Here is a 288,358-nt window from a genome sequence, read left to right as displayed (position 1 = left end):
AGTCCGCTCCTCTTGTTTTCAAGGAGAAACTGAGGCCTGTAGATGTGTGACCTGTCCTCCCCACCCCCCCGTATGGCAAGTTGGTCAGGAATCAGTGTGTTGTTCTGATAAATATTAATTTTTCCAATTCCAGAGATAGATCAAAGTCAGCTTCTTTGCTCTGCGAGTGAGTGGACCTTCACAAATACACACAGCCTGGGTGAAGGCACGTGCCAGCTGCCTCCTCCTGAGACCCCGTGGGGAGAGCAGGGGAGGCTCCCTCGCTAAGGAGGGAGCTCACAGTTGCAGCCTCTCCGCATTCAAGGCAAAGAAGGCCACACGCTGGGAGCAGAGAAGGAAGGATGTGCATTGTCCTGACACACTCAGATCCTCAGAATGCAGAGGGCAGAGGAGGGACCGCACTCCGCACTCCGTCAGAGGTGGGTGTGGCAGACACTGCTGCGCTCATGTCCTGGGGCCCCAGGCTGCCCTGCGGATGGGCCTCTGGAACCTCTTGCTTATAGGGTCAGCTGGGTGTGACTGTGACAAGTAAGGATTGAGAGACCACGGCCAGATGGTCTGGAGCTGGGGCACCCAGACAAAAATGACTCACCAGTTCTTTTTTAAAGACGTAACTAAAAGCCAATCGCATGCTTTACATTTCAAACATAGCATTAGCACCTAAATTTAAACTGCTGCACTGCTGCATTTAGATCAACTGGTTCCATAGCCAAGACCTTTAAGTTTTAAATACTGTGGGGAACAGTATGGAGACTAAAGAAAGAGCTTTTCATTACAGAGTGGTTTTTTTCTTCAAAGGACTCAGACTCTAAAATGGGGTTTTCCTCAGGGACCCCTTTATCAAGACAGCCAGAATGCTCTCCTGTGCAGTTTCCTGAGACCCATTATTATCCAGACTGTTCAGGATTATTCCTGTGTGTTCTCACGTAGGTGTTTTATTGTGTCCAACTTGCCTGAAAGACCTTTTATGGCATGAACTGGGATCCCATGTCTTTGGGTTCCTCACAGTGCACAGCTAAGTGCTGAGCCTCACATAGATGCTGAGCGACTAATTACCATATTTTGGGGGCTGTTGTTCAGCACCATGGACACCCCCCCAGCTGCCTCGCTGAGGATTCAGGTCCACTCAAACCTGCCCCTCTCCTGGGGAGACTGGACTGGACGGGGATCCAGAAGCCAAACTATGCCACGTGGGGCACAGAAGAACCCTGGAAAGAAGGGAACCTCCCAGCATTTCCTGCTGTTCTTAGAGTGAGAGGACATCTCAGTCATTCGCCCCAGCCAGAGTCACAGTCCCCAGCTCCTCCGAGAGCTGCAGATCCCCCTCTCAATAATTCGGAACTTGGTCTGTAGTCACAGGGTTTATAGGCCAGCAGGACGCCCGACCACCAGGGGCAATGCTGGGATCAAGCCCGGGGCTAGGTTGGGCTGGGGAGACCCCTGCCATGGCAGGAGACAGGTGAAATGAAAAGGGTCTGGATTACAGATGAGGACGGAGTCAAAGGCTGAGGGTCTGGAGGGCAATGTCAGTCATCAGGGGCCAGGACAGTGTGCAAGACCCTGGTCAGGGGGCAGGATAGGAGGCCAGGAGCTGAAGCCTCCAGGGACAATTCAGAGAAGATGCAAAGTGGGATGCGGTGATAGGTTCGGGACAAAGACTGCAAATAATACCCTGGGGCTAGGAGCTTGCCCTTGTTTGATGCTGGCTGTGAGGTGGAGATGGATCTCCACTCTAAAGGAGCCGTGAGGGCCGGGGGCGTGGTGGCTCACGCCTGTAATCCTAGCACTCTGGGAGGCCGAGGCGGGTGGATCACTCGAGGTCAGGAGTTTGAGACCAGCCTGAGCAAGAGCGAGACCCTGTCTCTACTAAAAATAGAAAGAAATTATCTGGCCAACTAAAATATATATAGAAAAAAAAATTAGCCGGGCATGGTGGCGCATGCCTGTAGTCCCAGCTACCCAGGAGGCTGAGGCAGTAGGATCGCTTGAGCCCAGGAGTTTGAGGTTGCTGTGAGCTAGGCTGATGCCACGGCACTCACTCTAGCCCGGCAACAGAGCGAGACTCTGTCTCAAAATAAATAAATAAATAAAAAATAAATAAAGGAGCCGTGGAGAGGGATTGCCATTGGGACATACCCCGTACCAGCAGCAAGACAGAATTTTCCATAAGCAATCATCCAGCACCCATTAGAGGTCAGACAATGATGCTCCAGAGCTGGAATTAGTAAATTTGGCACTCCATGATAATTTCAAGAATCCAGCTGATTTCTCCACATGTATGCCACAATATGCCCAGCAATCCCATCACATCCATTGCCTGTCCTCCTCCTTCCACATTCTGCCCACCCTTCAAGGCCCACTTGGAATCCTTCCTCAGGCAGGAAGTCTTCTGGGGCTACAGTTATCACAGGTGCCGAGTACTTGTTTGCTGAATGGATGGATGGCCCCTGCTGAGCATTGGATCTCAATGTTTTCGTACTGCCTTACTTGGGTTACCTGGGAAACAGACTCCAAAATGGATATTTGCATGCAAGAAATTTATCAAGGGTGCTTTTGGCATCAACAACTGGGAGTGGGGAGTGGGGAGGAGAGGGAAGGAAGCGGGATTGGGCAGAGAGGAGTTGAACTGCGATGAAGGGTCTCAGCCAATCCCATGGGGAGCTCTGGAGCTCAAATGACCCCCCAATTTGTCCTTTCCTGAAGCAAAAGGGGTGGGCATTTACACCACCTCATCCAGAAGGGGACGCAGGCTGCCCCAAGGAAAGTGGCATGACCTTGGATGAGAGGGCTCTCTTTGGCCGAGGCAATGTCTGGAGAGGGACCCAGCTGAGAGTCGTAATCCACCAATACTCAGCAGCAGCAGCTGGAGAAGTGAGGACCTCAATCCTCACTGAGGGACCAAGGTGACATTCTATAGCATCCACTCCATGCACCAACAGACTTGGATGGTATTGGGTATAGAGCACGTATCCGTAGGGGCTTTAGTGTAAAAAGTTGCCCAAGATGGTTCTATTACAACCCCTCCTAACCCACAGACCATCATGATTAGGAATTTCTGATCTGCTCTAACCTGCCCCAAGACAGAGAAAGCGATTTGCCAAGGGGCACACAGCAGGCAGGTAGCTAGTTTGACTGGCGCCCACACGTTTGTGGGGGGAGCCCTATTTTCCAAGTGAGCACCCACACCTCACCCATAACAAAGAACCTAGCGCACACCTAATCCAGAGAAGTTGTGAGTGTGCTGGGGGGGGGAGGAGGTACGTGTGTTCACAAATGCATGCTGAATTGAATTGGTTTTTTAAAGCAGTTATCATGTACGGACGCGGCCTTTGTGCTGTGTATACATGACTTAACCGGATGAGCAAATCCTCTGATTCTTAATTAACCTTTTCGTTTAAACCTCTTGACCAAGCGGCAAATGGAGGCTGGTGAATTGGAACTGACAGCCTCACCTCCCCCGTGCCCCGACCTGGCCAGCCACCCAGGCTGCTAATTACCTTTGCCAAGGCTGGGGACTTTTCTACAGGCCGATGAACAAATAATCTCCCACTCATAGCTGTGATGCCCACAGAGCCCAGCTCTTCCCTCGTCTCTCTCCTGATTGCCTTCTGTGAAAGCAGGGAGCAGGTTGTAATAATATTTCTAATATTTCTCTCTCTCTCCTTTAATAAAGAAGAGATCATGGGGACTGAGCGGCAGTGAGGGGGGGAGGCGCTCACCTGCGGAAGCCTCTCCTCCTCCCCCCAGGAAGAGCCAGGTGCTCCGACCATGGCCTTTAGCAGACCTGGTGAACAGCTGATATTTCTGGAACACGCTCCTCAGTGGATGTCAAAGCAATACGGAAGACTGGTTCTTGGCCTGCAGTCACATGGAAGTGGTGGGGGAGGGGGGGATCAGCAAAGTCTTTGCCCCCCCTTCCCCCGCCCCCTGGGCTCTCAACAGAACTGAACAAGGAGCAGCAGAGAAGAAAGCGAAAATCGATGGCACAAAGAAAGGGAGAGGAAGAGGAGGGTGGGCGAAGGTTGCAGGAGAGGAAGTGAAAGGCTAAGTGCAGTGTATAGAGGGGGGTCTGGGCACAGAAAGGAGGTCCTAATAATGGCCTGGGTCCCGCCACTTCCCCCTGAAGGGGCCCATTGCCTCTGCCTAGAGCCTGCTCCCTGCCCACCCACCTCAACACAGAAGGGTCGTGGCAGAGTCACCGGCAGAGTGCTCACTTAGGGGCCGGCCTGAGCCTCGTGCAGGCTCCGTTCTTCATGTGTTGCAGATGAAAGAGTTAAAGCACAGAGAGGTTAATAAACTCACCTGAGGTTCACAGAGCTAGCTTGGGATGGAGCCAGGCAGTCTGACTCCAGAATCCAGCCTTGACTCATTCCGCCAAATTCCACACCCCCCAGAGCTCTGGGCACCTTTCCCATGTGTGCTTGATGTGGCAGAAAGAGCGTGGAATTTGAATCCCAGCTCTGCCCCATCCCAGCTGTACAACCCCAAGTAAGTTAACCTGTGCCTTAGTTCTCTTATCTGTGAAATGGGCTTGTGAGTGTCCTGCTTGTTTCATAGAACAGGTGCAGGGATCAGGGAGATAATATTTGCCAAGGCCCCTCGTAAGCTCCAGAGGGCCCTGCACACGTCCGTTGGCCTCTGCCTCCCTCCTTCCTCCTCCCTCCTCCCTCCCACGTTGGAAGCTCCCGCAAGGACCACGGATGGGCCACCATTGTTTATCCAAGCCCCTCTCACATGTGGGGGAACTGAGGAATTGTGTGTTTCCTGTTGAGCAAAGAAAGAAAGAAATAGAGTGATCAAATCTTCTCCCTTTCCTCTTCCCCACCTTCTTCTTGGTCCTCCTCCTTTCCCCTTCCTTCCTCTTTTCCCCTTTACCTTCCTCCTCCTCCTCCTCCTCCTCCCCAGGACTCACACTCTGCTGGGAGGGCAGCTGGCCCTCTCTTTCCAATCCATCCCACACTCTGCTTTGAGATCAAACTTTCAAAAGCACAGTTGAGATCACATCCCAGTGTGCTCAGAGTCCTTCAGGGGCTCCCGTGCCTAGCGGAGAAGGTCGGCGCCTCTCAGCCGGGCACTGCAGCCGCTACAATCTGCACCCCCTTTCCTGGCCTCATTTCTTGGGATCTTTTCCCAGGATCGTTTAGTCCTCATCTGCCCTTCTATTGTCAGTTTCTTCACCTGTGACAGCCTCGTGGGCAGTGAGTTAACAGTGCCTGACACATAGTCAGGAGTCAATGAATGTAATACATTGAACGGGACATTCAATGGGGACTTGCCCTGCTGTTTGGGAATCTCACCTGAGGTCTCAAGCTGAGGAGCTTCAGGTGTGAAGAGCCCACACACTGCAGAGGGGGATGCCAGGCCCTCCGGGCAGGGCTTGCTGAGACCGGCCCCTCCCTGGTTCTGCAACCTCCCCCCTGCCCGCCCGTCACACGGTGGCTGGTGCCAAAGAGCCGGCTGGAGGTTCACTGAGGCCACTGGAGGGAGGGGTCTGTTTCTAGACCTCTCAGCCGGCAGTGAGGACTCCAGGCCTCCCCATCTCCATCTCTCCAAGCCAAGTATGGGTGCTGCACCAGCCAGATGGCACCACAGAGCTGGGATGAGAGACGTCATGGGAGAATTTGACCTGCAACCCCCAGAGCTAGAAGAACAGAGACTAGGACCCATTCACCCCCGAAAAAGTCTCAGGTCAAGACACCAACTGGAGCAGCCTGTGTCAGTGGCCGAGAGAAGAGAGCATTAAGCAGGGAACAATCCCCACTTGCAGAGTGCAGTGGGGCCAAGATGCCAAGCCTCTCCAAGGACTGGGTAGACGCGGGGGAAGGTGGATGGGCTTGAGCTGTACTGCGGACACCCACCCAAGAGGACCTGGGGGCCACCTCCCGGGGAGCATCGGCCCTGGCAGGAGAAGGCTGTGTGGGTGACATATTGAAGAAACAGGAGGAGGGGAAGGAGGGGAGGAGCTTCTGGGGTGTCACAAAGTGGCCAAGGAGGGGTGCGTCACCCAAGGTGGTAGGGTCCCCAGCTGGTCACAGTATTATTTTATCTTTCCAAGTGTTAATTCTCAAACCTGCTCTACAGGAGAGCCCTAGGCTAGCCTGGTTTGCCCACTATCGCCCGCCATACTCCCCCTTAGCTCACATTCTTTCCCCTGCCTGGGACGCCCTCTGCAATCCTCTCCACCCTGAAAACACACCCATGTCTTCAGGCCAGTCTCGGTCTCGCTCCCTCAACAAAGCCCTCCCTGACCCCATCCTTTTTGTGAGTTTCTACATATGGTAGCCATAGCCAGTTGCCTGTCCCAGTGTTTATTCCCCTCTTCTTTAAAAACAGAACCCTGTAGTTTTAAGTGGCCACTCAAAATAAAGGCTGGTATTCACAGCCTCTTTTGTTGCTAGGTATGGAAAATTAGATCTAAAGAGCAGTATTTGGGGCCAGCTTCCAGTAAGCTTCCTGGAAAGGCCTCTGGTATATGACCCTTAGCCCCTTATTCTTGGCTCCTTCCTCCTTTTACATGCCTGGAATGCAGATATAGTGGCTGGAGGTCTAGCAGCCACTTTGGACCATGAGATGACTCTGTGGGATGGGAACTACATGCAAGGATGATGGAGCAAAGGACAAGTATCCTGGATTCTTGACACTATGGGGCTCCCCTACCAGCTCTGGACTGCCTCCCTCCACTTTAAATGAAAGTCATATTTCTACCTTGGTTAGGCCATAATTACTTTGGGTTTCCTGTAGGAAGCAGCCAAACCCAACCCTAATTGATACCCTGCCTAAATCACTCACAAGCTAACACAGGTGGAAGTACCTGGCATAGTGATTCCCATATGACAGCATCTCAATCAACATCTTTTCTCCTTTAACCTGTGAAATCTCTGGCATCACAGCTTTCTACAGTCTTTATATTGTCAGTCAACTATTCACCGGTATGTGTAACCTCAACTTTCTAAATCTAGCTCCTAGTATACATATAGTGCTTTTCAAAATTATTTTACTCCTGGACTTATTTAATCCTGCAAAGAATGCATTATTGTCCCTGTTCTACAAATGTGGTTCTGCAGGCTCCTCAGGGACTGGAGTGGGCTTGGTAACCAGGTCTTCCGGCCCCAGATTCACTGCTGTTCCCCCTATATCACACCCACAGCAACGAGAGCAAAGCTTCTTGACTTACCTTCGTGTTCTTTCCATTGCAACTGTATGGATCTGTGCACACAATAGGTGTTCGATAAATATTATATGATGCTCCAAGATGTTAAGCCATTCATCCAAGCTAGCTTCCAAGATACATCTAGACCAGAGGTTGGCAAATTGTGGCCTACAGGCTGCTTCTGTACAGCCCATGAGCTAAGAATGGTTTTTACACTTTTAAATGGTTCTGGAAGAAGAAGAGGAAAGCCAAGGAGAAGGGGAAGGGGAAGCAGAAATGTGTGGTGGAGATGACAGGTGTCGTGCAAAGCCTACAGTTATCTGGCCCTTTACAGAGGACGTTTGCAGCTCCCGGGCCGGACCAGCCCGTGCCGCTGGGTGTTCTAGTCACCAGCAGAGTCTCCCCTGCTGTCCTTTGAGAGACGCAATTCCCCAGAGGGCTTGGAGATCCTGTCACAGACATCAATCCTGTGGGATTAATTTTCGGTCCTCTTGTCCCGACCCCCGGGGAGGGGGCCTGCCTGGCTGCAGCTCTACCTCCTTAAGGAGAGACGGGGACGCAATTTCTGTCCCCATCTTAGGAGACTTTCTGATTCACTGGTCAAATACTCAAGCTCAATTTGATTAAAAATTCATTGGCTTTTTTTTCCTGTAAAAAAGAATAAATAAGTAAGCACACATCACTGGCTCAGACTGTAAACGGAAGTGTGAAAACCCCAAACAGGCTGACGCTGTTCCAGGAAAAACCATTAGCTCTGCAGCATCTCAATTTCCAAAAATACCCGCCTTTCGGAGGAGGGGCTGAGCCCGGCTCCCATTTCCAGCACCCCAGACAGCACGTCCCCCATAAGCTTCCTCAGCTATTCCCTCGCTGGGTATTTGGGAGCTTATGGAAACGGGGTTTAAAGTCCAACTGAGAGTTACTGGCTGTATGTCCTTGGCCAAGGCACCTCATCTCTCTGGGCCTCAGCTTCCTGTCTGTAAAATAAGAATATTAGCACTTACCCTGTGCGGTGTGCAAAGCACGCAGCGCGGGCCCATCTGAGCGGCTCGCTAAATGGAAGTTGTCTGTATATTGGTGTCATTACACGATGGCCCGCATTCTTGCTTCCCTCCTCCTTCTGACCCCTTTCTTTATTTCTCCCTCTTAACTGCTCCTCAGCTCCTCGATAAACCCCGTCCCTGGGAGCAGTCCACCCCGCCTCTCTAACGCGGCCCCCTCCTTCCTGGCCCTGTCCTCAGAGCTGGCACCAAATCTTCCTGAACCCGGCTCAGCCCATCACCCTCCAAGCCTCCTGCTAGGGGTCCTTTTCCATCGCTCTTTCCTGCCTTCCCCCCCCGGGTCACTTTCTTGCCCTTTTCCTGCACATTGTAAATCTAGAGGCTAAAAATTCGTCTTTCATTTGATGAGACGTCTTGAGCAATCAGTCCATTTTTGAGAGCAGCTCTACGCCTTCCTTAACCTACTTACCTCTCCCGAGCTGGGCACACGGTAGGAGTTCCGTGGGCTCCGGCAAGCGGGTTGGCTGGGAGGGTGACTGAGGACCAGGTGGTCAGCGTCAGGCGGGCAGACTGTGGCCACAGCAGCCCTGTCCTGTGACAGGTGTGACTCCATAGAGCCACTTGGACTCAGGGACTGGGCGAGGCGCAGATAAAATCACTCCACGGTAGGGCTGCCTTATACAACAGGAAAAACCATGGGCTTGGAAGTGAGACACGCCCGGTTTGAATTTTGGCTTCGCCCATGGCTATCTGAGTGTACCTGGGCAGGTCACTTCCCCTCTGGAGCCTCACTGTCCCCATCTGTCAAGTGAGGTGAGCCCACAACCAGACACCTGCTCACACTTATTAGGATGGCTATAGTCAGGCAGATACAGGTTGAGTACCCCTTATCTGAAATGCTTGGGACCAAAAATTTTCAGATTTTGGAATATTTGCACATACATAATGAGATATCTTGGGGATGGGACCCAAGTCTAAATACAAAGTTCACTTATGTTTTATATACGCCTTTATACACATAGCCTGAAGATAACTGCATACAATATTTTAAATAATTTTTAATATGAAACAAAGTTTTGACTGCTACTGGTCACGTGAAGTCAGGTGTAGAATTTTCCACTTGTGGTGTCACGGTGCTCAAGAAGTTTCAGATTTTGGAACATTTGGGATTTCAAATTTTCAGATTAGAAATGCTCAACCTGTAGTAGCAAGTATTGCCAAGGATGTGGAACAACTAGAACCCTTATACCCTTCTGGTGAGGTTGTAAATGGTGTAGCCACTGAGGAAAACAATCTGTTGTTCCTTGAAAGTTTAAACACAGAGTTACCAAACAACACGGCAATTCTGCTCCTAGGTTTACACCCGACAGAATTGAAAATGTATGACCACATAAAAACTTATACATGAATGATCATAGTGGCATTATTCATAATAGCCAGAAAGTAGAAACAACTCAAATGTCCATCAACTGATGAATGGATAAACCAAATGTTGTATAGTCATACAATGGAATACTCCTTGGCCATAAAAAGGAATGAGGTACTAAATATAAAAAGGAACGAAGTACTTGAAAACATGGTGCTAAGGTGAAAGAACCCAGACACAAAGACCACACAGTGCATAAATCCATTCATATATGAAATGTCCAGAATAGACGAATCCATAAAGATAGAGAGTAGATTACTGGCTGGCAGCGGCTGGCAGGAGGGGGAAATAAGAGTGATTAAAATGTTCTTTTTGGGGGTGATGAAATGTTCCAAAATTGGTTAATCGTGGTGACTGCCCAACTCTGAATACACTATAAGCCATTGAACTGTAAATCTCAAAAGGGTGAATTGTAGGGTGTGTAAATTTTATCTCAATAAGGCTGTTATTTGAAAATCAGGGTGGGCAAGGCCCCCCCCCCCACCGACTTCCCAGGGCCCCTGTAAGACTCTAGGGAAGACGCAGGGTTTCGGACACAGCACGGCGCGGTCGGAGGCTGGGGCAGGGCACTGGATGCAGATGGACCTGTTTTCTGCTTGTCCCTCTTTCCTGCCCCGGCTCGGCCTCCCTCGGGGAGAGAGCTGCTGAGGAGTGACATGGCCATCTGGCAGTGGCAAGAGGAGGCTCTGGGCCTCCAATATGTGCACCCCAGGGCTGGGGAGGTGCGAAGTGTCTCCCCTCAGAGCCAAAGACTGGGAGGGAGCGGACCCTGCCAGGAACAGTCCCTTGTTCCATGCCGCCCTGCACTCACTCGGGGGCGTTAGGGCCCATCTTCCCCCAGAGAGGGGCTCGGCCAGTTCAGCTTCGGGTTTTGGAGGAGCTGGAAGCAAGGGGAGAGGAGCAGAGGAGGGCTGTGGGCAACAGAGCGTGTTTTAAACAGAGGTGACTTCAGCCTTGTCAAACCCTCAGCAAACATCAAACACTAATGTAATGATGATGACATAGTGTTATGATATATACATTGGTTTTCGTCCACAGTTCCTGGTGCACAACTCTCATGGTCCTTGCTGTAATGTTGGGGCTCTTTAGGCCTCAGGAGATAAAACCTCTCTCTCTGACCTTCTCCTGTCCTCCTCTCTAATCTCATTGTGGGTCAAAAGACCCTCATTCCAGAGAGGGTCCTGCCCCAGACCCTGGAGGAAGGATGCTGCACAGAGAGGCCAGGAAGAATCGGAACAGACGGCCGTGCTGGGTGTAGACAATGCACTTTTTGTCCAATCACATGTCTACACGGTTGTCAGTCTTGCCCATGTCATGAAGCCTCCATAAAAACCCAGGTGGACTGGGTTCGGGGAGCTTCCAGATAGCTGCACACGTGGAGGTTCCTGGAGGGTGGCACCCCGGGGAAGGCATGGATGCTTTGCACCCCTTCCCCTGTACTTCACCCTGGGCATCTCTCCATCTGCATCCTGTGTAATATCCGTTATAATAAACCAGTAAACATAAGTGTTTCCCTGAGTTCCGTGAGCCGCTCCAGCAAATTCACTGGACCCAAAGAGGGGGGGTCGTGGGAACCTCAGCTTAAAGCCGGTGGGTCAGAAGCTCCAGAGGCCCAGACTTGTGACTGGTGGGGGCGGGGGGATCTTGGGGACTGAGCCCTCACCCTGTGGGATCTGACACTCTCTCCAGGTAAACAGTGTCGGGATTGAATTAGAAGACACCTAGCTGTTTGGTATGTGGGGAAAAACCCCACATTTGGTCACAGATGTCTTCTTCTGTGTTGATTGTTGTAGAGTCTAGAGCAAAGCGTGGTTCGAGGAGTGTTTTTTCCCCAAAGCAGATGATGATGGCCAATATTGGCGAGGAAGCATTTACTCCCTGCCAGGCACCGTGCGTGGTAAGCACTTGCATGGATTGACTTATTTAATGTTCACAAACATCCTGTGAGGTAGCAATGGACGAGAAGTTTGAGACATGGAGATTTCAAGTAATTTGCCCAAGGTTGCACAGCTAGACATGACAGAACCAAGGTATGAACCCTGGCCGCCCGGGACCACTGCCCGTGCACGTCCCCACCCTGCTGGTGGTGAAGTGCAGCACCCAGTGGAAGGTTATTACCAGAGCTGTTCAATGACTCCTCCCAACCACAAGGCAGTAGGTCTCAGACTCCACCTGGCATCAGACTCGGCCGAGGGGTGTGGGGAAAAATACAGAATCCAGAGTCCTGGGCCCACCCTGGTGATACTGATTTGCTAAGCCAGAGGACACTGGTGCAGGCTGTTCAGGACATATCTGGGGACAGTTGGCCTCCCTAAATCAAGATCCAACTTCTGGGCCTGGCTGGCTGGATCTGTGGCACAAAGTGGACTCTGTGCTCCAAGCCACACCACACCTACCCCGATCTCATGTCCAACCCCTCTTTAAAGGCCCAGGTCAAGTTCTATGTATCCCCCTAAGCCCGCCACAGGAATAGCAGCCCACCCTGGCTTCCCCTTCTCTAAACACCCAAACCCATGCAGAGGAACCACACTGCTTCATAACCTCATGGTAAACCGCCTGGTATTCCCCGACTGGTGCCCTGTGGCTGCAGGCATTTTGCAGTGAACTAGGTCACAAGAGCCTTACATGTAGATGCTTTCCTTTATATTCCTTGTACATGTCCCACACAGCTCATTCAGTGGAGACTTGCCGATTTGGTCACAGACCTCATGTGCCAATACGCTCCTATTTCCATGATTCACACGGCTCGTGTGCAACTGGCCAATTCATTGTCTGCCCCGCCACGGGGACAGTCCATGTGTCTGGATTCTTCTCCACGACAAGCACCCCTCTAGCACTGAGGATCCAGAGGACACACCCTCTCGAGGGCTGACACACAACTCGTTCTAACTCAGTGTCCCTGGTGTGATCTCGCCCCCCAGGGGACATCTGGTGATGACTGGAGATGTTTTTGGTAGCCACAGCTGGGGCGATGAGGCTGCTGGCGTCCAGCGGGCAGAGGCAAGGGGTGCGGCTAAGCCTCCCGCAATGCGCAGGGCGGTGCCACACAGCAAAGCAGTACCCGGCCCAAACTGCAGGGCGTGGTTGAGGGAGCTGCGCCAATGGGGTAACGCTGAGACCTGCAGCGGAGGTAGCAACAAACAGTGACAGGAACCCAGAGGAGTAGGAGGCTGTTGGAAAAGGATTCACAGAGGAGATGCTTGACACAATGAATTGATCGATGAATGATGGATGGGAAGGTTTCACACGGCAGAGGCAGGGGAGAAGAGAGGAGGTCCTGGCAGCGAGGCGTGAGAGTGCTTGGCAGGTCTGGGAAGCAATTATCGGGTATAACGTGGCTGGAGCGCCCGGCTTGTGCTTTTCATTCATTCGACACATCCCCTGCCACCTCGCTTTCGGCACTCACTTGCTCAGCAAACCCGGTCCCGAAGCTCAAAGCTCCTGCCCTGGTTCAGTTATCCCCAATTCTGCCGTGGTGGTCTCCAAACCAAAGAGGTGTCCCTGCGAGGGCAGGCGGGGCGGGCGAGCTGGGCTTGAGCTGAATGTGGCCATTTAGCTGCCCTGCGAGGTGAGACCACAAAGGTCTGAAGCTGTGAAAACACAACAGTACTTCAAAGGTTCCCAGCAGCACGAGGTGTGAGATCTCCCTGCCCAGGACTGCTAACATGGCAAATGAGGAAAATGGGTTTTGAAGAAGGCCTGTGCTTCCCAAAGTGAGACAGGAATGAAAACACATTAAAAAATAATTCTGAAAAACAAAAAAGAAGTAATTCTGGTAATGTTTGTCTCTAAAAAAAATCAACCCTACATTGTCGTGTTGGTTATTTTGAAACCGCTATATTGTAACAGCGCTCAACTTTGTCTCCCTCTCCTCTGCCTCTCCGTGTGTCTTTCTCCTGCCCTGGCCTCTCCGTCTCTGAATCTGCAGATCGTGTGTGCACGCTTCTCTTTTCTGTCTGTATTTTTGTGTTTCTTTGGATGTGACGCTGTCATCCATGTGCATGCACGTTCTCTCCCTCTCTCTCTCCTCGAGTTTTGATTTTTTTCCTTCTTCCTGGGCCCCTGTTCTGGCTGCTTCTCTCCCACTGCCCTCCTCCTCCTCCTCCTCCTCCTCCGCCTTCAGCCGCCCCCTCAGAAGCAGCTGCAGCACGTAACTGAAGTGCATTTTCATTACCGGCTGTATTTACCAGAAAGAGTTACATGCTCCCGATTCTTGATTTTTAAAAGCAAATGACTGAAACATTTTCTATTTCTCTCTCCCAAAAGCTCCCTGAATGAAGCTACATTTGACTTTCATCTTCCTCCATTGATTTGTTTTTTTCAGGTCATGCCCTTGAGAGAAAAAAGGTAAGTTCTCCACCCGAAATTATACCGTATTTCAGAGAATGGGTGGCCCAGCGAGTGTGCAGTGTGGCTCCGGGCTGGGCATACCCCAGTGTCCCATCGTCAGAGCTTCTCCTGGTTAATCTGCTCTCAGCGGAGCCAAGACCTGCTTTGGGTTTAGCAGCCGCAGCTCTGGGGGAATATCTACAGTTTCCTTATCCATCGCCGCAGATTCCCTTGCCTTCCCTGCAGCCCGTAGTGGCTGGAGAGATTGGGGAATGATTGAAGATGAATCTCAGAGACCAAATCTTTTACATCTTAAAAGGAGAGAGATTTTCAGCCCGGCAGGAACATTAAAGCAAATCCCAGTGCCCTTAGAAGCTGGCACTTTTCTGTCTTTTGCATGCGGGATGCGTGTTGTCTTGGTTAGCAGGTCCTGACCTCTTGCTGGAGGTGACTCTCAATCCATTTCCCCGGGTCCCCATGCTGCCACTCCTGGGCCCTGCCAGGGGTCATTATAAATAAAGGCATAGAACATGGAGCATCGGGGCTGGAAGGGTCTAGCTGGATTGCCTCATCTGACAGCAGAGCGAATGAGTCTCAGGCAGTGGGTGTGATTTACCAAAAACATGAGGCTACCTGGTGGCAGGTGTCCCTGTCCCCCTCCAGACCCGGCTGTACATCTATTAAGGGTGGTGCTACCTGGCTGTGGGCTGTGGGCTAGAGCTCCAGCCCTGCTGACAGCCCCAGGATTGGGGCACACGGCCAGCTGGGCACATGAATGGGTCCATATGGCAGCCCTCGGGGACCATCTCAAAGCACACGTGACACTTGACACTCAGCCCCCCAGAGAGATCTCGGATGACCCCTGAGGGAAGGAGGAGGGGCGGCTGCTGAAGCAATCACACCTGTGTTCCCATTGGATCTCATTCAATTCAAGGTCACTTGGTGACCAACTGGTATGCCAGGCCCTTTGCTAGAACTTGGGGTACAGCAAGAAGTCCAGAGGCTTAGGGCACAACACTGAGGTATGTGTGGGGTGATGAAGGCTCCGAGAACCAGTCCTCTCTCCCACTCAGCCTGGCGGGATGGTCTGGAGGCCTTCCAGGAAGAGGTGATGTCACTGGAAATAACCAGACTACTGTTTCATTGGACGTTCCCTCAGTTTGGGTGCTCTGGGGAAGACCACAGGAAGAGAGCCACCGTGACACATTGGGAATTCAGACCACAGCACTTCTCGTTTCCATCCCAGCCTCCACACTCACCAGCTGTGTGACGACAGCATGTCACGTGACCTCGGAGTCTCTGGAGCTTGGGTTGAGCTTACTCAGTGAGATGTGATCTGAGAATGCATCGTGCACATTTAAAAGTGCTCCAACACCGTGGGCTGTTACAGCGCTTAGGGTTCCCGCAGGAGCGCACAGAAATCAAAGCCGTACCCCTCCCTGGAGGCTCCAACAAAGGAGCAAAGAAGGGGCCTTAGAGTCTGCGTGCTCGGGCTCCACCTGCAGCCTTTCTGGGCCTCAGTTTCCTCATCTGTGAAATGAGAGTATTGGCCTTTGTCCCTTACCCCACTGACACTCTGCAGCCCTGTAATTTCAGGACAGCAGCCAACAGGTTTGAATGGCCCATCCTTTGGTGGGCAGGTGCAGCCTCTGCCCAACGGGCTCACCCCCAGGCAGGGGTTCCAGCCTTGGGAGGCAAAGCCCAGCCTCATGCGACCTCTGACCTGCCTCCTTCCCCCTCTGACTCTGCCACTGGTGGTGGTGACCAGCAAGGCAGGGGACCCTGCTCCATACAAGAACCAAGATGCTGGAAATGAGCTCCATCCCCAAAAAGAGGGAGCTAAGGAAAAAAAGATCTGCCATTTTTCTCAAAATAAAAACACAGGCAGATGGCTGGGAGGGTTTCCATGGTTAATTAAATATGCTTTAGTTCTAAGTTAATTATGAAATGATTCCTGCAGGGGGAAGCTCTGCTTTGCATGGAGTAGGTTCAGGTGAATAGTTGGGAGCTGCCCGGGCAGAACCAGGGGCCCCCTTTGCATCTCCCCCAGCACTAATACAGATTCTCTGTCCAGGGCTTCAGGATGCCTCGGAGGCAGCAAACGCCACCCATGCAGGGGATGACAGGAGCAGCCACTCCACCTTCCTGAGCGTCCGGAAGGAGCGAGGGACCCACAGCAGACCTGAGACTCCATCGTTTCACTTCTTGGAATCTCTTCTAAGGAAATTATCAGAAACCCAGATAAAGATTTCCTGGACAAGAATATTCACCACAGCATCATTTGTAATCATGAAAAATAGGAAACCGCCTAGACACCTGCAAAGAGGGAACCAGCTAAATAAATCCTGGGACAACCAGACAATGAAATATTATGTAGTCATTAAAACGGTGTTTTTGAAGAATAGATGATAACATGGGGGAATGTTCTGGTTGTGTAATGTGAAAAAAGCAAGATGCAAAATTGTAGATAAAGTACCATGTCATTTTATAAATAGTTGTGCACAGAATAAAGGTGGCATATTAAATGCTAATCATGGTTATTTTTGAAAGGTAGGATCCTGGGAGATTTTATTTCTTTCTATGTGCCTTTTTGTATTTTCTTAATTCTTTGCCATGAGCATGCATTACTCTCATAATCACAATTTTTTGTGATCACATGATTTTTTTTTAATGGTAGCACCTCTTATAATGGATTTCCAAGTGGGCCTGAATGATTTTGTACACTCTTCTGAAGTAAATGGATTTTAGTAAAAAGTCTGAGCTTCCAGGATCGATGAAGGTGGACAATGGTTTATTTTCTAGAACACGCCACTTAAGGCGCTTTCAAAGGGAAGCATTGCATGTGTTAAATTCCCATTCCCACTGTGGAATGCGATGCGCTCTGCCAGCTCTGACAAGGGCACAGGAGTCCGGGAAAGGAGGTGGGCATGAGTTCCTGGAACCACCCAATCTGAGGCTCATGAGAGCTGAGGCGCCCCCTCTGGAGGTGAGAGGAACCTCTGGTTTGGAGAAGCATAAAGCACAACAAAGTCAGTGGTGAAATTCTAGATCTGGCCAGGACCACAGCACTGGACTCTCCTTAGAGTCCCCAGGGTCATGCAGGGACAGTGGCAGCCAGGCTGATCAGTAGAAGCATAGAAGGCATTGTTGACCCTGCATGCCCACGGGCATGGCGGGATTAGGGGATGGAAATAGAAGAAACATCCATAAATGTTTATATGATTCAAACGCCACTTGAATATTATAACACTCACCATTCCTTGTCCATTTAGCAAACCCTCCATCACCAAAACAGCTCACATCCCAGAATGAAATAGTAAGGACCATTACCAAGAGAGGATACAGAAGGAATTCTGTGTTTTGTCCTTACGACATCATCTCTGGTGATGGCATCCACCTCTCGGGGGCCTGCGGTTGCTTCTGTACACCCGGCCTTCACATCAAGTGTGGAGGTCTCCTGGCAGCACCCGGGTGCACTCGATGTTTCTGTGCCAGGCATGTTGCTCAGACTCACACGTATCCTCCCCAACTTCTAGAAAGTAGCCAACAAAGTAAAGCGAAAACCTAACCTACACAAACCCTATTGTCAGGAATGTGAAGAACTCCGACTCTAGCTAACTAAACCCCAATCATAAAAGGAGACAAAGAAATGCGTAATAAAGAAGTGGAGGAGGCTGGGCGCGGTGGCTCACACCTGTAATCCTAGCACTCTGGGAGGCCGAGGTGGGAGGATAGCTCGAGGTCAAGAGTTTGAGACCAGCCTGAGCAAGAACAAGACCCCATCTCCACTAAAAAATAGAAAGAAATTAACCAGGCAACTAAAAATATATAGAAAAAATTAGCCAGGCATGGTGGTGCATGCCTGTAGTCCTAGCTACCTGGAGGCTGAGGCAGGAGGATCGTTTGAGCACAGGAGTTTGAGGTTGCTGTGAGCTAGGCTGACGCCACGGCACTCACTCTAGCCCAGGCAACAGAGTGAGACTCTGTCTCAAAAAAAAAAAAAAAAGAAGTGGAGGTATTGGTGACAGTTGCCAGCTCTAAGGCAAGACACTGCCTGGAGAATAAAAGGGGACAGGGGCCCAGGCCACACTGGGGAGGTCACTTTGCGTATCTGCTGCGCCTTGCTGATTAAGCAGGGTCCCGGGTAGAGCTCACCGTAATCCCTGCGAGAGGCTCCCCTGTTAGGCTTCTGCTGCGGGAAGGAACAGCAATTACTAAAAGTGCTTTCGAATCTCTCTCACAATCCCAGCATGACAAAGACCTGGCGCTCTCCACCAAAACTTCTCAAAACTATCCATTTTCCAATAGAACACCATCGTAGTTTTACAATGGATTTCAAAAAATAAAATGTATGACTCACGCTGTGAATGGTTGCTTTATAGCCAGCTCTCTCGGAATGGGTCTGTTACTGCAGCGAACAATGTCTGTCTCCTCCTGCATGGTAACAAGCTGTTCTTCCAACAAGCAGATCATTGACATGAACCCAGATATGTGTCTCGGCCTCAATGGTGTTTGGCTTTGGAACCATCACCACTGTCACAGGTTGGACTTTGACATTCGTAAATTGATTTTCCTTCACCAAGCTTGGACTTTTTCACATCCACGGGCAGGTATATTGGGATGTCATAAGGTGACACAAGCCACCTGCCAGCAGTCCCGTCTTTGAAGCATTGCCATTCCATTCGGCCTGTACCGTACAACATGTTGGTGCAATTGTTCAAATGTTTTGTTTACTGATATAAAAATGAGCAAAAATGGGAAAATAAAAGTGTAAGCACTAGCAATAAGAAACAAAGGCTCTCACAAACTTAATGCAATTGAAACTAAAATGAAAATTTCCAGGATGCTGAAAGGAGAAACTCTTTAGTTTCAGCCAAAGGTTCATTGAACTCAAGTTGGTTGAGTAGAGTCACTTGTGAGGGAAAGAAAACAAGGTCTTAGAAATAGATGGTCAGTGATTGTCTTGTTAGAGACAAAATATAATTAGGGAGTCAATCCTGCTTTTTAGTTCTTTGAGTACAAACTCACCTTACAACATACAATAATAATTGTTTACACATATGGTCCATAAGACTCTGTTCTGAGTGGTTGAAATATATTATACTACTTAATTGACAAGAACTCTATAGGGTAGTTCCTATAATCATTCCCGTTTTCAGGAAACTGAGGCACAGGGAGGTCTCTGAGCCACACACCCAGGAAAAGACAGATTTACTCATGCAGCTGCGGTCAGTGTCCAAGTTCCTCACTACTTGGCCACACTGCGTTCCTATAGCATCAGATCATCATCCAACTTTAATACATTGGGTATTCTCAGACATGTCCAGGAACTTATTACATGTTACATGTTAAAAAAAAAAAAAAAAAAAACAACTAAAGTTCTACTGGGACAGGACCATCCTTGGGGAAACCTTCCCTCTCTGCTGCTTGGCTTTCATGAGCAGGCTATGCTCAATTCAGCCCTCGAGTTGAAGAAGGATTGAGGAGGAATTTAGGTGAGATCAAGACAGAAGTCATTTTGCCATGGTCAGGGCCATTAGCTTGTGAACAACCCTGTTTACACTTCACATTAGGAAGCCAATTTCAGTTCTGGGAAACACACTAAAACTCCTATACAAGGTAGAATTCTGCCCGTATGTTTGAAACAAAACAAAATAAAACAAACAAACAAAAAAAAAACTCTGGGAAGGGGCTGCTCAGACACAGGATGTTTGCACAGGACAGATGACTTACCTGTCACTGGGAGCATTCCCGGTGGCCTGGAGAGTGGCTGTCACACTACGCTGGTCCACGTTGGGTGCAGGGAAACCGAGGTCTGCCTGGCAGGAGGGGAAGGATAGAGGATGTACCTGCCCACAAGCCTGATCCCAAACCTCCCAAAACAGGTGAAGTGTTAGGGTTTCAAAGTGGAGAGGCGAGCACTTCATCAGGACGGATGCTCACAGCCTTAAACTTGGAAACCAGATTTTGCTGGGAGAAAACACCCAGGAGGGCCCGGACTGGACAGCCTGTACCGAGTTAGACCATTTCGTGGGTCACAACCCCTTTGAGAAGCTGGACACTCTGAAAAAAAGATGCACATGTGCACATGGCCAGAGATTTAACACGTACAGTGCATCTTAGAACCTGCCCCACCCTCAAACGAGTCCACGCCCTTCCCCAGGGTAAGAGCCCCGCAGAGCACGAGGGGATTTGGGATGTGAGCCATGAACTGGGACGGCTAAAAGGGCATAGCCACATGGGTCACATGACTTGTCCTCTGGGTCAGTGCCAGGTCCAGAAGGTTACGAAAGGTCTCCGCACCAGGCTGTGCCCAGCAGAGCCCCTCGCAAGCTGTTCTCGTTCACACTCACAGCATCTCCGCGAGAGGCATGGGGCGGCGACCTCTTTCCTCCTGCGGCCGTTCAGGAAAAGGGAGAGCTGCGTGTCCATCTGTCCAGCCCGGGGCCTGCCCTCTCTGCCCGTCCCCACACCTCGCCCCTCAGGCCATGCTGACTCCCACCCATCTGCCTTCCCTCTACTTCTAGTGTGGGGGATGGGAGGGGCGACTGGGGGTGTCCAGAGACGTGGTTTCAGCCCGAGAAAGCCTGGGGACTGACACTTGACTCAAACCACCTGGAGAGAGGCTGCTGCTAAAGGGGACAGTGTGGTGCAGGGCCCAGGGACGAGCTCGGGGGGCTTTGAACAGCAGGATCAGGGCGCCAGGCTCCTCACGAGGGGCACCAAGGAGCCTGCGGAGGTTCTTCAGGGAGAAGGTGGAGCAGGGAGCTCCTGGCGGTGGCTCGGCTACCCACAAGTGCCAGAGAATCCGGGCTGGCCGCTGAGACTACAGTAGAGGCTGCAGAGGGGAGAGAGGTGGCCGAGGAGTGTCCTATTGGAGGCCTGCATAGAGCTGGGGCAGAGGCGTCCCTGAGGGGACCCTGCCTTTGCCTGCAGAAGGAGACGCCAAGAGTGACGCCCAGGCGGTGAGCAGGAACTTTGAGCAGCCAGCATCCTGAGGCCCTTGTGCCCAGCCCTGCCCTCCTGACCTGACTCTGCCAGGACAGCACCCCCCTCTGAGGGCTGGGTTTGCCCCCACAGCCACGGCTGCCACCAGCTTGACCTCGTCAGTGGTGACAGCCTCTATTCTGCTCTCCAGGTGGCAGGATAGGGCCAAGGTGCGTCACCCCAAGCATGTTTCCTGAACAAGCGCCAGCTGTTGGCATCTGTGTGTGTGGAGAGCAGGAACCAGGGTGGAGGTGAAGGGAAGAGCAGGCCAAGGGCAGGGGGTGACGATGGAGTCTCTGCACACAGGCCTGGGCACGCGTGTCTGTGTAGGAATGGAGGTGGTGTTGCCAAAGGCTGCCACAAGTTTGCACAGGGGCTCCTGGAGCCAAGGTGTCACATGCTCCTCCTTGGTCCGCTAGATCTGTAGCAGACAGGGCCGCCTACTCTGGGGCGCCCCACGGGGCAAAGGCTGTGGGGCTGGGAGAATCCTGGCAGAGGGCACCAGGTTCAACCTTCGCACTGATACGTGGAGTCTGCTCGAGTTCCACGAAAAGAAGGGGAGGGGCTGGCCCAAGGTCACCGAGATCACCAAGGCAGCATGGGAAATGGGGACAGCATGGACCGGGGCAGACAGAGTGGGCTCAAATCCTGGCTGGGCCACCAAGCAGCTGGGCAACCTTGGTCAAGTGATTTGACCTCTCTGAGCCCCAGTTTCCTGACATGGCCATAGGGATAACAACAGCACTAACAGCAAATGGCAGGGCACATGTCACAGTGCTGTCCACCCCAACTAATGCTGGCCCCCTGGCTATCACACCTGCCTCAGTTCTCTCACCTGCTTACAGATGAAGGTTGCTGCTCTTGCCTTGTGTGTTAGTTATCTATTGCTGCATTTGAAAAATGACCTACAGCCTAGTAGCTTAGAGCAACTCATGCTTATTATCTCCCAGCTTCTGTGAATCAGAAATTCAGAACCAGCTTGGCTGGGTGATTCTGGCTCAGGGTCCCTAATGAGGCTGCAGACAGAACATCGGCCTCGGTGACAGTCCTCCGAAAGCCTGATAGGGGCTGGCGGATCTGCTTCCAAGGTGGCTTATTATTCATAGAGCTCTTGGCAAAAGGCTGCAGTTCTTTGCTAGCTGTGGACAGGAGGCTTCGGTTTCTCACCAGCTCTCCACTGGGTTGCTTGAGTGTCCTCACAACATGGCGCTGGCTTTCCCGCAGAGTGAGTGGCCCAGGGAACAGAAGGAAGCCACAGTGCCCTTTGCGACCTAGTCTCCAACGTCACTTTATTCTATGCATTAGAAGGACGTCACTAAGGGCAGCCACACTCAAAGGGAGGGGGATTGGGCTCCAGTTCTTCAGGAAGAAGTCTCAAAGAGTTTTGGAACATGCTATGAAACCACTGCAACTTGAAACAAACCACCCTTGCGACACCTTTTGGCTTTTCCTGCACAGAACAGAAACGAACGGGTAGAGACCTCTAGCAGGCGGGCAGCCCCTCAGCACTTGGAGTGTTTGACTAAAGGGAGAGTAAGAGATCCGTACCTTGTACCCTGATGGTCCTCGGCAAACAGCCCCTGGAGGATGCAGCAGAACTGGCCAGGGGGTGCAGGCCCACCCACACCATCCTGCCGGCCCACCCTGATTGCCTGCACCGGGCTGGAGGGAAACGTTGCTTCTTTAGCGGCCAAACACGCAAGACTCACCCACATTTCAGGGGCAATCACTACAATCTGGGGCACAGCTAAGACAGAGTCAATCAGGGTCTTGTACCTGAAATGGGGGAGAATCCTGGCATCCACTGGGGGTCTGTCCTTGCCAGCATTTCCCATCCCACCAGGGATGACGGGAAACACTGGCACCATCTCCCGGGTGACGAGAGTCACCTGGCGTGCTTGTTAAAGGGCAGATTCCTGGGCCCCAGCTCTAACCTCCTGCTGCAAAACTTTCACAGCAGAGGGCAAGTGATGGAGACAGGTAACAAGTACCCCCGTGTCTCTCATCATCACTTGATGAGACAAACGGTTTGCTGGGAGAAAGAACATTTGGGAAACATCGTAGGGCTCACAGGAAAGAGGACAATCTAAACAGGAGCCACACCTGGCTTGCTTCAATGACCAAATCTGTGAAATGGGAACAATTGGGATTGTCTCAATTGCCTGCAGGTGAGCCTGGAACATATGGCTTCTTGGAGCTCCTTTCCGCTCTGGACCAGAGCAGAGAGGTAAGAAGGATTTTAGCAACTGGAATTTTAGCCCCAGTAAACTCCGTCGGGGAAAGAGATTGTGGTTAAGGCAGACGAAGCAGGCAAGCCCGTCCTTCCCTCGGGAGCCCAGACGCAGCTGAGGAGTTGGTGTCACATGGACCCCTGGAGCCCCCGGGGCTGCCCACCCACCCAGCAGCTTTGAGAGGGGAAAACGTGTCAGCTGGGTTTGGCGGCTCTCCCAGCACCAACCCAAGATGCTCTGAATAGAAATAAAATCTGCCTTCTCACTCCGGAGGACGGGCTCTCCTGCTCCCCTGTGAGTCAGCCCCACACGTGCAAACCCGGAATAAGTCAGGGGGACAGATGGAGGGAAGGAGGGAGGGAGAGGAACCCAAACCAGGCTGTGGGGCAAACTGGCAAACCCAGGAGCTTTGATGGCAGAGAGACCTGGGTTCCAGTCCTGCCTCTACCACTTCCTGGCTCTGTGAACTTGAGCAAGTTACATGACCTCAGCTTCTCCATCTGCAAAATGGAAATAATAATAATATCATTATTTAATAATAGCCAACAACTCAGCTCTGCAGCCAGACTTCCCGAGTTGAATTCTGGCTCTACCACTTGCTACCTGTGTAACCTTGTGTAGGTCACCTAACCTCCTAAAGCCTCAGTCTTCCCATCTGTAAAATGGGGGTAATGACCGTCCCTACCCCAGAGGGTTGCTGTAAGGACTGAATGTACTAATTTATATCAAGCATTTAGGATGCTAAGGGACTTGAGCATCTGAGGATTTGCGTATCCATGGGGTCCTGGAACCAAGTCCTGCAGATACGGAGAGACAACTGTGCTACCAGGCACAGAGTAAGTGCCATGTAAGTGCTCACTGCATAAAAAAGGCACAAGGATACCTAGGGACTGCTCTTTGTCACCCTATAGCACTCACTTCCCTCTGGAAGGCTGTGCACCCGCCAGGGTTTCCAGCAACCTGGCGCTGGATGGAGCTGGGGAGGAAAAGGTAGGGAAGGGAACTGCCCTTCACTGAACCTTGGTGACGGGCCCCTGCGCTAGATGCTTCCGCATCCAAGTACCCCTCTGCTCTGTCGCCTCCCTCCCCCCCTCCCGGCCATGGTTTGTTTCCATCCCACACACCTCACACCCACAAAGTCATTGCCCCTCTTGCCCCCTCCGACCAGAGATCGATTAGTTGACAAACTTGAGCTGAGGTCATCCCCAACTACAAAACCCCATACAGAGTTCCCAGGAAGGCTCCTGGGAGCTGGGGGACTGGGAGGTGAGACACAGGAAGAGACCAAAACCCAGATTTCAGGAAGCACAGGGTGCCCTAGGTCCCCAAGAAGCAGGGGTGGGGAAGTAGGCCAGGTGGCAAGCCAGCTCCAAGCAGCCAGTGGTGACAATATTCTAGGCCAGTGTTTCTCAAATACCTTGGAATCAGTGGGCAGCTTTAAAAGTGCTGGTGCCTGGGTTCCCCTCACCCCAGAGAGTGCTAGGTGATCACCCTAGGATGCGGCCTAGGCACTGAGAGCTTTTAAAGCTCCCCAATTAAAGCTCAGATGCAATCAGGGCTGAGAGGCAGGACTCTGGAACAGTGGTTCTTAAACTGCACTGTAAGAATCCCCCGGAGGGCTTGTTAAAACACAGATTGCTGGGCCCCACCCCCAGAGTTTCTAATTCAGTAAGTTTAGGGACTGGCCCAAAAAGTTGCATTTCTAACAAGTTTCCAAATGATGCTGACACTGCTGGTTCCCTGGGACTATACCCTGAGAACCACCATTCTAGGGCAGTGGTCAACCAAGTATATCCCCTGGGCTAAATCCAGCCTGTTTTTATAAATAAAGTTTTATTGAGACACAGCTACACCCATTCATTTACATATTGTCTATGGTTGCTGTCATAATGCCAGAGTTGAGTAGTAAGGACAGAAACCGCACGCCATGCACAGCCTGAAATGTCATCTAGCTCCTTACAGAAAATGTTTGCCAAGCCCAGTTCTAGAAACCTTTGAAGGCAAGAAGGCAGGATCCTGGGTCCCTGAGTGATTGCCTGGAGCAGAGCTTTCCTACTGACCTTGGAATGTTATATGAGGAAGGAATGACCATCAACATTCTTTAAACCACTGCATTTTGAGGAATCCTTATTGCAGTAGCTCAGCTTCTGCTACATTCTAAATCCTGGCTCCGGTACATCCTGGCTGTCCTTATAACCTCTTGAGCATCACTTTACCCATCTGTAAAACAGGAATAATAATAGTGACCTTGTGGGTTATTGGAAGGATTAAATAAAATACAAAGCCCTGGCTCAACAGATCTTAGTTTCCTTACCACTAGTGTGTGTGTGAGTGTGTGTGTGTGTGAGTGTGTGTGTGTGTGAGTGTGTGTGTGTGTGTGTGTGAGTGTGTGTGTGTGGAGGGGGGCAGGGAGATCATTTCTACCCCTTCAGAACTGCTCCCCATCTGCGGGGGCGGGGGAAAGCAGGCCACAATCTGACGTGTCAGAGAAAGTTGCTAAAACCTCTAGATGTTTGTTTTGCTCTTAATCCAAAACACACTTTATTTCCCCCACCCCCTGCTGTAAATGAATACAGTTTTCTTTTGTTTGGAGGCTGCCCCAGCTGTTCACTTGCAGAAGTGTCCTTCTCAATTCCAGTGAGCCATGTTGGAGCTACTTTAAAATAACAGCCTCTCCAGGTGGGGAGCCCTTCGGCTGGGCTAGAGGGTGAGGCAGCTGGCTTAAGTGGCCGCCCACGGCGGGGTGCAGGGAAAGCTGCGCCAGAGCACTTCATGGCGTGGCTGATAATGACAGGGTTTCCACTTGGCTCCACTCAGTGCCAGCTGCGGAGTGGAGCGGCCTCGCCCCCCCTCCCTGCTGGTGGAGAGTGGGTCACGTAGTTCAAAAGCACGTCTTAAGCATCTGGGAATATCAAATACTATGCTGAGGAGCTGGGGAGGGAGGGAGCACATAAGAAACAGATGGAGAAATGACACTATCGGCAGCACCTGGCAGGACCCAGGTAGAAAGAAGCGGAGAAGCAAGAAGGGGCTCTACATTAAAGCCCCTCCCACACCTGGCTGATCAGCCCCTCCCTGAGGAGCTGGCTAAATACACAGATTCCCAGGCCTGCCCAGGGCCCACAGAAGTAGATTCTCCAGGGTAGGGACCCAGGAGTCTGTATTTCAAGCAAGCCCCTTGGCTGATTCCGGTGGTGCCAGCCTAGCGCTGGTCTGAGGATGGATTTTGCAGAAACACCTCATTAGATGTAACAAGAGGAAGGACTTTGACACCCACAGCTGTGGGTTTAGATTCTGGGTCTAGGGCACAAAAAGGACCAAGCATAAAAGAAAAAATTGATAGGTTGGACTGTATAAAAATGTGGAAACCTTCTGCTCTTCAGGAGATACTGCTAAGAACGTGAGCAGACAGGCTCACTGCTGATGGAAACCCTCTGTAAAGCATGTATCTGATAAAGGACCGGTACCCAGACTATTAAACTGTCAAAATTCAGTAACAAGCAAATAAAAACAATTTTTTAATGGGCAAAACATTGGAACAGACATTAATGAAACAAGAGACGCAGATGGCCAATGAGCACATAGAAGATGCTCAGCATCATTAGAATCAGGAAAATGTGAATTAAAACACACCAAACACCTGTGAGAAGGGCTCAACCCAGATCCTGGTCTACTGAGCATGATTTGTAACAGCTCAGGCCAAGTACTTACCCACCCTGTGCCTCAGTTTACACAGTGTTAAGATAAGGAGAGTGCCTACTCCACTGGCTTGTCAAAAATTTAAAGTGACGTATCAGGAGTCTGGCACGGAATAGGTGCTAAACACTTTTAGCTCCCACCTTTTCTGCTCACACAAGGGACCCGCATCATTTACTCACATTTTTGCTTGTCATTTCTACACATTCTAAAGCTTAATTATCTTGTTTCCATTTCACAGGAAAAGAGGCAGTTGGAGGTAGGCCGGGTGATGGCAAGGGGAAGGATCAACAAAAGGCACGCCGGCCGGCGCAGTGGCTCAGGCCTGTAACCCTAGCACGCTGGGAGGCCTAGGTGGGAGGATTGCTTGAGCTCAGGAGTTCGAGACCAGCCTGAGCAAGAGCAAGACCCCAACTCTACTTAAAATAATAATAACTTCACATTGTTTCAGGAGAGGAAAAACAAACAAAAGGCATGCACCATGTATCCACTGTCTGGTTCCTTCATTTATCCAGCCCACGGTTCCTCAGACGCTGCACTAGGACGGTGGGGTTGAGGACTGCCCCTCCCCTCCCCCACCATTCCAGGACACACCTGTGCAAGGACTGCGCCAGTTTCCAGGGCCAGGGCAGAAGCGAGGCGGAGCCGCCTGAGCCGGGATGCTGCCCACCACGGTGGCGGCTGAGTTGGAAGAGGGCCCAGGGGTGACATGCAGGCACAAAAGCATCTGCTCCCGGGCACAAAAGCAGAGCAAAGAGATCCACAAAGAAGAGGGTGGGAGCTGGGCGTGGCAGCTTGCACCCGTAATCCCAGCTACTGGGGAGGCTGAGGCAGGCGGATCACTTAAGGCCAGGAGTTCGTGATGCCAGTCTCAAAAAAGAATAATAAATTTTACAAAGCAGAACCCAGCTGTAGAGGTACTGTCACACCCCCTCCGCCAATAGTTACACCACGACTATTATGACAACAGTGCAGGGGACCAGGGCGAGGAGCTGTGCCTGAGCATGACATTCCTGAGGAGGCTGGTGCCCTCTGAGGTGCAGTCTGCAGGATGCCAGTTTCTGACAGCTGCCAGGCTGTGGCCGCCTCCTTGGGGTGCAGGCTCAGCTCTCCGACCTGGGTGCTCTGCGGTTATGTTGCCCACACGGTGCCGTGTGCCTGTCGTCCCTGTTCTCCTTAGCTGAGCGTGGGAGAGATTGTTCTGCTTCTTTAGACAGCAAGAGTAACTTGCTGATTGAAACAGTCCTCCACTAGACAGAAGTGCAAGTGTCTGACCCTTCCTGGGGAACATCATTAATCATCCCCAGCTTCCACAGCCCAGGAGTGTTCGCGTTTCACCTCGATTCTTCGCCAAGAACCGCGTGGGTTCCACACCCGGTAAGGAGTGCCACCAGCAGGCGGGCAGGGGCCAGCGAATCTGAGGACCCCTGGAGCCTTCGTAATTGCACGAGCATCAGCCAGCTGGGAGTGACCCAAAGGGGACAGCGAGGAAAGCAGGCTGGGCAAGCGGGTAGCACTTATGGAGAGGCACTTTGGAGCCACCGCCTCCAAGGAGCTTCTCTGAGTCTAGCCCCATGAAAAGGAGAAAAGGAGGGTGGGGGGAGGGAGACCCCAAACCTCAGCAGCAACAGCAGCGGCTACTCTTTCCCACCCAAGGGGCCAGGATACATTTGATTCCCCCGGGTGTGACAGAGCACGGGCTCCATCCACGTCCTTTTCCGAGACAGAAGAACATGGACCCAGCACAAGAGCTGAGGACTCAGGGCAGGGCCATCTGGGGGACCGCAGGAAGAGGTAAGCATAGAAAGAATGACACACCTTGATTGGCCAAGAGGAAGGTGAACATATTCCAGACACAGAGAAAAACATTTATTCATTTACTCTTCCGTTCATTCAATAAGCATTTCTTGCTCTCCTCCTGGGGTCGGGCACTGCTGCAGGCCCCAGGAATACAAAGGTGAACAGGAAGGGACCTCCCTCCTGAGCAGGGCTGGGGTTGGGTGAGGTGAGTGGGGACCTAGGATGCAAAATGCGGAGGCACTCCGCACTCTCACTGAGCGTGAGCGCCTCCCTAAATGTTACACCCTGGGCGCCCCGCTTGCCTCACCCCTGCACCCGGGGGGCATAGTCTGTGATGAGCAAAGGCTTGAAGGTGGGAAGCTGTGACCTCCTTAGTGTGGCATTCAAGGCCCCTCGGGATTTGGCCCCACCTACCATTTGAGGAGCACCTCTTGCCTTTCTCCCTCAAGCCCCTGCCGGCCCAAACCATGCATATTCTTCTGAACATGGTGTTCACCTTCACGCCTCCTTCCTCTACCCGGAACTCCCCCCACCCCACCCCCTCACCTGCCTGGCACACTCCTGCCCACCCATCTAGACTCAGGTGAAGCATCACCTGCTCTCTGCTCACCCTCAACCACCAGAACTGTCACTGGCAACCTTGATGTCCAGGACAAGGACAACAAAGGTGCCCTCAGATCAGCTTGGAAATGCCTGGTGTGGCTGGGAGGACAAGGGGAGCAGGGTATTGGTACATCTGCCACCTGGGAGCTTCCTGCTTTAAATAATCATGCTTCTCATGGAACGTCTTGCTGCGCAGGAGGGCACGTCCTGTCGTTCTGTAAATGTAACCACGTTTTCACGGCACAATCTAAAATCATTTTTTCCTCAAATGTCACACCCTCTATATTGGACAAAGCCTCAGTTGTCCGAGTTCCAGCTCTGCCAGTCACTCAACCCTCACCCCCAAGAGATGAGGGTTTCCCTCTGTGAGCGCCCAAAGCCCCTGTGCATTCTGCCAGCAGCAGGAGCGTCTCGTATTGGTCTCTGTGCCTCCCCTCCTGCCCAGGCAACCAGGCTCCCGAAGCAGGGTGCTCCCTGTTCATCTCTGCAGCTCCAGGGCATGGCAGGGGCCACGCTGCAGAGTTGAAGTGGCAGCTGAGCTGATGGGACGTGCTGGGGGCCAGGGATGGCCATCGAGGAGACCAGCAGGCTCAGACAGCCCCGACTGGCGACTGCCCGTGTGCTGGTCTAATTTCATGCTCAGGGTGCAGAGGGCTGGAGGCCACGTGTGAGTCAGCCGGAGAGGGAGGAGAGGAGGACGGCAGGCCCGGGAGGCGGAAGCGGTGATGAGGTCCTGTCACACCCGTGAAACTGGCTCCAGATACGTGCCCTGCCTGCTCAGACGAGCACCTCCTCACAGCACGCCAGCAGATGCCTCATCGAGGGGAGAAGCTGCATAGAAATTACAACCCTTGTTGTGACTTCTCCCACAGAACTAAAATCGGCACATCAATCCCACGCTCTCCGTATCCAGATGGCCCTGCAGCCTCTCCTCCCTGAGGGGGATGAGGGACGGAGGGGACACTGGCCTGGGGAGAGGGCCCTTGGAGGAGGACAAACCTTGAAGGTCGGAGAATGGGGTGGCACCCCCAGGCCGCATTCCAGCCTTGGAGAGAAAGCACAGTGTGCTCTCTCCACCACCCCAAACACCCCGCCTCAGGGAAGCCCAAGGAGAGCCCAGGGTCAGGGTCCACTCTGTCCCCTCTATCTAGGTGGAGTCAGTCAGGCATGGGCAGGTTAGGGCACATCAGAGCCAGCTGAAAACCTCACCTGGGAAAGGATCCCTGAACCCCGAGACAGTGAACAGAGAGGTTAAGAGCATGGCTTGAGCAGCCTAAACGAGACACGTCCCAGGAAGGCACCTTGCGAACATTAGGATGCTGTGGCAGTACCGCGGCACGGGTGACACTAGGATTCTGAATGCTGTCACCATCACCTGGGGCCTCGTTGGGTGGTCCCCAAATCGATTATACCCATTCCCCTTCCAGGCCCACTAGCCTGTCCTCTCCTCCTCTCCCCTCTCTTGGCCGTGGGCAGGCTGCCCAGGATTGGCAGGTGGAGGGGTGCCATGGGGTCAGGTTGGGCACAGGCTTAGCAGTGAGGAGGGGGAGCGGCTGCTGCAGCCAACGCACGTGGAAGGATGTGGCAGTGACGGGCAGGGAAGCCCTCCTGTCCCAGCCCAGGGCCAAGGCACCTCTCCTTCCAGAGCAAATGGCTCCCGGGGCAGAGCAGCACGGGACACCTGGGGCACCTGGGACGCTCCTGTTTATAAGGCCCAGCTCAGCCAACCACGGCTTATTGCTTCCCCTGGCATCAAACAGCCGCTCCTTGGCCTTCCTGCCGTGGCTCTTCCTCACCCTGTCTCTTTTATTTAGTCACTTTCTTTTCTGCCTGACCAGCTCTGATTACAGCATGTTGCCTTGATTCAGCTTCGGTCTCACTGGCCATCGGAATACCGTCTACATACTGTAAAACCAGTCCCTTGCCCAAAACTGTTTTCCCCAAATCCCTGGCCAGAGTTTTCCCGAAGATTTTTAGGGAGTTTTTAAACCTGAAGAAGGACAGTCTAGCAGGACTGGCATGTGGCTTTAGACTTTAAGTCTTCCTATTCAAAAGCAAACAGTTCTTGGGATTTGGGAGCAAGAGAGAAATGCAAAACAAAGCACCCTTTAAATCTATGACTAAAAACCAGGCGAGATTTCCAGATAAAGTGACACAGAGGGTGTAAGGATTAGGTACCGCGCAGGGTGGACATCCTCCACTATTTGGTTTATTGCCCTTAGATCTTGAACAAACCTGGGCTCCAGGTATTTTTTGAGGGGCGGGACCGGCAGAATGGGGGTACAATGATGCATGTCTGACCTCCCTTCCCTTCATGGCCAAGAAATCAGTTTTAAGGGTTTCTGGGGGGATCCCCTTGTCCAAGAGGGGGTCCACTTAGTTGGCAGGGGGAAGTGCTTAGGGTTTACATCTCCCTCCTTTTGGCCGAAGTTTGCCAGAGGCAGCGCTGATGGCCAAACTTTTATTTTGAACCATCATTGCCAACGTGTTGTGGCTACCTACCCCGGTTCCTTCCTGTCCCTGGGTGGGACCCTGTGGTCAAGGGACTTAAAGTCAAAAGACTTACAGCCAATTAAATGTTCTAGGCCAGATGAGAATGGAGGTGGACAGGCATTTATCAACCTTTAAAATCTGTTAAGCAACATAAAAGCAAAGAAACACCAAATGCCAAAAACAAGATTATAAAATTAACTTATCTATAAGCATAGAGCTACTGTCAGACTTGTAGAAATTCGCTATATAAAACATAAGTGTTTGTTAAAACCAAATCCTTGAGCTGTGGAATTAGAGACCTTTTTTTTTTTTGAGACAGAGTTTCACTCTCTTGTCCAAGCTAGAGTGCAGTGGTGTCACCATAGCTCACAGCAACCTCAAACTCCTGAGTGCAGGCCATCCTCCTTCCTCAGCCTCCTGAGTAGCTGGGACTACAGGTGAGTACCACCACGCCCAGCTAGTTTTTCTGGTTTTGATAGAGACAGGCTCCGGCTCCTGCGCAGGCTGGTCTGGAACTCCTGACCTCAAGTGATCCTCCTGCCTCAGCCACCCAGAGTGTTAGGATTACAGGCGTGAGCCACAACGTCCAGCCAGAATTTAGAGACTGAATATCAGAATGAACAAGCAACATTCTAAACAAAAAGGGTTGTAAATTCTGCCTAGATCTGATAATGACAGGAAAACGGAAGCTTACAGGTAGTTTAACATTCAAATTATCTAGATTTTGTGGACATTTATCAAAGATGTTAAAAGGCTCAAAATGGCTGGGCGCTGTGATCGTTTTTTCTTATGTGAAACCCATTTAGACAACTTGGCTTCACATCTCACTCTTTCTTATTTACTTGTTTTTTATCTTATTTTATAAAAATAACCTCTGAATTAACCAAAATTATTCTTTTTAACAAAGAGCAGCATGTTGTGCTCATTTTATAAATTTTTCTATAAAACATATCTTGTATATTTATTTTTGTCTTACTTTATATATAGTATCACATACACTAATCAGAATTTTTTTTTTTTTTTTTTTTAGACAGAGTCTCACTCTGTTGCCTGGGCTAGAGTGCCATGGCGTCAGCCTAGCTCACAGCAACCTCAAATTTCTGGGCTCAAGCAATCCTCCTGCCTCAGCCTCCAAGTAGCTGGGACTACAGGCATGTGCCATCATGCCCAGCTAATTCTTTTCTATATAGATTTTTAGCTGTCCAAATCATTTCTTTCTATTTTTAGTAGAGACGGGGTCTTGCTCTTGCTCAGGCTGGTCTCGAACCCCTGACCTCAAGTGATCCTCCCGCCTCGGCCTCCCAGAGTGCTAGGATTACAGGCGTGAGCCACCGCACCTGGCCTAACCAGAAATTTTAACCCAAACCTTAGTGAAAGCCTAGGAAGCAAGAAATCTTGAATTATCTGTCATAAGCATTTATCTCATTTACATTTACCTAATTTATTTTAGCAGTTTATTTATGTTCTAGTTATCATTTTATTTTCCTGTTAACCATTTTAATAAGCCTGTGAGTATGAGACAGACATCCAATGTGATTGTGTCCTCAACAAAGTCATTCCAGGTCTAAACAAACTTAATATCTAAACATATTTTCCCAAACAAAATTGAAGGGAAAGAGAAGGAAAAGAATTTTAAAACACAGACCAAGAAACAATCACAAAATATAGTTCTTTGGGGGATGGGGTTGGGTGAGGGAAAAAAATAAAAAATACATATATAGTTATAATTATTACTTTAAAACTTAACAAAAAAAACCTACCAAGATAGCAAACGTAAGTATTCTAGTAGGACTTGCTATTCTGAACAATGTAACATCTTTAAGTTCTATATATATAGTAGAAGTTTTAGAACACATCCTGCTTAAAGATGTTAACTAATTAGATTTTTCTAAACTACCATCATCCCAAAATAAAATTTAGTGACATGGCGTCACTGGACTGTAGAATGAATAAACCCCTAACATTAATCCTTAGCATCTCAAACAATGACACAAAGTCATAATCTTTTTACATAAGGATCAAGATCAAGCTATTTGAAAAACAATCTGAATGGTCTGAAACCATTTTCCTACTTAAGTGCAAATTTGAGTACGTGTAATACTTCCAAAGAGTAAGATTGTTTTGAGATTCTCTTTGGATTCTAAGAATAATTACTATACAAAAATTAACAATTCATGGATTCTTTTTCAAAGTTTCTTAGGCAAAGTCCTTCGCTATGGCAACACAATGTACACATAACAGGCTACCTTGCCACCAGTACTAAAACAGATCAAGAATGAGCCAGACCAAAGAGACAACTGAAGCCTCCCAATTTGACTTAAGTTCTTGTAACTACAGCTCCTAGGGCAGATTTAAATTCCTAACAGTACTGTTAATATCAGATGATAGAAAGAGTGATTCAGAAACAGAGGATCAATAATTTTTTTAAAACCACCTAATTTACCAAAGTTTATTAAATTTATATGAACTCGAAAAGCCTTTGGGCTTATGTACGTAATTTATGAGAGCTCCTTTTATTTACAAGCCAATTTTGACACCATGTAGACATAACATACAATACATGTACATACTCAAAACACATCTAAACACACACATGCACACAAACTTTCAATAGCTTTTATCTCAGAACTCTAGCCATGAGATCCTCTGAAGTTCACATAAATGTGTACGCATTATGTTTCCGTTCCTCTCTTTCCCTGCCCAACAGCAGGCATGCCCGCATCTTGGCCAGGTTGCCGCCATGGATAGAGACGTCTTTCAATCTCCTACCTAGACCTTAGCACAGAGATGTCTTCTAACTTCCCAGACCTTAGGATGGAGGTGTCTTTAAACCTTTCAGACCTGAGAACCTGCTGCAAGAGAAACTACCATCAGAGGTGTCTTTTCACCTCCCAGACCTTGCACTGGGCTTACAATACAATCAAGAGCAAATTTAAAGTGGGCAAAAAGAAAATACAGACAAAGAGCTTAACAGGCTCCACATTTACAGGCCACACACCTATGCAGACAGACACTCAGAGACATTCAAGAGGTTCCAAACAAACGAACTGCGGTTTCACCTAATTAGCCCTACGAGCACCAAATCAAAACAGATTAGTTCCCACTCTCACAAACAGTTGGGGGCTTATCAACCTAAAATAAACGTGAACTCCCTCAAAATTCCCCAAATCAAGAGGGGCCTCCCCCACCATGCAGTACCTTCAAATAGCACTGACCTGTCTGGACACACATGTCAAAGAGGCAATCACGAATGGGTTGGGGGCCGGTGACAGCAGAGCTGGTGGGAGAGTCCAAAGCCACCTCTGGCAAATGTGGCCAAGCAGGTGCTAAGGGATTTTGGTCTCTCCCCACTCTGCGGCCACTGAACCACGAGCAATCCCATCCCTGATGAGCCCCCATAATTATTATGGAAACCACAAGAGGGTTCCAGCCCAGGGCCAGTTGCTTGTCGCACAAAGATACAATTTTTAAGACAATGAGGATTGTTAAGAAAGAAAGGAATTTAATGGGAGGAGCTGCCTCAGATCTGACTGTCAGACTAACGGAGGTCATGGGCTTTTAACGGAGGGGCCACGTGCCTTGGGGCAGCTCTAACAAGGGGCCATGTGCATGGGGGGCAGGTTGTCGGGGGTGAGGAGTCCTCAGGAAGTCTGCCCAGGGCCCTTCAAAATCTCAGCTCCCTTGTCTTGCAGAAAATCCACCATTTCTGGGAAACGACTCAAAAGGTCAAGTAGTTGGTTAAGGGAGAGGATTATAAAAAACTTATAGGGGTCACTGAAGTTTGTTCGTGGAGACAGTTACAAGGGTAGGAGGCACCTTGGAGGCTGCCACCACGCAGGGGACGCCTGCCCCCACACTGAGCCGGTTTCCCCAAACTAGCAGGATGCAGGGAGAACTCTGACCACAGCGGAACAGCAGCTCGGGGGGGCGGGGGGGAGGAAGAGGGGGAGGTTCTGAGTGGCAGTCTGGGCACAGACAGGGCTGATGACATTTGAGTAGGTCCCCAGAGCTGGGTCTCATCACAGCTCGATCCCCACTATCCCAAGGCCTTCTTCCACCATGGCCCATGCCCGGGGTGCCCTTTATCCTCCCGCCGGATTCCTGCCTCTGACTTTGCTAAGCAAACCCCCAGAACTGGATAAAAGGCACAGACGTAGATCTCATACCAAGACAAAATAGAAACACTTTCAAGAGCTGCCGTTTATTAGCTCTGGCTCTGTGCCAGGAACAATGCTGAACATTTAATATGCATAATCCCTTCTAATCCTTACAACACTCTTACGAGGCAGGTATCATGACCATCTCGATTCTATGAATGGAGAAGGAAAATCTTAGCGGGATTAAGGAACTTGCCCCCCGTCACACAGCTGGTAAATGGAGCTCCGTTTCTGTCTAAAGCCTACGCTTATGGCTGCCCTCTGTGCTGCCTCCCAAACTGGGTAAGACCCAGCTCAAAACTCTGCTCCCCAGAGGGGTCAGGGCGCCCTCAGCACACGTCTTCGACCGCCGCCAGCGGTTAGCTCCTTGGGGTCAGCCTCAGCTGCGAAGGGCAGCTTTGCCTCAGGTCAGCCCTCCCAGGGCAGCCGTCATCAGTGACTGGGCGAGGAGGGCACAAAGGTCTCACCACCTCGCCCAGACACCTGGCATGGTGACGGGCACTGCTTGCTCCAGAGCTCTCCGGGGCTGGCTGAGCCTGCGTTGGGCCTCACGGTCCCACTTCTCCCTCTGCCCAGTCCTGTCTCTTCCCGTCCTGTCACACATGTTGATCCCTTGGCTCCTGAACCCCCTGGGCCACTCCCACAGACCCACCATGTCCCCCATCGATGTTCCACCGGTGCTGGGATGGGGGACCAAGGCAATGCCAGTGGTGGGTCAGACCTTGGGGTGGTCATTGCCTGACCCAGAAAGGGTCCCCCTGTGCCAGATTCGCCAGCCCCTCCAGGAAACGGAGCCCTCCCTTCCCTCCTCCCTTCCTCTCACGTTTATGGAGCACCGTTCTGGCCAGGCACCGAGTCAGGTGTGAGTGCTCTGGGACTACTGGGACAGGAAGCTTAGAGGCTAGCCTGAGAACACCTGGATTCAGTATGAGTGTCAGCTGGGGGTGCCAGGGATGCACAAAGGGGCACCCAGAGGGTCAAGGGAGGCTTTTTGCAGAAGGAGATGGCTTTGTTGAGTCTCGAAGGGAGGTAAGAATTGGGAAGCCAAAGGGAGTGGGGGTGAGAATGTTCCAGAGAAAGGGGGAAGCTCATGTCAACCTGGACCAGGTACCCATGGACTTGCCTGGATGCTGCGGGCAGTTGCCAGTTTCCTGTGAAAGCCACTTTGCTTCCTGAGGACTCAAGTTCAAAAAGTCAGGAGAGCAGCCATGGACCCGGCCCCCTTGCAGTTAGTAACGCACCTGTTTAGGTGGTTATGAAACCACCCTTTGTCCTCCTCTTCTTGAGCTCTAACCGCAGCTCATGTCATCTTTCTCCTGCACTCCAGCCCTTCCCTGCTCTCACACGTTAACCTTTCCCCGCTTTCCCACGGGCCCCTGACTCTGCAAATGCACAGCAGAACAGACGCCCCTAATGCCGCCTTCTGGTGGCGGAGGGAGGCCTGGGGCTGATGCTCCCGCCTCTCACGTGGTGCCTCCACTTCCGTCTATGCAGGGAGATCCCCGCCCTTCCCTAGGCTCTGCGGGGAGCAGCTTGGGCTTCTGCAAACAATCCACACAGTGAGTTGCTATTAACAGAATCTTATTTCCCCACAGAGTTCATTGTAAAATCAGTGATTATTTCCAAGGCCGGGCAGAGAAACCCTTAACATTCTGGGTTTTGAATGGTCCTGCATGGTGGTGCCCCAGAGGCTTTGTAGGAAATGGGAGATAACACCAGGACTGAGTAATTCACGCTCGTCCTTAATCTGGAATCATCCTTCTATTTTTGTTTCTTTTTAGCTGCTTCATTGTGATGTAATTCACATACTCTAAAATTCACCCATTGCAACTATATAATTCACTGGCTTTTAGTATATTCATAGACTGTGCAGCTGCCCTTTGTCATGCAAGTTGGCAGTGCCTCCCACGTGTGGGCTAGAGAATGTTTATTGTGGTATGCCACTGAGGTTTTGTGGCTATTTGTTACAGAGCATTATTGTGGCAATAAATAACAATTATCTCATTTGTTTCTTAGCACAATTCTGGGAGGGTGGTAGAATAGGATAAAATCTAAGGAGATTAAAATAGAGGAGAGGGAGGAAATTAGCATGTATTGAACACCTACTCTGAACCAAGTCCTAGGCTTGGAATTTTTGCATAATTACTATTTTGTTTGATTCTCACGACAACCCTGTGAAATCGCTATATTACAGGGAGGAATGCTTCAGCTACAAGTAACAGCATACCCAGCTGCCAATGTCTTACGGAATAAAGATTCTTCACTTTCAGATAAGAAGCCTGGAGGGACAGGCAATCCCATGGTTGATGCAACAGCTCTGCAAAATTATCAAGGACCCCGTTTCTTTCTATCTTTATGTTCCACCTTACTTGGTGGTTTATCTTTTCTTCCTTAGGCTTGTCACTTCATGGTGGTAGAATGGTTGCCACAGCTCCAAGCATCACATCATCACCCAACCTCATTCACGGTAGGAAGATGTGAGCAGGACTTCTTGAGATATCAGGAAGAAAAATCCTTCCCAGAACCAGCCCCCTCATAGCCTTCTGCTTGTATCTCATTAGCTAAAACTGGGTCACATGCCCTCCACTAAACCAATCAATGACAAAAAGAAAATAATGTGACCATGCTTGGATTAGATCCACTGCAGTTTATCCACTGAAGTTGCAGGAGGGGCCTTCCTTCCCTAAGCAAGTTTCATCTGCACAAAATCAAAGGAGAAAGGGAGAATGGCTTGTGGATGGAAAACACACGGTGATATCACAGATATTATTATTCTCACTTTACCAATAAGGAAACTGAGGTTTAGGAGTTTTCAGGTTAGTTGCCCATGGTTATACAGCTAAGAATTGGCAGAGCTAGGATTGAAGCCCAGTTCTGTCTGGCTGTAAAGCCCTTTCTACTTCATTGTCAGGGCTGTGGCCAGATTTACAGAGCTAAGTGCCAGAGCAGGGCCAGACCTGGGGACGCTCCGGTGGGAGCTTTATTCTCACCCAAGCACCTGGGCGCACCCTTTACACATACGATGCTATCGCGAAGCTCCCATCCCCCTCCTTGCCTTTGAACATTCCCAGTGCCTCTGCAGTGGCCACACTGCCACAGTTTGTGGTGCACCACTGGAGGTGCTCCTACCCCCTGATATATTCCAGCCTGAGAAGCCTGCAATCGGGGCTTCAGGGTTTTACTATCTTCCTAACACCTTTCTGGCTCCCAGAGAAGCATCCCAGGGATGTCCCCTTCTGTCCTGCTGAGCTGGCATTCCAGGCTAGTTCGTCATGCTTACTGGCTGCCCTGTACCAGCTTGAGGCACGTGAGGTCAGTTCCACAGCTGGAAAACACCCTGTGGACGGCTCCCACTGGACCTCCCTTCTCACCCTCCCCGGGCCTGGGAGTTCACTGGTGTTTCACTCAGGACTGTCACAGGGCCTGTGAAATGGGTTCCCACTCCTTTGCAGATGGCATCTTCCCAGTGGCAAACACAAACACTCCCTGAAAGGCTCGTGGTGGCCACTCAAGCCTCCTTCCCCCACCCCAGCCCCCTGTACCTGGCTGGAGATGCCCTCCTAAAATGGGCAGTCAACTGTGGCAGTAGCCACCTGGCCCAGGCTGTCAACGCCCATCCCCGTCCTGAAAGAAACACGCATTCCTGAGCCCGGAGTTTGAGAAGCTCAAGGAAAACTCAAGGCTGACGTCACGATGCACAGGTTGAGACTTGGGAAAGATGCAGTGGTCAAAGAACTACAGAATAGAGAAGACACAACCAGAGGGGAAAACCTTCAAGATCATCCAAGGTGATGATTTTCGAGCTAGCAGAACTTTGTCTTCCAAATGAGTTGTTTACATGGAACCCCAAGATATCAAATAAATCCACGTGAGGCCACTCTCATTAAGCAGGGGCATGGACTTGGGTACACCTGGGCCCTCAGCAGAACCCCAGGGCTCTGTGGAACACAGTTTGAAAACCATTACTGTTGTGGACTCTTTAATTTGACCAATGGGGAAATTGAGGCCCAGATAAGGGAAGTGATTTGCTGTGAAAATGGGCAGATCGGAGACACCAGAAACTGTGTGCCAAACCCAGAGGCCCAGGCTTGGCAAAGGTCTCCAAAGCTGGCGCTTGAGGGGAGACGTGGGGGAGCCCTGCTAGTGGCTGGTGGCCTTGGACAGACCTGCCAGAGAAGCCACCGGTGCCAGGATGAGAGGCCTCCACCCCAGCGGAGAAGCCAGGCCTTCATTATTTTTCTCCCACACCGGGCCTTGGGGAGGTATTTAAGGGCAATCCTTCAGCACACTCAACTCCTGTCAGCCATTTAACACACTGAGTAAAACATCAATCCCTCACCCAGAGCAGCTCCACGGCGGGAAGTCGATGGACGCTGATCCGAGGCTCACCCGAGGCCTTAATTCTCATGCAGCTGTGGGCTCCAGCAAAGGCCCCGGCTTGTCTGCAGAGGCGGGATGAGGGACGCCCGCTTTCCAGAAGGAGCAGGACAGATGGGCTGAGGGCCTGGGAACCGAGGAAGGGAAGGAATCACCGCCCTCTCTCCCCGGCCCCACCCCAGGCTAAGAAGACCTTGAGGTGCGGGGCTGCTGTTCTGTGCAAGCATGGAAGGGAAAGAGCAAAGCTGGGACCTCCTGGGCAAAATGTGAGTAGTGACGCCTCAAAGCCATGGTGCTCACGGTGGTCCCCAGACCGGGAGCATCAGCACCCCCTGGGAAGTGGTCAGAAATGTACATTCCAGGGGTCCCCCCAGACCTGCTGAATCAACCTCTGGGGGTGGGCCCAGCAATCTGGGTTTGAACAGGCCCTCCAGGCGATTCCGACGTGCACTCAAGTTTGAGGACAGTGGTCCGAGCACCTGCACCCCCAGACGACTGCAGCAGCAGTTGGGCTAAGGGACCCAGGGCTGTGGAAAGGGCCGTTCGAGGTCAGGTTCTAAAGAGAACAGAAACGTGCTGGGGATGACCCGGGGAGAGCTGTTTGTCAGAAAGAAAACAAGAATCTCATTTCAAAAATAGCAACTGTTGGTCGGGATGTGGAGAAATCGGAACACTGGTACATTTCTGGTGGGAATGTAAAATGGTGCTGCCGCCGTGGAAAGCGCTTTGGCGTGTGCTCAGAAAGCTAAACATAGGATTGCTGTGTGAGCCGCCACTGCACGCCTAGGTATGCACCCAAAGGAATTGGAAGCAGGAACTCAAATGCAAGCTTGTACACCGAAGTTCACGGCAGCATCGCTTACAGTAGTCAAAAGATGGAAATGACCCAATCAATAGGTGCCCGATAAACAAAACGGGCCCGTACGATGGAATAGTACTCGGCCATGAAAAGGAATGCAGTTCTGACACGTGCACACGGAGGACCCTGACATTACGCTAAGTGAAAGAAGACAGACACAAAAGGACAAACATTGCATGCTTCCGTTTATACGCGGCACCTAGAATCGGCAAATCCGTAGAGACAGAAAGTCGGGAAGAGGTCAGCCGGGGCTGGAGGGTGAGGGGGATGTGGACATATTGCCTAAGTGGTACAGAGTTTCTGTCTGGGGTAACAAAGAAGTCTTAGAAATAGTGGTGATGATTGCACAACATCGTAAATGTAATTAGTGCCACTAAATTAAATGGTAAATCTCATGTATATTTTATTACACACACACACAAGAATCTGTTTCTTGTGGTGGCAGATAAAGGCAGGGTCGCCTTGTGGTGGCTGTGAAGGAGCACACGGCCAGGGAAGAGGGATCCTGCCCCTCCAGGGCCCCAGGAGGCCGGGCAAGAGCCGAGGCTACACCTGGAAGGGATGGGATGGTGACGGGGTCAGGTGGTGAGCAGGACAGCGGTCTAGTCCAAAGAGGCAGAGAGGGAAAAGTGAGTGTTCCGGGGCATCGGCATGTGGACGAGGGGCTGGCCAGGAGAAGGCAGGACTGAACCGTCTGGATCTGGAGGACCAGGGGAAACCAGACACCACCACCGTTGAGCTGGTCTCAAAGCACACGATGGCTTCAGTGTCCTGGGTGGCTGCAGGGCAGGGGAGGGTTCTGTCCCTCACCCAGTGCTGCCCAGTGACCAGGCCACCTCATACATCTAAGTTCCTGCACCTCCCTGGACCTCCCAGGTGCCCCCTGCACCCACCAAGGCCTGAGCTAGAGCCCTGGAGAGGCCTGAGTCCCCACCTTGGCCGCCTGAGCTGAGGGGAGACCAGGTGGCCTGGGATACGGGGAAGTGATGGCCCACAAGGAGAGATGTGAGTCCCAGGGAGCGTGTGGCTGCACAGCCTGACACTCACCGTGAAGGCCCCATCCAGGATGTGTGGTCAGTCCGTGCAGGGAACCGGCCTCCTGGCTGGATTTACCCCTCACGGGGCGCTCAGAGGCCCTTTTTCTGTGGTCTAGAAAAGCAAGTCCTTTCCTCTTATGGGCTTTGGTTTCCTCTTTTATAAGACAAGGAGGTAGATTAGGGGTCTCCAAGGTCCCTTCCGGCTCTGGCTTCCTAGGACTTTTAGGAGAGGGTCATGGCTTGTGGGGAGTAGGGGTGAGGAGGCTTGAGTGGGAATGGGAGGGGGGAAAAGCAAACTGACAATGAAGGTGACGGGCGGCCCCTTGGTGAGGGGAGTGTGCGAGCCTCTCCCGTTGGCGCGACCCGTGACTGAGTTAATCCGTACTCACCATGTGGAGCCTGGCACCGAGTAAGCTCTTGATCATTTTTAGCAAAACGATTATTATCGTGATTATCCGCAGCCCTGATTCATAAACACTCTGCTTATTCTAGCGCCGGTACCCACACAGACCTTCAAGTTGCTGCGTCATGGAATCAAGAATTGCTGAGTCACTGAATCTGAACGTTGCTGGACTGTCACAAGTGAGTCTCCCGGAGTCACAGCATGGACGCGCTGCTGAGTCGGCACCAAGTGCTGCAGCTGAGCCAAGCCTCCACCCACGCTGCCCTTGCTGCTTTCAGTGCCCTTCTAGATCTTTCCAAACGCCAAATCCCATGTCAAAGTCACATGATTTCATTTGACTCTCTGAACAACTCTGTGAAAAGCTATTGTTATATCATACCAGTGAAGAAACTGAGGCTCAGACGTCACACAGCCAGGTGTTTGACCTTAAGGCCCATGCCACCACCTCTGCGTGGCCGTCCAGCTTCCAGGCAGAGCTGAGCCAGCCTTTCTCTCAGTGCTGCCCCGTTCTTTATTTTACCTTCATTTATGGCGCATACCACAGTGCAGTGTACTAATAATTTCTCTGGGCACCTGTCTGTTTTCCCAGCTTCCTAGACTGGGAGCCCCACACAGGCAGACAAGGACAAGGACAAGGACCTTCCTCATGTCCCCAACAAGTACACCGTGGGTGCCAAATGGGGACTTTGAATGGGGTCATCCATAGGAGGCTCTTGACTGCTGGTTGGGCGCGTGATGAGCACACGTACAAACCCCAGGAGGGACTCTGCGTCCTGGAGGTCGACTTTCCATCTCCCTTTGGGGACCCAGCCCACTCTACATTGGAGATGGCTTATGCCCCCACCCTCGCAGTGGCCCTGCTGGAATCACGTGCTGGCCGACCTGCCTCTTCCTGTCCCTCGCGTGGTCCACAGTGAGGGTTTCTGCTCGGGGTCCTGAACCCCCTGGAGAACAGGTGAGAACTCAAGCTCTCTCCCTGGGAAACATTCTAAGCCTTGCCACGTCGGATTTTTTCACACACGTAAAGTTTTGCATATAATATCAATGGATTTTAAATTTCATCAATGAGGTCCCTGAATTGGACCCCAAATTAGAGTAAGGCCCAGGCAGCTTGGGAAGCAGAGGTAGGGCACTGGGGTCTCTGTGTGGAGACAGGGGTCTCAGTGAAACCTGGAGGATAGCCCAGACCACCCCTCTGCAGACGTTCTTGGGCGACCCTGACACCCTCCCCCCTTCCTTGGCCCACCTTCTCTGGCTGAGAACACCTGCACTCTCCCCTGCACTGCTGCTCTGCCGCAGAGCTTGGTCTGGCGTGAGTTGTTTTGCATTTGCTTCATTAGAAACCCTTTTAAAATGCATTTGCAGGTCTACATTCAGTACAATGTGTCTCTAAATAAAAATTTTCAGGCAAATCACTTTAAGAAGGTTGCCTGTTTTTATTTCTTCCCACCCAGCCTTGTCAGTGCAAATCACGGAAGAACATCACAAACCATAAAGCAAATTTGGGGCATCCGAGTGCCCTGACCCGCCTAATTATCTCCGCTGCCTCTAGCTGGTTGGGACCCCTGGCTAGCACCTGTGCTGTTGGACCAGAAGATAGACGGTGACATGTCAGTAACCCGCCCCGCCCCCAGACCCAGGCTGACCTGGACCGCAGTGACAAAAGTAGCCCTTCATCGGGTTATTGTTTCAGTTTTATGGATGAGGAAAAAGAGGTTCAGGGGATAAAGGTCTCCTGTACGGTCATCTGGCAAGTCCGTGCAAGGTCTGACCGTCTGACTAGGTGAGGAAGGCCGCAAAAACCACTGCAGGTTTGTCATTTTCTGCTGGTGAGACATTCCGAGAGAAAAGACAACACTTGGCTGTTGTATATAGGTCCTAGCATTGTCATGGCGTTTTCCAGATGCTGAAGTTCGATCAGCTCAAAAAGGCCCAGACAGTGCCAGGAACAATTGTGCTGGCACAGAGAGCTAACAGTTGGGCTCTAGACTGAGTGTCCAAGTGCCTGGCTGCTGACTCTATGTGGTGACATTTGACGCCAGTCCAACGAGATGGTCAGGTCGTCACTCTGTGGTCCTTCCCGGGTACCTGTTAATAAATGTGTGTGCCTTTTGTCCAGTTAATCTGCCTTTTGGGAGCTGATTTTTCAGAGAAACTTCAGAGGGTGAAGGAGAAGTTTTTCCCTCGGCCCCAACATCCTCAATAGGAAAAGAACTCCTCATTCCAGATCCTTCTATGTAGCAGGCCTTCCAAACCCAAACCCTCACTAAAGCAGTTCTGTTGCTCTAGGCCAGGCTTCCGGCAGGGATTGGACACTGCCCGGTGTCAAGACTTGTGTCGAGGTGGATGGCAACAGCAATGACAATCCATTCCCCGGCATGCATTTGTTGAGTGCCAACTATGTGTTCAGCTCCACAGGGAAAGCTGAGACTTAGCTGTCAGGCTCAAGAACTCACTGTCCATGGTGGGGGGAACAGAGAGCTAAACAAATAATGATCATTCAACACAACAGCCATGGTAGTAAATGTATGTACAGGGCATCAGGGTCACTTGGAAGAGGTTGGGCCTCCCTCTCTCCTGGAGCATTGAAGGCTTCCCAGAGGAGGTGACTAGGGACTGGGTCTTCAGGATACACGGGACACTGTCAGATAGAGAAGGTCTGAGATAGGGGAGAGCAGCCTGGGCAGAGGGAACAGCCGATGCAAAGGCACAGAGGCAAAAACATCTTTGCATGACTCTGGGGACTTGTGACAGGACTGCAAGGACAGTATTCCAATTCTCCCCCAGAGCTTCCCAAGCTCCTGTGACATCTGTCACCCTACCTAGGGAGAGGCAGCAGTGTCTGGTCCTGCACAACCCGGTGGTGACCTGTGAGTGACGGCCCTGTCATTAGCAGGGCAGAGGCGCACTGACCCTGGATAAGGAGGTTTTGGATGTGACAGACCAGCTGTCAGCCGCCAGCCCCATTCACTCCCAGCCAGACTGTCACCTCTGCTGCCCCTGTCTCATCTCGGGAAGGAGGATCTCCCTCCCCCTGAGTCCCCCAGCTCTCCCTGGAGGCTGAGGGTGATGGCAACCCCACCTCCTGTGGGGGCTGGGCTGGCTCAGTCCTCAGTGCCTGGGTTTCCCCAGACTCTGGCTCCACCATGGTGGAGTGAAAACACCGGCAGGGGACAAACTGCGGCTCTGCCTGGCTGTGGGCCCTCAGGGAGTCCATTGTTATGTCTCCCAAGCCCACCCCGTCCCCAGTGCCTGGCACATGGCAGGCACTTCATACATTTAGTGAGTGAATACTGTGCCGAGAAGAGGAGATCAAGAGACAGAAAGACAGGGAGGCAGAGAAGAGAGAGAGATTTTTAAAAGGGAGAGAAAGTTGCAATGTTAGGGCCCCTAGGGCACCAGGCACACAGACGTGAACCTGAGACCTAGACCCTACACACAGATGGCCACAGAGATGACAACGGTGCCAGATAACACCTATGGAGCCCTTGTTAAGTCCAGGCACTGTTGCCACCTCCTTCCAAGCATTAACTTGACGACCCTTCACAACCCCATTTTGCAGTGCAGGAAACTGAGGCCAAGTGGGGATAAGTAATTTGCTGAAGGTCAGGTCACACAGCTAATGCATGAATCCGGCCTCAGCACCTGCACTTCTAACCGTAGTGTGATAAATCTCGTAGTTGTGGTAGGGATCGGTCTTCATGGGACATGGAGATAGTGCCCTTGGGGGACAGCATCTCTGACCCAGCCCCCTTGTGACATGCTCAGTGCAGCTCTGGCCCTCTGGCCTCGGCGCTGCCCCCTGGAGACTGGAGCCTGCGCTCGCTGAGTGCTGCAGATCACTGGCTGGGAAGTTGCCGACGGGGAGGGTGGTGGTCTCCTGGAAGCCTTGGCCTCTACTGCCAGTGGTGGGGCAAAGGAGCTGGGCTCCCAGAGCCTCAGACCACCTCTTTTTGCTGTAGAAACAGCTGGCCAGATGGTTGGCTCACTTTGTGTGATGCCCAGATCCCTGCCAGCATGGCTGTCCCAGGGGGGTCGGTGGAGTAAGGTGGGGTCCCATAGAGGCTTTCTGGGTCACCAAGAAACCTTCCTCTCTGGAACCCACCGTCTCTTCTCTGGCATGCCTCCCCCTCTCTAGCTATCCTTGTCTCCTCCCAGGTCTGATACCTCCTACCCCATTACATCTGCTACTCACTTAATAGTAATCACCACCATTTGACTATTGCCACGTGCCAGGCACTACACCAAGCCTACTGCAGGCCTGGTCTCATTTAATCCTCACTACTGCGTCCTATAAGGCAGGTATCATTTTCTTCTTTTTCTAGGCAAGAGAAGGGGGGCTCAGGGAATTCTGTAACAAGCCCCTGTTCACACACATGCTAAACGGTGGAGCTCACGTTCCAACCTGGCTGTGCAGGCCTCGCTCTTTAGGCTGGGCTGTAAAGGTAGGCCTTTGTCTCCTGAGCACAGCCCAGGGATCTTGGGGCCTTCTCTCTTTTGGCATTGGCTGCCCAGCTTCATCTTGATGGGAAACTAACTCAGAACAAGTGTGTTTCCAAGGGCGGAACTGGCAGCCTTCATCCGTGGATGGGAGCCCACGGGAGTCATCTTCATCTGAAGGCTAGGATGCGCCACTGGGATTAAGGGGGCTACAGACACACTGCTGCAGGGGTTCCCCGGGGGCCAAGTGGAGCTTGAATGGCTTAGTGTGGGGAGGCACAGATGGGCATGGCCAGGCAGGAGAGGCTGGGCAAGGGGGGAGGTGGGACCCACTGCTCTATCCACGGGAGAGGGCAGGAAGGAGAAATAGAGGGTCGCTAGTTTAGCAGGTAACTGGCCCTATGAGAAACCAAATGTTACAACGGGGGACCTTTCCTGAGGGACACATGCCCAGGCTGTGCAAGTAAAGGACATCCAGGCTGGACCCACCTGTACTGCCAAACACGCTCAGGTCTAGTCAAAGCCGCCCTGATGCCTAGTTGGCTGCATTCTCCGGCCTACAGCGCCATCTGCAGGGCAGCCTGCGTCAGCTGGGACTGGGAGGTTCCTGGGCCTGTCCTGAGAGCTGGTGAGTATCAGCTTTAAGGTAAACGTTCTGGGCAAAACCGGCACCTATAGACTCCTTGAAACCTCAGGGCAGTCATATAGGCACCACCCCTTCCCAACAATCTCCTGAAACGATTTGGGCAGATGTTATCATACCCATTTCACAGATGGAGAGACTGGGCCTGAGATAGCTAGAATCATCTAACCAGCTGGCAGTGGAGCCAGGCAGATTCCAGCTGAGGCTCTTTGACAAAAGACTCTGGGCCCCACAGCCCTCTCTCCTGATGCAGAAGAAAGAGAAGCAGCGTGGGGGGCGGAAGATGAGAGCCAGAGATGTTTGGCTTGTTTCTGTTGCGCTGCCTCCGACTGCCAAGCACTACCTGCCCCACCAGGAAGAGCCAACATCCCAGACACAACATCCGCCTGGGTCTGCCAGCAGATTAAGACACATGTAAAACTGAGCTACTTAAAGAGGATTGTCGGGGGGCGGGGGTGGATTTTTTAAACATCTCAATAAGTGGAAGCATAATTGGGGACATTATTTCTTCACTCCCTTCAGTGCCTGTCTCAGCAGCAAGCGCTTGTCAGCCAGAACTCAGAGGCCACGACTGCCTACCCTGATGAGAAGATGCTCAAGTTGTCTAAATTCGCCAATTTTCCTGAAATTTGAAAACTATAATTTCCTGAGCCGTGTTCTGTTAAGTGGCCATCCAAATTCTCGAGCCCTCGTTTAAGTGCCATCAATACAAAATGAAGCAATCGAATCAGGTTCACATTGGTGGTTCGATTGGCCACACGTGCAGTATTCACTTAGCAGTGGTTCGCTGTAAATTTATTCCTGGGACAAGCTTCTTTTACCACCCAACTTAAATCTCCCAGGAGTTGGTTCCAAGAATAGAAACTAACTGCTATAATATCCCCAGCTAATTGCAATATTATCCTGATTGAAGCCTAATTAGAAGGCAGATCTGCCTAGCTAGCCAACACTTCCTCTCCCTATGCACGGAGCCCAAGCGGCCGACTCGACTGTTCCAGATAACTTCGTTATTTGATTATATGCACTGCAGCTCTTTCTTGCTAATTGACCACTTTTACCTATTTATGCTCCCTCATCAGTCAACAAGCATTTATTAATTGCTTACTGCATGCTCATCCATAGAATGTTTGCTTCAAGTTACAAAGAGAAATCCATGTTCCTTTGGGGTGCAGGTCCCTTTTGAGGTCTTCAGTAAGGTGAAAGAGTAATATATATTGAGGAGTCTTTGTGTACAAAATACATGCCTGGAAATTTACACACCTGGGGACATTTGCACATGCCTTATGGAAAATTTCTAGGGCCAGTTAAAAGGAGAAAGAAACATAAACTATATTATTCTGGGACTATTCCCTACGCCACCCAGCCAGAGGAGCAAAAGGAGAGTACTTTGATTTCATTCATTAACTCACCAAATAGTTGTTGAACCCCTACCCTGTGCTTGGCCCTGGGAGAGAATTTTGCAAAAACACAGTCCCTTATCTCAAAGAGTTGACAGCACAATGGGGAGGCTAGATCTATTTTTTTTTTTTTTTTAATGCAAATCATGGAACAGAACAGAGGCAAGATCCAGGAGTAATGAGGAAATTTGGCTCTTGGGAAATTGTCAGAAAGACTCATTCTGCTAAAAGTAGAGCATCTGGTGAAGTCTGCTTGTTGCCAGCCTCAGTCCTTAGCAGGTGGAGGAAGTAGAGGGGAGAGCCACTCCTCTGGGCTCAATTCTGACCCTCATTGGTGAAAAGAGAAATGATAGGTACACACTGTTCACAGCTCCTCCACCTGGACGACTTCTCTCCACTTCCAGACCCAGTGTCTTAATCTGCTGGCAGACCCAGGCAGATGCTGTGTCTGGGATGTTGGCTCTTCCTGGTGGGACAGGTAGGACTTGGGAGTCGGAGGCAGCGCAACAGAACCAAGCCAAACATCTCTGGCTCTCATCTTCCGCCCCCCCCCCCCCCCCCCACGCTGCTTCTCTTTCTTCTGCATCAGGAGAGAGGGCTGTGGGGCCCAGAGTCTTTTGTCAAAGAGCCTCAGCTGGAATCTGCCTGGCTCCACTGCCAGCTGGTTAGATGATTCTAGCTATCTCAGGCCCAGTCTCTCCATCTGTGAAATGGGTATGATAACATCTGCCCAAATCGTTTCAGGAGATTGTTGGGAAGGGGTGGTTCCTACATGACTGCCCTGAGGTTTCAAGGAGTCTATAGGTGCCGGTTTTGCCCAGAATGTTTACCTTAAAGCTGATACTCACCAGCTCTCAGGACAGGCCCAGGAACCTCCCAGTCCCAGCTGACGCAGGCTGCCCTGCAGATGGCGCTGTAGGCCAGAGAATGCAGCTCAGTGTCCCCAGACTTTAGCCTTTGGGCTTTTTCCCTCTGCACCCCTGGGACCCAATGCTCAGCCCACCTCTCCACCATTTGCATCCTTCCAAAGTTGAATTTTCACTTCTCTCTTCCCTTACATGGCCATCAGCTACCCTGAGTCAAGGCCTTGCATTTTCCTTCCAGCCCCAGGGAAGCCACCCCTGCCGCAGTCTTGGAAGGCTGGACTCGTCTGGTACCCAGTTTGTCCTGACCTCAGATGGAGCACCCACTCATCTAGGAGGAAGCAAAGAGAAGCAGCTTTTAAAGAAATGCAAGTGGCTGCACTGAGAGCTCCCGGCTAAGCTCAGATTTTAAGAGGACATGAATGAGAAAAACTAAAGGACAAATTACAAGAATAGGTGGTTTCAGAATGTCTACTAATGAGATGAGTATGTGTAAGGCATTTAGCACAGTGTCTGAAACACAGTAAGTATGCAATAAATGTTAGGTGGTATTAATACTATTATTATTGAATCCCAGAATGACAAGGACTTATAATAAAATGCAAAGGTAACAAAAGCTGCCTTTAAAAGCTAAAATTTTTTTCAGAGCCAGAATAACAGGGAAGAGATAAACCCATTGTTCAAGACAGATGATGTAATGTTAATAAAAGACTGAAAAATGTAAAGTCTCCTTTCTCCTAACAGTCTTCTATTTTATTAAAGAAAATAATCTCCAACCTGGAAAGGGTAATAAATGTGATTATCGGGTAATTGGGACCCAAGATAGATCCTGCAGCACTCAAGGAGAGCCCTTCTGCTTTATGTGAGCTTAATTCTCTTGATTCCAACTAAATATATCCAACAACTTTCCTGTGTGATTGTAAAGCCCCTCCTGGTAAATATGGAGAAATCAGGAAGCTGGGAGGGCTGGGGGGAAATTGGAGATGGGCAAATTGTGCCCAGGTTTGAGAGAGATATGGGAAGGGGAGGATTCCAGAGATTAAAGGTTGGTATGTCTGATGTTGATCTGCAGTCAGATAGGTTGTGAGCCCTCATGAAAGATGGCAGGTGTTACTAGCAGCCAGTGTGGCTCACTAAGAGTAATTAGTCAAATTAGCCTCATTTCCATTGTTGATAGATTGGTACATGGAGGCATTGCTATGCATATTGTATGCTTAATTTTAGCAAAGCACCTGACGGAGTCTTTCAGGATTCCTGATGGGCGAGATGAAGAAACAGGGGCTAGATTTAAAGTATGATTAACCAAACTGTAGATGGCTGAACATCCACATCTAAGAATGGGACAGTGTCCACCACAGAGCACTTTATAGGTGCTCGGGAAATATCTGTTACATGAATGACTCAAGCTGGAGGGAGGTTTCTGATGGCATGCCCCCGTCTCATTCAATATTTCTTTTTTTTTTTTTTTTTGAGACAGAGTCTCGCTGTGTTCCCTGGGCTAGAGTGCCGTGGCGTCAGCCTAGCTCACAGCAACCTCAAACTCCCGGGCTCAAGCAATCCTTCTGCCTCAGCCTCCCGAGTAGCTGGGACTACAGGCATGCGCCACCATGCCCGGCTAATTTTTTTCTATATATATAATTTTAGCTGTCCAGATCATTTCTTTCTATTTTTTGTAGAGATGGGGTCTCGCTCTTGCTTCAGGCTGGTCTCGAACTCCTGAGCTCAAACGATCCGCCCACCTCAGCCTCCCAGAGTGCTAGGATTACAGGCGTGAGCCACCACGCCCGGCCTCATTCAATATTTCTTATCACCAATTCAGATGATGACTTATGAGTCATGGTTTCAAATTTACAGGAAGCAAAACTTGGAGGGAGACCTGATACATTCAGTGACAAAATCCAAGATTTAAAAGGAAGCCAACTGGTTAGGATAATGGGCCAAAGCCTAGATGAAATCAAAGGAGACAAATGCGAGTCATTCTTTAGGCTCCTAAAAGCAGCTGCACAAATGTAGAAGAGAGGCCTGGCCTCACTGCGCTTCACGCAAAAGAGATCTGCAGGTTTGAAATATCACAAGTCCAGCGTGCTTCATTAGTGTGCGGTGGCTGCCAAAACACAGCTGCAACCTCAGGCAACGCGGGAGGACGGAGGGAGAGAAGAGCCGTCCCTTGCACTGCCCCAGCAATAATGGCTTGTATTTATTGAGTGCTTACTATATGCTGCTACTGTGCTGTGTTTACATAAATGATCTCATTGAACTTCTGGTGTAGTTTTGATCAAAAGGGGTATCTATTGTACTTGAAGGGGAAAAGCTCTGTTTTGTATGTAAGATTAAGACAGTGGAAATAGAATGTGTAGTCGGTGAATTGAGGGCAACATCAGTAGTGACCAAAAATGCTGGTGGAAGAGGCTGCAGGGTGATTACATTCCAGGGGCCCCCAGGAGGAGGCGAGAAGAAAATCAACTTAGATTTTGGATGAATGGAGCCAGGGACCTGGCTAAGACTATAGGCCCCACCCTAGGTTGTCCCAGTTTGGGAGCCCCTTCCTCCAGTGAAAAGACTGTAATAACAAAAGCCTAGAAAAAAGAGTAATTAAGGAATGGAGTAATATGTAGTCTAGTTGGCTCCGCCTTGGGGTTAGTTTTGGGGATGGGTTTGTGCAGTGGACAAAGAGTGAGATCAAGAGATTCTTGTTTTTTTTCCCTTATTTTCAAAACATTTTATTTCATACAAATTTCGTATGGTACCAAAGTATAACATGCTTGAGCCTGTCTCCCAAATCGAATGTTCTTTCAGTTCTTCAGGCCAACCTTCCTTCAGAGCCAAATAAATAAGAAACATGTCATATTATATAGAGCATATATAGAAAAGTTTCTAAGAACAAAAATATCTGGGCATTTTATATTTAGTAGACTTTAGCAATCCAGTTTATGTGACAAACCAAGTTCATTGTTAGGAGGTGCCCATTACACACACAAAAGAACTCCATAAACAGCAGATATTTTAACCTGTGAGAAAAAAAATCTGATTTAATTTTCTTCTTGTATTTTTTGAAGAAGATACTTCATCTATAAATTCAAGTTTGGTTGGCCCTTTTTAGTCTTTTTATTCAATATTTTGAACACTTCCATTTTCTTCTTTTTGTAGCACCTTTGAGCTTCTTCCCTCTCTTGTTTTCTCCTCTCAAATTCTTGTTTCTTAGCAGCATGCTTGGCTTGTACCTGTTCATATTCTTCTTGTGCTTTTTGATTTGATGTGTTCTTTTTCTTTTTCTTTGGACTATTTAAGGACTTTACTGTCTTGCTACACTGTTGTTCTGGCTGAGGCAGGTCAAAGCTATGCTGATCTTTGGACAAAGCCTGGTCAATGCTATGCTGTTCTTCTGACAAAGGCTGGTCAACCTGCTCTTCTGGCAAAGCCTGGTCACCTTTTCTTAGTTGCTTCCTGAGTTTTTCCTCTTCAGCTAAATAGAGATGTTTCAGATGATCTGGGTATCGATCTTTGAACTGGGATTCCTGTGATGTTTGAGCCTTCTTTTTCCTCCATTGCAATTTCTTGTAATTTTGCTGAATCTTTGGTGTCCTTTGAAACGCAAAGCCTTGTCCCTCAAGAACGCTCCCCACGAAGGCTTGCAAATAGGCCACCATATGTTGTTTCCCATTCTTATTCCTGAATGCGACCGAAGACCCCCTTCGCCAAGTGTCCCCAAACCCCCCTTCTGATGCCACGGTGCCAGCCTCACCGGCACCATTTCCGCAGACCTGAGATCAAGAGATTCTTGAAAAAAATGCCATGAAAAACAAATAGGTGGGGAGACTATGCTAGATGAAAAGAGAGTCAAGAAAACATAACCAAATATAATGGATGCAACTTGATTGGATCCTGGCTTGGAAAAATAAAAACCACTGCAACAGACAGAGGAGACAACTGAGGAAATTTGAGTATGGACTAGAAATGAGAAGACATTGGGAAATTATTGCAGGTTTTCTTAGGTATGAAAATAATCCTGTGTTTCTGTTGGAGAATGTCCTCACGCTTAGGAGATCCATGCCGAAGTTCTTAGGGGTGAAAGGTCAAGAAGTCTGCATGTTATTTTCAAATGAATCAGCAAAAGAAGTATATGTAAATGGAGATCTACGGAGCAAACATGAGCAACTGTTGCATCTAGGTGAGGATTTTCTAACTACTATTTTCAACAACTTTGTTTGAAAATTTTCAAATAAAAATGTTGGGGAAAGAAAGAGAATGAAGGAACTAAGTTGGCAGGCAAATAACTTCCTGGTATCCGAGTCAGGCACATCAGCAAGTGTTTGTGCCCCCCAGTTGCCTCACCCCTTCTACCAAAGACCCGGGAGAAAAGCTCGGTAGACAGAAATGACAGAGACCTTTCTCCTGATGGTTTTTGTGTATCAATTTGGCTTACTAGCAGTTGTGACAGCTTGCTGTTTGGATTGCTCTCCCTTGCCTAGAAAGTGAGGGTCAGCACAATCCTCATGATAACTCAGATGAAGACATTAAGGCTCAGAGAGGGAGATATTTTTAAGCACGGTCACACAGCTGGCCTGTGGTGGAACAAGGACTTGAACCCAGAGTATTAATTCTAGGATCCAAATTGTTAACTCCAGCGCTGGGCTGGCATCTGTGGAATCTCAGGCCCACCACGAAGCCTCACATTTTAATAAGGTTGCTGACAGATCAAAGCAACCTTCTTTGGGAGAGTCTGAGAATCTTGTCCTATGAAAAATATTGGGGATTTATTTCTGTCTAGATAAAAATGACTTGGGAGAATGCAATCACTATCCCCAAGCTCTCAAACAAACATTATATGGCAAAATGAAGAGGTTTATTTTGCACAGCAGGGTAAGAACAAGTGATAGAGTTCAATAGTCTAAGGATAAGAAAGAGTTATCCCAAATTGGAATGGGCTGCTTTGAGGTACTGAGCTTCCTGGCACTGAAAGTATTCAAGCAGAGGCTGGACAGCCATTGGTCAGGCTTTCTAGCCTGAGACGCTACTCTCCTCTTCTCAAAGTGCCTATCTAATTTACCTACCACACAATGCACTCATTGTAAGTGAACAATTTGATGGTTCACAGTAAATTTACAGTTATGCAACTATTACCACAATCCAGTTGTAGAATAGTTATGATTACAGTTTTTGCTTCCCAGAGAATATTATCAGCATCAAGGGTAGATCCAAGTCTCACTTAGCCGTGGTCTCCACTGGCCTAATAGCAGGTCTCTGCGCTCTGGCCCTCCCACCAATCCCCATCCTCTGTCCATTCCTTCTTGGGTGTCTGTTCACACCACCCTGCCACACGCTGTTCCATGTTCCTGGGCTACGGGCCCTCCCAGATGTCACCACTGGGCACCTTTACTTCCTTCCCTCCCCCTCTGCCATGCTCTGGAGGCCAGTGTCTTGGTCTTTGGCAGATTCCAAGACAGCAGGTGTAGTCAGAAGGCTGTGGGCCCTGGTGCCCCAGACCTGTATTTGAATCATAGCCATGTGGCCTTCAACAAGTCACTTTTTCTTCTTGAAGGTTAGTGTCCCCCCTTTTGTAATGCAGATATAACATACGGGCCTTGCTGGGTGTGAAGTTCAGAGATGATATAGGTGTCCAGTATAATATCTACCATGCTCAATACATGGTAGCCACGATTGCTGCTGCCACCTTCTTTATTACTGACACTCAAATGTCCTCTGCTCTGGGTGCCTATTTCGCCTTTCTCTTCCAGGAATATCCCTGTTCTCTGGGTCTCTCCTGGTGTCTGGCCCTTACTACAGGTGAGGAGATGGCTTCCCCTACACTTGGGAACCGGGTGGTGGACTCCAGCCAGGGTTGCCTGCAGGTCAGCTGGGATGGAGCAGCAGCTCCACCTAGTGGCAATGTGTAGAAGAAAGGTGACTATCGGCCAAATATATTAATAGTAGCTGGTCTAATAGTTGAACACCTTGGAATTCCCTAGTCCAATAGTCCATCCAAAGCTATGTGTGGCCACAGAGTCCTACTAGAGAGGACTTCCCATGCTATGCATTAGAGTAAAAGAGGATGGGAAGAATGAAAAACAAAATAGGAGAAAAGTTCTCCGCGTGATGCTCAGGGGCCACGGGGTGGTGAAAAAAACAAAGTTTAAAAAGCATCCCCACCAAATCTATAGAGACAGAAAGTAGATCGGTGGTCAGAAGTCGCCTAGGGCTGGGGGGGTATGAGGGAAAGGAGGAGTGACTGCTAAAGAGCACAGGGTGTCTTTTCAGGGTGATGAAAATGTTCTAAATTGATTGTGGTGATGGTTGTACAAATCTGTGAGAATACCAAAAACCACTGAATCATAAATCTCCCTCTCTAAATGGGAGCAATATAGTATGTGAATTACATCTCAATAAAGCTACTCCTGAAAAGATGGAAAAATATTGAAAATTTCAAAAGGAAAAATGATGCTTCTCCACAGCATATTGCCGGATTTCATGGTGGACAACTTCTACCCAATACCTGTGGCTGAAGGACCCAGGTCACTGTAAAGGTGTCAGGCTGCATTTTGGAAACCTACCTCGAAACTTAGACAAACATACTCTTCCTGTCCTAATACCACATGTAAATATTCTCAGCCCTGTTCTGACATTATTTAACATAGATCAAATTACATGATCCGCAATATATAGAATTGACTCACAGAACCCCCACCATCCACAATAGCCCATATTCTTGATATTCACAAAGAGCTGTACCCGAGGTAAGCCTGGGAACTTCCATTTCCAGGTGAGGAAATCAAGGTCAGAGTTGAATCCAGCGAGTGCACGGGTGGAGTTCCAATTCAGTCTTGGCTTTTGAATCCAGATTCAGAGCACTTTCCATTGTGACAGGGTGACCACACACCCCTCTTTATGTCTGCTGTCACTGCAAGTATCAGTAGCACCCATCCCCTTTTCAAGGTGATAAAGTCCAAGGTTGCCTAACTCTGGGATGGTCTTTTCCCTGGGGCTCTGCCTCACCTGTTACTCTGTAGCTTCAGGACGGATGCTGTAGGCAGGCCTACAGCAGCTCAGCACTTCCCAAAGTGCCCACCAGTTCCCCAGGCTCCTTACCTGTCCAGAAAAAGCAAACCCACAGAAACAGAAAGATTATTGGCTGCCAGAAGCTTAGGGCAAAGAATGAGGAGTGGCTGCTAATGGATATAGGGTTTCTTTTGAGGGTGACAAAAATTGTCTGAAATTAGTGGTGATGGTTACACGCTCTGAATATACTAAAAACCACAGAACTGTACCAAAAAGGGGAGAAAAAAAGTAGAGTGGGACCCAGGAATGTGCTTTTTAAAAAGTATCCCAGCTGGTCTTATTAGCACTTAGCATGGTTAGAAAGGACAGAGCTTTCAGTGGGATTAGGTGAATAGAGCAGGAAAAGAGATTAAATAAGCCTCCCACCCCATCCCACTTTTACAAAAAATGCTGATCAGTTTGTGGCCAGCACTGCTGTTCACACCTGGACATCAAGATATCCCCAGGGAAACACGAGAGCAAGGCATTCAAAGCTATGAGACATGTACTCCTCACAACCCTATGTACCAGGTATTAAAAAATTATTAATTTTGGAGATGTTATAATGGCATGGAGATTATGTTTCTTCTTTAAAAAGGTGTTATTGGAAATGAACACTAAAGGATGAATGAGTAAAAGGCATCATGTCCGGGAAGGGCAAAATGGTGATTACTTTTGAGGCTGGGTGATGGGTACATGGGGGTTCATTATGTTATCCTTTCCCTCTACATGTTTGTTTTAAATTTTCCACTAAAAAAAAAAGCTAAAAAAAAAAATAAATGCACTATTTTGAGGAAAGATATTCTAAAATCTATAGCCTGAGAAGATAACTGCAAAAAGATTTAAGTGCCAAAAGTAACAGCTAAAACATGATATAAAATAGAAAGGGACAGTTGCTTGGGTGTTTGGTCTGGAAAGACTGACAAATATAAATCTTTACTATGAAACACATGCAACGAAAACACCATCAGCAGTGGAACATTCAAAACTAATAGACTCCAAGTAAATTTTAAAATAAGTAATTTGTAGATGCCATACGGTTAATGCTCTACCTGAGAATTGGGGTGTAAAAACTGTAGTGGGCCCTCTGTGTCCACGGAGTCAACCAACCTTGAATCAAAAATTAAAAAATTAATAGCATACAACAATAAAAATAATACAGATTAAAAAACAATACAGTATAAAAACTATTTGCTGAGTGTTTACATTGTATTATTATAAGTAATCTAAAGATGATTTAAAATATACAGGAGGATGTATGTAGGTTATATGCAAATACTATATCATTTTATATAAGAGACTAGAGCAACCGTGGATTTTGGTATCCAAGGAGGTCCTAGAACCAATCCCCACTGATACCTAGGGATGACTGTATGCGACCAGTCCCAGATATCTTAATAGGCAACATTCAGTAAGGTATCATTTATCTAAAATATAACCAACGAAAAAATTCAAATAGATTGATTGGGGAGCACATTAAAATCCCTACTTTTAAGAAACCAATGGTAAGGAAATAAGGTAATGATCTGGGATATTCGTGTCTATTCATGCACTGATACAAACAACAGTAGGACAGCAGGAAGGGACAGTGACCACACAGATGCCAGGATTTGGGATTTGGGATTTGATCTATCCCTGTTTATCTATTTCTCTCCAGAGGCATAATTTTTAGACATTCTCAACAGGTTTAAAAGAGGTAACTGACTTCAAATTCTTCCCAAACTGGTACTTTATCTAAGGCACATTTACTTCTCAATAAGCTGAAAGGTGAAACTATCAGGATAACCATTTTCTAACCATTCTGGATTAAGGGGAGTTTCCTATACAGAGCATTAAAGTCCAAGTACTTTTTCTAGGAACATAGGGACCACATCTCAAAAAGAAACCTTCTTAGTAAGTGTTGGGAGGCCATCAGAAGAGAGGTAATGAAGGACAGTCCAAATAAATAAAAAGCAGGATACCACAGGGTATCACTGCAAGCATCCATCTTTATTTTTATTTTTATTTTTTTCAGACAGGGTCTTACCCTGTCGCCTGGACTTGAGTGTAGTGGGATGATCATAGCTCACTGTAACCTCAAGCTCCTGAGCTCAAATGATCCTTCTGTCTCAGCCTCCAGAGTAGTTGGGACTACAGGCACACACTACCACACCTGGCTAATTTTTCTATTGTTAGTAGAGGCAAGGTCTCACTCTTGCTCAGGCTGGTCTTAAAACTCCTGAGCTCAAGTGATCCTCCCCCCTTCGACCTCACAGAGTGCTAGGATTACAGAGTTGAGCCACCACGTCTGGCCCCGTCTTTAGATACATTTAACAAAAATGGTTCCAAGGGTACAGACTGGATAATCTTTACCATTTGTGTCCTGGAAATAATGTCTCCGCAAAGGTCTGATTTTGAAGTGGCTAGCAACATCCCAGACTGTGAGGCTGATATTTTTATATTCTGTCATCTCCACATTGAAACCTAAATGAAAGATGAAGAAAACTTTTAATTATGACTTGCTGGTTGAACAATTCAAAATAATTTCAACTAACATTTGGATAGTACTTTCAATTTACAAAGCAGCTTGCTAGTTGAAGATCCATAGTTTACAAACAGAATGTGCTACCTTACTCTTCCATTCATGACAGGTGTCTCAACCTTCTCTACTCTCTAATCTGAGAACTCAGCCACATTTAACTGGTCCTGCAACAATGGAATCCCCATGACTCTGGCCTGCCCCACCCATTCTCCTCTTTCCATATCCCTCCCTAAGCAATCTCACTCATTCCTAGGGCTTCATTACCATCTCTGTACTGACAACTCTCAGATTTATATCTTCCAACTCAGACCTCTCTTCTGAGCTTCAGGCTCATAATCTAACAACTTTTGTTAGATGTCTCCAAGCTCCAAAATAAGGTAATCTGTGAAAAACTGAATTTAAGATCTCCACGCCTCAACCTGCTCCTCTAGTAGTTATCTCCTCATTGACTCATTCTACAAGCTGAAAACATGGGAGGCATCCCAGATAGATCCCACTCTCTCATCTGCAAAGCCCCACTACCAAATCTTATCAAATCTTCTCTACTTAGCTGGACATCATCTCAAGTAGTTGGCTTGAGCCAGAGTGAAGAAAAGAAATCACAGCCTATCTTTTAACACCAGGAGCACACTTGGTGTGCAGAGATGAGATGCTTCCACTAAGGAAGGCCAGCTGGAACGCAGACTGACGAGGAGGCACCAGCAGAGTCCCAGCTCCCACCTCGGGCTTCTGCTGGGACGCTGAGAGGAATGGAGGGCATAACTGCCCACACCCTTTTAATCATTATTATCTTTTTCTTTTTTGCCAAGCAGATAGAGTTAAATTTGCTTAACCTAAATGCGTTCACAAGCCTCTCCTGTGAACCTGAGAATATGCTAGAGATGCTGGGAGCAATGAGGAAAGGATATGTAACCTGGTTTGGGGCCTCAAAAAGTTTATGCTCTTGGGGCGGATAAGATTTTCAAAAAGAAATATTCAATAACATAAGACACTAAATTGTAAGCTGGAATTGCCACAGGTCATTAACATACCTGTCATAGGGACGGTAGCTACAATCTTTCCCAGCTTCAATTTATACAAGATGGTGGTTTTTCCAACTCCATCCAAACCCAACATAAGAATTCTCATCTCTTTTTCCCAAACAGACTTTTAAATAGCTTTTCAAAAACATTTCCCATTGTAATTGAATTCTATAACATGAAAAGAAAAGCAAGTCAAATAATGGCTCTTTGCAGAGATATAGAAGCAACATACATAAAATACAAGTCTCAATTAGAGATGACTCCTAGTAAAACAGTTTCAAGTAGTTTGGCCAATGAGTAGTGCATCTTGTTTTCAAAGGGAAATGTAACTGAGCCTTGTGATGCCTTGACAGAAAATTCTATTTTCCACTGCAGCATCAAGTGGGATATGCAGAAGCACAGCCTCAATACTGCCACTATGGTTGCAGGCTTCAGTCATCTTAGATTCGGAAGCAATGCCACAACAAATACATCTATACCTCATGCTAAACTCTCCTGAAATGAGAACTTAATGAAGCAGAGAAGCCGTTTATTTCATGCGATATGAAGCAAAGTCCTTAAGGTAGGTTAAATAACAGTATTTCTTAGAAATTTAGTACTCACGGCCGGGTGTGGTGGCTCACGCCTGTAATCCTAGCACTCTGGGAGGCCAAGGCGAGAGGATCATTCGAGGGCAGGAGTTCAAGACCAGCCTGAGCAAGAGCAAGACCCCGTCTCTACTAAAAAAAATATAGATAGCAATTAGCTGAACAACTAAAAATATATAGAAAAAATTAGCCGGGCATGATGGCGCATGCCTATACTCCCAGCTGCTCGGGAGGCTGAGGCAGGAGGATTGCTTGAGCCCAGGAGTTTGAGGTTGCTGTGAGCTAGGCTGCTGCTACAGCACTCTAGCCCGGGCAACAGAGTGAGACTCTGTCTCAAAAAAAAAAAAAAAAAAAAAATACTTGCCTTTGGCTAGGAGACAACCCAGAAAAGAACCTAAGAAATTTCAGAGGTTAGGAAAGTTAGCATTGGGAAACATGACTGCTAAGAGATACCACAGCATCCAGTGTTCTATTGGAGTAACTATCACCTTACTCCCAACCAGTTTTTAGAACCTCAGGTAGAGTGCAGTGGCATGATCATAGCTCACTGCAACCTCAAACTCCTGGGATCAAGCGATCCTCCTGCCTCAGCCTCCCGAGTACTACAGGCACCACCATCATACCTGGCTAATTTTTCTATTTTTAGTAGAGATGGGATCTCACTCTTGCTCAGGCTGGTCTCAAACTCTGAGCTCAAGGGATATTCCCGCCTTGGCCTCCCAGAGTGCTAGGATTACAGGCATGAGCCACCACGCCTGGCCTAGTTTTTAGAACTTTTTATTGAAGTATAATTTACATACAGAGAATAAACATGCGTGATAACCATGAAGTCCAATGAATTTTCATGAACCAAACACAGCTGTTGAACATCAAGAAAAGATGACTATCAGACCAGACTCTCTTAGGCCCCCTCCCAGTTATTACTCCACCAAAGGTAATCACTACATTGACATCTAACTGCATAAATGTTCAATATTTTATTTTTTGGTGGACAGCATGGTAGATTACATAAAGGAAGGCAACAGTAAAGTCAGACTAGCTTTACAGAAATTTACAGTCTTTTTTCCTTTTAACAGATCAGCCCACTTGAAGTGTGAGCTTGACATTCTAATTAAATTCTTAACAGGAGTAATGTGTCTACACCTCCTAAGCAAGCTCTTGGAAGTCTATAAAGATCTTCCAAAAGAAAAAGACATACATCCTAGTTCCAGAGACTGTGATTTATTTTCCTTTTAAATTGCTAACCAAAGAAAGCTTTACTCCTGGGCAAGGCAGGGGGAAGATGCAACAAGAATAGCCAATTTCTTATTCATCCAGACCCTAGTGACCTCAGAAAGGTGTGGGGTGAAGGGAAACTTTCCCTTCCCCCTACCCCACAGTTCGCTGAAAAACTGACTCACAATTAAGGCAGATTAATAAGAGGAAGAGGTTTATTCACCCTGCACACATGGGAAGAATCACAGAGTGATTACCCAGTATCCCTCTGGGATACAGAGATTTTTTATACCCTCCTTTTAGAGGTGAGAGGAAGATAAGGAATGTACGTAATTCTGCTTATGGGCAATAAATGGTTGCTAGGGAGGATAAATGGATGGGGTAAACAGACTGACTTGTAAATGATTCTCTTTGCAAATTAAATTAACCTTGAGAGACAGGTATTCTCCTTAAAATGATTTGGGCCAGGTCTGGTTGCATCCTTATTTTCTTTCCTGCGATATACTGAGATAACAGGGAGGGGAAGAGAGGTCCATTGTTCTTTCGTGGGATCCCTCTGGTTATGCAGCTAGAGAGAAAGCCCTCTCCAAGGGCCTGTTGATCTCTAAGGGCCTTTAATTCAAAATACTCTTTATACCAAAGGAGTCATATTTGGGGGAGAAATTTCCTGAGCTCCTTCAAAGGTAACCAAATTTCAGAGGCCCCCACCCCAGAAATTCAAGTTTCCCCACAGTAGCTTAACATCATGGATTATGTTCAAGTACACACCACTCCATTCTACCACCAGAGAAAGCGAGCACAGAATTTACCCTGCACACAAATGTGGAATGGGTGACCAAAGAATGACGAATGCTTTAATCATTCACAGAAGGTCCATTATAGGTCTACAGAAGTCCAGTGCGTTGCAGCACTCAAAATCTTGCAGGGCAACAAAACTAGAGATTCCTTTTCTTCCGAAAAAGGACAAATCTTACAGAGGATGCAAGGAGCCAAGGAGCATGCTGGGGAGGGAAGATACTTCCCGCCTAGATGCCCCTTGAGGCAGGTAGTGCCCGATTCCCCCTGCCAACCGCCCACAGCACACCATCTTGTTCTCCCTCTCGCTTCTCTTTCCTCTTCCTCGCACTTATGCGCCCCAGGCGCCCGCAGCCCCACACTCCCCCGCGCCGCTAGAGACCGTATGGAGTAAGACGCCGCCGACCACACGGCCTCTTTGGCACTCTCACCCTCCCGGCCACAAGCACCAGATGTCCATCAGGGAGCTACAACAGCTAGACCTCAAGGGCGGTGGCCAAGGTCAGCGTGCGCGGTCCGCCAGACCGCTACCTCTCAACCTGGGGGTTCCCCGCTGCCCCGGCCCAAGAAAGGGCGGAGCAGGAAAAGCGCAGCCCAGCCTCTTTCCACAGGCTATTGCCGCACTCCGTTTTCCCGCCCGCTCCCAGGCGGAAATCCAGGCAGGCCCTGAGAACTACCGTCCCTTCCTGTCAGCCCGCGACTCAACTGTCACGGCTCTGAGCGCCATTACCTACACAGCTACCGACTCTGCCGCCTTTAGGATTTCCGCTCCCCTCGGCAAAACGCTACCGGCGTGGGGGCGGGAACAGCAACCAACTAATCACCCACCACCTCTTGGAGCCCTTAACCAATGAGCTTGAAGTTTTGTGAGTGACAACAAGTCTGGCCAATGGAAAGAAAACAAGAGCGGTGGGAGGCGGCCCCTCGCGGGTTCATCTTCCAATAACAGCTCACCGCGTCCGGCAAGACACGCCCACGTGCCGGATGCCGCGTGCTACCAATCCGAAAAGCAAAACGATTTCCGATTTTCACGGCCAATCGCCTGGGAAACATCCCCAGGATTGAAGTAACCCGGGAGCATTCAGACCAACCAGATGCGGGTATGTGGGACAGGCCAAATTCATAGTGATATTTAAGGAGATTTGCCGCGGTTGAGCTAAAGTAGAAACTAGTTTGGGGGGGCGTTCCGCCCCAAATACCCAGACACCGACACCGAAGTTAGGCGTAAGGAAGGTTTCCTATTCAGCCTGAAGCTAGAGCTCCATCCTTCCTCTAAGCAAATTTTCAACAGGTGGGGAAAATGCTAGCCACCTGCACCTTCTTCAAGATGTCGCAGAACCACAGTCCTCCCTTCTGAGGTACTTTCTGTAACTCAGTTCCCTAAATGGCAACTTGGTTAGGTAAAAAGGTTACAAACGCCTGTAAATGGTACATAACTGAAATAATCAGAATAACTAACATCTATTAAACATAAAATATGTGCCAGGAACTATGTCAAGAACTACACCTGCGTGCCTATAACGCCCAGTGAGTTAGAAACTATTATCACTCTTGTTTTACACAGGAAAATTAAGTAGCCTAGCAGAAATTCAAACCTGGGTCTGACACCCTAATCTTTTTAACCAAATACAATACTATACTCTTCTGATTACAGGGAGTGTATACATGAGAGTAAATATTTGAGAAGGGTTTCTACATGACTCCTCAAAAATTAAAGTATATTTTTGCTGAGTATAAAAAATTATAGTCACTCCCCATAGTACATGGGGAAAAAAGGCATTGAGAGAGAGAGAGAAGGGGGAGGAGGAGGAGGAAAAAGAAATAATCACCCATCCAACCAACCAAGGGCCTGGGTGGGAGGCAAACACTGTTACCATTTTGGTTTATTTCAGCCATTTTGCTACACAATTTCTACATAGCACAATTATGAATACATAAAATTTTGTCTTTTTCCACTTCACATTTTTATTTGAGCATTTTCTGCATTAATTTTACATTTTTTAAAACATTTTTGATAGCTGCTGTTAGCTGCCAATGTTCCAACATATGGATGTACCCTAATTTATTCAATAATTTTCATGTAGTTCAACATTTAGGTTGTTTCTAAGTTTTTCATAATGTTACAGCGAACATCTTTTTCTTTCTTTTTTCATTTTTTATTCTTTTTTTAATTTTTATTTTATTAACAGACTCCTTTGATCCTAGTAGAACATCTTTTTTCTTCCTGTATTCCTTGCTGTTTTTTTGTCTGATTTTTTTTTTTTTTTTTTTGAGACAGAGTGTTGCTCTGTTGCCTGGGCTAGAGTGCAGTGGGGTCAGCCTAGCTCACAGCAACCTCAAACTCCTGGGTTCAAGTGATCCTCCTGCCTCAGCCTTCCGTTAGCTGGGACTATAGGTGCACACCACAACACTCAGCTAATTTTTCTACTTTTAGTAGACATGGGGTCTCACTCTTACTCAGGCTGGTCTCGAACTCCTGAGCTCAAGTGATCCTCCCACCTCGGCCTCCCAGAGTGCTAGGATTGCAGGCATGAGCCACCATGCCCGGCCTCTTGCTATGTTTTATGAAAGAATTTCTAAGTTGGAATAACTGGGTCACAACATGAAGATGTTTAAGGCTCTTAATACATATTACATTGTCAAATTGTTTTCTGAGTATATTCTACAAATTTACATTTCCATCAACCAATTGAAAGCCATGCTTACTTCATCATTTGGTAAGCTCTTTTTTAAAAAGTGGGTTTTTGTGGAGCAACAGGAACTTTCATTGATTGCTGGTAGGAAAGCAAAATGGAACAGCCACTTTGGAAGACAGTTTGGCAGTCTCTTACAAAAGTAAACATACTCTTACCCAAAGGAGCTGAGTAAGAGTTGGGCATAAGTAAATCATATCCACACAAAAACCTGCACACAGATGTTTATAGCAGCTTATTCATAATTGCCAAAACTTGAAAGCAACCAAGATAGTGGGTAAATAAATATAGTACAGCCCGAAAGTGGAGTATTATTTAGCACTAAAAATAAGCTAACAAGCCATGAAAAGACATGGAGGAAGCTTAAATACATATTCCTACGTGAAAGAAGCCAATCTAAAATGGCTACATACTATATGATTCCAACTATATGATATTCTGGAAAAGGCAAAACTATGGAGATAGTAAAAAGACCGGTGGTTTCAAGGGGCTAGTGGAGAAGAAGGGATGAATAGGTGGAGCACAGAGGGTTTTTAGGGAAGTGAAACCATTCTCTATGATACTATAATGGTGGACACATGTCATTGTACATTTGTCCAAACCCACAGAATGTATAAACACCAAGACTGAACCCTAATCTAAACTATGGGTTTTGGGTGATAATGTGTCAGTGTAGGCTCATCAATTATAACAAATGTACCACATGTTGATAATGAGGGAGGCTATGTATGTATGGGGGCAGGGAATTGATGAGCTATCTTAATACCTTCCTCAATTTTTTTGTGAACCTAAAATATGGATTTTTTTTAAAGGTAGGTTTTTGGTAGGTTTTGCTTTACTCATTTGGTAACAACAAAAAACTCATGTTAGTTTAATCTTCATTTCTTTTGAGTACTTGTTATTTTTTCCAAATGTTTACTAATATTTTTATTTAATCTACTACAGATGATATATTCATGTCCTACTGACTTCCAAGGCAAAGAAGCTTATCAATCTCAAACTTCAGTGACTCAGTAAATATGAATTACTTATGGTGATATTGATTTAATGTTTTTTTCTTAATAGAAAACACTTGTTATCAATATAGTGTTATTTGTAAAACATAGGACAAAGTGCTCTTGGGAGAACCAGAGAGATAATTTCACTCTGAGAAACCTCTTGTTTGGGAAAAACTCCCCATCTCTGGGTTAGACTAAAATTGGTTAATAGTGTTATTAGGATTAGTTGTAGTAATAGTAGTGTTGGCTTGGTAGTTAGTATACACTGTGTATATGCTGGATCTGTTGCTGAATGTATTAGGTATTCTAAGATAACTATCTAACCCTCACATAAAAATACTGAAGTTTAGAGGGTTTAAATGTCACACAGAATCCCCAGACCACCTTCCCCCAAGTGCCATTAGACATATTGCTCCATTCTCATAAAACTTCTGCTCACGGGATGTCTTCTTCCTCTTTTGGAAAGCCCTGCTATACATGTTCCTTGCCCTAGAAACAGCCCTCCAGTGAACTCACCCTTAGGAGAATCCTTAAGACACACCTTCACTTTCTCTCAGGAGCCTTCCTGAGAAACATCACAGGTAGCCAGTATAGTCACCCCAATCCATTGTGGCGTGTGGGCCTCTAGTGTTTTAAGGTTCTAGGCAACTCACCCCCTCCCAGGAGACTCTGACTTCCTTTTCTCAAGATGCACAAAAGCTCATCAAACCAATATTTGAAAAATCCCTTTTCGAAGAGGCACAGGCAGCCTTCTGGCCCTACAATGTTAATACGCAGGGTTAGGCAGCCTGGCAAGTGCATTGGGGCTCCTGCTAAAGGATCATCTGGTTTCCATAGCAACAGCCCTTCCTTTCCATGGAGGATTCTATCATCTCTCCTGCCCACTCACAGTTTCCAGAATGAATTGATTTTTGTGACTATAGGTGTTTGTCCTTGATCCTGCAAAGAGAAAAGATATATTCATTTAAAACAAACACCTCCCCCCTACACTGACTGCAGCTAGAACACTGCATTGCATCAGCTGGTCTTCCTTTTCTTTTTAAAATCCCATATCCTTTCTCCATTTTGCTGCATTCTCCAGCTTTATCCATCATTTTGGGAATTAGGTTTCTCTGACAGAAAACAAACAGATGGCAACTACATCATCCTAAAACTGGCTGTGATGGGGCTGTAAATTTAAGTGTTCACAAGGTTCCCTGAAGGTCTGGGCTTGCACAGCACAGGTGGCTGACCTGTGGGTTATGATTGGAGGGGCAAGAATAAGGCTCTCTACCCCCAGGTGGCTCCCCACACAGTGTCACAGGCCCTGAAATGTTGCCATTAGAGGTTTGTTTCCTTAGGTTAGGTGTTGCTCTCCAAACAATATTCTCTTAAATTGCAAATACTCCTGGGAGGAGTAGTATATTAGTATATTACTAATGCTGAAAGAACTTGGGGAAGAGAGGAGGAGATGCAGAGGGAAGGATGTAAAAGGAGCTCTGAAGACCACCTTTGCTTCACAATGACATGTTCTGCAAGAGGGGCAGTGCAGGTCCTTGTCACACTCACACATACACATACAGTCTGCAGGATGCCTTCTGACAAGTACAGTGCAGGGTGAATTCACCGAACAGGACTGTTCCCTCAAACACCTGCATACAATCCTGCTGGAAGACCTTTGAATAAGCCCTGCAGTGACTAGAAACTCCAATCTCTGTCCCCAGCGCCATTTGTTTAACCCTACAGTTTCCACAGACTAAAGATAGTTTTCCTTGATTAATGTGAAAAGCACCAAAAAGTCAGATTGCTTTGTTAAATAAAGTGGATTACAGTAAATAAGTTTACTTCTATGTTGTTTATTAATAATATTATCCTCCTCAAAATGTAGAAGAAATTTATTTTTCCCCACTTAAATTCTGCTACCACAACCTTTATAACCCAAATGTCTGTAGAACCAAAATGTTACTCAATTCCATTCCAGTGAAGCACTTATTAAGTAATGTTTAGTGGCACATAATTTGAACGTAAAATCGTGTCTGTGCACTGTCTTCAAGTCTTTGAATCAGGCCTTCACCTATAGATGTTGGTTACCTATCAAGGAGCAGCAGGTGATACGAAGTTTTACTTTGTAATACCTGGGAACCACATCCTTGTCACAGACAGGAAACTGAGTATATTCATTCATCAGGGTTCTCTAGAGAAACAGAACTAATAGAATGTGCGTGTGTGCATATATACACATATAGGAAAATATTTAGTTAAGGAATTGGCTCATGTGATGGTGGAGACTTGGGGAGTCTAAAATCTCATGGGAGAGGCTGGCAAGCTAGAGACCCAGCGTAGTGTTACAGTTCTAGTCCAAAGGTAATCTGCTAGAGAATTCTCTCTTGCTCTGGATGAGTTTGGCCTTTTATTTTATCAGGCCTTCAGCAGATTGGATGAGGCCCACAGATGTTATGGAAGGCAATCTGTACTCAAAGTCTATAGATTTAAATGTAAATCTCATCCAAAAACACCCTCACAGAAACATCCAGAATAATATTTGATCAAATATCTGGACAATATTGCCCAGCAACGTTGACACAAAATTAACCATCACACTGGATCACAAAGGGCTGCGTTCAGACCTTGGTCAAACCCTGTCCCCTGCCCCTACACCTCACTGTTCTTCATCCTGGGTCCTGCCATCTCCATTTCATCACATCTTCATCTTTTCTCCCCACCTTTTGAGGTACCTTTCCTCCCTGATTCTATCCCTAGTGCCTACCCCCTGACCTCCTGACCCCCCCCAAAAGCCCTCCAGCCTTTAGAAAATGATATTAGTCTTTTACATTTTTTTTCTTTTCTTTTTTTTTTTTGAGACAAAAGTCTCACTCCATTGCCCCAGGTAGAGTGCAGTGGCGTCATCATAGCTCACTGCAACCTCGGACTCCTGGGCTCAAGCTATCTTGCCTCAGCCGCCTGAGTAGCTGGGACTACAGGTGTGCACCACCACACCAGGCTAATTTTTTTTTCTATTTTTAGTAGAGATGGGGTCTCGCTCTTGCTCAGGCTGGTCTTGAACTCCTGACCTCAAGGAATCCTCCTGCCTTGGCCTCCCAGAGTGCTAGGATTACAGGTGTGAGCCACCGCATCCAGCCTCATTTACACTTTAGGATAAATTTAAATCATTCTGTTAGCTGTCTCACTTATTTTCTCACTGTAAAAGGAAAGCATATTAAAAGGATTTCAGGGATCAATGAAGAGCTGAGGGAGGTATTTTTTTAGGAAGAGAAAGAAGTGACTGACAGAAATCAAGATAAAGGGGGACAACCAGATTTTGCAGAAGATAGAAATCAGGTAAACTCCAGGGATCAAGAAAACTTCAGGGTGTCATCATTGCAGTAAATGAGCTCTAGATATTTCCGTCTTTCTTCCTCAGGACAGTCAAGATTGCAGTTGCTTGGGAGAGAGAGAGATCATCTGATTGATTGAACCCGAGTTCTTTGCTCACTCACTCCTGAGCCAGAAAGGGCATAAGGCTGCATGAACTGGGGGAGCTGTTACCAGAAAAGGGGGGAGTCGATCTGGGGGCAGCAAAAATATTTGTTGCCTATTGACTATCACTGCAAGGATTGCTCAAAAAGTGATGCAGAATCAACTCCACTCCGTTTCTAAGATGACCTTGAATGTGAGAGCAAGGCACAAATGGCAAGCAGAGACATGTGGAACATCTGGAGCAATGTCTTAGAATCCTTCCCCTCCTGCTGGATGCTAAGTGCCTTAAGGACAAGAGCTACGTCTGCCTGCAATTTCTTTGGTAGACCCTGCAGGGCTGAGCACATGACTCTATTTAATTTTTACCACTTGTAAGAGGATATAAAGGGCCTCTTACCATGGGTAGATATTCACATACACTGACACACTGGAAACTTTCCAGCAGGCATATCCTTCCAAGATGATAAACATTCCTCCTTATTGGAAACATTTCTACTTGCAATCTAGTTTAACTAGTAAAATAAGACAAACCAATCAGTGATATGGACACATTTGCATTAGTCCTCAACTTGAAAACAATATCAGATCATTGGACTGAGAACCAGTATCATCTTTTGGATCTGGTAATTATTTGGACAAAATCTCTGATTTATAGGTCCAAATTCAAAGTATCAAAAAATGTAAAATACAACTGTTAAGCTTATCTAGTTACACCTCTCACTTTACAAATAGGGAAACAGGGGCTCAGAGAGGTGAAAGGACACAGCAGGTGAGTGGCAGACAAGGATGAGCACAAGAACCTAAGTTTCCTGACTCCCCAATCATTCTAAGAATTCTTACAGCTTCTTCAAGTTAATAGATCAGAACACAACTAGTTTCCTATCTTTCCTGACAACCTCTCTGATCCACCCATGATTTAGTTAACATCTGATTTGGCCAACAAAGCACCTGGTTCTCACGTTCAGTGGGAAAGTTTATAAAACTGGCATGAATGTTTTCTTTGGCCTTGGCCCATCCTCGGTTACTCTCTGGTTTTCTCAGTACTCAATTTTAAATCGCTAAGCATGCCCATCTCTTCTAATTCTTTCTTTTCTTTCCTCATGTTTGAAAAAAGCTATTTTTTCTAATTAACTGTTAGACATGAAAGATAACAAATCCTATCATTCCTTATTGTCTTGTGCAAATACGAAGAAAAATGAGAGATGGGGGGGTGTCAATAAAAGCATCAGAGAATCTACTGGGCAGAAACTTTCTTCTTGCAGGGTGGTTGAATTTAGCTATTCTGAGATTTCGTGAAGAAATGCTATTGTGGAGACATCGAGGTTAAAAAGGCCGAATTGAGGGCATATTTTATTCAAGTTCCACCACATACATTGTCTAAAATGAAACAACACTGGAAAATGAAAAAGATCGTTAAAGATAAACTGCCTTTATAAAGATTAATAGTAAAATAAAATGTATAAAAATAATCACAATTCACTTTCAAATTTGAAGCAAACATTAATTTTTCCTGGGAACACATGAACTAAATAAAAATGATATGTTGACAATTTCCAGGAACTAGGAAAACAAGCATGTCTACACGTAAAAGCTTGAATCCAAGCAGAACTTGAATTCGGAACAAAACTCGGTACTGACCTTCCTTGGGGGAAGGCCAGTCACCGCGCTATCTCGTTTGAGTATGGAAGCGTAGAGCAAAATGGCCATTAAAGGGCGAACAGCAGCTAGCAAAGAGACAAGTGGCTAAAAATCATCAAAGGCCTTGCTACAAATTCCGGCGCAAACAGCCGGCTGTGGTGAGACTCGCAGAAGGAGACCGGTGCGAGCGGAGAGCGGACAAGCAGTCTCGGAGCTCCCGTGCAAAATGGCGCCGCCGCGCCGCCCGCCTCGCACGTCCCCGGCGGCCGCCGAGCCCGCGCGCGCCCTGCGGGGCGAGACGCCAGGGACGCGCGCAGCCTCACAGCGGCTGCGCGCCTGCGCGAGGACGCGCGGCGGGGGCGGGCTCTGCCAAGCGCTGAGCTGCAGCTGCGGAGCCGGACGTGTCCGCGAAGATGGCGGGCCGGGTGAGTGCCGGCCGGGGAGCCGAGGCTCGAGACGTGGGCGCGGGGCTCGCGGGCGCTGCGAGACCCCGGCGGCCCCAGGGGAGGGGGAGTGAGTCTGGGCAGTGAGTGGGGCGCTGGAAGGGCGGGAGGCCAGAGCGGGGCTTGAGAGGAGAGGGGTGCGGTGGCAGGGCATTAGCCCTCCTCAGAAACTCCATCCCGCTCGAGGGGAGATGACCCCCGGGTTACCCGTGTCTGCTGCGCCTCCCTTTATCCTCCCTTCTCACCCCCTGGGGCTTGTTTCCCTCGTCCTCCAGGCAGCCGCAGGGTCGTGGCCGGTCGACCCCCTTCTCACGGGCTCTGGGGGTTTCTCCGCACCCCCTCGAGGGCGCTCATTAGGTGGCGCCGCCGGAATAACTGCGGGCAGTCCGTCTGCTGCATTCCGGCGAGGGGTATGGGAAGGATCCGCAGGAACCCATGTCTGGTTCCTCACGAATTAAAAGGTCTTGTGAAAGAGGAGGGGGTGCTGACGACTTTTAGTGTTAAACCCCGGCCATCTGGGGGACCTGTCAACTGTCGGGTCAGGCAGGAATGGCTTTCGCCTGGAGTGGGGATGGATTTGGGGTATTGCGTTTTGTTTTTATGAATGACAGTCGCTTCAAATGCCGCAGAATATGCTGTAGTTTCAGGGTTTTAAATTTTACTTCCTGCTTTAGCCTTGAGGATCGCCGGGTGGGATGGGTTTGTCGAGGAGAGATAGGGCTGGTTCAGTGCTGTATTGCAGTGTGCCTTGAGCTAAAAGCTCTTTGAGCAATGGGTCCTGCCCAGTGATTATACTGGTCATAAACCTGGGGACATTAACTGCGTCATTAGGGGCTAAGGATGTGCTTGACTGATCTATTTATACCAGAATATTTGAATAAGTTTGCATTGATTTATACATACATGCAAATACCGTATCCAAAAGGAATTGTAGGTCATGAGATAGTAGAGTTAGAAGAGACCTTAAAGGTCATTTAGTTCAGCCTCTTTCTCTTCCTTTTCCTCATAGCCTCTCCTTTTATTTTAGGCTAGTTCCTCCACCTATACTTTAGATTCTATCTTTTCCCTCCTCAGGAACCCCTCTTCTGAATAACATACATACCTGTTCCTTCTTAACATGCTCAAGCTTCTCCTATGTTAAAACAAACCCTCCTTCCACCCCCACAGCTGTCACCTTCTCGCTTTCCACCTTACAGCAAGAAATTTTGATGGAGTTGTCTGTATTTATTGTCTCTCATTTGCTTACCACCTGCTCACCCCTCTACCCATTGCCGTCTGATTTCTGGCCCTATCATCCTGCTGAACCATGTCCCTAAACTTAATTGATATTTTTCAGCCCTTGCGTTACTTGGTGTTTCAGCAGCATTTGATGTTGTTGACCACTGTCTCCTTAATGGAAAATATTCTTCCATGGCTTCTGTGATGCTCCTGTTTTGACTCATTCCTCTCTTTTGCAGACTCACCCTCGATTACGCTGTTACTCAATGCTGGTATTCTTCAAAGGTCCTCTTCTCACTCTCTATTTTCTGCTCAGGCAATCTCTTCTAAGCCCATAACTATATGCCAGTGATTCTTAATATTTTACCCTCAGTCCAGACGTGTCCTTTAAGTTCCAGATTAATATGTCAAGCTGCCTGTTTAAAATCAAGGCTCTTCAAACTCAGCTTGTTCAAATCTGAACCCAGGATTTTAGCCCACCTATTACAAATGCTCCTTGATTTACAATATGGCTACTTCCTGATAAACCCATTGTAAGTTGAAAATATGATAAGCTGAAAATGCATTTAATATAGCAAACATACTGAACATGATAGCTTAGTCTACCCTACCTTAAACATGCTCAGAACACTTACATTAATATTAGCCTACAGTTGGGCAAAATCATCTCAGACAAGGCTTATAATAAAATGTTGAATGTCTCATGTAATTTATTGAATACTGTACTAAAAGTAAAAAACAGATTGGTCATATGGGTACTCAAAGTACAGTTTCTACTGAATGCCTATCACTTTGCACCATTGCAAAGTTGAAAAATGATAAGCCAAAACCATTGTAAATCAGGGACCATCTGTATTTTCCCTGTTTCCTTTCTCACTGAATGGCACCACCATCCATTCAGTTATATAGAGTGGAAACCTAGAGTGGGGGAGAGTGGGTCACCCTTTGTACCTCTTTTTTATCTTGTCCTCTGTGCCCCAGCAAAATTCGTCACGGGAGTTTTCTCCCCACCCCACACACAGCAAAAAAGGTGTTTAATTAGGACCAAATAATCTGGCTTGGAGACATTGTTGCTTTAAACTATATATACCCAAATCACTCACTGCACTAGTGACATGGGTTCTGTCATTTTAACCTAAAAATCTCTCCAATCATTTTTATTTCCTTTTCACAAACTACTATCATTTCTGGTCTGGACTACTGTGGGAAACTCCCAAGTGGTCTCCTTATAGCATTCTGGCCCGCCTCCAATCTATTCTCCACATTGATTGTTGCTTCGCATGCCCATTACTGCTTAAACCCCTCCTCAGCAGCATCCTATTACTTTTGAAAGAAGGCCAAATACTTAACAAGGCCTTCAAGGCTCTCTGTGGTTGTGTCCCTGCTTCTCTCCACTCACTCCCTTACTCTCTGTGCTCAGATTATATAATATATAATAAGCCTTTCAATTCCTTGAACCTACGGTAGTTTCTCTTGTCATAAGGTCTTTGTAAGTACTGTTTCCTTTGTAATGTTCTGCCTCCAACCATTTACCTCCTACTCAAATATCACTGAGCTACTCAAGGGAAGCTGTTCTGAATCCACACTGTAAGTTAGGATCCTTTGTTATATACTCTTGAAGAACTGTATTCCTTTCCTTTCAGGTTTATCTTTTTGTTATTTTAAATGTATTGGTGGTGTTATTTGCTTCTACCACTAGACTTTACCTTCCGTTGTTAGTTTTTATCATCTGTGTTTTGCATACCTCCCAGGACCTAGATGCTCAGTGTATTTTGTTGAAAATGAATATAATCTCTGTTTGAATGCTTTGGTGATAGAGGGTACATTACCCTAAGCTAGCCCATTTTAATGTCATTCAGCTCTGTTAGATCTTTTTTATATGGAAGTCCATGTAACGTTTACACATAGATATTATTCTCCTGGTTAAAGCTATATAGATCTGAACATGTTTTTTCCCACTGGGTAGCTTCTCAGATATGTGAAGACAAGTTACATATCTCCTCAGATTTTTCTATTTTGCAAGTTAAACATCCCCAATTCCTCATATATTCCATATTCCAAACGCATAATCATTTAGATTACCTTCCTCTGGAAATGTTGTGTTTTGTCAACTTTTTTTCTAAAACGTGCTCAGAATAGAACATGGTAATCAGAGAAGAATTTACTTGCACTACTGTTTTCTTGGGCTGTACATTACCATTATTAATAAGGCTAAAACTGTATTAGCTTTTTTTGTGTAGTATACCACACTCTTGGCTCATACTGAGCTTGTAGTCAGTTAACTCTCATGCTTTTTTAAAATCAGCTCTCCCACCTGCTTTCGAGGTGTTCAATTGTTTTATTGAACCTAAGTTCAATTGTTAGTTGAACCTTACCCTTTTACAATTCATTTTTTGAGGTCAGGGCATGCCCGCTATTTGTTGAAGGTCTTCTTGATTCTTTTTTTTTTTTTTTAAGACAGAGTCTCACTCTGTCACCAGGGCCAGAGTGCTGTGGCATCAGCCTAGCTCACAGCAACCTCAAATTCCTGGGCTCAAGGAATCCTCCTGCCTCAGCCTCCTGAGTAGCTGGGACTATAGGCACACATCATGATGTTTGCTAATTTTTTCTATTTTTGGTAGAGACAAGGTCTTGCTCTTGCTCAAGCTGGTCTTGAACTCCTGACCTCGAGTGATCCTCCCTCCTCAGCCTCCCAAAGTGCTTAGATTACAGGTGTGAGCCACCGTGCCTGGCCTAGGCAGCTTTCAATTTTATTTTTTTCTGGGAAGCACATTCTTGTGCAGTCATGGACTGCTTAATGACATTTTGGTCAACAACGGACCACGAATATGATGATGGTCCCATTAAGAGTACAATGTCATATTTTTTACTGTACCATTTTTATGTTTAGATACACAAATACCATTGTGTTGCAATCACCCACAGTATTCAGTATAGTAATATGCTGTGCAGATTTATAGCCTAGGAGCAATAGACTATACCTGAGTGTGTAGTTGGCTATAATATGTAGATTTGTATAAGTATTAGGTTATTAAGTATTAAGTTTGACAGCTAATATCTGTTACATTTCACTTTGACACTTCTTGTTTTATTTTTAATGTGAAGGTACATCCTCATTCTTTCAAATGGCTATTTTGATTTGTGATTATCTTTCTGATTTTTTAAAACAATTTTTGTACAACCATAGATAAGTCAAAAATTTGTATTATTTTCAAACATGAGTTCTCTCATAAAACCAATACAACATAGACAGCTCAAAATATTAACAAAGTGTTTGGAAAGGATGTGGCTAATGAACACACAGTACTTCAATGATTTAAAAAGTTCTGTTCTTGTCATTTTAATGTTAAAAATGAAACATGTGGATGACTTGAGACCAAGGTGAATAGTGATAAACTAAAAGCTGTAGTGGAAGTGAATTCATCGCAACCTATTCATAAATTAACAACAAGGTTTGACATTACTATTCGAACGATATTAGACCATCTAAAACATATGGACAAGGTAAAGAAGCTGGATAGATGGGTGCTACGTAAATTAAACAAACGTCAAAAGAAAAATCATCTCGAAGCTTGCTTTTCTTTGCTGTCATGACATAAAGGCAAACCATTTCTACACTGGTATTGTTACATGTAATAAAAAATAGATTGTTTTTGACAATCACAAGTGTTCAGCACAATGACTGGATAAAGTGCTAAAACACAGTCCAAAACCAAATATTCATCAAAAAAAGCTAATGGTATCTGTTTGGTGGTCCAGCCCTGGTATTATCTACTACAGCTTCATAAAACTTAGTCAGTCAGTTACAGCAGATGTCTACTGCAACCAGCTGGACGAAATGATGAGGATGCTTGTGATTAAGCAGCTGAGATTGGACAGGCCAATCCTCTTACAAGACAACGCTCAACCACATGTCACACAAACAATGCTGCTCAAACTACAGAGGCTGGCCTTAGAAACTCTCTGTCTCCCACCATATTCACCAGACCTTACACCAACTGACTACCACTTCTTCCAGACTTTGGACTACTTCTTACGAGAAAAAATTTTCAACTCTCAACAAGCTGTGAAAAACACCTTTTGTGATTTCATAGCCAAGCTCTCCAGGCTTCTTTGCTGCTATCATAAACAAGCTACCGTTAAGATGACAAAACTGTGTCGATAGTTAGACACATACTTTGATTAATTGTACTGCTTGTTTGAGATATAATAAACTAAACTTTTGATTCAAAATCAGACATTTCATATTTAATGACCTAATACAGTCTGTGACGTTTGTGCAATGACAAAGTTGCCTGGCGACCCATGACCGTATGTGTCTCCTTGCATACATATGGAAGAGTTTCTTTAGGATATATATTTAGAGGTAGAATTGCTGGGTGATGTTATAGTTGTCTTTGCCTAGTCTCGCTAGAAGTATCTTAGTGCCTGTTACTCATATCCTCTGCAATGCATACTATTGCAGAAATTTTAACTTTTACAATAGGTGTAAAATTATCTCATGGTTTAAATTTGGATTTGTCCTGATTACTAGTGAGATTGAGCATTTTTCATATTGATCATTGGAATTCCCTATTCTGTGAATTACCTCTGTATATCCTTTATCCATTTTTTTCTGTTGGGCTGTTTGTATTTTTCTTATTGATTTGTAGAGTTTGGTTTTTTTTTTTACTTTTTGTTTTTTGTTTTTGAGGTGGGTAGGGTATGCTATAGATTCTAATCTTTTGTTAGTTGCAAATAGCTTTTCCCAGATGGTGATGATCTTTTCATGTTGTTTATAGAATTTTAGATTTAAATTTTATTATCGTTGTAATTCCCCATTTTTTACCTTTATGATTTGTGCTTTTATGTGTTTTTCAGGTAATCTTTACCCACCCCAAAGTCATAAAGATTTTTTTCTAAAAGGTTTAAAATTTTGCTTTGCACAGTTTGGTGATTAATTCATCTGAAATTTATTTTTGTATTTGTTGTGAATTATGGAGTTAATTTTATCTTTTCCATATGTATAACCAGTTGTCCCAATATCATTTATTGAGTCCATCCTTTTCCCCCACTGATTTGTGATGCTATCTCTGTATTATATCCAGTTCCCTTTTGTGTAGGGGTCTGAGCCTGGGCTTTATTCTGTTTCATAATTCTGTTTGTCTGTATGTGTACCAATACCACTGTTTTAATTACCATAGCTTTAAAATTACTGTATTTTTGCTATCTCATAGGGTGAGCTTCTTCCCTATTTTTCTTCATTTGACATTTCTTAGCATTTTTCCATATGAATTTTAGGAGCAACTTAATCCCTCCTCCTTTCAAAAAATATGTATACTCTACCTATTGCTATTGATTTTGACCTATATTTTTTCCTTCTATTTTACAAGGGCAAACACAAAGAGCACTTCAATAAAATTCAGCTAAATGACAACAGGGAACTGATTTTCTTTTCTTTTTTTTGACTTTAAGTCAAAAAGTGCTAATGGTTTATCACAACTTGTGCTCTATAGATTTGAAACCCAGTGAATTAGCATCAGCTGTTTATGAGTAATGCAGGGTATTTTGGTCCTTTGCTAAATTCAGAATGAGGTGCTTAAAGTGCTGGTGGATTTGCACTAGCCATATAGATCTTCCATAGAGGAGGAAGTGGGAAAATTATTAATTTCAGATAGGAAATAAAGTTATTTTTGCAAACCAACATTTATTTATTTTTAAAATCAGTAGATAATAAAGACTTTTAGGGCTTCACTGGTGGATTTTTTTTTATTTGTAAAGTATTTTTAGTGTTATGTGCTGCTGAACAAACACTTTTGTAGTTTGCTAAGTGATTAAAATAGCAATTATCACTAATTCTGGGTCTTTTAAAGAACCTCTGTGTTGGGGAATTTAAAAAGTTTAGTTATTCTGGTTACTTTTCTCCTGGAGAAAAATATTGACAAAATTTTGGGAGATGGTAGCAGACTTAGTTCGCATTGTTTAGAATAGAGCCTGGCCTGGAGGTATTATTCAGTAAGTGATTTTTTTTTTTTTTTTTTTTTTTTTGAGAGTCTCACTCTGTCACCCTGGGTAGGATGCAGTGGCGTCATCATAGCTCACTGTAACCTCAAACTCCTAGGCTCAAGCAATCCTCTTGCCTCAGCCTCCCAAGTAGCTGGGATGACAGGTGTGATCGATGACACACGGCTAATTTTTCTATTTTTGTAGAGATGGGGTCTCACTCTTGCTCAGGCTGGTCTCGAACTCCTGAGCTCAAGTGATCCTCCCGCCTCGGCCTCCCTGAGTGCTAGGACTATAGGCATGAGCTACCACACCTGGCCCAATTATTATTATTTTTAAATTAAGAAATTTTAAACTTTTTGCTCTAATTTCTAAGATATTCAAAATGCAATATAGAGACAAGGAAATGGAAAGTAATAAAAGAGTTAAGAGACACAGGGGATAGAGTAAGAATGTCAAGTCTACTCAGAATTCTGGGGGAGAAAAGCATGGAAAAGAATGTGGCAAAGGCAATGTTTGAAGAGATAATGACAAAGAACTGATGAAAAATACCAGGCCACAAATTCAGGAAGCTAAAGAATACTGAGTAGAGTAAAAAGAAAAGCAATTCACACCTAGACATCTTTTAAAGAAATTGCATAATAGCAAAGAGAGAGAGGTCTTAAAGCTGTCAGAGAAAAAATAAAAGATATTATCTTTCATAGATAATTAGGCTGTTAGCTAATTTCCTGAGTGTAACAGTGAAAGCCAGAAGACAGGGAATAATATTTTCCAAATGCTTAGAGAAATTAATTGTCAACCAAGAATTGTATGCCTGGTAAAGAATGGGGGGCAAAATCAGACATTTTAAAGCAAAGAAACCATGAAACTTTGTAACCATCGAACCTTCCCTACTAATGGAAATTCTGATCAATTTTCTTAAGATAAAAAAAATAGTGATCAGTGATGTAAGATCTGAGATTGAAGAAGTTTGAAGAGCAAAGATAGTGGTAAATCTATAGATATACTGAAATAAATGTTAGCTTTATAAAAGAATGATGTATTGTTGAGATTAAAAAATAGAACTAAATACATGGCAGTAGCATCTAAATCAGGACAGGGAGTGACTGAAGTATTTTATAGGTTTTATACTGTTCAAGAGAAAGGTAATGCTATTCAGTTAACTTTAGACTTTGATACGTATGTGTATTTTGAGAGTAACTACTAAAAGAATAGAAATATTATGAATATAGGCCGGGTGCGGTGGCTCACGCCTGTAATCCTAGCACTCTGGGAGGCCGAGGCGGGTGGATCGCTCGAGGTCAGGAGTTCGAGACCAGCCTGAGCAAGAGTGAGACCCCGTCTCTACTAAAAATAGAAAGAAATTATATGGACAACTAAAATATATATATATACAAAAAAGTAGCCGGGCATGGTGGCGCATGCCTGTAGTCCCAGCTACTCGGGAGGCTGAGGCAGTAGGATCGCTTGAGCCCAGGAGTCTGAGGTTGCTGTGAGCTAGGCTGACGCCACGGCACTCACTCTAGCCCGGGCAACAAAGCGAGACTCTGTCTCAAAAAAAAAAAAAAAAAAAAAGAAATATTATGAATAACTTATAGGGGAAAATGGAATTTTAAAAAGGCAAGGAAGAAGTGAAAAATAAACGGTAGGGTGGGATAAAGAGGAAGCAAAAATAAAATGTAGAAATAAATCAAAATATATGTAAATGTAAATCAAAACTAAATGCTTCATTCTGAGAAAGAATGTTATATTGGATTTTTTAAAAGCAAGCAAACAAACTTACTGAAATGACCCAAAATCCAGCTGTAATTTTCAAGAGAGACAGTTGAAACATATGGATATAGAAAGGCAGAAAGCAAAAGAATGGAAAAAATCTATCAGGCAAATTCTAACCATAAAAGAGGTAGGGTAACTGTATTAACATCAGACAATATGAACTTTAAAACAAAAGAGATAATTAAAAATAGGTCCCTCAACAATGATAAAAGACTTATTTATAAAAGTAAAAACAATTACAAACATATATGAGCCTAATGTTATAGTTGCCTTAACATACAAAGGATAAAATGATGGAACTGTAAGATGAAATTGACAAATCTACCATAATGGGGAGTTTTAGACCGCTCTCAGTAATTGATAAATCAAAAAGACAAAATATTTATGAATATAAATTAAATTAAAAATTCAGTTTTTCAGTTGCACTGGCCACATTTCAAGTGCTTATTAGCTACATTTGGCTAATGGCTGCTGTGTTGGATGGCACAGAAAGCACTTCTGCACTGCATTGATCTAGAAGACTTAAATAATACAATTAACAATATTTATAATTGATAAATATTGAATACCACACCCAAGGTGCAGATCTCTGTGTAATCTGTGACCATAATGCAGGTAAATTAGAAATCATTGACAACAAAATGGCTGAAAAATTGGGGTGAGGCAAAGATTTCTTAAACAATATACACAGCACTAAGAGAAAAAATTGTTTAATTGGACTTCATTAAAATTGAAGATTGTTCATCAAAAGACACTGTTTTAGTCTGCCCAGGCTGCCATAACAGAATACTGTAGACTGGGCAGCTTAAACTATATAAATGTGTTTTCTCACAGTTTTGGAGGCTGGAAGTCCGAGATTAGGGTGCTTAGCCAAGCTGGGTTCTGGTGAGGGCTCTTCCTGGCTTGCACACAGCTTTCTTGTGGCTCACAGGGCAGAGAGACAAATCTCTCTCTCTCTCCCTTTTCTTATAAGACCACAGTTCTGTCGGATTAGGGCCCTACCTACCCTTATGACTTCATTTAGCCTTAATTATTTCCTAAAGTCCCTATTTCCATAATAGTCCAAGTTGGGGTAGGGCTTCAATGTATGAATTTGTGGATTCTGGGGGTGGGGACACAATTCAGTCCATAGTAGACACCATTGAGAGAAAAAGAAGAGAATGGGAGAAAACATGTGAAATACATATATTTGACAAGGACTTGTGCCTAGATTATATAAAGAAGAACAAATCAATAATAAAAAGAAAGGACAGGAAGTCAATAGAAAAATGGACAAAGGGCTCACACCTGTAATCCCAGGACTTGGGAGGCTGAGGCAGGAAGGTCACTTGAGGCCAGCAGTTCGAGACCAGCTTAGGCAACATAGTGAAGCCCCATCTCTAAAAATCATAGGAAAAATTAGCCAAGCATGATGATGCGCATCTGTAGTCCCACCTACTCAGGAGGCTGGGGCAGGAGAATCACTTGATCCCAGGAGTTTGAGGCTGCAGTGAGCTATGATCACACCACTGTACTCTGGCCCGGGTAACAGAGTGAGGTTCCCTCTTTAAAAAGAAAAAAAGGAAAAAGATTCAAACAGACATATCTGTTAAGTGCTCGACCTCAATAATTGTTAGAGAATACAAATTAAAATCTCAGGGAGATATCACTATGTATTTACCACAAAATTAAAATACGAATGCAATTCTAAGTGTTAGTGAGGATGTGGAGGAGCTGGAACTCTCATACACTGTTGGTAGTGGTGAAAATAAATGAGTACAACCTCTTTGGAAAACTCTTTGTCAGAATTCCCTAAAACTGAGCATATGCATGTGTGCCTCTGACCCAGCAATTCTGCTCCTGGGGGTGGGGGAAGGAATATATCCAATAGAAATGTATACATATGTTATTCAAATATATGTATAAACATATTTATAGCAGCAGTATTCATAATAACTAAAAACTGGAAACAACTCAGATAAATAATGGTGGTATATTCATGTAATTATATACTATAAAAAACAATGAGAATGAACCATTGCTATATGCAACATGGATAAATCTTCTAATCATAATGAAGGGTAGAGGTCAGACACAGAAGAATACAGGTATGATTCCATTTTTATGAATTTTTCAAAAACAGGCAAAACTAATTAGTTTATGATTTATATCTCTGATGATATAAACCAAGATAGTAGTTATCTGTGATTGTGGCTAGAGGAATGGTAACTAGGAGGGGGATAGTGAGGGATGTTGGTAATGTCCTCTTTCTTGACCTAGGTGTTGGTTACCTTGAGTGTGTTTACTTTGTAGACATTCATTGAGCCAAACATATACGATGTATGTACTTTTCTGTACGTATGTTTTTCTTCAATAAAAACTTGATTTAAAGAAATGGTAATTTTCTTTTTCTTAAACTGAGTGGTGTGTACGCAGTATTTATTTCATGGTATGTTATATGTTGCCATATTTTATAAATATTTTATTCCTGTTCAATATTAAAAAATACATAAAAAGCAGTCACTGCTTCATTGTTTATCTGAGCATCTCCTGCACCTAGCACAGTGCCTGGGTCATTATAGATATTCATTAAATATTTGTTCCATGGAACAGAAGTAGGCTGGTAATTTCCTTTTGCCTTACAACAGCTGATTTTAGACTCAGTTATTTATAAATAATTATTTCTTATTTCTAAATAATAAAATATGTTGTAAATAGTACCATTATATTGTACTTATATTTTAGTAAGCTGAATTCATTAAATTAAATGAGAAACCTCAATATTACAAACACATATCATGAATTATTAGTATGTTATGTTTAATTATAGTGACTCAGATTAACTCTAGCAATTTAGATAAATATAGTGTGGACTTACCAATGTTAAGTCAATAGATTATGCAGCTTTGCAGATGTGAAATTTATTAGACCTTCTAATATTCTCAGGTGTCTCACTGCTTTTTCATTTGTTTTTGAACAACTGGAGTTATAGCTGACTTTTTCCATGAAATCTCATGTTCTTTCCTCTGTACCATACTGCCTCTTGCCTCTTCTCTGTTTTGTATTTCTACTTTCTGCATTTCCCCCTGAATGTCCTGACTCTTGTTGGGCTTGCAGTTCCTCACTGGGACTGGGGAGAGGCTGTAAGGCCTTGGATCTTCATTCTGATTCCTGCACAGATTTTTCCCCTTTCTATTTCCCCTTCAAAACAACATGTGCAAAGGTTTCATCAGGATGCTCAAAATTAAAAAAAAAGCTTCACAAGCATTTTGATTTCTTTAACATTTGTAGAAAACTTTTCAGAGTAAGAGCACTATGTCACTGAATAAGATCTTAAATGGTATTTTACAGTTTTGAAAACACCTTCACAGATCTTTTCTTGTTAGATTCTCAGAGCAACCTTATGAGTTGGCACTCTCAAAATTCAGTTCAACAAACAACATTCAACTAACAGAAAAACTCACAGCTAACTTCATACTTAATGGTGAAGAATGAAAGCTTCCCCCTTTAAGATCAGGAAAAAGAAAGATATCTGCTCTCACCACTTCTGTCAAGGTAGGGCAGTTAAACAAGAAAAAGAAAAAGCATCTAAATCAGAAAGAAGTAAAACTATTTCTATTTGCAGATGACATGAACTTATATATAGAAAAATCCTAAAGAATTTACAAAAAAAAAAAAAAACCCTAAAATCCTAAGCTATTGGTGCTAGTAAATGAGTTCAGTAAAGTTGCAGGATACAAGATCATTATCTAAAAATCAGGTGCATTTCTATGCACCAGCAATGAACAATCTGAAAATGAAATTAAGAAAATTCCATTTACAATAGCATCAGAAAGAATAAATTACCTGTGAATAAAGTTAGCCAAAGAAGGGTAAGACTTGTACACTGAAAATCACTTAATATGTTGAAGAAATTAAAGATATAAATAAATGAAAAGACATCCTGTGTTTATGGATTTGAAGACATTAAGATAGCAATACTCCCCAAATTGATCTACAAATTCAATGCAATCCCTATCAATATTCAACTGCCTTTTTCCTTAGAAATGGACAAGCTGATCTTATAATGTGGATGGAATTGCAAAGCCATTTTAGCCACAACAATCTTGGGGAAAAAAGAACAAAATTGGAGGACTCACACTTCCCAATTTCGAAACTTACTACAAAGCTATGGTAATCAAGATGGTGTGGCACTGGCATAGGGATAGTCATATAAACTAATGGAATCAAATTGAGAGTCCGGAAGTCAACCCATATATTTATTGTCAATTGATTTTTGGCCAGAATGCCAAGACCATTCAATGGGGAAAGAATAGTCTCCTCAACAAATGACGCTGGGTCAACTGGATATCTACATAAAAAAGAATGAATTTGGACCCCTACCTCATACCACGTACAAAAATTAACTCAGAATGGATCAAAGACCTAAATCTATTAAATTCTTAGAAGGAAACATAGGTGAAAATCTGCATGACCTTGGATTAGCTGGTGATTTTTTTAGATATAACATAAAAGCACAAAGTGAAGACAACCCACAGAAAGGGAGAAAACATTTGAAAATCATATATCTGATAAGTATGCATGTTATATATATTATTCATATAGTGTGTGTGTATATATATATATATATATATACACATACTAGTGTATTTTCTGGCATCCAGAATATATAAAGAACCCTTACAACCTAACAATAACACAACCCAATTTAAAAATGGGCTAAGTATTTGAATAGACATTTCTCCAAAGAAGATGTACAAATGACCTCTAAGCATATGGAAAGACACTCAACATCCCAGTCATTAGGGAACTGCAAATCAAAACCACAACAAGAGTTACCACTTCACACCCACTAGGATGGCCATTCTTAAAAAAAAAAAAAAAAAAAAGACATTACATTTTGGTAAGGAAGTAGAAAAATCGGAGCCCTCATTTATTGCTGGTGGGCACATAGAACAGTATAGCTATTGTGGAAAACATTTTGCCAGTTCTTCAAAAAGCTAAACATAGAATGACCTAGCAATTCTACTCCTAGGTATGTACCCAAAAGAATTGAAAACATATGTTCATACATAAACTTGTACATGGATGTTCATAGCACCATTGTTCATAATAGCTTAAAAGTGGAAACAACCCAAATGAAGTGATAAACAAAATGTGGTATGTCCATAACAATGTAATATTATCCAGCCATAAAAAGGAATGAAGTACTATTATGTGCTACAATGTGCATGAACCTTGAAAATATGCAAAATGAAAAGCCAGTCACAAAAATGACATTTTATGATTCAGTTTATATGAAATGTCCAGAATAGGCAAATTCATAGAGACAGAAGTAGATTAGTGGTTACCAGGGAATGAAGGGAGGGGAGAATTGAGACTAACTACTGGTAATAGGTACAGGGTTTCTTTTGGGGGTGATGGAACTGTTCTGGAATTAGATGGTGGTGATGATTGTACAACATAGTGAATATGCTAAAAACCACCAAAGTGTACTCTTTAAAATGATGACTTTTATGTTATGAAATATATTTCAAAAATGCTAATAAAAATCCAGCTAACATTTATTGCATATCTACTGGATGGCACAGGAGAGTCAGAACATAGAATCCTGTGGGGAAGTCATGGTATTCGATTAAGTCTAGTGCAAGGCAGCCTGTAATAAGTAGTAATGACTGTTGAAAAAGCACAAACAAAGGAGATATTAAATCTTACTAGGAGCAAGGGAATTTCATAAACTTGGCTTTGCAAGGTGGGAAAGATTTTCATAGGTAGACGGAGTTTGGAATAGGGAATTAGGCAAAAGGAATAGTGTGAGTGAAGGCTTGGAATTTGGAGTTTGAAGAACATGGGGTCGGCGTGGAGTATTGAGGTAGATGAAGTAGAAAAATAAGGATAGATCCTGCATAGGTGGCTGTATCATGCTAAGGACTTTGGGCTTTATTATTTAGGAATCACAGTTTTGATTTTAGGTCCTGTCTGGTGGCAGAGGGAGGAGAAGAAAAATTAGAGCCAGGAAAACCAGTTAGGCTACTGCAGTTTTTTAGAGAGAGGTGATGTGGCTGAATTAGGTTGTGGTTGTGAGGCTGGAGAGGAGGAATCAAATGCAAGTGACAGTGCAGAAGTAGAATCAGTAGGTCTTGGCCCTTGATTGTTTATAAGTGTATGGTGGGAGAGGAGGGAATAGGTAGTGAAGGGAAGAATGACCCTGAAATTTTGAATTTATAACTTAAGGGATAATGATGGTATTAACAGATGAGGAGGAAAGCAAGAGATACAAATGAAAGTGTGAATACTGAGGAGAGGGAGATGCCACTGAATTTGACAATTAGACATTGGAGACTTTTAAGACAGCAATTTCAATAAAGTGATTGCTGGAAAGGATTTCAAAGAATTGTTGAAGATTGCCATAAGATGAGAAAATGGGAGGCAGGGGAGGGAGATGTGAGAAGTTTAGTAGTGAAGAGAAGAGAGAAAAGGATGACAGTTTGAAGTGAGAGTAGAATTAAGAGAAAGGGATTTTTGCTTTTTAAATCTGCTGTGACTTTCTGAGGAGAGAGGCCCAAGATTCAAGAGAGCCAAGAGGGGGCAGGATGGGATCAAAACTACAGTAGAGGGATCCTTCTGCCTCCTTACACATTTGGGATGTGTGCCTTAAGATGCTTCTGTGACATTAAGAATACGAATGTTGTGATACTTGAATCTGACGAAACTAGACGTTAAAACATGCCATACACAGTAAGTAAAACAACGTGGTGCTATTACAGAAAACAGATAAATATTAATGATTAATGGAGTAGAACAACCAAACCAGAAATAGAACCAGATGCACCTAAGAACTTAATATATGAGATTTAGAATCAGTGGAGAAAGCTGGAAATCACTCAGTGATTTTTCTAATACAAATAATTCTTTATTGAATGTATATATGATAGTTATAATAACAGCTAAGATTTATTGGGGATTTACTGTGTATCAGATATATGAGGACTATCTCAGTTTATCCTCGTTGTATATATATGGATGGTTGTACATTTCTTCCTTTTTCCTCATATTTTCATCCCTACTCATAGGGAGGGTAGAACTTTAGCTCAAACTTTCTTATCTCTTAAAGGAGAAAAGAAAACAACCTCTTATTCTCCTTTTTATTCATTTATTACTTTTTTTGTAAAGACAAGGTCTTGCTTGCTATGTTGCCCAGGCTGATCTTGAACTGCTGGCCTCAAGCGATCCTCTGGCCTCGGAATCCAAAAGTGCTGGGATTACAGGCGTGAGCTACCACACCTGTCCTAACAATCTCTTACTCTCCTTAGGAGGAAGAATTGCTAATCTGTGGGTCAATACGGGACATTCATGCCAGAAGGAGTTGTAGGTTTTATGCTCCCGCTTTCACTTTCTGTGCCCAGGACTGGCAGGCCCATATGGTCTGACCCTGGACTGACCGACCTTTCAGAGGTAGATCTCACCATTCTCCTAGTTCTCTGTTATTCCCACAGCTGGAATGAGGACTGCCTGGGGAGTAGACTGAGAGATGTTCTGCAGACTTAGTTCTCTCTCTTCCAGTCGGTGTTCCTGACTATGGAAGTACCCAGGTCTTTGTTGCATGGATGTGGGGCCTCATTTTGACGTTGTACCTAAACTATATTTTTCAGTTTCAGCATTTATCCCATCTTTGCAATGGGAATTATTAGAGATTTCCCAGCCATTAAAAAAAAATCAGAACATTATTTCTCAATTGTATTGAGGTATAACTTACACACAATAAAATACAATTAAGATATAGAACATTTCCATCATCTCAAAAACTTCCCACCTGATTTCTTCACTGTCAGTTTCACCACCTGCCTCAGGCACCACTGATTTTTCTGGGGGGAGAAGCTACTGTAGATTAAATTTGCCTCTTCTAGAATTTCATCTAAATAAAAGATGAATTTTTTTTTTTTACATCTGGCTTCTTCACTTAGCATTATGATTTTGAGGTTCCCATGTTACATATATCAGTAGTTTCTTTTTAATTGCTGAGTGGTATTTCATTGTATGGTTATACCACAATTTGTTTATCCATTGATCTTTTGGTGGGCATTTGTGTTGTTTCAATTTTGGGTTATTACGAATACAGCTGCTATGAACATTTTTGTACAAGTCTTTGTGTGGATGTATGTTTTCATTTCTCTTGACTAAAAACCGAGGTGTGCACTCGCTGGGTTATAGTAGCTTTATAGGAAACTATGTCACATCTTTGCCAATATTTAATCATGTCAGCCTTTTATATTTTTCTTTGCAAGGTATTTTCCCAAAAGACCAAAATAGGATTTTTTTCTTTTTCAATATAAACTTGTAAATGAATTTTAAGACCCTAAGGGATGCCAGGAGGTTCATCTGTGTGAATAATTATTGGTCTGAGATGGAAAATATCAAGGTTATCTATAAAGGGCCTTGAGCAATAACTGGATAACTTTGGGAAAAGACTTTTAGGGCATACAAGTTTAACTTATTTCTACCCCATCACTTCTAGTCCCATATGACTTCTGGATTTTAACAGAAGTTATTATTATAAGAATTTGTAGCACAGAGGGATTCCATGGGCCTGCAGAAGGGTATTACTGATGGCCTTTTTGTGTTGTTCTAGGCCAGCACTACACAATGAAACTTTCTGCATTTTAGAACTGTACTGTTTAATAACCACTAGATATATATGACTATTAAAATTAATTAAAATTAAATCCCCCAATTAAAATTACCCCCTGCAGAAGGAAATTCTCTTTCTTCACTTTAAAGGCTCTCAAATAAGTAATGATATAATTACGCCACTAAATTTTCCATTAAAGGTTTGTTGAAATTTTCATTCTTTGAAGTAGCAATAAGTTTATAATTTTTGACATTTCAGGTTGTCATAATGAAGACATTTCTACAGCCTTCATATCTGGAATTCTAGTAACTCAGACAACTAAGCTTATATAAAATTTTGTATTTTCATTTCTTAATAGCTGCATAGCACTCATGGTTGGCTTTTGTTATTATTTCCTAGAGGCAAGGTCAATGTTAGAAAAATTGTGGAATTTTCCCTTGGCATTACTGTAGTGAGTAGACAGCTACTATTAATAGGGACTTGCACTTTGTTTAAAAAAAAAAAAAATATGCAATACCCTGCTTAGCTTATCATAAAAACACAGATGCTTCTAGATTCCAGTAGGGAGCCTTTTGCTCATAGCATCTGTTTTAGTTGGCCAGCCAGATGACTTCTACAGATTTTTCCACTCTTTTTTTGAAGGACACTTAACAAGTAAACAAGTTTATACATGAAAAGATTAACTTAGTATTTTGTACACTTTTTATTACTTAGGCTATATCAGTTCTGTTTAATTTTGAACTATTATTAGGTCATTTTAGCTCAATTATATCACTTCCTAAATAACCTTGAGATGATCAGTTCTTTGTGTATATGTTTTTTTGGGATTGTTTTTTCTGCAGTTGAGACAGATTTGTATTGATCTTTAAGTTTATATGTTCAACAAATGTTTAATGAGAACTCACTGTGTGCTAGGCCCTATACTAGCCCTGGCAATTATAGACATGAGCAAGATACAGCCTCAATCTTTGAGAAGCTTCTTGTCTAATATGCAGTGCAAACATGGAGACAGACTATAAAAATGTACTCGGGTGCTTCCATTTGAAGTTTATCAGTCTAGTGGGGTAGGTATCAGGAAGGCCTCCTGGGAAAACTAATGTCTAAACTGAGAATTGTAAATGAGTAGGAGTTGGCCAGGCAAGGGGCACAGAGTTAAGAGGGAGAGAATATCAAAAAAAGAAGCTTGCAGGTGAAAGAGACCCTGAGAAGGTTGGAAACCAAAAAAGTTCAGTACATTTTTGTCAGATGGCTGATAAAGCTGTGACCTTGGGCAAAATGCTGTCTCATTCAGAAAGCAGACTTGTGCCCTAGACTGTATTTGTCTCGTGCTAAATTAGTGATTTCTAAACATTTGATCATGAATCCCATAAGTAAAATATATTTTGATTATGTACACCTAATATATATCCCTATTATTTATAAGTAATATACAATACTAATAGTTTATATATAGTAAAACATTAATACAAAAAAAGGATGAGCTAAAGATGAAATGTATAATATTCTCATAATAATTTTTATTAATACAGAAAGCAAAGTGGTATGTCATTATTCTTTAAAATTTTGGTTTAATATTTTGTGATACAAATATTCAGAGGGCTGTTTCCAAATGCATTTTATTTTGATATTTGATTTTAATGAGTCAAAGCCTGGATCAAAATGGGGGAATTTGGCTGTACTTTTGAAATCATGATATTCTTTTTTTCCCCCAAATTTAACCACTGTTTTTGGAAATATTTTATTGAAATGTGGCCAGTAAATTTCCATCTGTTTCATTTTCAGTTGAGAATGTATCCTCTTCAGTACTTTGTTCCTTAGTATCCTCCACTGTGGTCCCCAACCTTTTTGGCACCAGGGACTGGTTTCGTGGAAGACAGTTTTTCCACGGACATGGGTGGGGGTGATGGTTTTGGGATGATTCAAGTGCATTACATTTATTGTGCAGCCAAACTTCTCTGCTAATGATAGTCTGTATTTGCAGCTGCTCCCCAGCGCTAGCATCACTGCCTCAGCTCCACCTCAGATCATCAGGCATTAGATTCTCATAAGGAGCGCACAAGCTAGACCCCTCAATGTGTGCTTTACAGTAGAGTTCCTGTTCATATGAGAATCTAATGCCGCTGCTGATCTAACAGGAGCCAGAGCTTATGCGGTGATGCCAGCATTGGGGAGTGGCTATAAATACAGACGAAGCTTCGCTGGCTTGGAGGGCCCAGTTCCCAATAGGCCACAGACTGCTGCTGGACCTTGGCCTGGGATTTGGGGACTGTAGTCCTACAAAATTGTAGTTCTTGGTGTATTTCATAATTACCCAGCAAATACCCTAAGATGAAAGAAACGTTTGTATTTTGATCCAACTATATAACAAACTTTACACACTATAATTTGTCTTTATATCATCAACTCTTTAGGGTTTTCTAAGAGCTTTTGACTGTATTTCTAATAAAAGAATATATTTGTCATCGTTTTGTTTTCTGTATATCACTTCAGCCATTTTTACTATGGTCCATGGCTTTTTGTCTTTTAGGAACTCCTTAGCAGTTTTGACACTTATTTTCATACACTTTTGTGAAGTGCTAGATTAAATAACATATGATTTTGAACATAAGTGGAAAAATTATAGAGGTTTATCTCTTGCTGTGAATACTTAAAAGTCTGGCAGATTATGAGGACTTTGCTAATGCCATTAGGTTATATCTTAAGGCAAAATATACACTTAAGGTGAGGTTCATCTTTAATAAAAATTGGTATAAAATAAATATAAATAGAAGTAATAGTATTTTCTTCTTACACACCAAAGGATTATTTTATAAACCCTTCAAGTGCACATATCCCACTTTAGAGACTACTGCCCCAAACAACTAAGAATAACAAAACTAGCCTTTTAAAACAAAAGCAAAGCAATAATTTTCCTCTATAATTTCATATTTGGGAGAGAAATTTAAGAATAATCAGCTTTGGCTTGAGGTTTGAAGAATGAGCCCTTTACTCATCAACAGACAATGACTGTGAGTGCCTTAGCTCACTAGGAAGCCCTAGAGAATGATGGAAGGGGTTATTGGTTAAATACATTATATGAGGGAATGTTTTGTTGGTAGCTGTTGACCAAAAAGGCTGATTGTTGTTTTTTAATTTTAAATATACCCTATAATAATTTTTGTTGAGAAATATTTAGAAGATGGTTTTTCTCAATCTATAGGAGATATGGTTCATAGCCACTTGAGATCTCTAATAAAAAGATACTTTTTCATAATATATTTTATCAAATTTACTGAACTTCATTGTATTTTAATCAGTCAAGATTCTTTTCTTGAGAAATAGAAAACCAATTTCAAGAAACTTGAGCAAAAAAGAATTTATTGGCTCATAACCAACGTTCAGGATTGGTCTCAAGGACTTTAACTTGGTTGCCAGGTGTGTGTTTCCAGGTATCTATTAGTTTGTCTGTGTCTCTGACAGTTTCACTGTCTTAGAGTGGAAAGTCTTCCTCCATGTGGTGGTGTGGCAAGGAAGAGGGCCTTCTAGTGCTTGTAGATGTTGATAGGGACAGGTGCAGGTTAGCAGTGCTAACCATAGGAAAAGAGGAGGGGGTGTGAATGTGAGGAGGCCAATGAGCATCTAGAGTCAAACCCACAGCAGCAGGAACTTGAGGTTAGGAACTTTTCCTGCCAGGCCAGGAGCATGCACAGAAACTAGGAGGTCATGACCAAAGGTAACCTTCCCGCCATTAACATACATTAGCATAGTAAAAATCACACCCACCAGCACCATGACAGTTTACAAATGCCATGGCAACCCCTGGAAGTTACCCGATAAGGATAAAATTGGGAAGCGCCCTCAGCTCCAAGAACACTTTTTTTCCCAGAAAAAATCATGAATGTTCTGCCCACATTTAGCATATCATAAGGTGCAGACAGAAAAGTAGAAATGTATTAAGACCCCCAGGGTCTTCTCTACTCACAGAGACAGACTTGTTTCCCCTCCTGAAATGGAAATGTGCTTTCGCTTTCTATGCTTGAAGCCTGCAATAAAAGCTGCTTGTGTAGAAGTGCTAAGAGTCTTGTCATCACTCCGTTGCACCGGCCTTGCTTACAATTTTTCCAAACAAGGAGCCAAAGATCCAGGACAACACCTCTCACAAAGCAACTCTGACAATATAAAGTCCCATGGGAGAGACAGAAATATGTATGGTTGCATGTGTGCTGTTATTGGCATTCTCACAAAACCACATGAAATGGGGAAGGAACAGTTTCCCAAAGGAAGGGTTTGCTATTACTGCAGAGGAAGAGATGTTCACCATAGCATTGGTAGTGATAAAGAATGGAGGCCAGGAAGGCACAAAATATTCTTTAAGGTAATAAAACATGACTTAATTTTATTTTCCTAATCATTGATTCTTACAGAGTATGCAAGCTGCAAGATGTCCGACAGATGAATTATCTTTAACCAACTGTGCAGTTGTGAATGAAAAGGATTTCCAGTCTGGCCAGTGAGTATCTGACTTTGTTTTCTTTAACCTGCTAAGTGGTATTTTAGAAACTTCCAGAGATTCATTTTTAGGAAACTTTTGAAAATAATTTTTTTATTCTTTTTTTTTTTTTTTTTCTCTCCCAATTTTTTTATTCTTCTTGCTGAGTTGGAAAATAGAGCAGATGAGAAAGTTATGTATTTCAATCATTACTTTTTCAAACTTTGATAAGTACTGTATAATGTTTTAAAAATCCTATACAGCTTTTTATATATAACTTTTTATTTTTTACTGATTTTCTTAGTAGAGCTAAATATACTCATTATATGAATCATATATAGCATGGTTATTAGGTGTTTGGATCTGGAGTTAGATTGACGGAGTTTGGATCCTGGCTCTGCAGGTACAGTCTAGGTGACTATGGATAAGTTATTTACCATCTCTGTGCCTCCATGTCCTGATCTGTAAAATGGAGATGATGATAATATCTTCCTCAGAGTAGTTGTGAAAATTAAGTTACACAGATAAAGCACTTAGAACAGTGCCTTGCCTGTTAATAAGCCCTCAGTAAATATTATCTACTATGATAATCCAAAAGACGAAAATTGGAAGAAACACAACAAATGTATAGTCCTTAAATGCATTTTTCACTGTAATTTATTTCACTGATTCACATCACCCACTGCCACAACTTGTAAAGACCCTGCTACAAGTTCAGTGCTATCCATATGCTTCTGAGGTTGTCTAGCTAAGGAGATGAAGGGGCTGTACCAAAACAAACATAAGAAACAAGGTGGCAGGATTTTAACTATTTTTTTTTTTCTAAAGCTGTTTGTAAAATACCTGAGTTTCACAGAATTAGAATTGCTAATCATCTCTGGTTGTGGGCTTCACTGTAAGAGTCTGTACTACATGAATGTATTAACTTTGTTTCCAGTACTAAGCATTCTGTGTTGCTAAATCGAACACAGGGCTTTCAACAGTTAACTGAAGTATAGATAATCAATGTGAGAATTTGTTTATGGACTCCTTTTGCATATGTTAAACGTTCATTGTACTCATGAGATTTCTTAAAATATAGTATATATAAGGAACATGTGTTCTAGTGGCAAAGTAATATGTATAGCAACATTAACTATTAACATTAAAAATTATAGCATTCTGAAAGATAATTTTAAAAAAGGTAGTGAGCTGGGTGCAATTGTGCTCGCCTGTAGTCTCAGCTACTTTGGAGGCTGAGGCAGGAGGGTCTGTAGAGCCCAGGAGTTGGAGGCCAGCCTGGGCACATAGCAAGACCCTCTCTCTTTAAAAAAAAAAGTGCTATTGCATAACGGAATTTGAAACTTCTATCGCAAGCATGGTCCTTGTTATTTGGTGTAGGAGATTATCGTGAGATGACTATTTTATTTCTGATTAAGGAATTAGCACAAAATTCTTTGAAATCATAAATATTGGTATGTATATGAAAGCTGATGTATTTAGGGAAATTTTTCATTTTGCCATCTTTTTCATTTTATAGGTGGTTATTGTTTCAGCCTGTTGAGAGGGTCTGCAAACAGCTTTAATGAATAGTGCTAAAAGCTAACTTTTGGGTTTTTTGACTGCTATATCCTAGCTCTTCTTTCTTTGGTTCTCCTACCTTTATTAGGATGTGAAATAATTTTCAGGACTGGAAATTCATCTAGTTTTTACTTGATATCACAGACTCTGAATCACTGGCTTCAGTTTTATGTAAACTAGAAATGTAATGAAGTTGATATTTGGGATGGTATGTACTCTGTTGAACTTGGCTGGATTCTACTTTGTTATTTTTAATTTTTTTTCCTTTCTAATAAGCCTTTTTTTTTAAGCATGATAACTTGGCTGGATTCTACTGATTGTATGTTTGGCCAAGGTGCTCCTTTATGTCTGGAAAACATTTTGAATCACTGACAGTTTTTAGAAAATAAATTGGTTCTTTTCCTTCAAGACTCATATGATGCCATTTTTCTACCTGATACTTATCAAACATCAGTTTGGAAAGAAACACATTTAGAAATTATGTTCTTCATGTCCTCTGATATGGAGCCCTGTCCATGTTTCTGTGTTTTAGGCATGTGGTTGTGAGGACCTCTCCCAATCACAGGTACACATTCACACTGAGGACTCACCCATCAGTGGTTCCAGGAAGCATTGCATTCAGCTTACCTCAGGTAACTCAGATGTTAATTTATTCTCTTCTATTCTTAAAAGTCATAGAAGAATCAATTTCTTTTAAGCAAGCATCACCCTATAACAGGTTCATATTGAAGAAAAACATCTAGGTGTTATACAAGGAATTTAAAGACATATTCTTAATTGTCAATTTTTACTGTGGCTGCCTTTTATTTTATTGCCTTGATTATTTTTTAACAACAATTCTGTAGTAATATCAGTCAGCTATCAGATAAAGTGTCAAGTTATTTTAATATTAACTCTCAGGGTAACGGAAAAGATATGAAAATATTTTATTTGTAAAATTGACATCTAATCATGATTTTATAATGCAGTGGTGTCATACTGAAGAATACGAAAAGAACTTCAAATCATAACCTAACTTGCTGGGCTCCCCCATCAACTAGAAGGGTTATGATTACAAGTTATAACTCTTGGTGGATTCTGTGGAATTCACAGAATTAGATTGCTTAGCACTGTCCCAGAAACATAATACGTGACATGGGAGCACCATAAATAATAATCTGCATTCTCTTCTCCCTTGTCATCTTACTCAGGCTGCTGACCCCACAGTCCTGAGCAATATAAAGGAAACTTGGAGATTTAGGAAAAGGGATCAAACACTCATTTAAGAACTATTTAAGAGCTCTTGAAGCTCTCAAGAATTGTGGGAAATTATTACTCAGTACTCCTCTTTTTTCTGTTTGATGCCTCTCTATTATCAGGACCACATTTCACATTTGTCTGTTTCTATGAATTAAAAGATTGTGATATTCCAGGGTTCACTAGCTTTTACAGAGCTCCATTTAGGATTCTCATGTGCCCGTTGCTCCTTGTCTCTCTGTTTTGTAATAATTCTTTCCCCACAACATTTACTATAGTCTAGGCACTGTCATCCAATTCTCAAAACAACCCCATATGATAGATACATTGTTATTATCCCCTAAGGTTTTCTTTGGGATTGAAGTCCAGAACCTAAATGTGGCTGGGCTTAACCAGCATGCTGCTACATTTCAGGTTGTCCAGATATAGGATAGGAATTTACAGAGAGATCTTCTAGCGTAGGTGAAGGGCAGAGAGGAGGAAGATGGGACCCATGGTAAGAAAGCTGGAAGGGAGAGCAGTTGTTGCACGTATTCACAATGGAGCATCTTCTAAACTATCTACCATAAAATACACTATGTTCAGATGAGTAGACAAACTATTGATTTTAAGCCAAAAATTATTTTTCTCACTGTTCTTTGGAGTGTTATCAGTAATGACTAATTTTGAATCCAGCCCCCCATTCCTGCCTAAACACAATCTGGTCTGTCTCTGTACATTCTTGCCATTATAACCAGATAGGATTTGGGAGAGGCTAAAATCTGCTGTAAATGTCTAAAAATCTTCAGGCTGGTACACAGAGAGTAGTCCTGGTCATCTAATTATTTGAGTCCCTGCTTGGGTTTCAATATAGAATATCTGACCAGTTTTTTAACTAGTTTTCATGAATTGAATGTCTTACTTTTTGTGATACTATAACAAGTAGTAAAACTAACTGCAGAAGTAAGTTTAGAGCACTGAGGTATTTATAATGAAGACCTTCAGGAGTGTCATATTATGCAAAGGAACATCTTACTGAGTGGTGCCAGCTTTACTGTAAGAAGGCAAGCTTTGTATGTTTTGGGACAGATGTTCAGATATAATCTGTAGCATGTGCGGTAGTTTCGTAGGGCCACTGTAACAAAAACCCATAAACTACGTGGCTTAAAACAATAGAAATTTATTCTCTCACAGTTCTGGAGACTAGAAGTCTGAAATCAAGGTGTCAGTAGGGCCATGCTCTCTCTGAAGGGCTCTAGGGAAGAATCTGTTCTGTGCTTACCTTTTTGTGTTGCTGGCAATTCTTGATAATCCTTGGCTTGTATTAATAGATGTATCACTTCAGTCTCTAGCTCTGTTGTCTCTACCTATGTGTCTGTGAGTCTTTTCTTATAAGGACACCCACCAGTCACATTGGCTTAAGGCCCACCCTAATCGAATCAATTCCAAATCAGTTCAATGGATTCCTAATTAACTGTGTTAATTAATCTCAACTTGAATGCATTTGCAAAGACCCTATTTCTAAATACAGTCATATTCACAGGTACCAGGGGCTAAGACTTCAAAATATTTTTTGGAGGGACACAATTCAACACATAACAGTATACTGTGATTTAGAATGTGTTTCTGAAATTCATGAAAATTCCTCTTTCTCTAATATTGATGATTTGGTTTTAAGTGTCTTTTTTTCTCTCTTTTACTTTATAGCGAAAATGGGCTGGACTTTCTATCGGGCAAGAAATAGAAGGTAAGTATATTTTTTAGCCACCCAAGGTAGATTTTCTGTGTAATTTTCTCACAGTTATTGAGGTCTGTACAATTTTCTGCGACTGGCTGTCAGACCTTAAATCTTCATTCTGTTCAGAATACAGATTAGGTCTATGAGAACAGGAAGGAAATAGTTGTGGTATGTGCGTCCCTACCTCTTTTCTCAATGAAGTGCGTTATAAAGTCATCATAGTTCATTAGGGAAGGGCAAGGAAAGCAATTTATGACTTTGGGGGGTTAAAAAAGACTAAGCTGCTTATGGATTTTATAAGCCAAAGAGCTAATAAGCAAAAACTGGCATGTCTCTTAGGCAGTATGGCAAAATTGGGAAAATGAATTATGAATCTTCTTTAGTCAGATAATTTTATGTCAACTTTAGGGAAAGGAAAGAAACAGTAGGGAAAGGAAAGAAAATACAAGTGTAATTAAGCCAGCTTTTTTTTTTGGCTTGTCTTTAAAACTTAGAAAAAGAATTCATATTTATAGAAAGACTGAAAACATAATAGAGAATTTCTGTATACTACCTTTACCCAGATTCACCAGTGTCATATTTTCTTTTTCATTCTCTCGTCCTCTCTGTTTCCATACACACACTTCTTTTCTGAACCATTTGAAATTAAGTTACAGAAATCATTCCTTTTTACCTCTATATTTCCTGCTAACAAAGATACGCTCTTATAGTAAGAGCTGCCCACACCCCCTGCCAAGCCCCCCCATCCCCAGCAGTGAAAAAATTGTCTTCCGTGAAACCAGTCCCTGGTACCAAAAAATTTGGGGACCACGGCAAACCTCAGGACACTTGTCCCTTGGGACTGACCGTGGTGCTGTCCATGGTGCTGCCTGTAACATCTGAAATTGTGATAGCTTGATCTTTTCTCTTTAGGAACATAGACTTTAAAATGCATTTGAAAACTATAGTCAGTAATGAAGATATTTTAATATACTTATTCAAATTTCTCAGAATGAAGATGATATACATACATATATATTTATACACGTAGTATATATACATTATAACATTGTACTGTACTGGAGTCTTTAATCACAAAATGGTATCATACCGTACAAGTCTTTCTACAATATACTTTTTTCACTCAATATTATGTTTTCATGGGCAATCCATCTTTATTGAATATGTCAAGTTTTTATTTTAATAAAAATTACTGTACAGTATTCCATATTATGAATATACTACATTTTATTTGTTGTTCCTCTACTGACCAGCATTTTTCAGTGTTGACTACTAGAAATAATGCAACAAGGAACCTTCCTATAGGTTTCTTTTAGGCAAATGTTCAAAAGTGTTTCTGGGACAGACACCTGGAAATAGAATTGTTGAATCAATGTATTAATTTTTACATTAAGATCACAACCTATAAGTATATTCAGTATGTGGAGAAACAGGTATGTTCTCTTGCCGATGAAAGTTACTCAAGTAGCACATAATCTGTACTTTCTAGGAAATGTTAAGAATGAACATAGCATCCAGAATTGGAGGCAGGAGAATATTCTGAAACTTTCAGCCAAGATTTGAACTTATTCTTTGATCTTCAGTGCATTTTCTATCCTTTCCTTTGGCTTTGTTATTTGGCTTTTGAAATATTTAAAATATGTGTGTCCCCCTTTAAATGGGAAACCAAAATAGAGAAATACGATTACACAACAATTTTATCGAAAGAATTTGCAGAAAATCCCGTACATAACTCAAGTGGCTAGAATATAAGAAAGAAGTTTAGAACAGAATTTGGAGTATGAAATGACCATAGAGACTTATCTAGTCCAGACTTCTTGATTTACAGATGTGACAAATCAAGGTGCAGAGAACTTCAGTGATTTACTTAGGTTCTTCTAGATACTCCCTGAATCTATTGAAACACACAGACTCACGATCCCTTTGAAGAGAACAGCTTTGTTTGCAAACCACTAGACTCTTTGCAACAGGCATTTAATACTGATCAACTGAAAGCTACACTACAGTGATTTGTTTGTTTAGCTTCTTGCTATTTGACCACATTAACTCACAAAAGCACTATGCCTATTATTCAAAGGAAGTGTGAAAAACCAATCTTTTCTTAATTATGTACTTTTGTGAGAACTGTAGGGCCTCTCTTATCCAGTGTGACTGGGACTGGTAGTTAGTTAATTGAAAAGTTGGTTAGATGCCTATTCTTGGGTTTTTTGTCCCATAGGTTGGAATTCTGTATTTTCTTTTATGGATACACTTTACCAGTAGTTTCCATATGGGTCTCTTTGAAGTGGATGGAAAACTTAGACCTTGTGAAGCATTTGGGATACAGAATCCTTTTGGGTTTTTATGGATTTCATTCCCAATCTTTTCTAATTTTATTGCTCATACCTAGTTAACAGTATTTTTTTAGAAGAAATTCTTCCTTTAGTAAGTTTTCTCAAAGCTTTCAACTTAGTTTTATAATATCAATTCTAGAATGTCAAAATTTTAACAGTTTTTGTAGTATTTAATTACATTGCATAATTACTATACTAAGCATAACTAGCACTAGCAGATTAGGGAATGAACATAGTTAACCCATAATGTGTAGCAACTCCAGTGGTGGATGAGGCGCCTACACCCTCTGAACATGAGGCAAGCCGTAGGCAGATTCGTGTATATCAGAGGGATAAAAGTTGGTCAATATTCTGATGAGTCAGCTCAGCAGAGGCTGCTTGAGAGAGCTTCTACTGTGTCCCGAAGGGGTCACTGGCAAATTTTAGGACAGTGGTCTTCAGGGAACACAAAAGGAAAGTGTATATGCATTAAGCCTTATTAAAGAGTATTGATAGACTCTTTCTTACTGGGTGTAATCAAGTTGCTCTGGTGGGGAAACTCAAATGCAAAATTCCTCTTGAACTTTTCTGGGTAGCTTACTCTCTACTCTTTCATAATGGTCCCAATACTATATACCGCAGTGTAGTATTTTTTGCTTTAAATGTTTGTTTATAAACTGGCAATTATAAATATGCTTTTCAAGCTGATTTAAGAGTCACAATTTTTTTCCTGTGGAAATACTTCTTTGTAATTACATGTCATTAAGAAAATTTCTTTTAATACCTATTTTTCTAAAAATATATATAAACTTTGTTGTACAATTAAAGATTTTTGATTGAGTGGTTATTACCTGATAGAAAATTAAGTGTAATACTTTAATATTTAAATTTATGACATTGTAACCTAAAAGCAATTTTAGAACTTTTCTTGTGGCTTGAGCAGGAGCTTTGTATGTATGCTTTTTTGCCTCCTTTGCTATTAACATGGAGACCATAGGGTTTTTTGTTTTTGTTTCATTTAAATTTTGTTCATGAATGTATTAGGTACCTAAAAGACAGTTAGATGCTCTTAAGGAAGAGGAGTTAAAAACCTTGTTCTTGCCCTGTTCTACATGCTTTACATGTAGAACTGACTGTAGTTCCCTAGGTATATAGGTGTTCAGTAAATATTTTAGTAGAAGTGAAAAAGAAACGTTAAACTCTAACTTGCTCTGGAGCAAATCCCCCTAGTTAACATTGTTTCTCAAGCCTTTCCCCTGCTCCCCATCCTACTTTCTTAGGGTAAAAGAATTCACTCACCTTTTACCTTATAGCTCTTTATTGTATCAAACCAAAATCTTGTTTGGAAACAGCAGGCTGTGCTGATTCCACTGGGGCTTCCCATCCTGTCATTTTGTCGTCTGCTGAATGAGGAGGAGGAAGATGCAGAGGCCATGTGCGAAAGGCTGTGATTTTCCCATGAGAGTGGGGTCAGGGATAATAGCAGAGGGAGAGGGCTGTTCAGTATTTTCTGACTAATTCAAATGGGGAAGAAAATTTCTAGTGGTTTTTATTATTTTTTAAATCTGTGCTTGTGTGTCCCTCCAATGAAGTCCACTTAAGTCCCCTTTTCATGAAGTTCCATTATGATTCATTTATGTGAAATGTTTAATTACTAGAATGACAGCAAGTATTTGGTGTCCCTGTGATTTTAAAAAATGCTTCGTTTTTTTTCTTCCTAGTCTCCTTATATACATTTGACAAAGCCAAACAATGTATTGGCACAATGACCATCGAGATTGATTTCCTGCAGAAAAAAAGCATTGACTCCAACCCTTATGACACCGACAAGATGGCAGCAGAATTTATTCAACAGTTCAACAACCAAACCTTCTCAGTGGGACAACAGGTAGTTTGAAATTTTCGTTCATTCCTTTAACTTTGTAGGTATTCTAATCCCTGCTCTTGTCAAAATTAATTCTTTCTAAAAAATGAGAGGAGCTTCGCATATGAACAGGCATACCCAAGATGAGTGATAAAAAGTGAGGTAGATGTGTTTACTGAACCTCTAGGAGTCTGTTCAGAAAAATTCTAGGGTAGCTTTTAGGTTACAACGTCATATATAATGATAGCAACTTTTCCCTCTGCAAATTTGGGAACACTGCAGACATATATATCTGAAGTTTCTTTTCTCATTATAGGACATTTGTTTTGTCTCTGAGATATCTTTTTCTTTCACTAATATAGTTCTGTGGAAAAGTAGTTCTGAACTTTTATGGGTTACAGACTTATTTGAGAATCTTAAGTAAATTATTAATATGTATATATATTTTGAAGTTTCTTATGGAAACTGAAGCCCCAGCTCTCTCTCATTGAAAACATTTTTGATAGTCTCTTTTTTGGACTTCAGTTAACATATTGTTAACTTCTTAGGAACAAATTCTTTTCTTTTAAACTGAATAATAGTGCAATTGAGCATTCAGAAGTTGTCTCTGCACTTGTATAGCAGGCATTTTATACTGGTTGTAGAAAAGCATGAATTTTAGAGTCACAGACAGAGGCTTGACTCCTGGCATTTACTATTATTTACTGTGACTCTGAGCACCATTGCTTAGCTTCTTTCTGGACCTCAGTTTCCTCACTCATAAAATGTAATAATAATTTCTGTTTACAAGAGTGTTTGTGAATATTAACTATATAACCTAACTGCCTGGTGTTTGGTATGTAGAAGATCATAAATATTAGCTCTCTTTTATTCTTATTGGCCATGTAAGTAGTTTGCCTGTGGAGCAGATTGGAGAGGGGTGTACAAGAAAAAACTGGTTTTCTATATTTGAAAAACATTGGTAATAATGTGAGAATCATGCCATTATATTATGAAGTGATTTTTCTCCCCTTTTCTCTCCTCTTTTCTGCATAGCTTGTATTTAGCTTCAATGAAAAGCTTTTTGGCTTACTGGTGAAGGATATCGAAGCCATGGATCCTAGCATCTTGAAGGGAGAGCCTGCGACAGGTAAAAGGCAGAAGGTATGCTTTATTTCTAATAATCTTTATTAGGTAGTCTTTATGATGTGAATTGTATAGATTAATATAATTTTCCTAACTATTGTCTCAGTGATTTTTTCCATATTGTGTACTCTTTAAAGATAGTAGGGGAAAATTGCCTTTATAGCCAGCTTTGTTATCAAACTATAGCTTAAAATATACTTATTTGCAGACCTAATAGTAATTTGAAATTTGTATATATATGTACTTGTAATTTTGATTGAATGCAGATTTTTTTTGTAAATAAATATTAAGAAAGACATTATTGGAAAGATATAGGCATTGGAATAAAGCACATAGGAATTTTAGAAGATAATTAGTTACAAGAAAAGTAAATATAACTCAGATGAATGATAGTTTGGAAGATTTGCTTTGCATGTAGTGGCCTCATTTCCACTTTGTTTTTGACCTTGCTTTGAGAAGTCCAGAAGTCTGCTATTAGACTACTAATTGTTGTCTTTCTATACAGATTGAGGTAGGACTGGTTGTTGGAAATAGTCAAGTTGCATTTGAAAAAGCAGAAAATTCATCACTCAATCTTATTGGTAAGACATACAGTTTTTAGAAGATTCTGAATGAAATGAGACTATCTCTATTATTAATATTATATGTGACTCATGTACAGTGATTTTAAGTAAGGAAAGAGAAGAGGAGCACCTCCCTTGAGAGGGCTTATCACAAAATCATGGGGTATTTCCTATTTGTCAGATTTACTGATGAAAAAGTTTAAAACCTTCATCTGGATTAGCATTATCCAATAGAAATAGAATGTGAGCCACATATGTAATTTTTAATTTCCTAGTAGCCACACTAAAAAAGAAACAAATTAATTTTTTTTACTTATAATTTTAGGCTTACAGAAGATCTGCAAAAATAGCTCAGAGAATTCCTGTATACCCTCACTAGCTTCTCCAATGTTAACATCTTATATGACCATAGTACAATTATCAAAACTAAGAAATTAACATGGTTTCATTGCTACTAACTATAGACTTTATTTGAATTTCATCAGTTTTTCCGTTATGTCCTCTGCTGATCCAGCATCTGATTTAGGATTCCACATTGCGTTGTTGTTCTGTGTTTTTATTCTTTTTCAGAATCTCTGACAGTTCCTCAGATTTTCATTGTCTTTTATAACTTTGAGAACTGATCGGTTATTTTATAGAATGCCCCTCACCTGGTTTTGCATTAAATGAGATGTTGTCATCACTTCTATTAGTGATTGAGTTAAGTGATGAATGTGCAGGTAAAATCTTTCCAACAGACTTATGGTTCAGTCCTACTTTTGTACTTTAGCCTGACTTTTATTATATTAAAACAATGCAGCTTGGTTTCTAATAATAGGAACTCACCTGAATAATAATGCAATTAACTGGACAGTAATTCTTATTTTCAATTAATTTAACTATGTTAATATCTACCCCAGTAGAAAATAGAGAGTTTTCTTTGGTTGTACATCATCATGTCTAAGGTTACTTAACATTCTTTGAATGTGTGGCCTCTTTTCTTAGTCCATAAATTACCATTTCCCCTAATTGTTTTTTCTTAATTATAAAATAAAATATTTTATTTTATGAAATATGAATAGGCTTTCAAACAACTCACACACTCTAAAATTTGATTGTTTTTATACAGTTTTATAACTTGATTTTTTTGCTTAACATTTCAAGCATTTTAAACATACTCCTACAACATGATTTTTATTGTCTATATATGTCACTTTTATAGATGTAGGATGTTATAATCTCCTGTTATCCAATAAATTTTTGAAGTGATTTCTTTGTATTTTATTTTTGTGTACCTTTTGTTAAGACATACTATCCCAAGGGAGTTGCATAATTTTCATCCAGTGTAGGTATTTCTAAGTAATCCATGCAAAATTTTCCATTGGAAAATAAAATTGCATAGTGTAATAATTTGGCATGCAGTAAATTTGGCCACAAGAGGACAGTAGAGTGTAAGAAAAATATTTTTCATAGCTTCCTAAAGGAAATCTTAACACCTCAAAACTCTACCCATAAAATTGCCATCTAGGACAAACATTTTAAAAATTTAATTTAATTTTTAATTGGCAAATAGTAACTACATATTCATGGGGCACAGTTTGGTACTCTTATACATGTATACATTGTGGAATGATCAAATCAGGCTAATTAACATATTTACCACCTTAAATATTTATCATTTCTTAGGATAAACTTTTTTAATGTGACATTTTCTTCCCTGATTTTATAAAAACTATAGTATTACTTTTTTTGTTTATAGTAAAGTATACTGAGGTACTTAATTCTTTGAAATTATGAATGTGGTTCTCTTGAGTTACTTTAGGTGGCACTCTGACATTTAAGTTAGATAATTTTTATCCTTGTGAAAGAATTTGTAAACATGAATTTTGGAATCATTGAAGTCTTTGGAATGATTTTAGACTTCTGTGCGAAGGTAAATAAAAAGCAAATAAGACATCACACTTATTGAGTGCATCTTCTTAGGCTGAGGGGTTATGTACCTAATTACCTGTACAAACTTAATCTAGATAAATATATGTATTTTTAAATATACTTGCTTTAGAAGACTTCAGAGACTGTTAGATTTCAGTTGTATTTCTGTCAGCTAGTATTGTCTTCATCAGATATGCACATGGTGTTTCTTCTGATCAACCAATTTAGTTAATTCAGTTAAAGGTTATAGAAACTAAGTTCCGTGGATTGATTACAAAGAGACTACAGCATAAGTTAGCTAGTCATTTTAAAAGTGTGTTAGTGACCATAAATGGGGACCAAAATAAATAACAAAACTTAACCTTTCTTATTAGAAAATCAGCTGAGAGTATATCGTTCATTTTTGCATAAAGGTAGCTTCTCTTTATTCAGTTAGGATGCCCAGGGAGTTCTGTCTGGCTTTTTACAGTTAGTGATGAAGTCCTTGTTACATATTTGATTGTATTTGTTTGACACAGGCAAAGCTAAAACCAAGGAAAATCGCCAATCTATCATCAATCCTGACTGGAACTTTGAAAAAATGGGAATAGGAGGTCTGGACAAGGAATTTTCAGATATTTTTCGAAGAGCATTTGCTTCCCGAGTATTTCCTCCAGAGATTGTGGAGCAGATGGGTAAGTTTAAAAGGGAAAATGTGATAAAAATCTTGTATTGTTAAAAAATATTAATGTGATGAAGAATCTTTTTGATAGTTTTGAAATTATTTTTCAGACCCACAAAAGTATTTTTTTAACTTCTTTTTTGAAAAAGTAAACAGATATGTTTTCTGAAAAAACTTCAAAATATTAGAACTTTAAAAATTATGCTGTAATTTTATGGAGAAGTCGTAGAAATACTTGTGGTTGCTCCATTTTATTTATTTATTTAAGAATGTTTTCCTATAGGACATATTGGGAAATTTCACCAGACTCTAAAGATCCACTATGGGTCAGATTTACCCTGTGGAATAATAATTATCTATTATACTGTGGGCATTGTTCTAATATTAGCTACTGCTCCTTTTTATTGTGCTGCTGCATTACCCAGTTAGTATATTTCATACCTAGTAAATGGATACCTGGCATGTTTTTAAATAAGATAAATTTTATCTAAAAAGACAAATGCAGGATATAAATAGGAGTTTCTATATTGCACACAAAGAAATGCTCTACTCATTTATCACTTTCTTCTTGAAGGTTTATTTAATTTATCTGTATGAAGTGACTTTATTTGCCCAGTGGAAATGTTGTCATGATGACTGTTTTCATATCCATATCATACGTTGGAATGGAATGTGAGCAACAGAATATCTGAGAAAGGAATTTATAACATAACAGCTTCTGGCAGACTATGAGTCTAAAAACAGTATTCAAAAAAATGGAAGGAATACAAATATATTACTCCCCTCACCCCCGTCATTCTTTATCTTTAAATTGCTACTGGAAGATAAAAGTATATTCATCATGGTGGGGATAAGAACTGCTTTCTAGGCACTAAGTACTTGGATTGTATTAACCTCCTATTGTTGCTAGCTTTTCTGCCTGGTCGCTCACTCTGATAAATTACAGGCACAGCACACACCTGTTCGCTGGGTAAAGGTCAAGTTTGGAATTGGATTAAGAGAAAATGACAGAGACCCTCATCACCTGAGTTTTATACACCTTGAAATAGCAATAACATACTTTTTATCTGAAGGATACAAAGGCCAAGTCCATAAAACACAGAATTCTAATTTGGAAAACATTTTAGAATGTGGTAGTTCACTATCTTGATAATGTGTATTTTTGATCAAGACATGAAAATATTGTTTCAGTATATTTTGGGTAAAAGCAGAGATAAAAAGATGATTCCAAATATTCTAAGTTGTTCTTGTGGAATATTTTTACTGGTTTTCAGGATTGAGACCTAGTGTAGAAGGAGGGTAATGTTTCTATTTCTTTGACTATTTATACTATCCAGCCAACAAGTAAAAAAAAAAAAAAATAACTGCTTCTATAGTAAGCCATTATGTTTTAATTATATTATAAATGTTTTCTGACTGTTTGGAAGCATTAAGGATACAGTTATTCAGATACTAGTCACCTGTTTGTGAATTATGCAGACCCTGCTCCTGAGGGCCTCGTGTAAGGTTGGGTAGATAATGCAAAAAGAAATAGAGTAAGACTCACATTGGTCAATTTGTGACCTTGCTAGACGTCAAAGAGCTTGAAATGAAATCAAAACAGGTTTGGAATCTATTAGTGAATTTAATCTGTTTCTGATATCCATACTGAAATGAGTCAAATTATAGTAGTGTGGTTTTTGTTATTGGTGTGCTTTTTAATTAAGGACTGTAGATTTGAATTGTATGAGTGTTTCTGGCCAGAATCCTTTCTTATGGATTTATTTTTCTAATATTTTTACACTAAATTAATCAGACAAAAAATTAGTTCTGTCCTTTTTTTTTTTTTTTTTTTTTTTTTGGAGACGGAGTCTCACTCTGTTGCCCAGGCTAGAGTGAGTGCCGTGGCGTCAGCCTAGCTCACAGCAACCTCAAACTCCTGGGCTCAAGGGATCCTCCTGTCTCAGCCTCCCGAGTAGCTGGGACTACAGGCATGCGCCACCATGCCCGGCTAATTTTTTTTTTTTTTTTTTTTGTATATATATTTTTAGCTATCCATATAATTTCTTTCTATTTTTAGTAGAGATGGGGTCTCGCTCTTGCTCAGGCTGGTCTCGAACTCCTGAGCTCAAACGATCCGCCCACCTCGGCCTCCCAGAGTGCTAGGATTACAGGCGTGAGCCACCGCGCCCGGCCTAGTTCTGTCCTTTATTAAAAGTAATGTTTTTTTCTCTTTATGGCTTTTTGCCATCAAGAAGCATGTGTTATCAATTTGATTTAAAAGACAGCAAGTATAAAGCTACCTTGGCTTTTTAGCTAAATTGAAAAATATTATTTTCTTTATTCTGACTAAAGCCCAGTATCCAAAAAGCAGTAAAGCTACCTTTTTTTTTTTTAATGGTTAAATGGCTGAGAAATATTTCTCTTGCTATGCATGTTTCATTCTCTATTTTTCAATAGAGGCTTCTTTTTTCTTTTGAATTTTGGGGGAATTATATATTAAATTACTTTATTGTACTTCAACTACAGTGTGGTTATAAAGTTCTCATTATGTTTTAATAAAGCTATATAAAAATGAAAATTGCTACATTTGGATAGACTATAAATAAAATTATGCAAGTGCTTTTTATGCATATCCTGTGTTCTTTTACCCTGCCAGGTGGGAACAAAATTGGCTGGTTTTTTTCCTCACTCTTTGTTAACTAAATTGAAAAACCTGTATGGTTTTGAGATTCATTCGGACACTGGGTGTGATTGATTAAATCAATTCAGATTTAAAAAAAAGATTAGAAAAAAAAAACGTATGTAGGTTGGAGCTTTTTTGTTTTACTTTTAAGCAGGGAACATTACTTTCAGCTTGAGACCAAATCATACATCTTTACCATGGAGTCTGGAGTTATATTACTTTGTAAACAGGAATTTTAACTAAATGTATTTTTTGCCTATATATCAATTTTTCAAATTTACAAAGTGATAAATTTAGAATTCTCTTCTGTCATTGTGTTTATGAGACTGATAATTATGGTTCTAGATAATATGGTTCTTTTGCTCGTAAAACTTCATGTTGCCTTTTCAAAATTCAAAATATAGTTTAGGTACATACAGAATGTTGCTGATGAGATATAGGAGGACTAAATGACTTAACCAGAGACCCCAATTATGCAATAAAATTAGGGATCAAATGAGGTAATATATGTGAAACTAACTGTCATAGAGTTTCCAATTTGTTAGTTTGTTTCTTGAAGTATTATACTTTCAAGTACATAGTGTATACCTTCCTGCTTTTGTTATATTTTTATAGAATCAAAATCCAGGAAATCCTTACAAGTCACATAAAGCTCTACAGACTGAGGAATAAAAACCTGTTTAGAAATAGGAAAAGGGATTACTTAAGGGGAATATCCATTTAGACTTTTGTTTTTATTATTGTTTTAATCAGTGTAACTCCTTAGTTTTTCCCTTGTCCATAGCAGTTGGGCTCACCCAAACCCGAGCAGGGTGGCTCTTCCTTGGGAGTGTATGAAAGCATCAGCAAAGAACACTAGACCTATACCTTGTACTTAGTGAATACCAACTAGATATCTAGTTAGCATGTCCTCCAACCCCCACAACAATGGATGTTTAATTAGAAATTACCTTAAATCCATATTCTGTGGGATGGTAGAAAGCACTATTTGAGTCCCAGAGTAGAAACGTTAGCATCAAAAGCTGGTATCTGGAAGTATAGGTGAATAAATTCAGCCGTTGATTGCTGTCCCTGGGCATATTCAGGTATCAGTGGAATTTATACCGTTAGCACACTTATTCCCCAGCATGCAGTTTTGTGGAGAATGCTCAGGATAAATAAGTGATTACCTCAATTCTTGTTGTAGCTCTTTTGTTGGCAAAGATAGTGTTTCTACAAAGAAACTTCATTTTTCCAGTATCCCTGGCAATTCTCTCTAAACTATAAGTCTCAAGTAAAAAAAAAAAACAAATCCTTTTCAATGAACAGTGGAATATTGTTAAAGAATTAGCGTCTCTTAATGTAATCTTGGGAATAGGTTCACATCTCCCCAAGGAAAGAGCTAGAAGGAAAAGGGTGTAGAGACAGAGGCCTCAGTCAGCCTCACACTGTCTTTCGGTGGATCTGTGGGCTGTAGACGTTCAGGCCACCTAGTGGGGAGGAAAGCCACTTGTTATGGTCTTGTGCCCCCATTCTTTGAAACTGACACTGTGTTCTTTTTGGTTTCCTTTACCCTGTGCCTCCATCTGTAAGCCCATTTTCAATCTGTATTTTTAAGGTTTCTTTTGAAATTCTAGAGGAAAGCAACTCTTTTCTCATATCATAAGTGAAACTGCAGTTATTCTATGAAGTAGAGCTGCCGAGAAGATAAGGAGCCTTTCAGTCACACACAGACATCTTTCACATGCTAAAAACAGTGCAAATAAAACATAGTGGAAGAAAGGGCACTAAGGTTTTGTGCATGCTATATTTGGGAGAGAGGGAGTTCTTGCTAAGATTAACATAAACACTGACACTCTTAAAATGCATTTTCACACCCCCACTCATGAGGAGAGATTGCATTTTAAATGGGGGTTAAGACATCTAGCCAAACTCCAGGGCTCTGTAAAAGGAACCCTAAGGCTAAAGAGCTTATCTGAAATTTGAAAAAAAGGAGAAAAAAATGAAGCTTTCTGACATTCATCTTTTTTCCTTGTATTAGTCATAACTTGCTTTTCAGCTATATTTTAGGTTTTGAATGCCAACCTGACATCTGTTCAAGTCTGCCTGTAATTTATTAGCAGAGGAAAAGAAAGCAGTTGCTCACTAGTTAGAGATGTAAAACTTCTCTCGTCTGATTTTCCACTAAAGTACTTATAGATGATACCTGGATATGAGGAGTATAATAATTTACTAATTCTAACTTCAGGTTGGGAAATTTATAGTGTTTTTTCTAAATAGAAGAAGAAAATGGCTTATGACCATGTGATTTCCAAAATCTCTAGAGCAGGATTTAGAGACAAAGCATGTACACTAAAAAATACTATAGGTAACTTTTTATAAGTTGAAATTTTTTACCTTGAATTAATTTTTCCGTGGTTTTAATTTTTTTAAGTTAAAGTTATATCTGAATAGATATTATAATATAGTGCTTATATCTCAAAGTCAAACTAAATGTAAATTCAGTTGGCATTTTTTTTATTCGTAGACAGACTTTAAGAAATAAATCTTTTGGAGAGGCAGTGCTGTTTGCAGCAGTGGTCCCCAACCTTTTTGGCACCAGGGACTGTTTTCATGGAAGACAATTTTTTGACACATTGGGGAGGGGTGGTTTTGGGATAATTCAAGCACATTACGTTTATTGTGCACTTTATTTCTATTATTATTACACTGTAATATATAATAAATAATTATGCAACTCACCCTGGTCTACAGAGTCACCAATGGATTAGATTTCTTGGCAACGACAGGTGAGTTACTTACAGATCAACAATTGGGTCACTTCAAAGTTGCAGTCTAAGCATTAACCTGAATGTCCACCAGTAAGGGAAATGACTAGAGGCAATCTTAAAATGACATAGCTCCAAATATAGAGGCATATTTGTGTTAATAAAAATATATAAAACTGAAAGTAAATGCTTTATATTATTAAAATCTCTAAGGACACACATTAATTTGGAAAAAGTGTTTATTCCCATTAAAGGGAAGTTAGGATGGTAATAAAAGGAGACTTTTGTTCTTTTACTTTATTTTAACTATGTGTCTGAATGTTTTACTATGATATTATATTTCTAATGTATAAATTAAAAAGCCAACAAACAAAAGATATAATAATATTACAGTCTGTTTCTCTCTCTGGGTGGCTCCACTGTCAGCATAAAAAGTTATCAGGGAACAGGTATGTTCCACTCCCTTCATGAAGTTTTTGGTAGAGGAGGAGAGCTCAGGGTTAAGGGCCTGGATTCCGAGGGCTTTGGTGGTAGCTTTTTAGCAGGTAGGCAGAGTACCTGTCCTTTTCTACAACAAAGAGAAAAACAGTTTCTTGATATGTAGCAAACTACTTCCTCCCAGTACTTTTTGCATTATAGTAATGGATATAAATAGTCTTCCTTGCAGAGAACATTTGCATCCAGGCCTTTATGCAGCTGAGGAAGCATTAGAGAGGAAAGTGGGAAAAGGGTGCTTCTGAGGAACTGTGCATGAATTTGTTTTCAGTCTTCAAAAACCATTCTGTTGAGGAATCTAACTCATATGACCCCTAAAGTGAAATGGTTGGTGTTTTCTCCTGCTATACTCCCATATTTAGATTGATGATGAAAATGAGGATGGTAGCTAATACTTATATAGTGCCAGATACTGTTTTGAGTGTTTGACTTATTATTTTGTGTGTTAACGTATTTAATCCTCACAACCACCTTATGCTTTACTTATTATTTTGTATATTAACTTATTTAATCCTCATGACACCCTTATGAGGTAGATGCTATATTGTCCCTACTTCACAGAGCAGAAAACTAAATCTCAGGAAGGTTAAGTAACTGGTCCAAGACACATAGCTATTAAATAGTAAGTGGTAGAGTCAGATTTGAACCCAGGCAGTCTAGCCTCAGAGTCTATACCCTTAACCCTTATACTATTCTCCCGTGAAAGCCCATCATGTAAAACCATTAAAGTGGGCCTTCTAACTTCACTTTTGGGGGACCTCTAGAGCATTCTTTGAGGCAGCCTCTGGCTGTCCTGTGTATTGTAAATAACTGACTTTTCTAGTAATCTGATATATTCAAATTGTAGGGAATTCAAGAGACATGAAGAGCTGGTGGTAGGACTGTGATGCCTAATAACTAATGCCACATTTTTCATATGTTTTTTACCACCTATTGTAGCATAATATCGGAAGGAAGTGGCTGCTATGAGTGTGTCAGAGAAGTTCTGTCTTAAATAAACTGTCAACCTGGAGATGGAACATAAATGTTAAAATTAAATAATCATTTAAAAGCTAAACAATGTAACCTAACAAGTGATATCAAAGGTCAGTATATGATTAAGTGCGAAGTGGGAGGTATAGATGATAAATCCTATAGGAATTTAAAGAGAATCACAGAAGACTTCATGGAAGAGGCAGCACTTGAGTGAGGCCTTAAATGCTGGGTCATTTTGGATAGGAGGAGGGATAGGTATGGTTGTCTATATCCTGGGAAGAGTGACAGACTAAGAAAGGTATAGAATTCATGACTTAGACCAGTCTAGCAGAGCTGTTGGAACAGGAAATAAGATTAAAAACTTAGATTCGGGTTGGGTTATGGAAATCTGTGAATCGAGAGATAAGGACTTTTTTTTATAAGTACTGTCCCTGTTTAAACTTCTAGACAGACTCAGGTGCTTCTCCTATGCTTCCTCTGCACCTTTTATTTACTTAGAATCTAGCTGTGTTCTTAATGTATTATAATTATTCATTTGCATTATACTCCTAAGGCAGGGTTTCTCAACCTTGGCACTACTGACATTTTAGGCTGGGTAATTCTCTGTTGTAGGGGACCTGTCCTGTCCTCAAAGGTCTTTGAAGGCACAACGGTAATGTCTTTTTATCCATGTATTATCAGCATCAGGGGTGTTTGTGATGTCGCCTGCAGACCATTGTTGGATCATGAACCACTGTTACCAGTCCATGATAAGATAAATATTGGAAATTGAGAGTAAGCACTTAGAAACTTTTATAGCAATTTGACATTGTCACAGTTTTTAAAATTATATTTTGCAAAAATATTGGTCTGCAGAGGACTGAAATGTAAAAGGGGGCTGGGCACAGTGGCTCACACCTGTAGTCCTAGCACTCTGGGAGGCCGAGGCGGGTGGATCGTTGAGCTCAGGAGTTCGAGACCAGCCTGAGCAAGAGTGAGACCTCATCTCTACTAAAAATAGAAAGAAATTATATGGACATCTAAAAATATATACAGAAAAAATTAGCCAGGCATGGTGGCACATGCCTATAGTCCCAGCTACACAGGAAGCTGAGGCAGAAGGATCACTTGAACCCAGGAGTTTGAGGTTGCTGTGAGCTAAGCTGATGCCACCGCACTCTAGCCCAGGCAACAGAGTGAGACTCTGTTTCAAAAAAAAAAAAAAATTGAAATGTAAAAGGGAAAAAAATCAGTTGGACCTTAGCAGAGTTTGAGAAGCACTGCCCTACATGAATACTTGCTAAATGAATGAAATTTTTGAACAAATGATTATAATGGGAAGTCATTAGAAGATTTTCAGCAGTGGAATAAAGCAATTAAAGTTAATATTTTAGGATAAGTTGACATGGTTATTCTGTGTGAAAAGGATTACCCTAGAGAAGAGGTGAAGGACTGAATAGTCTGGGAGATCAGTAGAGTATAGCTGTCCAATTGTGTGGTACTTAGAACCTGGATTAGCATGGTGGCCACAGGAATGGAAAGGAAAGAAAAGATATGAAAAGATTATAAAAATAAAATTGGCAGAATGTGGTGTTTAGTTATTGTGGGAGACAGAATTGGGGGTGAGACTCAGGTCTTGTAAGAAAATGTTGGAAATAAGAAAATCAGGAAGACCTAGTTTTGGGGGAGTGGGGAGTATTATTGCACATATACCACAAAAAGAAACTGGAAGCTGAATAGAAGATAGGAAGAATTACTGACATTTTAATTTACTGAAGGTTAGTTTCAATCAATGTTTAGAAAGCACACTGTTGACCACTTTTTCTTGAAATACCCTCCTTAGCTTCTCTCACTCCAAGCATTTCTGGTTTTCCTTTCACCTCTCTGGCTGTCCCTTTCGGTCTCTTTTGTGTCCCTTAAAATTTTGGGGTTCCTTAACACCTACTCCTTTCCTTACTCTATTCTCCCCAGAATTGATCCCATCCATTTCCATAGCTTCAATTAGTATCTTTGTGTCATTAACTCTCAAATGTGCATATTCTATGTCAGTGTCAATTTAGAGCTCTGGATTTTTACCAACATAACCTATTGGCTATCTCATAATCCCATAGTGAGTTCAAAATTAAACTCATTCACTTGCCCTCTCCATCCTCCCTAAACGTGCATCTATTCCTATATTTTCTATCTCTGGCAGTGCTCTAGCCAAAAATCTGGACACCTTCCTTAACTCCTCTCTTTCCCTCACCCCTCCATTTACAGTAAGTCACAGAATAGACTGTCAATTCTGCAGTCTCCTCCATCTCTCTCAAATATTTCCAGTTCTTTCCATCTCCCCTTGCCACTCTTCCTTCAGGACACCATTATCTCTTGCCTGAATTGCTCTGTAAGCCTTCAGCCTTGCCCTTCTCTAATCCATTCTCCACACTGTAACTGGAGTGATTTTTATAAAAAGGCAAGTCTGATCCTGTCACTGGTTCAAACTCTTCAGCAGCTCTCGTTAACTCCTTACATGGTTTACAAGCCCTGTGTGATCTGGCCCCTGCCAAACTTTCCCACCTAATCTCTCAGCCTCTGCCCCTCCCCCGTACTCTGAGTTCCAGCCAGCTTGTGCTATTTTCAGTTCCTCTAATTAGCCATGTTCTGTCTTTTACCTCTATATCCTAGGGTACTTTTTAACCATTTTTTTTTTTATCCAATTCCTGTTCATCTTTCAGGCCTCAGCTTTGGTCTCACTTTTTCCAGTACGCTTTGGCTTTAGTGCTTCTCCTCGTGTGTGTTCCAGTAATTCCATATGTTATTTTAGGCATTATGACATTGTTTTATAATTGTTTGCTACATGTCTGTATTCTAAGTCCTCCCTCCATGTCCCTATCCCCGCAAACGTAATATAAATATAAATATATAGTAAGGAAGAGACCTTGTTTATTTTGGTCACTGTTATATTTTCTGCTCCTGGCATGGTGCATGGCTCATAATATATGTTTTCAGTAAATGAATAAATACCAAGAGCTTGATTAATCTTGATTCAGTAGAACACTTAGACAGGTGAATCCAAAGTCTGCTCTCAAGATGCTTACAGTCTACTTGGGAATAATACTTTATTTGTACATTCCAGAGCTTTATACAAAGCAAAAGGCACATAGTGACCAAATTAGTACAGTAGGCCACATGGGGAAGCAGCAGATGCATTGAAGGAGTAAAGACTGAGCCATGTCTTTCAAAAGTTGAACAGATATGATGTTTATAATTCATTACTAAATCTATCCAGATCCTCTTAGATTCTTTCTTAATCTAGGGAAAGACTTCGTGCATTGGTCCTAGATGGAACTTGACTCCAGAAATAAGGGGAAAATATGTTGCGTAGGCACTTGTCCGCTACCGCTACCGTTTGCTTCACTGGGAAGTGCTATTCTTATGTAAGTGTGCGGTAACGAGTTCAAATTTAAGGGCATCGGGTCATATTTGTGTGTGTGTGCATGTGCAAGTGCACACGTGCATTTCTTTTTTACAAATTATAGAAGTAATGCATCCTTATAAAACAACACAGATACGCAGAGTAAAAAGTGAAATCTCCCTTCATTTTACCCACTCCAATTTTACTCCTTCTCGTAGAGGTAGTTACTATAAAGGGATTGGTGTGAATTTTTTCAGACCCTTTCCTAAGCATGTGTACACTGAGGTGTATTTGACAGTATGTTCTCTCATGTGTAGACATATTTTTTTATTTAAATAAGATCACACCAATCATTGTTCTGTGACCTTTTTTTTTTAACCTAATAGTGTATCTTGGACTTTTTTCCATGATAAAACATAGATAACATTTTATTTTTTAAAAGAGATAAATAGTATTAGTAGAATTGTATCCACACAAGCCCTATAATGGTAAATTAGCATTTCTTCCTCAGCAGTAAGAAGGCTCTTGGGCCCACCAGAACAAGAGTGGCATTGAGTCTCCCTTTACTTTTTATCACCTATGTGGCTCTGGGCTTCTTAATGCCGTAGGGCCCTGGGCCTTGAACTCTCTGAGCCTTGATACCCTTGCCTGCAACATTATTTATTGGTAGAATTATCGTCACACTAGCCTTTACACACTAGCATTGATGTGTGTAAATTTTCTAACATGGTACCTGGCTGACTGTAAAACACTCCATAGATAGTAGTTGGTATTATTATATTGCCAAAAGGTGCTTTTAAAGCTCTGTAAAAGGCAAAAATTTATAACCAAATCCTTTTAGTCAAATGTAAAGATATGTTTCCTTCTCATCTAAAACTTTCATTGCTGTTGAAAATAGTTAACACCTGAGATTATCCTCTTATGCTGTTTTGTAATTACCCGTTTTGAACAGTGTTTGTTGATAAGGTAGTCAAGGGGACACTTAGAGTTATTTTTTATTTGTGAACTCATACTTCGGCTGATTTATATTTACTTTTTATCACGTTCCATCAGAAATGAACTGATAAATGTTCCATGTTGTCAGTTTCTTATATGTAATATACTGACTCATAAAAACAACTATCTTGATAGACAAAATAGAGAATAGAATGTCAGGAGGAAGGGAAGAATTAGCAATAGAAGAATTAGAATAGAATATTAGCAATAATGTTAGCAAAAAGTTGGCCAGCATTTAAACATTATTTGAGAGTATTTCTCCCAATATTCAAACAAGTCTTCACTTGGAGTTCCATGTGATTTGTTACTTGGAGCAGTCTACCTTTAATATGTTTAATATATTCATACTTTAAAAAAAAAAACACTTGCAGAAATTTGGGTTTTGTTTTCTGCTTTTTAAAGAATTAACATGGTGTCCTTCCAGGTTTTTAAAAGAAGTTAAACAGCAATAAATCCCTTTCATATACCATTTTACTAACAGTGCAGAATTTGACATTGAAAGTTATTATTGATGATATATTGAATACTCAAAGACTTATCTGTGGCTTTGAGTTTTTCACCAACATCTCCAGCTTTAATACAGTATCTTTTCTCTGAGCAATAGTTTGAACCCTGTTCTTATTCCAGAGTGACTAAAAATATATAAAGATACACACATCTGTAGCTTGAACTTTTATGCTGTTTACACATGTGTTTACTCAGATTTATCCACAATGATATTTTTTAAAATGCTTTGATTTAAAAATCTATCTAGATCCTATCATGAGGGAGAAATCTCAGTAAGGCTTAAGAGCCTTTTGGTAATAAGTGTTTACTATAGGATAAATCTATAATTAGTATGCTGATATTCCACACGTTACATATATTCAGTCAAATTTCAGATATACATGGGAGAATTATTCACATTGCAGATTATTAGTGCATTCCAGGGACATCTCCATGTTAATCCACAGCTACTCTTTTGCCTGATATATTTCCTGTGTTACTGGACTTCTCTTTCTGTAAAACTTCTCTTTATTGGTACTTCTTGCTTCTCTCTCTGCTACCTGATTACTTTGGCTTCCTCTGCGACTATTTAGGGAGCCAGTTGTGGCCATGATGAGCTTAGAGAAAGGGAGATAGGGAAGACTCTCTTAACTGAGTCACAAATTCTTTGCAGTCTGATCTTCCTTTATCTGGCTATAGCAGGCTGACCAAAGGTGATACTGATTTTTTTTTTTTTTTTTTTTTTTTTTTTTTTTGAGACAGAGTCTCACTCTGTTGCCCGGGCTAGAGTGCTGTGGCATCAGCCTAGCTCACAGCAACCTCAAAATCCTGGGCTCATGTGATCCTCCTGCCTCAGCCCCCCAAGTAGCTGGGACTACAGGCATGCGCCACCATGCCCGGCTAACTTTTTCTATATATTTTTAGTTGTCCAGTTAATTTCTTTCTATTTTTCAGTAGAGACGGGATCTCGCTCTTGCTCAGGCTGGTCTCGAACTCCTGACCTCGAGCGATCCTCCCACCTCAGCCTCCCAGAGTGCTAGGATTATAGGTGTGAGCCACCAGGCCCGGCCCAAAGGTGATACTATTAATAAATGACATAGAACTCAGCTGTTCAAAATTTGGATTTGTCTTATAAGTAGTAATGGCTCCAGGTAGGATACTGTGTTAACACAAGGAGAGAAAGATGATAATTTATTGCCATAGTCAAAATACTGTGATCTAAAAATGAATATTTTAAAAAAATTGACTGGGTTGAACTTATATTGAAATAATTCTATTTTTAGCAACTTATGAAAGAATTTGAAGAAAAAGATCATTTGAAAGGATAGAAACAGAATGAAAGACATTGGTGAAATTTATTATTAATACTTTTATTATCTTACTCAAACACTGTTTTTGCCCCTCTTGCTCTTAAACCCTTTGTCTTCTGCTTTCAGCTCCTGTCAAAGTATGAAATTTTCTCAAAAGGATTGTTATCCACTTTGCATCCTCTAATATTCCTCTCTATTACTATGAAAAAATCTAAAGCAGACAGTGTATCTATAGATACAAATTTAAATGCATTAAAGTAGCTATATATTTGAATCAGAATTAGACCATGTTAGAGGGAGATCTTAGAAATAATCTAGTCTAGCATTTCCCAAATTTAGTTAAACTTACTACTTAATAAACATACTTACAGAAAGAGATACCTATTAATATTCCAAGGAACACCAATTTGAGAAATGCTGATCTTATCCATGTCATTCTTATTTTGTAGATGAGGACACTGGGGCCCCAAAAGAGTAAGCAACTTATTTAGGCTAAAGTTACTACTGTCTACTGGGGCTAGAATCCAGATTGTCTTATTCCCAGTCTGGTGGCCTTTAGGCTTTGTGATTCAGCCATTTAAAATGATTTGATTTATTGTTGGGTCTCCTTTTCCAGATTTCACAACTTGGGCATGAAACCATACTTCCCTTTCTCCGGAATAATTTTCACTGTTTTCTGGAGTATGAATTTGATTAAGAAAGTTCTTGGCTGCCTTTGGATTACTTCAGGTTCCTCAATGGGCCTGGGGGTCCAGGGAAAATACCTTTTTTTTTTTTAACCTGGTCATCTTCTCCTAAGAGGCTTTTAGAGAGGGCCTCCTAAATCCCTGTTTATGAAAATACTTTTCTTTTTGAGACAGGATCTTGCTCTGTCACCCAGGCTGGAGTGCAGTGGCATCATCATAGCTCACTGCAACCTCAAACTCCTGGGCTCAAGTGATCCTCCTGCCTCAGCTTCATAAGTAGCTGGGGCTACAGGCATGTGTTGCCATGCCTGGCTAAGTTCTCTATTTTTTTGTAGCGATGGGGTCTAGCTCTTGCTCAGGCTGGTCTCGAACTCCTGGCCTCAAGCAATCCTCCTACCTCAGCCTCCCATTGTATTAGAATTACAGGCGTGCGCCACCATGCCCAGCCACAAAAATACTTTTACTAGTTCCTTTAATTGTAGTTTAATTGTACGTTCATTGTAGGAAATGTCAAAAATACATATAAATAAAAAGAATAAGACAATCAATATAAAAAAATTGAAAAAGTATGTTAATATATACTGCAGTATATCATTTTAGTTTTTGCTATATATATTAATACATATACCCCAAAAATGTGTTTTGCTGTTTTATAACTGGTTTCCCCCACTTAGTAAGTTAATGGTTTTTTTCTTAAATATTCTTCTGTAACATTGTTTCATAGAATGATAATGCTATGGTTTATTTAATCAATCCCATATAGTTTGATGTGTAAATTGTATTCAGTTTTTCACTATTATAGGCCATGTATGACAAGCATCTTTAGAGCTAAATATTTCTGCACATTCATATTTCTTTAGGATAAATTCCTGGAAGTGGAATTGCTGAATCAAAAAACATTCACAGTGTAAGCGTTTTTGACATGCACTGCCAAATTTAGACTTCCTTTTTAAAAAGTACAAATGTTACATAGATAAAAGCAATTACTAAGTAGATACTCTGAAAGAGAGAAATATAAGAAATATAATGGTTTAACAGAAAGCTGATGGACAGGGTGTCAAGAGACTTGGAGTCTACTTTTAGATTTGTCATTGACTGTGTGATTTTTGAGTCTGAATTTCCTCATTAGTAAAAAGGGGAAGATAGACCAGAAATAAAAACTTTTCTGGAACAGCCACCACATGAATGCCTCATTTCAGTGAAATATAAAGATCTATACATAGGTTCTGGCAGGGAAGATGCCATGTTATTTGCTCATTCTTCAAGTTTCAGCTTGATTGTCTTTGGAAGACATGTCACACTTACATCCTCCCAATAGAAGTAATTGTTTTACTTTTTGGCTTCTCATAGCCTTTTTAAAATGTTGTTTCTGTATAGTCCTATTTTTAATATTGAGCTACTTATAACAGAGGTTGTCTTAGTCATAGTTCTTGAGTGTATAATACTCAGTAAGTATCTATGGAAGTTGAGTGATACCTTGCCTCCATGTCCCCAGTGTATAAAAGCAAAGAGCCTAGCCTTCTACTGAGCACTGTCTTTTCCCACTTTGAAGAGCTCACCATGTTTCTTCAGTTTTAGAGGTCTTTTCTACTCAGTAACAGAGTGGTCCTCAGTCTTTGGTGTGTATCAGAGTTTTTGATGTTTTAGAAAAATACAGATTTCCAGGCTCTGCCCCAAGCAAGCTGAATCTGAGTTTTAGGCAAAGCTGAGACCCAGCATTATTAGTAGCTGAGCTGTCCCTGGGGTTTTAGCTTTGTCAGGGAGATTGGTATTCAAGTTCCGGGTCTGCCACTTAGCAGATGTGTCTCCAGGGGAAAGTCACTTTACCACTATAAGCCTCTTCTCTAAAAATAGGTAAAAATAATACCTAGCTCATAGAGTTTTTTAAGTGGTTACATAAGAGAACATACCCATATCTACGGTTCTGGCCTTGATCTGTAACTTCTTGAGTCCTGTGTGCATCTATTATTTATTTATTTCTTTTAAAAATAATAATGATATTCTTTCAACTTTTTGAGGTTAATATGCTCATTATAGAAAAATGAAAAACATAAGAAGCAAAGAACTAAAAAATATCCAGAATCACAGCAGTTTTCATTTCGATGCATCCTTTTAGTCCTTTTATGTGTATACATATATACATAACTGAGTATATCTACATTTTTTACCTGGTTGACCTTATATTATACATATCATGCTTTCTCACGAATCATGAATATTTACTAATGTTCATGTCCCAAAGCCCTGAGTATTTTGTTACTCAATGAAATCAAAGATATATTTTCTTATTTTTTGTGGGGACAAAAATATCTTAAAAGACAAAATGGCCTCTGGAAATACATATTATCGAATTTACAATTGAATACTTAGCACTGAATGCCCAATTTTAAAGGAGACACAAAGCAATAGAATAAAATAAGTATAATGCTTCTTGGACAGTTCAGTATCAGATCTGCGCTATTTAAAATATTAGCAGAAATGATGTTTCCACTTAATTGTTTAACAATTCATATAGTATAACCAAAAGAAATATACACATATATTAGTGGTTATAATCAGAGTGTAAATATATCTGTATACATCTTTCTTTAGCCTTCTTGCTGCTCCTTCCTTAACAACCCAGTAAGTGCTGACACATACTGCTCAGAGGTAGTTTAACAATGCCACTTCCAAGATGCTTCTTTTCTATTAATTTTAATGAAAAGAGTTCACTAATTGGTTAATTCACTGGCTCTACTTTTATCATACATTGTCACCTCAAAATATTTATAAAGCTTAGTGTTGTGAACTAAGGACTGGTAAACATAGGTACTTTACCTTAAAAAATCACATATAGAAACTATGGTTGCAATTTGAAACTGTCTTCTAGATATAAAGATGCTAGCAAAGAAACTTCCTTTTGCCTTTCTCCATCCTTCTCCATCAACTCAGTGAATAAGTACAGAAATGTGTGTAGCTCTACAAGGTGGGTTAACAAAGGTCAGTGCCAGAAGACAATCCTTCCTAGAAACTCACACAAAAGTACATTTATAAAGGGATCATTTTGCTACTTCTACTTTCAGCATACTTTGGCACTTCGCAGCATCAAGGACTTGTTTGCCCTTTACATACACAGCAATACTAAGTAAATGCACTTGCAGAACAGTGAATAGATAATTTGCATTTATCTAAAAACACGCTGGCAGGGAACTCTTCCACCTGCACTTCCTTTCTACCCCACCTCCATTACTACTCGGTGAACAAACAAAATGCCGCTCAAATAGATGAAGTTCAGCAGTTCTAGTCTAAAGAAAGTCATTTCTGTGAATTGACATAAAAGTATTTAAAATGTGTTATTTTATAAACATTGAATGTTTCAAATGTCTATGGTATAACAATAGCATTGAATGAATTGTATACATACAACAAAAGCTATAATCTGAAAGTATTTTCTAAATATGAACATTAGGGCCAAGGAACCCTTCCCTTTCTCACTTCCTTCTCATCATTTTCAGACTAGTGGACAAATATCAGCATTCCAAAAGTTGTTTTCAGAAGACAGACTTTCCTGTGAATTTTTCAAGCATACAAGAAAATTATATAAGGTGTTTTAGTTCACCATCTATTCTTTTTGTCAAACACTAACAACCTCTTTATCATCTAGACAAGATGTAAAATTAGGACTTGTTTGTCCTTTGTACAGATGATCCTTGACTTACGATGGGGCCGTGTCCTGGTAGACCCATTGTAAATTGAAAATATCATAAGTTGAAAGTGCGTTTTTGACTAATGATATTTTCAATTTATTATGGGTTTATCCAGATGTAACCTGATCATAAATCAAAGAGCATTACTGAATACATATCACACCCATGTAAAGTCAAAAATTGTAAGTCAAACCATTGTAAATCAGGGACAGTCTGTATAGGATGTATACACAGCAAAGTAAAATGAAATACACAGAGCATGCTGGACAATGGTAATCTTGTCTAACTACAGACACAGCACAGAACACTTTCTTCTTTCTCCCTCAATCTTCAACCACATATCTGTACTGCTCAAAGAGGTTTAATATTTCCATTTCTAAAAGACTATATTTTATATACATTTATGAATTCCTTTTATCCAAGCATTTAGTGATCATTTTTAGATTACCTTTACTATGTAGGTCCAGATGCTTTCACCATCTCCCATGAGAATTCTTACTGAAATGAATTCTTGAAACGTTCAAAACTTTGTTACATTGTTTCCTATTCCACAAATAGTTATCTCTTCTCAGTTACCTTTATTTTTGGGTCCTTTTTGGAGTCTTGATCTCTCCCCCTTTTCCTTTGCTTTGCATGCATTTATCAAATCCATTATTGAATACCCCTAAATTTTTTTTCTGCCTTGTTTTTTTGGATCATTGTTTTTTCTTTTTCATAGCTTTAGTAAATTACACTTGCACAACAGCAATAGCCTCTTTATTATCTTCCTAGCCTTTAGTCTCCTTCTTCCTTTCTGCCCTGGAATATTTATCAGAGACTATCAAAGGAATTGTAGAATCTCAGTATTGCAAGGAATCTTAACAATCATGTTTCACACACCTGTCTTTTGTTTGAATCTTCTCTACATTTCTGCCGAGTAACTTCTGCAAAGTTCCTTAGGCTAAGCTTGAGTTCCTGCAGTGACAGGAAACTTACTCTCTCCTAAGGCTGCATTCCATTTTTGAACAACTATAGGTTTAAGTTGAGTTTTCTTTATGTTGAAGTGAGATGTATGTCCTTATAGCTTCTACTACAAGCTCTAGTTCTTCCCCTGAGACTATACAGAACAAGCATAGTCCTACTTCTTGTGAAAGCTCTAAGATATGTGAAAAAAGCTATTCTAGTCCAGACCTCAACTCCCCACAGATGTATCCTTTCTCTAAGCTAATTCTCCCAGCTTGGTTGGTTCTTCCAGCCAGTCCTTTGGGACTTGATTTTTAGCCTTTTACCATCCTAGTCTTATTTCTCTGAACTTTAAGATCTGTTTATATTCACTTTAAGTTGTGAAACACAGAACTCAGTGGAGTACTGAAAGTGTGGTCCTTGTAAAATAGACCAGAACTATCCATCCTTTGTTCAAATTATTAGTCTTTTAATGTAGGCTGAAATTGCATTAACGTTTTTTGACATCTGCAGTCTATCTTGACTCATTAAATTTACTGTTGAGTAAAACCCCAAGTTGTCTCTCACAAAACCATATCTCCCCCAGCTGTACTCAAGTACAGAAAACTTGTATTTATTATTGATGACTTTTATCTTGTTAGAATAGTTCTTTGCTCTTCTAGAGGTACAACTTGTCAAGGAATTTAAAAAAATGTATCCTTATTAGCTTATGATTTCATTGAGGCTTTAGAACATATACACTAAAAAAAAAAAAAAACCTAGGAACTCTTTGAAAGCAACTTAGTATAGTGTCAGTTATAACTCTGAATGATGTTTCTCAAAGTGCCCTCTGGCCTGCATTAGAGTCATCTAATGCAATATTCTGCTTCTTCAGCTCCACTCCAGACTTAATGAATTCAGATTTCTAGGAGTGATGCCTGGAAGTCTGCATTTTAATAAGCTCCACTGGACACTGGTGCACATTAAAGTTTAACAGCTGCTACTTTAAGTGTTGAAGGATTGAGCCCAAAGATGTGATGACAGTCAGGTGGTATTAATTAAAGAGATGATTTCTAGGGACAGAAGAATATGAACTGTTAGAGTGAGTAGAAGATCCAGGGTGTGGTGGCTCATGCCTGTAATCCTAGCAAAGTGTGAGGCTGAGGCAGGAGGATTGCTTCAAGACCAGCCTGGACAAAATAGCAAGAGCCCATCTCAAGAAAAAAAAAAAAGAAAAAAAAAATTAGCTGAGTGCGACTGGTGGTGCATGCCTGTAATCCTAGCTACTTAGGCGACTGAGGCGGGAGGATCACTTAAGCCCAGGAGTTCGAGGCTATAGTGAGATATGATCATGACACTGCATGATCCAGCCTTGGCAGACCCTGCATGCAGACCCGCTCTGTCTCAAATTTAAAAACAAAAAGGCCACGTATAGGAAAATAGGAAAAGAAGGAAGAAGCTGTCTGCTTGAGAAGATATTTGCCAGGGTGAAGCAGAGGTCCTATAGAACATCAAGTAAAAGGGGTTTAAAGCTAACGGACAGAGGGAAAAAAAGAAGAAAGGAAAAACTGTAAAATTCCGAAACCAGTAAGGATTCATGCTGCCAGTTGGCAACAAGGCAGGACCTGCTATAGAAGAAACATGATCTTTGTCATCAAGAATTCATGAAACACCAGGCAACACCCTATGAGTGAGTGTAAAAGGGTGGGGGTGTCAGCAAAGATTAGTTTGGAGAGTTGCTCCACACATCCCATCTTTAGTTCTAGGCTATCTAATGAGAAGATCTGTTAAATCTAAGTTGACTAATTTGGATATAGACCAGTCAGGTGGCAGACATCTTGCACAGCTGCTTGGTGCTCAGGGCATAGGCCTTTTCCACTTTATCATCACAGAACTCAGAGTACTCTTGGCATTTGGAAGTTGGTGGGGCAGCAGCAAGTCTCTACTAGACAAAATGATGCCCAGAAAATGGATGATCAACGACTTGACTGTCCAAATGGGGTCAGGAGGAGTAGTCTTAATCTTAAATATTTCCTTTTCTTAAAGATTTGATAAGTGCACAGATAAGCAAATGTAGATGACAACCTATTTTAGATGCTGATTGACAGACTTTTTTTCTTTTTTTTTTTTTAATACTGATTATCAGTGCATATGACTGACAGATTTTTGAAACAAACAAACAAAAGGCCCTCCTATATTATGAGTTTGTGGAAGTTATGCTCCAAGTCTTTATTGCTTCGCAGGGAAAGACAAGACAGTTTTTTAGACTAAATAATCACATTGTACTTCTAAAATGGTAAGTCAAGTAGAACTAAGAAAATACTCATGACTATAGTTCCAATTAACAATTTTTAAAAGAACCAGAAGAGACGTTGAAATTATGAAAACTTTAAATCAAAAGATCAAATTGATATTAATTTGTGATTGTATTTTCTACAAGTGAATACACTATTTAAAATTAAGCATTCAAATCTGGTGTGCACACTGCATAGAGAAACTTGCAAGACTTATGAATAAGTCCTGACTTGCCACCAGTCTTTTGATAGCCTGTCTCTTTGGCGAGCATGGCTATTCTGTCTGCATTTGAGCTGGAAGCCACTTGGGATTCCCCTTTAAACACCAGTCATTGTTTGAAACCCACTTCATTCTTCTTTCTCTCTTTATAGATCATGTTGCCCACAAAATGAATTAAATACTCCTGTCTTGATGTTAATTTGACAGAGACGACTTCTAATTTTTTATCATTCTGCTTTCTCTTATGTAAAATTAGTGTTTACCATAGTGGTTTTTGTTGCTGTTTTGTTTTATTTTGAGCCTGCTCTGTTACTTGGGCTAGAGTGCAGCCTCAAACTCCTGGGCTCAAGTGGTCTTCTGCCTCAGCCTCCCAAGTAGCTGGGACTATAGGCACCTGCCACCATGCCTGGCTAATTTTTCTTTCTTTTTTTTTTTTTTTTTGTAGAGATAGGGTTTTGCTCTTAGTCAGGCTGGTCTCAAACTCCTGGCCTCAAGCAATGTTTCCCCCTTGGCCTCCCCAAGTGCAAGGATTACAGGTGTAAGCCACCACGCCTGGCCTTATTTGCCATATTTTTTTCCCATTTTGAATACCTAAAAGTAGACTGACAATTTTTCCTCAATGCAGCTTGCCCCTGGTAACATTTGAGAAAACAAAGAAATTTTACTACTTTGTAATATAGAAGAACTTGGCAAAGACAGATTTGTCACTTTTTTGGGTAATGTTTTAAAAGTTGTAAATAATAAACACTGCTGTTTATTGCTTGTTTTGTAGAGGTAAGACTATATTTTTTATTGAGTTATTTTAAGAAAGAAATTAGTATATTAGATATCTGATAAATATTTTCATGTATCAGTTTTAATCAGTGGGGTTGGGTATGCCTATCTTAGTGGATAAGGTCCTATTCTATTTAAACTTTTAGATCAGAAATTACTTTAAGCTGTTTGTACTATACACCTTAAAGCTTTTTAAAGTTCTCCCCACAAAAATTTGTATGATTATAATCACTAGTTATTAACAGCTGTGGCTCAAATAGTATCCAAATTTTGTATGTTGTTGGAGGACTACAAATTTAACTAAGAGTGGTAGCTAGAATAAAGGTGAGAAAGAATATACAGGTAACACTAATCTACCTCAAACTAAGAGGCAAAGAATGGACTCAGTGATCTAGCACTGCAAGTACACTTTTGGGGGACACGCCCAGAAATAGCCCCAGTTTCTTTCAGTAGAACCAGGTCATTCTAGATGAGTACAAACAGAGCAGGATATGAGCTTCCTAAGAAAGGGCAGCGGCAGCTTTTTAATATCTGGCATTTAGGGACAATGAAAATGGTTGCAGTTAGAAAGGTAAAGGGGAACTTAGGAAAAGAAATACACTTTAACGGGGGAGGGAAAAGATAGAGGGATGTGTACATGTGGAACTGATAATCATGGTAGCCTAGATGGGTTTACATGTTGACTCTAAATGAGCTTGGAAAGCTTGAGAAATTGATATGAATTGACTCTGTCTGAGGCATAAGAGAAGCTGACAAGATTGATAGTGGTCAGCTGGAAGGGAGGCTCGCTACAGAAAAATCTGACTTATTGAAGCCTAGTAAAATTTTTGTGAAACTGCTGTGGTCTAACCCATTTACTGCTATGTTAATTTGGAGCTTGAGGTTCATTAATGGAATGGGTACTATAATTTGCTAAGTTCAAGTGACAATAGTGTTAGATAAAGTTTTAAGGGGCCAGATGATCACAACTGTCAGTTTCAGAAGGAATTTGGTACGTAAAATAGTCATTTATTTTCAAGCTTTAGGGTCACCTAACCGTGATCTAATTCCCACATACTAGTTGGGAGTCTGGTTCCATTTTATCACTCATCTAAAGCAAGATGATAAAAAGAAGCTAATATTATTATTTTATTTTTTTTTTTGAGACAGGGTCTCACTCTGTTGCCCAGGCTAGAGTGCCATGGCATCAGCCTAGCTCACAGCAACCTCAAACTTCTGAGCTCAAGCGATCCTCCCACCTCAGCCTCCTGAGTAGCTGGGACTATAGGTGTGTGTGCCACCATGGCTAATTTTTTCTAGACTCTTTTTAGAGACAAGGTCTTGCTATGTTGCCCCAGGCTGGCCTCAAACTCCTGGCCTCAAGTGATCCTCCCACCTCAGCTCCTATATACAGATTTTTTTGTACATGTGCATTTTTTCTGGGGAGATCCGTTAGACTATGCTGTGGGAAAGAAAGTGAGAAATAGAATGAGAGAATATGACATTTTAAATCGGTTCCACTGCTTTCTCCTTCTTCCATACCTGCCCTTTGCTATTTAGTTCACTAAACCAGGGTGCTAATCTGTGAGTAGTGAGGGGGCATGTAAAACATTAAGAAAAAAAAGTACCAGCAGTCAGTACAGCTCAGCAGTCTAGCAGCCAGAGATCAAAGGCTCCCTGATATCAGATCTAGGCTTTAATGTCCGAGAGAAGCTCAGGAGAAAGCTGGAGCATCAGCAGGGGTAGGCAGGTGACCCTCGGAAGCCTCTAGGCCCATTTGTTCATGTGCTTCCAGAGGACTTGAGGGGTATGAAAGCTTAGCTGGCAAAAAATCCAGAGTCAGCTAGTGAGTCGTCCCTAGAAAAAGGTTAAGAACATTCTTCCATCTAGCCTTCCACACTCTGCCTCTTTGTTCTCTAGTTCTTCCTCCATGCTACCACAAGAGTTAGCTTTTCAACACATATCTGCCTGTGTACTTTCTGTGATTAATCACCTGTGAAACAAGATTAAAACTCATGGGCATGGTTCAAGGCCTGCCAGTTAGGAACCTGCCAGCCTTATCTCCAGGCACTGCCCTCTCCTCACCTCCAAGGCTCTGGCCACAAAAGGTTACTACTGGCTGTTTTGAGAGAACAGCATCTATGTCCATACTCCTATGCCTTTGGTTATGCTGGTCTCTCTCTCTGGGGTGCCATTTGTTCTCCATTGCCCAACCATGAACCTCCTACTCATCCTTCCAGGCCTAGAGTGATTGTTACCCCTTCTCCGGTGTCTGTCCCTTAATTTTCTGCCATCACATTGGCAGAATCAGTCTCTCTTGGCAAGATCCCAAAAACATTTCATACATATCTCTGATGATATCATATAATATTATAGATAACCTATTTTTATTTGTCTTTCCTCCTAAGCCAGGAATGCCGTACAGGTAGGGACTGTCTTTTTCATGTTTGTATCCCTAGCATCTACCTTAGCACCTAGTCTAAACAGGAGCTTAATACACTTTTGTTGAATGGAATTAGTTATAAGGAGTTTTTATGACTCATTTAAAATTAGAGACCAATGCTTATTTAATAAGTCAGAATAGGCTATAATAACAGTAGTAATAACAAAGTCCCATTTCCACTGCTTAGTCAAGTAACTAACTTCCTTTGTAGATGTGGATTTTGAAAGTCTTACATGTCAATGTATTTTTTTGATGGGATTATTTGAGATCCTTAAAGAATTATAGTTCTAATGCAGACTAGAGCTTCTATGACATTCCTATTTTTTTTTTTTTTCTTTGAGACAGAGTCTCACTCTGTTGCCCAGGCGAGAGTGCCATGGCATCAGCCTAGCTCACAGCAACCTCAAACTCCTGGGCTCAAGCAATCCTTCTGCCTCAGCCTCCCGAGTAGCTGGGACTACAGGCATGCGCCACCATGCCCGGCTAATTTTTTTCTATATATTTTTAGTTGTCCAGCTAATTTCTTTCTATTTTTAGTAGAGATGAGGTCTCGCTCTTAATCAGGCTGGTCTCAAACTCCTGAGCTCAAATGATCCACCCGCCTTGGGCTCCCAGAGTGCTAGGAGCCACCGCGCCCGGCCTATGATGACATTCCTATTGATGTTATATTGAATATATATCCTATCATTTCAGAAATCTATATTATATATAGTAAGCTCCATGGATATGCATTTTATCTCTTTTTCTCTTAACCTTCATGGTAATATAGTATTTTGTAAATTGTTTATTTTATAACAACTGAGTAAATTTAATTCAAAATACATTAAATTGAATATTTTCCTTGTATAAAACCAGAGTTACAAAGTTAAGATTCTAGTGTTTATAAATTATTTAGTTTGTTTTGCTAAATTTGCAAAGTCTCAGTCATTGCAAATGTGTTTTTTTGGTATTTAAATTAGTTCAGCTATGAAAGTAAGTGTTGTTCCATAAATTGAGCTTCAAATAATTTTTAAAAATGGTCTTCTCTCCCTTATGTTCTTTGAGTTTTGTAAGAAAGAAATCCATAATGTATTGCTTAATGTACTATGTGCAAGGCATTATGCTGGGTGTTTTTGATTCAGGCTTAATGAGACAACTTGCCCTTGGATAGTTCATAGTCTAATAAGGTATGTAAACAAATAGTTGCAGTGTAAACCTTGGAGATAAGGAAGGAAAACTCCTACTTTGAGAAATGGGGTTAGGGTTGAGAAAGAATACGTCTGCTGATCAGTTTACAGATAGAGAAGCAGAGAGCTGAAGGGAGTTCATACCTGATAGTTTTTTGTGTTTGTTTTTAAATATGTGAAGTAGGAATCTAGGTCATCTCTAAGAATTCATAGCATGGGATAGCTCTCGAGAAGAGAAGAACGGTGAAGATCTGGATAATGAAGAAGGAGAATTAGAGCTGAGCTAACAAAGACAAGTGAAGGGTGACATGCAGTATTGAGAAAGCAGTGAGAGTAGGCCTGAAATTGGATAGCATGCAATTGTGGGGCTATCAGTGAGCACAGTGGTGTCATTTTCTCCGGCTGTGCTCTGTGGCCAATGCACAGGTGCAATAAAGCCATATTGTGGTGAGGGCACATGGATGGTTATAACAGAAGTATAAAAAGGCCAGGGAGTTAAGAGTCCTTCAAAGAAAGTATGGCTTCCTACAGAAGGAAGTGTGGTTAAGGGGAAATTGATAAACTTGGAGAAAGTAAGGAAGTCAAGAAACTGGAAATGGGGATAAGGCCTGATACTTTGTAGGCATTTGGCAAATCTTCATTTTCTCCTTTCTGGTTCTTCTCTCCTGGCCTGTTTCACCACCACCGCCACCACCACCTGCCTCTGCTATAGTTTATACATGTGAATAGTTTCAAATCATGGTGGTAACAGTAGGTATGGAGGGTAAGGTGAGGAGCCAGATTTCAAAGTCCTCATCCAGTGTGTCCCTGGGACTTAGATGCTGGCCGTGCTTGGGGGTTTTAGCCTCTAGGAGAAGCTCAAGGCTTATCCTACTTTCTCCCTGCCACCCATGCTTGAAGGATGGGTCAAGGGCCAAAGGCATTTTATTTGGCCGTGGTTCTTGGGGCAGGGATTTAGTCTGTGATGAGAAGGGTTAAGACTCTAAGCCTTCAAGGCTTACTTCCTTTTATCCATAAAGGAATGGATAAAGATAAAAGGAAGTAAGGTCCATACTGGCAACCCAAAGGGTCTTCCTCCTCAGAATCTAAAGTTTCTAGTAGAGTTGTTCGTATCTTGTGATTTATTTTATGTGAGTTATCAAATGTATTATACTTTTTTCTTAAAGATATACTTCTTTTTTTTTTTTTGAGACAGAATCTCACTCTGTCACCTCAGTTAGAGGGCAGTGGTGTCATCATAGCTCACTGCACCCTCAAACTCCTGGACTCAGGCTATTCTCCTGCCTCAGCCTCCTGAGCAGCTGGGACTACAGGCACACGTCACTGTGCCCAGCTAATTTTTCTATTTTTAGTAGAGATGGATGAGGTCTCGCTCTTGTTCAAGCTGGTCTTGGACTCCTGAGCTCAAGCAATCCTCCCACCTCGGCCTCCCAGAGGAAGATATACTTTTTAATGCTTTCATTTTAAATAAGGACAAAGCATTTTCCATGGAAACATAACTATTAATACTGCGTTTTCAGAAGTTTTCTTTTTCATCCATAGTTATGAGTATAATACTGAAATGTAATCATCCATTATTTCATAGTGCTTTTTTGGGTATAGTATAAAGAAAAAACTCATCAGAAAGGAGCCATGTGTCTTAACTGGGAAACTGCTAGAAAAGTGAGAGAAAAAGGAGGGTCCCTAACGTGAGGAAACAGAAACCTCAGGTCATCTTCATCTTAAGAAATGGAGTAAGGGCTTATATAGAGTTGGCTAAAGAAATCCTGAGGAGTCTAGATCATCAGTTTGCTAGTTTGGATTGTTAATGGTACCTTTAAGGCATTTAGCTATGCTTGCCTAGAAAAAATTGGATACTACTCTTGAAACAACTTCTTCGTGGGGGATACTCTAAAGAAGCACGCACCTCACTTGATACTAGTCACATGGGGTAAGACATTCAGCTGTATCCACAAAGTCTGTGACATCGATCGGGATCCTTTGTATTTCCTTCATACCCATCTAACTCAGACACATTTGCCCTTTTCTCAAGTGCTCATATTGACACATAGACCTGTTATTCTATGACTAACATATAGTTTCTACAGCCTACTGTATTATAATAGCTTTGTTTTGGGTTAGATTTGCCTGAAAACAATTTTTTTTTCCTCTGACCCTAAAGTAAAGGATAATGAAAATAAGTAATATTTCTTAATTAGACATTTTGAGAGCTAAAAGTGTTTGTTTTAAATGATAGCTCGAATGTACTTTTTCAAAGACCTTTAACCAGCAGCTTTTTCCCCTCAGACATTAATACTGTTACAGAAACTGTTTCTGGATTTTCAGTTGTTTATTCATGTTCATGGCATGTGGATATTAATATATGTAAATGGTTTCATGGCATCACTGTTTTTTCTAAAGTGCGTATGAAGAAGAAAGAAAACTTTCCTTTAGAGTCTTACTTGCATTTTACTTAGTTGACATAAGACTGTTTTTCTTCTCCTTTTCAGGTTGTAAACATGTTAAAGGCATCCTGTTATATGGACCCCCAGGTTGTGGTAAGACTCTCTTGGCTCGACAGATTGGCAAGATGTTGAACGCAAGAGAGCCCAAGGTGGTCAATGGGCCAGAAATCCTTAACAAATATGTGGGAGAATCAGAAGCTAATATTCGCAAACTCTTTGCTGATGCTGAAGAGGAGCAGAGGAGGGTAATGTGAATATAAATATAATTTAGTAAAAGTTTGTTATCACTTATATGATGAGTGAGACCCAGAGTTATGGAGGCAAACTTGTTTATACTTTGACCTATATTTTGAAATAACTTGCAGGTAAAATTTATTTAGTAGCTAGTTTATATATGGCAGTGTACTTGGGATTGTGGGGGATGTATATGATGTGAGGAGATGTCATTACCCACATGTTCATAACACAAGGGTAGAGGATTGTATAAGCCAAAAGTTTTACAAAAACAGATCATGAATATATTTTCAGACTACACTTTTATTCCACATTACTTCCAGAGATGTGAATTCACTTATCCTTTGGAAAAGCCAGTTTTGGAGGGAGCTGCTGAAAAGCTAAGCAACCCTTTTGACAGGCTAGTGGGAGTAAAGGGGACAGAGATCAGAGCCCATGGCTCCCAAAGAGGGATTCCTGACGAGCATACGTCATTTTGAGTCAGGACCCTGAAGGGCTATACCATAAGAGCAAGGGTTAACCAGGAGTAGCCATACTCTCACAGGGGTCACACATCATGTCAGTGTCTAAAATTAGTTTGGGGGATCCTAAATTGCTAGTGCCCCTAGGCCTCTGGCAGAAGTGTAAATCCTTCCTGGAGGATGGCAATATCGTGTAAGGTCACAAATTATTTCTACAGTTTCAAATCAATGTCTGGCTTATACTCAAAAGCAGCTGGCTCCGCAAAGACAGAAATTATACAGAAAAAGAAACAAAAGATGGTAGAAACAGAGCCTCCAGATATTGGAATTCTCATATAGAGACTTTTGAAATAACTAACTTATCACGTTCAAGGAGATAAAAGACAAGACTGAGAATTTTGGCAGAACACTGGAAACTGTAAAAACAATAAACAAATGGAAATTCTGGAAATGAGAAAATCAGTAAGGGAAATAAACTCAAGTGAATGTGTTTCAGATTAGACACATCTGAAGAGAGAATTAGTAAACTGAAAGATGTAAGATGAAAATAACCAGAGACCAAGGATGAAAGGAATTGAGAAAGAGTAAGGCAGAGAAAAAATACCATGAGAAGGTCTGATGCATATATTTAAAGTTCCAGAAAGGCAAGAGAAAGAGGATGGGGCAAAAGAGATATTCGAAGAGAAAATGGTTTAGAACTTTTATGAACTGATGAAGAACATTAGTCCATAAATTGCAGAAATGATATGAACCAAAGGAGAAATACCAAAATCCACATTTGTAGACATCATTGTTAAACTGCTGAAAATCAAAAACAAGAGAAAAATCTTAAAAATGACCAGAGAACAAAGAAAGATTTCCTTTAGCAACAATTAGCTAGCAGCTCTCTTCTCAACAGAAATGGTGGAAACAAGAGGTCTGTTGAATGCCATTTTTAAGGGGCTGAAAGAAAATAATTGTCAACTTAGAATTTTATATCCAGTAAATGGATGAAGTATCATATAACTGTAACTATACGATGGACTATTAGACAATAATGAAAATAAATAGTTGTGAATCTCATAAATGTTAAGCAAAAGAAACAAGATTAAAAAAAAGAATACAGTTTGGGAGTGGTGGCTCATGCCTGTAGTCCCAGCAACTTGGGAGGTTGAGGCAGGAGGATTGCTTAAGCCCAGAAGTTTCAGGCTGCAATAAGCTATGATTACACCACTGCACTCCAGCCTGGGCAGCAGAGTGAGACCCTGTCTCAAAAATGAATGAATAAATGAATTCTAGATGTGGCTTGCACCTGTAATCCTGGGTATTTAATACTTGGGAGGCTTTAGGCGGAAGGAACACTTGAGCCTAGGTGACAGCAAGACATTGTCTTTAAAAAAAAAAAAAGAGTACATACTGTATGTATTTATATAAAGCTCAACTAAAATATAGTGTTTAAGGAAAAAAATAATTGCCATAAAAATCAGATTGTAGTTACCTATGGGGAAAGGTTGGGGAGGAGTGCTTGGGAAGGGTTGAGAGGAGGTGCCCTCAGGGTGCTGGCAACATTCTGTTTCTTGTTATGGTTTCATGGATGTTCATTTTGTGACAATTCATTAAGGAATATATTCACATTTTATGAACTTTTGTCTGTGTGTGACATATTTTGCAATTAAAAAGTTCACAAAAGATAAATTTTAATAAGAATTCACTGTATGAAACACCAATAATAATGATTAATATGAGTTTTTTTTTTTTTTAAAGGATAGAACTAAGATATGAACCAAAACATTTGGGAAGTAGATTAAATCCATGTAAGATCCTTGTATTATTTGGGAAGAAGATAGTAATATCAACTGACATGAAACTTTAAGTAAAATGTGCATGTAAAAATTGTATAAAACTCTCAAACTTTTCCAAAGCATGGGGAAGAGCTGGGAAAGAAACAAAGAAAACTCAAATACTTTAGAAGGCAAAAAAGAAATAACAAGATTCAAAGAAAATGTGATGACACTAAAAACGTAACTTTAAAAAATTTTTCACTTACAACAGCGATCAGAATATAAAGTGCCTAGGACTAACTCTAACAAGAAATGTACAAGACTTTTAAGGAGAAATTTATAAATATTTTTGAAAACCTTTTTTTAAAGAGATAGTAAGAGATATAAGATATTCATGTATAGGCTGGGCGCGGTGGCTCACGCCTGTAATCCTAGCACTCTGGGAGGCCGAGACGGGAGGATTGCTCGAGGTCAGAAGTTCGATACCAGCCTGAGCAAGAGCGAGACCCCATCTCTACTAAAAAATAGAAAGAAATTAGCCAGACAACTAAAAAATATATAGAAAAAATTAGCCAGGCATGGTGGCACATGCCTGTAGTCCCAGCTACTCAGGAGGCTGAGGCAGAAGGATGGCTTGAGCCCAGGAGTTTGAGGTTGCTGTGAGCTAGGCTGATGCCACAGCACTCTAGCCCAGACTCTGTCTCAAAAAAAAAAGAAAAGAAAAGATATTGATGTATAGGAATACTGATGATATAAAAAGACAGTTATGCCCATATTGATCTGTAGTTGAATGTACTTCCAATCAAGTGTAACAGGTATATTTTGGTATTTGACAGCTTGATTCTAATTTTTTTTAGGCTTTAATAGCCATGAAAGTTTTGAACAGTAATGAAGATTCATTTTATCAAATAACAAGACATACTGGAAAGCCATGTAATTGGAACAATGTTATATTCTTGCAAAATCAGACCAAGTAAGGAAACAGGTTAGAGCACAGGAAGGGAGAGCTTGTTATATGACAAGTAATGATACAAATCAGAGGGAAAAGAATAGACTGACTATTCCATGAATGGGACTGAGATAATTGGCTATCCATTTGGAAAAAGATAAAATGCAATCCCTATCTCACATCATAAAAATTGTAAAATGGATTTACAAAAAAAAAAAAAAAAAAAAAAACCAACCTAAAAGTTACAGGGGAAAACTTTTTTAGAAGACAAATAAGCAAAAACCTTTATGATGTGAGGATACAGAAGAATTTCTTTGCTAGATATAGAAAGTAAACCCATTAAAAAATGTTAATTTGGCTACATTAATATAAAGAAAATTCTATATGACAAATTACACTAAATGCAAATGTCTTGAGCTGAGAGATGTTTACAATGTATATATTAATAATCCACAAATAATAGGCATCCTCGATAGTAAAGCCTCATAAGTCCTGTATAATAAATAAGAAAAAGACAAACACCACAATTAAAACAACTTCAAAGGGAATTCTCAGAGAGAGAACCCAATTGAAGATATGCAAATGAAAAGATGCTCAGGAAAATATGTAATAAAAGAGATAATACTTCATAACCTGGCAAAATTTACAAAGTCTGGTAACACCAGGAGTTTGGGAGGTTGTGGAAAAACAGAGTCTCATATACATCGCTAGTTGGAGTATAAATTAGAATATACCAAGTGGGTAGTATCTTACAGTTTAGTTTGACAACATCTTACAAAAGTGAAGATGCACAAACCCCATGACCCATGAGTTCTACTTCAAGATAGCTACCCTTGAGAAACACTCTTTCACTTTTATCCAGAATCATGTGTACCAGGATGTTGATTGCTGTGCTATTTATAATGGAAGGAAAAGAAGAAACATCTTGACTATTCCTCAGTAAGAAATGGAATATCATACAGGTATTAAAATGAATAATAGATTTATATTGATCAATATAAATAACATTCAGAAATATTAATATAACATCTCATTTTTTTTAAATCTAGTAAGCTTTACTAAATCTGATCTATCCTTCCATATGCTTCCCTCCCTCCCTTCCTTCCTTCCTTCCTGACAGGATCTTGCTCTGTTGCCCAGGCTAGAGTACAGTGGTATCATCATAACTCACTGAAACCTCAAACTACTAGGCTCAAGTGATCCTCTTGCCTCAGCTTCCCACATAGCTGGGACTACAGGCATGTGCCACCATGCCTGGCTAATATTTTTATTTTTTGTGGAGACGGTCTCACTATTGCCCAGACTGGTCTTCAACTCCTGGGCTCAAGCAGTCCTACTGCCTCGGCCTCTCAAAGTGCTATGATTACAGGTGTGAGCCACCATGCCTGGGCTAAAATAAGTTTTAAATATTGCCTTTATAGTAACCCTTTTAATGCTTTAACTCTGCTTGTTGGGTGCTCGATTGTTTCAATTTTAGACAACCTGGTTTTCTTCCTTACAGCAGACAATGAATTAAGTTCTTGTTCATGTTCAGGACTCTGACTATCTCAGCCTCATTGGTTCCAGCAGACGTGGGTCTTGGTGGGTTGGTGCAAGTCCAATAACTGATTTCAATTCTTCAGGGAGTCCCAGAACCAATTCAATTTTACAATTTATCCCTAATACTACAATTTTTTCTGCTTCAAATATCTTTTTAACCCTCAGTATACCAAAAAAAATAGTCATCACCATTCACCAACTTGGTTGAACAAACTCCTTTTAAAAAATTATTTTTAAGTTTTTTTCCAAATAATTTACAAACATAAGAATAAAGGCATGGTGAAAAACTATTAAAATATTAAATAAGAACTTAAATATAGCAAACTAAATTTTTATCCCATTTTTTACTGATTTTGAAGGCATATACAGTTTGAGTATCCCCTACTCAAAATGCTTGGGACCAGAAGTGTTTGGAAATTTCAGTTTTGCAATATTTGCTTGTACATAATGAGATATCATGGGGATGGGACCCAAGACTAAACATGAAATCCACTTATGTTTCATATATACCTTATACACATAGACTGAAGGTAATTCTATATACTATTTTTAATAATTTTGTTAATGAAGCAAACATAGTGGACATTGAACTGTCAGAAAGCAAAAGTATAACTATCTCAGCCACCCCATGTGGACAATCTGTGGTTGTTTGGCATCACCATCATTTCTAACTCTGAGTTTACATGCTACCAATAAGTAATCATTTTCTTATACTTATTCACACATAAGTACTTAAAAGTAAAACATATGACATACCATTAATACAATGAAAAAATAATGTGTTCGGGTAACTAACCAGCACAGTAGAATCACCAGAATACTTGTAAAAGCTGTTACAGAATAGCAACACCAAACAACAAGAGGATTTCAGTTGCCACATACAATGTTATGTTTTGATTAAAAGATCACTGTTTAATAACTCCCTTCAGGACGCTGAATACATGGTGTTGTGCACCTTTCAGATTTTGGAAACTTTTAGATTTTGGATTTTGGATTAGGGATGCTCAATCTGTTTACCCAAAATGGGCAGGAGCCTCTGAATACAGGCAACTGTTGATCAGTTGTCCGGCATGAACTTGTAAATACTGATTCTAAATTTCAAATACATCTCTAATGGGTTCTAGATTATCATTACGTCTGGTTCTTCCTCTTGTACTTACATTACAGTACTTTAAGAATTTTTTGGAAATCATTGGCTCATAATTTTGTTTAAGAGAGGATGGCCATCATATGTTCCATAATTATAAAACATTTTCATTTTTAGATTTGTGGACACCTTTTAGAATGTTCAATCCAATTTTTTAAACATCTACTTCATCTATTTCTTCTAGTCACCTCTCTATATAATACCTTCCTTCACCATCTGTCTACGTACAAACTATATCAAGAAAATTTTGGTGCACAAATGACATAAAAGATGAAAAAATACTGTCGTGTCCTTTTAGCAAAATGGGATGGCCTATTTTCTTGTCACAAAATATTGCACAGTGAAGACTTTCTATTGAATAAGTAACTGGATGGAAATGCCATATTTTCTTTTTGTCCCTAGATTAGAAATATATTGTTTACTCATTGATTCTTGAGTTTGAGAAATATGGAGAATATCATCATCTGAAGGCACATAGTCTGAGATTTTACTTTAAATGATCAATTTCACCATCTTCATTAGTGTCTCAAGTGCTGCTATCTCACTCTTTGAATTCATCTTCTAACTCATGTAATAATTGTAAAACATCTTCCTCTGTTGATTTTCTTTGCCATTCTGGCCAGACGATTATCACAATTCTCAACTGTGTTCAATAAAAGCTAAAATCAGGCCACAAAGATGTTGTCTCTTTACTTCCTTTATACCTTCTTGAAAGATGATGCAGTACTTTGGGCAGCACAATAAGAAAACTGAAGAATGATGTCATTGTGATATTTATTTCACTGTTGCATCATTCTTCTGTATTCTTATTAATTTTAATCTTTTTTAGCATAGTTGGAAATAATTGATGAGTAATGATGACATAATTTCTAGGGTGATGAAATAGCATAATGTGTCTTACAAAAAAAGATCCAGTGGATCCATATGGTAATTGCAAAATAGAATTAGTTTTATTCTGTTTTTAAAAGTACATTTTCCTTTTTGTTCTTTGGAAGACCTTTAAAAAGGAATAAGAGTCATGAGATATCAATCTTTATAAATACTTAGAACTGCTCAAAAACAAAAAAAAAAAAACCTCAAAACCTGACAATTGGGTCTAATGGACCCTGATAATATACCAACGATTAAGCACTAGGCATAGACGAGTTAAAATGTCATGTAAAGAAGCATTTTATAAAATCTCAGTTGTGATAGTTTCCATATGGTTACACAGGTAACTTCGGTGCTGTTTTTAAACTTGCAGGCAGTTTAAAAATTATACTATTAATGATAAACCGAGTTGGCAAAGAATTTCTAGATATATATTAATCATAGCCAGCCTTTTCTCAATCTTTACATCCAGAAATGGCTTGGTATACTTAGCTGATGACCTCATGGAGGGTATATGTGTGTTACGTAATAAAGGAAAGCATCACCTCTGTAATTCCGGACAGTCCAGGCTGATGGAGATGAACACTTGCATATAGGTCAGACTAGTTAAATATAGAACAGCCGCTTTCGAAAGCTGTTGCCAGGGGCTCAACAGCATCAGCTCTGTTTCTATGGAGAAAGACTTTGCAGATGGTAGAAACAGAGCTAGAAACCAATGAATTGACGAGGACTGCATTGTGGAAACTTAAATCCTTTGGTAAAGAGTTTATTGATGATTCGACTATATTAATCTATGAACATTAATCTTGACATCTTCCTTACCTGATTCCTAATTTATTGCAATAAGAACTTGCCTTTATTTAAGTAATACACCTGTAAAAATTGATGTTATTATACAGACTAGGTTGGGGGAAGGGACCTGATGACAGGTAACAAGATTAGTGAGGTTCCAAAAAGGTCAGAATTGTACTAAATTATGTTTAGGGCAGATTGCCTTCTGATCATTTAATCAAACACAGTGTTCTTATTGTCTGTGTCCCTGTCTACATAGGTGATTTTTGAGGTGGGACTGAGAAGGAAGTCATGATGCCAGCAGCAACATAAAGCACATTGACAGCAAAATTCATACATTATAGCAGCTTTTTGTTTCATGCTGTATCAGGCAGGCAGCCTTGAATTAAAAATATCTTTAAAAAATAATGTAAAATATCATAGTTTTTCAGTCACAAACAGAAGTATTCTTGTTTTACACTGAAGATGGCCAGAATTAATATCCTACTATACAGAAGTGCTTTGGCAAAGCTAAGGTTGTAGTTATAATTCCTCATTCCCAGTTTTTTCTATAGATGGAAAGATGAACAGTTTTGTATTGAATTTTTTAATAAAAAAGCTATCATTTATATCATTAGACATCTGTTCAGTAAATGCGATGGTATTGAGAAATGAAGTTGGGTTTTTTTTAGAGTTGAAATGAAGTTTTAAAATATTTGTGAAGGAAAACAATTTGTAAGTAATGTTCAGGAAAAAAAAAAAACCTAGTTAAATTTTAGAAACTTTGATAGACATGTAATATCATCTTATATAGAATTACATTAAAGAATGAACAATACTCTGAATATGAATAATAGAATGTATTATTCCATTATTCTTGCTTATAATTATTATTATCATGCAATAAAATGTTGTTTTTATCTTCTGGTGTAACTTTTATGAATTTTTTTTTTGGTAGAGACAAGGCCTCACTATGTTACCTAGGCCAGTCTTGAACTCCTGGCCTTAAGATCCCCCCATCTTGGCCTCCCAAAGTGCTTGGATTACAGGCGTGAGCTACCACGCCTGGCCACTTTTATGGATTTTAACACGTGTATAGATTCATGGAACTACCACCAAAATCAGGATACAGAACATTTACATCACCCCCCAAAAAAATTCCCTTATGCTGTCCCTTTATGGTCACCCTCCCCTTGCCAATAACCCCTGGCAACTAACGATCTGTTCTCCATCCTTATAGTTTTATCTTTTTGAGAATGTCATATAAATGGGGTCATACAGTTATATAACCTTTTGAGACTGGCTTCCTTCACTAGGCATAATTTCTTTGAGATTCATCCAAGTTGTTGGATGTGTCAGACATCCTAGCTTTATTTTAAAATTTCATTTCTATTTTATTTTGCAACTCTTTGTTCTGTTAAAGCAAATAAGCCTCTTATTTAAAAAATTGTATCCTTATCAGAGATTTAATGGATACTAACCATACTTGATCTCAGTATGGTCATCATTTAATTTTTTTATCCATATGTTATCATATTTAGGTTATGTTCATTTTTACCTGTTTTGTTAATCACTAATATTTTTTGTTTAAAAAGAAAAAGAAAATTTCTGGAGTTTACTTTACTCTTTGGTCCCTAATAGACTTAATTACTTTAATATAAATTATTAGAAGGTCCTTGTTAAATTAACCTAATGAATTATTAGCATTCGAAAGTGTTTGCATCTGTTAGAGGTTAAAAAAATATAAATTAATTTCTTTTAATGGTGACTCTATTTCCAATACGCTAAAACAGAAATTACTATGCAGAAACAGCAGCACTCCCTTTACCATGTTCGTTTTATCAGTTGTGTCTCTGTTCTCACGTTATTGTTAGGGAGAAGTAATCAGTTTACATGTGATATAAGTGAATATGAATCATGTTCAATTTCTTCACCCGTCTGCCCAATTCCCAAGCAATCTGTGGGTAGAGTTAATCTTTAGCTATGTAATATGATAAAACAAACATTAAACCTACTGCTTCTGGGACAATCTTCTCACCAAAACTCAGGGAAAATGGGAGAGAGTTGCACTCACTGCCTTAACAAATATATCTGACAAATATGAGTTCTTTCAAATAATGAGATAACAAATATATATAAATTAATAGTTATTGGATAAATAATTCACTTTCTATATATACACATTATATATCAGTATGTGATGTGTATTTTTGTTTTATGGCTATTAAATATGAGGTTCTGGAATGCATTTTCAGATTGCAGAATTCCGAGATTGCAGTTCCAACACCATTGAATGGGCAACAACCATGATTACACTTGCTATATTTGTTAGTCAAAATGAAGTAAACTCAATCTGTTGAAAGCTTTGTTTTGCTTTTTTGATTTGTTTGATAATACATTCAAATCATGACCTTTAATATAACTTCTTCCCTTAATAGCTTGGTGCTAACAGTGGTTTGCATATCATCATCTTTGATGAAATCGATGCCATCTGCAAACAGAGAGGGAGCATGGCTGGTAGCACAGGGGTTCATGACACTGTCGTCAACCAGTTGCTGTCCAAAATCGATGGGGTAGAGCAGCTGAACAACATCCTAGTCATTGGTATGTTTACTTTTTTAAAAAAAGTACTATGCTTTCAAAAACATTAGACACATAGGTTCTGCATTGAGATCTGTGGAGGTTGTAATTATACTATTTTGCCAATGTTTCCAAATTAGGATCAAGTTATATTGAAGAATTTGACTATTTTAATGCCTGAGCTTAATAGGAAAAATAAAAGATGGGTTTTAGTCGGTTGCAGGTTTAAGCTTACAGCTCACCCACAGATGAGAAAGGCAGCATGATGTAATGTGGTGGTTTTCAGACTGAGTCCTGTAGGCTTCAAAAAGTCCTCAGCGGTGCTTCGGGGTCAGGGAGGGCCAGGGAGCGAGCTTCAGATCCTACATCATCATTATAAATTCTTCTTTTAACTGTTTTATGTACTGAGCTGCTTCTTAAGATGACTTTTGGAGGAAAAAAAACAAACTGCTGTTTTATGAAAGCTGAAAACCACTAGCCTACAAAAAAGGGAAGGGACTTTGGAGTTAGGGAGATCATTTCACACTGCCTCTCTGTCACTCCAACAGGGTAATTACCTTCTCTGAACTTTAAATTTTCTTTTTAAATATTGAAATTTTCATTTATATTCTATTGACTTGTACTATAGTGAAATACTAAAGCAGAGTCTCCGGGTATTTTTATTAGAACAGATCAAGAACAAATGCTATTTTTGAGAATAATTTGGTTTTCTATTTGACTTTTGTAAAACGTCCTCTTAGCTTGTTAGGTAAATTGTTACTCTTACATACTAAAGGGACATTTTATCTTAATTTTGAACTCAGATCATTTGTTTGTTGTTTTGTTTTAACATCTGTGTTCAGGAATGACCAATAGACCAGATCTGATAGATGAGGCTCTCCTTCGACCTGGAAGACTGGAAGTTAAAATGGAGATAGGTAAGCAGATCTGTCATTGATCAGTATGGGTGGGGTGTGGCATTTAGGGTTTATTAACAGGAACAATTTCATAAGACTTAGTGTTTGTTAGAAAAGTTTTATATCATGAGATGCAAATGTTTACATGCTTCAGTACCTATAAGAAAAACATTAGGATTATAATAATCTCTGATGATGATGCTTTCGATACTAGAAAAATGTGTTTTATTTTGAATTTTATCAGGTTTGCCAGATGAGAAAGGTCGACTACAGATCCTTCACATCCACACAGCAAGGATGAGAGGGCATCAGTTACTCTCTGCTGATGTAGACATTAAAGAACTGGCCGTGGAGACCAAGAACTTCAGTGGTGCTGAACTGGAGGGTCTGGTGCGAGCAGCACAGTCCACTGCTATGAACAGACACATAAAGGTCAGGAAAATCAACTAAAGAGATTAAGAGTTTATAGCCCTGTGAATACCATGCCAGTATTCTTTCTCTTTTCTTTCAAACATGCCAAGGGCTAGAGTAATACTGACTTTTGATAGTTAAGAGATGGTAAAAGGAATAAGAATTAATTGTCAACTGCTAAATCTTCAGAGCAGCAGGAAGAAAGATAACGTTAGCATCTGCCCTATGGTAATCATGGACTCATCTACCTCAGGTTGTCACTAGCTGACACAGGCATGTGAGAGGAAGATTTTTAAAGAAGTGTTTTTTTAATCTTTGTACTGTATTAAGTTGTAACATGTCATAGGAAGTTGGATTTTCTATGTACTAGAATTATGGGGCTGCTTCATTCAGCAAATATACTGAATATTTGCTTTTTTTTTTTTTTTTTTTTGAAAGAGACACAAAGATAATCATGGCCTCTTCTCTCAAGGAGTTCAGAGTCAGGGAAATGGACATGTTTTCAAATTAGTACAAAAATGTTGTAATTACTATGGCAGAAGTACGTACCAGGGATACATACTTGATCTTTTACCATCTCTTCTCTTCAGGTTTTAGCTATCAGCTGTAAATAAATAACTCCTGGGTTTATGTCTCATCTCTTAAAAGTTTCTGTCTCCCACTTTCAGATTCATGTTAAATACCCCCAACCTGGATGTTTTATGAGGTCTCAAATTTAATATTTTAAAACCAAATTCACTGACTTTTACTACTTTCCTTCCCACTCCTATTTCCCATTTACCCCAATTTCCCAGGCTTGAAACTTCAGGATTATCATTGATTCCTGCCACTCTACTGTGTCCTACATCAAGTCATTTGCCAAATTTTGTCAATTCTATCTTGGCAGTATCTTTCATTTCTCACTGCCACTACCCACCTTCTCTTTGATTAGCCTTCCTGTTTCATATCATTCTACCATTCAGACACTTTCAATGACTCTCCATTGTCTAAAGGACAAAGTACAGACTCACCTGGTCTTTCAAGTCCTCTAGATCTGACCCTAACTGGCCTTTCCAGACGTATTCTCAATTATTCTACATACACTTCAGCCAAACAGAAATACTAATCATCAGACATTAATTTATTTTTCAATCTCTCTGCTTTTGGTTTTTGTTTCTTTGTTTTTGCTTGATTGAGGATGTGTAGGTTCAGTGTACCTACCTCGTATGCTACTGCTTTCTTCAAACCTTTTCTGATTTTTCCTTTTAAGAATGATGTGCTCTTTTCCTTCTTGAAATAGTAATGTATCATATATGGAACCTTTGGTTGACTTTGGTTCAGAATAGGTTTATTTAGCACCTACTGTATGCAGATACTGTGCTAGGAGTTAATACATAACTGCAAAGAAGTCAATTGCCTGCCATTGGGCAACTCACAGTCTAATCCTCTACGTGCAGTGGTAGAAAGTAGATGTGAGGTAAGGAAGTGAAAATGTGTCAGATGTGGTCAACTTGAGGGGTGAGAGAAACCTTCATAGAGGAATTTTCCGGGTGGATATGAGTGTCTCCCAGTGGGGTAGGGCATTTTAGGTAGAAGGAACAACATATGCGAAGGAACAGAGACACAAAATAGTGTGGTATGTTAGAGTGATTCAGTATTGCTTCAGCATAGAAGTTAGGGAGGGATGGTAGAGAGAGACATTGTGGGGATAAGTCAGGAGACTAAAGCAGGGATAGAGCACAAAGAGCCTTTTATACTCTGCTAAGAAGTATGGACTTTTTTTTTCTGTGAGTAGTGCTAAGCCATTGAAGAGTTTTAAGAATAGCAGTGACATAGTGTTAAAACATAAGATCACTCTGGCAGCGTGTCGAGTGGAGTATTTAGGGGAGTGGAGTTGGTAACGCAAGAGAGGGGAATTTTTATAACAGTTCAGGCAGGAAATTATAAAAGCCTGAACAGTTAGGTTAAATATATTGTAGATGTTGGGGTACATCCTATTGATAGTTCTAGAGCAGGAGTCAGCAGACTATGGCTCATGGGCCAAATCTAGCTAACCGCCAGTTTTTTAAATAAAGTTTTTTGGGGGAACATAACCACACCCATTAATTTATATATTGTCTATGACTGCTTTCGTGCTATTAATACAGTGGCAGAGTTGAGTGTATACAACAGGGAGTGCATGGCCCCAAAGCCTAAAATATTTACTATCTGACCCTTTACAGAAAAAGTTTGCTGATCCCTATTCTCGACTTTCAATCTGTATCATATTCATCTCTGAATCCCCTACAGTACTCTAAATAGGTTAGAATACTGAGTGCTGAGCACATGGTGGGTGTTCAGTAAATATTTTGTAATGAATAAACTTATACATCTATTTTGAATCAAACTACATCCATAAATCATAATTTCCCTGCTTAATAGATACAGCTTTCTTCTAGCTCAAAAATGCCAAAGGTATGGATAGTGTGGGGATATAATATTGGGTCCTTTATAGAATGGATGCATTTAGGGCCTATTTTTCATTCTTCCTCCTTGCTATAAGAAATGTCTTAGGCCAGGTGTGGTGGCTCACACCTGTAATCCTAGCGCTCTGGGAGACTGAGATTGGAGGATCGCTTAAGCTCACGAGTTCGAGACCAGCCTCAACAAGAGTGAGACCCTGTCTCTACTAAAAATAGAAAGAAATTAGCTGGGCAACTAAAAATATAAAAAATTAGCAGGGCATTGGTGGCACATACCTATAGTCCCAGCTACTCGGGAGACTGAGGCAAGAGGATCGCTTGAGCCCAGGAGTTTGAGGTTGCTGTGAGCTAAGGTGATACCATGGCACTCTACCCGGGCAACAGAGTGGGACTCTGTCTCAAAAAAAAAAAACAAAAAATGGGAGTTCGAGACAAGAAATGTCATTGTAAGAAGTGACAGTAACTTCAAGAAAAATTATGCAAATGATGTGAAAATTGCTCCTTACCATACTTTATCTTTCATCTCAGACCACATGCAGGCATCTTTTTTTCTTGTTCTTCTTAAGATATAGGGTCTTGCTCTGTTGCCTAGGCTGGAGTGCAGTGCATGTGCATTGGCCATGGGATTTTTCTGTTACTTAGTCATTTTTCATTTTTACTATAGTAATCCTAATCCCAAATGTCACTCTAAACCATTGTCTCAGTAAGAAACATGCTTTCTTCAAGCATATTATTGGGTTTACCTACATACGAGGCAATGAGGAATCGGGGGAAGATAGCAGATTTTGTAGTCAGAAGGTGTGATTATGTATTACATTGCTTTCACTTTTTTTGTTTCTGACCAGTCAAGGGGAAATACCATTTTTTTCCTCCACCATTTTTATGAGAGATTTGCAAGTAAGGTGTAGTACAAATAGTTCACATTATTTCCCTCACTTTTTCCATGTGGTTGAATTCCCTTTAAGCTTCAGGTGATACATATTGATTTGTGATCAATATCCTTTATACCAAAAAGAGATATTGCTAACATTTATTTTCTTTCCTGCATTTTAAAAAAATCCGCATTATCAGAGATCTTTCTTTAAACACTATTTTTCCAACAAGCCTCCTCAGCTGAACAAAAGATAGACAGTTTTAGTCTTCCCATTGCTTTAAATGTTTATAGCTTTAAAAGTAGTGATTGATAAATAGCTATTTAATTTGAAATTTATCATTAAAAGTTGTTATAGAACTTTAAAACATCCACAACATTCATGATGTTCTTCATATTATAAAAAGCCACTATTACTGTTATTTTGCTTCTTTTTCAAAAGATTTAGGGGCTAAACAAAGATTTAGTCAGATGGACTAAACAAGTCTTTCCTGTTAAACTGTTTTTTCAGGTTTTCTGAAACAAGTGGAAAATCTGGTCATAAACACCTGATGTTCATGTCATTTGTACTTGAACCCATGTTTGTGGTCAACTAAAATTCATGTGACATTTGGTTGTTTTTACCTAGAAAGGAATTTCTGCTTCAGGTAGAGAAAATTCATAACTCAGATTTCTTCTCTAATCTATTATAAGGAAGTAAATTGAGGACACAAACACATATGCTTTCCAACTGAATTAAAGCTCTAAGTTATATTTGCAGAATTTCAATAAATTATTTCTTATTTTCTGTAGAATTTTTGATTGATTAAGGTTATTCTACCCTTAATTTAAAAGGAATGATAAGAACTTTGAAAGGTCAGATTTAAAGGTTATGAAATTTAAGGGTGACCACTTGATATTTGCTAGTGTTGAAATACAAGTTTATTAGTTTCTGCAGGTATAAGCTGAAAGATGCTGCCTCTTCTATATTGATTAGCTGTTATAAATAAAATGCAGAAAAAGTCTTACTAATTCAAACAAATGAGAAAAGGTTTTCTGAATGAGTAAAAATTCAGAATTATAGACCTGAAAATAAGATTTTATAAATTTTGATAAAATACTAAAAGTTGGCTAAGAGAAGTCCTTAGAAAGTTTATTTTAATGAACAAGTAGGAATAATTTACAATTGGAATATTGGTTGCTTACAATAATATAACTTCCTATTACACTAGAACTTACCAGGAGTACCTGAAAACAACTTTTTCTAAAATACCTCTTCTCCCTAGCCGTCTTCATTTGCTTTTAATTCATTGGGTAAGTCCTTTCTTAATAATTAATAAAAAGACAAATTTCATGCCTGCTTCAGTCCTGAAATCTGTCATATTTTCCGGCAAACACTGGAAGATAGACAAGATTTCTCTTTCACATTACTATGTGTTTCCATCATTTGAATTCAGATGGACTTAGGGCTATGGTAGGGAAGGGTTATTTAAAATGAGGCTGGTAACGTCATTGATTTTAGTGTGATTTTATCAGAGCTTGCTTCTTCACTTTTTCCTGAGAGTTTGTACCTTGTAGAATACTTTTAGATGTGTCAAAAAGTTTTAATCAGAGTTCAACTCTTTTTCTAAGGGGCCCTAGGAGGGAAATTCTGTATCTACCCTTAATGACTTCTGAAAACCTCCAAGTTTGTATAAGTATAAAATGAGGTAATATCTATGAACATGCTTTATAAACTAGAAAGAACTATAGACATTTATAAACTATGGACTATCATAATTCTTTCATGAAGACATTTGTTTCCTATAACACCATTTTCTTTTTTTAAACTTAGAAATGCCAAATAAATGCGATTTAATGTTTATTAAATGCCTAACGTGCCAATGAAAGTTCTATTAATAATTTAAATGTTAATTGTTCTATTAAGTAGAATATTTGTCTCTTTAAATGTTACTTATTATTTTCTCTCTTTTTAAAAGGGTAGAAGTCATACAAGAATATATTCTTTTGTGAAAGATTCAAGGATGCCAAAACATGTAGGGAAAAATGAAAAAGGTCATCTCTAACACCCTTTTCCTTTCCATCTCCAAAATTAGCCAACATTTGGGATATACCTTTATAATTTGTTTTCTTTACGTTTACATGCATGTGCATATGAGCTTTTTTTAAAAAGTGAACATTGATGGAATTGTACTGTAATTTACATTTTTCACTTGCCAATATGTCTTGGATAGCTTTCCATGTCAGTACATGTACATTTTGGACTTACGCACAGTATTCTAGAATCTTACCACACAATTTAACACATTGACTGTCATAGTAGAAAATTTTTTTTTTCCTTGGGGCCATGATAATATATTACAAAAATAAAATAAAAACTTCAAAAACAAAACGATCCTTTTTAATTTAATGAGAAATTTGTTATTTCTTATTGTTTTCTCTGCATGAGTTATATGCCATTAAATTGTCAATATTAATTGTAACAATAAGAACATCAACAAGTAAGATTTTCACGAACCAACTGCAAGACTTTGCCCAGGGGGCCACCCATCACATAACATGTATGCTACAGCATGGCAGCGTGAGTTGCCTGTGTACCACGCAGCTCTCAAGGTAAAGAGACGTGTGAGTTACATATGCTTCATGAGGCCCCAGGCTCAAAACTAGCGTGAGTTAAATACAACTCACGTGGCAGTTAATGTGCTAAGATGTAAGACCTATGAAGACAGGGACCTTGTCTGTTGTATTTGCTATGTCTCTAGTTCCTAGAACAGTGCTTGGTGTATGGTAGGCACTCTGTTAATGCAATGAATGAATGAGTGAACAGTATATTTAACGTATAGATTATTTCTGGTTGTGGCTATTGAAAATAATACTGTTGTGAAAATGTTCTCCTGTCCGTACCTATCTATATAGTGGAGTCATTTTCCAGGGTAGATACTCAGACTTATTTTGAAGACATGGGTTTCATTGTCTTCTAGTCTAGTGTTGCCAGTGAGAGCTATCATAGCAATCTTATTCTGGTTTCTTTGCAGGCAACCTGGTTTTGTCTCTCAGAAAGGTTCCAGGAATTTTCTCTTCATGTTTGGTGCTCTGAAAGGTTACAGCAGTGGGTGTAGATAGATGTAGGTTTCTTTTCATTTATCCTGATCACGCATTGAATCCTTTAAATTGCAACAACACATCTTTCTTCAGCTATAGAAAATGTTTTTCTCTTCTGTCTTCTATTGTTTCTTCTGTATAATTCTTTTTTTCCTATCTTTCTGAGACTCCTATTAGATCCATGTTAAAACTTCTGGATTTATCTCCCATGATTTTTAACCTTTCTCTCTCACTTTGTCATTTCATGGGATTTGGGGCAGGAAGGGAGGTACCTAAATGTGTCTGTTTGCCATCTTGATCCAGTTTCCTGATATGGTTCTTTTTATCCCACATGCTGACTTTTTTTTTTCCACGTCTGTCATTTCATTTGTCTCAGCAGTCTGTTCCTAAAGGAACATGACTCATTTTATAAAAATCGACAGAAGGTTGATATTTACTTAACATACTTTTATTTTATAGTCACCTTTTTTTGAAGAGTCCTTTTTTTTTAAAGCCATGATACCAATTTAAAAATTAGACTCCTTTACTTTGTGCTATTGGTAGTGAGCCCAGTTGCATTAAAACATGTGTTGGTATCTTAATCACTCATCAGGTCTAGGCAGCTCCAAGTGCTGATAAAGGCCTTGATGCTTCTCCAGATGTCTAAGTGTTAGCTCCAGGTGCACGAAGTAGAATATTTGGAGTTGGCACATAGACTCTCAAGTACAAAGCATGAGTACAAATCGAAGTTTTAGGTTCTTGGTCTACTAGAGTAATGGTTCTTAAACCTGGTTCAGTATCAGAATCACTTGTGGTACTTTATAAAATAGTAAATGCGCAGGCCCTCTAGTGGACTTGTTAAATCAAAATTCTGAGGCAGTAGGGCTGAGCATCTATTAATATATATCTCTAAAGGCCCTAGAGGTTATCCTAATGTACAGCCAAGGTTGAAAACCATTATTCTTATCCCCTGTGTATATTTTCTTTTTGTATGTATTTTTCACTATTCTTACCCTCTGTATATATTTTCTGTTACTCATGACACATTTTCTTTACAAAAATGGCTATATAGTGTTCTTTGGTACAGATGTGTTATAATTTATTTAACTTGCCTCCTCTTGATGGACATTTAATATGCTTCCAGTCATTTGTTATTACAAAGTACTGCTCTAGATATCCTTGTACATGTAACTGTATACATTTGTGAATGTATTTATGGGATAAATTCCTAGAAGTGGAATTAAGCAAAGGATATATATATTTATGAATTTGAGAGAGATGTTTCATTTTTTCTAATTTTTTAATTATGTTAAAATACATATAACATAAAATTTACCATCATAACCATCCTTAAGTGTACAGTTTAGTGGTATTAAATGCATTTATAACTTTGTATAACCATCACCACCACCTATCTCCAGAACTCTTTTCATCTTGTAAAACTGAAACTCTGCACCCATAAACAATAACTCTGCGTTTCCTCCTCCCCCTAGCCCATGGCAACCACCATTCTACTGTCTTGTCTCTATGAATTTGACCACACTAAATACTTCATAAAAGTGGATCGTACAGTATTTGTCTTTTTGCGACTGGCTTATTTCATTTTGAATAATGTCCTCAAGTTGATCCATGTTGCAGCATATGTCAAATTCTCCTTCCTTTTTAAGGCTGAATAATAGTCTATTGTATGTATATACTACATTTTGCTTATCCATTCATCCATCAGTGGGCATTTGGGATGCTTCCACGTTTTAGCTATTGCGAATAATGCTATTATAAACATGGCTGTGCAAATATCTCTTCAAGAACCTGTTTTCAGTTTTTTGGGGTGTATACTCAGGATTGCTGGATCATGTGGTAATCATATGGTAATCCACCATACTGATTTCCACAGTGTCTTTACCATATTACATTCCTGCCAGCAGTGCACAAGGGTTCTGATTTCTCCACATCCTCACTAACACTTATTATTTTCTATTTTTTTGGTAGTAGTCTTCCTAATGGGTATGAGGTGAGATTTAATTGTAGTTTTGATTTGCTTTCCCTAATGATTAGTGATGTTGAGCATCTTTTCATGTTCTTATTTAAGGCCATTTGTTAATCTTCTTTGTAGAAATGTCTATTCAAGTCCTTTGCCCATTTTTGAATTGGGTTGGGGTTTTTTTCTTAATTTTAGGAATTCTCTATATATTCTGGATATTAATCCCTTATATATGATCTGCAAATATTTGAGTTTTTTGATCTATAAAAATATACTTTATAATCCTCAGGTGTTATATTCTTAGGCTGAAAATATTCTTAAATCTGAGAAGTCCTTACATTTTCTTTTCATTTATACTTAGGCCAGCACTAAAGTGGAAGTGGACATGGAGAAAGCAGAGAGCCTGCAGGTGACAAGAGGAGACTTCCTTGCTTCTCTGGAGAATGATATCAAACCAGTGAGTATGAATATTGAATGATATGTAAGCCAAAAAATAATACTAATAATTCAGGAGTAAAATAAGTGCCATTTTACCCAGTATTACAAAAGATTATATCATATGCAGTTTTATAAAATGAGAAAAGTTTAGTATTGGAAATGTCCAATATAAGAAGCATCTATACAATAACCATAATGGCTGGGTGATTAACCAATACTTACCTAAACATTTCTTGGGATAGGGAGCTTAGCATCTTATAAAGCAGGCTATTCAATTTTGAGACTTTCTTTTTTTTTTAATATATTTTTTTAAAATTTCAGAATATTATGGTGGTACAAATGTTTAGGTTACATATATTGCCTTTGTCTCGCCCAAGTCAGAGCTACAAGCATGTCCATCCCCCAGACAGTGTGCACCATACCCATCATGTGTGAATATGCCCATCTCCTCCTTCCCTCTCCCACTGCCCAACACCCAGTGAATGTTACTACCATATGTACACATAAGTGTTGATCAATTAATACCAATTTGATTGTGAGTACATGTGGTGCTTATTTTTCCATTCTTGTGATACTTCACTTTGTAGAATGGGCTCCATCTCCATCCAGGATAATACAAGAGGTGCTAGACTTTCTAATTATTAAGTTTTACTTTATATTGAATGAGGATTAGTTTCCTTATTGGTTCTTACAGAATCCCATGCTACAGAAACCTAAATTCAGTCCATTTTCCATATGTCAGTTATTATATTTAAAATTAACTCTCATATCTTCCCCTCTCTCTTTCTCTCCTTTCTCCATCCTCCAAGGCATCCCTTTCTCTTGCTCTATACCTTTTGGTTCACTGACTGCTGTAGTTTCTAAGATTCTTAACTATCCTAGGTACCCTTTAAAAAAAAAAACACAAAGTAGTCATAGTTAGAGCTTTAGACTACAATATAAAGTCATTAACCCATTTTCCTATAAAACAACAACTAACATTTGAGTAACCATTGTTTGGAGTTCTATATTAGCACAAATTCTCAATTAGTTAAAATTCTCAAGCTACATGACCTTTACATGTACATTGGGTTATGTTTTCCTACTTATTTATTCTCCTGTTAGCCTTGTGAAAATCCAATTCAATTGTAGTTACTAAAGTTATGGCCTGCTTTTGGCAGCTATTTTGATGGGAGTTATAATCTTTGAGATTAGAAATTGAAAATGAATAAGGATGTGATTTAAACTTATTATGTAGTGAACACAAACAAAATTATTATGTATAGTAATTGCTTTTATTTCCTTGTCTAATCCTTCAATCTTTCATTACAGCTGCACATATCTGTCTCATTCTAAATCTTATATTTACACATATAAACTTACCCTTATTGCCATTTAACTTACATCCCCTACCACAAAGTTGATGTCTTCTCATTACCATTTTGTATTCCCGTTTTAATCCATAGCACCTATAGTCAGTGTTAGGAAAGTGTATTTGTCTACTGAGCTGTTTCTACTTTCTATAATAAATCCATAATCTCTTTTTTTTCTTTGTTCTTAACAGAAAGGCCACAAACTGCATACACTTTATAGATGCAAGCACAATGGAACATACTCTTTCTGCCACGAATTATAAGGGTTTGTTTGGGCTTTGATCAAATCTAAGCCTAGAATCTATTGCTTTTATTCTATTAAGTCACCCAAAGCAGCTTTCTTTTTTCCTGTTGGGTAAAAAGTTAAGTGAGAAATTATAAAATAGTTCTTTTGCTTTCTAAGCTTTTTACATGAATACAGGATAGTGCTCAATACTTTTAGTACGTAGGAACTGTTATTCATCTTTTATACTTTCAAATATCTTAGTTTTTAATACTAATGTTCAAAATGCTTTAAACTATCCTTTTCTTCAATAGGCATTTGGCACAAACCAAGAGGATTATGCAAGTTACATTATGAATGGTATCATCAAATGGGGTGACCCAGTTACCCGAGTTCTGGATGATGGGGAGCTACTGGTTCAACAGACAAAAAACAGTGACCGAACACCATTGGTCAGCGTCCTTTTAGAAGGTGAGAATGAGTGATGAGATGGCATTAAAGTAAAAAAAAAAAAAAAAAAGCACTTTTTAAAAGCCGGTTCGCACATTCCAGAAAAGTGAATTATTTTCAGTTCTTAACCTTATTCGTGATCTGAAAATAGCATTTCAGTCTGTGTACCGATATTGTGTACAAATTAAAATTTTCTTGGGGTGGAATGTTACTGGTGAATGATAGCAACTCGTTTTCTTATAGGATTGTATCTAAATTTATGTGGTACTTAATAGACTGAATGATACCACATAGCACTTGATTCAATTAAATAAATATTTACTGAGTACTTGCTATATTTTAGTCATTGAACTAGTTGCTGGGGATACAAAGACATTCAAGTGTTTGGTCATGAAAAAAGACTTTCCTAACTACAGTGAGGATTTTCCTAACTACAGTGTGTATGTGTAAAGGTGTATGTGAATGCATAAGGGTAGTCAGGGAAAGCTAGAGATGATGTTTAATTTAGGCTTGATCAGTTAGGATTTTGTCAAGTAGACAAAATGGGAAGGACGTTCCATTCACAGATCATTAATTTACAGTTATGATTAGTATGACAACAGAAAAGTTCCGTGAGACCACATGATAGGGAAACCTAACCCCCTCCAGAGGTCAAGGGTTGAAAGCTCTCTGAGAAGAACACATTAAGCCAGGACCTGAAGGATGAGGAGAAACTGGCCAAACAAAGTAATGGGGGAAGACACCTTCCCCAATTCTAGGCAGAGGGACCAGCATGTGAAAAAGTTTGGGGCAGGAAGGAGCTTGAAACCGAAAGATGAGATTGGCTAGACGTGAAACTGAAGAAGTAGACAGCAGCCAGTTCACACAAAGCCTTGTCGGCTGTGTTAAAAGATTTAGACTATATTTTAGGAGCAGTGGGAAGCCATTTCTAGGGTTTTAAGCAGTGAAGTCACATGATCAGATTCTATTTTCAAAACATCATCATATCTGCTTTATGATGGAGAATAGATTGGAGGGGCAAAAAGATACAGTAGAGACTAATGATTAGAAGCAGTTGCATCAGTCCTAATGAGAACTGACTGTGGTTTGAAGTAGTGTGGTGGTAGTGGAGATGGAGATAAGTAGAATAATTTGAGAAATATTTAGGAGGCAGAATAAAAAAGACTTAATAATTATTATTCATACTTAAGCTAACATTCTTTGAGCCCTTACTGTCTGCCAGTTACTCTGCTAGCACCTTTATACATGTTATCTCATTTAAACGTCACTTCATTCCTGTGAGGGTAAATGCTGTTGTTATCCCTGTTTTGTAGATGGGGAAGCTGAAGCTTAGAAATATTGGGTAGATTAAATATGGGCAGAGGTATCGAACGTGAGCCCCAGGTTTCTGACATACATGGCTCGGTAAATGGTGCTGTTTACTAAGATTGGGAACATTAGTGGAGAAGCAAATTTCTAGAGGAAAGATCATGAGTTCTGTTTTGAACATGTTAAATTCTAGGTTCATATAGGATAATTAAATTGGAAATGTTGGATATGTGGGTCTGACACTCAGAAGAGAGGTCTGGTTGGCAGTAGATTCATGAGTTGTCCGTGTATCGACTGCCATTGAAGCCATGGGAGTGGATGAAGTCACTTACAGAAAGGGTGTGGGTTGAGATGAAGAGGAGGCCTAGAACTTATCTCTGAGGTATGTTAACATTTAGGGACTGAATAAAACAGAATGAATTGACAAAAGAGACTAAGCAAGAGTAGTAACCAGTGAGGAAAGGGGCTGGGGGAGAGAATGCGCCATATCACAAAAGCCAAGCAAAGAAACTTAAGAAAGAGGGAAGTTATGAATTGTATCACATGTTCCCAAGAGGCTAACAAAGACGGTGTCTGTTGGGTTTGGTGACATAAAGGTCATTGGTGACCTTGATGGAAGCCTGATCAGTGTAGTGGGGGTGGGAGCCATGACGTTTGCTGAGGGTGCAGGGGAGAAGAAGAGTGAAGGCAGTCAGGGGATGTAATTACTATATTTCGGGAAGTTCCATTTTGAAGGGAGAAAAAGGGGTAGTGTTGAAGGGTGTGGTGTCCAGAAGGAGGTTTTGTTTTGTTTTATTTATTAAATTTTCAGATAGACCAGAGCATGCTTAAATGCTTTTGGAAAGGCTTCAGGGAAGAAAGAGGAAGAGGATGAACATAAAGAGAAAGAAGAACAGTCAATAGTGTCAGGTTCCTGAGAAGATGGGAAGGAGGATTTGGCTGATTTATGGTTGGAATAGGGACACATCTTCCAGTGCACAGAAGGGAAGGGAGGGAATGTTTAAATGCAGGTAAGCTTGTAGCTTTGCTTGCCTTTATGAGAAGGCCCGAAACTTTAGAATTCTAGCTTTTTAAGTCACATTTGCTTCTAATAAGGCAGTTTTTCCCTGTCCCCAATATCATCTCCTAAAATTACATTTTTTTGTTAGATGACTTGATAAAACTTATAAGTACTGATATGCATTCGAATGTATTTTCTTTTTTTTTAAGAAGCAAAAACCCTCATCCTTTATATAGTTAGCCAGAAGTTTGAAAGATTAAGGCTGTGTGAGAGAGTAAGAAGACGTGTATTTCACCATACTCTTGAGAAATGCTAATCAGTCCATTAAGTTTAGTTGCTAATAAATAAGAGAAAACATGTCTGCTGTGAAATTGTGTCAGGAAATGTTAATGAGCAACTAGTTGAGACCTCAGTACATTGTGGATAAAAGTTTAAACTTGTTTTATTTCCCTTTGCTTAGGTTGGCTTTTTTCCCCTGACTTGCTCATATCTTTATGCAGGCCCTCCTCATAGTGGCAAGACTGCTTTAGCTGCAAAAATTGCAGAGGAATCCAACTTCCCCTTCATCAAGATCTGTTCTCCTGATAAGATGATTGGCTTTTCTGAGACAGCCAAATGTCAGGCCATGAAGAAGGTATCACGATTTTTGCTTTCATTTTAATTTCCTATCTCTTGGATGTGTGTGTGTATGTACATGTGTATATATAAAACCCATAACAACTATGTTCTTCTCAAGTGGAACTAAATTATCGGGGGCTGGGAGGGAAGTAACTTTCAGATTTTTTAACTTTGTAAATGCATTTTTATTGAGTACCTTTACCTTCTAAATTATGCCTTGTTTAATACATATTAAGTTTAATTTCCGTTTCCTAAGTTTGTATTAACTTGATTGAAAGAGTTAGAGTGGGTAGATTGAAATAGTTAAGAGTGGGTAGAGTAGAACAAATGCATGTAGGATTTTTTTTTTAAGTTCTTTCATTAACATACAAAGTCAAACTGTTTGGGGTCAATTAAGTTGACTGTTGTGTTGGTGGTATAGTGGTGAGCATAGCTGCCTTCCAATTAAGTTGACTGTGGAGTTTGAAAAAGAACATAGATATATCATTGGGAAGATATTCCCAAGAACCCCTACAAAAGGATAATTGTTAGGTAATAATCAGAGTCTCCCTGGCAACTTAATTTCGTCCCGATCCTTTTCCTTTCTCCAACTGCCATTTGATACCTTCTTAATATGGCCACTTAGAACAATCAGTGAAGTTAGAACAATATAGAATCGAATCCTAGGGCTGAAAGGACTATAAGATCATCTGTCCGTATCTTACATTCAAGCAAGTGCCATGTAAGGCATCTTTTAAAAAAGCAGCAACAACAAAAATCAATGATAAAGATTCTTAACAGCTGTTTTATCTCACTTGGTAGCCCATGTTTCCAGCGATAATCTAATTTTGCGTACTCCCAGACAGTGAGGAAATTTTTTCTTCCATCCAGCTGAAGTAGTTCTTTTACTTACATCCTTTTTTTTCATGCTTGATGTTTTATAGATATGAACTGACCAAGAGTTGTGAGAAAATCAGAATTAGGGAAAAGAAGCTTGAGAATTGATGTGCTACCTACTAAAGACAGCTCGGGGTGTTCTTTCACGTTGCTCCTAGACACTCACTCTGTGAAGATGTAGCATGTAGCATAGAATTACTTTAGTTTTTCTTTAAGAAAGAGACTGGAGAGGAAAAAATATATTTAAAAAGAAGAAGACACCCAAGAAATGTTAAGTTTGAGAAGTTAGTGTAAGTTGTTTGTGCAGGTGGCAGAAAATTGCTTTTGTAGGGTGCTTGAAATGGAGGAAGCAGGACTTGTAGCAGTGTTCCAGCCATATACATGGAAACGTCAAGATAAATACTCTGCATGAGAGTCTTTGAAATCAAGTGTGAAAGAGAGGGAAATGTTATTTGACGCAAAAAGAACTTAGAATATCATAGTCCGTTTATTCTTAGAATATCATAGTCCATTTACTCTGAGGTGAAACCAGTAGTATCTGTCCTTCAGAGGAAAATCTGGATAGAATAACTCAGACCAGTAATTTTCCTAGAGTAGGTAGGGGCTATTTTTTTGTTGTTTTGTTTTTTGTTTTCCCTCTAAAGGGAACCCTTAAGCCACTTCTTCTGGTGAAAATTTATATAATAGCCCTTGGAATCTCTAGCCATTGAATGTCCCATTTATTTATTGAATAGCTTATTCTGTTTGCATTTCCCTCAGTCATCTATCCCTTTACTTGTTCAAAAGTAGTAGTCTTTGCAGATGGTAAATTACTCCATTGCTCTCCACCAGCTGCTAGCTTCTACCTCAGATGTACTCTGAGATGTGGGTGGATGGTCCTAGTTTTTCTATAAAGTTTTTAAAAAGTACTTTAGGCTTCTAGGCTTCTACAGATCAAAGCTGCTTTGTAAATGTGAGATATTATCATTTTTATTATTTTAATCTCTTGCAAATTGACTTGAGGGGGGAAGGTAATATGTGCTGATTTTAGAGGCTTAAATGGTTAAATTAATGGCTTAATAACTTATGATTTAATCTTTAAATTGTTGAAGCCTTTCAAGGTAGAGTTTTAGATGAGTAGAAGGCTAAGGAATATAAAAATAAGTGGCCATACAAGCTTATTCAAAATTGTTTAGATTCATGATTCACTGTCTGGATCATCTGTGTACTCTTAAAGTTACAAAAATTATTTCTACTTCTGCAGCATAATAAATTCATATTAGACTTTTTGCTTTTCCTTGGGGGAAAAATATTATTCACTGTAACTAAAGTTCAGAAAAGAGAAAAAAATGAATGTCTTAGAAATATATTAGAAATATTACAAAATCTTTCCCTGCAAATAGTTTTCACATTGTTACTTAATGATAGGTTGACAAAAGCCTGAGGGCTCAAACCAGTCTAAAGATGCTAAGTCTTCCAGGTTGTTTTTGAAAATGAAACATAAATGCCATTCTTTAGTATATATTCTAGTCTGCCTCCCACTTCTTCATTTTTAGTGTGAGGATAGAAAGAAGATGTTTTAATTTTTTTTCAGAGCACAAATAATTTGTAATGTTTTATCATCCTGGAGAAAACATTTATTTTCTTGTAGCTTCTCCACCCCCCAAAATATGTAGCTTTTCCTAATTATAAACATAATTTAGAAAATATAGAAAAGAATATAGAAGAAAATAAAAATTAATCCATATTAGTACTTGTCTTTCAATTCTGTTTTCTACTCAGACACACACACACACACACACACACACATAACTCTTATATGTCAAGGATAACATTGAACATAGTGTTTTAAACCTGCTTTTTTCACTTAAAACATTATGAACTGTTTTCAGTGTCACTAAAACTTATCCCACTATTATGTTAAATTAATAGCTGCATAATATCCATTTAAACAGTCCCTTTTTGTTGGACATTTAGGTTGTTTCCAGTTTTTTCACAGTCATAAATAAACCCTAAACTAGGGAAATTCCTACTCCTCATTTTCTTATTAGATTTTTATTAGATATAGTAGCATCATATGACTGAGAAACTTGGCATAGGATTCAAACAGATCTGAATTTGAATCTCATCTCCACCACACTTAACCAGCTCCGTGCCCTTGGATAAGTCACTTAAACTATAAGCCACTATTTTCTCATCTGTAAAATGAAGATAATGTTAATAGCTGCCTCATAGGGTTTTTATGAGAATTAAATGACATGGTAGTTTATGTAAAGTATCACATAGTGCCTGGGACATAATATGTACTCAGTAAAGTGTAGTGGTTAGTTTTACTTGTCATTACTATTGTACATACATTTCTGATTATTTCCTTAGTATAAATTCTCAGAATTGGAATTGCTAAGATAAAAAATATTAACATTCTAAATATTTTTCATATATATTGCTATCAAAGCTCTTATATAAAAATACTAATGATTTATAAAGCCCACCCTTTCACAAAGTTGTACTAGTTTACACTTTTACCCCATCATATAAGAGTATAAGTTTCCTGGGATTCTCACCCACATTTGATGTTATTAAAATATTTTTTGTTAATTTGATAAGCAAAATGTTGGCATTGAATTATTTCTTCAGCTACATTTTAATGACTAAATGCTCAATTTTTAAAGATTTTTCAAAATAGTTTGTGAAGCTCACAAATATTGTAGCGCATTAATTTTTGTTAAAGATAGGTAGTCTGAATTGGTTAATTCATAGAGCATCTTTATATACCATTTTATTACTTAAACCAACAGATAAAGAGTTTTTATTAGTAGAGAATGCTATTAGGCATGCTTTAATGAGTATATAAGATTTTATTATAATTATGCTATTCTTTTTTGCAAGTGGATGGTGCTAAAATACATGAAAGTAGTTCATTCTCAATTAACTTAAAGTTCACCTTGTACTTCTCTTAATTTGATTAATAAATTCTTTCCCCATAGATAAACTTCTCAACACTGCCTAAGTATGTACGAGGTATTGTCCTCACATTCCGGGGTATATACCATATGTTCCATTGTAGTATTTGAAGTATTCACAGATCTTCCTCTTCTCTCCCATTTTATGTTTGCTTCTGAAACTTCATTCAGTTTTTCAGTTTTAACTCCTATATCCATTTGTGCATCTATACTTTAAAAAAATCTATTTTACTAGTTCTATTAGTGTCATTAAATGAACCAAAGAACAAAGCAGTGGAATTTGATTTCAACTAATTACCTAATCTTGATGCTTTCTAAGTATACTATCAGTACAGAGATGAAATAGAACAATTGGATATGACTAAATATGACTAAATTGTTTGAATAAAGTTAAGTAAAAATATTATTGATTTATAAAACTATACCCACTAATAACATGATATAGTCTTGTTTTCAAAGGATTGAAAATTAATGGAAGAAATTTCCTTTCTGCTAGCTTTGCAAGAAAGAAATAATCTTCTTTGAATATCCTCCTGTAAATCCCACTGCAAATTGTAGTCTGCACAGAACAGAATCATGGTGCCTAATCCTCCTCTTTTCATGGTTTAGTCTATACAAATAGCAGAGCTGGAAATTAGATCTTTTGACAGCAGTTAGTTACTAAGCAACAGAATTTGGATGTTTTTGGTTAACATCCTAATATATCATGTAGCTGATTTGTTGAAGTTTGTGCATGTATTAGCTGAGAGAAGAACACACTCCAGAAGTTACTACAGGTCCCTATGTGGCTGGGGGGTAGGCGTTTGTTGTTGTTTTGTTTAATACACTATGTCTTTTGGCACTTGTATCTGTGTGGCATACAAAGGAGGTGGTACAGAACTTTCAGACCTTATGACTTTTTATATTATTAAAAATACCCATACCCCATTCTGTGACTCATGTTACATGAAAATGTAAGATTTTTTTTTCCTGAAAAGCAGAAAGAACAAATAAAAGATTTTAAGGTCATTCCAGGAAGCTTTAGTGCTTTGCCAAAAGTTTAGGTCCACTTCCTGAGGCAGATTCATTAGAAGACAGCTAATGTTTGCTTGGTCTACTCCCAAGTTATTTTTAGAAACTAGAGATTATTGCAGATAGCACCAATTTAAATTTGCTCATTTACGTTTTTATATGCTACCAAATATGATTAGAGTATGCTTTCAGCTAATCGCTGACAGATTTACTACAGTAGAGATTTTCTATGCCATCAGATTCCTACAGTCATCAGATTTCTCCTAACTAGGTACTTCACACCAACTACTTCAGAATTGAGATGAACTCTTTCAGGCCCCAAAAGAACCAAAAAACTTGGCTTCCTTCACCTAAGAGCACTAAGGAGGTCACAGACGATGGAGGACAGAATCTCCTTAGAGCGTGCTTTGCTGTGGCTTGTGATTCTGAAAGGCTGGGATTAATGGAGCTAATGCTGGCGTGTTCCCATTTGTATTCACGTAGACTCCAGAGCCTGCAGCTGCTGCCCCTCCCAACATATAGGTGGCTCCCAGCTTGGCTGAAGGTTCCAGGAGTGGGCTCTGTGTCTTAAGAGCTTGATGAGCACCATATTCAGGCCTGCCCCTAATCCCTATGTGACAGGAGCCTGCTTCTCCCTCGGTGCTGAAGAGTGCATCCAGCATATTCTCACCTTGAGCCCAGACTCCCCACATTCTAGGTTGTCTCTCATGACCCTCAGGCTTGTATCATACTGTCTATCTTTGCATGTGAAAGAAGTGGTACCATAGAGTTTAATGGTTACAATCTCATATGCACAGCTAGAAACAGACTATGGGACTCTGTTTTCTGGAGATGTTCCTCATCCTTTGTGAGAGTCCTCTCATTATTTCGTGAGACTCAGGCTGTGATGCCACTCTTTCCCATATTGTTTCCTTCTTCAACTCTGTCCATATTTTTTTCTTTAGCCTTCTCTTGCAGACTTCCCATCTGACTTTAAGACCCTAATATATTGTCTGATAATGTTACCCGCTCTACAGGAAACTCCCTGATAAAACTGGGATGTCCCTATATTCTTTAGACTAATTTTTTTTAAAGAATCTGTAAGGCACAGCCCTTTCCTCCAGCTTCAGCCCTCCTGGCTGCCTCTGTGTTGAGGCATCATTTGATCTGGAGAAGGCACTGTGTATCTGTGTGCTGTTACTGATGGTGAGTTTGTACTGTGCTAACTAGGGCCGTTTGTACAATTTTACTTTTCCTGCATCTTTCTTTCTAGTACTTCTCCTCTATTTTGGGTTTATCTACCTAAAGTTGTGGTAAACCTTCCTGGCTCAGTATGTAAATATCTCACTTAGACTTTAGTTTGGCAGCTAATCCCATGTACTTGCCAATCAAATCTTCTTAGTGAGTGTTCTACTGGGGCCTAGGCCAGGATGCCGAGAGTGAAAGGGGCTGAGGAGACTAGGCAGAAATCATGGATTCAGGACAAGAGTGCTGACCTCAAACTACACTAGAGACTAGATAAGGAAGAGAACGTATGTATAAGTGAAAGGGGTGTGTGTATGTATATTTAAATTAGAGCAGAGTAGCTACCCAAAGGAGTTTCAGTTGACTGGTTAATTGAAACTAGTCAAGTTACAACTGGAATTATACAGCCTTTGTCATGGTTAGTATGTCGTTAAGAGAGTTTGCTGTGAGTTTTCCTCTCTCTCTGATAGTAATTAGTACACTGAGAGCTGTCTGTAGAAAAACAAAACCCACTACTTTACGTTAAATGACTGCTGTAGGTATTTTTTTTCTAAAATGTTATAGGTAGCCCGTGAAGTCAACTGTGAAGTGCTTTGTGAATTACAGTATCTGAGATAAGTTGGTGGAACTACATACTACATAGCAATTTATCAACTGTTTAGACCCCAGCAATGTCCTGAATAAGGTCCCTGTAATCACATAAGGTGTACTTTATTTTGAGAAGGAAGAAGGTCTGATTTAGGAAAAATGGAGAGCTACTGCAACCAACCAGGCAATGGTGCCCCAGGGCCCTGTGCCTCTAATTTGTGATCTCATAGCCTGATGGTCAGAATTATATGTTTGCATCAGAGCTTTTAATAGAATTCTGAAAAATGTTTTGAAAAGCAAAGCATTATTTTCAGTGATTGCCTGAATCTCCTGAGTTATGAGATACCACATTGGCTGCTGTTTTGGTCCATACTTTGAGAAAATAACAGAGAACCACTGCAGAACTTATTCCAAACATTTCAGTTGTCTTGAATGCACCAACTCAAAGCCAAAAGGAACCATCATTATGTATCAAGAGACTGAAATAAATATCTTATTCTTCTCATTTTCTCTTCCTTTTTTTTTTTTTCTTTTAGTGGAGAGGAGATAGAAGGCTCTTCCTGCTCCTTAAATGCACTCATCATCCATTTTCAAACCAGCTTCCCCTCTCTTTTTTATTTCAGTTTCCAAACCAGGAAGGATCCTTAACTCCAGTTTCTGCCTCATCACCACACCCATTCATTCACCAGGTCTTTTCAGTTCTACCTCCTAAATATCATTAGAATCTGTCCACTTCTCAGCCTTCTCAGCACCCCTACTCCTAGGCCACCATTATTTCTAATGTGGAATTCCGCAATCTCAAGCAACTATTACTCCCCTCTAATTTTTTTTCGATACATCAACCAGAAAAATCTTTCTAAAACATAAACTTGACATGTCAGTCTATTGCTTAAAACCCTTTAGTGGCTTTTTATTGCCTTTATAATAAAATTTCAACTCATGAAATTTGTGAGACCCTCCACCTCCAGGTTCCTTCATCACCTCTTCTGCTTCATCTCGTCCACCACTCTCCCCCACATCAACACCAACATCTCTTCATTATTCCTGAATTTTTTCATCTCTGTCCCTCCTAATATTTAGTACACTCTGCTTAGAACACTTTGTTTCCCCCTTTCATAATTATGAAAGGCAGTGAGATAATAAATGGCTTTGCTTCCTTCCAGATCTTTGATGATGCGTACAAATCCCAGCTCAGTTGTGTGGTTGTGGATGACATTGAGAGATTACTTGGTAAGTCCTTACTTCTGACATTGTACTATCTTTCCCACATTAAGGCTAATGTCTCAAAAATTACAGGAGAAAATTGACAAGTGTTTATAAACTATAAACTTATACCTTTCTTTGTCTTACAAAGAAATGTAACATTATCTCTCATGTCTGACATCAATGATAGTATTTATGTTAATATACCCTGTTACCGTAACTCCATTATAAACTGCTTTCCTGTAAAGGCCCATGTCTTATTTTGTATCTTCCAGTGTTTGCCATAATAAATGATTAGTAAGTTTCATTGATAGATGTTTTTACAATTTAGTAACTCTGAGCTGCATATAGCTCAGAGGTCCACTTGTGAACTTTGACAGAACTAATGAAAGAAAGGTTTAGGATCAGAGTGAGATCCACAAATTCACCAAAACACTTGGAACAGAAGTTGTAAGCTCTCTGTACCTCAGTTTCTGCTCTTGCAAAACAGAGACTGTAATCCCTTCCTTGCTTCTCCCACAGAGTAATTGTGAAGACAAAAATGGGATAATAAATGTTGAAAACATTGAAAGTTCAAAGTGCTCTATAGTAATTTTTTAAAATATTTATTTATCTCCTATTATGAAGTACACTCTTACAGGATACAAACATAAATACGACTTAGTCCTTGCACTCAACTCATAAGAAGTAAACTCCAAGTAAATGCCAGAAAGTTGCTGTTACTCTTAATTTTATTTCATTGTAAAATTAAATCAATCTGGCATAAATTCATTATAACAATGGCTCAGGATGGGGTACTTAACTCTTTTGAAATAGAAACCCACCTGGTGACTTAATAAACATCTGAAAATACTACCCAGAACCTGATTAATCCCTTTTTCCTTAAGCTGTCTATATGGTATAGTAATGATTTCAAGTTAACTGTTCTTACTACATTTTTCCCGTTATTTTCAGACTTGCTTTAGGTCTTCTGTTACTTATTTTCTAAAGTTTTTGGCAATGTTTGTTATAAAGCAAAGCAGGTATATCTGTGAGGTCTCCTTAAATTGATAGTTTTATCTAGTGACCTGGGTTTTTGGTCTGCTATATTTTATACATCTCAGCCCAGTTTATAGGATTATTTCTTTAAAAGCTTTTGGGCACATACTCATAGCTCTGTGTAAATTCCTTTATCTTAACACAATTGAGATGTGTGGTCATAGCAACACTACTATGTAAGGAATGTATGCCCTCTCAGTATATTTTCACTTATATGAATAGTTATTATCTGTACTTGCTTGTTCATTTATTCAACAAGCATTTGCTGAGCCCTTACTACTGTGTTAGAATTATTAGGGTCTCAGAAAAATAAGATGCTGCCTGTCCGTTCTAACATACATAGGCAAAAATTAATGGAAAGTAGAATGTGCTATTCTGAACATCTGGATATTCAGAAAATGGAAGGATCACATTTTGACTTCAGCGGGCTGATACCTACAGGTAGCTCTAAGCACAGGGCAAGGATACATATGCAATATGCAGAGAAAGCTAAGGAAGTGATATTTATGTTGAATCTGGAGGTATTGGTAGAAGTCTAACACGGAGAAAATATCCTTAGAAAGTTTTCTGTTCTTCACCATCTGAGGGCCAATATTAGTGGCTATATCCTCATTTCAGTTTTATTAAAACTCCTTACTTACCACTTTCCCCTCACCAATTTTCTAGCATCACATTTTGTTGTCAAAGTACTGAATTGCCATGGTTTGCAGTAGTTTCTTAGACACGCTTAGTAAATACACCTGGGGGTCTTTTTCCCCATTAGGTTATTGGAGATATTTTTTCTTATTATAGATAGTTGCATGGCTTTTTTTTAGGACTGTGTTTACTCTTGATGCAAAAAAATCTGAATGTTTGGGATATGTGCACATGTAGATTGCATCTCTAAACACAGTAACGTTTCTCTTCTAGATTATGTTCCTATTGGCCCTCGATTTTCTAATCTGGTGTTACAGGCTCTTCTTGTGTTACTGAAAAAGGCACCTCCTCAGGTAAATAATAATAAGAAGAAATATTTTTACAAATAGTTTTCCAGTAAATTGCATATATTGGTACACTCTCTTTAAGCAGGTTATTATAAATATATGAAATTCTGTTGTTGAAGGGATTTTGAAAGGTCATTTGATCTGGCCTTCTGCTTAAGGGGAATTATTTTCTTAAGAAAATTTTTTGAGTTCTTTTCTAAAAATATCAAAATCTCAGTTTTGGTTAGTATTGATTTTGTTGTTTAGTGAGTTCACCGCGTTACACATCCCTGCCCTCCTCCACCTCCTCAGGGAGATTATGACATTAATGTAGAAAGAATTAAATATTTGTTCCCATTTGTTTCATTTATCATTTCATAGGTTTTCCTAAAAATTTTTATTTGGGAAAATTGAAGTTTACTTCTTTTAGGCAGATTTAAAAAAATTTTTTTTTATAGATGATCTTAAGTTATTTCTCTTGTGTCACACATTGGTTTTGAAGAGTGAATTTGTAGCCAAGATTTTGGTTCATGTGGTTGCATTTTACTGATGTGGCTATTAGAATCTGGTGATTTTGATAGCTTAACAAATTTAAAACCATCCTATGAAGGTTGGTTAAATATGTTAATTATGTAGAGTCTGCCAGAGCATGTTTGGCTATGTCACAAGACCAAATTCTCTTGATTGATTCTGCATGTTGTAACCTCGAAGAAATGCCAATCAAAGGCAGATACAAAGGAGTTAAGCACTAACTTGAAACACACCTTAATGTTTGTATGGGAATTTCATATTTGAAGTTGAAGATACTAATCTGAATGGGAAATACTTAATGTTAAGCTGGTGAATCTAACTTTTAATTTAACAGTTAAAATAATGTGTGTATTTTACACTTAAAAGTTAAAGGACTTTTCTTGATTTTCTAGGGTTTTGGGTTTTCTTCTAACTTCTAGAGTAGTAAAATGAAACATAACCTACAACAGCCTTGAAAATTTGCTACAAATATACACTGTAGAAGGATTTTAAAATCATCTTTCCATAGGCCATCATTCCCAGTAATTGGAGTTTTAACTTATACAAAGACTGAAGTTAGAGAAGTGAGTATATTTATCCCTTCTCTGATTTCTTCAATACTTTTATAAATATGTAAACAGATAAATCTAAAGGTGCTGAAACAAAAAGAATTTCTCCCCAGTATCTATATATATCTCACACAAACACAAAAATCTTCGTAGGAAATCAGCATATTTAAAATTATTAGAATGGGGCCAGGCGTGGTGGCTCACGTCCGTAATCCTATGACTCTGGGAGGCTGAGGCAGGAGGATTGCTTGAGGTCAGGAGTTGGAGACAAGCCTGAGCAAGAGCGAGACCCTGTCTCTACTAAAAATAGAAAAATTAGCCGGGCATGGTGGCACATGCCTGTAGTTCCAGCTACTTGGGAAGTTGAGGCAGGAGGATCGCTTGAGCCCAGGAGTTTGAGGTTGCTGTGAGCTAGGCTGACGCCACAGTACTCTAGCCAGGGCAACAGGGTGAGACTCTGTCTCAAAAAAAAAAAAAAAGTTGGATAATAACAAGTGTTGGTGAGCGTGTGGAGAAATTGGAATCCATGTGTACTGTTTGTGAGAATGTAAAAATTGTGAAGCCTTTAGAAAACAGTCTAGCACATTCCTCAAAAGATTAAACATTGAGTTACCATGTGACCTAGCAATTCCACTCCTAGGCATACACCCAGAGGAAATGAAAACATGTCCACACAAAAGCTTGTACATGAATGTTCATAGCAGCATTATTCATAGTAACCAAAAAGTAGAAACAATGGAAATGTTCATCATATAAAATCTGGTGTATCAATATAATGAAATATTATTCAGCAATAAAAAAATGCAGTACTGATACATGCACCAGCATGGATGAACCTTGAAAACATGCTAAGTGAAAGAATATAGTCACAAAAGACCACATATTATATGATTCCATTTATATGAAGTGTCCAGAATTGGCAAATCTATAAGGACAGAAATTAGATCAGTGGTTGCCTAGACCTGGAAGGGGTAGATGGAAAGAATGGGAGGTGACTACTAATGGGCATGGCATTTCTTTTTGGGGCTGATGAAAACGTTCTAAAATTGATTTTGGTGATAGTTACACATATCTGTGAATATACTAAAAATGAATGAATTATACACATTTAATGGTGTACAATTCATTTGTGGTGCTGTAAAGCAGTTACATTTTTAAAAAATGGTTTCAGAAGCTACTTAAATGATAAAAGGAGAATTATATAGGGAGTTAGAAGTAAGGGATGAGCATCCAAGGTACATGGCCCAGCCTGGGAGAAATCTTGGAAACAGGAATTGGATCATTAAAAAGGATGTGGGAGGAATTTCTCTAAAGACTGAAGAGGAAGAATATAGAAATACGTAAGAAGTAAGAGATCTGGTTGCCTTAGTGAATGGAAATGGCAGGGAGTCTCTTTTAAGGGACTACCAGCCTATCATTAATCAGAATTTGGTGACTCTGACCTGGACTGCTGGATGACCTGCTATGTAAGTGAATCAGTGGCAGGAGAAATTAATATTTTTAATATTTCTAGTTGGCATATATTTAACAAAAATATGCTTTGTCTGTACCACCTTGCTTTTTAAAATTAGTTTGCATTCTCTCAAGAAAATAAGGGGAAATTTTCAGATTGATCTAGTGTCAGGAATAATTGTCATTCTAAAGTGGAAGCATTCACTTCACCAAACCGTTAGCATGTAGGTTTTTCAGATGTTCTCAATGAAATATTACAAGTATATGCATCTGAATATTGTAGAAATGCATAGGGTGGTAGAAATTATTATTTATTACTGGTAAGAAAACAGAAAAGTTGTAGGCATTTTTCTTTAAAAGGAAGAACTGTACATGTATACAACATATAATCATATCAGTCACAGAATCCTTAATTTTGCATTTGTTGTAATTCCAGCTTTCATACAGAAAAATTGTGTGTGCATGTGTGCATATGTTCAAATAAAAGAATCCCTCGGAGGCACAATGTTGTTATGTATCTAGATATTCTCTTTTCTACTTCTACCCCTCCCCCACCACTCCCTCCCTTCCTGTAAATTGGCTTATTAAAACTGGTTCACAAGCCCTCCTTTTTCCCTTTGTGATTGCCTTGGTCTTGGATTTTCAGTGTAGAACTAAAAATTCAAGTCAGATTTCAGTTACTAGGATAATTTTCTTTGAATTTTAAATTTTTCTAAGTAAATGCATAGATTTTTAATGAACCTGGTATTCAGTGGATTTGCTTTAAATTTAGCTAGAGAGTTAATTTCATGATTGATTTATTAGCCCTTTGCAAGTATAAAAAGTGGTATCTGTAGTTCACGAAGACTGAAAAACATCATCACATTTTGTTTAGCATCTTTTTAAAACCAATTAAAAGCTTTTCTAAAATGGATTGAACAGGAGAAAATAAAACATGTTCCCTAGGTCTTTATTTCAATCAAGTTTCCCTGTGTTCTGCAGGAGAAGAGATCGAGGGGGGATAGAAAAATTGAAAAGGGCTGTCCCAGCAGGGAGCCAAGCCGGAGAAAAGGGCTTCTCTGAGAACTCAGCAGCAGCAGCTAAGAAAGCTCCCAGCCTGCTTCATCTACATGCAGAGTCACACAAGGCATGGGGGTGCTCACCGTCACACAGAGGTTTCACATGTGCTTCCCTGCTGATTCCTGTGAAAAGCTAACAATTGGCTTGGAGGGTAAAAGACCACTGCAGTTCACCCTCCCTGAGCTGGACGTACAATTTGTCCAGTGTTAGGAAATGTCCGGCTTAGCAGTGAGAGGCTTGAAGACACCCCTCCTTCCAGTGAGATTCCTAAAGCCGTCTCTTTTACTTGATGACACTGGGGCTCTTTTCAAGTTTTGCAGATTTATGGAAGTTGAGGAGGGGAATGTGCTTTTTAAGATCAGGAGGATGAAAGCCGTCATCTTAATGCCAAGGAGGAAGCAGTAGCAGTAAGTGGTAAGGCCAGGTAACTGCCTGCAGCCTACAGCACCAGTGCTTATTTTCCTCAGAGATCTCTTCTGCTACCTTCTTTTTTTTTTTTTTTTTTTTTTTTTCCTTTTTGAGAGACAAAATGAAATGTCTGAGAGGGAACTCCTAGGCTGCCAAATGACATGACTTCTCAGTTTCCTCAACAAGTGTGAGAGTAGTTAGCTCAGTTACTTGACTGTTTAATACTGGGTTTACTTGACACTTTTGGAAAGTAAATTGGGAGACCTCATCAGAATGTAATGGCATAGCCTTATAATTTATGGAGAATCAATACTTTTTCAGTTCAGTGCTTCCCAACATTTTTAGATCATTGCACACAGAAAATGATAACATCTGATGATACATTTGGGTAAGAGGATGAGGCCACTCACAACTGGCCAGGGGCCCAGCCACCTGGGTACCTACCACCTCACCCTCCCAACTGCTAGGAGGAGTTGATATCTTAGTCCACATTTACTTCATTTGCAACTCACCAATTGGAATACTCTTTGGAACTTTTAAACTTTTACAAAAGAAGAATATCACTCCAGATCCATGTCAGTAGTACCGAAGTAGAACTCAGGCCTAACAGTTGTTAGGATTTTAGCTAAGTTTTATAAAGTTGTTGAAAAAAATAACTTCTTCACTGCTCCAGCACCTAGGAATATTACCTAATAAGGTGTGAACCAATAAGAAACTGTTAGCATACTCAGGATGGGAATTCAGGCAGCCATACTTGTTTCTCTGTGGGTTTCATTTTAACATCACCAGTCCCTAAACAAAATTGCTTTTTATGTAATCCTTATATGGCATCTTAGTTTAGCTTACTTCAGATATATTATTAGGAAGTCTTGGTAATATTAAGCAACTCTTCAGACTTTAGGTTGCTTAGTGAAATAAGCAGATAATGGAAGAGACTCCAAATGATGCAGGCCTAAACATGAGTATCTCTACATCTGTCTGTTCAAAATTAACTCTGGCTAATGACTACAATATGACTCAATAAGATATATAACCACTTTAGGAAAGAGGTTTAGTCATTTTGCCAGACACATTAATTGTAATCACTGATGTGGTGACTTTTGCATTGGACTTCATTTCTTTATTTAAAAAAACGATAATTGACAATTTAGTGGCCTGCTTTTCCTACTTATTAAGTCAGTGACATTATGTGGCTACTACATTTTCCAAAATTCTCTTCAGGTATTCTTTGCTTAGTATAGTAGATTTTCTTGGAAAGTCCTATGTGAATTGAATATATGTATTTATATGTATAATACATATATATGTAAATTAATTTCAAATACATCAAAAAAACAGTGAAAGAAATTTGATGAATCCTTTTATAAAATATTGCTACAGCAATCTTCTGAATAAAACCAGATTTTTAAAATAGGATTTGTTTTTTTTTGTTTGAATCCAGACATTTAACTTTAACTTCTAAGCCTCAATTTTCTCATTTGTAAAGTGGGAACATTTTTATAAATTGTTTATTTAAGTTGTGAGGATTAAATAAGGTAAATATTTATTGCGGTTTTTATACCTGCAAAGCACAACTCAATTATTCGTTTCAAAGAAAACTGACTCGGTCTTTCCTCACACAAAAATTAAATAAAAGCAACAGAATAAGCAACCCATAACAAAGGAGCTAGGATCCAGGTGACTGCTGCTGAAGAAACCACTCCTGGCAGTGTCGCAGAAAGAGCACAGCGGCTCCCTTTTCCTCCAGCTGCTAGCCATCTTGCTCCTACTGACCCTGCCAGCCCTGGAGGAAAGACCCTTTAGGACCCTTCCTCTGTGTGAATGGGCCCATGTCAGAAACTGCTACATAACTAACTGTCAGATCACCTTTTATGTAAATCCTCAGTTACTCTTATAGTGTGATTTCAGGTATAAAGAAGAAAGGACTGGAGGCGATATGCCAACACTGTTGATTGTAATTCCCTTTATATCCGTGGGCCTCCAAACTTTCGGAACACATGCCCCTACCAGTAAAAAAATTTGAGTTCATTCCCGCAGTATTTTCCTACATGTATTATTCTATGAGATGCTTATTTTTAAAACATATACAAAAAGAAATTTTTAAAGAATGAAATTAAAATTAAAAGGAAGTTCTGTTTCTTCATCTTAAAAACAACTGCTTTATTTATTTATTTATTTATTTAAAGAGACAGGTTCTCACTCTGTCACCTAGGCTGGAATGCAATGGCGCGATCATAGCTCACTATTGCCATGAACTCCTGGGCTCAAGCAATCTTCCTGCCTCAGGCTCCCAAGTAGCTAGGACTACAGGCACATACCACCACACCCAGCCAATTTTTTATTTCTTGTAAAGACAGGGTCTCACTATGTTCCCCAGGCTGGTCTCAAAGTGATCCTCCTGCCTTGGCCTCCCAAAGCACTGGGATTATAGGTGTGAGTCACTGTGCCTAGCCTCTTCTATATCAGATGATAGGATTATAGGTTATTTTTTTCTGTTTTATTGTTTCCTGTATTTTACAAATTTTCTACAATAAGGATATATTGCTTTGGTAACCAGGAAAAAATGAAAACTTAGTGTATACACAATTATTTTCATTTTTGACTTAGAAGCATAACTATCGGAATGCTTTAATTCCATTACTTTGGGACTAATTTGCTGTTTGACCAGCAGAGCTAAATGAGTCCACCTTTGTATCTAAGCTTGTCTATGTGTGATATATTTTTTTAATCTTGTTTTTTCTTTTAGGACTGATTTAATTTAATGTCTATAAGACATCCTGTGGTCCTGAGAGTAAACATGTGACAATGCTCCTGACTCTCACAGTTGTCCTGGGAAATCCACCTGGCATTTGGCTTGGTGCAGTGCTTCCAGTCTAAACTTAAGATGGTTGAATGCCATTGTGACTAACATTGACCAAGACAGATGGTGACAATTGTCTTATGTTTCATGGAAGAGAGATAGGAAGTTTCTTTTCCACCCACAAATATTTCTTTTGGCTGTGCACAGTGGCTCACACCTGTAATCCCAGCACTTTGGGAGGCTGAGGAGGGAGGGTTGCTTGAGCCCAGTAGTTTGAGACCAGCCTGGGCAACATAGCCAGACCCCATTTCTACAAAAATTTCTGAAATTAGCCGGTTGTGGTGGCACATGCCTGTAGTCCCAGCTACTTGGGAGGCTGAGGCAGAAGGATCGCTTGAGCCCAGGAGTTGGTTGCAGTGATCTATGATTGCGCCACTGCACTCCAGCTTGGGTGACAGTGAGATCCTGTCTCAAAAAAAAAAAAAAAGGTATTCTTTTGACATGCAACTTTGAAATAATACTTTAAGGAACATCTGCCTTTATTAGGATGTACATTTAATAAGCATTTATTCCACACTATAGAAATACAAAGATGAATAAAACATTGTACTTGCCCTCAAAGGACACATAATCCAGGACCACCTGTTCAGTTGTACAGTTTGTACATAAGGTGTGCACAGGTCAGGTGGAGAGTGGAGATTAACACCCAGCCCACATCCTGCCCACCAAGCAATCCATCCTGGTTTGGGCCTGAATCTGCCTTGAGTAGGGTTACCAGATTTAGCAGATAAGAATATAGTATGCCCAGTTAAATTTGAATTTTAGGAAGACATCAAATGATTTTTAGTATCAGTATATCCCATTTCGGGGGCATACTTTTACTCAGGGCTTTATCTGGCAATCCTAGCCCTGAGGAAGAGGTAAAGAGGTGCCTTTTTGTTCAACCAGATGACTGCTTTTTTCTAATTCATACACCTAGGGGGATTGTTGTTTTTTTTTTTTTTTTCTCCTTCATGCAGAGACTAACTGGTGTCCCTGTCACAGTCCAGTGTAGGAAAAAGATGTGAAAATATCATGCATGTAGTTAGGTTTTATATATTATGCAGTTCCAGTGGAACACAAAGGAAAGTGTGGTCCATTTTATCTGGGAAAATCTGCGAATGTTTCACAAATAGTAGTTCTTGATCCTGGTCTCGAAAGATGAGTAAAAGGAAAATTGAACCGGGGCCATTATGCCATGCTAGGGAATTCCAGCTCTGCAGCATTGGGGAGAGACAGTGAATGACTTGCCTAGGCCAGAATTAGGAAGTTTTTATTATTTACATACAGAATAATACTTGGGAATTTGAGGATATGTTTTGTTTGCAATTTTCTTTTTTTCTTTTTTTTTTCTTTTATTCAATAGACACTGTGCCTGAGGGATGTTTACAATTTTCTTAGGCTTCCATTTGGTTTCACTGGAGAGGAAGAACAGGAATTCATAAGAAATCATAGGCTTCATTTTTTCCAAATAACCGAAGCTTAACCTCTTCAAATGTCAATTGTTGTTATACTTTAGCCTTTTTTAAGAGGAAAAAAAATTTCCACATTCATCCTTGGTGTCTGAGTAAAGTGTAATAAACACTTTGTTAATGAATGTTAATGAGTAAGGATCGTCATCACAAACCATGGTTGCACAGGTCAGTGGTACACGAGTGGGACTCAGCAGGAACTGTTGGAATGTACAGAACTCTGCTGCCGTAGTCATTAGGCCCAGTGTGCCCTGTTTATTGAGGGTTTTTCTGCACCTTTTCTTTTTTTTAATGGTTTTGCTATCAGCTGTTACTTGCAAAATCCAAGTGAGTGCTATCAGTCTGCCTGCCTTTGCTGATTCCTTGTTGTATATAATTTGCTGCTTTCATCTGCTATAAACTAAAACAGGCAACCACCAGGATTCATGAGCTGTTCATTTCGGAAGAGTAACTGGGCTATGATGAGAGCTGGAGGAGCTTTCCTGAGAGCGAGGCCACGTTATGACTTTTGTGGGTCCTTTCCTCTGTAAAGAAAATGTTTAAAGTACATTTTACATCTGTTGGTATCAAGATGAATATATTCCTATGTTAAAACATTTCTTTTACCTAAAGTTGTTCTTTTCCTGATTTTAAGAGAATTAGAGTATTTTGTGGGCCCTCAATGTTTTATGGGCCCTGGGCACTGTGCCTAATGGGTCAGTCACCCCTGCCTATGAGGAAAGTTACTTGAACCTCACATTATTTTGTTTTTTCAGTCCTATGAATTAAAGGATTTTTCCTTATTTCTTGGTTCTTGGCTGTGTTCTGGATAGTTGAAATTGTTTAGCAGATTGGCCTGCAGCTAAGTGAGGTATCATTACTGGACATATTAAATCCATGTTCTGAAAAGTTGGGGCCTAAATGAGTAAAGTGAGTTGTGTAGGGTTAAATGAGGACAGGGTGGAGAGAAGGCAAGTTTTGAAACATTATGAACATAAGAGATAATTGTAAACTGGCAGAAAACTCTGGAAAGCATTTTAATACAGAGAAGTGCTATAGGTAAAAATCACAGAGGTAGAAATTAAATTATAAAGAAGAATATTGACCTGATTAGAATACAGGGGTCAATTTAGGGCAGATCAAGCTAGAAGTTGAGATAGATAGGGAAAATCTGTGGATGCAAGGCAGGGGAGTTTGGATTTGCTGATTAATCTGTGGTCACCTTATTTAAGTTTCTAATGAGAGAGAGCATCTTATAAAACCCTTCCTTTTGGCATTAACAATACTGTGGCATGGTCAGTACAATTTTATTTTCTCAATTTATTTAACCTTTTCTCCTAAGAGCTCAAAGATCATTATTTCTAGGTAATATATCTCTGTAACTCATAATTAAGATATGAGCCATTGCTGATATGAATTTTAAAATTACACAAATAGAAACAATGGACAGCAAAGCATAGTGAAAATGTCAGTGAGGCCTGAACTCTAGTTTCGGCTCCCTCACAGGCTGTGAAAGCCTCAGACAGATCACTTCACCTCTCACCCCAGGTGTCTCATCTACAACATGAGAAAGAGAAGGACCAGGGGACAGAGAGAAACTAGGTAATCTTTATGAGTTGCTCCAAGTGTAAAGTCTGATGGTTCAATGTCTTTCTCATAAATTGGTACTAAATATCACGAAGTAGTCCGCTTTTGGCTGTAGGAATTATTTTAAATTTTCTTAAATTATCTGGGGTTGAGTTTCTTACTCGTATCCAATCTGCATCGTGAATTCTCCTTTTTGTCCTCTGTCCTGCTTGCAGCACCAGGAGGGAGGTTACAAAGAAGTAGACTAAGAATTTGCTTCAGGGTAAAATCTAATGGAGAGTTTAAGTGTAGTTTTCTGCCTAGTTGTATAGCATGATTTATTTGAAACATCCTTCCTTTGGTATTCAACTTAAACATTTAACTGCCAAAAAAAAAAAGAAAAGGAGAAGAAGAAGAAAGAAGTTATAGACATTCAAACAAGAGAAATCAGAAATGCATTCCTGATTCCTCTCCTTTCACTGTTCAGACTCCTGGTTATTTTTAATGGTCCATCAGTTTTTTCCCTTGGTTTGGGGAAACCAGGAGTTGAAGGGGATGCTTAATAGTACTTACTATATTACTAGCTTAAATTGATGGCTGCTAATGAATCTTATCTTTCCTCTACTAGAGCAGTCAGTATTATCTAGTCAATAGCTAATCAATTGATTAACTAAAAGAGATAAGTCAGCCTTTGGCACAAAGCATACATGCCATTCAATCTAGATTATTTTCTTTAAAACTTGTTGCTACCATAGCATTCAATATTTGAAGCTCAGGGGTATAGACTGTCTGAAACGGTAGATAGTTATTTTCCTGTTGAACACTTGGTGGAATGTGTATTTTTCTAGGGCCGGAAGGAAGAATGTAACAATGAAGGAGTGATGGCCGGGCGTGGTGGCTCACGCCTGTAATCCTAGCACTCTGGGAGGCCGAGGTGGGCGGATCGTTTGAGCTCAGGAGTTCGAGACCAGCCTGAGCAAGAGCGAGACCCCATCTCTACTAAAAATAGAAAGAAATTATATGGACAGCTAAAAATATATATAGAAAAAATTAGCCGGGCATGGTGGTGCATGCCTGTAGTCCCAGCTACTCGGGAGGCTGAGACAGGAGGATCCCTTGAGCTCAGGAGTTTGAGGTTGCTGTGAGCTAGGCTGACGCCACGGCACTCACTCTGGCCTGGGCAACAAAGTGAGACTCTGTCTCAAAAAAAAAAAAAAAAAAAAAAAAAAGGAGTGATCTGCTACCCTTGAAACCTATACCAGGATTATCATCAGTCATTCCATGCATATTTAATAATTTTGCACTTTGTACAAGGCACTATGCTAGCCCTGGATACATCAGTAAAGCCAGGCATAAGTCCTGTCCTCATGAAGGAAGGCCAGCAAGAAATACAGTAAATACAGTAAATGAGTGAAGTATATAGTCTATTAAAAGGTGATGCATACCGTGGGAGGAAGAGAGAGGATAAAGGGAGAGGAAAGGTGCCCGGGTAGGGGGTTAGGGGTTTGCAGTTTTAAGTGGGAATGAGTAGGGCTGTGGAAAAGCTGACATTCAAGCAGATCCTTGACTTTGAGGGAAAGACCCTTGCGGATATAGAAGGGAAGGGCATTTGAGGCAAGGGGACCTTCTCTGTGTGCCCAGCGTGCTGTGCTGAGTACTGCAGGGGAACAGATGAGTAAGACATGGTTTCTGCTTCTGGGGAATTGACAGGCTAGAAACAAGATTGAGGCTTGTAAATAAGTGCAGTGAAGCACTATGGTAAGGGAGAATTCTTCTAAAGGTCTCTGTATTGAGTGATACAAGCTAAGTAGCAACATGAGGAATTAGTCCCATTTCAAGAATGAAGCCAGGATAGGTGATGGACTAAATCATCGCCTACCAAGAAAGCTGCTTCTCACCCTCTGGCATCGCTGCTTCTCACTGAGGCCCCACACTGCCTTGAGGCCCTCTGAGGGGGCATTTGATCTTTAGCTTCAAGCCTCTTTTGGGCCTCACCATAACCCTGATTATGCTGAACATGGGAGCTCATCTTCCCTAACCCAGAGCAAACCTTGGCCTCTCTGTCTCATTTGCTGCCAGTGCCCTGTGTTGGGATGAGAGGGATTGTCAGCCCCCCACGCCTCACTCACCAGACCTGGCCTTATGGATTCCTGACATCACAGGCAGAGGGTGATTTTTCAGGTCCCTCTCCAGACCGTCCGTTCAGACTCTTGCTTCCTTTCGTTCTTGCCTGTTCTGACAGTGATGGCAAAGGCCCTCCTCCCACCCCCGGCAGTCTTTACCTCATGCCCTACTGTCACCAGTAAGTAGGATATTTTAATCTTATTTTTATGGTTGAGGAGGAGACAGGTACTGAGAAGTTAAATAATCTACCCCAAATCACACGGCTGTGAATGATGGAACCTGTACTTTTCCTACTGCATTAAGCCACCTGTCCATCCTCCATTGCTTTCTGCCAACCCTGGGTGGCTTACACTAAAAAGGAAACCACATGTTTAAGATACTGGTCAAAAGGTAAGCATCCTTCTGGGGATGCTTACTGCCATGTCCTTAGTGCAGCAGCTCCTCACAGGCCGCTAGAGGTGGGCCATCCTGTGTGTGGCTGCCAGGGTCATCTTTCTCTCCGTCATAGTTCTTCCTCTCCAAGAACCTTCTTTGGTTTCCTGTTGCTTTTTATAGTAAATCTTCTTCCTTAGTTTAGCATTCTGAGTCCTCCTTTTACTGGCTGTTCACTCACCCATCTCTCCAAAAAGACTTCGTTTTCAACCGTTGGTGCTCTGGCTCAGCTGCTTCCCCCACCCACACAGGATTTAGTGGCATTAGAGACCTGTCCTTTCTCGAGGGCCTTGCCAGCACCTCCTTTTTGTCCGTGTTTCTGTAGTACTTAGAAATCTTCCCAGATAACCCCACTCCAGGAAACTGTCCCCAGACGCTGTGGCTCTCAGCCATTATTAGTTTGTATTTGCTGATGTGTTACATGGTAGTGGTCCCTGAATATTTATTTGCTTTTGCCATCTAAATTGTAATCACCCCGAAGGCACAGACCAAATCTCATGATTCCATAAGTACCTAAAAAGAGTAAATTCATGTTAATGCTTCCATTGGCTGATGTCTATTTCATCTTTTACTTACCAGGTTTACAAATTTTTAGTATTCTGAAAATTTTCACTCTCATTTACAGAAACATCAAATTGTAATAACCAGAAAATAAAGTTTAAGGCCCTGGACACAGAAATTTTGAGTTGCACTTTTAAACTCACTTCTTAATCCATCTCAGAGTTTCCAATTGTTCGAAGTTAATTCTTCTTACCAAGGGTGTATTACACTTGCTCAGCATTGAATGATATGGAAAGAATGGCCTTTCTTTACTGCATAACTGACTTTACTTTTGTTCATAGGTTGAAATCAGCCCTTCCATTTCACTGCAGTATTATATTGGTGGCATTTTTATTTAGGGGGGAAAAAAAGCTTTCTTCCACATGAACTTTTGTTACAAATCAGTTTATTGGAGCCAATCAATGGGCAAGACCTATGAAAGGGTGTGGATTATCTGGTTAGTCCTTTGTGTGGCAAAAGGCTTAGATGCTGCTTAGTACTTTGCTCATTCTTCATCATGTAAAGAAGTGTTTTTTTGAAGGATCAACACCTGACTGAGCCCTGCCTTTTTCATGGAAATGTTTTCACCTGAGTTGCTTCTTATGGTACTAAGAATTAGTTAACTAATACTTATTTAACCTTGGAACAATGTTTATCATAATCCGATTGGCAGATAGTTATTTAGGCCTTTTCTTTATAGCATCAGGACTAGCAAATCTCAGTAAGGAGTATGCTGGGAATGATTTTTTTCCCCCAAATAGGTTATCACTCTACTTTTTCTGCTTTCCATCAAGGGGCACGTTTGGGCACTGGGGACTGAAGACTAGTGGCCACACTGACAAGGTGGAGCTCCCCTCTTGGGTTGATCTCTGCATTTATTTTTAAAACTGGTGGCAGCTTTTCCCTCCAAGTGTATCCAGTGTGATGTATCACATGAATACATTCAGAGCTGCTTTTTCATGATAAAGCTTCCTTATGAACATCACCACTAATTAATATACAAAATGACCCAGCACATTTTAATCATTTGGTAATGTTTTCAGTGTTTTATTAAAGATGACGCTTTACAAGTCAAGACCTGAACTTGCCTGGGTCATGACCTCTTTGCAGTGTTTGCAGTCTTGTTAAACAAGAAGAAAAGCAAAACATAAATTAGCGTCTCCATTATAAGTTGCTCTATATTTCCCAATCTTTCAACACTTTGAAGAGCACAGTCACTGTTAATGTAAGTTTCACTAGGAAAATGGCAATGATTTTAAAAGTCCGGCTTTCTGAAATGAGTAAGAAGCTTCTTCCTCAATGCCATTCTTCTAGAGCCAACACTGTCCTCGGTGAGAGAGGAGCAAGATGAGGGAGTTTTAATTATGGGCTAGGGCGGGTTGGGGTGGGGGCGGGGCGGGGGGTAAAAAAACTAAGGAAAAGGGGAAGTAACGGTTACCTTTAACTCTGCTGAGGCTGTGCTGGCGTGTGTGGCCTTTGGCATCTATTGGGCTTCAGGGATAATGTGCTGAAGCTTGCCATTAGAATTTAGTGTTAAAAAATACTTTGCATATAAACAGTTTTTTGTTATAGTAGAAATTTATATATCACTACCTGTTTGTAATTACCCCAACACCCCAGCTTTTGTTTTTGTTATTTTGCCCTTGAACTTATGTATTTCTGCTCCTTGGGCTTAGAATGTCCTTCCCTTCATCTTCCTAATCACCCTGCTCATTCCTTAAGACTCAGTTCAGGTATTGTCTCCCCCAGAGAAAGCAGCTTTCTCCACCACATTTCTTCCCTCTACCTGATGTCCTCATGTGTAATATTAATACCTCCACCTTTCTATCTATACTGTATTATTATCTCTTTTCTGTCTTCCATCCTCTCTGTGCAAGGTCTGTTCCATATTCATCTAGGAACTTGATGAAGTCTACTGATAAGCATTTGGTTTTTAGCTAGTTGATTCCTCAAATGATAATGATTACTCTTTAATCTGTGACTCATAGCATGCTGCTATCTCATAGTCTTGCACAGTCTTCTGTTATGCTAATGGCTAACTGGACCAGACAGTCTCAACTTTGTTTCTTTGATATGCCTTTGTTTATTGTGGTACGTGATCCATTCTTGACACAGAAATGGGCAAAAACAGTGAGTAAGATTGAGAAAGGCTAGCATGCCTTATTGACAGTAGTGGCATAATGTTTACAAAACCCAAATTGAAGTTATTTTGGCACCTGATCTTTGATTTCTTAAAATCTTTTCCTGCTAGCACATTTATTTTAATGTCCTGAATTTCTAAGGCCCATGAATAGGTTTAATGATTGTATTAAAGACTTATCTATAGACTGAGTGTGTATCATAAATCTAGTTACATAAGTTTAAAGATTTATTCCTCTTCCACTTCCCAAGTAAACTTTTTTATTAATATATTTTTCTTTATGAAGAGAGACAGGGTACAATTTGGGTCTGGATCTGGTTTTCAGTCTTGGCTTCATCATTGATTGGTTATTTGGCCTTGAACAAATTACTTATATCTGTGCAATTCAAAAGCTTCATCAGTAAAATGGGGATAATACTCGTACTTAATTCTCATGATTATAGTGAACGTTAAATGAGATTGATCTGAAGAGGTGCCATACTGTAAATAGGATTAAATGGAAGTCTCCATATTGAGTGGTGAGATCCCCAGACCCATTATCCCAACAGCTGCCAGTATGCTGAAAACGAGGCTTTGTGGCCTTCAGGAAGGAGATTGGAGGCTTCTTCTCTGGGAGAAGTTTACATATACTGATCTTTGAGGGATGCCCAATAATCATTCGAGTCTTAACCTGATCATCCTAGGTGAAGCCCTCAGACACAGAGCTTCCAATCATTAGTTTAACTCTTAAATATGAATAGTCATCCATTGATCACTAGATGCTTGAGGACAGCCCCCAGTAAACAAATAGGAAAAAAGGAACTCAGAGGAAACAGACAAAGCAGGGAACAGAAGAAAACATTTTTTTAATCTATAATATTCAAATAAATCAAGATATTATATTCACAAAATATAATAAGATATATTTATAAAAGAAAATATTCAGAAAATAAGAGCTCTCAGAAATAAAAAATAATTTAATATACAGGCCAGAAGATATAGTTGATGCTAACCCAAAAAGTATTAGAAAGAGAAAGAAATAAAAACTAAGAGCAAAAAAGTAAGAAAATTATAATAGAAGATTAGTTCTAGAGGAGCAGTTACCAACTCTTAGAGGTTCCTGGTGGGGGACACAGAAGAGATGAATGGGAGGAAATCTCAAGGAAATAATCCAAGAGATTCCCTAGAACTGAATGATTGGAATTTCTAGTTTAGAAAGGACTCACTAGTGCCAACAAAATGAGTAAAGAAAGACCTATCTTGAGGTACATAACTTTCCAATTACAGAACATGGAAAAAAAAGATTCTTAAAATTTTATATGTATTTAAAAAACAGGTAAAGCCAGGCACAGTGGAGCATTACTGTAGTCCCATCTACTCAGGAGGCTGAGGCAGGAGGATCGCTTGAGACCAGGAGTTTGACGCTGTAATGAGCCCTGATTGCACCTGTGAATAGCCACTGCACTCTAGCCTGGGCAACATAGCCAGAAAAAAAATTAAAAATAAAAAAAACAGGTTAGAAACAAAGGGTCAGAGATCAGACATTGATTTTTTTCTAGCCAGCAGTCCTAAAAATTAAAAGACAATAGAGCAACACCTTCTAAATTGTTAGATAAAAATTATTTCTAACCTTATTTTCTGTACCTAGTCAAACTGTTAAGATATAAGGTACAATATTGAGGGCAGAATAAAGGCATTTCCAGACATGCAAGGTCTTTAAAATTTTACCCTCCTGCCTTGCACCCTTTCTCAGGAAGCTTCTGGGTGTATGCACCACAAAAATGTATAAATTAAGAAAAAGGAAGGCAAGGATACAGGGGATCTAACAGAGGAGAGAGGAAAGTTCTAGAACTACAGCTATGCAGCAGGTCTAGAAAGCAATCAGTTCAGATTGAACTTTGAGGACAGAGGACTCCAGGAGGGGAATGTCTTCAGGAAAATAACACAATTTCAAGTGTGTTTGAATATACTGAAAAGAGACTCACAGTGTGTTTGTTAGGGGATGAACTTGTGGTAAGTAGCTGGTAAACTAAGCAAAGGGGGAAAAGGCAATTATTAACTCCAGTAAAAACAAAATGTTGCCCAAGAAAGGAAATTTAATCATACTCATATATTATAGCTGTAAATCATATTTATATAATTGTAATAAATACTGAATATAGATTTGACTAAAGACTGAAATAACGATGCTGGAAGGATGAGAAAGGGGCCATTTAGTCAGGGAGTAGTCCAAAATTAATACTAAATCTTCCATAGCAGGAAGTCAATAAATAATATTTAAAGCTGAAAATAAAAATCTGAAAATAGTAATGTAATCTTGTGATTTAAAAATAAGAAGCAAATATTAATACAAGAAGAAAAGCTAGGAGTTGAAAATGGTTGTCTCTGGAGAGAGGGAATTGGGAATACCAGCATAAGCCTGGTATAGTTTTTATACATTTTTTTATATTTTGGGGGGTTAAAAATAAAAATGAAATTTAAAAATATTAAATGAGACAATTATGTAAAGCACTTAGCCTACGCCTTTCACAGTTAAGTGTTACATAAATGTAAACTATTATTACCCTGTTCATTCTTTTTAGAAGGCATAATAAAGCCTTGCTAAGCCAATACAGGCTTTCCACTCATTTCTCTTTTTTCCCCAATTCCCACCACACACGTGCCACGTTGACTCTGAGGAAGGAATTACAGACATGCACTTCAATATCTTTCTCTTTGGTTTGTGTCTCTCCCTGATTTACTAATCCATTGTTTTACCGATGTAAATGAGAGGGAATTGTTCAGATGTTACCACTTTCTCAATCATGTTGGTACCTTTTTGTAGATTTTCATGAGGAAAATCTTGAATTTTTTTCTTCTCTTTTACCTAATCATTTGCATTTCCGTGATAGTAAACAGATTTTACGCATTTTGTTCAGGCTTACTCAGTTTCCTAATTAGTCTCATTCTGTGTTTTTTAACATGTTTTCTTCCTGTGATCAGGGCCGCAAGCTTCTTATCATTGGGACCACCAGCCGCAAAGACGTTCTTCAGGAGATGGAAATGCTTAACGCTTTCAGCACCAGCATCCACGTGCCCAACATTGCCACAGGAGAGCAGCTGTTGGAAGCTCTGGAGGTGAAGATGAGTCGTGGATTGCACACTGTTTACAAGAAAGGAGTAGAGGCTGAAATAATGCTAAGGGGTCCCACAGCTGTTGCACCTGGTGTTTGGTTTCTGTGTTAACCTAGAACATGGGACCCTGGGATATTATAGGTGGAGTATACCTCATCCGAAATGCCTGGGACCAGAAGTGTTTTGGATTTTAGATTTTTTTTTTTTTTTTTTTTTTTTTTTGCATTTTGGAATATTGCATTATACTTATGTATAATGCAATATTCCATTATATCCCTAATTCAAAAATCTGAGATCTGAAATGTTCCAAAGAGCATTTGCTTTGAATGTCATGTCGGTGCTTAAAAAGTTTTGGATTTTGGAACTGTTTTCAAGAATTAAAGGAGGAAGATGAATATAAGTGACAGTGAATTAATTTCCCATTCTTAAGGGTAGGTACCATACAAACTGCCAGGAATGAATTACTCTGTACCCAGCATGAGTAAAGCACATAGATTACATGGACCAGAAACTTGGATGGGTGGGGGCGCAGGGGTGAGGTAACTGCAATGTAGAAAAATCACTCATCCAAAGTGGCTTTCAGCTCATATCCTTGCATTTAATGAATTGGAACAATGAAAAATCCTCAGAAATTTCAAAAAAGCTGTAGAAATAGAAGGAATCTTATTAACAAGTTTATAATATAGAAATGTTTTCTTAATTTTTTTGATGGTAACAGTCTTAATAATTTTTTTAAAAGTATGTTCTTCATTGAACTTTTTATTAATATCAGTGTACACAAATGACATGATGAGATCTGTTGGAAAATATCATTTAGTGAGTTGTTCAGCAGTGGTAGAGTCAGTAAGGCCTCTTAAAGTCCTCAAGACCCATAAAGTTGGTGTGTGCTCCCAACAAAATAGAAATTATCTGTATGATAAATGTTTCCAGGTTACATGTTTAGGCAGCTCTTACGCCAGGGTTGGGTTAGAGAATTAAATTTAGTTTGCCTTGACATATACAGATTGTTCCTAGCAAAGAATGTTAAAAATTTTGACTTATGTTTATTATGGATTGGAGCTATTTTTTCCCCCAGCAAATTTATCTGTAAGTTAGAATGGAGTTCCACAGGGAAACAGGGTTTAAGATACCAGTTTTCACTTCCATGATTGTACTTAATGAGTTTAGGAAGGTCAGACTGGATTTTAAAATAAGAAGAGAGCGAATCCTGTCAGCTCGAACAGTCAGGTAGTTCTTCTCACTGTTCCTTTACGGGTAAATATGTGAGAATTAACGAATGTTAATATACTTACTTTAAAAGTGCTTTCATTATCATTGTTTTTGTAGCTTTTGGGCAACTTTAAGGATAAGGAACGTACCACAATCGCACAGCAAGTCAAAGGGAAGAAGGTCTGGATAGGAATCAAGAAGTTACTAATGTTGATCGAGATGTCCCTGCAGGTAAGGTGCTTCCTTCTCCACATGATTCAGACACAGAAAGAAGCTTCAGGATACACCAAGAGATTTTAATATTTCCTTTGCCAAAGTTTTAATAGTTTTTGTATTATTTCCCTTTTTTAAAAAAAATTCTTATTTTTTGTAGAGACAGAGTCTCCGTATGTTGCTCAGGCTGGTCTCAAACTCATGGCCTCAGGCAGTCCTCCTGCCTTGGCCTCCCAAAGTGCTAGGATTACAAGTGTGAGCCACTTCTCCAGGCCTTTTTTATATTATTTCCAAACTCAGAGTTGCTATTAGTAGCCTGCCTCTGAGACCAGGCAATAACTTATTGGTAACTTTTCCAGTTCTTAAAATTCAAAAATAGAAGAAAAGATTATAAAATTACTTTTAGTTTTAAGGAGTCACTAGATCTTAGTACTAGAAAGGACTTCAAAGAGCAATTGTTCTGGTGTCCCTTGTTTTAGAGGTGAGTGTGCTGTGTGTCTCACAGGTTGTCAGTGAGCTATCCAAGGTCACACAGCCAGTGAGTGATGGAGAAGGGATGGTGTGCAGCAGAGGTCAGTAAGCTACGGCACGTAGATCAAAAGGGGTCTTGGAGACAAGTTAGTTGAGTTTTACAGACTAGACTTGGGCCCTGTATATTTTCCCCTGGCTGGACTCCTAGAAATTTCATGCAAACTACTGTAGGGTTGAAGCATCTAGGATCATGTAGAAAACTAAGCCCCAGGCTACTGCCTGGGCAAAGACAGATGAAACTTCTTTGGGCCTTTCTCACATCTACTGGCAGTTTACCTTTCCTCTTTTTGGAACCCCACCCCTCCATGTGCTCATCCTGTGTTGTCTTGTCCTTATCTGACATACTAGTTTAGACAATAAATGTCTCCCTGTCAAGCCCTGTGAGTTCAGAGACACTGGCTCTCACTCACTGTTGAATCCACAGCACCTGGAAGAGAGGTGACGCATGGCAGGGTGCTCGGCAGACTGTTGTTGGATGAGTGAGTAACTCCATCCCTGGTCCTAAGTGGACAGACCGGCTCTATTTTAAGCACCACATATTACTGATCAATCCTGCCATTCTATCAGTGTGAATGGTGAGTGGCAGAGGTGAAGTTTAAGTTTCATAGTTACATCTGAGATAGGCTCTTGGATCAGTAACAAATTGCAAACATGGTATGAATGCTTTTTTATCTTTTTGGGTAAATACATTTTAAAACACAATTTTTGTGGTTTTCAGAAACCTTAAAGTTTAATCTACTGAATTTTCAGATGGACTGATTTTAAGTCAATTTATTTCTTTTCCATTTTGAGCAATAAATTAAATTTGCAGACTAATCACTTTGCTTAGGCTTATTCTTGGTAAAGGTGCAAATACAGGTGTATTGGCTCTTTCCTTGAAAAAAGATAAATCTGTCAAATAGTCAGCTCTACTCTTGTTTTTTTTTAGGTACAGCACAATTTTTTTTTTAATAATTGCATAGAAGAAACTATGTGGGTTTCTCTCCCCAACCCCCATCCCTTCCTCCTCCTTTGATGCCTGCAGGTCAGTGATCAAGTTAATGCTTCTTATGTATGTGGGGTAGAAAGTGAGAGTGGGGCATCAGGCCTAATCTTCAGCGACTGACACTTCATAGGCCTCTGAGTTTGAACCCCTTCATGTCAAATGGATTTCGTGCAGCTGAGTGAATTCCCTTTAGATCTGCCTTAGAGAGACAGAGCCTCGGCGAAGAGGCATGTAGTTTAGCAGAATGTAAGTCATGTCACCTCTCTGTTCACTACACATGATTCTGTTAAAACTTGCACAGTGCGAGGATCTGCTCTGACTGGATGTCACCTGAGGGAATAAAGTCATTTATCTAGATTACTTTTTTCCTCCCTTTCTCTTGACTTTTAATTCCATAGCTACAGGCAAGTCAGTAAGTCGTTGCTCACACATATTAAATATATTTAATGGGCAAAGAACTGCAAGTACTGACTACAGCTGAGCTCTAGCCAGTTCCTTTTTTTTTTTTTTTTTTTAAAGAACTTGACAATTGATTCATATGTAATTCTATTCCCAAAGAGGAAAAATGTTTCTTTTGTTAGCTATTCGCACTTTTTCTTAGTCCTTTGTAGTCTGACCTCTTCACTTTGATACATTTGAAACTTCTGTTCAATGTTTTTCTGGGATAGAAGAGAAGAAATCTTAAAAAAAAAAAAAAAAAAGTGGTCAGAAGGGGAATCTGATTGCACATTTACCTTCAGCTGCACTGAGCATTTGAAAGCTCTTCCTGGAGGGCAGGGAGTTCCCTCCCAGGAAGCAGACTCCTGCCTTAAAACGTATTTTAAAAGTTAGGTGTGTTTCTTATAATAAAAATTTATCTTCAGGAATTAATGATGTTTTTAATGATCGTTTTCTAGATAACTTCACATCTCTGGTGGACCAAACCGAATAAAATGTATTTTAACAAATTCGTATAAATAGGAATAGAAAACAAAAACCAGTAGAGATCATTAATAATAACGACCTGAACCAAGCACCGGAAACAAAGCTCCACCATCTTAGCTTAGACGTGTGGCACGTCCCCAGTCACGGGAAACCCAAACCATCCAGAGATTAGGCCAGAGCAATCAGCAGTGCTCCTCATTTTTTAATAATAGTGTAAGCACAACTTTTTTTATTAATTGCAAAGAAGAAATTATACAAGGGATACTGAAGCTAAGAAAAGCTACATTGTTCTTTATGTAGAGTTAATAAGCTTTTTTTTTAGTTGTTTGATAACCTCAATGTGGTTTCTTCAAATTTGGTCTGACTTTTATACACTTTTACGCCTTAGATGAATAGGATGTCATTTGCACCCCTATGAGTGGCCCCCATCCAGTCTCCCAGGTACACTATGCATCCGCACACCGGCACTGGCTCAGGGCACACTCAGCCAAGGTGCCTGTGATGATCAGCTGGCTCAGGTCGTTTGGAACCCAGTGCACAGAGACTCTCCATGCTAGGCAATCCCATTCACTCCTCCTGAGTGATGCCATCTGCTTCGTTGTGTGTCAGATATGGTCAAGCAGCAGGTAACACCTTCCTGTGACTCAGCAGAGAACGGATAGAAGTGTGAAACCAAGCCTTTCCTTGGTGTGAAGTGAGAGCCCAGTTGTTAGAAGGTACCATTAACCATCTTCTGTATTTCTTCTGATGCATTTAGATGGATCCTGAATACCGTGTGAGAAAATTTTTGGCCCTCTTAAGAGAAGAAGGAGCGTAAGTACACACAACACTTAAACCCTCAACCAAACCACATGCCTGTTCTAAGAGTTGCTATATCATGTGTATAAATTTGATGGTTTCTTTCTTAGATGACTTTGCTTCCACTTATTAGAGTTCTTTGCTGTGTTGTAGGTCTGAAAGACCAAGCAAGGAAGGTGGTTGTACTGTTGGTTTGCTTTCCCTGTCCTGCTTCACAAACCTTCCTTGCCACAATGCGGGAAAATCTTGAGGGTACATATACATTGGAACCTTCTTCTACATGCATGGGGCTATGATCATTTTCTTTTGTGAAGTGCTCATCTAATAGCAAATGCATAGTAGAAAATGTAGAAAAACTGTTAAGAAGCTTTTAGTGATTTTGTGATGAATGACTTTTTGCAGACCCTCATCTGGGGTTTTTTTTTTGTGTTTTGGGTATTTCTTTTGCAGTAGCCCCCTTGACTTTGATTGAAAATGGATGATTTGCAACACACAGTGACCCCAGGGAAGTGACCAAGTTGAAGATGGCCTGGGATCTTCACTCATCTTACTCACGATACTGGACTAAGTGGAACGTCTTCTACCTTCAACATGGGCTTGCTCTGCATGATTAGTGCAATAAAACTCCCTTCCTTACGCTTACTGAGATATTCTAGTGTTTCGTGGAAGGTGTCGGTTTGCTTTAGAATGCTGTGCTTACCTTTCCATGCAAGCTAAGATGATTCCTTCCTACTCAGTCTCCGTGTGGGGAAGCATCCTGTACTTGTGAACACTACACATTTTCTGCTCTCTGCCACCTCCACCATCACCACCCGAAAACTCTCAATAAATGTAATGAATGTTGCAGGACAACACTTGGGCTGTTAGAAGGTCGACTTTCTACACTCAGGCCAGGAGCAGTGAATCAAGGCATGGGGCACAGGGATCCTTTTATAGCTTTTCTGAGTAACCCTAAAGGTAGTTGGGTATTTGGTAAAGGTTCTCCCACAAAACTGGTTGATATCTTTGCCTGAAGAAACAGGGTTTTGAATATCTAAGATGCTGTTCTCAATCATTTTCAGAGTTGTTTCCAAGTTGCAATTAGGAGATCTTTCTTAATAGAAAGTCAGATTATTACTGTGTTGGCTGTGACCTCCCCTTAATGTAACTAGTTTGCTCTGTGGTAAGGGATATGCTAATTATTGCTGCTTGGTAGATGTTAAAAACGTGTGAAAGGTATGGAAAAGTGTACAGCCCTAAACAGAAAAGAGTTATTAAAACAAAGTAATTTACAAACCTCTTGGCACTAATTAGTGTCCAACTCTAAGTGGGTCAGTTCCTTAGTATAATATTAAAAGCTTATTAGTATCACTGCTTTTCTTTTTTCCTTGGCTTAATGACTTACTTAGAATTTATTCTTGCTTTGTTTTAAATTATCTGTACTATCTAGTATCTAAATAAAACACTATTCTCCAGAAAAATAAGCCATTTTCTAGCCCTCTCCCCTCGATCCTTCAGTGTCCATTCCAATATGTGAACATACTTCCTTTACCTTCTACAGGCTTCTTCCAAAGGGAAGGAGAACTTGTTGAGTCCTTTTGAGGGTGAATTGTCTTGTACCTGACTTAGAAGGAATTTAGTTAGGTCATCATATTTGGTGATGAGCCTCGTGGAGCATGCCTCTCTCTCTTCATTGCTGCTTCAAGTTCGAGGACATTCAGAAGCCACCCTGAGGTGCTGACACCACACACCACCTACGAGGCTTCGGGACACAGTAGCCCTTGGGTGTGGCTCTGTCATTTGTCCCCTGGGTAAAAGGCAAATCATCTCCCAAATCTTGCTATCTGTGTGCTTTCGGTAGAGACTTGTATGTCATATCTACTTTGTCTTGGGTTTTCTTCCCTAGCTTATTTTGTGGCTTTTTAAGAAGTGGATTCTCTTGTGAGATTCTGTGATTCCTGGTGGCCAGTATCCTGATTCCTCCCCCCGTGAAAGCAGCACACATTGTATTAACTTTCGTCTCTTGTTAAATGAGGTTAATGTTTTTGTGTTTTGTCCAAAACTATATTGAAAAGTATAAATAAATATTATATTGTTTAATTCAAATGAAGGAATGCAATAAAGAGTAAATATACTTGAAAAGATTCTGTAGCCCAGTATTTTGTACAAAACAACATATATAACTGATAGGAATGTAGGAAGAAGGGGGGCTCAGAAAAGAAACCACTCCTGTTTTGTTATAACTTGCATAAGGAGATGGATTATTTATTTAAAAATCTCTTAATTATTTAGAAAGTATAGTTATTTAAAATGAAAAACATCATTAGCATATCAAAAAAGTTAATGCACAAGAATCTGCATGCTTTATATTTTGCCTTATTAAAAAACTGAGGTACCAAAGCCACAAACAAGGTTAGTAATAAACTAAAAGGCAAAGTTGTTTCTCAATTAGAATTACTCCCTTCTATGAAATGTACAAACCAAGGAACTTAAACACCCTCAGTGAGATTTCTTCCCGTGATTCATTTTGGTATCCTTCATATACTTTTGCATTTTTCTGAGCTATCGGATCTCTTAGCCTAAACCCTGATCTTTAGCATTGGCTCAGGTTAGGATGAGAGGCAGCCTAGAAAATCAGCAAGGCTGTGTGGGGAAGGGGAGGCTAACCAAGCTAACCCCACATAGCCTGGACAAGGTACATTCTAGAAGCTGCCCCAATATTCATCAAAGCCGATGCTGGGCAGTAGACTGTATGAGAGTATGAGGAAGTTCCAACTAGCTGCTGCCTCGGATGTCTCCATCTGTGGATGAACTGTTAACGGGCTATTTTTTTGTAAGCAAAACCTCAAAAGAGGAGGTTATTTTGGCTAGGCGCAGTGGCTCATGCCTATAATCCTGACACTCTGGGAGGCTGAGGCAGGAGGATCACTTGAGGTCAGGAGTTCAAGACCAACCTGAGCAAGAGCGAGACCCCGTCTCTACTAAAAATAGAAAAATTAGCCAGGCGGGGTGGCACGCCTGTAGTCCCAGCTACTCAGGAGGCTGAGGAAGGAAGATTGCTTGAGCCCAGGAGTCTGAGGTTGCTGCCATGGCACTCTGGTCCAGGCAACAGAGCAAGACTCTGTCTCAAAAAAAAAAAAAAGTTATCCTTACTAAATTTATATATTTTCACTGAGACATTTTTTTTGATAGAAAAAATGTGCAATTGTGGTTAAAGTCTGATGTATGTTTTGCTTTAAGGCTGTCTTTTCATATCCTAAAAATTACAATGAACAGCCTCCCCTTTAATAAAGTTTCAGCAACAAGTCACAAAATCATGGAGTAGATTGAAGTGTGTTAAATAGTCAAAACCTGATGAACAGACGTGTTGAAGCAGTGATTCAGCTATAAACAACCACCCCAGCCCAAACACAGAAGGTAAAAGCAGGATTTCATTCTCCTTGCCTGGCAACTTGGTCCATAGCCTCTTCAAAGAAATGACTGGGAAAGGTGTGTGTGAGAATTTAAAAAAGCATGTAAATTTCAGAAGTTATTGCAAAATGATCTAGAGTGTCTCATCAGCTAACAGGCTGTCCTGAGATGGTCCTGGAGACGAGTCCACAGAGGGCATGTGTGCTACACGGACACCGTGGCCTTAGGATGCAGGAGACGGTGTCTGTGATCGGCCAGAAACCCAGGTAGGTGAAGACAGAAATTGCAAGGAGGGCTCATGTTTGAAATTCTCCCAGCATACAGTTGCCACACAACGGGTTATCTCACGAGTATAAGATGAATGGTAAGATAATGTTTTGTCTCCTAGAAAGTTCTCTGTTAAGGTAGGAGAAACAATGATAGTGTAGCAGCCATACTTTTGTTCAGTTGACTTCACTCGTGTGCACACCAGCCATGCTTACGGGGAAACTGAGTGTTCAAGCACAGCTATAAACTGCATTCTCTTTAATCTCAGAGCATGATGATTTATAGGATTACAAATGGCCTTCGTAAGTATGAATAAGGACCATTTAACCAATTGGTAATCTTATAGGTTAAAAAAGAGGGGACTCAGAATGCTGGGATAGATGAGTACACGTTGAGCATCCTAACCTGAAAAATCTAAAATCCAAAACTTTTTGAGCGCCAACTTGATGCTACAAAGTGGAAACCTCATGTGATGGGTTGAAGTCAAAATGCAGTCAAAACTTTGTTTTGTGCACAAAATTATTAAAAATATTGTATAAAATGACCTTCAGGCTATGTGTGTAAGGTGTATATGAAAAATAAATGAACTCTGTTCAGGCTTGGATCCCATCCATAAGATTTCTCATTATGTATGTGCAAATATTTCAAAATCCAGAAAAAAAATTGAAATCCAGATTACTTTTGGTTCCAAGCATTTCAGATAAGGGCTGCTCAACCTGTATTAGCTTTATGTAAAAGTGAAATAAAAGATGCCCAGCACTGTGGGGTGTGGAAGAGATCGGTATACCTTACATGTCCAATTCCTTGACTAGCAGAAACATAACAGTTTTTGTGGCTTAAACTTTTCAGGGGCCAAATAAAGACATATCACGGGGAAAATAAAGTTCATGAACTTCTAGTGGCCATTCCTAATCTAAGGTTAAAGGTCTGAATGGAGCACAAGGCAGCCCATGGCCACCACACGAGGCAGACTGCTTTATTTTCCTGTTACCATTTTTCTATGTAGTGAGGGGGATAAGATTTATTCCTAATAGGAGGTAGATCAGGAGAAAGAAAAAAACACTTTAGCTGTTTTCTGAAACGACGTGCCAGATAAACTTAAGGTGACATTTTATGTAGGTCTGAAAACCAAAGGATTTTCAGTTGTCATATAACTGAGTTATAGCATCTCATTGTTGAGAATGCGTAACTTCAGGTGCTTCAGGTGAGTCTCTCTGAAGTGGCAGTCCCCAAAGCATGCATGCCCACTTGCAGGTCCTTTCTGCCCAAACCAATCTACAACTTCAAATGACACTTGTTCCCGACAACCCAGAGCCCGGGGCACACCGTGTCTTCTTGGAAACTCACCTACCTCTCCTATAGCTTAGCTCAAAGTGGAGCTCGCAGGGGATAGACTGGTTTTGGTCAAGTTTCATTTTCAATAGAGAAAATCCTATTTTCCCAATAACTGGAGTTGAAAACATGTAGTGAGGAGGGGATTAAGGCAGCGGGCACCCCCCCCCCCCGGTCAGCTGGCCTGGGGTGACATCTTTGAGAAGTGCCTGTGACATTAGTTTGTACATTGAACATGCTTGAGTCTGTGAAATGAATTACTGCCCAGGTTGGTCTTCTCTAAAACTGGAAATTCCTTGTTAGAAGTTGACTTAGAGCAAACTAAGCCTATAAGAAAATCCTATAGTAGATCAGACCTACTGTCCATGACATCTCAGACGATCTTGTGGAGGGAACAAACGAAATGACCTTAGTTTGGTCATTTAATTAGCTGAGGCCGCCAAATTCCAAATCAGATATTCTTGACTTCCTGAGCATTAATCTGGAAACTCCACACATTGTACAATGTATCCATTTTACGTTCATTTACCTTCTCTTTAATGACTTAACAGAAAAAAACTGCATGATGAAATATATTTTCTCCAAATATATATATATTTATATAATATATAATCTTAGTTAACTCAAAGGTATATACATTGTATAATAAATAATATTTATAAAAAGAGACTTTTTGAATATAAAATCAAAAAGATCAACAACTTCTACAACTTTGTACAAAACTTTGGATACAGCAGGTTGGTAGGAAATTTCTGTTGGATACTATTACCTGACTACAGCGAGAATAATTACAATGCACTCATGTACTATTATTAATTACTTGTCAGCTACTTGAATACGCCCCAGAAACATGACTTTATCACTTTTAATATAGAATACATAGATATGAAAAGACTTTTGAAAATTTGTATCCATTCTGCTGAAGTATTCTCACTTAAAGCAAGCATTATCCAGTTGAAATGATTTAAAACTCTGCAGTTTAAGGTGAGATGGGGAGGGGCGTTTTGGACTCCGTAGAGGGTGGGACGTGAATCTTTAGCAGAGCCCGTGCCCAGCAGATTCGAGAGTGCAGGCAGGCTCCCGGCCGCTGACGTGGTAAGCCTGCCTGCACAAGCCGGGAGAGCGCCGACCCGGTATCTTAGGTCTGGGTTAGGTAGACCCCAAAGAGAAGGGAGAAAAAGAAAAATCTTTGTTCTGCTCTGTTCCCCTGCTGCATCTCTTCCTTCTGATTCTCCTTGAGACAGAGTTGTTGGATCAATTGGTCCTGCCAAAGCCATTCACCTCCATGCTGCTAACTCTCTCCAGTACTCGGGACAGGACCAGGAGCAGCGAGAGATGCTTAACCCAAGGGAGCAGTGACTGCTTGCCCCGCTCTGAACGCCTAATCCAGACGCTTGGTGACGGCATGGGTCAGTGCTATCCCAGCCTGCAGGCGAGGCTGGAAGAGCTGGGTGAAGAACCCGGCGTTCCTGTGTAATCACAGAGGCCCGAGAGGGGAAAGGGTGCAGGGAGACGTGTCCTGACCAGAGAGGACACGAAGGGATCCTTTCCACCCTCCCCATCTGCTAGTCACAAAATTGGAATTTCAGGAATAGATTGCTACTCTCTCACTGACCCTTTGTCTACTTTATACTAAGGTGACCTGGAGTCCAACTGCTCTACCTGGAGTCGCTTTTATGGAGACCACAGGTGAGCAGGGCTGGGAGGGATTGAACGGCCCCTTCCAAAGATGCCGCTTCTTTCTCTAGGAAGCCATTTGAGCTGGAGAAGACTTGCCCCCATACTTAACCTATTTACAATGTCCACTATAAAAAAAAAAAAAAAAAAGGAACTGCATTAGCGGTGGCAACTGCAGAATGGTAGAAAAAGAGTTTGAGATCTGACCGCCTCTCGTGCAGAACAGGGTTGTAGAGAGAATGGGACTGAGAAGAACACACGGCTGCTCTTCAAACGGCTTACCAGGCCGCCCTGCACCGCCAGTTCTTCAAAACTCAGACTCCTACTCTAACAGCTGCCGGGGACCTCCCTACCACTTCATCCTGGCTAAACCTATGGCTTTTATCAGAATGCGAGAGAATCTCAGATTGGAACGGGAGTAGACGGAGAAAAGGAGACGGCAGGGGTGCGTCCTACTTCCCAGCTCCCACCTCACAAGCGTCCTGGAATGTCACCACAAGAAGCAGTTTGGGAACGAAGTCTTGCCCACGCTGACGTCTTTACCGCCAGGCCGAGAGCTCACATCAGCCCAGCCTGCTCTGTTGGAGTAGAATTTTTTTTTTTTTTCATTTTTATTTTCTTTAACATGTGCAAAGATAAGCCTCAGGTCTGTTCCTATCAGACCCCAGAGAACTAAAAAGAAAGCCCCGTTCTTTAAAAACCACACACCAGCCAGAGGAGGGTGAGAAACGGAAGATGAGAGAGAGGGAGGAGAGGCTCCCCGTCACGGGTGGGCTGGGTCCGGGTCCTTTACCACACGCAGCTGGTGACAGTCCGTATCCCTTGCTGTCCGACGCTGAGGGCTGAGCCCGGCTCCAGGTCCTGCTTTCCATGGGACTGAATCTGCCCAGCCACACACTTCACCCCTTCCCAGCGCCCTTGGGGAAAATAAATAGGAAGAATTAGAGACTGAGGCTGAGCAAGTTCCTTTCCCAGAGAGACCACCGGTCGGGGCTCACAGACCAGAGGCTGCCGGTGGGTCTCAACGTCTCCCTTGTGCTCAGAAGTGCTGAGGCTGCCAGTGGCTGCTCTGCACCCTCTCCTGCACTTCGGGGCCTGCCCTGGAGGGAGGTCGAGTGATTCCCAGGAACAGTAGGGCTTTCGAGTCCTCAGCCTGGGATCCCAGTCCTACCTCCCCGCTCCTGGCTAGAGGAAGCCCAGCAGCAGCTACCTGCCTCAGTGCAGGAATTCACCTGGCACAGGGACTCAGGGACAGCCGGCCAGTCCCAGGGCCCAGTCCCCAACTTCAGTCCCTGCCGTGCTGGGCTTGTGCCAGGCACACACTGGGATAGCTTGGTAATGAGCTGTCCAAACGGGAGAAAGTCTACTTAGTTAATTATGAATAACTCCTTCCCGTCAGAGCACCAATGTGTCCATTTTCTCCGTTTGTGTGGTTCCACCTGACCAGGGGCTGGAGGCACAAAGCGGCCCCGCAGGCATTCCCACAACTCCAATCCTCCGAGAGCTGACAGGGCCAGCGTGAGACTATTTCACAGAGGCAGACTCTGAGGCTCAGCAAGACGTAAGGGACATGCCCAGGGTCCCCCAGCAAGTTAGTGACAGATCCAGGACTCAGGGTCAGCCAGGACACTTGACTGTGGTCCAGAACCTTTCCAGCTCCCCGTGCTCACAACACGGGAGTAACGAGGAACGAATCTGGTAGCTGCAGGTACCAGTGCTGAGGTACCAATCAATGGTTAGCCGGAGACACTGGACAAAAGCCACAAGCGATAGAAAAAGTGTTTTTCCCACACCTGTAGGACCCATGCAGGACTCTCTGCTCCTCCTCTGGCCTAAAGCCATTTGACAGGGGCTCTCCCCTGAGGGCGAGGAAGGCACCTTCTCTCTCGCCTGCACTGCCAAGACTGACAGGGCAGCCAGGAGAAGAGCTAGAGACTCTGTCCCTCTTGGTCCCTGCCAGCTTGTGTCTTGCCTCCCGTCTTGCATGTAGAGTGTCAGCATGGAAGGAAGGACAGGAAGAAGTAACCAGGTCTCAGCCAATCCTTGGCTTATGGTGCCAGAGCAGGCAGCAAGCTTGGGGACAGCCACTCCTGGAGGTCAGCTCTGCTTGGCCCAGGAATGTCCCCTGCTGATCCATGAGCCCTTGGGCCCCATGCCAGGCTCTCCACGTGCACCGTCTGCAGTCCCTGGGACAACGCTGCTAGGGACATGCTTCTTAGCCCAGTTCACAAAGGTGGAAACCGGGGCTCGGAGCCTGCTTGGCGCAGCAAGTTGACTACGTATCAAAAGGGCACCGCACTGGGAGAGCATTTGCCACTAGTCACAGAGACAGGGCTCCAGAGTCCACATGGGAGGGGCTTGGGGACTATGAACTACTTGGATGTGGCATCTTAAACTTGTGTCTATGTAATGCTTTACATAAGATTGTGGGAAAAAACCATCAGTTGTCCATTTCAGAAATGGGGAGAAAAGAGGCCACTGAAAAGTATGGATTTTTCCCAGGATCGGTATTAGCACCGGGGTTGGGGGGGGTATTTTCTGCACACGGAGGGACGACCCCAGCACCTCACTCCCCGCCTTGGCTGATCTCAGCTTCCCACCGGGGCCCACGAGGCGAGGTACAGGGATGCAGGGGTCTGTATCTGTGACCCACCCTGCCCCCTGGAGCCACTGATGGGGCTTAGGCTGCTACTGTGGCCTCTGCAGGACGAACATTTAGGGCCTTCTGGAGGCAGAGACCTGGGCCCTGCCTCAGCTGCTAACACAGTGTCCCCGCCTGTGAAATGGGCAGGCTAGACAGATGGCCCTCTAGGCCCTGACCAGTGTTCGTGTTTTAAAACTCTGCTGTCCCCACACAGCCCCCTCTCAAAATCGCCAGAGCTATGTATGTCCCATTTGGTAGCGGGGACACCATGTTGCCTCTGGCCACAGTGAACATCGGAGGAAGGTGGCCACTGTGGTCTTCAAACAGTCCTTCTGCCCAACACGCCACAGTTGGCCTGTGAGGTCTCTCTTACCTGCTGACTTTCCTTCTACCATTTTGAAAAGCAGTAAGTGAAACTAAGTGATGGTGCTAATTCTTTGCACCATGACTATCCTATGTCACGACTCTGATGGCGTTCACACACTCCCTGTTAGTCTATGTTCAGAGGAGCATTCCTGTCTGGTAGCTGACTTGAGCTTCATAAAATTCTGCTAGGCCCCCGTTACCACGGCTGGACAGGCGAGGAAACCGGGCGTCCAAGGCCACACAGCTGGCACGTGGTGGAGCCGGAACTCACCTCTGTCCTCTTTCCACCGCCCACACTGCTTTCCTTCAGACACCGAGAGCGGTGCTGCCTCCTGCTACCCTTCTGGACCGTCCCTGCCAGGGCCTAACCTGAGCTGCACCCAAGGGCTTCCCCGATGGGCGGGGTGAGCTGCCCCTCAACAAGAGCTATTGCCACAATGTCAGGTACCGCCCATGCCTCAGAGGGTCCTGTCCCACCCCCACTCCCCTACAGCACAGACGTGCACCACTAGCTCCGGGGTACCCCGTGTGGAACCGCATCACTGAATGGGTGCTCACCCTGTCACAGGCTGCTCTGCCCCAGCCAGCAGTGACCCGGCAGGCAAGTGCTTCTCAATGAACCAAGCCCTGTCCCCAGTGTTCCTTCATTTGTTCCTCACAGCCCCTCTGGGGAGGATGACAGATGAGGAAAGAGGTCTGTAAGGAATGTCCTGTCTGGGTCACACAGTTGGCAAGTGGCAGGAGCTGGACCGGGGCGAGGCCTCATTCCAAAACCCACACTCATGCCGCGACATACCAGCCTCCTTCTCAGGGGACAGAAAAAAGAGAAAGGGCACACAGGCCGTAGAAACCTTCCACCCGGGGCTCCAGGACCTCTCTATGCCCACACCGACCTGTCCTGGGGTCCTAGGATCCAAGGACCCGTGCACAGTGCCTCCCACGCAGGCCACCTCTGGGAAGCTTGAGAACATAATCCACCAGCCTTTGATCCCTCATTACTCATCACAGTCACTCTGAACTTGAACCCCTCCTCCTCCCCATCAGCATCCATAAACGCGGTGAGAGTGCTGCCCGCTCCACCCCAGCTTCAGATCTGCCGGGATATGGGCTTACGCGCCGCTTCCCCCACCCACCCCCTGAGGTTGGCAGGATTCATGCTTGTGCGAAAACTTGCCCTCTAAGGTCAAGGTGGATGCAAAATGACTCTGCCCCGGGGGTAGAGGAGACTTTCGGCTTACTATTCCAGGTATTTTAAACCCCCTCATTTTACAGTAAGAAAACTGAGGCCCAGAGAAGTGAAAGAACAGGAAGTTAGGGACCAAGTTGGGACCAGATGTCAGATCTCCCGGTTTCCAACCCCACAGTGTCCCTCTTCTGGTTCCACAGATGCTCAAGAATGACAGCTAGTGGTCATGCAATAATTTGGTCTGGCTCAACATTAACTGACTTGTATACGAATTTTAATCAATTGCCTGCAGCTTCTGTGCACGCACTTGGCTATCACCTGTGCTTTGTGTAATCCACCAAGTCATTGCCCGAGGACCATGCCCGCTGAAGCTTGGGAAATCCTGGCTTCCTATTTTGCCTGTGGAAACTCGTGTGTCTTGCATAGTGCAGAAATAGAACGGGGTCCTCAAAAAGAGGAGACGAACCCAGTGCCTGCACGAAGGCTCCCCAGCCTCCCCACCCGAGCCTACCTGTCTCCCTACTTGCAGGTGTGCACGTCGTAGATGCGGACGCACTCCTGGCAGCTGACGTAGCAGCACCAGTGGAAGATGCAGTGGCATTTCTCCTTCCGCTTCTCCGTCCTCGTGTTGTGGCCGCGGCCACAGCAGAGCAGATCACAGCCATCAATGCCATGGGAGGTGACATTGCAAGTCCGGTCCCTTGTGCCAAAAGAGCCCGTCTCGGGGTTGGGCTCACAAAAGTTGGGGGAGTTCTCGTAGTAGACCAGGTCCCTCTCGGTGGGCGGCTTGAAGAGCGCATACTTGGCCCGGAGGGTCTCCACCCAGCCTCGGGACTCCCGGTGCTTCTCCACCACCATCTCCGAGGCACTGTCGTACTTGTCCTTGAGGAAGTCACCGATGGCACGGAAGTCGGGCTGGGCCCACCAGCAGGTCTTCACCTCGCAGCTGCCCGACAGCCCATGGCACTTGCATTTGAGGTGCATGTGGTCCAGGATGGTCTGGGGAAGAGGAGCAGCGGCTGGCCCCCAGACTGACAGTCCCCTTTCCCCCTACCCCCTTCCCACTCCCTTCACTGCTCCTCCTCTGCACCAGGAGAACTGATGGGTATCATTGCTGCCCTCCCCTTCACGCCTGGAGCACTGGCAGACATCCTATCGTGTCCATTTCCCAAAACCCTAGGAAATAGGCTATCCCTGTTTAACAGATGGGGAAACTGAGGCTGGGAGCGTAAGTGACTTGTCCTAGGTCATTTACCCAAAGGAACGGGTGGAATCTGAATTCAAAGCCAGGCCCTGGGGACTTCACAGCCCTACACAGCCAGCCGAAGTGCCTAGGATGGGCAGGCGGGTGCCTGATCCCATGGGGGAGCCACATTCCCAGGCACACTCATGCCCGGCTGAGACCAGGAACAGCCCAAGGAGGAAGGAGGGTGGACAGAAGGGGTGACTGCAGGGTGTGGGTGGGAGCCCAGGACACACAGGGCTGCCAGGAGAGAGGTGGGGGGGAGCAAGTGAGGCCAGCCCAGGAGGGGCGGGGCCCGGGGCAGGGAAGGGGTCCGAAGAGGGCTCCCAGCAAGGTTGGGGCGCGGGATGAGGGCAGCCGCAGCTCACCGTGCGACCGGCCTCGTTGTTGTGCTTGTTCATGGCCGAGCGTGCATCCGGCCTGTTCTCACGCGCATCTGCGAACTCCCGGGACACCAGCACCCCGAAGTCGGCATCCTCGCTGCAGCCGCCCCACTTCCAGCCTTCGCCGGGAGGCCCCTTATGGTGCGAGTCGCAGCCGCAGATGGTGGAAGTGCCCTCGGCACAGGAGCGTGTGACGGCGAAGGCCACGCCAGCCGAGGCGATGGCGTGCACGAAGGCCGACTCCCGGGTGGCTGCGGGGAGGGAATGGGGAGCAGTGCTCAGGCACCGGCCTGGGACGCTCCCGCCCTGCCTCGACCTCCCCAGCCGGCAGGATGAGGCCAGGGAAGAACCGTGGTGCCCTCCCAAGACACTTCGACTGGTCCAGACTCCGGTGAGTATCCCCACCTTACAGACGTGGAAACTGAGGCCCAGGGCCGCTAACTAGTTAGCCCAGCGCCTCGACTGCTGCTACGGGGCAGAGCAGAGCCTGTTAGAGACCCGCAGAGATGCTAGCTCTAGCAGGACGCTACAGAGATAAGGCAGCCACGCTGGGTCCTGGCCCCGGGCCCCCAGTCCTCCACCTTCCCAAGCTCCAGGGACCCCAGCACAGGCCCTCCCCCTCCCCCTCTCCCTCCACTTATTTCCCACCTGGATGCACTTGGGCAGACCCTTTCCTTTTCTGAGCCTCAGGACCCTTTTTGTAAAATGGATACAGCCTCTCCCTGCCTCCAGGGTACCTGACCAGGAGGACAATGGCCTGTGCCTCAGTCTCCCCCTCCGCATTCTTCTGACCTCCCACCCAGACAAGGAGCTTTGGACTGAGGATGCCAAGCCCCGCCCAGAAGGGTGGGGACACAGGGCAGATCGTCTGCTTCTGCCCCAGGGTCCATGGAAGGAGAAGGGGAGATTCTCAGGGCTGTCCCCACCTCATTACAGTGATTGTTACGGCAAGTGTTATAGCGAGTGGTCCCGAGGACAAACCGAGCGGCAAACGGAGAGTCGGAGAATTAACTTTTATTCGCTGGGGGGCTCAGAGGGGTCTCGCCACCAAATTCTGAGCACCATCTATCTAATTTTTTTCATTTTTATTAAGTTGGGTGATTTAAGGGGAGGGGTCTCAGGTGACTAATGTCCGCCAGGCAATAGGTTAGGTTAGGTTATTGTTTTGTACCAGGTAATTAGGTTTAGTGTTATGTTGATGTGTTAGATGTTAGGTTAATGATATGTTAATGTGGGTCTTCCGTGAGGGGTGGGGGTCTCAAGTGGCTGCTGTGTTAAGTAATAGATGGGGGTTTTCCTTATTATGATAACCACCTTTGAATCCGGGGTGTGCACCAGTGCTGGCTCCATTTCGTCCCCTTAACCCCGTGAGGCGGAGAGTTTTACTACAGGCCCATTTTATAGATACAGACATTGATGATTAGGGAGGCAAAGGCCTGCAAGATCTGCAGTCCAATCATCTCTCTCCTCCTCTCTGCTTCTCTGGTCGACCCCAGAGCCAGGAGGTGACTTTCCACCTTGCTCAGGTTGCAAGACGCGGGCGGGGCTGGCTTAGAAGCCAGGGCTCCCGCCTCCATTTCTGGGCTATGTCCATCGTCCTGAGTGCCGAGGGAGATCGCAGCTCCGCGGACAAGGAAGCCCGGGAACCCCTCCCCCCCGTAGCTATTGCTTTCTCTCTTGGGGCCCCAGCACCCTCATGGGCCACCTGCAGAGGGCCGTCCCTCTTGCACCGACCCGCTGGCTGGGAGAGCGGAGCGGGGCCCGCCCGCGCACTGGAGCCTGCGCTGCCCGGGCAGACGGTTCGATCCTGGCCCGGGCTCCCCGCTGCTGCGCTCCCCTCGCCCCAGTTCCAGCCCCTCCGGCCCTCGCGCCCGGTGGGAGAGGGGCCGCGGGCGAGCTCGCAGGGCGGGCGCCCCTCGCTTCCGGCCGGCGCGCGGCCTCTCGCGGTGGCGGCGGCGCCCTGGCCGCGGGCTGCGCTCGGTTCCCAGCCCCGGGGACGCGGGGGCGGCGGGGGCGGGGCGGGGATTAGCCTGGGAGCGGCGCTGACAGCCCCGCTGTGCCGGTCCCCGTCCGGCGGGGCCCGCTGGGCCGGTCAATCCGCCTTTGTTCGCGCGGTGTCACACCGCATTACCCGCATAATGCGGCCGCCGGGCCCGGGCCGCCGGGCCGGCCGCCACCGCGTAGCAACGGGCGGCTCCCGCGGCCGGGCCGCGCCCCCGGCCCCGGCGCCGGGCCGCGAAATCCCCATTGAAGCGGCGCCCCCCGCCCCCGCGCCGCGCCGAATGGCCAGAGGGCGTGTGAATGGCGCGGCGGCCGCAGCGGGCGCGGGGCCGGGCCACGCGGTGGGGGGCGGCGCTGGGCCCTTTTCAAGCCGCCAGAGCCGCGACGGGCCGCCCGCCCCCGCCTCGCCCGGGGGAAGCGGCCTCGGCCTCGGGCCCGCCGCGCCGCCGCCTGCGCCCCGCCGTTGCGGCCTCTCCCTTTCCGGCCGCCGACCCCGGCGCCCCCCGGCCCGCGGGCCAGTGCTCTGCGCCCCGCCGGGAGGAGACGCGCGCCCCGGGACAGACCGACTCCCTGCCACCCCGGGGCTCCAAGCGGAGGGCAGAGATTAACCCCGGGCGGCCCACACAGCGGGGTGCGGGGACTGGCCCGCGGCCGAGTGCGGACGTGGGCCTGAAGCTGGGGTCGAACCCGGGATCACCGCCCCGGCTCTGCGCACCGGATACTGGTGCGCGTGTGTGCGCGGGACACTCACTCCGCGGCTGTCAGCAAATTCCCCCAAAGCTTCTGACACACCCCGCCCCGCAACACAAACCTGCCCTCTCGCAATCAATGTAGGGGTGAGGGCGTGTGCCAGAACCTGCGACGGTGAGTTAAACGTTAAGCACCGGGTGCAGGGGTAAGGCGCTCAAAGGCCCGATTCCCGCCGCTGTGCGAAGGTGAGTCTCGCTTTGCGGAGCGCGTCTAGACGCACGGCTGCTGGATTAAGCGCTGCCTGGCCCCAGGTGGGGCACCGGAAAGCGTTGAGACTGACACACCGACGAGATCAGGTTTGAAATGCAAACCGCCGCCACTTGGCCCCAATTAAGAGGCCAAACCTTTTATGTCAACAAGGAATAATTAGCTTTGGTAATAGAAGCGTAAACAGAATCATCATCCATTGATTTGCTAATTACTCTCCTGTCCCATGACAATAGCCCGCATTTTGGCTGTCGGTTGGCCAGACTCTGTGTACCTGAGGCTCAGGTAAAGAGGGGTTGCACTCTAAAGTGGGGGTGTCAGCTCATCCCCCTCCCCCCCTGCTCTGTGCCCACCCTCCAGCTGGCTCTCAGCTCCCCCACAGTCTCTCCTCTAAAAGGAGGGAGGGCCAGGCTGGGCGGTTTGGGTGGCAAAGCTGTAGTGGGAGCCAGCCCAGCTGGGATCATTAAACTCCTGGGCACTGACGTTCCGCAAAGAGTTGCTCATCTTCCACCCAGTACCTATGAGCCCAAGTCCCTTTCTTGGGAGCATTTGCCCCACTCATCCCTCCCTCCATGTTCACGGTCAAATTGTATGACTCCCATTCCCTTGAGGCACAGCCAGTTAGACTCCCAGGTTGCAGGACGGCTGGGAAGTTACCCAGAGGTCAGTGTCCCCTCTGGCGCCACCATTTGTGGGCATCTCCAGCTTACAGGGCATGGGGACCAACAGAAACCTCTGGAAGTCAGGCAGCTTCCTCAGCTCTTGAGGACTTTGCATATGGGAGGGACCTAGGGGTGACAATGTCCCCCACCCACACCCCAAAGCAGTATTTGCATAGCACTTAACAGCATTGGGAAAATGTCACAAATGGCCACATCAAAGCCTAGAGCCACCAGGAAGGAAGCCTGTGGCCTCCTTGGTGCCTGCCCTCAGATATCAGGACCCTGGAGCATCTCAGGCTGTCCAGGCCCCAGCAGCACCTGGGAAGGTGTGGCAGCCATGGTGACAACCTGGGTCTGTCCAGAGAGGGACCCAACCTACTTTCCATGGAGGCCCCTCCCGTGGTCATGAGCAGCTTTATCGCCCTCCTAGGGGGACTCTGGACACAGAGCTGGGGTGTTAGGGCACAGGGTTATGCCGTTTCCCCACCCAGCCCTGGGGTAGTACCTTTATCGAGGACGGGCCCGAAGATGGCCAGGCTGTCGTCTATGGTGGTGCAGTTCCAGCGGCGGCCCCGGAACTGGTGCTGGCACTCCTGGATGCCCAGCTTCACGCCCTCGGCCACACTCGGCATGATCTCGATGTAATTGCGGCAGAAGCGCAGTTGCTTGGGGACCAGGCCTGGGATGGAGCCGCAGAGCAGGGGCTGTGAGCCCAGAGATGTGTACTGCTGGCCCAGGGCCAGGGACCTGCAGGCAGACAGAGAGCAGTGGCACTGCAGGCACAAAGCACGCAGCCGGTCATGGGCACCGCCTCTTCTCCATGAGTCCTCTGGGGTAGGCGGAGGAACACTGGCACCTGAGCATGCTGCCTTTGACCTTGGGAGCACACTGCCTCTCAATGTTCGGAGCTCTGATTCAGGCAAGTCAGCCCTCTGACCAGGCCTGTCTAGCTTGCAGGGGATGAGACCAGCAGAAACCTCTCATGGGGACACTTGGGGGCAATGCAATGCCATGAAAAGAACCCTGGACTGGAAAGATGGTATTTAGGGCCCAGATCAAGTCACTTCCAGGCTCTGGGTCCAGTTTCCCTGATGGCCATTAAAGGGGTTGGGTGGGCAATTTCCTAGGCAGTCCCACATTCTGGGGCCATTCGGAGACTTCCAGTGACTCATGGGAAGAAACCCAAATCTGCAGGGAGGAAGGCAGCAGAGGCTGGTTTGATCCCAGCCCCAACTCAGAAAAAGCAGAGAAGCATCAGTCCCAGCAGGGAGCTTGCCCTTGCCTGTGTGCATGTTTACACACACACACACACACACACGCAGAGACACACACACACACACACACCACCTGTGGCAGTGCCTCAGCCTCTTCCCCAGATGCTGCCAGGCCAGCCCAGAGCCTCCTGTGTCTCCCACGTCTCCTCAAGGAGTCGACAGCTTGCACCAGGTCCTCTGTCCTCCAGGGCCTCCACGACCATCTTTGCAGTTCCCTAGAAGTTTCTAGAGCTCCACCTCTTCTCTCGCCTGAGACTGAAGCTTGGCTTTGTTTCAAGACAGGTTTAGCTCAGGGTCAAGAGGGAAAAGAGCTCAGATCTCACTCCCCCGACCCAGCACCATGTGACTTTGGTCAAGTCACTCCATTCTTCTGCCCCTCATGTTTCAATCAATGTCCTGTCAACCTCTCTCAGATTTTAGAGAATTAGCAGGAGGAACGGTCTTACACGGATATGGGAGAAGAGTTTAAAATACTAGGAAACCAGGGTGCTGCAGGAATCACTACTTTTCCTTTCCTTCCCCTAAGTATAGGAACAGTAGAAATGACATTTTGTGGAAGAAGGTGAGAAAATGATCCGTGGGTCTCAGTAGGCTTCAAGGCCAACTGCAATCAGCCCTGTGTCAGGAGCAGCGTGAGCTGGAAGAAGGAGCACTTGGGGACCCATCTCCTCTCCCTTTGTAGCCAGCACTGACTAAGGCTTTGGTCTGGCACTGGCCTAGGTCAAGTCCTCCAAGAAACGTGATGGACAGAAACCTTGGAAAGAGGATCCAGGAGAGACCCCAGGGGTGGATCAGGAAAAAGCACACAAAAGCTTCTGGGCTGGACACAGGGCCATTTATCAGCTCTTACTGTGTGCCTGGCACTTTGTTATAAGCAACATTTCTGATCCATTCTTCAACATGTAGAACGTCACTATCTCCCAGACGAGGAAGCTGAGGTTTGGAGAGTAAATTAGCTTGCCCGAGGCTCCTTGGTGCTAGATCAGTGGGAGATCAGAGCGTGCTCCCCGGACGCTTGCTCACACTTGAGCTTGCTGTTGGCCTTGGCCAACTTGCAGAGATTCCAAGGGACAGAGCTGTCTGGGCACCATGGAAGGGCACAGTGCCCGTCCACCCCGGGCTGTCTCTCGGCTCAGTTGTCAGCAGGAGAGGCAGCCCCTCGCTTTCCACGTGTTTATTTATTCTGGGGGGAAGGATTGGGGAACCAGGTTGGGGAGTTTGGGTGGTAACATTTAGGAGACATTTTCAGATCTTAAGCACGAGTCCTTTTAAAGAGAAGAAAGGAGCAGCCAGAAGTTCTGACTTATCCCTGCTAATGCCTAGTTGCTGGCTTCCTCTGTGCCAGGCACCGGGCTGGCCCTTGCCTTGCGTTTGCCTCACTTAATCCTTATATTAATAACAACTGTAGCACACAATAGGGTCATTATTAGAGCCCCGTTCTGCAGATGGCTTAGACCTGCATGGTGATTAACCCGCCCAGACCACAGAGCTGCTAAGGAGTTGCTCATTGAAACCTAGGACGTGACTCCACAGCCCATGGGGCAAACCACTGGACCACCCTGCCTTCTGGGCAATGCCCGCCTGGGTCCTGGCGTGGGGCGGGGAAGCAGCGCTTGAGGCCTGGACCAGCTGCACCCTGGGCCTCAACACCGAGCCCTCGCTCGAGGGGGCAAGGGCCGCTGATCCCAGAGCCCTGATGGGTACGTGGCACACACGGCGCTGCCCCTGCCCTGTTAATAGGTGTAAGCAGGTTAGAGCGGTAATAAAATGCCCATCATTTATTGTGGGCCCACCATGCGCTGGGCACAGTGCTGGGTGCTTGTGTCTGTTACCTTATGTGGTCCTCACACAGGTCTGTGAGGTAGGAACTTCATTATCATTGCCACAGTCCCATTTCCTAGGTGAGGAAACTGAGGCCAGGAAGCTAAGTCACCCGCCCCCACCTGCGGGGCTGCGAAGCGGCAGAGTTGAGCCTCTCCCGGGGCTCCGGCTGCCCTCCCCATGCTCTTGACCGGCACGTGCGGCCCCGCACCCCCTGGGGAGGGAAACCGAGCAAGGGTTCCGTGTAGGCAACTCGGCGTAGCACCGTCCTGGCTGGGCAAGGCCCACTTCAGAAGAAGCCCAGGCCGGCCCCACTCTCACCTCTGGTGTTTAGGACCCAAAGTCCCATATGGGACAGCTGGGGCGGGGGGCAGGGAGCTGACGCCAGAGTGAGAGGCACTTTGGGGCCCTTCCTCTGCCCCTCCCCCTGCCCTCTCCTTGCTTCCTTTCCCCTCTGTCCTCGCCCTCTCCCGCCCTCTCCCAGCCTTGGCCTTACACCTGCCGCACCTCTGCAGACCTGGGCGCCCTCAAGCTAAGCTGGAGCCTGAGCCCTGGACCAGGAGCAGGACCCACAAGAGGAGCCCTAAGAGAGCACAAAGCCCATTATACAGATGGAGAAGCAGAGGCCGGCCCAGAGGAGCGACTTGCCCAAGGCCACACAGCCAGACCCAGGGCAGGGTGGCTGCCTGCTACTGCGGGGAAGAAGGGCTGAGGAGTGGGGAGGGCCCCGCTGGCTCCCCATTGCCACTCGCAGTGAGGCTGCTCCTGCTCCTCGCCCCAACTCTCCGAGGGGCTCCCTGCTCCCTGGTTTCATCAATTCCTCCAGAGGGCCCGAGGAGTCTCCCCAGCGCAGCAGAGCACCTGAGCCTGGGCACTGGCTGGCACGGCTTGGTGGCTGCTGAGGCCGGAGAGCTCCCAGACATCTCCAGGAAGGAGATGCCACTGGGTCCTTCTCGCTGCGCAGCTGCAGTCTCTCCCATATAGCATCTCATTTAATCCTCACAATTCTGCAAGGTGGGTGTTGTCATCCCTGTTTTAATGAGGAAACTGAGGCACAGAGAAGTTGGGTGACTCAAACAAGGGAGTGGCTGAGCCAGAATTCAAACCCTGGGTTTGTCTGACTCCCACGTGTGATGTCCTCTGAGAACAGCTCCCCAGCCTCCCAGATGATGAGTTCTTCCCATCGTCCCACCAAACCCTGTTTCCTCCCTGTTGCCCAGGTCCAGCCAACTGTGCACCTGGCAGCCAGGGTGCCACAGTCTCACCCAACTCTGCCATTTCCTAGCTGCTGGTCTCAAGGGGTTTGCTTAACCTCTTCACGCCTCAGTTTCTTCATCTGTCTCATGAATATATGGGAGGAATGAGTGATATAACCCATCGCCTGGCACGTGAGAAGCCCTTGATAAATGGTGATTGTCATGGTTACTACGCATTTGGAAGCTGTCCCCAGCACTTTGTCCCCTGCCTTGTCAACAACCTCATTCCTCCCATCCTCCCATCCCTGACGTGCTAGGACACATCAGAATTGTCCCCTTCCCATCCAACAAGGGCAAGGATGCCTGGATCAGCTCCATTCTCATAGCTAAATGAAGACATCTGGGATCTGGCTGAGGGTTCAAGGTAACGCAGAGGGCAAGGGCAAAAGGACATTCCCAGGATGCTCCTGTCGGTAATTAGCAAGGGCCTCTGGGGATGGGGCTTAGCTCTATGGGCTGGTGTTGGGGTAAGAGGCTGTGGCCGTGGCATTGATTTCTGCAGGGAAGCTGCCCTCCCCCAAACACGCCCTGCCACCCCCGTCCCCATCTCCTGCCCACACACCGTCATGCCCGAAATTCCACCATCGCAGACACATACATTTAACTCACCACTCCTTGTCCCCATTATTGAAGTACACGTTCCCCTGGGACAGCCAACACGGTGAGTCTCCTTCTCCTCAATTCTTTGTGTCAAAGCGCGAGAGCTTTGGTTAGATTGGCCTCGCCGCGGAGGGCGTCCTACCCCTCATGCCTTTGCACGTGGGGAGCCTCCACCCGGAGCACCTCTCCACTGCCAACCCCTGCACACGTCCGACCCCTCCTGCAAACCCTGACTCCTGGGTCACCAGTATTCTAAAGACTCTCATGAGCTCCCAGACAGAAGTCACCTCTCCCTCTACATTCTTCCTGTACCTTATTCAAACCTTATCGCCAAGTGCCAAAGTGATTTGTTCCCAATTCCACCTGGCCTTGCTGGTGTAAGGTTGTGTCTCCTCCCACTGTTTCCCAGCCCCTGCCCCCCAACACACACACACACACACACACACACCCCAGCACACTTGGCCTTCCAAAGGGCCGGGCACATGGTCGGTATGGCTGAACCCGAGGCCAAGGGAAGGAACGAAGGACCGCTCCCAAGAGGCCAGTCTGATGCCCCCTCGCTGGCCAGGCCTCCAGGCATCCGGAGGTTCCACCTCCACACAGGACAAGACTCCTCGGTTCCGCGGAGGAAGTTCCTACGTTTAGGATCTGAGACGGTGGCCGGGCTCCCAAGGGGGCTAGGGCGCTGCCTGGCACCAGCAGCTGGTGAGGGGGAGGGTGGGCCCAGCCAGGCCTTGGCAGCTGGGCCAGGGGCTATTTATACCCAGCTCCCGGCCCTGCCCTGCCCCAGGGCCCTGCCACCCTCCCTCTGAAGGCAGCTCATCCTCCACCCCAATCGCCCACTGCCCAGCTGGGCCAAGGACAGACAGGGGCAGCCAGGAGGGTGGGCAGTGCTCCTGGAAAGCTCAGTGTCGACCCCTCAGCATGAAATCCCCTCTCCAAGCAGGCCAGGGCCTCATCCGGCCCCCGCCTCTACCCCTGCTGTTTACCCCAACCCACCAGCACTGTCTGAGGCCAGAGCGCTGAGGGTGGGCCTATGGGGTAGGCACAAGGCAGAGAAAATTTCTAACCAGTGCTGAATTGACTTGTGCACATAACGTGGCGAGATACCAAAAGTGCCCCTCGAGGTGCGTCCTGCCTGGCCTGATCTGGTGCTGCTGACCCACAGACTCTGCCGTCCACGCAGCGCCGGCTGAGCCCCTGCTGAGGCAGCGACCCATGCTGCAGGGAGTGCCCACTGCGCCACCAACCCCCGCTGCCCTGAATGACCCATTAGGGTTTGCAGTCCCACACCACACCAGGTGACTGCCCTGCACCCAAACTGGTCTGTATTTTTTACCTTGGAACCTCCTGACATTATGGGATTTTAGAGATTAGAAGGGCCACAGGGGCACCAGGTTCAGGACGTCTCTTATTCTTAGCCATTATTTCCAAATGGAGTCATACACAACCTCCCTCCTCTCCCCTGTATATAAAACAGATAAAAAGAGGGACCTGTTCCTCAAAAAGTTAAACATAGAATTACCCTAGAATCCAACAATTCCACTGCTAGTTATACAGCCAAAAGAACTGAAAACGGGGACCCGACAGACACCTGGACACCAGTGTTAGTGACAGCACTATGAGCAACAGCCAGAAGGTGGGAACAACCCAAGTGTCCATCGACAAATGAATGGATGAACACAACGTGGTACATCCATGTGATGGAAGGTTACTCAGCCTTAAAAAGCAATGAAATGCTGACACATGCCACAATCTGATACGTGATGCACCTCGAAAACATGCTCGGTGAAAAAAGCGAGGCACAAAAGAACAAGTGCGGTATGATGCCACTTGCATGGGTATCTAGAGCAGGTGAAGTCATAGGGGTAGAAAGTAGCAGAGCTTACGGGGGCTCTGGAAGGGAGGAGTGGGGAGTGACTGCTTAATAGGTCCAGAGGTTCCACTTGAGGCGATGAAAATAGATACTGGGGACGGCTGCACAACACTGGAATGCACCTAATGCCACTGAATTGTACACTTAAAAATGGTTAAAATTGCAAAAGGTGGGGGGCACCTGGATCCCCATCCGTTGACTTTCCCCTCGACTTGGCCCCCACCCAGAGCCCGCCTGCAGGGTGCTATCTGAGAGCCAGTCATCTAGTCTAATCCCTTCCTCCACAACATGGGAAGACCGAGGCCCAGAGAGGGTCTGTCATTTTCCTGGGTCACACAGCCGACAGGTGGGAAAGTGGGAGTAGAACCCAGGGCTCCCATTTACCACCAGGGCTCTTTTCCCTGCACCATCGCGCCTACCGTGGGAGGATGCCACCTTCCACTGCCGCCAGGCCCCTAACCTGGGAGTGATAAGTGCATGTTCTCAGAAGCTTCTCTAAGGCCGGACACGGAAGGTGGACCTCAGGGCTGCAGCCCAGGGAGAGGCTCCAGGGCTCCCGTTCTCCTCCAGGGCCAAGCCTCCCCGTCGTGCCTTTCTTAGAATCACGGGCCCCTTGTCCTCACCCCTCCCCGTGGTGAGGCCTCACCGCCTCTGCCAGCCCCAGAGAGAGGGCACCTTAAGATTCTGATCCAAAGACTTAAAGTCTCTTAATCTGTGGCCCCCAACGGCCCGGGCCATAGGCTGGTACCTGTCCACGGCCTGTTAGGAACCGGGCGGCACGGCAGGAGCTGAGGGCCGAGCGAGTGAGCCAAGCTCCATCTGCATTTACAGCCGCTCCCCATGCTCCCCCCACCCCCACCCCACCCCCTGGTCTGTGGAAAAATTGTCTTCCATGAAACCGGTCCCTGGTGCCAAAAAGGTTGGGGACTGCTGTCTTAAATGGCAGCCACGGGAGCTGAGAGGGAGGGAGTGGGGGAGGGGGCGGGAGGCTGCCTCCTCTGTGTCTCTCCGCTCCTGGGGCAGTGCCCGCAGTGTTTCTGCAAACCCCACAGCAGCCCGGTGCCAGGTGCTCCACCTGCTGGCTTCTGGGCAGTACTGGACAGAGGCCCGACCTGCTCCTGGGTCCAGAGGGGCTCCATCCTGGCCTGGGGCAGGATGGAAACTTCCAGAAGGCAAAAGAAAGCCTTGAGAAATGAGCAGGAAGTAAAGAGCCACGCATTGGCCTTGGATCTCAAGGCCACTATCTTTCCCGGGTCAAGAGGCCATTTAGGGCTGGCGGATGTCAGGGGAGGACCCCACAAGTGCGGGGACACACGTGTGCTCAACGGAGTGGGGGAGGGGCTGGGCCCGGTGGGCTCTGGGGCACCCAACTAACTCTTGGAGCTTCCCCAGAGTCAACCCCAGAGTGGGGAGGTGGTCACTGCCGCTGACAGGGGAGGCCGCAGCCCAGGAGCTCTGGCAGGGACCTTGTAACAAAGTCAGAGGAGAAACCCGGCTCAAGACTCACAAGCTGCCGCTTTCCCTGCCTGTCCACCGGTGCTCCCTGGAGCACACGTGGGCCCTGTGCGTGCGAGCACAGGTCTATGCCCTTCGCAGCGTCTTGGTGCAGGGCCAAGGTCAGGAAGTTCCTTCTGAGTCCAAAAGGGCTCACATGGAGCCTTGTCCTGTGCTCCACGGAGGGCGCCTAGAGGCCCCGGTGGATGCCTTTTGCCTTTCATCGAGAAGTGGGGCTGTCTCTGGGCCGTTCCCAGTAGTGGCTGGTCCATCCTCTCATCAGGCACGGACGGGCCACATGGCCCTCCTGTGTCCCCAGCAGGGTTGGGAGCACCCTTGTTCACGTGCAGGAAAGAAGGGTGAGGGTGGAGAGCTCCATGCACTGGAGGGGCCTCCTGCTGGGTCCCCCATCTTGACGTAGCCCCAGGCGCCCAGACTGGGGCCCAGAGAGGCCGCGAGTGTGTGGAGTCGTGGAGGAGCCGGTCCTTCACAGAGCTAAAGCCTTGCCTTGGTAAACAGTCACTCACTGCCTATTCACTCAGCGGACCCTTAGTCTGGCAGAGCTCCAGGTGCGGAACGTGGAGATGAATGAAGCCACACCCAGGAGCGTCCAGACCGGAAGCTGCTGTCGGCAACCGACCAACAAGCATCTCTCAAGCACCTACTAGGCCTGGGTGCTGGGGCACCTTGAGTGAGTGAGAGCTGGTCCCGAGGCATGTCCTTTACAGCCCGAGTAACCACCAGGCCCGAGAGCACGTGGTAAGAGCAACAGTCTGGAGTGAGGTGAGCAGGCCCCGCCATCTTGCTGAGCTGGGGAACAATGGCTGGGTGCCCTCGGGTGGAGCTGGGTGGCAGGGGACAGCCCAGGAAAGGAGGTGGGAGAAGGAACAACAGCTGGTCCACCCCAGCCAGGGTCTAGGGGCCGTGCTGGGGAGCAGAGGAGGCGAAGTGGCCAGAAAGAGGCCCAGGGTGTCAGGTTCTATTTGGGCTTCCTGAGTTGGGCTTTGGAATATTGCCCTGTGGGCCATGTGCGGAATGGGACAAGGGGCGGGTGCTAGAGACCAAAGGCTGGGAAAGCAGTTGGGAGGCTGAGTGTGACATTAATGCCATGGAGGCTCTGGGGCCTGGCGGCACACTGCAGCCAGGTCTCGTCGGTCTGGAGCGAGTCTGTTGGGCAGCTGGGCCAAGAACCACCCACCCAGGTCAGCGTGGTCCGTGGCAGTGGACGGGCCCTCTGGCCACCTCAGGACAGTGGCTTCAGGAACAGAGAGGAGGCCACAGATAAGGCCCAGCAGCTGTGTGGTCACACGAGAAACAAGAGGAAGGAGAAAAGCGGAGCCCGGCTTTGGCTGGGCATGACCAGGGAGATGGAGGTGGTGCCCACCGAGAACAGGAATGTGAGGGGAAGCAGCTTTGGAGACAAGGACAGGGAAGTTTGTGGGGCGGGTGAGACCTCCAGGCACCGTGTCTAGACAGAGCCGAAGCCCCAGGGGAAGACAGGAGCTACAAGTTCAGTGTGGGGACCTTTTCTGGGAGCTAAGAGCTGAGTGATACTTTGGGCCCGATCTCCCCGGTGAGCTCTCTGGGGCGGCTGAGCCAACCTGGACGCTTGGCAGTGGGAGTGGCGATGCCACCTGCAGAGGGAGGGCACCAGGGGGCTAGAGCCCTAGGCCACAAGGTGGGGAGGGCTCTCCTGAAACCCCACCTCCAGGCCCCGCAGACATGACCCCAGGCGCTCAGGACTGGCTTGTTTCCCACTTCCTGATGAGGTCCCGCAGGGGCGAGGTCCCCATGGAGGTGCGTGGATGTGCCTGGACAGACTGAGTCATGCCGCCCTTCCCTGCCTCTGCCCTTTCCCTCTCCCACTGTGCTCCTCGCTGGTGAGGGCTCGGCACGCATCCCAAACCTGCAGTCCCCAGAGTCTTCCCTCCCGGACCCCTCTCTGTCCACATGCGGTGGCCCCTCCCAGCTCTGACCTGTCCCCCCCAACAGCGAGCTGCGAAGGCGGCTCCTCCTCCTTGCCTGGGACCCAGGGTTGGGTCTGTCCCTCAGGTTGGCTCGGCCGGGTCCCGGACCTGGTACCCTGAACTGTGTCACCAAGATCACTTTGAGCGTGGCAGGAACAGGAAGGTGGCAGGCTAGGGGTGAATCTGCCAGGAAGGGGGTGTTCCAGGCCGTGGTCCACACCATGGGTGGGAAACACACATACACAAAGAAAAGCAACCACAGTAAAGACATTCATTCCCATCAGGCGGCGACCCTGAGGACAGGCCATGGGAGCCAGGGCGCAGGGGAGCCTCTTCATCTTCCTCTCCCCAAACTCTGACACAACTCACTGGCCCTGCTGGCCAAGTGACCACTTCTACATTCTATGAGACTTTGACAGCTCCCCTCTGCCCCCAACTTCTGGAGATTTCTATTCAGGGCCAAGTGGGGCCCTCAGAGGTGGCGGCACACCTGCCGAGGACCACGTGAGAGCCCAGGAGGGCCATGGCTCTAGGCAGCCGTGGGAGGAAGGGCAGGGTGTGGGCAGAAGCTCAAAGCCACCGGTCGGGTCACTGAGCCCCCAGACAGAGGGAAGAGGCTGCGGCCCGTGCTCCTCCCAGGGAGCCCTGTGGGGTGTTTCTTTGGGGAGAAAAGGGAAGGGAGGGGCGGGGGAGGGCGGGGCAGAGCCTTGGCTGGAATGTTACAGCTTCTGTTCTCCAAAGCAGCTCCCTGTGCGCCTGGCCTGCGGCTCTGGCTGATCTGATAAGATGTGACAAGGCGGCCTGAAAAATGTTGAAACCTGTAAAATGTTTAAACCTGTTTTTTGTTGTGTTGTGAGCATGAAGGGTTTTTTTTTTCCTTTTTATTTTTTTTTCTTTCCATTTTACAGGAAAGTAGAGTTGATCAGAGTGGAGAAGGGGAGGAGGGTGGGAGAGAGGGATTGTTCCCTTCAGCCAAATTGGGGAGTGGGCGCGGAGCAGGCTGGGGGATCTAGGGAAGAACGGGGGTGGGGACTGGGCAGGAAGAAGGTGGAAGGGGCCTGAGAGAAGGGGTCGGGGGAGGAGGAAGGCAGGAGACAGGCGGCAGTCAGGGGTCCGGCAGCCCTGGCCCGCCCAGCAGCCCCAGAGGACACCACAGAGCTGCGGGTCCTTCCTTCAGACGGGACAGCCTGAGCCCAGCCAATGTCCCCAGAGGGATGCAAGGGCGGAGCCTCACTCCTCAGAGCCCAAAGGTCTCCCTGACAGGCACGAAGGCCACAGGTTGACACATGTTTCCAGGTGACCACAGGGGGAGACAGCCCCAAGTGCGCGGGCCAAGAGCTGGGCCATCTTCCCAACTTTGCCAAGCAGTTCAAAACTCCCAGGTGAGCCCAGGCGACCTCGCAGGTGTTCAGGTAGAGCCCCACCCCTTTGGAGCCAAAAGCTGTGGTCCCACCTCTGCCTTCGGACAGGCAGATAGTTGTCGTGCTCTTTACAGATGGGACAACTGAGGCCCCAAGACTTCGGCACAACGTTCCTGACCATTGGTTTGGGGGGATTCTCTTATACTTCTCTCCAAAATGCCAGTCTTGCCAACTCAGAGATGCTGAGCATTCTAGAAGCCGTGGGGAGACCAGGTGTCTCTGGGGTGCTCATTAGGTACAAGCTAGATGTTCAAGAAAGGTCCATCACATGAAAGTCTCCACCTGAGAAGGTTCTCGTGCTAATCGGAATAGGGCGGGTGGGGCACAGGTGTGCCCTGGAAAGGCTTTAGAATTGGCCTGTGAATGGCTGCATGTGTTATTCTGTTACAACATCAGGCCATAAAGTGTCAAAGCTGGGTGGGACCTTGGACATCAGCTAGTCCAGTTTCTCAGGGGAAACTGAGGCCCAGAGGAGCAATGTGACTTGCCCCGTGTTCCTCCACTGGTTGGAGGTGGTGCAAGGAGCACAGCCCAGGACTCCTTTTTTGTTTTTTTTTTTTTTGAGACAGAGTCTCACTCTGTTGCCCAGGTTAGAGTGCCATGGCATCAGCCTAGCTCACAGCAACCTGAAACTCCTGGGCTCAAGCAATCCTCCTGCCTCAGCCTCCCGAGCAGCTGGGACTACAGGCACGCACCTGGCTAACTTTCTTCTATATTTAGTAGAGACAGATTGGGAAATGACAGCCTGACAGGGTGAGGCTGCTTGTTCTGAGAAGCCAAGTCTGCTGGTTCCCAGGCAGGATTTTGCTGGGTCCTTGCTCTGCTCTATCCTTCAAGCCCAGTTCCAGGAAAAGACAAGCGAGAGCCTGCCCAGCCTTCTTGTGTACGTTAAACTCCTACTCATCCCTCAAGGTCCATTTTTAAAATCCCCTCTTAACGTCTCAAATTTAAACTCTTCCCTCTGGTCATAGCACCAGCTCTTATAGATTCCACTGGGGTAACCTTAAATGTACTTAATTGAATTGTCCATTGACTTGCTGTTTCTCCACTAAAAGTGAGTTTTTTGAGGAGGAATCCTTTCAACTCACTTGTATACATTAAGCCAAGCACCTGGTTCACCAACAGACATAGCATCCCTGCCAGGATCTCCCGGCCCCCTTTGGCTGCCCTGAGTGGCCCCACCTGAGTGCCCAGTCATTCTCCTCTCCCCTCCCAGACCCCTCGGGCTGCCTCCACGACAGGCCTGCTGGTTCTCTGGGCCTTTTTACACAGCTGCTAGCTCTGCAGTCTGGAAATCCTTTGTTCGAATCTTAGAAGCAGCCCAGTAGGGAACACAGAAAGCTGCGCTGCTTGGCTGGGAGCTCACTCTTAGAGCAGCTCCCCCGGGCTCCTCAGAGAGCCACCAGCCTGGTGTGTGTCTCCATTCAGCACGCACTGACGCTGGGCCAGCCGCTGTGCTGGCCGCTGGGAGCACAGTGCGCCAGTCACCCCCGGCCTTGTGAGAACCTCCAACTGAGCCCGGAGCTGCCCCCGGGCGGCCCATCCTCCTCCCCTGTGGGGGCCCGGACGCCACCCAGACAGATGGCTTCACCTGCCTCCACTGTCCCACCTACTGCCTTACACTGTGCTCTTCTGAGGACCAAGTACCACCATGGTCCAGCGGGCTGTGAGGGTCAGAGACACAGGCCGTGCACCACGGCGGTCAGGTCACTTAGGATGGTTTTGAAAAATACGGACACCTGGGCTCCAACACCAGCCCTGCGGATCAGACCCTCTGGGGAGGAGTCTGGGAAACTGCATCATTAAAAACATCCCCAGAAGTGTGACAATAGAGTGACACCAGCCCAATATGAAGGGCCCAACCTCCCCTATGAAGTTCTCTGGCCAAAGATGTTGAATCTGAATCTAACCAAGCTCTTAGAGGCAACTTTCGGTTGTCAGGAAACATGAGGAATTGAGAAAAAGCCAATGACACTGTGGGGAAGCCACTAGCCACACTCAGAGTGTGGGACACCCTGCAAGACAACAGGCCTGAACTCTTCCAAAGCCAATGTCAGTTTTTAAGTGTGTGGGGGGCGAGGAGGGATGTTTTAGAGTAAAAGGAGCTTAAGTGACAATAGCAATCAAAACTGGGAACTAGCCTGAAACCCGCAGCCGTGAGGGCACTTGAGGGTGATTGGGGAAACCCCGTCATTACGTAGCATTAATAATTTGTTTGGTGATAACGGTGTACACTTAGGGGCCATCCTGCCATTTCGGGAATGTAGGGGTCATGAGGACTGCAATTTACTTCGAAATGGTTCAGCAAAAACAAAATTGGGGCAGGGAAGAAATAGGTAAAATGCTAAAAAAAAAAAAAAAAAAAGCTGCACTAGGAGTCGTGTATATATATATATATATATGCACTATACTATTTTTTCTATTTTTCTGATTAACAGTTTTCATAATAAAACTTTGCAGGAAGAACAATGATGAAAACGCCAACTAACTTATAAGGACTTCTGGACAGAGCTACGCAGGGCTTGAACCCAGGCCTTGCCCGTTGAAGCCCTGGGCAGTGGCTGGGCACCTCGAGGCTGGAACATGCCAGACACCACCCAGGGCTCCAGCCCGGACCGGCCACCGCACAGCCCGGGCACCGGTGCCCGCAGGTGCACAGGAGCTGGAGCCAGGCCTCGCGGGAGGCGCTGCGGCCACACCCAGGCGCTCAGGGCAACGATCCCACTCCCTGCCTTTCAAGGTGGGTATTTCCACCTCGTTCCCAGGAGGTCTTCTTTGCACCTTGTCCCCCCACGGCGCTGAGGACGCGCAGGTGAAGACAGCCCTGCCCAGCACCTGGACTTCCCCGCTCTATTTAGGGAGGCTCCACCCAAGTTCAAAGCGCTGGCAGCCCCGCCCTCCCAGCCCCATTCCACACCCCCAGGCAAGGAGGTCCAGAGCCAGCCTCAGCGTCTTCCTTTGCGCCCCCCTTCCCCGGGGGTGCTGCCCCAGGCCCCAGTCCAGCCACCCATTCCTCTGCAGGGTCCCTTCATTCCCTCCTGTCCTTCCAGCCCAAGGGGTTCCTTGTCACAGGTGCCTGGGTTTGACAAGTATCTACTCCACACCTATTAGGAGATGTGTTCGCGGTCTACTGCAGACCCATGCAGGGCGTCATGAGATATTCCAGCACTTGGAGAGGTGGGTCACTTGTTCTCCACCCTGGCTGCGTGGTAAATGTCCCCACAGAGCTTAAAATTAATGATTCCTGGGACCGACCCCAAGAGCAGTGTATTTAAGGAGTCTGGGTGCCCCCTCCCCTCGGTGGTATCCTCCCTTCCTCCCTCCCAAGATTTTCAGGTAAGGTTGAGAAGTGCTACCCTAAATCACAGGCAAGGTTGGGGACCTGCCATGGCCACACTGTGGGTCCATGGCTGGGCCTCCTCAGCCTCTGCTCTCCCTCCACCCCACCTCCTCTGCTCCCAGCACCCTCCGCCCTTCCAGATAGCCAGGCTCAACCTCTCCCTGCTTTTGCACCCTCTGGGGTGTCCACGTCCTCCCTCAACCGTCGTCTCCTGTCCTCCCAGCACATCTCCGTGCTCGCAGCTGCAAAAGCCAAACACTCTGAGCCAGCAGTGCGGCGCGGCGTCCGGGCATGCCCCTGCACCTCACGCACGGAGCGGGCACCTCACGCCAGCCTCCCTGCCTGTTTCGTGTGCCTTCCAAAACACACTGGAACACACGATGGGAAAGGACAAGATCAAAGGTACATTTCAAAAGGAATCCTTCCTCCTGCAGCCTACTGCGCTGTCTGGTGACCCCTGCCCAAGCCCCGGTCCTCGTGTCCCCTGGTTTTTCCTGCTCTTATTTCCTGTCCTCCTGATTTCCCCGTTCGGTTTTCTTAGCGTTGCAGTGGGGAGGGTCTGCTTACGAGTAGGTGGAAGCGCTCTGCAGAGGTGCGGGTGCCAGGAGATACTCTTGGGGTTCAAGGGAGCAAAGCCTTCCTCCTGCTGGGGCTCCGCACCTTTCTCGGTTCTTGCCCATGGCTACAATTTTTTTATTTTATTTTTTTTGCCCAGGACTTTGCTTTCCCTGCTGGTCTCTGACTTTCCAGAGCCCCCTGTGCACTGCCCTCCTCTCAGGGGGTCCGCCGCACCCACTTCCTCACCTCCACTCACTGCACACAACACCCGGCCACCCGGCCACCCGGCCAGGCCAGGCAAGGCACCCGCCCGAGCGCTCGGGCCACAGAGAGTTGCGGCATTTTCCGTCTTGGGCCCTATTCACGTTCGTTACAGAGGTGGGCGAGCACCTCTTCCCAGGGAAACACTCTGCGCAGAAAAGATAAAGTCTCTCTCTCTCTGACATACACACAGATAGATACACCGACGTAGCAAATATTCAAAGTCAAAAATTCCTAATTACCAATTGCTCTACAAACGGGGTGTGTGTCCAACACGAGGGGCAATGTCAATGCAGGTGAGCTCGGTTCAGGTTCCCTCGGGGATCACCTGGCCTGAGGGGAGGCCCGAGTCACCACAGGTGGGAGAAGAAGTGATGGGGCACCTCCATGGGGACAGTCACGGCACAGGAAATAAAGGAGAAGGCGTTCACGGGCGCACACCAGGGGGGGTACACGCTAAGCTGGGGACATTTATTTGGCTAGAGAGTGGTCAGGAAGGTCTGAGGACTCTGCTAGCTTACCGGCCGCCATAGGTAAGGCAGTGAGGGACCCTCTTGCCGGGGCACTGAGAGTGGCTATTGCTATAATCATAGCTGACGTGCATTGAGCCCTGACTACGTGCCAGGTACCATGTAAAGCACTTTACATAGAATAGATTCTTTAATTTGCCATAGAACCCAATTTGACAGTTGATGCCGGGTTCAGAAAGGCTAAATAACTTGTGTGGGGTCACACAGCTAGGAAATGGTGACTCTGGGCCCGTAAGGGAGACATCCATCAGGACAGGCCTGTAGAGAGCGAGCGGGGGGGGGGGGGGGGGGGGGGGGCGGGGGGAGGGGAAGGAAACGCTCAGGTCTGTCCTGCTGCCCAGGCTGCTGACTGGATTAACAGCCCCGTAAAGTCAAACCAGACCTGTAAAGCCAGACGCCGGGGCCCTGCCCATTCATCTTGTCTCTTTTGAATGTGGGTATGCATCTTCCACACCTGGGGTCCACTGCTCGGTGGACAAGGCCAGGCCCACGCCCAAGGCATCCCCAAGGGAAGGGGTGACCTCCTTCTGAGGGCTGGAGGGATTTGCATGTGAGACAGGACACATGAGCGTGCGTGACCAGAGAATTCGAGGGGGTAGGGGGTTAACAAGACCTCTCCCCAGACACCACACCCAGGAGATGTTGACGAACGTGGCATCGAGTTCCCAAGAGGGGTCAGAGCAGATGACACACCCGCACCGGCCAGTTGCAGAGCATTTCCCCGCACAGCATTGTGATTGGTCCTCTCGACGGCCTGAGGAGTTGATGCTGTCTCCACTTTACAAATGAGGAAACTGGCCGGGCGCGGTGGCTCACGCCTGTAATCCTAGCACTCTGGGAGGCCGAGGTGGGCGGATCGTTTGAGCTCAGGAGTTCGAGACCAGCCTGAGCAAGAGCGAGACCCCACCTCTACTAAAAAATAGAAAGAAATTATATGGACAGCTAAAAATATATATAGAAAGAAAAAAAAAAATTAGCCGGGTATGGTGGCGCATGCCTGTAGTCCCAGCTACTCGGGAGGCTGAGACAGGAGGATCGCTTGAGCTCAGGAGTTTGAGGTTGCTGTGAGCTAGGCTGACGCCATGGCACTCACTCTAGCCTGGGCAACAGAGTGAAACTCTGTCTCAAAAAAAAAAAAAAAAAAAAAAAACAAATGAGGAAACTGAGGCTCAGGCAGGACACCATAAGCCAAGAAGTGGAGGTGGGGCTCGACCCCAAACCCCAAACCATTGCTATTTTGCCATCTGTCTGGATCCCACCCTCTGGCGACAACCAGTGCATTCCAGCAGAGTGCATTTATTCGGCACCCACTGTGTGCCCTGCACTGAACTAGAAACGATGGGGGAATAACCAAGACATTGTCCAGGTCCTTAGGCTGGAGGACGGCGAAATCTACCAGGCAGGCCTGTGCACAGGGACAGCGGGATGTTAGCAAGGGGACAAGCCAACTTCCAAACTGTCAGAGTGGAGACGGGGAGACCAAGTGAAGGAGGACAGAGAAGAGGGTGGGGGTGGATCATCCACAAGACCTCAAAGGACTGTGCCCTCAGGCAGATTTTATGCCCTGAGAGAAAAGGAAGGGGAGGGGTACCTTCAAGACGCTGTTGTAATAGAAGACTGAAACCCAAGGGGCCAGGAGGGCCTGGGGTCCCGCTGTGAGTGTAGACCCCACAGGCAGTGAGGTGGGGACCACTGGGGGTCTGAAAGAAGCCCAGACCCCAGGCAAGCTGGACCCCCAGGCAGGGGCCTGGCAGAGCTGGGAGACACCGTGGGGTCCCGAGGCCCAGCCCGCATATTGTACAGGGCACAAAGCTAAGGCCATCCATGGGGCTAAGGGGCCAAAGAACTTAGCCAACACGCTTGTTCACAGCACACGCCGTACCACTGTGCAGAGGATAAGATCTAAAATCCAACACCTTAACTCACACTAGTCAAGCTTTCAAGAGACCAGTCAGTCTATAGGTTCCCAGGAATTCCCTCCTTTTTCCAGACCAGAAAGATCTCCGCCTTCCCCCACCAGACTCCTAGACCACTTCCGCGCATGGCATCCTTCGCTAGTTACACCTGGTGGGAAATTTGACCTGTTTAGCTCATCTTCGTCCCTCTGAGCCACCACTTTGGCTCTTGTGTTCTGTCCTCAGGTGCTCAGGGAGTAGCTGCTTCCTCCTGGAAGGAACCCCCCAAACTTCTCTGCTCTCCCATAAACAGCCTCTGGAATGTGCCCCTCCAAGCTACCCCACACCACCGCGTTCAGCCGCTCTGCAGGGCCCCCACACCCCACATCTCGTGTGGCCAGAATTGTGCTAGAATAGAGCCCTGGCCAGTGCGGAGGGAAGAGGACGGCTGAGCCTGTGACTTCTCAGGTGGCGAGGAATGGAGGAGTCCGTCTACGGGGTTCGAGAAGGCAGCTGGCACGTGGCAAAGGGTTTCCAGCATGTTCACCCTGGAAGTCAAGGGCAGCCCCTAACCCCAATGCCCTTTATAACTACCCCCAGTCCAGAGCTGCCGGGCCGCAGGAATCTGTCTGCCTCCACCCCAGCTAACCTGCCTGAGTAGAAGCGACTGCAGGTGCCCTTCCTGCAAACGTTTCCCAGCACACAGGGCCCTGTGCAAGGGGCTGTGGCGAATACACCCAGCCCAATCCCAGCAGCTCTCGGCCGCCCTGCAGCACGGCTGACTCAGAGCTGATGCTTCCGTCATCTCAATGCGAGCCCCTCCTTAGCATCTTTGTCTTCCTGGGTCACTCGTGAAGGTGCTGGCAAGCCCCAGTCCCCACAGATAACTCATTCTCATGCACCTGTGTGCTCACACCCTCTGTCTCTCACACGCACACTCACACACGTGCACACACGGTAAAAGCCAACCGTGCAGGGCTATGGATTTCCACTTTGTTGGGATAAACAGAGGCTAACAAAAAACCCCAGAAAATAACTGATCAGGTTGCCAGTGGAGTAACTATCAGTGAGAGTCAGTAAAGGAGCCGCCCACTCTCCAAGTGATCAGTGGCCGCATCAGAGCTGGCAGTGGAGCTTGGTGACCTGGCTGATCTAAGTCCTGATGTCATTGCTACCACCCACTACTCTGCCCCGCTGGCAGGACTGGGCTTCCTAACTGGGAAAAATGTAAATATCAACTACTTCAAAGAGGCTTTAGGAAGGAATAATTGAAATAATACGGATAAAGCTCTAATCATAGTCCCTGGCACATAGTAGATGCACAATAAATGGTGGTTGCTATTGCTATAGTGCTGACGAAGACCAATGCCATTGCCGGCCAAGCAGTGGTTTATGTGCTTTCCACATATTAACTCAGTTAATCCCCCCAACAACCCTGTAGGGAAAGTATGTTATCACCACTGCCATTTGCACGGGGAAACTGAAGCAGAGATCGGCCAAGGTTACCCAGCCACACCGGGGTGGCTGCAGAGCCTAGAGACTTGACCACATGCTCTCCTGTCCTTCCTGGAAGGAGTCAGATGAGAGACCCATCGTGCATGTGATCATTCAGTAGCTGGGGACAGAGAAGCAAGTGCAGCCCAGTCCCTGCCCTGCAGGGGCTCCAGTCTCCTCGGGTGACAGAGGCCCAATGTGGAAGGGTGATTCACCGGCCAGACAGCCAGAGTGTCCCTGGGCACAAAGACCAGCTGTGCCCGACCAGTCCCTGGTTCCTGACTGCTTCACAGGAGAGGGGATTCAGAGGGGCGACTGACAGATTGGCCACTTGCTTCATTCATTCATTCACATACGCCCGCATTCACTCATTCAACTCGGGCCCCTCTACAGCGCGTGCTCTGGATTGAACTAGTTCACACAGAACAATTACAAAAGACATCCGAGGAATCACAGCCTGGTTGCTGAGACAAATAAGACCACAGGCCAAACTGACAAATGAAACGGGCAGGAGAATCTTCTAGATCGTGTTTTCCAGATGGGTACTAGTCCCTACTTGGGAGAAAAAGGGACTCTGAGGTTAAATACCTTTGGAAAACAAGTTAAATGAAAAAGGGGTCACCCTGGCAGGGCCTGTCTGTGCAGCTAATATGCTAATGAGCTGCTAAATTCCAGTGAGCACAGTAAACACCGAGAGGCTCCAAGTAGCCAGTTGAATTTCTAAGTGTATTTGACCCCAGAAGCCTTTCTCAGCAGGACGATGCGGGACTGATGCGTGAGCCATGTCCCCTTCCGACTCCTGCTCTGGCCCAAAAGGTGTCGGAAAGGGCAGGCAGAGTGAAAGTGAGGCTGGGAAACCCCCAGGATGGTGGCAGGTCTGGGCTGGATTTTGACAAATCCCAGGAAGGTCATGGCCAGGAGGAGAAGTGATGGGAAAGAGTCTTCCAGTGGGGAAAGGAGTCCTGGAGGAAAGACAGCGAAGGCCCAAGAAAGTGGAGGCCGCAGTGTGGGTTTGCCCCGGGGGGAAGGAGGGCCGTGGGTCTTCAGAATAGCAACTTAAACATGAGAATGCAAATGGGCACAACCTCTCTGGAAAACAGTTTAACGTCATTTTGTAAAGCGAGACATTTGCGCACCTGCCACCAAAGTGCCACTCCCAGGTAGGCACCTCCTTGAACAACTCTCCCTGTGCACCATGACATGTGTGTTCAGGGACAGGAGACAGAATAGAAAAACTATATGCAAACGATGGACTATTATACAGCCCTGAAAATGCGGGAACTACAGCAAGATCCAGTAGCAGTTTGGAACTTAGAGAGAGCAAAGCACATCACGGAAGACTGCATGCAGTATAACACCATTTTTATACTGGTACGTAGAAGCAAAATGAAAAATATGTTGTTTAGGCATTCTTACTTGGGAAAACTATTATTTTAAAGTAATGGAGTAAGTATGCAAAATTGGATGTGGAATAAATATGCAAAATTCAGGACACGGTCACATCTGGAGGAAGATGGGGGAGGGGAGAAAAAGGGAGGAGCCCGGGGACGATGCAGTGGCTTTGGTCATGGTCTAGTCCTGCAGGAGTGTGGTGAGGCCCAGGTTTTCATCATGTTGTTATAGCCTATGTATATGGTATGTTTACTGTCTTGCGTGTGCCAAGTATTATACAATAAAAACTATTTTGTGTCGGTGTGCAGGAGAGCAGCTGGTATCTGGGTAGGTTTGTGCCAGCTGGCCATGGTGCACCACCGCTTCTTGGCGATGGCATTCAACCCTTCTCGTCGTCTGGCAGGCCCCTCTCCCCTAAAGGCTGGATGTACACAGGGACGGCCATCCCTCGGCCAGCCTGCATCCCACCCAGCCTCTGGGACTCCCGCTTAGTGTCTGAGCCACTCACTAGAGCCTTATTAAACCTACACGGATCAGCCCTGGGAAGCCCAGTAAACCCCGGCAGCCACATCTGATTTCCCCTTCCTTTCCAGAAAGCAGGAGGCCTGTGTGGCTATTCCGGCTGAACAGGACATCAGAACACAAGGTCTGGCCGGAGTCTGCCTTGCCTGTGGCCCAGTGAGTCACAGACTTCGGCTCCTCACCCACTTCTTTCTTCAGATAGCTGAATCAGTTGGGACGAACCTACATAGAGTATGTGATCTTCCCTTCGTGTGGCCTTTGCTGTTTTGGGAGGAATTCAGATCTTTCTGTTCTAAGGAAGCCGGGCTGGGGCTAGAATATTTTTATAGCCCCAGCTCCGTTAGAGTGACCTTCAGAATATCCTTAATTACTCACTTTCAACACAGTTTCTGTGCATTATTTCATTTCATCCTCACAACTGCCCTGAGATCGCAATTTTTAGGGAAGAAATTGAGACTCGGAGATTTTTAAGTAACCACCCACGTTCTAGAGCTATTAAGAGGCACATCTGAGGTTTGTGCCACAGCTGGTTCGGGCCCAGAGCCTACCCTCTTTCAGGAACGCCACGCTGCCTCCCGGCACAGACGCTCGAAGCTCAGAGCTGGCCCCGCTGAGAGGTCACAGCGCAAGGGAGGTGCTGTCCCAGAGAGGGGGGACCTGCCGAGCCTGGACTTGAGCTTGCTTGGGAAGGAGCCTGACTCGTGAGCTGGCGCTCAGAGGAGCCACTGACCGCGCCCCTGCAGCCCTCGGGCTGATGCTGAGGCTCCCTAGTGATGCGAAGCCGAGGAAGTAACTAAGAATACGAGAAAATGTGTGACAAGTGCCAGTTGATCTTCCTGGGAGGGCCTTACGGAAGCCACAAGGTGATTCCCAGCAGTGTCCTTTCCTCCCACTGCCTGGCCTTGAGGACCCACTGTGTGCCCCGTGCTATGCTTGGTGGCACGAGTTCAAAGGTGATCGAGACCCTGCCCTGCCCGCTGGTGGCTCCCAGCCTCCTCCATGACACAGATGTGCCTGGAAGGGGCGTACCTGGGGCCAGGGCACAGAGGGGGAGCTGAGCAGGGGGTGCGGTGCCTGAACACCCCTCTGAAGACTGGACAGGAAGTCACAGTCATTCTGCAGGAAGGCAGGGCAAGCCCAGGGCCTTGGGGACACGAGGCAGTGCAAGAACAACATATACGATTAACAGGATTAATACAATTAATACGATTAACACAACAAAACACAATTAACGATGGCGAAGCGTGTAGATCACTCGCTGTGAAGACACCAGAGCCTGCGTCAGCCTCACGTGTGTTACATCCTTTAATCCTCACAGCAGCCCTCGTGACCCATTTTACAGAGAGAAAATTGAGGCCCAGAGAGATTAAGTTCACCTGGATGTGAACACAGAACTATCTAGAGCCCACCGCTGCTGTGCCCCAAGCCCCACACTCTCACCTGTGCACGTGAAGGGGGGGAGGGGACTAGCCGGTGCAGACACGGTCACGTCCGCTGTCTGAGTGCTCTCCTGGTTAGACCATCGAAAAACGACAAAACTGACCAAACAAGAAGGAAGAGCCTTTGAGGCTGAGAAAGGATAAAACAAGCTCCACGTTTAACACAAAGGGACTTGAAGGTAAGAGTGCCCACAAGCTGAGATGAAGTTGGCGGTGTCACTGATGTGGAAGGAAGTCAGCCTGCGGGAGCAGGAACATACGACGACGAGGCAAAGATAGAGAACGCAGGGCTTCCTCCCGACTCCGTGTAGTCAGACCCTCGCGGAACCTGTTTCCCACCCTAGTCCCAAGACCTGGCTGCAGCGTCACAGGGCCTGGGCTGAGACTGCTCAATGCTGGCTGTGCCCTGTGCCCACTGTTTAAGTTTCACGTCAGGTTAACCGTCAAAGGTAATATATTCAGTCACGCTCGTTGAGCTGTACATTTATGAGTTGGGTAGTGGCTGCCATGTATGTGATATTGTAAAACACATATTTGGTCTTGGAGGTCTTCATGCCTTTTTGCGTGCTGGGGAGTTGACTGCTGGCTGGCAGCCCCTAGGTAGCTTCAGGCTGGAGGCTGGTCGCCAAAAGACCTAGGTAGGATTAGAGGGTTGGACCTGCAGCTCCACCCTGCAACCTCCGGGGAGGGGAGAGGGGCTGAAGGTTGGGTTGATCACTAATGGCTAATGGTTCGATCAATCATACCTACGTAGTGAAGCCTCCATAAAAAGGACAGGGTTCCGAGAGCTCCCGGATAGCTGAACACTCAGAGGTTCCTGGAAGATGGCGCCTTGGGGAGGGCAGGGAAGCTCCACACCCCCTCCCCCTACCTTGCCCCACGCAGCTCTTCATGTGTCCTTTGCAATATCCTTTGCAATAAACTGGTGAACGTGTTTCTCTGAGTTCTGTGAGCTGCTCTAGCAGATTAATGGAAGCCAAGGTGGGGGTCTTGGAAACCCTGATTTAGAGCCGGTCAGAGCACAGGTGAAAGCAGCCAGGCTTGTGATTGGCATCCAGAGGCGGCCCTATCTCCAGGTAGAGAGCGTCAGGACTGGCTCGGATTGGAGGGCAGCTAGCTGGTGTCTGCCGCAGACCCGGCTGCCTGCTCAGTGTGCCGGGAAACCCGCCCACTCGCATCTATTTGGTCACAGAAGTCGTCTGTGTTGACTGTTGTGGGGTGAGAGCAGAGGAAAAACAGTTGGTGTTTTCTCCTACACAGATGTTATACTTCAATTAAAAAGGTAAAAAAAAAAATCATTTCACCCTCCTATCTTGGCAGAATACCTTGCTCACCACCTGCAAGGCCGGGTTTCCCACGGAGTTCCCACTAGAACATGGCGGCACGGGGGAGCCGGCCCCAGGCTGCAGCCTGCTCATCCCTGCTGCACCCCACGCTGACACCCCAACCTCCCAGCTCCACCCCCAGCCCTGCAGATGGATTCCCCTGGCCCCCTCTCTGCCTTGAGCAGTGTGGCCTGCCCCAGGGTGAACCCCAGGCAGAAGACTACCTGGCCCAAAAGCAGACTCACGGCCATCTGGGCAAGAAGCCTGAGTCCCCAGAGCGTGCCTGGGGCGGGGGGGCGTGGGCTCTAGAGGGGTATGATCCCTTGGACCCCAGACTCTGTGCACCGGGGTGAAGGGCACAGCGGTAAGACACCAGCGGAAAGCCCTCTGAATCAGAGAACCACGGGAAGGACCCCTCTCGCCCTGGCCCGAAGGCAGCTCTGTGGGTCACAGGACTTGAGAAAGATGTGGAGAAGCTGCAGAGAGATCAGAAGAGGAAGAATTAGGTAGTTAGAGGGCACAGAGGCTGGGTCATCTGGGACGGAATATTCCAGAGAAGGCTCAGAGAAAGAAGCACCCTGGTTCTCAAAAGCAAACTGAAAATCTACAGCAATGCTCATGTAGCCAGAGACCAAACAAGAGAATGTGGGCCTGGACGAAGTCAGGAAAGACTGCAGTCAGACCTGAGAAGGGACTTCCTGGCAGTCAGGATGTGCCGTGGTGTCACTGAAGGGCTGCGAAGCCTGGTGGGCCTGGCTTCAGGCAGTTTGTGTGATGACTGTAGCTCTGCGATTTTCTAGCTATGGAGCCTCGGGCAGTGGAATGGCTATTTCAGGGCCTCAGTTTCTCATCTACGGAGTGGGGATAACAAGTCTACGCCTCCTAGGGCTGTTGGGAGAACGAGCTAACGTGTGCTTTGTTTCTGCAGTGCACACGACATCTGGCACCGCATAAACAGGAGTCACTGGCTGGCCACTAAAGCCTGCCCACCTGCATCCTAGCTCCAAACGTGCTTGGTTCTGTGAGCCTCAGTTTTCTCACAGGTAAAATGGGGACGAAGGTGCTGATGCCATGGAGCTGCTTTAGCTTCGAGGACATTGCTGAGGTCATAGATGCATCCTTACTGGTGCCGAGGAAGGCTCTGGGCTCCCCTACAGATGGAGGACCACCCGTCTGGAGCTAGACTTTCTCCTCCCCGAAGTCCAGGGGCTGGCGGGTGAGCCCCAGGTCTGCTGCCCAAGGGCAGCGAGGAGGTAAGAAGCCAGTCAGAGCTGGGGGGACGCCTTGCCGGCTGCGTGGGCGAGACTGGGTGGCCACTCCCCTCTGCTACTCCTGGACGCTCCATCCGCAGATGGGGGCTTGGCACCTCCCAGGCCAAGCCAGGGCCCCTCTTAGGGTTTTGCTGATGGAAGGGCCTGGCTGGCAGTGAGGGGCCCTGGTGTTTGTCCTGCGTGGTCTCGGGCCCGGCCACCCTCTGCTCCACTTCCCCCTTCCCCATGGGCAGCTGTATAGGGACAGCAGTAGTCACGATGGCTCCTGGGGCCTGGGAGCAGCCCAGCTGGAGAGAGGGTGAGTGCCACCTGAGCGTGCCGTCACCTGCGGCATGGCAGCAGCAGCGCCGCCAGCTTCCAAGGCCAGGGGAGGCGGGAGGAAGCGGATGTGAAGGGAGCCGGGGGAAGAGGAAGCCACACTCATCACCCAGGAACAAGAGAGATCCCAGGGGGAGGATTAAGTACCAACTTCAGGTTTGGAGTGAAGTAGATCATGGAAGAAAGAAAAGACGGTGACTTCCCTGGAGACTCGGGAGAAAGCCGACAACACAGAAACAGAAAGAAACCGACTGCAGCTCTCACAACTCAGACTACCCAGCCAGGGCCAACCCCAGGCCAGGGCAATGCTTATTTTGCTTTTTAATTCATGTGTGCCTTGCCTTGTTCCAGAAGGAATGTGAAGCGCTGACAGCAAATGTTTATTCCAAAGACAACAAACATTTACTGAGCACCCACTATGCGCAGCCCGGGTCCAGAGAACCAACATGCCTGCTCTGGAGAAGCTTATGACACTAAACTCGTCAGATTAAATAATAAAATAAAACAGAAACACGGGATGGAGGTAAAAGGAGAAAAGTCAAGGTCAGCCCAGGTGAGAGGATGGAGATTCCAGGTTGACTCTGGGCTTCCTCACAGTCAGGACATAAAGAAAAACGTACTAAAGTTTTTAAATCAGAAAGAAGAAAACATGCTGGTTCCTTGGGGAGAAATAAAGCTCAATGTTGAATTGTCCAAGTCAAGTGACAACTCGGCTGTATCAGAGATGCCAACACAAGGATTGGACTTGGGCGAGAAGAGGATTCTGCCCAATTGCTTTGTGGCCTGTGTGTGACAGAGACCAGGCGCAAAGAAGCAAAAAGGGCTAAGTAGGATGGTGACACTGAGAGCTGGAAGTAATCTGAGGGGTCATTTACTCTGTCTCCTTCCTGTTTCACAGGTGAGAAAACTGAGGCCCAGGAGGTCACCCTCCGATCCCAGGGGCAACAAAATGCTCACACGGCCACCCCTGCCAGCAATGACAATCCCAGCTTGAAGACAGCCTGGTGACTTATGGAGTCCCCAGGTAAGAGATCTCCCAGAGGCTCACACATGGTGTCGATAAACCCAAAGCAGCAGCCTTCAAGTTGAAGGTCAGGTGCAACCTTGCCTCAAACCATCCTTTGGGAAACAAGGTAGAACACAGATAGGTAAATTCTTGCCCCCGGATAAGAAGTTCACAATGGAGCCTGAATGGTGATGAAAGGAACAAGGCTCTGGGCCCAACAGGATACGGATCAGAGCCGTCCCACGCCATCCACAGGCAGCGCCTGTGCGTGGTCAACACGCATGTTCACCTGTTCCTGGGTAGAGAAACAAGTCCTGCCAATTGCAATCTTAAAACTACCTCGGACTCCTAAGCATATCGTGAGCTGGTGAACGAGGAGGAAGAAATAGCATGCAAACAGGAAACATTTGCAAATACAGCTGGGATGGAAAAAAGAAACCTAGGAGAATTGATACTGTGGAGACAAGGCTCATCTCAGCGTCTGGGACAGCAGCCTGCTCGGATCGAGGGTCCCTTCTGCCTTGGGAGACCCGCTGAGGGCCCTCCCGGTTCCCAGCTGTTAGCTACCTGACCCGAGCCAAGTGGGGTCTGAGCTGAGCAGAGCAGACTGACCCTGGCCAACAGGGACTGGGCTGGGCTGCCTTTAAAGTCAGAGGAGGTGGAAGTATTTCAATGGACAAGCACAGAGGCTGTATTCCAGTTGAAGTGGGATGTTGTAGGGCTCGAAGGGGGTTATGGAAGGCACATCTGCGTAGGTGGGTAGAGGCCAAATCCTAGGGAGCCTCAGTGTCAGACAGGAAGTGGGGAGCCACTGGAGGTTTTAGAGCAGGGGAGCGACACCCTCGGAAATCCACGTTGTGAAGTCGCGTGGTGGGGAGCTGGGCGGGAGGCGGGATGCGTGTTCACTGGAGTCATGAGCCCCTATTTGCATTCCTAATGGGCCCTGCGAGATTGGTTTTCCTCGCTGGCCCAGCTGGCTCTGGCAGATAAGTGGAACTCTGTGCCCAGGGGCAGGTTCCGTTGGTCCTGTTGCTCCCATCCCCCTCACCAACGCACGCACGCATTCAGTCCTCCCAGTTTTCCCAGCCCAGCTTGACGGAATGGCCTGTGCCTACCACCCGGTTTGCCAGGCCTTGCTTGGGTGCCCAGGATTCCCTGATGACCACAGGCCTTGGAAGAGCCCCTTCACTGCTGACCCTGCACCCCACCCTCTGCACCCCCACCCACATCCCCCACCATTGTGTGCCTGGTTGGAAATCCCACTCTGGGCCTAGCTCAGCTGGGGTCAGGCCTGTGGTCTCTGCACCAGGCCTGGGGGACCACCACGCCCCATGCCCTGAGCTGTGAACCTGGGCATACCCCATGGCCACTTGGCCTCAGAGCCGAGGCCTCTGCTCCCTCTCCCGGGCGCTGCCCACTGGGCATCACAGCCCCTCCAGGAAGGAGCTGAGGACAAGAACTCTCCTGTCCAGTCTCATTTCTTACTCCTCTGTGGGAAATACTAGCTTCTCAAGCTCAGAGGCTCAGAGGGTCTCACTGGGTCCATTCTTAGCACCTCCAAGCAAGGGCTGGATCTTCCTCCTCTTTCCTAGGATGAGCAACAACAGATGACATCTCTGGAAAGAACCCGCTGCTTCTCAAAGTGCTTTCACAAAGATTATTCCACCTGAAGCTCTGAACGCCCTGTAGGTAGGCAGGGCAAGCAGTTGTGTTATGATCATTGTCCATTTTGCAGATGAGAAAACTGAGGCCCAGGGGTTAGGGACACATCCACAATCTCACAGCTGTTTGAGTGTACAGGTTAGTGCCCTACACCCCCCACCCTGCCCTGAGATCAGCCTAGTGACCGCCCCCCACCAGGCACAGATAATCCAAATAGCTGGGTGACCTGAACACAGAACACGGCCCATGGGATTGAGATCCGGGAGCTAGAAGTCCTTGGCCGGCAGCTCTTCTGACTCTCCTATTTACTGAGGCCCGGAACAGTTATGGGAGTTGCCCAACCTCACACCACAGCTGGTGGCAGAGCCAGGTCTCCGGTCCCCTAACTCCCTGCCCAGAAGCCTCCCATCTCCTCGCACTGCACCCTCACGTCCCAGAGCCCATGTCTGCGTCCCCATCCTTTCCCTAGCTGTACGGGTGCGCCTGACATTTCTGGAATTCACTGCACACACATAATGAGGCCATTTTGAGAAGGCCCGCCTCAGGGGGAACCAGAGAGCCGTCTAGTGTCCCCATCCTGACCCCTGCCAACCCCTCCAGGCTGTACGAGCCAAGCTGCAAACAGATAAACAGACGCTATCGGCCTCGGCGACTCCACCCCTGCCGCCCGCACCTCTCCAGCCCCGGGACCCAGCAGTGAAGCATTTGGGTTTCTGAGCAAAGATGCAGGCTGCACAGGAACAGGATGCCTTAGAGAGGTGTCACCAAGCAGGTTGCTGCGTGGGTCAGTGTTCATAGACGGAATGCAGATAGCAACACCGCAAGTGACTCAACAGAACAAGGACTCTTGTCAACAGCACAGAAGTGATGTTAGCTGTAGCCTGTGGAACCGTGGTGACTCCCGGAGATGTGGGTTTAGCATGAGGACGCACGGCTGACCCTGCCTGCAGAGCCTCGGTGGGTCTAAGGTGGCCACTGTGCTCACAGGAGACAGGCAGGTTGCTAGCGCTGAAGAACTGGGTTTCGGCCCCCGCGGCCCACTGAGAACCAAGCAACGGAAAAGGAGCGAACTTGAAGGCAGGCCCTGAGAGGCAGTGGGAGGATAGGATGCTGGAAGGAACATGTGGAGTTGCCACACTCAGAAGATTCTAGAAACCCTCTTCCTGGGGGGTTAGCCAGTCCCTTGCCCAGAAGCAGGGAGGGGACCGCGTGATCTGTCCCAGCAGTCCCGTTTTCCAGCCCCGTCTCCAGCCAGATGACTCCCTTGGAGGAGGCACAGGAGATGGGACTTGGGTCTCTTTCCTCCTTCCCACCTTCTGCACGCCCAGAGGCAATTCCGCTCCCTGGCCTGGCCTCGTGCTGAGGACAGTGAATTCCCTGTCTGGCAGCGGGAGAAAGGACCCTGCTGGAGCCCGGACAGCCAAAGGGACAAGGCCTAGAGGGGGAGGAGGTAGAGCCTCTCCCCTGCCGCCTCCCCACACATACCTCCACCCCCCAAAGAATGTAATTAAGCAGCAGGCCTCTGCCAGGAGCCAGGCTTTCTGCCTTCCGTCTATAAATCACCTTCTGAATCATCGCTCAGCTCCTAGAGGAGCAACTTCTGCTCGGGCTGATCGGGCTGCTCCGGGCGGCCCTGGTGCCACGCCCCCGGTGAGCCTGCTCCCCACCCTCCCGGTTCCAGCTGGGAATGGCAGTGGCTGCAAGAGTCCAGCAGACTCTGGGGTGGGGAGAGGTGCAGGGGACACTCCAGTAACCCTCTCTACTCTGCCTTCTCCCCCTTGGGCAGGCAAGAACTGAAGTTAGCTTAGCCTGGCCTGGCCCCTTCAACTCAAGAATAAAGCCACAGGCTCTTGGTCACCAGTGCCAAGCATTATGGGCCAAACTGGCTCTGGAGATGAGGAGAAAACAGAGCCAGGTGGGGCCAATCTGGGAGGGCTTCTTGGAAGAAGCAAGTTTGGATCCAAGACTTAAATGAGCCAACAGTTTGCAGACAGGGCAAAAATAGCTAACATTTACATAGTGCTTCCTGTATGCCAGGCATATTCTAAGAGCTCTACGTGTATTCACTCATTTATTTTTCACAGCAACCCTGTGAGGTAGAGGCAATGACTGTGCTCATTTTACAGACGGGGAAGTTGAGGCTTGGGGAGGTTAACTTGGCCTGAGTTACCCAGGTAGAACGTGGAAAAACCAGAAGTGAATGCGGACGGCCTGGCCGCAGAGGAACGTGAGGTGTGGAAGTGCGTGCAGGCCGGCGTGGCTGCAGCTTTGGGATTTAGGTCAGATGGGGCTGCAGAAATGAAGGGGTGGACTGTCCAAGGCAGGCCCAGAATGTTTGCTGTGGAGCGTCAGGTGTCACAGCAATGAATAGAGTCCCTGGCATAGACTCTGAGAGGCAGAGGGAACCCTTCAGTATGGTCAAGGTAAATGAAGACCAGAGAAGGAAAGGAACTTATCTCAGGTCACACAGCCAGTCGGTGGTACACTCAGAACTCAGACACAGGTCTCCTCGCACCCAGCTCTAACCATTTCCTAACATGCAAGATAACACGGATGTGCAGATGTACTATCAGGATGGCCCTAACCTTCGGGGAGGTGGCGGTGAGGTTAGGCATACCTCCTCCCCCAACTGGGGTAGAGAATGTCTTTCCCTCCTTGGTGGCTTTAGAAGGACTCTGTGGCTCACATCAGGGTGGGCGAAAAAGGTCCTCCTCACCCCTGACTCAACATATTCTGAGGCCAGAAAAATCTTCTTTTTTCCCACTCCCTCCCTAGAAGGGTCTAGTAGCCGCATCCTCCTCGGACAAAAGTCACCTCTCCTGCCCCGTCCCCAGGCCCCTTGCCTTCTGCCCAGACCAAGGGCAGAAGTTTGGAGACCAAGTTTGGAGCAAACCCCAGGGCCCTAGCTCGCTTCCTGCACCCTGTTCCCAGGCTACTTTCTCGGTTTTACATCTGCCCGAGTACGGGGGACGTTTATTAGCACTAAGTTCTGCAGTGAGCAGGACCGGAGATGCTTGGCTGAGTCTCTTCTTTGTGGATTTCCACTCAGAGCCCTCTCTGGTCTGCCTCAGTTTCTCCTTCATCAGGCATTGAGCATGCGCCCAGGTGCCAGCGTGTGGGAACTGGTAGGGTCTGGCTGGGTTTGCCACAGGGGAGGCTGCAGCACGTACCTGCTGCAGGACTTGACACCAAAGTCCAGCGCCTGCCTCTTTTGCCCCCCCCCCCCAAAGGTCTTCCCACCAGGACAGGATTAATTGCAGGGCAGACATCCCAAACCGGAAGCCCTCAGGATCCCTGGGGTGGAGGTGGGACTCCACCCATCCATCGCTCACCTCTTGGCCCCAAAGCTGTTGATAAAATGCTCTGAGATTCTGGGAGGACTTTCCCTGACAGCTGCCCCCTCCCCCACGCCTCCCCCCCCCCCACATTAAAGCAGGTTCTTCCAAAGACGGAACTCAGCTCAGGCTCTTGGAATTATTCTAACGTTTGACCTGTTTTCTTCTCTTTAAGCAAATGTGATCCCGTCAGAAGAACACCAACAGATCAGCCACAGATGCCGCTCCCTTCGGACACTCAGGCCCCACCCACCATGGGGGTGGAGTCAGCGGGAGGGCTGTTAACTCACTTCCAAGAGACCTGGATTAATTTCCCCGCCACATTCCCCCCAGGGAAAGGGCTGCCCTGGAAGAGAGACCACCCGGTGAAAGCCTGGCCATCCATCCGTTCTGGTATCTGCCCATCTGTCTGTCTGTCTGTCTGTGGGATCAACAGCCTCCAGCCAGCTCAGCTCCTTGCCAGCCCCAGCCAGCCCCAGCCCCAGCCCCAGCCCAGCCGGCTGTAATTCCTGCCTGCTACAAGTGTTAACACCTGGCCTGGGGCCTTCCTCCCCCGCAGTCTCCAGGTGCCTCCCTGGGCCCAGCCCACTGACCCCACTGGGTTTGACTGAACATGTTCACAAGCCTCTGAAAGGCGGCGGTGGAGGTGGGAGTGGGTGGGGGAAGCAGCAGGACGTCTGACAGATGGAGAAACTGAGGCAGGACTTAGGACAGGTGATTGAGTGGGAGGACAGGTCCCAGGATGGTGGACGGAGAACTCAGGTTCTATTTCCCAGCTCTCTGCCCATGTCCTCTGCGGAACACTTTCACCCAAGCTGAGAGGCAGGGCAGGCTGGTGATCCCCGAGTGCAAGGTGAGGAACCTGGCCCAGGTACCTGAGTCACTCATCCTCAGTCCCACAGAAGTGGGGTGAGCTCCAGCCCCCAGCACAGGCCCCTTCTACTGGAGTGCTGGGCTAGACCCTAATAAGATAGGTTCATTTTTCTCCCAAGAAGGAGAAGAAAGACAAGTTTCTCCACTGGGAGCTCTCTGGACGGACAAGGAGAGTTCTAGAAATCAGTGCTGCCGCCACTGCTTCCTGTCCCAGCTCTGCCACTACCTGGCTGGGAGGCCCTGGAGCACAGCACTTCCATCCAGGAGCAGGGGCTGCCGTCTGGCCAGTGCAGGCTGCCGGGGTGGAGGTGCCCCCCTTGAGGGTGGCATGGACAGAAACCCCAGCTACATGAGTCCCCTGTAAATCCCTCCTGGGGAATGTGTGAGCTGGGTGGGCAAAGGGGCAGGCTGGGGTGGGCTCAGATGCTAAAGGAACTGGAATCTGACTGCCTGGGGGCCAGAGTGGGAGCAGAAATCTCAGGCCCATCCGCTCTCCAGCCCCAGCCCCGCCTGGCCCTGCGAAGGTGACTCACCTCCACCCCAACTCCAAGACCAAAGAAAAAAGACCTCAGAGAGGAGGGCCAGTGACTACAGTCCCCAGGCAGACAGGACAAGCTGGTGCCAAGGAAGGCTCTGCCCTCGCCCCTCAGCTTGGGATCCCAGGTCAGCTGTGCTCCCTGCAGACCTTTGCTTCCTGCCTGACCTTCCCTCCAGGACCACAGCTGCCCCTCAATGCTCAGCTCAGGTGTCACTCACACCCACGGGGCACGTGTCTGCAAACACGGCCACAGACATGCAGCCTCGGGCCCAGCCACTGACACTTGGGGACAGGATCACAGACAGACCCAGACACCGAGCTCACACAGATATGGACACGAGGCTCACTCACACGCACAAGCACAATCAGGTCACGGCCACGAGCACTGACATTCACGCACAAAGACATGTGTGGGGCTTTCCCTCACACTGTCACGGAGGCATGCACGCGCACGCACGCACACACGCACACACCCAACACTCACATGCCCAGTCATGAACACAGTCAAGCCCGGCATCACAGACACGAGCGCTGACCTTTACATGGGCAAAGATACTTCTAGACTTGTCTCTCTCTCTCTCTCTCTCACACACACACACACACACACACCCCAGAATCTGCCACTTGCTGACACTTGTATGCACAGACACACACACCCCGTCATGAGCCGTGGCCCAGGCACACCCACAGCCACAGTTGCCCAGTCCCAGTCACGAACACTTCTGCACACAGGGACACACGAGTGTACAGATGACACCTCTCAGGGTCACAGATCCAGAAAACACACACATACATAAGCAACCACAGGCACTGACACGCGCATGGCACACTGGACCTGCCCACCCCCACATCTCACACACACACACACACACACACACACACACGTCTCTCAGCTCAGACAAAGCGGCATCCCTGTCCCCCCCACCACAATTCCCAAACAAGCCATGTGTGTAGCATTACGTTAGCGCCAATGTCTCCACCTTCCAGGTTTTCCCAGTGTTTCTTTCCGTTGGGTGGTCCTCATCCAGAGGCTCCCCAAGGCACCCTTTCACACCAGAACCCCCAGACCTGCCCACCGGCACTGCCCCAGGAAGTGCCTCCTCCAGTTCATAGGGCAGGGGAGCCTGGTCCCTCTTCCTTGGTCCCTGCCCCCCCTGGGGCTCCAAGCCTTTCTTCCTGCCCCCCTACACCCCTGTGAGGGTCCCTGCAAAAGCAAAAACAGCATGGCTTTGGCCCGGGAATGGGAAGAGGGTCAGGAATGGCCAGTGAGGCAGGACTGGTTTCAGCAGCAGCTCCCTCCACCCCTCAGCTGGCAGAACCCCCCATCCCGAAATCCCTGGCTGCCCTGCCACCCGATGGACTTCTTTATGACAAGGCCTCAGGCCAGCCCGACCTTCCAGGGAAGGGTGGGCTGGGCAGAAGAAAGGCTTCCCCTTGGTGTCTGTCCTGGGAGCAGCTCCCAGCACCCTCTGAACAGAGACCCTTGGTCGTGCCCTGCCCCTGCCTCTGTCTCTCCCGGGGGCCTCCGAACATCCAGACACAAATGCTGCCACCTCCAAAAACCTGGAAGAAGATTCTCGGGGTGCGGCCCCCAAATCTTGCTGGCTCTGCTTCCCCTACCCTGGGCTCTGGGGTGCAAGGCAGGCGGAGTGGGGGCCTGCAGGCAGTACCCGCAGGTACTTCCCTCTGACTTTCACTCCAGGGCCCACAGCCACACTTCTTACTCACAGATCCCGAATTCTTCCTCCTCACCTCCCACCCCCAGGCCGAGGCTCTCCTCCATCCAGGAGGGGAAGATTCTTTAATTAAAGTTTTCCAGAATGCAGGGGGCTGGAGACTGGGGAGAGGCGGGGTGTAATTTAGAGAACTGGTTTCAGTGTGTCTTCCCCTCTGGCCCCTGGGACCTGCGGAGGGCGGGGGAGTGGCGATGGGGCCGCTTGGAAAACAAGGGGGCTCCCTGGAGCTGGGGCTCCCAAGGGGCTGTTGATCCCTCACCCAGTCCCCCGACACGTGCTCAGCCCCCCAACCCCTGCGTCTGGCTTCCCAGCCTCGTTTGCTAAAACGTCTTTTGTATCCACATTTCTCGGGGACGGAATTCTCCTCTCCCTTTCTGCTCGGTCCTCGGTTTTCCAAAAGGAATGAATGTGTCATGGGGAATTGGGTTTTTGGTCAAAGAACAACAAGCCTACCCCTCCTAAACAACTACGTTTTCAAGGAACCCCCATTTCGCCAGGATGGGCAAGCAAGAAATGAATCAAAGCCGAATTCAATGGCATCTCGGATCAGCAAATACCATATTCACTTGAGAGGCTCAAGATTAATCTAGAGCAGAATGGGGAGAATCTGATGAAATCCTCCCCACGGTCCCCTCTGCCCCGGGAGGACCCCTGAAGCCGCTGGGGTCTGAAATATGACGGCAACGGGGTTATTGTGGCCAAATCTCTTGATGGAGGCGCAGGCAGAGGTGGGGTGGCAATGAAGGAACAGGATGATTTTGCCCATGAAGACCCCAAAATGGAGAAGAGGAGTGGCTGGGCCCCAGGGACAGTGCTGGATTTCCAGAAACCCAACTGCAAGCAAATGGAGGGTCTTCGGGGACCTCCAGATTGGGACGGGTGGAGGGTTAGGATCTAAGAATGAGAGACCTTCTGAGACGGGAAAGTCCTCCAGCCTCTGCAGCGGGAAGCAGGGAAAATGGTGATTATCCGAGAAGCCAGGAGTTGGATTCTGAAGGCGACACCAGCAGAAAATCCAGGAGGGGTGGGCGGGTGGGGGGCTGGAGGGAGGCAAGGAGAAAGGAGCCCAGCCCTGCCGCAGCCCACCCCCAGCCCGCGCCCCCCACCTTCCCCGGACGCGGCCGAGAAATCGGGCCGCGGGCAGACAAGAGGCGAGTCTTACCACCAAATTGGGTAGCCGGCGAGGACCCTGGTGCCACCGAGCAGGAGGCCGAGGAGCAGCCCGAGCAGGTGGGGCTCCATTAGAAGCGGCGCCGAGGAGGAAGTTTGCCCGCGACCATGAAGAGGGGGAGCGACGCCCCCAATAGTTGGAACAAAGTCCACTTGAGATTGGAAATGACTTTCGGGCTTGGCAGAAGCGCACCTCCACCCGCAGCCGCCCCCCTCCCGAGCCAGCGCGGAGCAGCCGGGTTTGAGGATGTCAGCGAGCAGCCAATCAGCGCCCGCGGCCTAAGGTAAGAGATGAGTCTGTAGTTCAGCCTGTCAATCACGCGCCCCTCCCGCCCGGCCCACAACTCGGGCTCCGGGAAGGGCATCGCCCAGCAAACTTGGGCAAAGCCCGCGCCCCGGACACAGTGAGGACCTGGGGGCTCACGGCACGCTGGACCCTCTGCCGGCCCGGGCCCGCCGCGGGCCCCGCCAGCCAGGTTTAGGCTTTGACCCGGGCGTCCACGTAGTGACGGGTTGGCATTCATGGGTGGCTCCTTTTCTGCCGGGGACCGTGACCCCTTGGGACGTGGGCCCGTGAGGAATCGAGAGGAGATACCACAGGGAGGTTTCCAGAAGCCCTTCTCGGGCAGGTCAGGATCAGGGGGTTGGGAAATGCAACCCCTCCCAGCGTCCAGCCTCCCGATCCCCCAAGCCGGCCCTAGCCCCAGCCGCAGGGGTCGCCCCCCGGGGGTCCGAGAGGCGCGCGGAAGAGTCCGCAGAGGCTCGAAGGTCTAGCTGCGGGCGGCGCCGAGGGACAGAGCCGAGTGTCATTTGAGTCTTTTGTCAGGGATCAGATCGGTATCGGGACCTCCTGCTGCCTTTGCATTTCCTGCAACTGACACCCTCGGCCAGTTGCATTTCCTGCTCGCGGAGTCGGGTCACTTTCTCCTCCTCGCGGGGTATAGGCCCGACCCCGGCCCGGGTCAGAAGCACCATCCACAGCCCCATTTGGATCTTGGGGTTGAACCATTTGGGGCCAGCAAAACGCAGCAAGCCCTGGCTGAGAACAGCTGAGGTTCTCGGAGGACCTTGTCGCAGGACCCTGGCAGCCGACTCTCCTGCCTGAGGCCAGGGGACCTTCTGCTGATGGGGAACTCCAACCTGGGGTTTGGTGATAAAACCCCTCACCCTGTGTGGACAGCAAATGCATCTATATACCCCAACCCCTCCCCATAAGAAAAGAGTCGTTTCAGCCCCCCTATGGGTTTTTTTTTTTTTTTTTCCCCTCTCTTCTTCCTCTCCAGAGCCCAGGATTTAGGTCTGAGCCCTGAGTGGTACAAAGATTTTGGCCAGGTTTGGGGGGACTCACCCCCTGTCACCTGTGCATCTCCCTCCAGCCTCCCTCCCGGCCACCCGGGGCGCAGGGCCTCTGGAGCAGCCCTGGCCTGGGTGAAGGAAGCCAGGCAGGTGAGAGGGGGACGAGGATCGCTGTTCAGGAACTACGCAGAAGGGTCAGAGAATGAGCCCACTGGAGTCCGGCCTGGAGGCGGCTCCGTGCTAGGTGGGGGCCACCACTAGAGGAAGGCCAGGCCAGGGGGCCAGACATTCCTGGCCTTTGATCTGGGCCGCCCCGTACCCACAGCTCGAACCCGCTGCCCCTGCCGCCCGGGAGCCCTCTCCGCACGCGGCTGCTGCCGGCGCGGGAAGCACGGGGAACTGGCCCCGGGGGCACCAAGGGTCGGGAGAGCCGCCTGGGCTTGTCACCGGCTTCTGCCGCGTTCCTAGCCCAGTGCTCGACTGGAGGGGGTGGGGTGGGGGGAGAGATGAAAGAGAGGAGGCAAGGGGAGGAAAGGGAGAGACAGAGAGAGACACTGAGAGACAGAAAGCGAGAAAGGGGGGAGAAGTGAGGAGAAATAGCCCAAGCAACCCGTGGGAGGCAGAAAGGGAAGAAAGGGGCAAGGGGAGGCGGAGAGGGCCAAGGAGCTGCAAAGCAAAGAAAGATCCTGAACCTGCCCTGAGCAGTGGACCTGGCTGTGGTTGTGGAGATGGGGATTCCTACAGATGACCCCAACACTTCCTGGGCTGGTTTGGGGCACCCTGTTTCTGATTCACCTGGAAAGCGGTTTGCAATGGATTGGCCAAGAACCAAGGCTCTAGAAGTAGAACCCTCCCCCCACCACCCCACATCATGGACAGAGGCTTGCTACATCCTACCTGGAGTGCTGTCCTACCCATGGACCTCCTTGGTGGTTTTCTCATCAGAATTGTCTGCTGGAGCTCAAACCCTGCCCAACAGCTTGGGGAGTTCCAGAGCCCCATAATCATCTTTCCAAGAGCTGGGAAGAGCTACCTTCCCTGGCCACCCAGACACTACAGTGGATTCAGTGCGGTAGGGCAGTGGGGCCTGGACTTGATGGCTTCTTGGGGTCATTTCAGGCAGTGGTCCCCAACCTTTTTTGGCACCAGGGACTGGTTCATGGAAATCAATGTTTCCACAGACAGTGGGGTGAGGGGGCAGGTGGGGGGTGGCCAGAGCTCAGGCAGTGATGCGAGGGGTGGGGAGCGGCTGTAAATACCGATGAAGGAAGCTTCACTCACTCTCTTGCTGCTCACCTCCTGCTGTGCAGCCCCCCACTTCCTGCTGTTCACCCCCTCTTTCTAAGTTTCAATGGAAGACAATTTTCCCACAGATGGGGGCAATGGGGATTGGGGGCAGTGGGGCTCTGCAGCCCAGGCCCTAACAGGCCTGGGACGAGTATCAGTCCATGGCCCGGGAATTGTGGACCACAGATTTCAGGGACTCAAGTCTCCACAGGTGCCAGCCCCAGGGCTGTAGGGGGCATGCGCGTTGGCTGAGATATGCCCAGCCTGTGGTATTGGACAGTGTAGTCAAGACTGGTCATTCCCCCAAGGGACACATGTATCTGGATGCTTCCTGCAGGCAGCCTGGAGCATCAGGAGACCCCGGTCTGTGCATCGGGCAGAAAACAAGTAGGTGGGAGGGTGCCCTTTGTGGAATCCGGAGCTTGCTGGCCCTGCGCTCTGGGGAAGTAAAGGAGGATGGGCCTGGGATCTGCCAGAGGCCCCACACGGCCCCCTGGAGAATGGAGGGGTGTGTGTGGGGATTTTCCCCACTTGAAAGCTTCCCAGAGGAGGGAATTCCTGAGCCTTTCCTCTCCCGCCAGGTGTCCTTCCTTCAACACAGGTTTAATTTCCTTCCTCCTGCTGGTCCCTCGCTGTTGGTGGGAACAGAGGCATGGTCTCTGCCTGGGCAGGGAAAGCACCTCCGCACCAAGTGTCACAAATGAAAACACCCCGTCTCATAATCACCTCAAGCCCCAGGATGGGTTGCACTTGGTGGGGAAAGGGTTAAATTCATTCACTCCACGGCCAGCTAGGATGGGCCGGGTGGGGGCAACAGCATGGTGGACTGCCACGCCTCAGCGCTGAATGGGAGCGTGGTCTCTTGAACAAGGGCACCGAAGGGAGCAAGGGCCAGGGAAGGGGGAGCGGGGTAGGGGCAAAGGGGTGGCACGTGGGAAGCACTTTGTGTTGTGTGTGTGAATGTCGGGGATCTTAGACCTGGATGAGGACCCCACCCCCAACCCACCACCTTTCTAGCTGCTCTGAGGTTCCCTTTGATGTGCGCTCCCCCAGGCCACTGTGTATTCAGCGCGGCACCACCGGACCTCCTGCCGGCACGGTGTAGACAAAGAACACCGCGGCCGGTCCACCCGCCCTCATGGGGCTACCCGTCTGTCACCGGGAGGGTGGAGGAAATCTCCATTCCAGGCACTGTGCGATTCATTTTCGTTTGAAACATTTCCGCCCGGAGCCAGAGCCGCCGCGGGCGGGGAAAACAGCAAGTGCGAAGGTCCAGAGGCTTAAACCAACCCGACTGGAGCGAGAACAGTACGAAGGGGGCGTGCAGGGGCCTCCGAGGCCTCTGCCCTGGAGAGAGGGGCTTGCAGCTTTCTCCTAAGAGTCACAGGAACGGCGGAACGGCTTTAAGGGAGCTCCCTAGAGGCCACTGGAAGGCTGGACACCAGAGCGCAGGCTGGAGGCAGGAGGGCCCTGGCGCGGGCGGTGGGCGCAGGAGCTGGGTGGATGAGATGTCTTTCAGCTGTTCCGTTCACAGGCGTAGAGGCGGCGTCTGGAAACGCAGGAAGCCCGTGCCCCGCCTGCCAGAGCGCAGAGTAGGTGAGCAACACCTGGTCATCGCACGCGGACGAGCGCAGGTGCGCGCGGGCGTCTGCCCAGCGCCCCGCCGCCCCTCCGTGCCCGGCCCCGGCGCGCCCCCTGGCGGCGGTGCGGATAGCAAGGCAGGAAGTCGGCGGGCGACAGGGGGGCACCCCCCCCCCCCCGGCCCTGGCCCCGCTCGCGGAGCCCACATCGTTGTGGGGGAGCAGCCCGGATCTTTGCGAATCCCAGGCGTCCTCGTGAGCGAATGCCCTTAAGCTGCCTCCCAATGCCGGCGTTTATTTGGGGACAAGGTGTGCGTGGCTTTGGGCTCCCTTCTCCTCGCCACCCAGACAGTGCTCTCGGGAGGGCGGGAGGGGCGAGGCGACGCCAGGTCCCGGGCTCGCACCCCGGGCACAGCCAGGCGGGGACCCTGTGAACAGCAGGGCCATGTCACGAATCCTTCCTGGACCCCAAGATCACAGGTGTCCCCGTGGGCGCGTGAGGGCTTTTCCCCGGCGCGGTAGTTTCCCCTGCCCGAGCTGCCGACGCCCAGAGCGCTTTGGAAAGCGACTGGAGTCAGCGTCCTTTAGAAGGGAGGAAAGGGGGCGGGGAGGGGGACCTCTGGCCGGCTGTCACCCCCGAGCCTCCCCGCTTCAGCCGTCCGGTGGGGATGACACTGTACGTCGCACAGGAGCCGTCGGCGTTAAGTGAGAACCGCGCTGACGGAACGCCAGACCGCGGAGGGCCAAGGAGAAATATTGGGTTTCTGTCTTCTCTCCGGGGCTGAGGAATCAGCTTCTCTCTGGGGTTCCTCCTGCCCCCGTCGGTGTCAGCTAACGGGTTCCTGCTCAGGCCCCCAGACCTTCCTCCAGAAGGATTTATCTAGGAAAATACTGTCTGATGTCCCAGCCCGAGACCCACCTCAAACTCTCCTCTTCAGAGCGGACCGCGGCTGCCCCCGGCCCTGCCGGGTTAGGGCCTCTTACTCGGCTTAGCTCGCGACATAGCCCTGGACACATCACAGATCAGACGTGTCTGCCTAGCTGCTCACTTACGTGCTGTCCATTTCCTACTCTACCATCTACACTCCCCGAGACTGCTGAGCCCCAGCACCCGGAGCAGGGTCGGGCACCAGCAGCCCCTCATAAGTGTTGGCCCAGGGCAGAGGGAGGAGGCAGGACCGCTGACACCTGTCTGGGCTTCTCAGGGTCGCCATGTCGCACAGACCTTCACCCCTAGGTCTCCCGCCCACCCCTACTGCCCCGCTCTATTTTCTGGTTCCTGTTTCCCTCTCGGATAACACTGTGCCCCTCCAGTGGGCTGAGATCAGGGGTTGGCAGATTGGCGGCCCCTCCTGCTGCCCCCCCAACCGTGCGGCACCACCTCTCTCCTTCCCTTTCTTGCTCTTGTTCAATCTTCCTCACCCCAACCCCAGTTATTCTGCGTTTGTCTCAGAGCCCCAAGACTCAGCCCTAGACAAGGCTGGACTGCCTGAGGTCTCTGGGGCTCTAACTCAAGGCCAGTTCCTGGCTTGGGGGTGATCTTGCCAGAGGAAGTGGAGCCAGACCTCCGCATATGGCTGCCATGGTTTCTCGTGGTCAGGGCCAGAGCTCCTGGGTTTTCCTTCCACTCCCCTGTGTGGGGGACATAAGCCGGCAGAGGAGACGAGGGGAACCCAGATTGCCACCCGAGGGGAGCTTGGAGCCATCTTTGATCTCTGTCTCCAACCTGTTCACCTGGGCTCTGAAGGCAGGAAGATGTCTCTGTTTTTCTCATCGCTCACAAACACTGACTGTGCCTGCTGTGGGCAAGGCCCCGAGGAGGAATGGGGCCATCCTCAAGAAATCTACCTTCCTCCTTAATAACCCACCCCCCACTGCTGCACACAGTAGGTGCTCTGTGTATTTGGGGATGGTCCATTCCTTCAACACGTCTTCCTTGAGCAACTGTGTGCAGCGCCCCTTGCCAGGTGAGAGCCCTGATGAGCAAACGCGGCCCAGGTTTGGGCTGCACGGAGCTTACCATCTGCTGGGGTAGCTATCGGACCATCAAACCATAAATATTTCCTTAAGGAACAAGACAAGAGCTGTGAGAGTTCTTTCTATCTCAGGGTCTTGGGGGAAAGACTTTGGTGGGAGATGGGCTAGAATAAGCCTGATGGTATCCTTGGAGATGGTGAAGAAATTTCTAGTCAAGCAAGCCCTGGTGTGCACCCTCCAGAGCTCTGCCAACTAATTCTCTTCCCCACAGACCAGTGTGGCCAGTAGCAGTAGCTGCTGGGACCTCAGAGGGGCCAGCCCATTGCCAGTGGGCTGGCAATGGTGTCCGAGCTGCCTCACCAGCAGGGCCCAGGAGCAGCTGCCTGTGGCTGGTACAGATGTGGGCGGGCCCTTCAGGGGCACCTGCCTGGCTTTGTCCCTCATCCCAGCAGGGCCCCCCTCCCTTGCTCCTTTGCTTTGGCTTCCAGGTAAGGCCTGAATGTGGTTTCATATGTCTGGCAGGAAAACCCTCTGTCTTAGCGGTTGCATTAGAGCCCGGATCTTGTGCCACCACAACCCCAGTGAATCCCAGATCTGCCTCTTACTGTGTGACACTGAGCACATTACCTAACCTCTCTGATCCTGTTTCCTCACCTGCAAAGTGGACATAATAACAGCTGCCTCAAAAAGCTATTGCTTGTTCAGTGGAGTGATATCTGTCATGTTTGAAATGGCACGTGGGACATGTGAAGCGATCAGTAAGCTCCCATTCCATGCCTTTGTGCCAGTCAGCTACTCTTTCTTGAGCATCTGGAGGGCAGAGACTTCTTTTAGGTTGTAGTGTAGCTCACAGCTGGTAGTCCCTTCCTCCAGGCTGGCAGAAGCCCCCAGTTTTTTTCTGGTGTCTACCCCTACCCTGCCTGGCCCACAGATAAATCCTGATTTTCTAAGCCAGTCATGGGGACCCAGTCCCCTTGCCAGGAATTGGCCTAAACTGGGTCACATGAGATGTGAGGGCAGTCTGCTGGAGGGTGCAAGAGGATTTCTGGGAAAAGGTTTTGGGGATCTTAATAAGAGACATAGTAAAAGATATCTCTTATTCCTGCTTTTGGGCATCGTTGTGTCTTGGTGGGATGCCTGGAGCTATAGCAGCCATGCTGTGACTATGAGGAAAGCTGCCCGAGGATGAAGCTAACCAACAGAGGATGACAGAGGGATAGAAATTGGGTCTCTCACACCATCTAAGACATTAATTGTCCTGCCTTGGAACTTCCTGTGATGTGAAATAATACATTTTTCTTCTTGTTTTGGCCACTTGAGGTTGTCGCTTGCAGCCAAAGGCCTCTTAACTGATTCTGTATCCTCCTCACCCATAGTGTCTGGGCTAGGGCAGTTGGATTAAGTGCTGCTGATTGATTTACAAGTTGAGTTGCTTTAATTTAAGGGCCGGTGAATGTTAGGGCTTCTTTTTCTTGGTTTGGAGGTTTAGTCTGGGTGGAGGTGAGGCTGCAATCGGAGCCCAGAGCAGGGAGACTCATTCTGAGATGACCCTTGGGGAGAAGTGAACAACAAAGGGGAGGGTGTAGGGTTGAGGTGGGGCTTAAAATGAATCTAGATCTTAGTTCCTCCTGTTGCTGTCTTTTCAATTTCCTTAAGAAGCTGCAACTCAACTGGTAACGGGTTTGAGGGTTGATGAAAATGTCTTGGAATCAGTGGTGAGGGTTGCACAACTTTTTGAATATATTAGAAACTACTGAATTGTACATTTAAAATGGTGAATTTTGTGTTGTGTAAATTATATCTCAATTAAAAAATAAAAGAAGAAAAAAGCTGCAGCTTGGCAGCCTTCTCACAGTCTCCCCTCAGCCCTTCGTTCATTCGTGGGGCCACCTTCGGCTCTCCAAGTATGGGCGACCTATACCCTCCCCCCACACACACATGCACTTCGTAAGGTCCCTGCTGGGGGGGCTGCTGGAAGGTTTATCTGGGAGCACAAGGCTCACCCTTTGGCCAGAGGGGACATTATCCCCCCCCCACCCCGCCAGAGGGGACAGAGGACTCCTTTTTAGTCCTCACTGGCCAAATAGCCTGGGGTTGGGGTGGAAGTGGGGATAAAAGTGATGCTATTGGGGGAGCAGGGGCTCTGGGGTCACACAGAACAGTTTCACGTCCTGGCTGCCCGCTGCTTAGCTGTGACTTTGGGCAAGTCCTTTAAATCTCTCTGTGCCTGTTTCCTTATATGGCAAATGGTTATACTAATTCCACAGCTCACAGGGTTAAACGGCATAATTTACCCAAAGAGCTCAGGGCATATGGTAGACAACACATGCTGATTCCCTAAGACTTACCAGCATGTGACCAGAAATAATGGCAAAATCCTGGCCAGACTGTCTTAGTGATCGAGGGCCGATGACGATGGCGATGATGGTGATAATGATGATGTTCCCAGATCTCCTGCTTTGCTGGGCCCAGAGGTTTCCTTCCCCTCATCCTCAGCAGCTCTGCCTACCTTGACCCCACCCCAGGGACCCCTGCCTTTTGCTGTGCACATCAAGGGGGTGGTAAGACGAGAGATCATGTTTTCTGAATCCCTGAACCAGGATACATGGTATAACCAAAATATTTTTCTTTTACTTTATTTTATATTTTTTCCCCAGAATTAAGAAAATCTGAAATATAGTTTGGCCAAGGGTTAGACTTTGAAGAGCATTTCTACAGCTCATGGTGACATTTTGCAGCAGCTGGAGAGGACCACGGGCGCCCCCAAGGATGAAGCACGTGTTCAATAACTTTGAACCACATGGTGAGAGTGTGCTCATTCACACCTCCATTCCGTTCTCTGTTACTCTTTCTGAGTATTGTCCAGGAGAAAATCTGTTTGGTCCTCACAGGACCTTAACGCCTCTCCAACATTTGCTAAGGTCCCTTTCTAATAGAGAGAGGTCACACAATGAGAGCCTTTGCGGGGTGATAGTGTCTGGATAGAATGAAATCCCCTTGTGGAAAATCATAGTAATCTAAGTTTCCTTTTCAATTGAAGTTATTAAGGACAATGCAAATCAATTTAAAGAAAAGTATTGAGAAAATAGCAGAACAGGTACATGCAGCTACGGAGTGAAGGCGGCAGAGAAATGCCAAGAGCCTGGAAAACACTGGATCACAGGACGACAGAGCCGAGTGTTTGCAGTCGGGGTGCCCTGCAAGTGCCCACCTGTGTGGTCAGGGCATCTTCTCAGTGGCCTCCCACACCGGTTGGCTGGGGCCCTGGGGTTGTGTCTGGAAGCCACCCTGGCTATGAGCTGAGATTCCCCCCAGCATTGGCACTGCCTTGAGGTACCAGAGAGATTTCGGGCCGCCCATCCAGCCTTAAGAGTGTGTTGGATGACCTCTGGAGGAAGAGGAAGCTTAGCTGCCTCCCAGTCGTCCAGAGGGGCTGGGCAAGGTCCTGGGTCATCCCCTCTGGGGCGGAGAGAAGAAGGGGAGGGCCTTAGAGTGGCTGGGGTGAGTCCAGACGCCCCTTGGACAATGCTCAAGAAGTAGGCAAGTCAGGACCCAGAAGATGCATTGGCCCCAGGAAGTCACCTGTTTCCCTCCAGTGAAGAGTGCAAAGAGCCACAGAGAAGGGGACAGGAAACCAGGGTTCCAGCCCCAGCCTCCCCCTGAGTGGCTGTGTGTGCCTGGGCAAGGCATTCAACCTCTCTGCGTCTCAGTGTCCCTCTAGATTGAAGTTGCCAAATGAGGAGTCCTTCTGGGCACTCACCGATTGGATGCTCTGCCTCCTCGTGACCCCTGAGGCTGCCACCCTTTGTGTCCCTGTCCCCTTTCGGGGCAGACCAGGACACTGGGCTGGGGCTGGCTGCAGGCCTGTGGCTGGGGCTGCCCCAGCCTTCAGCGGAGCCTTGTCCTTCTAGGTGAGGGGTTGTTCACCCTGGCGGGGCTGGGGAGGGCCCGGGGCGCTACTGGCAGGCTTAGGGCACTAAAGGAAAAGACCCGGATCCTGAAACAGAGGGTGAGCAGAGGAGGAAGAGGTACCTGGGGAGGGGGTGCTAGTGGCTGCCCCTGGTGAGCGTGCCGAAGGTTGCCAACTTGAGTTTAAGCCTCGATTCCAGAACACAAAGCCTCCTCTCTGGGGGCGTGACCCCTCGGAGTCCCCTCCCCTGGGGCTGGCTGAGCTGCCCCGAGGGAACTGGCCCCAGAAGGGCCTGGCTGTTGGCTGCGAAGTGGCTGGGAGGGAAGTTTTAATGATACACAACACAAGACACAGGGGGGAAGGAGAGAGGGGGGTGGTGGAGGAGAGAAGGGAGGTTGGGGGGAGAAAGAAAGACCTCCTGCCAGGCCTGTTGCCAGGAGACGGCCAGGCAGCCAGAATCAGCCCTGCTCTTTTCACAGTTGCCTTTAAGCACCGAGAGAAAGCCCGGGCCATAAAGGGGGACATGTGTTGCTGGGTGTGTAAGGCTAGCCTCTGCAGTTAGGGGAGCCCCTGGCCCCCGCCCCCTGCTGCTGCCCGGAGGGAGCCCCTTGCGCCCCCAGCCCTGCCCCCTCTCCTGGGGGTTATGGATGAACGAGATTGGGCCGCAGAGCAATGGAAAAGGGAAGGCAGTGGCCCTGACCACGGAGTAGCCACCTCAGGGCTGAAACTCACCAGCCGGGGCCCCCAGGAAGCTGGCAGGGGCGAGCGGGGGCAGGGAGGCCAGGGGAATCCAACATGCAGTGTCCATGGAAAAGTATTTCTATTGGCTCTGGGTGGGCCATTGAGGTATTGGAGTGTCTGGAGTTATAGGAATCTTCAGTGGGGGACTCAGAAAGGGTGGACTCAGGAGCTGATAAGTCCCTGAAGCCTGAGCTCTAGCCCCCTTGGTCCTTGTCGCAGATCCCATGGTGGGAACAGGCTGCTCTAGGCTGTGCCTTAGTACTTGGGGACTGTCCTTGCAGCCAGTCAGTGACTGTGTCTGTGTCTATGAGGAGGCCATCACACAGCCACAAGAGAGTATCCATCAATCGAGAGAGATGTCAACCGAGTAGTGACACGTGCTCTCAGTACAGGGGCTGCCAGTGAACGGGAGACAACCTGAGCGTGGAAGCTGGGCTGGAGCCTGGAGGTGCTTTATTCGACTCAGAGCATGAGTCCCCCGGGGTGGGTGGGACTCCTTCCTCCTCGTTGTGTTCTTATGTCCTGCTGAAAACAGGCTGCCCTTTCTGTTGCTTCTTGTATCAGTCAAATTTCAGAAAGAGCAGTTTCCTTTGATCCTCTGGCGTGCCGAGACCGGAGTTCTAGTCCTGGGAGCATTATTGGCACTCTAAGAATCCAAGTGTTACTGTTAGGAAGAGATGGACAGCCAGTCCACCCCAGTTCCCCACCTGGTCACCTGACTTCTCGCTAAACCTTCGGGCTGCACCCCGCCTCCCGTTCAGTGCGGTGGGCAGCCCCGCTTCCGGGCCATGGAGCAAGTGAGGACGTGTGAGGTAGCCCAGGAGATGCCAGTCCTGGACTCAATCGAGAAATCACTGTACCTTCCCCGAGATCTCTTACTGTGTGCATACGTGTGCATTGAGATGTTTCCCACGCCAGTGGGCATCCCGGAAAACAGGCTTCCCAGAGGAAGTCTCGGTAGCTGGGGTGAGGCCCGGCTGTCCACTGGGAACTGTCAGTGGGTACTGATGGGGACACTTGCTTGTCCTCCAACTTTTTCCTGCTGGAGTCTTCCTGCCTCCATCCTGGGCCAGGCCCCGCCCCAGGTATCAAGACTCATTTCCAGAGGAATTGAATCTCCATGAGGCGGTAACCAAAAGGGCAGATCTGCCTCCTCTCCGAGGGAGAGCGGTGTCCCGGGCATGGCTGGAGGGGCAGGTGATGGGTGCTTGTGACTGCAGGAGGGAGGCCTCACAGGGTTCTGTGCCTGGGATTGTGCTAGGAGCTGGAGGGCGGGGTCATCAGGACCCCACCGGGGCAGCTGGCAAGCTCTGCTGGGCCCACCGGGGCACGGCTGGGCCTTGTGACAGGAGGTGTTGAGCACCTTTAGTGGAAAAGCTCGTCTCACGGGCTCATCACTAACTTCATCCCAAGAAAGGCCAAGGGCTCAACGAACCAAACACACCTGGTGGGCTGCAGGTAGGAGCTCACCCCTGCCCTATCCCCTCCTCTGTCACATGCAGGGGAGCCAATTTTAACCTGGAAGGTCCCCTCTGCCTGCCTGCAACTCAGCCCACCTGTTATTCCATCATGACCGTTGCCAGGGCCGCGCAGGGTCCCCAGCCCATGCCCCCCTCAGCCTGTGCCCTCTGCCTCTCTGGCTTCTGGGTGGGGAGTCCCTGGAAGCCCATACCAACCCAGAAGTGTTCCCAAAGATGGCCATCGATGAACTCACCTACCAGCATTCCTCCGCCAGACAGTACCGACCCCTAGGCCAGACCCCTAGGCCAGGCGCCAGTCTCCCTTGTTCTTAACGTGAGGCTGGACATGAGTTAATCCTTAGGGTCCACACTCACTTCCTCCAGGAAGCCTCCCTGACTTACACCCCTCTTCATGCCTTCTGGGTCCTCATCTGTGCAGTGATTGCTGACCCAGAGTGGCCCTTAGCAGTCACCAAGATTTGTCCCCAAAGCTCAGGACTGGCGGTCAGGTGGGTTGGGGTCAGTTGCAGGGAAGGGGCAGGAGTGTCTCTCCTAATGCAATAACAAAGAGACCCAGCTGGGTTGGAGGGCAGGGAGGGGAGCCTAGGTCCTCTCTGCCCCCATCACTCTTGCCCTCTGCACCCCTGCCCAGCCTGGACCACAAGGTTGAAGCACCGTCACGGAACCACAGCCCTTCCCTGAAGTGGTCCCAAAAGAGAGTGCAGTGGAGACAGAGCGCTTCTCTCAGACACAGGCCTTTCCCTCTGTGGCTCCTCAGAGGCAACGTCCTGCCTCTTGGGGCCTGGGGAGGGGGGGCAGGCCTCAAAGATATTGAACCCACAGACCCAGGCCAGGGGCCTGCGAGGATGTTCGGGGTCACAGTGACACCTGCTGGGGCTTCCAGGAACAGCAGCTGGAGAGATGCTGACAATGTGGGGGGAGGGGAACAATTAATAACAACTCCCTACGGACCTTGAAATTTGCCTTGGACATTGAACTCTCATCCTTTTTCCAGGGGAGAAGCACAAGAGAGTGCAGGGGAAATGGGAGCATTGGAATTCCAACTGGGGCTCCCAGGGAAAGCCAGGGCCCTGTAGACGTGGGTTGCATCCCTTGGAACCGGTGGTGTTTTTTGAACTTCATTCACAAAGTCTGGTTTCTAGGGATGGTGTCTCTTTTTGATGTACTCAGAACCAAGTGTCAGATCATTCCTTGCATTTCTATGAGAAGCACACTTTGAAGGGCAAAGAACCGGTACACACTTCGAATATCTTTGTGTTTTATTGCACTGATAAGAGGAAGAAAAGTATGTCACACTGTAAATGTCAGTGATGGAAAACAGTCTAAGGTGATCATTGTGATGTCAGTCTGAAGAAATTGGGAGGAATAAATAGGATAATGAAATGAACTAGCACAGCGCATGACACTTGATAAATACTCAGTATGTTGGGGTGACTTGTTGATAAACTGAAACCCATGATGGAGAGAGGACTGACCTTCCAGTGAGCCAGGCTAGAGGTGAACAGAGTTGCCCAGGGCTGTGGGGTCGTGTCTTGAGTGGAAGTCACAGTGACCTGTGTCGTGACACACAGGTGTGCTGCTCAGTAACCCCTGGAATAAATACACAGCCAGATGTGTGATGTGAATTGACAAATCCAGGATAAGGATTTTGATTTGTACAAGAAGCCTTTGCTCTAGAGAGAAGCCAGCACAGGACTCTTGCAAGTGTTTCATGTAACATTCGTTTTGCCCCCTTTGTCCCTTTACTTGGATAATCAAGCTCCACCTGCAGCGCCAGGGCTAGAGAGAGAAGCTGCCCATGGGGCCAAATGCTGATGTTCCTCAGGCAGAGCTTGGAGTATAAATGGGAGAATATTTTGGGAAGTGAGCAGGCACCAGGCCCTGGCCTTGGTGTATTACATTTGTTTCCTCATCAAATCATCACTAGAATCCCATGCAAGAGCTGGTGCTACCCTTGCTCCACAAATAAGGGACTTGTGGCCCAGGGAGGCTGTGTGACCTACCCGAGGTTACAGTCCTAGTAAGTGCTGGAGCTGAGATGTGAACCCAGGTCTACCTCACCCCAAAGCCAGGGGGTCTGGGGTGACTCCAAAGGGCTGAGGCTAGGTACACAAGAATGTGGTGGTGCCCCTGTGGGAAGGTTTGGAAGGTGAATTAATGGTCAGCGAGATTCCATTTCCCACTAACTGGGCAGAGGACCGATCTGATACGCGCCTTTAGGGCTGACATGCACAGTTGTGAATGTTGTGCACTGCAAAAGGGCACCACGCATAGGAGGGCACCATTCACATCACAGGCATATTTGCAGTGACCGTTTTCTGACAGTTGGAAGTAAAGTACCTGGAGGAGGAACCTGTTTCTAGATCACTCAGAGGGGTTGCATGAGTGGGCCGCCTTTTCCAAGTGTGCATCATGTCTTTCTCCACCCAAGGGAGCGAGCAGGAGTTGGGGCAACTCTGGGCCACAGCTCCAACTCCCTGTGCTGAAGGGGTGGAGGAAGCTTTTGTGTTTTCGGTCCCCTGTCCGCTTCTCCCACAAGTCGTCAGAGGGGCAGTAGGAGCAAAGCCTTCAAGGTGTTGCTGCTTTCACTCTTTCCTCTCAAAGATATCTGGCTGCAGATTCAGGTTCTTGCCGCCCCTGCAGACATAGGACTTCATAATTGGGGGTAAGATGGGAAGGAGGGAAGGAAGGAGGGGTGAGAAAGAACCCAGTGGGTGAGTGGAAGAGAAGAGACAGGGCAGGGGTTGCCCTTTTTTAAAAGCACAGATTTTATATGTAACCTCATTGGTCATTTGGGTTGTTATAACAAGCATTGAGTACACCAAGCTTCAAACAGATGCAGCCTACCAAAATCTGGGTTTATAAAACAGGTAATTTGCCATAGACGTCTGTGCAGATAGAGGAGGTTATTCACCGCATAAAACCATTCACAAAGGGGTTGTTTATGCTTCTAAAGAATTTTAAGTGAATTTCCAAGAGTTTCAAAGATGATTATTTTAACCACGTTTATCGAATGCTTATTCTATTAGATGTGCAAATACATTTGTGGCCATGCTTCACAGCACAAACCCTGTCCCCACGGCCATGGTAAGCTGGACCAGATTTGAGTCCCTGACCCTTAGCCTTTGGCAGGTCCAGGCAGCACCAGTGTGGTGTCCCCTTTCTTCTCAGACACTTGTCTTGGGATACACAGTAGATGCCACTGGGCCCCAAAGCCAAATGGCAGTGGCACAGAGCGGGTGTCATGGTGGCCATGACTGCCGTGCTCAGGCTGTGAGTTCTGAGATGCAGGAGCTAGGAGTGACTAGAGTGGAGGTAGAAAGGTGTGTTTACAAAGAGCACAGGGCGAGGAGGCCAGCACCAAGAGGGAGAGAGGCAGACCCAGGTGCTGTGAGCTGGCGGCAAGCTTGAACGGCCCTTTGTTCAGCCAATTCTGTTTTTACAGCATTCTCCTCTCCTGTGGTCCCTACATAATCACTGTGGGATCCCTTCCCGTATGCTGCTTCCAACAGGAGGCAGGGGGTGGGGAGGATTCAGATGGGAAGGCTCACACCTCACTAGGAAAGAGAGTGCCAAACAAGAGAGAGATCAGGCCAGAGAGACCAGCCAAGGCTCCTTGGAAGTCTAACTAATCAAATTTGCCCTTTATTGAGCACCTACTATGTGCCAGGCCCATACCACACACGACCTCATTTAATCCTCACAATCAGCCCAAAGATTGGTATTCTCTGTATCTTACAGTCAGCAAAATGGAGGCTCTGAGGGATTTTAAGTGACTTGACCAAGGTCGCTCAGCTAGGAAGGAAAGGCACAAAGTCAGTGTAGGTATCCTGGCTGTCCCAGGGCAGAGACACTGCTGGGCTGGGCTGGGCTGCTTTGCAGTGGGAAGAAGAAAAAGTCATGCATGGCTGTCCGTCATGGAGTTAGAGTCCAGCCCTGGACCAGGCACCTCTGGGCTGGGGGGTGGGTGGGTGGAGAACCTCTGGTCCCCAAGATGGTACCAACAGGCAACAAAGCCATATGCCCAACTGAGGGCCAGTTAAGTGGTGTGTGTGTGTGTGTGTGTGTGTGTGTGTGCACGTGTGTCCTGGAAGCAACAGGGCTTCAGAGAAGGGAGTCCTCTGGAGCTGCAATGACAGAGGGTTCCTTGAGGAGGTGGCACTTGAGGAGCAGGGAGGGGCTGTCTGGGAGCAGGGCAAGGGGGAAGGGACCCTGTGGGCTCAGGACTTGGGGAAGGCGGGGAGGGGAGACGGAGGGCCCTGCAGAGTGAAGCAGGACTGGGGCACCTGCATCCAGCTTGGTCGCCCATAGCCTTTCAGCAAGTCACTTCCTCCTCTGAGCTTTGCACTTGCCAGGTGCACAGTGAAGAGGTTGGGCGACCCCTCAGGGCCCTTACTGTTCTACTCTGGGCGAGGGTGGGGGGTGAGGGGCTGGTGTGTGTGTGTGCCCCCCAGAGCAGCCCCTCGAGTCCTGAGCATCCTCCTCAGCCCGCGGTCACGCAAGCAGCGGCGGCGCGGACCAGCAGGGGGCGCTCCTGCAAAGGCTGGCCAGGAGCCCGGGGCGGCGCAGCCTGGCCCCGGTGTGGGGATGGGAAGGTCTTCCCTTCTCCGTCCCTCCCACCCCGCCCCGGCCACTTGCCTTTTCGCACCGCCTCTTCCCATCCCACGTTCTGGGATTAGCTGGCTGGGAAGTTTCTGGAATCAAGGTTCTTGGGCAGGTCACTTCACCTCTCTGTGCCTCGGTTTCCCCATGGGCAAACTGGGTTGTGAGGGAGAGATGAGTTATGGGGCGGGAGAGACCCTGCGACAGGTGAGGTAGATATGCTGCCGCTTCACGCTCCACCATCGTTCCCAGGGCAGGGGCTGCGGCTTCTACGCCCACCCAGGAGAGCCAGAGCCCCACCCATACCAGGGTTACAGTTTGCTATAACTTTACTCAAGATCCTTTTGTGCAAAGGTAGAAATAATTCCTGGCTCCCACGGGGGGCTGGCACGGTGGGAGACCCTCAAAATGTCGTTGTGGAATGACTGGTTTTTTGAAACCATCTGGACAGAAGCAGTGAGAAAGTCAGTGTGCCTCTTTTTTTTTTTTTTTTTTAAACAGAGTCTCTTGCTCTGTCGCCCGGGCTAGAGTGTCGTGGCGTCAGCCTAGCTCACAGCAACCTCAAACTCCTGGGCTCAAGCCATCCTCCTGCCTCAGCCTCCCGAGTAGCTGGGACTACAGGCGCTCGCCACGACGCCCAGCTAATTTTTCTATTTTTTGTAGAGACAGGGTCTCACTCTTGCTCAGGCTGGCCTCGAACTCCTGAGCTCAAGCAATCCTCCCGCCTCCGCCTCCCAGAGTGCTGGGATTACAGTCGTGAGCCACCATGCCTGGCCGGTGTCCACAGCCCTCACATTTCTCGCCATTGTTCTATGAGGAAGCCAGACAGGGAATGTTATATCCATAATATGGACGAGGAAACAGAGGTCACAGAGGAAGCCAGTGACAAGGTTAAGTCAGGACCCAGAGTTCTCCCCATGTAACCGCAGGTGAACCACCCTGTTGTAGTCAGTGACTCCTATTGGACACAGGTGGTATTACAGCCAGGTCATAGTAGACACTGAGGCCCCCCGGGCACGTCCTGGGTGCTAAGCCAGAGAGGGAGAAACTGGGGTAGACATAGCATGGTGGCTGGGGGTGAAAATGAGGTTCCAGAGTCAACACGGACTGGAAAGGTCTGCAAGTTTCAAAAGACCTTCCCTATTCTCAAGTGTCCAACCCCCTTTCAATCTCCTTTCGCTCCAAAGTTGAATTGTAGCAAAGGCACGCTTCGTAGGGTCATCCCTTAGAATTATAATGAGAACCAGTGGGAAAACTTGGCTTCCTTCCAAACATTTATGTGACAAATTAGGATGAACTGTGCCATTTGGCAAAGTGAGGACAGAAGGACTGAAAAAAAAATCACTCTGTAAGATCCAGCTCAAATATTGCTGCATCTTGGCATTGTCTCGACTGCACCTTCCCTGGAACGATGGGTCAAGGTCCTCTTGCCTGGGTTCCCGCCTCGTTTGGTGCTCCCTGGGTTCTAATCCCATTCCCAAGCTCACTAGCTGGCCGGTTACTGAACATCTCTGTGCCTCAGTTTCCTCATTTGTAAAATGTTGTGAGGATTACATGAGTTATTCATAATATTTTTATAGGACTTGGAGCAATGCCTCCAGTAAGCACTCAGTAACTCGTTTACACTTATCAGAAATGTCACCATGGCATGCGTATTTATATGTCTTTCCCGGCAAACTGTGCTCCTCAAGGACAGGAACAGATGCATCATCTCTTACTCCCAGGGCTTAGCACCAGATATGCAAAGTATGTTAAATTGAATGTTATATACTCATAATTTATATGAAATGGGAATTTTACAGTAAAATGGAGTTAGTCACTTTTATTTTGGATGAGTTAAGCTTGAGCTTACTGTTTCCCAGAGATAAACCAAATTTTGGATCTCTCCCTAGTTTAAAGCAAAGCATCTGGCTGGGCCACTGGTGTCCTACACTGAGTTCATGAAGACATGCTGTGGTCCAGTTGCCCAGCAGCCAGGACTTGGTTAGCGAGAACTTCCTACAAACCTGCAGTTTGTACCTGCAGTTATGTACCTGGAGTTATTATAATGACTTGGAGGGACAGGTCTGTGTGCCCGTCTTCTAAAACTACAAGGGATTGCATTTCTCCGGGGACCTTCTGAACTTCAAGATGGGACCTTCCTCTTACTCTTCCTTTGCAGAGAGCAAGAAATTACTCAGATGGAAAGAAACTAAAAGATGTTGAGAATGCCTCTGTCTAGAGTCAAATCTTTAGAGTGTTTCTATAGCATTATTTTTTATTTCTATTTATTTCTATTTCCTAAGGAAGTTGTTCGCTTGCCTTCCTTCTTCCCTTCCTTCCTTCCTTTTTCTTTCTTTATGTGGGCTAGTATTAGTGGCTGTGCCCTGTGTGGAACACCTTTCTGTTGTAAGACGCCCCGGTGTAGAGTCTTTCGTTAGCACTTTGCCCAGGGGAAGCTCTCAGAGGGGAAGCTGCAGTAGTTGAAAGCAGAAGGCCTGCTGCTGCGTGCTGCCTGCCCAGGCATCTCGCCATGTTCTAATGCTTCTGCAAGTGGTAACCAGGGGCGGGGTGGGGGGTGTATTCACGGTGAACCCAGCACCCAGGCAGAGCATGGCCATATATGTCCCCTGATATTTATGAGTTGACTTATGGGGACAATGGAGCAGGTTATCTGAAGTTGGATTTTCTCTCTAGGTCACCATCTACCTACCTACCTGTAATTACTGGACAAAATTGGACAACTCCGAACATTTTTCCTAGTTCCAGCCACAATAGTAGAGATGGGTCAACATCTTGTGTCTTGTAAACATTAAAAAATCAGGAGCAGAGCTTATAGCCATCCAACAGTCAGGTCTGACCCGTCCAAGGTCCAGTGTTTTATTCATTCCCTTATCCATTTGTCAATTAGATTATTTAACAGTCACTTTCCTGTGGGCTGAATCTCAGTACCACCATGGGAGGAGGTGTGGGATAAAAGGGAAGGAAAAAGGGAACAGGGTCTCAGTTCTTGAGGAATCTGTAGTCTACACAGAGCAGGGATACCTAACACTCCCCTACCCAAACTCAAGGATGGCGTGCATTAACAGAGTCACTGGCACAAAAGACAGTTGTGCCAGTGAAGTTTCTCGTATCAGGATGGTGAGTGAGCAGAGGCAGGAGTGGTCAGTTACAGAAGGCTTCTAGGATAAAACCTGCTGGCCTTGGCCATGGAAGCATGGGGCTCCCTAAAGGGCCAGAGGGCCCCCCTCTGCATTCAGCCTCTCTTGGCTAAGCTCAGAAGTGCTGCCATATCAAGAGCTGATGAGGGGCCTCAGGCAGACAAGGGGCAAGAGAGGGTCATACAACTCCGACATATAACAACACAGTGTTGTGTGTCCTACACGACACAACTCAGAGTGCTGTTCTGGAGTGTGGAAGAAGAGGGAGGGAGGGAGGAAGAGGTGAGAAGGCCTCGAATTGGAATTGCCATGGGTAATGGTGAGCTCTGCCAACTCTGGAGTGAGCTCCCCAAGACAGGACAGGGCCATCCTACAGAAGGACAGGTGAGTGGGTGCCATGGGAGGACAAGAATAGTCCCCCCGGCTCGCTGCCAAATATCTGTCCTGCCAATGCTCAAAGTTTCATCATTAGAGATTTATTCTTATGTATTTACCTCCTCCCCCTTTTAAGTACTTTATCCATAATAAATGTCAAACATGCTTCTAATAGAAAACTTGGAAAATACAAGAAGGATACAAACAGTTTTTAACCACACTCCCAAGCTCCAAGGCACCCACTGTTAACATTTTGCTGTCTTTCTCTGCCCTCTTTTTTTGTTGTTTTCAGGCACAGTTGTGACTGTCCCGCATGGGGACTCTGAAGCCATTTCCCCCACTTAGCTTCAGTCCCATTTCAGTCTGATCTTCCAGAAACATCAAGTCCCCCACCACCAAGTGCCCGTGAGTTCTGTGACCTTGAGGAAGTGACCCCCGTTTCTGGACTTTAGTCATCTGCATAATGGGGACAGTGATGACCAATGCACTACCCCACAGTGCCCTAGAGTCAACGCAAGTGGTGTGCTGCAAAGGCATTGCCAATACAGTTCAAATGTGTAGGACTGATGGACACGTCAGGACAGAACTAGCCAAAATGAGGCCACAGCAAAGAGGATGGGGAAGGACAGGGGGAGGGACAGGTGAGCAAACCCACCCCAGCCAGCCTGAGCCTCCGCAGCCCAGCCCTCCTGGGCAGCAGAGTCTCAGGTCAGCGCAGGCACGTTCCCTTGAGCGCCAGGCATCCCTGCCTCACTGCTCGCAGGGCCAGAGCCATTCCCAGCGCAGGCAGGAGGGGAGTGAGAGGAAGGTGCCGGCCTGGACTGCCGCATTCCTGCTCTCTCGTGGCCTGGCGATGAGCTCTAAGGTTGTCCCACTGCTGCTCTTTGGAGGGGTTGGGAGACCTGGGGCACCGGGGGACAGACAAAGATGGATGGCTCCTGAGGGTTTGCTCCAGGTAGGTGGCCTGGCCTCCAGGGAGTTGGGGGGGGGGGGTGGGGGAGAGACACCAAAGCTGGAATTGATGCCACCATTGCAAGGCTTTTAGCTCCATATTTGTGACCTCCAAAGTGTATGTGTGTGTGTGCGAGCGCGCAAGGGGAGGAGAGGACTCCAACCCTGAGGGCTGGCTGCCTTGGGCTGCGTAATGGAGACAGGTAGCTGCATGTGGATGTCTGAGAATGCTTTTCTTGCATACCTGTGTGAACGTGTAGCTCCAGAAGCTGCTGTGGGGCTGCCTAGGAATTTAGACATCCGTGGGGGAGGTGTGGGGCTCTGTGTGTCACTGAATGCCTGGACTTGGGCTGGAGCGTGTGTCTGAGCTTAGGAAGGAGTGCTTCTGTGAGCACGCATTGTGTGTGACAATTTATATCTCTACGGCCCCATAAAAAGGCCACAGACCAAGGTTATAAAATGGCAACACGTTTCCTCAGTATCTACTGTGTGCTGAGCCCCGAGCCAGGCTCTGAAGACGCAGGAATTAAAACTCAGGCCCGCCCTCGAGGAGCCCACAGAGCAGAGCGGGTGGTGGGCAAAGCAACACACCATTTATGGCGCAAAGGCTGCTCGTCTTGAGGGCCACTCCTCATGTCCGTCCTCAGGGATCCCACAACAGCGGGATGATCTGTTTTTACCTCCATCTCCTCCTCCATTCTATGAGCCCCCCGAGGATCGGCACTTACAAGGAAAATGATACTCTGCAAGGATATATAATGCAAAGGCCACTGTGAGTCAGGCTGTGCCTGGGTGGCCCTGAGCCAGCCAGCTAGTCTTCAGCCACAGCCAGTGCAGACGGTCCCACTGGGACTGGGCTCAACTCCTGCTGCCACTACTACAGCTGGCCCACCTGCATCAGATACTTAAGCTCTCCCAGCCTCAGATTCCTCACCTGTGCAATGGGCATAATGATTATTCCAGCCTTCCGAGATATTTGAGGTTTCAGTGAGACCATGGGCCAGGCCTGGCACAGACATGCGCACATGTACACACACAGCACTTGGAACATGAGAGCTGCTGTGAAATTATTATCAGCAGCAAGAAGCTGCCACCCAGGCAGTTCTGTGCAGCCTTGTTGACCAAGAAGGCAGAAGCAGGACACTGAAGCCTCCATTGGTAAGCTAGGGGTCACCCCGGCAGTCAGAGACCTGACATGGTTCTAACAGCAGGAGGATGGAGCCTAAGGGTGGGGTCCACACCGTTGGCTGGTGGGGGCTCAAAAGCATGCATCTGAACACTTTCTACATGGTTTTCATTCTCCAACCACTGAACCGCCGATATCTCTATCAAATCTTTGTTTTTGATGTTGTTGTTTGTTTTGTTTGACAGGGTCTAGCTCTGTCACCCAGGCTGGAGTGCTGTGGCATCATCATAACTGACTACAGCCTTGAATTCCTGGCTTCAAGTGATCCTCCTGCCTCAGCCTCCACTGTGCCTAGCTTCCATTGAATCTTTGGTGTTTCCTCCAACCTCTTTGCATCACCAGCTTGGGTAAGCTGGGTTGACGTCAATTGGGTTGATGTTCAGTGGGTAACATTTATAATATGAAATACTGAAAATGTGTCACTTTGGAAGAATGTGCCTTCTTCACTTCTCCATGCTCATGCACACTTGTGTGTGCTTATAGGCTTGAGGACAGGAAGGGAAACTGGGACAGCCCAAGCTGGACGCACTCTGTCCTTACCTGCCCACCCTTGGGTGCCAACAGGGCGTGGCTGGGGCCTGGTGCAGTCTCTCTGCCACTCCAGTCCATGGCTCTACCTCCTCTCTGACTCACACTGGTCCAGCTCAGGCCCCTGTTCCTCTAAGTCTTCTTCATCTTGGTTCAAGGTCTGATCAGTGACGTGCTGAAGCTGGGTCCGACTGGCTCACAGAGCTGACTACACACAGCTCTTTCTAACTCTGGTGATCAGGCACGACACCATATTGGAAGCTTGAAATCAGTCATGGTGGGAGTATTTAAGAGACAGAAATCAACAAATGATAAAAATCAGACACCCATCCTCCCACCCCCACCCCAACCAGTTGTAAATTCTACTGGTCCTGCCTGAAGTTACAACAACTGATACTGAGTGCCAGCACCCGCTGGGCATTTGACATCTTATCTGCACAAAAATCCTGTGAAATATTTCTCATCATCCCTATTTCATACCTGGGGCTCAAAATGTACATAATTTGACTCCAGGTCTTTGCACACCACACTGGGCCATTCGGTCTCAATAAATAAAACCATGAGGTTTGACAGGGCTGGCAGAGACGTTAAAAGATCATTGGGTCATCTAACCACGCTGCTCATTTGACAGAGAAACTGACCTCCAAGAGGCTCACTGTGGTGGGGGCTTCTCTGTTAACGCAGCCTGACACTGCAGCTGCCATCTTTCCAACTTCTCCCAGCCCCCACCACGCTGGTGTCCACTGCAAAGCCAGGTCACTGTCACCTGATGTTCTATATGCATGGCTGATTTTTTGGAAAGTTTACATGCAGGTCTTGACATTCATTGCAAGTTGTATTTTGTTTTGCTTGATTTGACCCAGTGGTCAAGATTCTCAAAAACATTTTAAATCTCACTTGGGTCATTGGTTGTATGTCTCCTTTCTAGACTGGTACCACCCCCTGCTTTGATCACTGCACCTGACCTGCAGGCCTTGGGGTCAAACTTGAAAAAAAAAAAAAAAAAACAAGCAAGAGGGAACTTTGGGGCCCAACACTGGAGGTCCCCATTCTGTCTGATAGAGGTTCTGGCGTCTACACACCTTGGAAATTAGGTCCCTCCTCCCCCGAGGCCCTGCCCACCCCACTGAGTCCGGATTTCTGTGCCCACGAACATCAGCAGCATTTTGTCACACACCCACGGAGGCCTTTCCCCTTCCCCTCTGACCAAGGGTCCCCCCAGGACTCCCTTTACCCGGCAAGAGGGTCCCCAAAGCCGTTGGACCCGGGCCTGCCCTCAGAGTCCCGGGACTGCACAGAAATACCCGCACCCGCCGCGCAGGAGAGAGGAACCACGCGACGGGTGTTCCACAGACTGCAGGCGCATCCCGGCTCTTATCACTCCACCTCCTCTACCTCGGAGGAGAGATTGCGCGTTCCTCCGCCTCAGCCCGGAGAGGCAGAGCCCGGTGAGTACCCGCTCCGTACCCCGGTCCCCGCCTCTCCAGGCCCGGGGGGCTTCGCGTTCAGCCGCGCGTCCTCCAGCTGGCGCGGCGCCAGGTGAGCGCTCACCTGAGGCCGGCGGGAGGGGGGAATAGGGGCGGGGCGGGGGCGGGCCCGGGGTGGGGGCCCCACCCGCGACGGGGCGGGGCGAGGACGGCGGGGCCAATGGGGCGGGGGGCTCGCCGCCCGGGGGTGGGGGCACTGTCTGCGCTGCTCCCTCCCTCGGCAGCGCCCGCCCCGCCCCGCCCGGGTTTAAAGCCCCGCGGGCGGCTGGTGGCGGCGCTGCGAGCGCTGAGCGGCGCGAGGAGATGCTAGAGGGCGCCGCGCCGCCCGCACCATGCGCCCACCGCCCGCGTTGGCCCTGGCCGGGCTCTGCCTGCTGGCGCTGCCCGCCGCTGCCGCCGCCTACTTCGGGTCAGTGCCCGCCGTACCCCCCGCCCGCACCCGGGCCCGCCAGTCTCCCCTCCTCCAGCTACAGCAGGGCCAATTTCCCCCTCTCGCTGTCTCTCACCCCCGCAAGGTCTCGAACTCAGACTCTAGCCCGGCGGGACCCAGCCCACCTCGCAGTCAGAGTTCTCTCCCGGAGCTCGATCTCTGGCTTCCCCCGCTCAGACTCCGATCGCACCTTCCAGCGTCCGAGTCTCTTGTCCCCTCCGCCGCCGCTGTCCTTCCCCTGCCCAAGATCGCGAACTCTGCGCGCGCCTCGGACCCTGGCCCTGTCCGCCCCGGCGCACCCTGGCCCTGCCCGTCCAGGCGTCAGTCCCGCGCTCTGATGTCCTCTCCGGATCCTCACTCGGGTGCCCTGTCTGCCCTCATCCTGGGCTCCGTCGAGCCGCCGCCGGTGCCTCGGACTCCTTCCCCACCCTCCGGCTTCGCCTTGCGGAGCGGAGACCGAGGTGGCTGGGTTGCTGCCAAGACCAGGGGCAGAGGACCGTCTGGTCCAAGGGGAATAGGGGAACCCTCGGACCGTGGGAATGTCAGCTGGAGATGCGGGAGGGAACCGCGTCCGCTGGGTAACTGCGACCAAATTTCAGACCTGGCATCGGTGAATTCTCAGGAGAATCCCGAAAGGAGTGATAGGGCCGGTGGTGTGTGTGGTGTGTGTGTGTGTGCACGCGCGCGCGCACACACACATACACGGCTAGAAAAGGAGGATCACTGTGGGAGTGACACCTGGGGAGAGAGTGGGGCGATAACCATCAGCGGAATGTTGGGAGCAAAAGTGATACAGGGCTCTGACCCTGAATTGCAGGGACCTGGGGGTGGCGGGACTGTCGGTAAGAAGGCACCTTCCCAGCCTCCACCCAAAGCCAAGTCCGATATGTGCAGTCTGTTCCTTTAAACCTTGCCTCCCCTTAAAGTCTTCACCCCAGATCAGAGTGAGGTTTACAGTCTGACTACATACAGCAAAGGCAAGAAAACACCAAGATTGTGACCTGGGAGAGGCTGCTTCTAAGAAGTAGCCCTGGAGGGGCCGGTGAAGTCTGGGAAGTCCTGCACAGGCTGGAATAAGGGCTGTGGGCTAATTTCCAGGTCATGACCCCTGGTTAAAACGTGCCTTGCTGTGGGCAGTCGCTTTCCCTGCAATACATAGGGAGGGGAGGGGAGGGGAGGGGAGGGGAGTACCAGCCCAGACCCTAACTCTGGGCTCAGCTTGCTAGTGACCTGGAAAACCACTCAGTGTCTGGACCTCGGTTTCCCCTTTTGTACAAAGAAGGGGCTGAACTTGATATGACTGAGCTTCTAGTTGACCCAGCCCAAGAGCAGTGCACATACATGATGTGTGTTTCTTGAAGATTTCTGGCTTGAGGAACTGTGGCCTCAGCAGGTAGGATATAATGGGTAGGGCACTCTGGGTCCAATCTTGCCACTTGCTAGTTGTATACTCTTGGCCAAGTTACTTAACCTTTCAGTCCCTTAGTCTTTCATCTGCAAAATGAGGATTATAGTGCTTATTTCATAAGAGAATTGAGTTAGGACATGTAAAGCACATAGAACAGTGTCCAGCACATAGTAAGTACTCAACTAATGCTGGTGATTATTATTATTATTATTATTATGAGGAAACCAGGTACAATATCCTGATGTCCCAGCCCTGACAGTTTTCTGAGCTGGAATGAGAGAGGGAGGACAGATGGTACCTACATCCTCTTGGACACCAGCTCAAGTGGGGTGAGAGGAGAGGGGTTTCAGGGGGTCTGGACCCCCCGGCTGGTGTGTTGGAAGGGAAAGGAATTCCCGGCAGTGCACAGGGTTAGAATTTGGGGGCTGTGAGCAGGGGCAGCCTTGGAAATGAGAGGGGAGATGGCCACTTAGGCCTGGGTTAGGGCTGAGAGGGGTGAGTATTCAAGCCACCTCTTCTAGGTCACAAGCCCAGCTGGAAAGAGCCAGCAAAGTACATACACTCAGGCCAATGCCATCCCGGTCTGGGGAGCACGACAGATGCTCAGAGAATAAGCTAAAATTTGGGGCCTTATGCTGTAAGTGTTGGCCTCAGAGAACAGACGAGATTCTGCCTGGGCTCTCACTGAGGAAACTCTCTCATGACTCAGACCAGGTTTCCCAGCTTCTCATCAGAAATTTGCTCTCTGGGAGGAGTCAGATATCAGTCATCCACACTGTAGTGAGAATGTGAGGCAATGCGCTTCCTCCTTCCCCAGGCCATTTGCGTTCGAAGTCTCATTTCTAGTTATACCATGAAGTGTTTGGCAACCTGATGAAAGAAAATTCAAACATCAGGAGAGCAGGTGAGGCCAATTTTTGTGAGGCCAAACTTGGGGGGTTTTGAAATCACAGAACCATAGACTTAAGAGTTGGAAGTGAATCTAGAAGCATCTCTGGTCCAGCTTCCTGCTTCAAACAGGTCATGTATGATTATCTCCATTTTTCAGATGGGACAACCCCCACCCCAAAGCACCGTGAGCTCACTGTTGCTTCTGCTGCTTGTGCTAGAGCCCGATTCTCTTCATGGTGACAATAACGTAATGACTAGTGTTCAGTTTACAAATCACTTTCTCATAGAGCCCCTTCTCTCATCTGATCCTTGGAGACATCCCTGAGGGACATAAGATGGTATAAATAGTTCCCACAAGGAAACTGAAGGTCAGAAAGGTTCAGTGAGTCACCTGATGTCACACAGCAAATTAATGGGGGAGGCAGTCTAGAAACCAGGTGCTGCCTCCAGTCTGGGCTTTTGACCCTACGGGGAACAACCTCCATAGCTAGTTCTATGTGACCCCCCCCCCTCCAGGGGAACAGTGGCTGCAGGGGAGCTGCAAAGGGTGGAGAGTGGAGGGTAGGCTACTTAGTTAACTCTTTTAGACTCTCTTGGCCGTAGTAAGCTAGGTGAGGCCACAACATTCTTCTCTGTCCTCAGCAGTGAGACAGGATACTCTGAGCCCTGCTGGGCTGTCAGGTGGGCTCAGAGGATGGCATGGTGGCAGTGGGACAGGAGGTGGACCAGAGGTCAGGGGCTGAGTTTGTCCTGGCTCTGGGACACTCTCTGGGTTGTCCTTGGTCATGTCACTTGTCTCCAGGGTCCTTAGCACCTGGAGGTCCTAAGGTTCCCTAACCCTACCAGGCCTCCTGCTGGCTCTAGAAGTCTAGAATTACCCAAGAGCTTATATTTTGGCTTGGATGACTTGGGAATTCTGCAACTATTAATTCTTGTGTTATACAGCTGGTATAAACATTCCTGCACATCTCCTTTTGTGAATACATGTTTTCCTTGGATAACTGTCTAGGACTGGATTATCGGATCATTGGGGTTTTAATTTGTATTTCTCCAGTGATGAATGGTGTGTTGAACATTTTTTATGTGCATATTGATCATTTGAATATCATTTTTATGGAGTTACTAATATTTGTCCTCTTATTGAATTGTAAGAGTTCTTTACATATTTTGGATTCATGTCCTTTGTTAGAAAGTATTGGCAATATTTTATTTCTGTCTGTGGATTGCCTTTTCATTTTCTTATTGGTGTCTTATGAAGAGCAGAAGTTTTTAATTTTCATGAAGTCCAATGTATCAAACTTTTCTTGCACAGTTTGTGTGCTTTTTTGATGTCCCATTCAAGAAATCTCTGTCTACCCAAAAGTTGCAAAAGTTTCCTCCTGTATTTTCTTCTAGAAGCTTCATAATTTTAGCTTTTACACTTAGGTATATAATTCATTTTTTAGTTAACCAGTGTGCATGGTGTGAGGTAAGGGTCAAGGCTTACCATTGTCCACATGGAGATCCACTTGTTTCAGTATCATTTGTTGAAAAAAAAATGATGTTTTCTTCACTGCCATCTTTGTTGCAAATCAATTGATCCAATATGTATGTGGGTCTCTTTCTGGACTGTTCTGTTCCATTGGTCTATATGCCTATCCTTATGCCAATACCACACAGTCTTTTTTTTTTTTGAGACAGAGTGTCGCTTTGTTGCCCTGGCTAGAGTGAGTGCCATGGTGTCAGCCTAGCTCACAGCAACCTCAAACTCCTGGGCTTAAGGGATCCTACTGCCTCAGCCTCCTGAGTAGCTGGGACTACAGGCATGTGCCACCATGCCCGGCTAATTTTTTCTATATATATTTCAGTTGGCCAGATAATTTCTTTCTATTTTTAGTAGAGACAGGGTCTCGCTCTTGCTCAGGCTGGTCTCGAACTCCTGACCTTGAGCGATCCACCCGCCTCGGCCTGCCAGAGTCCTAGGATTACAGGCGTGAGCCACCGTGCCCGGCCCACACAGTCTTGATTACTGTAGCTTTATAGTAAGTCTTGAAACCAAGTACTATAAGTTCTCTAACTTCTTTTTCAAAATTGTTTTGGCTTTTCAGGAACACTGAATTTCTACATAAATTTTAGTAGCAACTTGTCAATATCTCCATGAAAACCTGCTGGGCTTTTGTATTGGGACTGTATTAATCTATAAATTAGTTTATAGAAGAATGACATTCTGTCAACATTGAGTCTGTTGATTCATAAACATATCTCTCTATTTAAAAATGCCTCTTTATTCCAAGGGCTTTTAAAATTCCTTCCGGCAGTGTTTTATAGTTTTCAGTGTGCAGGCTTTGCAAATACTTTTTTAAAAAATGGTTCCTAAGTATTTTATGCATTCAGAGGGTATTGTTTTTATTTTTAAAAACCCCACATTTTTAGAAATTGATTGAGGCCCTGAGAAAAACAGGGTTGGAAGGAAAAAAAGGGTAAAAGAAATTTTACTGCTTCGGGGGTAGTGGATTGAAAGCCAAACATCGCTGATAAGAATCATTGTGTTTTAGGAAGGAATTTAGGCAGCTTGTCCCTCGCTGAGCTGTGTAACCCCTGAGGAGTTGGGCTCTGGAGTTGGGCTCAGGGTCAAACTGGCCTCTCCTGTGGATGGTGGTAGAGTTTCTGTGACTGCGGAGGGGAGGGACGTGGGGCAGGGGGACTCCTGGGCTGAAATCTCCTAAGGAAGAGAGATCCTGGTGCCTTGGGGATTAGGTACACAGGTAGAAGTTGGACTCAGGAGGAGGTAGGCCAGGTGCTGTGAGTGCGACCCCCGCTCTGGCATCAGCATGAGCAGGATGGCAGGGAGGTGGCCGAGGTACTTGCTAGAGTGTAAGGAGCCCTGGGCTTGGTGTCACACAGATCAGAGTTCAAATTCTCCATCTACCATTTACTAACTGACCCAGGGCAATCAGTTAGCCATTCTGACCTCACTTTTCCCATTTGTAAAATGGGCTAATTTTTACCTCTTAGGGTTGTTGTGAGGGTTAAATAAATGTGTATAAAAGTACTGAAACCCTGTCCATGTGTAAGGAGTCCAAGAAATCTAGTGTTCTGCCTCACTGTATCCCTAGTAAAGGAGTGGCTTTGGTGACATCTGTTCCTTCCTCTCTGCATCTTTATCCCAGCCACTGTACAATTCAGAGCAGATCGAACCTTTCCTGTGCTCAGCACTCTGTGCGCATCATCTCATTTAGCCATTGTGACAGCCCAGGGGGTAGGTGCCGGTACAATTATCCTCATTTATAGGTGAGTGGGGAAAAAGCTCAGAGAGACCAAGTGCCTGGTCCAAAATCACACAGCTAGTGGCTAGCAGCGCCAAGACCTGAATTCTGTATGTCAGGATCCACAGCCCTCCTCTTCAACCCTGCCTCGTGCTGCCTGTGGAGCCCCCGCTGGAGGCCTGCCTCCCAGCAGCTCTGACCCTCGGAGCCCTCCACTCTCCTGCCCAGGTCACTCGGCCCGTGTCCTGGTGTGTCTTGCGCTGCGTGTCTTAAACTCGTGGTTTGTTGCCTAATATTTTAGGTGCTCATGTCTCCAGTTCACTCATAGTTGCCTTTGGCAGACATCGTGGGGCCTGTCATTGGCTGAGTCTCCGCAGCCCCTAGTGTTGCTCCCTGGTTTGAGGTGAATGTCTGGGTGGGCAGCATCCTGTCCCTCTCGCTGGCCCTTCCTTTCTCCCGGGACCTCCCTCCGTGCCCCACCACATTTTCTCCCTCCTCTTCAGCCACTTGGCTCTCCAGGGCTTGCGCGACTTCACCAAGGCCTGGCCAACCATGAGCCATGGCCTGGCTTCTGTCAGGGTGGGAACTGGACTCAGAGCAGAGAGCAGAGACTTGTCCCCATCCCCAGGTGTTTCGTGGCAGCTTGGCAGGGCACAGGGCAGCCTGCAAGGGCCAGACCCCCTTGCTGGAGAGATGAAGGCCGGAGGGGAAGGTAGAGAGTCCTAGTGAACCAGAAGAGGCATCAACCATCGTGTTCCAGTTAGTCCTGGAAACGCCAAAGAAGCTGGCTTCAGGGCAAGACCAGAGGGTCTGCTTTTCTTGACGTTACAATCCCTTTGAGGCCAGATGCATTTCAGAACTCAAAATTGATTTCTTTCTCTCTTTCTCTCTTTCTTCCCTCCCTTCCTTCCTTCCTTCCCTCCCTCCCCCCTCCTTTCTCTTTTTCTCTTCCTCTCTTCCTTTTTTCCCTTCCCTTCCCTTCCCTTTCTTGTCTTTGACAGAGTTTAACTCTGTCATCCCAGCTAGAGTGCCGTGGTGTCAGCTTAGCTCACAGCAACCTCAAACTCCTGGCCTCAAGCGATCCTCCTGCCTCAGCCTCCCAAGCAGCTGGGACTACAGGTGCATGCCACAACACCCAGCTAATGTTTTTCTATTTTTAGTAGAGACTGGTCTGCTCTTGCTCAGCCTGGTCTCGAACTCTGACTGCAAGCAATCCTCCTGCCTCGGCCTCCTAGACTGCTAGGATTATAAGGATGAGCCACCACGCCTGGCCCTCAAAATTTATTTTTGAATTTCAGAAAGGTAATATATTGTAGATACTATGCATAACATAGCACCTCTAGCTCTTGGACAGCATCTCATAATTAGGCTCTTCATTATTTTTTGCAGGAAAATATCTACAGGTTGGGATAAATAAAGATCATAATATTCTCACTTTCATTTGAGTCAGGACAGAGCTGTCTTCATCATCGAGTGGCCACACACAGGCATTCCCCAGAGGCCTGGCCCTTCTAGGGCCCACAGTCCAGCCTGAGCCTGCCTGTCCATGGGGAAGAGGCTGACCAAAGCCCAGGGAGCATTCAAGAGTCTGCCAAGCTAGTTAGTTGGTCAACTTGCCCTGGTTAAATAACTTGGCCGAAGTCACCCAGCCCGGAAGCCAGGATCCCTAGCTGGGGTGGAGCTTGCCACAGAGAGGTTACAGCCTTGGTGACTGCTTGCCTTTCCCTGCTGTCTCCACCCCATGGCCCAAAGCTGACTCCCCTGAGTCAGAGCTGGGCCTGTGAACCCAAGAAGCTGGGAGGCTTGTCTTTAGGGCTTCTAGCCCCACTTTTCTCTGCTTCTCCCCATCCCCATGCCAGGCTCCCTCCCCTTCTCTCCCTCTTCACTATCCTAGGCCCTTCTCTTTGATCTTTCCTCTGTCTAACAAAGTATCCTCTCAGATACCGTTGTTGTATCAGACTCTCACACTTTAGTATGAATCGCAAGCCACTTCTATAAGCCTTATTTCTGACTTTTGGCTGAAAAGAGACTGAGTTCCAGACCAGGGGAAAGTAGACTTTTAAGCAGAGGGTCTCTCCCTTCCCGAGGCCCCACCTCTTGCGCTGCTCAGAGGGTCAGCGGAGTCCTGCTCAGGCTTCCTTCCCCTAAAACCTACCTGTCTTGTGTTTCCACCACCTTAATGTCTGCTGTGGCTGGCTGATTTTGCTTCCTTGAAGTGTTACGTCGAGACTGAAAGCAGAGACTGCCAGGCTTGCCAGAAGCAATCAGGAGACCTGGGGCACAGTCCCCCGGCCCTGCCACCGAGTGGGTCACCTTGGACAGTAAATCTTCCATGAACTTGCAGGGCACCAGACAGGTCAAAGCAGAGACCTACACACGTGGCAAACCTCTCGCCCTCTTTGCTTCCCCACAGCAGCCTCTGAGATGCCTCCCAGGAGTCACCGGAGAAAAATCTCTGGACCTGGTGACCTCGAAGGGTTTCTCCAGCTCTAAAATCTAACAGTTTGAATGGTATACATTGGACTCAGCCAAGGAACTTGGGGAGATGTTTATTTTCACAGAGTCGTAGAGGTGAGGGATCCCTCTGCACAGGAGTGACTTTGGGGACCCTCCGTGGCCCCCGTGCCACCTGACCCCTGCATGCCAGGCACAAAGGCTTCCTCTCCTCGGCTTCAGCCTGAGCCTGAGCAGAGAGGGAGAGAGGCAGGAGGGAGGAAGGGGGAAGCGTTTCCTCCACAGATGTGGAACTAGCCAGACTCTAAATACCGGAGATTGTTGAGATGCAAAGCATGCTCGCGCGCGGGCTGCTCGCTGCCCACTCAGCTCCTGAGCACGTCTCCGCGGTGCCATCCTCAGCGGGCAGCCGGGCGGCGAAACAGGAAGTGGAGCTGTTCTTGGAGAGACAAAGCCCACAGCTGGGCCAGGCTCTTTCCTCTCAGAGCCAGGGATGGGTGGGGGCCGAGGCTCTGGGGCAGGCTCCAGGGGGAGGTGGCGGCCAGTCAGTCCCGGGGTGGGTTCGTGGGCAGAAGGTAGGGGCTGGGGAGGGAAGGAAGGCTGGATCCAGGAGCAGGGAGGAGGAGCCACCCAGGGGAGGAGTGTGGTCTCGTGGTCTGTGGGTGGACCTGGCATGAAGCGAGTGCTCAATAAAGTCCTTTATAGTCATACTTGTATTTATTGCTACTCAGTAAATAAAGGTATAAAAATGAATGAGCGAGCGAGTGAAAGGAGAGAATAGAGGAAGTGGGCGTAAAAGTAGGAGCCAGGAGCTGCCGCATTTGCCAAGCTGCACATTAAGGACATCATGGGGGACGTGCGTGGTGACATGGAGCCCCTAGAGGAGAAAGGAGGCTGAAGGTGGCAGGGAGGATGTTCTGCTCGGCACAGTAACCCTGGGGGCCCCTCAGTGTGACAGGAGGAGGGGAGAGAAGCCTGGGGTGTTGCTGAGGGGCCCCTCTCTGAGGAGGGACTGCCCAGTGCCATGGTGCCCTCTCTTGCTGGGCCGCGTGCTGCCCTCGCTGAACTCCCCCCTGCTGGGAAGAGGTCAGGAGCGGAGAGCATGGGTGAGTGTGCGAGAGCGTGTGTGAGTGTACAGGGGGCTAGCGAGGGCCAGCAGAGGTGGACTGAGACGTTTGAGATGAAAGCACAAAGGGAGCATTTACCATGCAAATGGCTCCGCAGCGGAAGCCTGTTATCAGGGGATCTCATGGGGCTTTGCAGGGCCAAGGCCAACACCCCAGGCAGCACAAGGCTTTCCTGGTTCTCAGGGAGCTGCCTGCAGTTGGCATGGGCCCTGGTGCCAGGCACAGCTCCTGGACCCTGCAGCTAAGACTCCAGACCTGCTGGCACAACCTGGTGCCCTAGAAACCACCCGGCTTGTCCTATGCCACCTCCCCACTCATATCCTGGGGACAGCCTCTGCTGGCACCATCAGACCCTCTCGAGCAGAAATAAAGATGGGAGTGGGTTTGGGAGAACAGAGCCTGGGGCGCTCCTGGGAGGTGAGGAAAGCTCTACATCTGCCCGGCCTTCCCCGAACAGCCTGGGGTGCTTCCCGAGAGCCTCCCCCTGCCTCGTTCCCACCTCCCACTATAGGCAGGACAGGACTGGCCAAGGTCAGGTTCTCACCCTGACAGTGCTGGGAGCTCTGATCTGGGTCCCTGAGCAGGTACTGATTGTTGCCCAAGGAGACAGGCCACTTCAAAGCTTTCTCTTCCTTCCCCTGCTCCCTGGGGCCTCTGGAGAGTTTGGAGGACTCTTGAGTCCAACCAAGCTCCCTTCAGACTGTGAGCTTCTTGAGGACAGGACCGTGTTCCAGCACCCAGCACAGCGGCTGGCACATAGTAATAGGTACTTGACAATGACAAATGCTCATCTGGGGCTTACTATGCACCAGGCACTGTACTGCATTCAACAGATAAAGCACAAAGAGGTAAAATACCTTGCCCAAGGTAGCACAACTAGGAAGAGATGGAGGTGAGATTTGAACCCAGGCAGCCTGGCTCTGGTCATGCTCTCCCCCAAGCCAAGGTGTATTTGTTCAATAGAATGAGCTCAGGGGGTGAGGGAGGTCCCTGAGGTCACCCGGAGTGAGAGTCAGACCTGGGACCAGAGCACCCATGCCAGAACAGCCTTGGGGCACGAGGCCCTTGGGTCCCCATGCTCCAGCACGTGGTGGGTGATTATTGAAGGGCGAGCTCCGTTTCTTCTCAGGGGTCTGATCGTCCTGGGGTCCTGCTGATGGCAGGCAAAGCCTGACCCGGGAAGCTTTCCCCAAAGCCTGGCAGAGCCTCTTCTGCTTCCTTCCAGGTCACCCCGATGGGGGAGCTTTAGCCAAATCTGCGGATGGGCTGGGCACTGGCGCGTGTGGAAGGAGGTGGGGCCGGAGGGGCCAGGAGTGGGCAGAGGAGATCTAGGGGTGGGGTGTAGGTGGAATGAAGTCCCGAGGGGCACCCTTGACTTCTCTCACTCTAGGGGAAGACAGGGTGGTCTGGCAAGTGGCGGGGGATGCCCTGGGCTCAGAGCCAGAGGGCATCTCATGTGTGGGGGTGGGGGCCTCACCCTCAGCCTGACCACTAAGGGCCAGGGGATGAGGGTGCAGACAGCAGAGGGGCACAGAGGGGGCGTAACCAAGTGAGGAGGAGGAAGCTGGTCAGGTGGGATCATTGTTTTCTTAGTGGGAAAAGAGAGGCTGGAAGCCAGCCTGGGAGAGCTCAAGGAGGACTGGACTTGGGGAGCCCAGCTGGCCAGGGCAGGTGCGGCCTGATGGAGTGCGGGGGTCCCGGCAGCTCTGGAGCACTTGAGTCAGGCAGAAGCCCCCAGCCTGGAAGAGCAGTTAGCAAGTTTGCAAAGTCTCCTTCCTCTGCTCTGATAGCAACTGATTGACCCCAGAACAGTGCCATCCTTAAAACCCCCAATTTTTTCTGGATTCATAAGGCTAATAAAGCTCACTCAGCTTCTCTGTTTGTCCATCTTAGCCCCATGGGGCTCAGCTGACATGTGGGTAATTGAGATTTCACAGAGGGACCCGTGGGTGGGGTTCTCAGGCCTGGGGTTCCAGAGAGTATGATTTCTTCCTGGAGAGGGAATCACACCTACTGACCACGGAACAAAAGCTGGAAACTGCAACACTCAGAATTCTTCTGGGGTCCAGGAAGAGAGCTTCCCAGCAGATGCCATGAGATAGGCATGCATAGGAGAATTCACTAGCACGATTTGAGGAGCTAAGTTGACACGTTTTCTAAATTTGATGTCAGCCTGAGCAACATAGCAAGACCCTGTCTCTACACCAGAAAAGAAAGAAAGAAAAATTAGCCGGGCATGGTGGCACACACCTGCAGTCCCAGCTCCTCAGGAGGCTGAGGCAGAAGGATCACTTGAGCCCAGGGGTTTGAGGTTGCAGTGAGCTATGATGATGCCGCTGCACTCTAGCTCAGGCAACAGGGCGAGCGAGACCCTAGCTCAAAAAGTGAAATAAATAAATAAATTTGATGTCCTGGTACTATTTCTTCAAAGGAAATATGATCCCAAACCACAACACAGACAGCAAATAAAAAGGAAACTGGGCTCTGGAAGGTCTCCCAGGCTGTCTTCCTAGGCCCTGCTGGGTCCCGGAGGCAGTGCCAGGGAGCCTTCTTTGAGAGCAGCCCCGGGCAGACCAGGCAGGGCCCAGCGTGGCCTGAGGCCTCTGTGTGCTTGGCTGCCTTTCCTGACCATTAATCGCTGCTAAGTGTCATTACCGCTAATAAACTTAACCGACTTTATACTGGACTCCTGGAGCCATCAATCTCAGGGTCTATTACCTGACATTAAAAAAAACAGGCGCCTGTTGATGAGCGTAAAGGTGTTTGCCGAGCCGGGCTCGCAAGTGCAGTCGAGGCAATTCCTGTGCTCTGCACCTGTCAAAAGGTCGTAATCAAGGATGGCGCCCCTTACGTGACAGACAACTCTGAACCTTCACTCCATACGGTGGGGGTATCTCAGGCAAGAGCACAGCTGTGTCTCCAGAAAACTCTGCGGCCAGAGACTGAGAAGCTCCCCAAAGTCTCCCTCCCACTCTCACCTCTGCTTCTCTTGGTGCATTTCGTTAATTCTTTTTTTTCTCTCTTCGGATGAGCTTCCTCGGTTTATCTTCTGTGTTTCAGACCCAGTCATCCAAAGACACAGGGAAAGAGAGAGAAAGAACAGTGTGTTCTCCTAATTCAAATTCCAGATTCCCAGAGAAAGAACTGGTTGGCCCAGCTTGGATCATGTGATCATCATTGATCCAATCAATAGGCCAGCAAGGTCACAGGGTATAAAATGGCCTACAGGGGCCACATGGTCACCATGTCGATAGAAGGAACGGGCGGGCAGCTAACCCAACAGGTGTCCACCAGAGTAATTTAAAGGGCTTAGCAGTAAGCACTCAAAAATGGCAAGTATACAAATGTATATAACATTACAAATATAATAAATATAGTATATAATGTGTTATATGTCATATAAAATGACATATAATATAGCTGTCGTGATATAATAATAGCTATTATTCTTAAAATGGCATCTGGGACGGGCCTTGAAGGATGTTCAGCCCCATTGTCTAAAATTTCCATCACTCCCTGCTAGTTCTCTCATCTGTCAATCAGCTTCTACAAGGGAGGTGTCAGTTTCTGGAACATAGCAATTGTGTGAGCAGACGGTGCCCCTCACACCAGCCCCTGGTGTGGGGAGGAGGACATATGAGGGGCTGGGTAGCCGCTGCCCCCTTTGCTGCCTACAGCCCCCGCACTGCCCTCTGTGCTGGAAGCCAGTCAGGTGGGGCCTCGTCAGCTGGGGTTGACATTGGCTCCTGCTCTGGACCTGCCAAGGGTCAAGCTCTGAGGGCTTCCTGCCAGGCCGGAGGGAGGGGTTTGGGTGTAGACCTGGTGGACTGGAAATTTACCCATTTGCCCCCAGATTAATGATTAACGGGCCCCTGCCCTCACCTTGTCTGGGAGAGGAGCCCAGGGCCAGGCTGGGCCAGGAGGAGCCCGATAGCATCTGTCTCTGCTTGGAGGTTTCGGAGATATGCTCCACACTGGCTTGGCTGCACCTGATGGGTTTGGAATCCATGGGCAATTTCTGAGGGCGCTTGGGGCCTGGCCAGGCCCCTCACCCTCCGGTGAGGCTTCCTCCTTTGGGGGCAGACAGAGAGGGTGTGGCCTGCAGCCAGATGTCCTGGCTGAGGCAGGTGGCTCCACGCAGGAGAGCTGTGCTCTTGGCTCAGTGGGATGTGGCTGACACCTCTGGTTTGTCTACAGGGCTCTCACCTTGGCCAGTGGCCCGTGACCAACAGTGGCAAGTGCCACATCCAGGCAGGAGCTTTAAGAGCCGTTGCCTGGTTCCACCACTGCTCCCTTACCCTGGCTGTGGGGCTGGCATGTCCCAGAATCAGGTATATTCCACCCGCGCTGGGGGGGCACCAGGGCATAGGTCAGCAGACATTGTGAACTAGTACAACCATCTCACAGGCAGCTTCTGGGAAAGGGAGGGTGATCTCTAATTCCAGTTCTCACACTGCTGCTGACCTGTTGTATGATCTGGGCCAGTCTCTGCCTCCTCATAAAACCTTCTTTTCCTCATCTGGACAAAGGGAGACTCTGCCTAGTGAGGGAGCAAAGCTCTTGCTAGAGGAGAGATGGTTGGGAAGCTCCAGCTAGCAGGAAAGTAAGCCGGCACGTCCCAGGCTCTGTGGCTAGTACGTTTCGTATAATCCTCCCAGCAACCCCAGGAGGTATAGAGGATTAATCTTTCCACTTTCCAGAGGAGAAAAACGAAGTCTTCAAGGTTGCACAGCTATGAAGTAGAAGAGTCAGGAATTTGGCAGTCTAACTCCAAATCGATGAGCTTTGGATACAGGGGAACAAGCAGTTTGGGATTGATAACCTGATGGAAATTCAGCTCTTTCACCTTCATCTAACCATCTGTCAGCCCTTCTCTACTTCCTTTCTTCCATCCCTCCCATCCCCCAAGCATCCATTTGTACCAGGTGCCCAGTGGTCAGATGTTTGAAGATCTACCCGGGAGTTATGGGAACAGGTTATGTGGGTATGGGATTACTTGAGTAGCGACATAATGTAAGGGAGAGGGGTGTCAGGGGACCTTGGCTGGTGTCTGCTCACATCCCCTCTGCCTGCCGCCTCTTAGCAATGTGTCTCTTCCCTCCAGGCAGCGACCCATACTAAGTGCTATTTCCCAAATTTCCCTGATTATAGAAGCTGCTCAGGGAATGGCGTAAATATACAGATGCCCAGGCCCTATTCCAGACCAATAGAATTTGAACTGCCAAACATGGATCCTGGGAATCTGTATTTTTAATAAACACCCCAGATGATCTTTCTAATTGGGCCAGTTTGGGGGTGGGTACAAAGAGCAGAGACCGGAATCTGGAAAATGAGGGTTTGAGTCCTGCACCAGCCCTTATTATAAGCGCCCTGGTTTTCCTACTCTGCAATATGGGGACGTCACTCCCATGGGGTCAGCCTGCCGCCCAGAAGGGCAATAAACAAAGCTCGAAGAAGGCTCCCTTCCCCTCCCCTGCCCCAGATCACAATCCGCAAGGCCCACCTGTGTCCCTTCTCTCACCGCCCCCCCCACAGCCTCACCGGGCGGGAGGTCCTGACGCCCTTCCCAGGCCTGGGCACTGATGCTGCCCCTGCGCAGGGTGACACCCACCTGAAGCAGTGTGACCTGCTGAAGCTGTCCCGGCGGCAGAAGCAGCTCTGCCGGAGGGAGCCTGGCCTGGCTGAGACCCTGAGGGACGCTGCGCACCTCAGCCTGCTCGAGTGCCAGTTCCAGTTTCGGCAGGAGCGCTGGGACTGCAGCCTGGAGGGGAGGATGGGCCTGCTCAAGAGAGGTAGGGAGGAGGGCTGGGTGGGGGGAGAGGAGGGCGGCGGGGGGCGTGGGAGGAGGGTCTGGAGGGGAGGAAGACTGGGGGACAGAAGGGCTCGGGAGGACCGCCCTACCCCCTGCCCCTGTGCCCAGGCCACACTGCCCTCGCTAGTCTAGCACAGCCACAGGGGAAGTCCTGGGAGTCAAGGGTCTGTTGAAGGCCAACTGTGGCCCAGCCTCAGGTTTGGGAAGCAGAGGAGCAAGGGAGACACCAGAGAGGAGGAGACAGAAGCCCATGCCTGGAGGAGCCCACAGATGAGCTACATGGTCCCCCAGTCACCCCCCCCCGCCTCCTGCACACACACACGTGTGCAAGAACAAGGTGCTAGAACATATGAAGATGGAAGGCAGTGGTGACTGGACAAATGACACGAGATAGGCCCACACATGTTCACTCTTTGTTCGTCACATCCTTTTATCCATCATCCCTCCTCCCCACCCTGTCTCCCTCCCTTCTCCCTGCGTCTCTCCAGGCCTCGCTGTCCACTCACTAAGCATCTGCTGAGGCTCGTGGCGAGTGGCGCACTGTGCTAGGTGCTGAACAAGGCCCTTTCTGCCCTCGGGAAGCACACAGTCCACAGGGGAGATAACGGGCCATCGCGTGACTCCATCACCAAGGAGAAGGGCCATGATGGGGACTTTTACAGAAAGACAGTGATGCTGTGCAGGGCAGCCAGGCCCCTCCTGGGCCAGGTGCTCCCTGGGGAGGGTCTGGGGCTGAGCTCATGCTCCCCCCACCACTTCTCTCTCTCCCTCTCGTCGCCAGCGCCTTAGGTGCACTGGAGAGCAGGCAGGAGGTGGCGAGCCCTTGGGAGGCCAGGTCAGGTGTGGGCCACGTCCCAGAAGCGAGGAGTAGCAATGGTCCTGGCAGGGGGCAGGATGGTCAGACTGTGGCAGGCCGGGGAGGAGACTACAGGTCACTCTGTCATTGGGTCGAGTCCACTGTGGGTGGCATCATGAATCATAGAAGCCCACAGGGCACATCTCAGGGATCGGGGGCCTCAGAAATGGGTTGGTCCAACTTGTCACACATGGACTTGGAGTCCAGATCGCTGGTTTAGCCCCCTCTGTGGCCCTCACTAGAGCCTGAGTCTCTTCTCTTTGCATCTCAGTGTTCGTGTCTGTCAAGTGGAGGCAGTAACTCCTGTCCTTCCTGCTGCTCTCTGGGAACCTGGGCACATACTCCATAGTGAATCTGGAAATTCCATTTAAACAGCAACTTGCAGCCTGAGTTTAAAGGGCAGGTGACGGGGAGGCTCACCCGGAGATGTGTCCTCAGGCCCACGTTCCCTCGTCCTGCCCATCGCGGCACTGCTACCACCCTCTCCTGCCCTCGGAGGGCAGCAGCGGCCTCTGAGCTTCCTCCTTTCCTCCTTCCTGACCCCCCGGGCGCCCCACACAGGTTTCAAAGAGACGGCCTTCCTGTATGCGGTGTCCTCGGCCGCGCTCACCCACACGCTGGCCCGGGCCTGCAGCGCCGGGCGCATGGAGCGCTGCACCTGTGACGACTCTCCGGGCCTGGAGAGCCGGCAGGCCTGGCAGTGGGGCGTGTGCGGCGACAACCTCAAGTACAGCACCAAGTTCCTGAACAACTTCCTGGGGCCCAAGAAAGGAAGCAAGGACCTGCGGGCCCGGGTAGACGCCCACAACACCCATGTGGGCATGAAGGTGAGCGTGTCCCCAGGCCACCCATAGCACCTTCTGCAGCCTGGGCATCTACTCTGGACCACTTCTGGCCACCGGGAATACAGCAGAGTGGGGAAGGGCCCTGGGTGTCATTGGCGGCTGGGCAGCAGCAGGCTTGGACCCAGGCCTTGGTGAAGCAGGCACGTGTTTGGAGAGGGGTCTCCATTCCAAGGACTGGGCCTTCCTGGAGGTCCTAGAAGCCAACATAGTCTGCCAACTTTGATCTCGAGCAACCCCTGTCTCCCCTCCATTTTATGGGTGGGAAGATAGAGGAGGCCCAGAGAGGGGAAGGGACTCAGTGGAGGTCACACGGCAGTGGGACAACTGGACGGTACAAAGAATGTAGGTCTACAGGGGTAAGAAGGCTGGGAGAGGCCAGTGCTCCAGTTCCTTAGGAGACTGGATTCTGTGTTCTGTGTCCTCTGTCCTCATCACGGAGTCGTGTGAACCAGGGCTGCTCTGTTCAGCTGTGTAAGTTGTCTACTCCACCAGAACGCTGGGCTGGTGGAGGAGCAGGGGCTGCGAACGGCCCACACTCTCCCCAAGGCGTGCGCATTGGCCACCTCTGCCTAGAGGAAGGAGAGTCTTTGAACTAGTTGTGCGAAGGTGCCTCATGGGCTAGCTGGGGTCCTATTTGTCCCCCTCCCACGGGGAACCTCCCTGTGTCTCCTTCCCATCCTCCTGCCGCCCCCCTGCCAGGGTTGGCGCCCTGGATGCGGGCTTGGGCTGCGGGTCGGGGCCTCTGACCACGCCTCCACCCTGGCTCTTCTCGCAGGCTGTGAAGAGTGGCCTCAGGACCACGTGCAAATGCCATGGCGTGTCGGGCTCCTGCGCCGTGCGCACCTGCTGGAAGCAGCTCTCCCCATTCCGTGAGACGGGCCAGGTGCTGAAGCTGCGCTACGACTCGGCTGTCAAGGTGTCCAGCGCCACCAACGAGGCCTTGGGCCGCCTAGAGCTGTGGGTACCCGCCAGGCCAGGAAGCCCTGCCAAGGGTCAGGCCCCCCGGCCTGGGGACCTGGTCTACATGGAGGACTCACCCAGCTTCTGCCGGCCCAGCAAGTACTCGCCCGGCACGGCGGGCAGGGTGTGCTCCCGGGAGGCCAGCTGCAGCAGCCTGTGCTGTGGGCGGGGCTACGACACCCAGAGCCGCCTGGTGGCCTTCTCCTGCCACTGCCAGGTGCAGTGGTGCTGCTATGTGGAGTGCCAGCAGTGTGTGCAGGAGGAGCTCGTGTACACCTGCAAGCCCTAGGCCTGCTGCCCGGGGAGC

At 45.6% G+C, this 288,358-nt stretch overlaps 4 protein-coding genes and 1 pseudogene across 5 annotated transcripts; 2 read left to right on the top strand and 3 right to left on the bottom strand.

The window, feature by feature from the left end:
- Nucleotides 1–52,960: 52,960 nt before the first annotated feature.
- On the bottom strand, nt 52,961–53,990 carry LOC138391680 (thyroid transcription factor 1-associated protein 26-like). The gene has a single exon (XM_069481583.1). It carries the CDS (start codon nt 53,537–53,539, stop codon nt 52,961–52,963), a length of 579 nt encoding a protein of 192 aa, XP_069337684.1. The 5' UTR covers nt 53,540–53,990.
- A 769-nt stretch (nt 53,991–54,759) lies between these two features.
- Nucleotides 54,760–55,801, bottom strand: LOC138392397 (putative uncharacterized protein encoded by CRHR1-IT1; annotated as a pseudogene).
- Nucleotides 55,802–72,173: 16,372 nt separating this feature from the next.
- LOC138391679 (vesicle-fusing ATPase) lies at nt 72,174–195,121 on the top strand. 2 transcript variants are annotated; one of them, XM_069481581.1, is made up of 21 exons: nt 72,174–72,274; nt 94,280–94,365; nt 96,437–96,536; nt 98,827–98,866; nt 102,891–103,057; nt 104,069–104,176; nt 104,664–104,739; nt 107,151–107,306; nt 134,999–135,198; nt 145,123–145,288; nt 146,107–146,181; nt 146,405–146,592; nt 155,286–155,381; nt 157,252–157,408; nt 160,196–160,329; nt 168,118–168,184; nt 170,105–170,184; nt 188,209–188,343; nt 189,667–189,780; nt 192,960–193,015; nt 193,451–195,121. In XM_069481581.1, the coding sequence occupies exons 1-21, from the start codon at nt 72,263–72,265 to the stop codon at nt 193,470–193,472; spliced, it is 2,235 nt and encodes a 744-aa protein (XP_069337682.1). In that variant the 5' UTR covers nt 72,174–72,262; the 3' UTR covers nt 193,473–195,121. The 2 variants fall into 2 exon arrangements, with proteins under 2 accessions (XP_069337682.1, XP_069337683.1); XM_069481582.1 differs by lacking the exon at nt 98,827–98,866 and having other exon boundaries at nt 192,960–193,019.
- A 3,381-nt stretch (nt 195,122–198,502) lies between these two features.
- WNT3 (Wnt family member 3) lies at nt 198,503–245,649 on the bottom strand. The gene is made up of 5 exons (XM_069481580.1): nt 245,475–245,649; nt 209,614–209,855; nt 205,474–205,739; nt 204,374–204,861; nt 198,503–200,583 (listed from the first exon to the last, which is right to left on the bottom strand). Exons 1-4 carry the CDS (start codon nt 245,552–245,554, stop codon nt 204,382–204,384), a joined length of 1,068 nt encoding a protein of 355 aa, XP_069337681.1. The 5' UTR covers nt 245,555–245,649; the 3' UTR covers nt 198,503–200,583; nt 204,374–204,381.
- Nucleotides 245,650–270,299: 24,650 nt separating this feature from the next.
- WNT9B (Wnt family member 9B) lies at nt 270,300–288,340 on the top strand. The gene is made up of 4 exons (XM_069483159.1): nt 270,300–270,432; nt 285,114–285,370; nt 286,808–287,073; nt 287,867–288,340. Exons 1-4 carry the CDS (start codon nt 270,356–270,358, stop codon nt 288,338–288,340), a joined length of 1,074 nt encoding a protein of 357 aa, XP_069339260.1. The 5' UTR covers nt 270,300–270,355.
- The last annotated feature ends 18 nt before the right edge of the window (nt 288,341–288,358 follow it).

Source organism: Eulemur rufifrons, chromosome 9, assembly GCF_041146395.1.
Source record: "Eulemur rufifrons isolate Redbay chromosome 9, OSU_ERuf_1, whole genome shotgun sequence".
Classification (NCBI taxonomy): Eukaryota; Metazoa; Chordata; class Mammalia; order Primates; family Lemuridae; genus Eulemur; species Eulemur rufifrons.
The sequence above is the reverse complement of the archived record's forward strand: the minus strand, read 5'-3'. Positions and strand labels throughout refer to the sequence as shown.

Coding starts and splice junctions, on each gene's coding strand:
- LOC138391680 (XM_069481583.1), bottom strand. CDS start 53,539: ATGGTGGCCTATTTGCAAGCCTTCGTGGGGAGCGTTCTTGAGGGACAA.
- LOC138391679 (XM_069481581.1), top strand. Junction 135,199..145,122: donor CTGAAGAGGAGCAGAGGAGG/GTAATGTGAATA, acceptor TTCCCTTAATAG/CTTGGTGCTAACAGTGGTTT. Junction 155,382..157,251: donor TGGAGAATGATATCAAACCA/GTGAGTATGAAT, acceptor TTTCTTCAATAG/GCATTTGGCACAAACCAAGA.
- WNT3 (XM_069481580.1), bottom strand. CDS start 245,554: ATGGAGCCCCACCTGCTCGGGCTGCTCCTCGGCCTCCTGCTCGGTGGC. Junction 205,740..209,613: donor CGGGCCCGTCCTCGATAAAG/GTACTACCCCAG, acceptor CCCTCCCCGCAG/CCACCCGGGAGTCGGCCTTC. Junction 204,862..205,473: donor ACAACGAGGCCGGTCGCACG/GTGAGCTGCGGC, acceptor CCTCTTCCCCAG/ACCATCCTGGACCACATGCA.
- WNT9B (XM_069483159.1), top strand. CDS start 270,356: ATGCGCCCACCGCCCGCGTTGGCCCTGGCCGGGCTCTGCCTGCTGGCG. Junction 270,433..285,113: donor GCTGCCGCCGCCTACTTCGG/GTCAGTGCCCGC, acceptor CCCCCCCCACAG/CCTCACCGGGCGGGAGGTCC. Junction 287,074..287,866: donor ACACCCATGTGGGCATGAAG/GTGAGCGTGTCC, acceptor CTCTTCTCGCAG/GCTGTGAAGAGTGGCCTCAG.